This window comes from Gavia stellata, chromosome 2 (assembly GCF_030936135.1).
Source record: "Gavia stellata isolate bGavSte3 chromosome 2, bGavSte3.hap2, whole genome shotgun sequence".
Taxonomy (NCBI): Eukaryota; Metazoa; Chordata; class Aves; order Gaviiformes; family Gaviidae; genus Gavia; species Gavia stellata.
In genome coordinates, this window is record NC_082595.1 from 91,938,250 (window position 1) to 92,190,369 (window position 252,120).

The 252,120-nt window shown below is 37.9% G+C and overlaps 1 protein-coding gene across 1 annotated transcript; it reads left to right on the plus strand.

The window, feature by feature from the left end:
* The first annotated feature begins 36,321 nt into the window (after positions 1-36,321).
* On the plus strand, positions 36,322-222,219 carry SNTG2 (syntrophin gamma 2). Its single transcript, XM_059835573.1, has 16 exons — positions 36,322-36,504; positions 59,590-59,646; positions 59,740-59,797; positions 81,808-81,851; positions 81,967-82,008; positions 106,852-106,939; positions 115,727-115,818; positions 131,543-131,670; positions 147,824-147,953; positions 155,822-155,860; positions 169,872-169,988; positions 183,479-183,550; positions 187,382-187,591; positions 205,843-205,935; positions 210,647-210,757; positions 222,088-222,219. The coding sequence occupies exons 1-16, from the start codon at positions 36,322-36,324 to the stop codon at positions 222,217-222,219; spliced, it is 1,596 nt and encodes a 531-aa protein (XP_059691556.1).
* The last annotated feature ends 29,901 nt before the right edge of the window (positions 222,220-252,120 follow it).

A 252,120-nucleotide genomic window follows, 5' to 3' on the forward strand; every position in this document is an offset into this window, starting at 1 on the left:
TTAGTGCTGGTGCTAGGTTTTTAACTTTAGATGGTAAACCACTTTGAAAATGCAAAGTTTGTGATACAATCTAATATAATTAGTGTTCCTCACTTTAATTTGAAGAAGGCAGCATTAATTACACTTTAAAAAATCATGTTGGACCATAGGAAATATTAGTATCGACAGTTAAAAAACAGGTATAAAGATTCTGCTGGTATCTGGTTTTCAGTCTTTCTATTGTATTGTGATACAGCACATGGCTCTGTATTGCACATTGAAGAGTTTTTTTCATTATAGGCTTATATCAAGTATTTAATAGGGTCTTTTAGATCCTTTGTGATGTATTTAATAGAAGAGTGGTTTGGTCAGATTTAGTACATTTTACAAAGAAGCACACTATCCTTTTTTCAGTGTATACCTAACGTTTTATTTTAATTCCTTTTTATATTGCTAAAAAAAAATGTTTCTTCTATGAAAACGCTTTTATTGTTATTTGAATCTGTTTTTTAATTTAGTAATGGAGGTACTCAAGATCAGTGTATTAGAGTAGTATAGGTGAGTTTTTCCATGTGTGACAAAATAGTTCCTTTTCATTCTAGAAGTTAATTTTAAAACAATCAGGTAGATAATACCATCTATTCGTGCTATAATGGCAGCACAGTTTTATCAGACACACCTGATCCTATTTAAGGGAGTATGCTGGATGTTTTGTCAAGCAGCACAGTGGAGAACTGTTTTGGGAAGGGCTGTGAAGCCCGGTGGTGTGGCACTGCCACGGTCCCTCGAGGAGAGCAGCGTCCTGCTGTGGCACAGCGCTGAAGGGTAAGCTCCGGCTTGCAGCAGTAATTTCCAAACTTTGGTCTGGTCAGATGGGGGATCATGGAAGTGTCTTGCCTTTTAAAGTGTTTTCAATTGAAAGTTGGATTACACAATAAATACCATAAGGCTAATTAACGCGGCTCCGTGAAAAATCTTGATGTGTAAGAGACTCTTTGTTTTCCTCCCACACTGGGGACTTGCAGTATAACAAGGCAGTAAAACAAGCACAGAAGGATGAGATGACAATGTCATGTGCCCAAATAAGTTGACAACTAGCTTATGGTAACATTTTCATTTAATAACTCCATTACAAATTTCTAACACAGCTTTTAAACAAAGTGCAAATAATGGTTGTGCAAATACAGGCAGCTGTCACCATGCATGGGTATAAAAGAGGGGAATCCAAGTGTTTCATTTTGGAAGGAGAAAGATTAATGAAGAGTGCTGATAATTGTAGTGCTGTTACAGTATCAATGAAGTAGTGGTTCTCTTCTTCCTGCTGCAGTGTCTTCAATATATTTTTGTGGGTGACTTTTTGATTCAGTGTCATCTTTTACAAACTGATCAAGTGACAGATATATGAAACACAATTATGTTTCTCGGTGTTATATATCAAGAGTTCCTTCTTGACCATGTTATTATTAACCCTAATTGCTGTCACACTGAGATATTAAGTTACATTGTTAGTATTTTTGTTTGTGCGCGTAAAGGTAAAGCAGAACTGAAAACTGCCTCTATGCACACTGGATTGCTATCTTCCTTTTCTTAATTACTCATTTTAAGTATGGCAACCTACTTGAAAAGGCAATTTTAAATTAAGCTATATTGCAAATTCTTCCAGACTAAATGCCTTCAATGCAGAAAACAACTTATTATTTCTTTTGGTAACAGCTAGATTTCTCTGATCTGTCTTTTCTTAATGTATTTATTGTAACTTGGTTGTCCAGCAAATGACCATGTGAATAAAAATACCAAGTAGATGTAAGAAGAGAAATGATAGAATTAAGTCCAAAGCACTTAGCTCTTTTTCCTGACCAGTGATGGATTTCAGATCATGCTTGACTATGGTGTTCGTCAATGAAAAAGACTTCTTCACTAAAACTTTTCAAAGTTTGAAGCCCTGTGAAGCTAATGGATGTGATCTGGGAACATCTACAAATAAACCTGGGTTGCTGTGCCTTCTGTCCTCAGGTAGACATCAAAAGCTATAAAGGGCATCGTGATGCCGTGCCTTGGCTTACCTGCCTTTGCTCCTCCTGCACTTAAAGGATCTTGGAGCCCATGAGAAAAGCCCTGTTTAAGGCTAGTGGCTGGAGTAGCAGCCAGAAGCCAACTAAAGTGCAGATAAGTGAGAACTGCACAAAAGTTTTCAAAGGATTTGGGGAATGAGAAAGGGGCTTGTTCCTTGACTTTTGCTTTCTCACAGAAAAATTGTTAGTTTTGGCTTCAGATATGGACCCTTGTCATTTGCACAAGGGCATCCTGGAGATCATGAGTGGAAAATGTCAGTGGTTTATATGCGGATTAGAAAATTATTAGTTAAAGTAGTTTCCTTTTTCCTGCAGTCATAGGATAATACTGTTTGTGTAATGGAAATAATGGAAAAGAGTAACCTCAGTCCTCCTTCTACTTTGACATATTTTGTCTGCCCTGCTAAGAGAAGCAGTGGACACAATCCATCCAAGTGCCGAACTAATTTTTTTTGCATTTTATTGTCCTGCTCAGTTGCAGGGTTCCTTAGTCCGTATTCATTATAATGACCTTTCATGGTAAACATAACCTCTGTAAAATGTACAGAACTGGCTATTCAATGTGATTTTTGAGCAACTTTTGGCATATTTTGGCTGTTCTGTAAAAACATAATATCCATGAAGACATACTTTTTCCAGCTCCTTTTCATACTTTCCATACTTCTGCCCCTGTACTGGGTGCTGGTGAGGCCACACCTCGAATACTGTGTTCAGTTTTGGGCCCTTCACTACAAGAAGGACATTGAGGTGCTGGAGCGTGTCCAGAGAAGGGTGATGAAGCTGGTGAGGGGTCTGAAGCACAAGTCTTATGAGGAGCGGCTGAGGGAACTGGGGTTGTTTAGCCTGGAGAAGAGGTGGCTGAGGGGAGACCTTACTGCTCTCTACAATTACCTGAAAGGGGGTTGCAGAGAGGTGGGTGTTGGTCTCTTCTCCCAAGTGACTAGCGACAGGACAAGATGATATGGCCTCAAGTTGTACCAGGGGAGGTTCAGGCTGGACATTAGGAAAAGTTCTTTGCTGAGAGAGTGGTGAAACACTGGAACAGGCTGCCCAGGGAGGTGGTGGAGTCACCCTCCCTGGAGGTATTCAAGGAACATGTGGACGTGGCACTGCAGGACATGGTTTAGTGGTAACGGTGGTGTTGTGTTGATGGTTGGACTTGATGATCTTACAGGTCTTTTCCAACCTTAATGATTCTGTAAAATGTATGCATATAAATCATAACAACTCTTAAATTCTTTGAAGCAATGTTCTTACTTTTTTCTTCTTACTAAGGCAAGATCTTCAGTAAGTTTATTTGTATTTAAAGGAAATTAATAACTTTTAAAGAGGTCTTAACAATGTTAAATTGTGTGGTACAGCCATATTTCGTTTTCCATCTGTCTTGCAAATAACAGTGAGTAGGCAGGTGCTTTAGGAAGTATGTGTCTGTTCTATTCGGTTGCTACTGTTTTGTCTGCAGTACTGCACTTTACCTATCACTGAAAATTTAAAAAATTCCATCTTTATTTCAGATTTAGTTCCTAAAAATGCAGCTTACATTTTCAACACCTTGTCCAAGTAATATATATTTCAAATACCTGTTACTGAAAATGATACATGTCAACCTGTCAAGGTTTGACTTTTATTAGAATTGACACCTGCTGGTGAGGAATATCCTTCAAATTGGAGATGTACTCAGCTTGAAAATTTGCCAACAAAATTTAGTTTTTGTTTCTGAGTTAGGTAGGAATAAATAAAATTTAAATGACTCTTTTTATTTCAAACATCAACTTATTTTCTAATTTTTATAGAAACAGTAAAGATGAATTGAAACAAAAGTAGAAAATAAAGATTACAAAACAAGGAAAGGCAAAATTATTTATGAAAATTGTTTGTGTAAGGAATTCAGAAAATATGGGAATGGTAAGTCACTTCATGGGGATATTTATTGAAGTATTGCCGAAATACTGACAATCTAAGTTTTCAGGTTTTTTATTCAGAGCTATTTCTGAGCTCTTGAATGTGTGGGTTGCTGATTGTTTGTTTTAAACTCTGGCATCTTTTTCATCTAATGTTAGTCAGTATGGTTTCCCAAGATTGTATCATTCATCTAAAAAAAAGTGACATAAAGTCTTCATTAAAAAAAAAAACCAAACAATTCCTATGCCTCTGATACAGGAGGAGAAGATAAATATCCTAAAGGAGGCTGCTGTTGTACCAGCTCGCTTCAGGTGGTTTCTGCTTTTAAACACTCAGTGTTGTTTAGATCTTAAAAGAAGGCATTTACTTTCCCTGTGCTTATTAAATAGTACATGCCTACAGTACATAAGAATATCTATTTTCAATTTCTAATCCAATTAAAGTAAGAAGGTGTTTCTGAAAGTTCAGAGCCGGTGGCTGCAGTCACTGCGGTGTATGCCCAGTGGACGAGCTAACAAAACTTTTGAAGTAAAACCGAATTGGGCTCCGAAGAGGGGAAATAATGATCCTGCTTTATCTGCAATTTGTATAAACAGAACTGAGCTCATGACATCAGATTGAATTAATCCTTAATAGGTAACGCTGTACCGTTTTACATAGTGCTAGCAAGTAAGTGCTATGGGACAATTAAGGGACAACTTATATTTTCTAGTCTTTCCTCTGAGCAGTTTACTTTGGAAAGAGATGGTTTGAGGCGATAAAATAATAAAAAAAAAAAATCCCTGAATTTTCTTTAAAAAAGGAAGATGCTGGCTAGTGGATTAATTAAGGTTAGGGAACTTGTCCAAATATATGTTTTGGTGGTATGTCCAACTGATCAAGCAATTTAGAATTTCAAAGCATCTAGAAGTAAAGCAAAGTAATTTCAAAGCATGCAATTTTTATTTATTGCTTAGGTTGCTTTTTAGTATGACTAATGTAATGCTTTATTAAGAAGAAGCTTCATGCAACAGTTTTTGAGTGCTTCATATGAAATTCAGTCTTCCCGTAGTATTTTTAAACTTGTGTACAAGATTGCAAAAATCTTGTCCTCTGATGCAATATAAACATGCAAAGGTTTATTTTCATTTGTGATCAACTTTCTTTTTTTAATATACTTTTGCTGCTGTTTATTGCACCTGTTTGCCTGGTGCTTTCAGTTGCACAGTGGTATAAATCTTTTTTTTTTTGCATTCATGCTGAAATCACTTTCATCACCATTCTTCCACAGATTTATGAACTTTTGTAGTGTTTCTTTCTTGGAGAAACTATCTTTTTTTTTAAACTACAACTTTAATTTCTTGATTCAGTTTTGGATAGCTAGATGAAGAGAAAAATTTGCAGAGCTTTGCAAAGTAGAAGATGCAAACGGGAAAAAAATTTAGCAGATTCTGGAAAATTTTTGGTCATGCAATTAGATGTTTGACATTTTTCAGGTGAGCGTCAGGAATGAGGAAAAGACCCCCAGAATTTTCACATAAATACTGAGGAAAAAAACCCCATCCATTTTGGAAGTTAAGCCCTAGCTACTTATCTAATCTTCTTGACAGGAGTATGGCTTACTGGGACTTTGAACTTGAATTGCTGAACCTCTGATCTTCCAAGAATTTTATGAGCGAGAGTGCCTTTATGTATAAAGTCTAAGGAAAATGTGGAAATATAGGTGAATAGTTTTCTAAAACACCATCTCTCCAGTTTATTAAATTGAAATTTTTAGTGGTTACTGATTTTTGTCTCTTGAATGGCATTGGGGTGTGTATTTAAGATACATATGAAGGCAGCCCAGGAACTTCTATTTTATGTATTTCATGTAGCCAGGGTGAGGTTAGAGAGTGCTGAAACATTCCAACATTGCTGATGTGATAGCTCTATAAAGAAGTCAGCAAGATGCTTTATACATAGGAAGTAAAGCTGAAAGAATGAGTTACACTCGAGAGTATGGCTTAAAAAAAAAAAGTCATTGTAGTGACTTAAGGATGTTATTAGAAAAACATTGTGGTATCAAAGTGAAATAGTTTGTATTAAATTCTGCTTACAAGGTGCCACCATAAATCTGGACAACAGTAGATTATAGTGGTGTAGTTCATGTACTCCCATGAGTAATCTCTATAACCACTGTTTCATCGTATCTGTCTGAATCACAACTTTGGTAATGTGTTAAAAATAGTATTTTATAGATAATAGTATAAAAAAACCTGACTCATGTTCACTCGACCATGTTGTTAAGCTTAGACGTAACAGTCCTCTTTTCATAAGTGCAATTCTAAATGCAATTTTGATAGTAAAATTTACTTAAAGTAATATCTTCCTTGCTCTTCTCTCCAGTATAAATTATAAGAATTATAAGGCAAGAGATTACTATGAAATAGTGTGTAGTGATTTTTCGTCTGTAGTTTTTCTGGATTAAAACTACTAGTAGAAAATTAACACAGGAGACACTAGTTACATCTGGAATTTCATAGCATTTAGGTATAAAGGACAAACAGTCACTAATTCTGATCTCGCATATATCATAGCATTTAACTTCACCCACTTACCTCTGTATTAACCTCAGTACGTGTTTTGTGATTGGGTACAAGACAATCCCTGGAAGAAAAACCTGTCTGCACATTTCAGTTATGTCACTGTCAAACATCTTTAACTTACTTTTAAATGCCAGCCATTGGTCTTGATATTCCTCTTACCTTTAAAGATACAAATATGCAAAACAGTCAAGATCTCTAAACTTCTTTTGATTAATAGACTATGATTAAATGGCAGGTGTTTCTCATTTCTGTCTCATTCATTTCTCATTTTTTTCTCATTCTTGAGTTCTTGAAGGAATCCAATTTTTATAGCTTTTTCCTGTTTTTCCTAATTTTAATTTTTTTGACACAGAACACCATAAATTAATGGAGTGTTTTAGGCTTTATAGGTGCTCCTATGAGACACTATGTAGTTATTACCTGTCACTCTTTATATCAAAGATTTCTTTTGTGTGTTGCACTGGATCTTAATGTTGAGTTGTACAACCATTGTAACTTGCTTCTTCCCAAAGTAGCTTCTCCATTGTGCTATACATGTTCTTGGATGTATAACTTTATATATCCTCAAAACTTATTAAAAATCACACTATTCAATTATAATTCCCCAATGAAGTTTTTTATTTATTAGTCATTCAATAAATTATATTCTTGTTTCATTCCAAGCTATTTTGGTAGCCTTTATTTTTAACTTAAATATTAGGTGTTTGTGAACTTGACAATTTTCAGTCCATTAATCTAATTGTCCCTTAATCTACTTTCCCTCTTTCCTTTGGTTTCCCTTCATGACTCCCTAATAGTTAATTTCAAACAAATACAGAATATGTAAAAATTTAACTTGTTAGAGAAAGCTAAACTGGTTACTTTACTAGGGGAAGTACAGTGCCTTTACATGACTGTTAAGCCTGATGGTGTGGCTGGGTGGCACTTACTCTCGTGGACACCCTGGTGCATATACTTGTGTTCAGCCCCTTGCCCAAAATAAGGAGTGGGACCCAAGAAATTCTGGGGCATAGTTGGAAGGGAGAGCAGTGTGAACTGGGAACATTAAAAAAGGCTGTTTGAGGATATTGGATGGAAATTAGTGTAAAACCAAGTAACATCAGTTTTGCTGCTCATGGAACCACTTGCTTCACCAGGCCACTGCAGATTTTCAAGCATACCAGCATGTATAGGGTACGTAAATTCCATTAAGCACTCACCTTTATCAAGCTAACTTGTGAATTTCTCTAAGAAATAAAAGGGGTTTAGAGAAGTTGTTTTTCCTTTAACCTTGGTGACTGACATTTTCTGTTTTCCGATGTGTTAATATCAGAGGATGATGATTATTTTACCTGTATATAATACCTGCTAATCAGTTTGTAGTTACCTGGTGTATCCTACTTGCTTATCTAACGGTGACACTGTGCTTTTTGTAGTCATTTGGAATTTTCCTGCTGTTCCATGATTTGTTAATAATTAACGTCAGTGGCCTGAGGTGTCATGAGTATACTGTATTGCTATCTGATGGCTACTGTCATCATTTTAAAAGCCTGTCTTCATTATGGTTTTATTTTTCTTTCTCAGATTTTTGTAATTTATACAGTCTGTTTTCTGCTAATTTGTTTCCTATTTGTTAGATTTCTTAAATTTTTTTATCTTTAATAGCTACTTTGACAAGATAGACTTTAATGTTATTTTCTTCCTTTTGTTGGTCTTTTTTCATTCTTTTGGTCTCTTGACCTCTCACATCTGCTCTCGTTAGGCTGGTGGTCTGCCATCTATTTGCATTTTGTCATTGCTGCTCTTTTCAGTATCCTTCCCCTCTCCTTTTCAGCTATTTTTCTCTCTGTTAGGCTTTAGCTTTATGAACAATCCATCAAGTGGAGTGCAAAATTACAGAACAGGAGCTCTGAACACCCTGAAGTAGTTTACTGGCAATTAATTTATTCATGTATTTTTAGAGGGTATGTTCTTTAGTATAAGGCTTGTTCTTTCATAAGCATAGTTTGGTCCTGAGTGTTCAAGCAAAGCAACAAGGTCTGCTCATTTTTGGCTGTCCTTACCCTTTCAGTATCAGTATGTCTGACAAGGAGCTGGCAGAGATTGAGCTTGGAGAGGAGTTGCTGGAAAAACTTTTTATTTACATTGTTTAAATCAAACCAAGAATAAAACAGTTTATTTATTAATGATACATAATTAACTGATGATTGGTATACTGCATATTCAGGATCAATATCAGCAATACAGCAGATAAACCACGATAGTGGACACTTACCAAAATGTTGAGAGACCCACAAATTTCTAAACAGCCCCTATTTACATACCACACATTTACATCTCTGGCTGGAGGTGTGGGTGCTCCAGCTGTGCGTGTGCCCCCGCTGCTCCCCACAGCCCGCTGGGGCTTGTCCTGGTGCAAAAGTCACTTCGAGGTCCTTCAGGCACACCGAGTTGGAGGTCCCCATGCGTGGCACACCTGGCCAGGCGCAGGTGGCCTGCAGTAACCTGTTGATTTCAGTAGTAGGACTGGACTTCAGCAATGCTCTTTTTAAATCCTGAGTACATATTAAAGTGGTTTGCTGAGTTAAGTCTTGAGCGAGTTTTGAGTCACTGACAGGTCACCTATTTTTTACAGGTCGCCTTATTTTCCCATTCAATGTAAATGCACTCAAATTGTTGTATTTTTTAGGACAGTGACAGCTCTGCATTTTAGTTGTTATGTATCCCCATAAGAACGGAATTAATTACTGTGATTTTACAAATTTGCCTATCTCTGAATATGGGAAGGTCTCTACTTGACTGTAAAACCTGACCTTACTAAGGTTAGTGTTATATAAAATTTATAATGCTCACTTTGTTTTTAAATTAATCTCCTAAAATGATTTAAAATACATTTGTCAACACGTACTCAATCTGACCTCCAGTCTGACCCACCCCAGTAAGCTACCGTTCGTTATAATTAAACTACTGAAATAAATCCGTGAGACTGCTTTGCAAAATTCAGATATTCAGGCAGCGTGTATGCTGTGTCTTCATATTCTTTTTGCACATCAGATCTGAGCTTCGGTTCAGTACCTGATGAAGACCTATGAAGTTTTGTTGCGGGAATGAAGCACTGATACAGGAGTATCAATTACACTGATGTGCTTTACATAGTGTGGAAGTGGGTATATGGGGGAGAGACTGGGAATCGAGCATGTAGGTGATCTGAGGTGGCTTTCTTCTCCCCATTCTAAAACCATATATTTCAGTTTGTGAATTTGTGCAGAGTCTATCCTGTCTTCCCTGCTTTGCCAGAAGAAGTTGCAGTGTGGGAACAGTTAAGTTTTTAGCTTGGTGCTACTAGCCAACTTGTTGGCTGCCTAAATACAGTGTAAAAGTAGTTGTGGAGATGTTGGCAGGCAGTGGGCCTAAATGTGGAAATTGTATGTTGGAGCGTAATTCAGATTCTCCGCACATCTCTCAAAGTGGAAACCAAAATGAAAGGTATACTGAAATGTTAGAAACTACCCTTAATTTTAATTGCATTTTCTATGTTTCTATCCATGCTACCTATTCCTTGTTTCATATAGAAGTTATAGCATCTTAGACTCCCTTGGTCCTTTAACCATTGTTGCATGTCTCATGAAATCTTTATTATCAATAGTTGGTGATTCTCAAGGCACAGAGGAAGTGTTGAAAGGTAGATCCCTTTTACCTAAGCAGGCAGCAGTCACTGATGCAAGGCAGTTTTGATCATGTTTACATGGTGATGATGGTGAGTTTTATTTTTTTTTAGTATTGTGCTGTTGGAACATTGAGAAGAGAAATTAAATGAACCAATTTCTGATTTGTATTGTGTACAAGAATGACTCACAACTTGTTTGTTTTTTTTCCCCAGTAAATAATTTAGCCATCCCACCATATTTTGACGCAGGATACTGATGTTTCAGGAACTGAGTAATGTGTAGTGCCTTTCAGTAATAAAATAATTAATAATTAATTTTTAGAATAACTTTAAATCTTCAAGTAAATTCTCTGTTGGTAACTGGAAGCATTTCAGAAAAAATAGACTTGCTGAAATTTTTGCTGTGTATAGAGACTTTCAACTATAGCAAATGGGAAGGAAAAGAAAGTGTTCACTGTATGTATAATGATAAATTTCTCACAGGTTTGAAAGATGAATATTAAATAATGAATACTTAAATTTTATTATACAAACAAGAGGTAGTTTTTAGAGTAATATTCATAATCAGTTCTGTAGTGCTATGGGTTTCTGCCATAGACACTACCGCAATTTAACTAGCAAAGTGGTTCCAGACAGAAAAAAATAGAATAGGTGATTGATGAAAGCAGCAGAGAGCTGTTAGCTTAATTTTCGTAGATTTTGGCTGTGTGCTTGCAGATGCTAGCATTACATGTTTCTCAGTTGCTGTTGGCCATCCTACCAGGTAGGAATGAGGTGTCATGCATAATAATATGTCTGACAAGTCATAAAGCTAAGCAACCTGTCTACCGGTTTCATCAAATGCTGTTCCTCATGTCTCACTTTAGAAAGCAGTATTAGCCTAGAACAAAAAATGTGAAAATAACACAAATGTAAAGGGCCAAATCCTACTGCTGGTCTTCCACGACCTTTTTAATATCTGAGAACAGGCTGCAGAGCACAGAATATTTTTCAGTATTCTGAGTCTGTATTCTTTCCAGTCTCAGATGTAAAAAGTGTTTTGGCACTAATGAAATTCACGTGCCAAATCATGTAGTCTAAGACAACGCAATTCATGTCTATGTATATGTTGCTTATTACAATCTTATTTTTTCCCCTCAGATAAACATCTTTAAAAGAATCAGCTTTAACTTACTGGTTCCAAGTAGATACGATCTGTACTTCCCTGTGGCTGTGTTGCAAGGGTGGATTTGCCAACTTAAGGAGGGTTACTCTTTCTTAGAGTGGGGAACCCCTTGCTGTGTCATCAGTATCTTCCAAAAACAATTCTGTCAGTTCCTTGTCTGTGAAGAAGTGATCCTCCCCTGGTTGTAGGCCGGGTTATTGTTTCAATAGGGATGATGTTCTCTTTTCTCTCTCTCTTTTTGCTTATTTTTTTCTTGCCAAACTACTTCCTATCTCAAGATCTATGAAAACAAGGCTATAGAAAGATATCAAACAAGCACACAAAAAGATACTGTTTTCCCTGGAAGAAACAAACAAAACCTGTAAAAAGTGTCCATCTTTAAGCAGTAGGAGTACTGCGGAGAGAATGATGCCAGAAGCTCAGCATTACAGTGCGGGGGAAAAAAAAATAAATTAGAGTATGTCTGCGTATATTCTAATTTGGCACTCCTGGTTTGGAATTCAGTGCCAATTATATGAATAACACAAACTATGATAGGAAGACTTATTTCTGAATTAATGCATGACAAATTTAAATATTCAGAAGCATGCTCATACTTTTATTTCTGCCTACATAATAATTTGGGATGCTTTTCAGGTGTAAACAAGACACAATTCCCCCAAAACAATGTCCTGATTAAAAAAACATGCACTTTTTGTACTCCTGAAATATGAATTATCTCTAATTTAACATGGAGAGGACTGAGTCAGAAGTATCAGCATGTTGAAAGGCAAATAACTGCATCCTTTCTTAAACAACTTTGCTTTTACAGACTGTGGAAAGAAGTCTGCCAGAAAAGAAAACCCACCCAATGCAATAAGGACAGTGACATTTTGTGATAATTTAAAAAAACAAAACAAAACAGAGGCAACTTAACTTTGGAGTAGGTGTAGGTAACACTGTCTTTTAAATGAAAGAAAGGCTTTGGTAGAGAGGTGTTAGGAAAAGCAGGAGAGAATATATTATTGGAGATTGTCAAGGTGGAAACTTGCTGCTTTTCTGAGTGTAAACCAAAGAAAATTTCATTTAACAGAATTTTTCTTTTGAGGAATGCTCATTTTTATTTAGAACAGTTTAAGGCATCTGATTCCATGACTTTTACATCTTTAGATATCATTAAGTTGGGAAGTTGTATAAGCAAATTTAATATCAAAATTAGAATTATATAATTTTTTAATTTGTAGCTATTTTTTGAGAAACTCTAGGGACACCTGCACTTTCAGTGTAGGTAAGCCTTTACAGCTAAAAATGTAAGCTACATTTACGGTAGCCAGTGGCTATTTATATATGTATGTAACTTACTGATGATTAAATGAAAATTTATGGTCTACTTACTAATTTTCAGTTTTAAAAATTGGATTTTTGTATGTGTTAGAACAGTATGTTTATGACATTGGTGATGACATGGATGTCACAGCCAGGACAGTACTGAGTCTTCAAGCTTTCACTTGCATTTGCTGCTTCCAGCTAAAGTTTTTCAGGGATATTTTTCTGAATGATGAGAGGCTTATCACTGAATACATAGGCTTGGAGATATTGTGCTGCTGATGGAACTAGCATAGTTGTATTGGTTTAACTAGAGTTATGACAGGGTTCACAGCTCATCTTCTACCCTAGGAAGATTCCCCTATGCAGTAAGCGTGACTTAAACATGTCTGAAGAAAGTGAAAACCATTTGTTGTCCTCTTTACCTGATCTTCACAATTAGGAATGTTCAGCTGTGACAGACTCAAGTTAGATGGATGCTGTGTGAAGAGGACACAAAGTGGTTGAGCTAAGGAGGCTTGCGATTTATGAACAGGCTGTGAGACGACGTTGCTTTCTTCCCTTTTCTATTCTTTGCTCTTTCTGCCTTTTTGTACCATGCCAAACACAGACCACTTTTCTCTTTGTTCAGTGCCTGTTGCTGTCTTACCTGTTTCCTCTTGCTTGATAATGAAGCTGGCCTTTGCCTATCATCAGAACTTAATGCCAACTTCTGTTTTCCTCACAACTGTATATTTTCAAACAATATTTTCTGAATTTTTATTTCTGAATGGGCTCATCTGAAAAAAGAACTTCCCTAAAGTTCAACTCTTTAATGTTTGGGAAGCGTTTACGCAAAATTTCTATTTTACTACTACTTTTACTACTATTTTTACTACTATTTTTTCTACTTTAGCTGAATGAGAGGCACCTTCAGAGGGTGGTTAATCTCAGAGTCCTTTGGAGATCACTGTCTTTGTTCACTGAAATCTCAGGGAGGTTAGTATATCTTAGGGATTTCAGCAAAGTACCTAGAATTCAATGTGATGAATTTGGGCTATGTTATCTCAGTACCTTCTGTACAGACAGAATAAGGGCTTTTGGTCCATAATTAAGTTTCCAGTTACTGTGTACAATGTACAATCAGTAAATCCACTTAGCAGGATAATTAGTAATCCCTTTTCTACCTCCTTAACTTTAGAAGATTTGTTCATATTGCTTTTGACTGTAAAAGGCACTGAAGCTGTTCACAAACCATTAACTGTTCCAGTCCTAAAATATGTTTAACACATATAATGAAAAATGAAAAATTAATTTTGTAACTGCAATTCAATAATGTCTTAGTTAAATAAGAACTGTATTTTATAAGATATATACTTATGAAAATGTTCCTGGATCTTTTTAATAATTTCTAACTCTTATCACGGTTTCCACCTTTCAGCATAAATGAATATTTGATTAAAGCTCATTATAAAAAATGTAAATAAATGTCTGTCAGAAGGGTAAATAGTTCATCAGGTAGATGCCACTGACACTTTGAATGCCATTTTGGTGCCTCTTTGTAGCCTGGGAACCTGCAATTTTATCCATCAGCTGTTTTAAAGCTGATGCCTAACAGTAAATAAGCTGTTCTAAGTAAGTTCTCCCTCAAGCCAGAGTTTCCAAAACGTGATTTTTAATGGGTGAAAGAATACCCTTATGCACAGGGCTTGTTTCCGTACTATCTGTGCTCATACTTTATATAGAGACACCTAGTTGAAAAACTGAGAATAGACTTGCCAGTTTTTGCTAGTGTGTCAGAGCAACTAGGCACTCTAAGTCTCCTTGCAGGTTTATTTCAGAATTGTACCCTAAATTAACTTGAACAGGTTTCTATTACCTGACTCCCAAGTCCTCTTTTATTCACTTACTTAATTGCATACCCTATATGAAAAATCTATGTGTAGTCTAGGGTGTTCTCTTCCTGCTGATGAAGTAGGGAAATGGTCAATAGGAGTTAGGCTACGTAGCACAAACCAAGACTCCACCAGGGTCTTTTAGGATTTAACTGTCGGGTCCAAGCTACTCTTAATTGAGTAATACCTTATTCTTGACTGCTGTATTCTTCATTTTACCTGACAGTCCTAACTATTACTTAGTGTAAAAAAGGCTCTTCAGGCTCCTGTTTTGCCAGTTGGTTTATCCTTCAGCTCATAGGTCTATAGACTGAGCCATTCCAGAAGGGCCAATTATCCATCGTATGCATTATCTTCTGTATGACAGGAGCCAATTTTATGACCCTTGCAAGAAAGCAAGAATTCTGCATCATTATACAGTAGTATAACAGGGATGAAAACTGCCTTTTGCTTACAGACTGGCAGGCAATTTATGAACTTAGAAGTGGCTTTTAGAAATAAAACTGAAAACAAGCATTTTTACAGCTATACCATATTTTGCATATTTCCGAGTAATTTCAAAATTATTTAAAACAATTCTCTAATGTATGCATTGTCTTCATGTAAGAACATAGAAACTAAAACATAACACAAAAAAATTCCACAGGAGTCCTCAGGACTGATTTCAAACATGGGAATTCCTGTCCTCGTATGCAGTTAGACAGAGGTCCCTACATGAAGAGCTGAAGTGCCTGACGTAGTCCAGTCGTAGCAGTATGGTACTCTCAGTGGGCAACACTTTCAACAGGGTAAACTGGTCTGTGCAACTCATCATCTTATAAGCGTTACTCTTTTTTCACTATCCTGACAAGATCATATAAAGCTTAGCTAATTTACCCTATGTATATCCCATATATGTGTATTTTTGTGTGGGGAAAAAAGTAGATACACACAGGGGGTGTGTGTGTGTATATGCATGTATTGGAAATGTTAGTCTTTTTTACTGAAACAGTAGGACTGCTCATATCAATATGTTAATCGCTTATTTCCTGAAGGAGAATGGCAAGAGTTGGTGCTTATTTTGACTTAGTAGATAATGTTATTTCAAATTTATGGTGTACCCAAGCTAGTTAGGAACTGCTTTGAGGCTCCAGCAGGAAAAGGAATTAATTCTATGCAGACATTTTTTTCCTCTTTTTCTTTTTGTAGCCAGGACTTCAGTATGTCTAGCTTCTCTTCCATAACGATATGAATGATATAAGATGATCTCTCAAGTCATATATGATCTCTCAAGTCATATATTTGCATCCACAATTGTAGCATTCTCCCAGTTTGACTTTATATGACTGACTTGTTCCTGTGTAGAAAGACCCATCCCCGTAAGATCCTTAAATTTTGACCAGAGTGGAAACCACTGTTTGTGATTCACAGACAACCTTTGGGGGAAGGATTTTCCCCTCAAATGGGAGTATGCATTAAGTAAGGGATCAGACCTTAGAACATTATACTTTATTATCCACTCTACTGCCCATATATTTGCATGATCCCTATACCACTGTTATGTTGTAAATTATTCTTTAAATTAGACCAGTAAACCTCTAGGAGTATAAATATTTTTTCACAGCCTTTCATTTGGCTTTTTCAATTTAATAGATTGTTTTGGATTTATTAATTCAGTTCATCATTTCACTTGATTTACCTTTTCACCCACAATGGTGAATAATATAAACAACTTCAAACTTAAATTTAACTTAAAAATGTTAGAAGATCATAGTTCTTCCAAATGCAAGAGCTTCTGTCAAATCTTCATCAACTGACTGTTTCCAGATGAGAATCGGCATTTACTTTTAAGTTTTAAGATATTTTTAAGAAACATTTGTAGTATCTCCATATCTGGTGATGATACTCTCATTCACTTTATTTTCTCATACTTAACCACAAGATAACGGGAGTTAAAGCTTCTCAGAGGAAAGAAAAAGGCAAAAAGCAGGATCCTAACTTCAGGGTTCTGGCAAGCAGACTTTGGCCTATTCAGGCATCAGCTTGAAAGAATCCTATGGGGTACATACAGTCCTAGAGAGAAGAAGGGTCCAGGAGAAACCCCTCATTGACTTCCAAGGATCACCTCCTCCAAGCTCAAGAATAGTCCATCCCGACAAGCAAAGGCAGCAGGAGGCCTGCATAGATGAACAAGGAGCTTCTCACTGAACTCAAATACAAAAAGGAAGCGTACAAGAGGTGGAAGCAGGGACAGATGACCTGGGAGGAATGTAGAGACACGGTATGATCATGTAGGAATTGGGTTATGAAAGCCAGAGCCCATTTGGAGTTGAATCTGATGGGGGCATGAAGGGCAACAAGAAAGAATTCTTACAGGTACATCATCAGCAAAAGGATGCTGCTGAGTGGGACAAAGAATCTTTTGAAGGACATGGAAAAGGCCGAGGTACTCAATGCCTTCTTTACCTTTAATGGTCTTTAATGCTTTTGCAGTCCCGGGTGCCCAATATCAGCGGGAAAATCTGCAGCAAGGAAGACCTTCCCTTGGTGGAGGAGGATCAAGTTATGGAACACTTAAACCAACTGGACATACGCAAGTGCATGGGACCTAATGGGATGTACTCACAAGTGCTGAGGGAGCTGGCTGTTATTGCAAGACCTCTCTTTATAATTTTTGAAAGGTCATGGCAATTGGAAGAGGCTTTTGCGGACCGGAGGAAAGCCTGTCTTCAAGAAGGGCAAGAAACTTGCATCCTTGGATCCTTGGAGAGGTGATAGAGCAAATTCATCTGGAATCCATTTCCAAACGTATGATGAACAACAAGGTGATTGGAAAGCGCTCAGCATTGATTTATGAAGGGGAAATTTTGCCTGACCAACCTCATAGCCTTCCATAATGAAGTCATTGGCTTGGTGGATGGGGAGTTAAGAGTAGATGTTGTTTATCTTGACTATAACAAGGCTTTTGACACTGTTTGCCATCGTATCCTCATAGACAAATTGATGGAGTATAGACTAGATGAATGGAGAGGTGGATTGAAAACTGGCTGAATGGCCAGACTCAAGAGTTGTGCTCAGTGGCATGAAGTCCAGCTTGAGACTGGTCACTAGTGGTGTACTGAGGGAATCAATAATGGGTCCAGTACTATTTACCATCTTCATTAATGACCTGGATGATGGGACAAAGAAAATCCTCAGCAAGTTTGCAGATGTTACAAAACTGGAAGGAGTGGCTGGTAACACCAGATGGCTGTGCTGCCTGTCAGAGGGACCTGCACTGGCTGGAGAATCGGCTGACATGAAGTTCAAGAAAGGGAAATGCAAAGTCCTGCACCTGGGGAGGAATAACTCCAGGCACCAACAGAGGCTGGGGGCTGACTGGGTGGAAAGCAACTTTACAGAAAAGGACCTGGAGGTCCTGGTGGACACCAAGTTGAACGTGAGCCAGCAATGCGGCCTTGTGGCTAAGAAGGCCAACAGCCTTCTGAACTGTATTAGGCAGAGCATTGCCAGCAGGTCAGGGGAGGTGATCCTTCCGCTCCACTCAGCACTTCATAGTGAAGCAGCATCTGAACACCTGTGTCCAGTTCTGGGCTCCCCATTACAAGAGAGATATGGACATGCTGGAGTAAGTCCAGCAAAGAGCCACAGAGATTAAGGAACTGGAGCATCTGACACGTGAGGAAAGGCTGAGAGAGCTGTGACTCAGCCTGAAGAAGAGAAGGCTCGGGGGAAGCTTACCAATGTGGATAAATTCCCAATTGGCAGGGGGCAATGAAGACTGAGCCAGACTGTTCTCAGTAGTGCCCACTGAAAGAGGCAATGGGCAAAAATTGGAATACAGGAAATTCTGTTGAAAGAGGATAAACTTTTTTAATTTTTTTTTTTTTTACAGTGAGGGTGGTCAAACACTGGAACAGGTCACAGATAGGTGGTGGAGTCTCCATCCTTGGAAATACTCAAAACGTGACTGCACATGATCCTGAGCAACCTGCTGTAATTCACCATGATTTGAGCAGGGTGTTGGACTAGACGAGCTCCAGAAGCTTTTTCCAACCTTAACCCTTCTGTGTTTCTGCCCTAGTGTTTTACTGTGTTTGTTTTTTTTAGTGTCTCAAACAAAACAAAAAAACCCCACTTGTGAGAGCAGAAAAATGAACGTGATTAGCATTTCCATGCTTCCAATAATCAGATTTCAGAAAAAAAAAACCCAAATTGCATTTGTTTAATTGATCATTCTCAAAAAAGTAGCACAATGGGGAAAACAAGCAATGACGTGGGCTACTAACATGGATCTTCTGCATATCTTACAGTAGATTACTCAGTATGCTTAGTGGTTTTTTGGGTTTTTTTTCCTTCTTTCTCTTTCATAACTTTGGAACATCTCCATAGAAAGATTCCTGTACTGTCTGGTAGAGTTTTTATTTTTATGTTCAGTTTTCACCTTTTTTTACACAATTACTAAAGCTACTTTTTTTGTGATTGTTTCTTCATTCTTTTTTAGCAAATATTTTGATTGTTCTAACCTGAAATATTTAGTATTTAATTTGGCCCTTGGTATTCTGAGATTGTCTTGAAAATAGTCAAGTTTAAAATGTTACAACTTAGACTTTTTTCCCTTAAAATATCATTTTCATTTCTAAATGAAGTTGCATATGTTTATAATTTGATAATATACCCTTTACTTATTCAGGAACTTGAAGGAATTGTTAATGAGGTGTGAAAACCAGCATAGTTTGTGGACTCTTGATATCAGTTGACAAAGTGGTTCAGATGGATTTAATCTAAAAAACTTTGCAGAATCCTGAAAGAAAGATGTCCTTCTGCATGAATTTTTATAGTTATGGTAATAACTATGCTATGAATCTTACAACTTGAAAAGCTGTCAACATTTCTGACAAAATTTAAACTAATTTTTACAATGAAAGCCTGACTTGACTGAGAATTTTCAATTGACTTCAACTTCATTGGGACTAAAATTAAATCCCTTGGGTTTTTTGGAGTATTTGTGCTAGAATGCTGTTTCTCTTTATAAGAGGAAAACAATAGCTGAGTTTCAGGTACATGGACAGGAGAGAAATTATTTAAGATTACTCCCAGGATTTTTAGTGGCCCAGTGTGAATCATCTGAATACAGAAAATGTGTATCCCTGTATCACAGAAATCAAAGGAAGGTAACAAAGGCTAAAGTAAGCCTTTGACATTTATGAAATGAAGAAAACCCAAGCAGGAACAGGGGAGGTGCCCTGTACTGCCCCTTCTAATCAAAAAATCCTTATATGCAAACCAGAAAATCCTTACATGTGATGCCTTATGTGCAAAGGCATTGCAAAAAAAAAAAAAAAACACAGTAAGTTTTCAGTTGTAGGAATAGTTAGCTCTGAAACCAGTAAGTCAATGTGGAAATAGATGTTTACAGAAAGACTGAAACAGTAGTATTCTCACTGTTTCACCTCTTAACATTTGTATAGAAAAGTACATTGTTTTTCTACTGTGCAGAATAGGAGTAATAAAAAGTATGACAGTATGTGAAAGGGTTCTAAACCACACATGTAAATAGTACAGTTGTGGCAGGGTTAAATGGGGTTAAATAATTGATGATCAGCTGTAACAGTGATCCTTATAGTGGCTCATCCATCTGCGTGCTGGCATGTGTTGAGAAGGGCGTAGTACAAAGTGGCAGCACAGTTTACATTAATGGTCATCCCAGTGAGTCTTCTGACAGTGGGAAGAGTGGTAAACCTCAGGCAGGATCCTGTTTGCCACCAGCTGTGGTTTATGGGCTTGTTATTTAGCTGTGCTTTCAATTGTTTTGGATAGCAGTTTTGCTAAGTACAGCTTTTGTAAATTCTCTTTCCATTTTTCACCCAGATTTTTAATACTCTGAGTGTCAATATGTCAAATCTTATTATGGATTAGTAACCTATGGTGATTGTTCCTGCAAAAGATATATGTGTTAGTCAATGGGCAGCTACTCTTTCTCAAGCATGTGAATTTTAAAAATTGCCTTTTCTAATTTTTTACTCAATATTCCTTCTCTTTAGTTTTTGTCTTTTCCCGTGTTATTACTGTTAATTTCTCTTACTGTTGTTCTGTCTTAAGTCTTCTCTTCCTCTAACAACGCTGTGTTATGCCAAGAAGCATTCCCCTGTCTTTCCACATCCTCTACTCTCCTGCTTTCCTTCACAAAGTACAAACAATCTTGTCTCTTGCCCTGCAAATCTGACGTTTATACTTGCATAAAAAAATGAAACTGTTGATAGTGTGTTTAACATCATATACCTTTTTCCAACACAGGCCTTTCATAAATATGCTTCAAATATACATGACACAGGATTTTGTGTTCACACTGTCCCATCACCAAAATACTTGTGCATGCATGGATGTTATCTCCTTTGGCATTTCTGCTGTGAAATATTATTAGAATGATGTGGCAGTAGTTCTACTACAGTACTGGTATGACTTCATGATGCTGCTGATGTTGTCAGGAAAGGAACAGTTAAAATATCTGCTTTCTCTCCATCTAACTGTAGTTTGTCTGTTTCTGACTCTGTTTTAGTTCTTTGCTTCCATGTTCTGAACTTAAAATAAATCCCCTTAGTCCCTTTTTCTTCCTGTTGTTTCTCAATAATGTGAGTTTGCTCACCTGTCCTGCTCATACTGTTCTGGTGAATGCCTTTCTGTGACAGCAAGGTTAACTTAAGGTTTCCTAAAATTCTTGAGATAAAAATTACGGTGCCATTTGGCTGGCTGACTTCTGTTTAATGTTCTTCCCTGCTAAGCACTGATTCCTGCTTGACCTGGTGCAGGAGCTCTCTTTTCCTAACTCGCTGCTGTTTCAACATGTGTTCAGTAAAGCTGATATACCTTTCCCTCTGTTGTCTGCTTTCTTCATGCTGTCTATCTTACTTGCAGGCCCAGCAGTGACTGCCCAGTCCTTTACATTTGACAACTGCAGCCAATACTAGAAGAAGTAGGTTTAATAGAGGTTACTCTTGCTATGTCCAGTAGCACTAGAAACCAATACAGTAAGAAAAGTTCTTACTATAATGGTGATATGGATTTCTTTGCCATTGCAGAATTCACATTAGGGTGATGAAACCACAGAATTGAATTTTGCCACTTCAAATTTAGAAAGAAGCTAGAAAGATTTACACCCACCTTATTCAGAAATTAAGCAGTTAGATATGGCTTTGCTTAGTTGGTTTTGGCAGAACAACAAAACACAGTTTAATAGAATTGAAAAATAACCCAACAATTTTATGCAAAAGTTTGAAAAAGAATGAATGTGGTGGAGCTGTATCAGTGTAAAGGGGAAGGATAGCAAGAGTGGGATGAATCAAGACCTGCTATTCCATTCAAAAAAACATGATGCCTTTATATTGGTCATACTTGGTTATTCTAGAATAAGAAAATGGGTGGGTTTTTTTCAATTATACTCCCAGTTCTTCGTTTAACTTTTGATATATCAACATGAACATTTATTAATCAGCTGAAGTCACAGAATCACTAAGGTTGGAAAAGACCTGTAAGATCATCAAGTCCAACCATCAACTAACACCACCGTACCCAATAAACCATGTCCCACAATGCCTCCTCCACATGTTCCTTGAACACCTCCAGTGACGTTGACTCCACCACCTCCCCGGGCAGCTTGTTCCAGTGTCTTACCACTCTCTCAGTAAAGAAATTTTCCCTAATATCCAGCCTGAACCTTCCCTGGCGCAACTTGAGGCCACTTCCTCTTGTCCTGTCACTAGTCACTTGGGAGAAGAGACCAACACCCTCCTCATCTCCAGAATAAACAACCCCAGTTCCTTCAGCCGCTTCTCATAAGACTTGTGCTCCAGACCCCTCACCAGCTTCGTTGTCCTTCTCTGGACACACTCCAGCACCTCAATGTCCTTCTTGTAGTGAGGGGCCCAAAACTGAACACAGTATTTGAGGTGCGGCCTCACCAGTGCTGAGCACAGGGGCACGATCACCTCCCTACTCCTGCTGGCCACACTGTTTCTGATACAGGCCAGGATGCTGTTGGCCTTCTTGGCCACCTGGGCACACTGCTGGCTCATCTTCAGCCGGCTGTCAATCAAAACCCCCAGGTCCTTTTCTGTGGGGGAGCTTTCCAGCTACTCTTCCCCAAGCCTGTAGTATTGCCTGGGGTTGTTGTGACCCAAGTGTAGGACCCGGCACTTGGCCTTGTTGAACCTCATCCAATTGGCCTGGGCCTATCCATCCAGCCTGTCCAGATCCCTATGCAGAGCCTTCCGACCCTCAAGCAGATCAACACTCCCTCCCAACTTGGTGTCGTCTGCAAACTTGCTGAGGGAGCGCTCAATCCCCTCATCCAGATCATCAATGAAGACATTAAACAAGACCGGTCCCAAAACTGAGCCCTGGGGGACTCCGCTTGTGACCGGCCGCCAGCTGGATTTCACCCCATTCACCACAACCCTCTGGGCTCGGCCATCCAGCCAGTTTTTTACCCAGCGAAGAGTCTACCTGTCTAAACCACGGGCCGCCAGCTTCTCTAGGAGAATACTGTGGGGAACAGTGTCAAAGGCTTTGCTGAAGTCCAGGTAGACAACATCGACAGCCTTCCCCTCATCCACTAGGCGGGTCACCTGGTCATAGAATGAGATCAGGTTGGTCAAGCAGGACCTGCCTTTCATGAACCCGTGCTGGCTTGGCCTGATCCCTTGGGTATCCTGCACGTGTCCCGTGAGCGCCCTCAAGATGAGCCTCTCCATAACCTTCCCCGGCACCGAGGTCAGGCTGACAGGCCTGTAGTTCCCCGGATCCTCCTTCCGACCCTTCTTGTAGATGGGCGTCACGTTGGCAAGCCTCCAGTCATCCGGGACCTCCCCCGTTGACCAGGACTGTTGATAAATGATGGAGAGCGGCTTGGCAAGCTCCTCCGCCAGCTCCCTCAGCACCCTTGGGTGGATGCCATCAGGCCCCATAGACTTGTGAGTGTCCAGGTGGCATAGCAGGTCGTTAACTGCTTCCTCCTGGATCATGGGGAGCCTATTTTGCCCTCCATCCCTGTCATCCAGCTCAGGGGGACGGATACCCTGAGGATACCCGGTGTGGCTGTTAAAGACTGAGGCAAAGAAGGCATTAAGTACCTCGGCCTTTTCCTCATCCTTCGTGACAATGTTCCCCGCCGCATCCAGTAGAGGATGGAGATCCTCCTTGGCCCTCTTTTTGTTGTTAATGTATTTATAGAAGCTTTTTTTGTTGTCCCTCACGACCATGGCCAGGTTGACCTCTAGCTGGGCTTTCGCCTTCCTAATTCCCTCCAAGCAGGGCAAGCAGGTCAAGCAGGGCACCATCCCTTGTAGGCTCGCTTACCAGCTGCGTCAGGAAGTTATCTTCGACACACTCGAGGAACCTCCGGGACTGTTTCCTCTTAGCTGTGTTGTACTTCCAGCAGACATCCGGTAAGTTGAAGTCCCCCGCAAGAGCAAGGGCTTGCGACTGCGAGACTTCTGCCAGTCGCTTGAAGAACACTTCATCAGCTTCTACGCCCTGGTCGGGTGGTCTATAACAGACCCCCAAGTCCAGGTAGACAACATCCACAGCCTTTCCCTCATCCACTAGGCAGGTCACCTGGTCATAGAAAGAGATCAGGTTGGTCAAGCAGGACCTGCCTTTCATGAACCCGTGATGGCTGGGCCTGATCCCTTGGTTGTCCTGCACATGCCCTGTGAGCGCCCTCAGGATGAACATCTCTATAATCTTCCCCGGCACCGAAGTCAGGCTGACAGGCCTGTAGTTCCCCAGATCCTTGTTCTGGCCCTTCTTCTAGATGGGCGTCACGTTGGCAAGTCTCCAGTTGTCTGGGACCTCACCCGTTATCCAGGACCGTTGATAAATGATGGAGAGTGGCTTGGCAAGCTCCTCCGCCAGCTCCCTCAGCACCCTTGGGTGGATGCCATCAGGCCCCATAGACTTGTGGGTGTCCAGGTGGCATAGCAGGTCGTTAACTCCTTCCTCCTGGATCATGGGGAGTTTATTTTGCTCTCCATCCTTGTCTTCCAGCTCAGGGAGATGGATTCCCTGAGGGACCTGGTGTGGCTGTTTATTATCCCTTACGATCGTGGCCAGAATGAGCTCTAGCTGGGCTTTTGCCTTTCTAATTCCCTCTCTGCATAACCTAATGAGATCCTCGTATTCTTCTTCAGTTGTCTGCCCCTTCTTCCAAAGGTGATAAACTCTTCTTTTTTTTTCCTGAGTCCCAGCATAAGCTCCTTGTTCAGCCAGGCCAGTCGTCTTCCCTGCTGGCTTTTCTTATGGCACATGGGCACTGCCTGCTCCTGCGCCTTCAAGATTTCCTTCTTGAAGAATGTCCACCCTTCCTGGACCCCTTTGCCCTTCAGGACCATCTCCTAAGGGACCCTCTCAACCAGCGTCCTGAACAGGCTGAAGTCTGCCCTCCGGTAGTCCATCGTAGCGGTATTGCTGACCCCCCTCCTTACTTGGCTAAAAATTGAGAACTCTATCATTTCATGGTCGCTAAGCCCAAGAGGGCCTCTGACCATCACTTCTCCCACCAGTCCTTCTCTGTTCATAATCAGCAGGTCAAGCAGGACATCTCCCCTGGCAGGCTTGCTTACCAGCTGTGTCAGGAAGTTAGTTTCCACACACTCCAAGAACCTCCAGGACTGTTTCCTCTTGGATGTGTTTTATTTCCAGGAGTTCTACCAGGAAGAGCTGCCTGGTAACAGTGATAGAAATGATCACATTAATTTTCTGATAATCTCTTATCTGTTTCTTTAATAATCTCCAAAGAGAATGTTCTTGTGGTGTTTTTCATCTATTGCTAAGTGGTTTAGTTTGAAGTGTGAAATCTGTTCTTCCTTGTTTCACTGGTATGAACCTGCTGTAAGCATAGGAGCATCTTTATGTTCTTAGGCTACTTATTTCTGTGCTGCTGTCCAGTTGCCTGAAAAATGAGGTGTAGTAATAAGCAAGCAAATTACTTAAAGATACTATCTAAATCAAAATAAAGCTATGCAATTTTTCTAATACTTTGTGCCTTGGCTTTTTTCTGGGATAGAATCTGTTTTCTAATGTATTCAACTATGTTGAACTATTATTTAGCATTGTTTAGAATTTTTAAGCAGGCAATTTTTGTTCAACGTGGCATTCTGAAAGTTCATTTTCCAAACATGTTACAGGATTCAAATATTTGTGTCTGTTTTGAGAGGTGCATGAGGATGACAATAATCAATCACATCTAATTAGCTGATGACACACTGAGCTTGCAGTAATTAAACAAGACATTACTGCTTAGTTTCTAATGATTAAGATCACACAGATAGAGAGCCAGCTGTTAATCACCTTTCTTGCAAGGCTAATGTCATTAACAGAAAATCCCAACAATCTACCCCTAAGGCTATTTTTAACAGAGCTTTTGGTGTAAGCAAGAAAACAAACTTTTAAAATTGGTATTTTGAAAGCATGTTTTCAAACTTCTGTTACCTTGAGTTAATAGTCTTACTTGTAGGTTTCTATATGCCACTTAAAAATTTAGGAAAAACTCTGTTCTGAATTGCTAGAAAGTGGTATTTCCACACTGTAGTTAAAATCTTCTAAAAATTTGTAACAAGTAAAGCCTTTTACAATTGATGTAGTGCAATGTCAATCAATAACACTGTCATTAATAAATGCAGATGTAAAAAAAAATAAGAACAATCTTTATGAATACAGTAATTTCCAAGGAGCATGTTTCAGATATAATCTGTGCTTTTGCGGAAAAATGCACTGAAATGTTTCTTAAATATCTGTTCTTAACCATCTTTATTTCTGATGGTGATTCTTATTGTATACTGCATTGAAAATTTACAATATATTGTAATTCAGTATCTTTAGTCTTAATTGACGTAACCTGGAATCAGTGATGTCCATCAGATGTATTCCACTGGCTTTGTTGTGAACATGAATCACCTCTTTAAAATGGGTTATCACGAATTTGTGATCTTCACTAACTGAGAACAGCAATTGTGAACACTATGAAACTATGAAATGGGGTTACAACTCTAATAAAAATGCACAATCATATCATAGAATCATAGAATGGTAGAATAGTTTAGGTTGGAAGGGGCCTTAAAGATCGTCTAGTTCCAACCCCCCTGCCATGGACAGGGACACCTTCCACCAGACCAGGTTGCTCAAAGCCCTGTCCAACCTGGCTTTGAACACTTCCAGGGATGGGACATCCACAACTTCTCTGGGCAACCTGTTCCAGGGCCTCACCATCCTCGTGGGGAAGAATTTCTTCCTAATATCCAATCTAAATCTACCCTCTTTCAGCTTAAAGCCATTACCCCGTGTCCTATCACTACCTGCCCTTGTAAAAAGTCCCTCTCCAGCTTTCTTGTAGGCCCCCTTCAGGTACTGGAAGGTTGCTGTAAGGTCTCCCTGCATCCTTCTCTTCTCCAGGCTGAACAACCCCAGCTATCTCAGCCTGTCCTCATAGGAGAGGTTCTCCAGCCCTCTGATCATCTTCATGTCCTTCTCCAGCCTTGCTCCCTTCTCATGTTGGGGGCCCCAGAGCTGGATGCAGTACTCAAGCTGAGGTCTCAAAAGAGACAATCTAATGTCAGTCTCGAAATGCTCGAGAGTATTTGAAAAAACAGTAGGACAAAGATAAGTACTCTTACTAGCTGCTTACTCATAGAGGCTCAAAGCAGTTAGGGCTTTTTTTCTTAATTTTTGGTGAGTTTGGTTTGAGGGTTTGCTTGTTTTAAATAGAAGCTGAAAGAAGATGCATATGTTCCAAGTACATCTTAAAAGTTAGGCAGCTGTTAAGTTGGTTTGGTTGTGCATTATTCTACAGTAAAAGGGTGGTTTTGTGTTCATTTTTGCAATATTGAAAATAATCCACTGCTAAAAATTAACATTGGCAGTTGCTTTCCCACTGGTATGAAATTCAGACTTAACTTGGTTTTACTTTAATTTGAAATATTTCCTTTCAAGTTACTTCAAAATATTTCCCTTCAGAAATGGATGAAAGCTGAAGGGCTGGACCTCTGCGGTGGCCACAGGTTTCATTAGCTGCAATGGTGCAGCAAGGTGTTGGTGCTGTGGTCCTTGCTGAAGTTTTTCTTGTTGGAAGGGATGCAGAAGCAGGTGGTGGTGGGCTACGTGTCTGTGTGCATGTGGAGGACCCCTGCCACAGCTGTAGATGTGTCCATCATAGTCCTGGCCCTTGGGCTCTGAGATGGGGTAAGCAGGACTGCTGGGCCTAATGGATGTAATGGCATTGCTGCATCTTTCTGCACATGGAAATTGGATGGTCCTGATGCTGTATTTACAGGAAAAATGTACTCTGTAAGGGAGCTGTGTATAACTAATTTCAGAAAGTTATAATTAATCTCTGTCTTGTATCTGCTTTTAGTTTTACTGAATGGTTTTTGTGTGCTTACAGTGCAAATGGAATCATTAATTTTCTGTGTTCCACAGCTGTGTTACTGCTCTCACTACATACCTGCTGTCCTTATCCATTTGTCCCATGTTGGTCTATTGTCTGGGCCATGTTGGTCCTGTATTTGTGTTCTCACTCAAGGGCACTTTATCCTGGAATTATCTTCTTGTCATGAAAAACAAAGGTACAGTTCTTAGGGTACAGTCCTCCTTCAGATTAAGTACTATAAAATTATGATTATTACCAAATTTTATTGTAGATCTCACTCATCCATTCTTAAGGCCCCTAAATTATAAACTTCAGGTCTTAATAGTTGTTTTTCATCTCTTGTGGCAGTTGCAAGTTATTCAGTGCAGGTGTCCTTCTAAAGCCAGTCATGCTTTCGCCTGGATGCAGAGGTTTGGTCATATGCAAGAAGTCACATAATTCTGAATATTAGCATCAGAGACAAAGAGATCTGAAAGAAATTGTCTTTTCTGGGATTTAGCCCTGTGAGAGAATTAGTACTATTTGGGCAGATGTTTGTTCAGTTTTCTCTCAGAATCCCTTAGCAATGGATGTCCGTAATCTGTCCCAGCAATCTGTTCAAGGACTTCATCTTCCTTGTAGCTGGAATATGTTAAAAGGAGGAGATTTCTGAATTATTTTCTTATCTGATTGTTCCATTTGTCTTTGCAGTAGATTTTGAAGTGCTTAAAATTGTCATTATGTCCTCTTCTATTCTGTCTTCAAACTAAACAACCCGAATTCATGCAGAATTACTTATAGGTCCTATTTTCCACTTTTAAGTTTTTTTTATATTTCTCATGACCCTTTTCAGTTCATTACCTCTTCTATGTAGTGTAGCCATGAATCAACGCTGACATAATACTATATAAACGGAAACAATATACTAGGATGTATTAAATGCAACACTGGTGATGGATTACTTCATGGGCATGAAATTATTCCTCCCTCACATTCATCAGTGCTACAGGAACCTTCTCTACTACCCAGCTGAAGACCTGCATTTACTTTTGGGCACTGTCTTGTGAGAGTGAGAAAAAGCAAATCAGTAGGAAAGAATCCGAAGGAGTCAAAATATCTGTTTGCCTTTATTGCAACAACAAGATGTTGATGCCAATATTTTGCTGTGAATCTTCACTTCTACTTACCTGTTTCCTTTTCTTAAGAAATGATGAAGAAAAGGTTTTCTTCTTCCATGCAAGTGACTGTTCTTCCTAGAGTGTAGCACCTTGCATTTTTTTATCTGTTACACTTCATCCCATTTTTAAAATCTTCTTTTATGTTAGTCAAGGCTATTTTAAATTTGAATTCTGTCTTTCTCTGAGAAAATGTCTTTGTCTCTTGATGATGATAGGAGATGTAGTGTAGAAAACATATCAAACCAGTTAAGAGAGACTAAATTTGAGCCTGCTGTAACTTAGTGGTCAGAGCACTGGCTATGTGGGATCACCTGAAGTTCTCTTTCTGCCTAACCTGAAGTGATGTAGGATAAAAATCAGTCACTCCAAGTCTCATCTGTCTTCAGCAAGTGTTCCAACCACCAGTATTCCACAGATACAGAATTTCGACAGAGTTGTTTTCATGAAAAAAACCTGAAATTGTGTTAGAGCATTTTATCACTAGATCTCTGAAGTGTTAACATTACTGATAAAATATTTGTCTGGAAATACAATGTGGAATTTCAGTTGGAAAAAAAAAGTTCAAATATAGTGCTTGAAGAATTTTATTTATAAATGAAGAAAGGTCATTTATAAATGCATTTTAGCAGTTAAAAATTGAACTGCCATGCCATTGAAGCTATGGATATATTTATTAGGGATGAAGACCAGTAAATGGTGATTTCTGATGGAGGACCAATGCAACTCAGTGCAGAGGATTTTTTAGATAAAGTAGGGGAAACTCCAGATGATCCATTTTTATAAGGGTCTAAGACACTAATACTCCATTTAATTGGCAACAGTGGTGATCACAATTACTAAAATACACTTAGGCAGAAGGAATAAGAGAGAGGTTTGGAGTTACAGAGAACTTCACAGTTTAAATCAAAATAGTACCGCTGCTCTGCGTGTACTCTGACATGTGCTCTGGATGCATGCAAATATATTATATGATTTTATTATGAATCTCATCTGAGTTTTCTGATTGTCTGTGTAAGAGTCTTGAACATTTTCTGCCTCTCTCAGTTACTAGCATGAAAAGCATGACAAATATTCCTCTAATGCATTTGAGAAACAAATGGACATAAACAAGTAAAAAGTTTCTATAGGAAACCCAGTACACCTCAACACCACTTTTAAACTCTGCCTCATTTTTCTGCAAGCTTTTTCAAAATAAAACTTACAGCAGTGAAGACAAGTATGTTATGCCAGTAAGACCGAAGTTTGACTTAGAGATGCCTACTTTGAAACAGAATTTGCAGCTGTGAGCTTTAGGCCACAGATATAGTGCACAGTGTTTTGAGTTACGGTGTTTTGAGTAGGGTTCCAAAACATTATGCTGAACGGGGAGCACTTTAAAGCAAGTACACTGGCTAGGGACCTGCCTTAAGTAGTCAACAATAAAACTGATAAAAGGATTCGTCTGCAATTCTAGCTCCCTCTAGAGAGTGATGTTTTCTTCACTGTGGTATTGATGGTTTTTGAGCTTGCTTGAGAAAGTAGGTTTCAGTGGTTTTTTTCTTTCAAAAACAGAGCAGTGACTAAGCTTTTTTAAGTCACAGCTACTGTGATGCTTGTGCTACTGATCTCCTTTTCTCTTCCTCCTACTACGTATGTGGATGTGCACATGCACACCACACACCCCTTTGCCTGAGGCCAGTGTCTAGAAAACTGTCAGAGATATGAAAATCAACATTTAATTTCCTCATCTGCCCAAGTGAGTTTAAATTTATATTCCCCTACCTCTCATTGTAACACTTAAATCCTATTGAGATGCAACTCCCTATGCACTTTCCACATGCTTTTTATTACAAAACACATGTACGTTTGGTATATGGTCTCTAACATTACTACATCATTTTGGGGAGTTATTTCCAGTTTTCAGTCCTTACCTTCTGATGCCAGTTATTAGAATGGCTACTGTATAGACAGTTTTTAAATGCGAAATCAAGACGAACATAGCATAGTTAAAATGCTGGATATACATGTACATGCAAAGACTAAGTTCTCATTAAAAGATCCTTGTTTGAAGAAGCACTTTGTCTGGACTGGGATTTGCCTGCTAGAGTTATATATGCTATCTCTTTAACAAAGAACAAGGGAATGTGCTGAACTCTGATTCAAAGCCATTTATAATGGTATAAAAAAAGCTGACTTGAAAGGCTGAGAGAAATATAGATTAATCTTACTGATTCTGAAAGCAAATAAGGTATTGCTGCTCGTCATCTTGGATCACATCAGGAGTTAGGTGGAGTGTGAAGTAGGTATTGGATTTTAACAGGAATAGATGAGCTTCAGTGAGACTTTGTTTAGTGTGATGGAAAGTGCTAAGCTATTTAATTGGTCACTCTACATATTTCATTCGTTACTTGATCATCTGTTACAAATGAAAGTTCAGGGTTTTTTTCATTGTGTTACTTCTAAATGTATGTAACGATTACTAGCCAGAGAAATATTCTGGGTTTAGGCTGTATAAAGAGCTCTCTAGAGCTCTGTTCTGTTGGTGTTTCTGTAGAGCATGCTCTGGTATGTCAGCAAAAGTTGGTTGCCCGCGGTTGCCAGTCTGGGTGGGATAGTGATACACAACCTCTAAACAGCAGCAAAATGTGGTTTTTCACAGTTCCACTGTTTGAAAATACTTGCTGTTATGCTGCGTGGCTTTTAAGCGGATGATGTTGGCACAGTTTTCATATGTTGTCATTCACAAAATTCTGTTGATAAAACATTCGCACATGCTGGAAACTTAAAACATTTCAAAACCTTGGAAAAATGAAGAAATGATGGTTTTCAAATAAGTGAGAATGATTAAGGCTTTACACCCTCGCTGAACTTTGTTTCATTTAGGCATTCCCATCAAACAATAAGGACAAGATTCGTCTGCCTGGAATTATACACTTGTGTCTGAGTTGCTATTTATATTTAATTTTTATTTATATTTATTTTTTAAGTCAAAGTAGAAAGCTATGATGCAATTTGTTCCCTTCTAGATGGATGTATTTTGAAAGAGATCAGGTAAATCCATGCTTCAGAGGTGTCTGTTGCTCGCCACTGGCTTGACAGAATCTGAACGGCTGTTCTAGATGTGGATTTCTACACTGTAAACCTTTAGCGAGATCCATTTCAAGCTGAAGATACTTACATGTGGATGTCTGCTGGCATGGCCAATGTCTGTATCCCATTATAATCATGGAAATCTGGTCTTGCCTCAAGGTAGAGAACGACCTGGATGTCCTAAAAAGCCTGTGTCAGCTACACATGTTTGGAGGTCTTAGATATCCTAAAGTGTCTTAAGTGGCAGCCACGGCCTACATGGGGACAACTGCTTTGAACCCAGGGACAGCAGAACCACATGAGCAACTCAGCTGAGCAACTGCTGTGTATATACTTCAGGGTAAATTGAATTGCTCTCTAGGCTGCATTTTCTATTTTTACTATAAGGGAGGCTTTGACACTCGGTTGCTCTGTAGAGTTACACCACACCTAAATTTCATCACAGAAGCATGGTGGGATGACTCACATAACTGGAGTGCTGCAATGTATGGCTATAAGCTCTTCAGAAGGGATAGGCAAGGAAGGAGAGGTGGTGGGGTGGCTCTGGATGATAGGGAGTGTTTTGTTTGTGTAGAGCTCGACGATTGTGATGACAAGTTCGAGTGCTTATGGGTAAGGATGACGGGGAAGGCAAACAAGGCAGACATCTTGCTGGGTGTCTGTTATAGAACACCTGACCAGGACAAAGAGGCAGACAAAGCATTCTACAAGTGACTGGCAGAAGTCTCACAGTCGCAAGCCCTTGTTCTTGTGGGGGACTTTAACTTACGGGACGTCTGCTGGAAATATTACACAGCAGAGAAGAAACAGTCTCGGAGGTTCCTGGAGCGTGTGGAAGATAACTTCATGACACAGCTGGTAAGGGAGCCTGCCAGGGGAGGTGCCCTGCTTGACCTGCTGATTACGAACAGAGAAGGACTGGTGGGAGAAGTGAAGGATGGAGGACGTCTTAGGCTTAGCAACCATGAAATGATAGAGTTTTCAATTCTTGGCGAAGTAAGGAGGGGGGTCAGCAAAACTACTACCATGGACTTCCGGAGGGCAGAATTCGGCCTGTTCAGGACACTGGTTGAGAGGGTCCCTTGGGAGACAGTCCTGGAGGGCAGAGGGGTCCAGGAAGGCTGGGCCTTCTTCAAGAAGGAAATCTTGAAGGCGCAGCAGGAGGCAGTCCCCATGTGCCGTAAGAAGAGCCGGTGAGGAAGGCAACCGGCCTGGCTGAACAAGGAGCTTTTGCTGGGACTCAGGATAAAAAGGAGAGTTTATCACCTTTGGAAGAAGGGGCAGGCAAGTGAAGAAGAGTACAAGGACCTCGTTAGGTCATGCAGAGAGGGAATTAGAAAGGCAAAAGCCCAGCTAGAGCTCAATCTGGTCACGGTCCTAAGGGATAACAAAAAATGTTTTTACAGATACATTAACAACAAAAAGAGAGCCAAGGAGAATCTCCATCCTTTACTGGATGCGGGAGGGAACATTATCACCAAGGATGAGGAAAAGGCTGAGGTACTTAATGCCTTCTTCGCCTCAGTCTTTAATAGCCAGACCAGGTATCCTCAGGGTATTTGGGTCCCTGAGCTGGAAGACAAGGATGGAGAGCAAAATAAACTCCCCGTGATCCAGGAGGAAGGAGTTAATGACCTGCTATGCCACCTAGACACCCACAAGTCTATGGGGCCTGATGGCATCCACCCAAGGGTGCTGAGGGAGCTGGCGGAGGAGCTTGCCAAGCCACTCTCCATCATTTACAGGATCTGGGGAACTGCAGGCCTGTCAGCCTGACCTCTGTGCCGGGGAAGATTAGGGAGAGGTTCATCTTGAGGGCGCTCACGGGACACGTGCAGGACAACCAAGGGATCAGGCCCAGCCAGCACAGGTTCATGAAAGGCAGGTCCTGCTTGACCAACCTGATCTCCTTCTATGACCAGGTGACCCACCTAGTGGATGAGGGAAAGGCTGTGGATGTTGTCTACTGGGACCTTAGTAAAGCTTTCGACACTGTCTCCCACAGCATTGTCCTGGAGAAGCTGACGACTCGTAGCTCAGACCAGTGCACTCTTCGCTGGGTAAAAAAACTGGCTGGATGGTCGAGCCCAGAGAGTTGTGGTGAATGGGGTCAAATCCAGTTGGTGGCATGTCACAAGCAGAGTCCCCCAGGGCTCAGTTTTGGGGCCAGTCTTGTTTAATATATTTATCAATGATCTGGATGAGGGGACTGAGTGCTCCCTCAGCAAGTTTGCAGACAACAGCAAGTTGGGTGGGAGTGTTGATCTGCTCGAGGGTCGGAAGGCTCTGCAGAGGGATCTGGACAGGCTGGATCGATGAGCTGAAGCCAATCGGATGAGGTTCAACAAGGCCAAGTGCTGGGTCCTACACAGAAATAGTGTGGCCAGCCGGAGTAGGGAAGTGATTGTCCCCCTGTACTCAGCTCTGGTGAGGCCGCACCTCGAATACTGTTTTCAGTTTTGGGCCCCTCACTACAAGAAAGACATTGAGGTGCTGGAGCGTGTCCAGAGAAGGGCGACGAAGCTGGTGAGGGGTCTGGAGCACAAGTCTTATGAGGAGTGGCTGAGGGAGCTGGGGTTGTTCAGTCTGGAGAAGAGGTGGCTGAGGGGAGACGTTATCGCTCTCTACAGTTACCTGAAGGGGGGTTGCAGAGAGGTGGGTGTTGGTCTCTTCTCCCAAGTGACTAGTGACAGGACTAGAGGAAATGGCCTCAAGTTGCGACAGGGGAGCTTTAGACTTGATATTAGGAAAAATTTCTGTACTGAGAGAGTGGTGAAGCACTGGAACAGACTGCCCAGGGAGGTGGTGGAGTCACCCTCCCTGGAGGTGTTCAAGGAACGTGTGGACGTGGCACTGCACGACATGGTTTAGTGGGTATGGTGGTGTTAGTTGATGGTTGGTCTTGATGATCTTACAGGTCTTTTCCAACCTTAATGATTTTGTGATCCTGTGTATTTAAGTGTCTTAAGCTTAAACTGATCCTGCCTTTAAAGACCAAAAGGTTTTCTTGACAGTCACCACAGACCTTTCTCCCTAATTTTATAGAAAATGAAAATATTATTATGAAGATAACGTTAAATGTTTGATTTCGTTCTGAAATTCCTCAGGGATTCATCCAGTGGACAGGACATGTTTCTTCTTTAATTCCATGACTCTGTTCTTTACACAGTATACCATTTAAGAAAACAGAGATGAACAACTTGCTTTTAAATCGTCTTTTAAAGGCAAATGCTACAGCTAAACCTTAAATTATGCTCGATTATTCTTCACCTGCTTAGAGGAGAGTGCAGTGTTGTGATGATGCTGTTATATATATTATAAATTAATAAACAAATATTACTTTAAAATATGATTATGCATTTCAGAACAGGTGTTTTGCTTTTTTCACTTCTGTGCAAGGACTGTAAAGCTCTGAAATTGCATTAGTCTGCTTATTTTAACAAATAGATGTAAGCACTCATAATTCCACAGTTTTTGTTTAAGGAAATATCTGATGAATATTAGTGGGAAGTTTGCACGTATGTAAATGAACAGAAAATTAAAATAGTATTTCTTTTCTACTACTCATGGAGAAAACATTGTTTAGAACAAATACTTGACTATCCTATAGAGTTTACTAGTTATTAGACCAGTGATGATGTAACTTCAGAAATGTATGTCCATCTTCACCTAAACAAATAGAAATTCTGTAACACCTGTATTTATTTGTGTGCTTTACAATGTGAAAACATAGTTTTCTACTGTCATAGAAGTCTATATATTAAGGGCAACATTTATGAAGGGTACAGGTCCTTTTCTGACACAGTGGAAGAACATTTGTAAGTCAGGAACAACATTGCACTTCCCCACTTCTTGCTGAAACTGGAAAATGTGTTCACATACATTTGTACATACCTATCTGTGACTAATACAGTTTCATAAGAAGTTGTACAATTAAAAAATAGGACATAATTCAATGGCAACACTCCTTTGTGGAGCAGTACAATGGAGAAAATTATTTATTTATTTTACATATTCATGTCTACTTCAAAGACCATTTAGCCCATATTTTACAGTAGAGAAGACACTTTTTATGTCCAATTCATTTGAAGACTGAAAACAGACCAGTTTTCCTTTTTCTGTAAACAGTGCTCATTTATATGCATTTTATGTATTGAATGGGATAGAGGTTGTTATTTATCATTATGAAATGTTCATATTCTTAAATTTTTGTTTCTGTGCCTTGCTTTCGCAGACTAAAACTGGTATTGCATTGTTGTATGATGAAGTATCCGAAAATGCTTATGACATCCGCCTGAAGCTTACAAAAGAGTTATTAACAATTCAAAAACAAGATGTCGTCTGTGTTAGTGGAAGTGATCACAGTGCAAATGTAAGTGCTTCTATATCTCTGTGCTTTCAACTGTGCACTTTAACGTCTTCTGCAGAGATCAATTTATGGTATTGGAGTGCAAGCGATTTTATTGGGTAATAGAAATAAATGTAATGTTCAGTTGTTGGGGTTTTTGTGCATACTTACATTCTTGCATATAAAAACTTTTTTTTTGGCCAGTGCTATATGTCCTTTATTCTGACATATGTAACCTTAACAGGAGAGAAAATGTCTATGAATACTGAGGTTACAGCATTCTTTCAGCAAATATTGTTAGGCCATTAAATGAAGGGGAAAGAAAAAAGCATTTCCAATTGAAATCGTTTTAAGAGTAAACTAATACACCAGAGTTTTCTTCATTTGTGTATCAAGTATTGACAGGATGTCTGTTCAAGGGCACAGAGCTGGCTGAGAGAACACGTGACAGACGCTTATTTCACTTTAATTCTCTTTCAGTCACAGATGGAGCTTAATCAGTGCCAGCATGTATGTGGTGCTTTTTTCCCCCAAAATTCAGTTATGCTGCTTTTTCAAAACATGTGGTGTCCCTAAGCTGTAGAGGAATCTTCTGTATCACTGTTTAATAATGTCACTAGGAAAACTGGTGGCATTTTACATAAGCAGTACAGCAGGTTATGGACGTCCCCAAATAGTGTATTTTATTTCCTCATATAAACAGTGTTGCTCTTAAAACTAAGTGTAGGCATCCCAAATTTTACTGAGTAAAATAAATTTCATGAACTGTGCTGGCATTTGCTAGAGTGAGCAATTCATGGCAGCCTCCTCAGAGAGGGCCAAGGGGAGCCTTTCTGTCTGCTTGCTGTATTGCCCGTGTCATATAAACATAAAATCTGGCACTAGGGGACATTGAGTGAGTTTGTGATACTCTGCTAAAAATTAGGATCCAAAAAAGTATATAGTAGAGTTATGTCAGAGAGAGTGAGTCTGCTTATATAACATGAAAATGTTTCATTCCTGCCATAGTAAATATTTATATAAATTGTTTAATATCACACAAAAAATAATTTGAAATAGCTTTTAGTAGTTAGAAACATCATGTACTGGTTTCAAAGCTTGTCCATGGAACTCTGTGGAACATGACTTGCTCTTAAAAATGTTCAAAAAGGTTGCATCAGTTGGCAGCTAGTGGGAGGCCACTCAGTGAAGTGAAAGGCAAGTCTGTTTCTGGTTGGTTTGCTGAAATAAATAGAAGCCTCAGTCAAAAATCATCAGCTTGCATCTACTTTCTCCTTCACTGAGAAGCATGAAAAACTGCAGCTTTTAAACTGCAGGCATTGCTGGTAGTGCTGATAAGTTGTATGGAAACTGTGGTTGCAAGCGTCATAGTAAAATATCATGTGACTACAATATATGGTGTCTGTGCATATAGGTATACATGATTGCTTTAGACTCAATGGTCTTATATGCCTTGTATATAAACTTTCATAGAAAAATAATCAAAATTCTATCCGACCTAGTCCCCGATTACTTCTTGATTGAATCAGCACAGGCTGGCTGCATCTGAGAAAGTGTTGTATCAAATCTATATATGTAGTGATCATCACTCTTTGATCACTCAAGAAAGGAAAAAAAAAAAACAAAAAAAACACCACCCAAAAGCAAAACTAAAAACCTCACCCAAAAAACCGAACCCTTCTGTCCCCTCAAACCCAAAACTAAAGCAGTACAAAAAAACACCCTAAACAACCCACCAGGACTGCCTCTTCCTTTTAATATCAAGATTTCGGTTTATTTTGATTTTGATGCATTTTAGTCCTGCATTTTATGGGTATCCTAAATATTATTTCCTGGTGGAAGACAGGGCGGAAAGACAATCTCTGAAAATGCTTGAGGAGCTGGATTTTGAAAGAAATTCTGGAAAGTAAGAGTCCCTGCAGAGGAGGCAGAACTCGGATATGCAGCCACTGCAGATAAAATAAGCCGAAGTTCCTTGGTTGTATTTCATGACCAGTAATGATTACACAGTGGGTAAGCCTGAAGAGGAGTGACTCCTGGGACTGTATCAAATGGAGACAGTTTTTCCAGGTTATAGAAGTAGCATTAATGTGTAGAAGCGAGGGAATTTCAAGTATAATTCAGATGTTAATTTAGCTTTGAGTTGCAAAATATTATGAGGCTCTAGGTATGAAATCCATTCAGAAGGGATTTCTCCCACCTCATATTCTTGATAGTGTGGGCAGTCCTTCCAAGCTGACCTTTCCTGGAAAACATTGTTAATGTTCTCTCCTTATTTTCCTTAAGTTTTCTCGGTGAAGACTCTGAAAACTAAATTTTAAGGCTCTGATCTCTTGTTTTTCTGTGTCCCTTGCAAAATCTCCACAAGATGTCCCTTTCTGGAAGTGTTATCTTCAATCTTCCTGGGCTTCTGTTGTCAAACTCTAATGAGAAAAATGGACTAAACTGTGACTTCATGGCAATATTTGCTTCTTCTGTGTTATACTTTGAACCACATGAAAGCTTTTGGAACACTAGCGTTTAATATAAAGGCCAGTCGAGTGTAACATGAAGATGAATACTATCTTTTTTTCAGTGTATAAATTGCTAGCATATAGGAGCTCAAAAAAAGAATTTGAAATCAGGCTGAAATAGCTGGTAGTTCTCTAGCACTGGTTTTGGTAATTCTGAAGTTTTACATTTACAGCTACACAAGATAAATTCCAAAGAGATAATGCTTTACTTTTCAAGTGGTTCAAGAAAATAATTTTCATCCCTTTGCTGTATGATTCAAAATAGTAATAGAAAATTGTAACCTGAAAGACAATTCTATAGCAGTCATAAACAATCACATTGTCTTACTGATTTATTTTCCTTCTTTCTATACTTTTTCTTTCTCAGGTATTCATAGTTAATCTTTATTTTACACAGGGCCATTCATCAAAGTAGTTAATTTGCAAAAAAAATAGAAATAACTTGTTTGCCTTCTTTCTGTAGTCACCACAAACATGTAGGAGGGGAAAAAAATCTTTTGCTTTTAGAGTAACTTTTCTTCTTCGATGGGATATGCGAATGGAAAAATACTGAAAAAGAAAGTTCTGTGTCTACTTGTGGTAATACTTTGCTCTCCAGCCTGTTCGTGGAATGCATTTGCTTCCAGCCTGTCTTTCTGGCAGGTTCGTTGATCCTGAGGAATACTGAGGACAGGATTTGCAGCTGTGCGTAATTAGCTCTGCTAGTCCTGGCCAGTTCTGAGTGCTACAGTGAGGACTAGCAAAGACATCAGTGATCTCTAGTGCTGCTGTCCTGGGTTGGACTTTCAGCAATAGAGATTATTCCCAAGGATAAAAGGCTCTCACTATAAAATACCTTTTACTACCATCACCTAGATCTATTCTTGTTTCATATTTTGCCGTCTTTCATTCATTTAGGTGCTACTTTTAAGCACTCAGAAAACTTCACATTTGATGAGAAATTGTAGAGCTGGCTTTCTGTAATTTAATGGCAGTTCAGCCCACTTCACTAGTTCTTGCTATCTTGAACTTGGATGTAGAGTAATGAGAGAGAAGAACATGGTTTGTGAAATTCAAGTTGTGTGCAGAAGAAATAATGTAAAGGCAACTGCTTCGTTTCCTTAGTTTTCTCATTTTTCACGGTAGACAAGATGGCTTTTAAGTATTTGTAAAAATCCTTATGGAAGTGGAACCATTGTGGGAAACAATATTTTCCAGTGTTTTATTATATACTATTACATGTATTAAAATAATTTATATGTAACTATATATAATATTTATATGTTTTGTATTTCTGTGATTAAACATGCGATCTTTCCACCAAGATGTATTTCAGAACTTAAGACTTGGCAAATCTAAGCATTCTAAGCAAGTCTTCATGGTGTAGTATTATGTTTGGGGTGTTCCGATTCGTAAGAAAAAGGAGAATGTATGGGTGTATCAGAATAGGTGTGTGCTCATAGAAGCCAAGCATGAAGGTATTGACAGAAATGGTGTATTGAAAATAAGTAGACATTTTTCACTATCTTCTAAGTATTTTTATCAGAAAATATTTTTTTTCCCAAAAAATTTGAAGTTTAACAATACTCACAGAAGGGAATTAATTGTATGACAGACAGGGGAGATCCATCTTCAGTTAAAGGAGAAACAGGGAGGTATTCATTTTTATACTTGATGCTTCATTATGGGATGATTTTACTTTAACTTTTTGTCATTCTGCATGCTTAAGTTAATTTCTTACATACAGTGCCTCACTCCTTTAATATTCTTTATTTTTCCTCCATGTATATTGCGATCATCCTTCTCCTGTTGTCAGCCCACAGTTTTATGCCTCTCCTCTTCCCATGAGCAAGGTTTTTTTTTTCTTTTACTTTGTATTAAATTTCTGTATCTTTTTTTCCTGCTAATTCCACTTGCAAAGTAAGAAAAAGAAAAGAAATGCATCTGGCTTTTTGTCAAAATCAGTCCTCACAGAGCTAAATTGTCTTTGACTTGGTCAGTGGTCGGGCAAATAGGTTTCTAATACAGGCTCCTGGCATCTTGATTGGAAGAAGACTCCTCTGAGGCTTCTGTGAGTCTAATAGAATTAGAATAACAAAAACCTTTGCATCCTGGGTACCCAATTGTCCAGCTTCACAAGCCGTGTCTTAGCTTGACTTTATCAGAATGAAGCAAGGTAGGTGAATGGGGAAGAAAAATGGCAAGATTAGTTGCTTTGTTGATTCAAAAAATAGAAACGGTGCCTGAAAGTACTGTTTAAATCCCTGATGAGACTGCTATGACTTTTTCTTTATAACTCAGATGCTAATAAGGACAGAGAAGAATGTTATTTTACCACACCTCTAGGGAACAGTCTGCATTAAACTATAAGTTATTTTTTTTTTAACCCAAGGAATTTTCTGTCTAGAGAACTACTAATTACTGTTTGCTCAGTGACTGTTCTGCCATTGCTGGTATGGTATTTTAGTCCAAAATTACTTTTAAAAAAAGCTAATAATTAATATTTTCTATCTTTTTGGAAACTTCAAGTGGGTGATTAAGGAAAGACTCTTCCTTTTGAAACTAAGATCACTTGTATGGAGAAGATACGTTATTTAACCATTTGTTATCTGTTTTCCATGCTCTGGAAAACTGACCTAGATATTTGGAAGATAGCTGTCAAGTAATTCCTTAGATCTTTATTATGAAAGATCGTAAGCTTGTGTTGCTGTGACTTTGAGAACAGTTAAAAGTTTGTATCACAAAATAAATAATAAATATGAGTAATCATCAGCATGACAAAAACCCTTTATTACTGAAGATAAAAAGAGTAAGTAGCTTAAGTAAAAAGGCCAATAAATGTACAGAACAGAAGAATGCAAAGGCCACTGTGGATCTCCCTGAAAAATAATCTCCCCTTGAGACATGGGAAGAGTCCAGCTGAGGGTAAGCATTCATACCAACAAGACAGAAAAGAAAGGCAGCACAACGTTGGTGTTACTCATGGTAAATGAGGCATATATGTTCTTTATTAAAATTGCAATTAATCTATTATACACAGAGCCATGACAGACTGTCAGGATTGGTAATTTGGAAGTGTATATTGTGGGAGCTTGAGTAGCAGTTTAAAAATCTTCAACATTTGGGGGCAAAATATCTGACTGCGGACGAAGCATAAGCCTTTGCAGTTACGGTATGTGGGATATTGATGGGTGCAACCTTTAATGTTCATCTTTGTCTTCACACCAGCCAACGTATGAAATGTTGCGCAAAGTGAATGCACGTGAAATTACTCAAATAAAGAACAGCTGTGTTCTGGCAGGATTTAGCTATAATTCATTGTTATAGGATGCCTTTTTACTTGAAAGAAATCAGCTTCTTTTTAATGGGAAAACAAAGAAGTATAATCATATATTGCCACAGGTTCTTATATATGTTGTTAGTAACGCTGGAAATACATATCTGTAGATGATCTGCATAGACTTAATCTGTATCATCAGTCTGAGTCCCAGGTTCTTTCATACCACTTGCCAAAGAAAACTCCTGCCCCAAATTAAGCATCTTACAACTCAGTGGAGGAGTTCCTGAGGATTCTTGTGAACTCGTACCAAGACTGAATGTGTTTCATTCAGACACATTTGATATGACCACCGCACCCTGGAGAATAAACTACAGTGGGGTTTGTCACAGTCATCTTTACTAGAATAGATCATAGAATAATTTAGATTAGAAAGGACCTCTCGACGTCATCTAATTGAACCCACCGCTCAAAGTGGGGAGAGCTTCCAAGTTTGGGCAAGTTGCTGAGAGCTTTGTCCATTCACGTTTAGAATACCTCCAAGGATGGAGATCCTACCACCTCTCTGGGCAGCCTCTTCTAATGTTTAACTGCTTTCACTGTGAAACTGTTTCATATTTTTATGCTCAACTGGAATTTCCTTTGCTGCAAGTTGTGACTGTTGCCTCTTCTTTTTTTTTTTTTTTGGGTGCGTCCATGAGAACAATCTGATTCTTTTTTGTATAATTCTCCTTTAGGTTGGCAGGCTTTGAAAATAAAATGAGTAACTTCATTTTTCTCTCTTTAAAAAAAAAAAAAAACAAACAAAAACAACCCCCCAAAAAAACTTTGATCTACAATAGTGGAAACAGTTATAATAAGATGAACCAATAAAATTATCTTGTTATACCATATTTAGTAAAGATTCAATGCAGCTGTCCCAGATCTTCACTAGCATGTGGAAAGATCTGCTTTGTCTCTATGCAAAACTCAACAGTGACTGGCATGCCTCAGTCAATTTTTATAGCTGAATTCTTCCTGTTCCTTTTGGGAATAGGTGAAATCTTGTGCAGTGCAAGGAGTTAAGTTTCAAAACTCTCTTCCCCATTTAAAATAATATTTTCCTTTCTGTCTATGTGTTCCTCTTTACATCTTGCCTCCTCCTCATGGAAGTGGAGAACGAGGCATCACATGATGCCATGGAGGACTAATTTGTGTCTTTTCCTCCCTTTCTTGACGTTTCTTTACTTACATTTCCATTGTCTCCATAATTCATTCCACTTTCCAAGTTAAACTGTCTTTTTAAGTGATGCAACTATTTTGAAGAATCTAAAATAGTCTCTTAAAAATTATACAGACTTGGGACTAAAGTTTATACAGGCACCTGCTGAGCAAAAAGCTTTTCCTGAAGGCAGGACATGTTATAACCAGCAGTAGAGCAAATCTTATTTGTAATAAAGTTCTTTGATTGACACCCCACCCCCAATGTAGTTTTACGGAAAAGCTGTTACATTATTTTTCAATGCATTCTTTGACCGTTTACCTGGTTAATTATAAGATTCTGGTGGTTGTGGTTCCTGAGAGGTCAGTATTAATGACTTGTGGAAATGCACAGGCGTGGCACATTCAGTCTGACCAAAGTGGCTAACTCTGTGACATTTACATTTTCTTCATGCTCCACTGATTTCTTAAGATTTGTGTATACTCACCATTTTTAAGAAAGGCTGTGGGACATATATAAGTAGTAACAATAGTGAGTAAGAAAGCGATCAAAACTCAGTGCTTTCTGACTTCTAGCTAGCTAAGTGTTCTTTGACCCTGGACTGCCATGTACTGGAAAAAGGAATCTGTGTCCCACTCCTAGGTGATGGCCCTGCAGTTCATCTGATGTGCTGCATGATACATCATGTGGTGTCTTTATATATCAGCATAAGACTATGTGATTCTAGCCTTATCATGTAGATGCCTATATTGTTAGACTCAGTCATTAATCATAATCCAGCACCATCTCTCATTAGGGCTGCTGTGTGTGCTCTTTCACCTTGGTATGGTGTTTCTTCTGAATTCCATCTGGAAATAATTTTGGCAAGAGCAGCCCCTACTGTAGTTTAAAATCCATATTTCTAGGAGGAGAGTCAGGCAAAAGGTGGACTGCAACCTGCAGCCACTGGGAAGGTGGAAGTGCGCTGCCGGTCAGTGAGAAGTGAGCGTTGTGTGAGCAGAAGTGGAAATCTCTGTACTTGGTGGAACGTTAAACACATGCAGAACAATTTGCTGAGGAAGCTCTGGAGCTGGAGAGGTGGGGGGTGTGAGCTGAGAAAATCCTCATCATGGGAACCCCTCATCTTGAGGAGGAGACTTCCTGAAGGATTTCACATATCCTTGTTCTTCACCGCATCCTCTTTTGTTCTTTTTGGATATGTAATATCCAGCAGGATATCTGCATTTTATGATACATTTTACTGGGTCTCTCACATTCTCACAGGATCTGTTTTTTCAATCATTTTTTTATCTCATAACTTCCTTGTCGTAGCTTCAAGAGTTGCTGAAGAAAAGGAAGATAAGATATGGCTGGTATGTTAAGTATCTATCTTTATCCTCTTAGCCCTTCTGGTATCAGACTGTTTATTCCCTTGCATCCATGCAGGACAGGTTACAGGCTTCTCTTTTAACTCTTCGTATTGCACTTTCTTGTTTTGCTTCTTCCTTTCCCCTCCATGTTTCCCAAGGGCCTGGGTAGCAAGCTCTGCTGTTATTGCCATCATTACCTAAGACTGGCTTTTGTTTTCTGTTGTCAACCTGCCATGTAGTACCTGTAGTAAGTTTGACATCTTACTTTCAGCAAGTAAGGAGGCCTTTTGAGACTACTCTTTCCAATAAATGACAGATGCAACTGTAGTAGTGGGAATAAAGTTTGTTTATCTAACAAAAAATGTACTCTGAACTACTCTGAACAGTGCAGCAATGAATGATTTCTTTGCCCACGTTTTCCTGTCTTCCTGTTTAGCCCCTTGCCTTGCTTAAGGAATAGTCTGTTACCTGTTCAGGTAATAGTCTGTTGTTGTTTGAGCATGGGGACCAGATGGGCTCAGGTACCAAGACATGTTTAGTCATGGCTATATGTAATGTTGGCAAGTCACTCGGCATCCAAGTCCCACAGTGGGGGAGATGCCCACCCAGGAGAGAAGCCAGTGCAGTGGTTCCCCACACGACCTCCCTGCCCCATGGCAGGGGAATGGGGCAGCCCAGGAGGACACTGCTAGAGTCAGCACAGCAGTCTTACACTTGCTGATTAAGTATAAGGAATAAGAATAAAAATAAATCAAAGTCTTGGTAATCTTTGACTTCAAAGCTATTCTAAGCCATTGTGAATGGGCTTGTTTCTTAGAATAGTTTCAGCAAAATCTGATGGGTTGTTCCAAGTGTTCTGGCATTTTCTACCATATGCTTCAGTTTGATGTTTGGAAATAATATGTGCATTCATTAATATTTTCATGTAGACTGGCACAGAAAAGGGAAATATGGTACATATAAAATCTTTTTCCAAATATATCCTTTTATATCAATGAGTGAGGAGTGCTTCCAGCCAAATCTTCTTCTGAAATCCCTTTAGTACCTTGTTCATTAAGATATATATATAAAAAAAAAATATATATTTTTCCTAATGAAAGATCCTTTACCACAAGTGCCAGTCCTAGGTCTTAACAACCTGGTAATAATGACATAATGGATAGGTATTGAGAGATGGATTTAAAATCTCGCTAAAAACGAGTACCAAAAATAAGGACTGTAATTGCCTTCTCATGTTGACCATTAAGCTTCAGTCATGTCACTTCATATGAATGAATACCAAGACATAAAAGACCTTTCCAGAGATAAACTTTTCTGTTAAGTCATTGTGTTTTAAAAGAATCTAGAAAGTTTTCTATGTCAAGAGATATCTCATACCTAAAAGATGGGTATTTGACCATATAATTTCAAAATGAGTAAAACTTTCAAATGTAATTTAGAGAACTATTAAAACTACAGAATTTTTTTTCAGCTATATCATTCTTAGCAGCTGTTATAAGCAGCATTACACCTCCTGTTATCAAGCAGTCTCTTCTCTATACATTTGTTTGCATGGTGTTCTTTTGTATGATGTCTGTGTCTTACATGTTTTAAAATTTGTATTGTATCTGTTTTTCAATATATTCTTGCCTGGCATCATTCTTGGAGTTCTTGAAAGTTTCTGCCTCACTCGTCTTTATTTCAATATTGATGACTGAGACCTTTTAAGGCCCTCCTCCCCCCATCTATATAGTTATATGTGCTGTTTCAGTCCAGCACTCTTCTGGAATTGGCTTTCCCTGGGTTTCTAACACCTTATTGGAACTACATGTAAGCAAAAGATGCAGGCTGAATTCAAGAATATATTATTTGCACTGCTTTCATCTGTTGACTATGGCTATCAGCATCTGAAGTTGGGGCAAAATCTTTTCTGCTTATTCACATCTTTAACAGCTTGGTCTGCAGTGCAGTTATTTGTCCCAGTGTATAGAACATGATACTGTTTTGAAATAAAGCCCCTGTTTCCGAGCTATATGCTTTGATGAGATACAAATCCACTGGTCATGCTCTGGCCGTCCTGCACAGTAAACGTTACTCCACGAGGGTGATAGTGATGGAGAGGAAGACAGTGTGATCACACCTAAATATTACTTCTAACCCAAAATTTGAATTATATCCTTCCATTGTTACGGCTATGCAAATTTCATCCCTAAAAATTGCTTTTGATTTTGTACCTAGCTAGCAGTTCAGTGGCTGTAAATCTTAGTCTTTCACAACGAGTAGGCTGCTTTCTTAAATGCAGTTCGGTTGTCTTTGAACTAATGCAAGTTTGTTCAGTCAACAGCTGTATGCTCCAGTGTTTTCATGCATCAGAACAAGACAAAAGTTTTACTCAGACATGTGCGATTAGGCAATATGAATATTGTTTAATACTTAAAGCATTACGAAAGTGAAAATTTTAGTGGTCTTCTCAGGTTTACAATTTGTTGTTCAAAGAGAAAATACATTTCCAAAATACATATTCTTTCACTGTAGACTAAGTACAAATGCGACGGCCAGCCTACCCACTCAAAGAACTGCTTGACATACAAGCAGATCAAACGGCCTGTCAAACACTTAGCGGGTAAATTGCCTTGTCTTTCCATTGCTGGTACGTTTGACACTGGTCAATGCATTACTTTCTCAGCACTTAGATGCTAGAGAATGTCATGGCCAAATTGTTACCCCAATTCTTAAACATAGCAGTAGGTATTACAGAGCCAGTATCGCTTTGAGAAACAGATAATAAAATCCTTGACAACTTGCAACAATAAAAGTTCTCAAAGATAGGAATATTTCATGTTGGTATCCTGGCCAATTACAGTTTTAGTAATTACGTTCTGTCTATTTAAATGTACCGTGAAGTTTCATGCAGGGCACTTATTCTTCCTCTAATCTCCTAGAAACAGAAAACAAAACAAAACAGGCCTATTATGTGGTGTGCTATGGGAGGTACATACTTAACTTCTGCTTTGCAGCACAACTGGAATGAGTGATAGTTATAGTATACACATCGAGTACTTTGGAAGCCTTCAGAATGAAGAGTATTAATAAACTGTAGATACTATTAAAGGATGCCATTAGCAAAACAAAATGCTAGTTAAAAAGCAAGGAAAAGTATTAATTTCAGCTTTCCTGTTCAGGTTGATAATTAGTAACACTTTCTAAAGAGTTTTCCTTGCCTGTAATGAAATAAAATTACACAGCCGTCATACAGTCAACTGTAGCTCTGTATTTTTTTCATAGTTTTTTTTTAACTGATACAGATGTCTGCCTCATTTAGCCTCAAACCATAAATAAATTAGTCTGAAAAGAAAAATAGCCTGCAGGCAGCTAAAAAGTGAAATAAGTTGATTGTATGTTTGACTGAGACACAAACACTGGGTTTTCAGCTGCATATGTGCATGACATTATCATTAATGTCACAAAAAGATAGGGGTTTTTCCCACCAATACTGCAATTCAGGTTTGGCAAGAAGTTCTGCAGTAGAATTTTCTTTCATAGTTACTTGCAAAGCTAGTGTGGGTTTCTGTCCAAATTTTGTAGTCATGAAATTTTGTCATAAGAAGTTCAGAACTGAGTCAGACCTAAAATCTACTGAGCCCACTGTCCTTTTTCTAACAGCAGCTGTTAATGTTTCCCTAGAAAAGCCAAACAAGGCAAGAATATGTGACTCTTCTCAACACTTTCCCTGCCCCAAGTTATTCAGTGCCTTCTTGAGCAAAACGCAATTTTGTATAAGCTCTTAACAGATTTATTTTTGCTTTAGATGTCAAATATCCCCTTGAACACATGTAGACTTCCACATCCAGACTTTTTTTCTCACCAGACTCTAGATTCTACTACACATTGCACAAAGAATCACCTCTTTTTGTTTGTTCTGATCCTAGTTCCTAATGGTATCATTTGATACCTCCTAGTTTTTGTACTGGAAAAGGCTATAAAAACTGATTCCCATTCACTGTCCTCTGTGCAACTTACTGTGCTGTAAGAGCCTCCTGATCCCCAGTCTGTGTCTTTTCCTGGATGAACAGTTATAGCCTATTCTGTTATGCCTTGTACAGGAGCAGTTTTGTGCTTCCATCATACTTATTGGCTTTTTCTGAACCTTTTCTAGCAGTTTCAGGTATGAAGGGACCAAAATGGTATACAATTTTCAAGGTGGGGTGAAATTTGGATTTGTACAGTGGTATAATGCTGTTCTTTGTCTCTGTTCGTTTGCTTAGACTTTCAAAAATTCGATTTCTCTTTTTGACCACTACTGAACACTGCACTGTTGATGTCATGAAACCATCTACTTTAACCCCAAGGTCTTACTCCGTGATAGAAATGACTGATTCGGAATCAATCCTAATTCCTTATATAAATAATGTACATGGGAAAAATAATCTTTCTCACTAGCTTTGATCTGCTATTGTATTTTGTATGCTGTTTTGTTGCCCGGTTACTATTTTGTAAGATGTTCTGCAAATATTTTCAGTTCACTTACTGTCTCAGTAAGCAGCAAAGTTAATCTTACTACTCCTACCTTTCTTTTTTAAATTCTTCATGAGTGTTTTAAATAATGCAGGTTGCAACATAGGCAACAGTGGAACTTCACTGGTGACCTCCCTCCATTGTGAGAATTATGCATTTAATCCATCCCCTTGTTTTCTATCTATTTTCTAACTAATTTTAATTAGCAATATATCTGTGCAAGACTGTTCCCTCATGTTTCCTATGTTTCCATAACTCACTTTTAAAAAATACACGGTCTCTTCCAAGATAAATCAAGTTCATTAAAATGTCTGCCAATTCTGTTCTTTGTTATAGTTTCTCTCACTGTCTGGAGATTAATTTTTCCCCTATAGTTTGTTCTAAGTTTCTAACCCAGGAAACTACAGGCCAGTCAGCCTCACCTCCATCCCTGGAAAGATGATGGAACAGCTCGTTCTGGGCATCATCTCAAAGCATCTGGAGGAAAAGAAGGTTATTAGAAATAGTCAGCATGGATTCACCAAGGGGAAGTCATGTCTGACTAATCTGATAGCCTTCTACGATGGCATGACTGGATGGATAGATGAGGGGAGGGCAGTGGATGTTGTCTACCTTGATTTCAGCAAGGCTTTCGACACCATCTCCCACATCATCCTCATAGGCAAGCTTAGGAAGTGTGGGTTAGATGAATGGAGAGTGGGGTGGATTGAAAAGTGGCTGATAGACAGAGCTCAGAGGGTTGTGATTAGTGGCACAGAGTCTAGTTGGAGGTCTGTAACAAGTGGTGTTCCCCAGGGGTCAGTACTGGGTCCAGTCCTGTTCAGCACATTCATCAGTGACCTGGATGAAGGGATAGAGTGAGCCCTCAGCAAGTTTGCTGATGACACAAAACTGGGAGGAGTGGCAGACACACCGGAAGGCTGCGCTGCCATTCAGCGTGACCTGGGCAGGCTGGAGAGTTGGGCAGAGAGGAACCTGATGAAAGTCAACAAAGGCAAGTGTAGGGTACTGCACCTGGGGAAGAATAACCCCATGCATCAGTACAGGTTAGGGGCTGACCTGCTGGAGAGCAGCTCTGTGGAAAGGGACCTGGGCGTCCTGGTGGACAACAGGGTGACCATGAGCCAGCCATGGGCCCTTGGGGCCAAGAAGGCCAATGGCATCCTGGGGTGCATCAAGAAGAGTGTGGCTAGCAGGTTGAGGGAGGTTATCCTCCCCCTCTACTCTGCCCTGCTGAGGCCACATCTGGAGTACTGTGCCCAGTTCTGGGCTCCCCGGTTCAAGAAGGACAGGGAGCTGCTGGGGAGGGTACAGCAAAGGGCTACAAAGATGATTAGGGGACTGGGACGTCTTTCTTATGAGGAAAGGCTGAGGGGCTTGGGTCTTTTTAGTCTGGAGAAGAGAAGACTGAGAGGGGTCTTATTAATGCTTCTAAATACTTAAGGGGTGGGTGCCAGGAGGATGAGGCCAGTCTTTTTTCAGTGGTGCCCAGTGACAGGGCAAGAGGTAACAGGAACAGACTTGGTCAAAGGAAGTTCCATCTAAACATGAGGAGGAACTTCTTTCCTTTGAGGGTGGTAGAGTGCTGGAACAAGCTGCCCAGAGAGGTTGTGGAGTCTCCTTCTCTAGAGATATTCAAAACTTGCCTGGATGCATTCCTGTGCAATCTGCTCTAGGTGACCCTGCTCTGGTGGAGGGGGTTGGACTAGATGATCTCCAGAGGTCACTTCGAACCCCTGTCATTATGTTATTTTGTGATTCTGTGTTTAGTGCAGGGCTTAAGTTTCCTAAACCTTAACTGGAACCTTTCATTAAAAAATTGGATTTTATTTTCCATGTTGTAGTCTTCATGTATCAAGGCTTTATTGAGAAGTATCACTCCAGTGCTCCTGCTTTGATTCATCCCTGAGTTTCTTTAAGACTAGGGTGAATGCTATCTGATCCTGGTGATTTGCTACTGTTACTTAGTCAATTTGCTTCTAAAGTGCTTTCAAATTCAGACAGATCCATACATCCTTTGTGCTACAAAGAATGTTGTAGGAATGTCTCTAGTTTTTTTCACACTAATGAAAAGTGTTCATTTATCTTCCCTTAAGTAGCCTTATTTTCTCTGAGTATGTTTTTTATATCTTGATCATAAATCGACTCGGCGGTTTCTTTGGTGGACCTCCTGCTCCTCATAGTTTTGAAGATTTATTATTAATTTTGATTCTTTTTGGCAGTTGTTGGAATTCTCTTTACTGTTACTTCCTAATTCTCTTTTCAATTATATTTGCTTATGTTCCTTTTCCTTGTCTTCATTTGAATATGATGTCCATTAGTCTTTACATGTAATAACCTCTCTTAAACTCCTCTTTAGCCATGCAGTTTTCCTTTTTATCTGAATTAAATCACTAATAAGTGGCGTTTGTTGGCTCTGTGCTTCCAGTGTGGTACCCTTAAGTACTCTTCACTCTGCCTATAAAGCCGTTATTTTCTTAGCTGCCCCCTTTATTTTTCCTTTCAACAAGATTCCTCATTTTTGCATAGTTCCCTTCTTGGGATCACAGTTGCGTAAATGTTGAATGTACGGTACATAGCAGTTACTATAGAGTACCTTTTCAGCTGTAAAAATTTTAACTAAATCCTGCACATGCTATACTGAAGACTAGGGCAAGTATTGAGTCTAATCTTGTGAGCTCCATGAAGCAGCGACTGATAGAGACCTGCTTTTTGTTGACTGCATTATATCCTTATGTGTACCTCTCCGACCTACCGGCGGCTCAGTGAAGTCTGTTACCACCGTTACATTTCTCATTCCAGTCGGCTCTTTTCATATCTCACTGTTATCATCTTGGTTGAGTGATCACTAATACAGACTCTTGCTTGCATTTAACCTGGAATCTGTTGTTTTACTTGAGGTGATTAGGTTATTAGTTTGATTTGAATCTAAGTTCTCTGTATCACAAGGCATTTACTTTACTGTTTATCTAGACTATTTTACCTTTCTTATATACTTTGCATCCCAGTACTAGATTTTTTTTACCTCTTCAGAGTGTTTATACCTCTGTTTAGTTCAGATTTAGTGCAATTTTGGTTTTGTTCCTGGCCCTCTGTTTTACATTTCCTGTTTGCATTATTCCCTCCCTGACCTGTCCTTCAGTTCAGGATACAGAATATCTCTGTTTATATCTGTAATAGAAGCATCATCCGTAATTATACTGCCTTCTGTACCTGTCAACTTTTCCAACGGTGCAGTTTAAAACTTTAGTTATGGCCTTCCTCATTTTAAGTACCAGAAGTTTTGGATCCTTTACAGTCCAAATGAATTCTGTGCCCTCCTATAAAGGCTCCCTTTGTTGCAAAAATGCCCTCCAGTTTCTGATGAACCTGAATCCATGTTCCTTGAACCATCTTTTTAGGCAGGCATTAAAATCTTGCCTTGTCTCCCCAGACCTGCAGGGACTTCTGGAAGAGTTTTGGAGAACCTTACTATAGAAGTCCAGGTCTCTAGCTTCCCTTCTTGCTACCTGATTTTCACCCCTAGGACTTGCTTCCTCTGTTTCCCTACATTTTTGGTACAAATGCAGACCAAACCTCCCTCGTGCTTCTTGGGTTAAGCAGGATTCTTGTGGGATGTGCCATCTTGCACATGCTTGGTCAAACATTTTGGAGTCTTCTCCCTGGAGTCATAAATATATCTGTCTGTGACTTCATCTCTGCTGGAAAATAAAACTCAGCTGTAGCACACATTCAGAATTGGCCACAGTTGTCTATATGGTATGTGAGTGTGCTCCGTGGCTATGTTTTGACTTGTGCCAAATTGTCTCTACTGGTTGTTCGTGTCCGTCTCGATTTTGTCCAATGTCAGTTATAACTCTTAAACAATGCCTCAGACCAAATCAGGAGATGGCATGTGTCATGTAGTGTCCCAGTTAGGCAGTTTGGATGTATTCATAATGTTTTCAAGGAAATAAAATTTACTACTGTGAATGGGAGTTTTACTGTGTTGCTTTGCTGGAGAAAATCCTCCAGCCTGCTTTATTTTAGTATAGGCATGGCTTGTGAGACTGTAATTGTAAGACAAATAGTCTGTTCTTTGGTTTGCAGGAGAAGTGAAAAATACCTTCCAGAATTTTGAGTTATGAGATGGGGAAGAACAAAAGCAAAGAAAGGTCCTGAGAAGAGAATTGGGACCACAACAGGATAAGTTAGAGGGGACAGAGAGAAGAGATCAAATAAAACAGCCTAATTACTGTTTAGCATATTTGCCTACAAAACCTGAAAATTAATTCAGTAGTGTCTTGCTTTCAGCAGGTATCTAATGTTGAATCTCCTCTAAATTACCCACAGATTATTTTTTTTGGCTCAAGTAGTGAATATCTGTGTTATGAATTTAAGGGTCCAACTGAAGGATTAAATGGAAACTAGCCTATAGTGAACCATGTGAATCTATGTTTTTTCCCCAAATTTTTTTTTTAATTTCCTCCTTTAAAATAAAGTTGCAAAGTCAAATATTAGAAAATTAGAAATATACAGGCTATTGTCTCTTGAATCTTAGCTTTGTGTTGTCTTTTATGTTGGAAGATATGCAGGGAATGAGTTGAAGCATTACAGGAAGAAAAGGGTAGTCTCAATAGCTAGTGGTCAATGGTTCTTGCCCTGAAAGAGAGGTGCAATATAATCCTAGATGTGTTATGTAAATAAACTAATATCAAGTTAACACTGCTGATCAGGCATTAGGTGCATCTTATCCTCTAATGTGAAACTGTGATGTGTTAAAATGCTGAACATTCAAAGCTAAGGCTGAAGCTGGTCAACAAGATGCTTTGAACAGATAAATTTCATACAAATACTTAGAAAAGGCATTTAGGCATTTCAAATCACTAAAACAGAATTAATTATCCCTAAATCTTTGTGTGCCTCTATTCTTGCCCTGTAGAATGAGGATACTTTTGGCAGATTGTGAAACTAATTTCATTTATGTGGATGTACCTAAATATTGTACTGCTTACTAGCATAAAAAAAACCCTCATGAGTATTTTAGTAATGCTCCACTTAGAACTAAATTAAATTTCTCTTTATGAAATAACATGACAGATCATGCTTTAAAGAAAGATAAAAAAACCACCTGTACACTGTAAGGTCTAAGGCCATATTACTATTAAAAAAAGGTTTTAAAAAAAATCCAGTTATGGTGTGTCATACTACAAAAGTTTAAAATCTTGTCTTGTCTTATAGTCTCAAAGTGTCTGTTTTCCACTTCAAGTCATTGAAATTTTCACTCTATCTGTCTGTAAGATTTGGTTGTCTTATGTGAAGGAAGATACTTAAAAACTGCTTGATCATTCCTGAAAAGGGCTTTAAAAAAGCTAAATATATTTAACTCCTAGCATGTGTTTCATTACTATACAAATCTCTCGAGCTATTTGATGTTACTGTGGCTCTTGCCTGCTACCTCTCCAATTCATTTGCATAATTTGCAAAATGAGCATATGAGAACTATCTGTATTATTTAAAGTGTGTGGATTACTGACAGATACAGAATGGGGAGCTTTTGCTGGGACTCAGGAAAAAAAGGAGAGTTTATCACCTTTGGAAGAAGGGGCAGGCAACTGAAGAAGAGTACAATGATCTTGTTAGGTCATGCAGAGAAGGAATTAGAAAGGCAAAATCCCGGCTAGAGCTCAATCTGGCCACAGTTGTAAGGGATAACAAAAAATGTTTTTACAAATAAATTAACAACAAAAAGAGAGCCAAGGAGAATCTCCATCCTTTACTGGATGGGAGGGGGAACATTGTCACCAAGGATGAGGAAAAGGCTGAGGTACTTAATGCCTTCTTTGCCTCAGTCTTTAACAGCCACACCAGGTATCCTCAGGGTATTCAGCTCCCTGAGCTGGAAGACAAGGATGGAGAGCAAAATAAACTCCCCATGATCCAGGAGGAAGCAGTTAACGACCTGCTATGCCACCTGGACACTCACAAGTCTATGGGACCGGATGGCATCCACCCAAGGGTGCTGAGGGAGCTGGCGGAGGAGCTTGCCAAGGTACTCTCCATCATTTATCAATCATCCTGGTTAACAGGGGAGGTCCCAGGTGACTGGAGGCTTGCCAACGTGACACCCATCTACAAGAAGGGCCGGAAGGAGGATCTGGGGAACTACAGGCCTGTCAGCCTGACCTTGGTTCCGGGGGATGAGGGAAAGGCTGTGGATGTTGTCTGCCTGGACTTCAGTAAAGCCTTCGACACTGTCTCCCACAGTATTCTTCTGGAGAAGCTGGCAGCTCGTGGCTTAGGTGTACTGTTTGCTGGGTGAAAAACTGGCTGGACAGCTGAGCCCAGAGAGTTGTGGTGAATGGAGTGAAATCCAGTTGGCGACCAGTCACAAGCGGAGTCCCCCAGGGCTCAGTTTTGGGGCTGGTCTTGTTCAATATATTTATTGATGATCTGGATGAGGGGATTGAGTGCTCCCTCAGCAAGTTTGCAGACGACACCAAGTTGGGCAGGAGTGTTGATCTGCTGGAGGGTCGGAAGGCTCCGCAGAGGGATCTGGACAGGCTGGATGGATGGTCCGAGGCCAATTGGATGAGGTTCAACAAGGCCAAGTGCCGGGTCCTGCACTTGAGTCACAACAACCCCATGCAACGCTACAGGCTTGGGGACGAGTGGCTGGAAAGTTCCCCTACAGAAAAGGACCTGGGGGTGTTGATTGACAGACGGCTGAATATGAGCCAGCAGTGTGCCCAGGTGGCCAAGAAGGCCAACGGCATCCTGGTCTGTATCAGAAATAGTGTGGCCAGCAGGAGTAGGGAGGTGATCGTGCCCCTGTACTCGGCACTGGTGAGGCTGCACCTCGAGTACTGTGTTCAGTTTTGGGCCCCTCACTACAAGAAAGACATTGAGGTGCTGGAGTGTGTCCAGAGAAGGGCAACAAAAATGGTGAGAGGTCTGGAGCACAAGTCTTATGAGGAGCAGCTGAGGGAACTGGGGTTGTTTAGTCTGGAGAAGAGGAGGCTGAGGGGAGACCTTATCGCTCTCTACAATTACCTGAAAGGGGGTTGCAGAGAGGTGGGTGTTGGTTGGTCTCTTCTCCCAAGTGACTAGCAACAAGACAAGAGGAAATGGCCTCAAGTTGCGCCAGGGGAGGTTCAGGCTGGATATTAGGAAAAATTTCTGTACTGAGAGAGTGGTGAGACACTGGAATAAGCTGCCCGGGGAGGTGGTGGAGTCAACGTCACTGGAGGTGTTCAAGGAACGTGTGTACGTGGCACTGCAGGACATAGTTTAGTGCGTATGGTAGTGTTGGGTTGATGGTTGTACTCAATGGTCTTACAGGTCTTTTCCAACCTTAGTGATTCTGTGATTCTGTAATTTATCGTTTCTCTGCTCCTTCTTAATAGTCTCCTGATGATGTAGGATTACACTAGTGATTTTGGCCGTGGCATTATGGAGGAACATATTTTTTTCTCATACTTAGCATGACTTATACATTTGGTTTTTTGCAAGGCCAGCTTTTGCCAGATAGAGTGATTTTCTCCATTTATATGAGCAGTTTTCCTTGTTACAAGGGTGACCTTAAATGACCTTGACTTTAAATTGCTGTATGCTTAGAAGCTGACTGTTCATTATTACCTTATCACAAGTGTTGTCCCTTACAAACATAATTGCAATTAATTTAATTTTTTTTTTTACATCACTGATTTTTATTGTTTTTAAAGAACTCAGGTACTGTCATTATCCCACAAGAAACATATCCACTAAATAGTAGCTTTATCTCCATAATATTTTGATTTGGAATCTTTTAACCAGCCAATTTACATGTGCTTAAAATACACCATATTATTTCGAGTAGTTTTATGTTTTTAATGAAGTTTTTGTGGGGTGTCCGATCACTGCCTTATAAGGGTTATTATGCTGGTACTGGTCATTGAGATTGGAAATTTCATAGCAAGTATTCATGTCACTTAAAAAGGTTTTTTCCGTAACACTTTTCCCTTTAAATTATTCCTCTTTAAATCCTTATGAACTCGCTTTACTGTTGTTCCCTAACGGAGTGGATGGTTCAGATTTACAATCATCTTACCCTAAAGCATTGTAATATAGTGAAGATCCATGGCTCTATTTACGTTTTCAATATTGGCCCAGTATTAGCTTTCTTCTGATCTTCTGGAATTGTACACTGTTCAATTTTTTAAAATTCAAAATCAATAACAAAAACCTATCTGCAGAAAAAGAAATGTGATGTTTTGTATGACCACTAGTCATAGTCATAGGAAATTATCTATGATCATAGGATTTAAGTAAGTTTGTGTAAATGATTTTGATTATGAGACTTGATTATGCTCAGGTTTTGGCATTTTGTTTTGCAATTTGAACATCATTAAAAGTAGGAAGCTTTCATTATTTTAAATGTTGCTCTCATTAAAAAAGCTGTTACGTGGGAAATGTTTAGGTACATGTTTATGTACATGTTTAATACCTTCTTTCAAAGTGTCCTTTAATAGCAATATTTGAAGCTCTGTAATAAGCAACTCTATGAATTATGAAAATATAAATATAAAGATTATTACAACATGTTATGCAAATAGATTGCTTTGTATGTCTACAAACTCAATTATATCATCAGTATTATCACCTGAAATGTACCTATCAATCACATAAAAATACACGTTAGTTAGTTGAATGTATAAGATGCTAGTAAATAATACCTTGCTTGTCTTTTATAAAATGGCTAAAAGCTATCCATGTAGTGTATTTGTATTTGTTGTCCAATAATGCTAAAGCAATCTAAACTGTCGAAATACTTATTCTATCATCTCTATGTGATGGGATATATTGGGATAATTTGTTTACAGGACGTAAGTATAGGTGGAGAGAAACATGAATTAAATAAGTAGAGAGGATTTATGTCATAGAAAATGACTCCTGGGAATGAGTCACTGAATTTAAAGGTAGAGACATATTCTAATTCAGATTGGATCAGAACTTTCCCAGTGCGTATGTTAATTTTGATCAAAAGTTTTGATGCAGTTCAAAATGAAGAAAAGAACCTATGAAACTATTTGAATTAGCACAGATTTCAATAAGGCTGAATTATATCATCTTATATTGAATCATATAAACCTTTTGTAATAAATCAGGTACCATGTGTCATAATACAACAGTTTTCCTTTTTTAGCACATACTGGTGTAGTATAATGATCATGGGAACGGAAGAGAGAAATTCTGAAAATGTGTGAAAGTATTCTTAACTTTTTTTACCATATGCATTAGTTTTACCCTCCTAAAATGAGATTGAAATTTGTTTTATTGTATTCCCCTTTCTCCTGAGTCAATATGAACATGTGTCTAGTAAGGTGAGTGTTAGAAAAAAAGCTAAAAATAACTTGATAATATAAGATTATGGGCTTGACTATTGAAATAAAAATTTACATTTATCTAAATTAGTGAAATCGTAAAATACCCAATCAGGAAGTATACCTATAGGTGTAATCTCATATATAATTTGTGATGTACAGAAAAGAAACATTTTTTTCTTACATGTTCAGGAATTACTGTTCTAGGTGGTGAAAGATGGCATTCTATGCAGTACTGTTCAGCATGTTGCAAAAAAGTTCCCCTCAACTCTATAATTATTGCCAGCAGATGAAGTGCTATTATTATGTTGTCAGGCACCAAGATTTAAACATTAATGAAATGTCAAATTCAGCATACTATAAAACTTATGATAGGTTGCTGTAGAAAAATATTGATAAATGTTTATCTTCTTTATGTACTTAAACATAAAATGCAAGAAAATAACAATTTGAAGCAGACTATCACTAAAAGCCATTTGTCATATGCTGTAAAATATTGGTATAGGTCTGAAGATGAGGATTAGAAAACATTGATATTTGTGATTGAAAAATGAGAATAAATATCATGTGCATACATGACAGGAGTTAAAGAATGTAAATCAGCTAGGAAAATGCACATCTCAAAGCTCTTTGTATAGTTTTCTCATGAAAACATTTGTCAAAACAAAGCAAAAGCATGTAAAAATTTCTGTTTAGGAAGACTATCACTTCAGCGATAGAAAAACATACTAAAAATCTGTGTGATTCACACAAGTTCTGCTCTCTGTGGTAAGGAATTAAATAAGTGCCTATAAATCAGCGTTGAGTGATACTTCAGAACTGAACCTGATCACAGATTTTAGGCTACCTTTGAGAATTAGTTTTTTTAGAAGTAAAAACAGTTTAGAAACATCTTCTATAGTTATTCAGATACTGTGTTTTCACCTAAATTTATTTTTTCTACAATTTTTTAAAGCACAGAACTGTTACACTTCGTAGACAACCAGTTGGTGGCTTGGGCTTAAGCATAAAGGTATGCATAACTTCTCATTTCTTTTAATTTTCAGTATGACTAGTTCACTTCAGTCTTAATTGAGATCTGATGGTTAATGCGCATCTTTTACAGGGTGGTGCTGAGCACAAAGTGCCTGTCGTCGTATCAAAAGTGTTTAAAGACCAAGCAGGTAACATATATTCATGTTATTTACTTATATAGTACTGTAGTATCTGTGGGGTTTTTTAAAAAATTAAATGTTCTTTAAATTGAGAATTAAAACATATGTATGGCTCATTCTTTCAGCCTCACACTTTCCTTAAGCCTTTCTGTAAATGTCCAAATGGTCCATGTGCCTTTGTGTTGAATTTAAAAGCTATAATCTTTTCAAGTCTTTAGGACCCGTACTTGAAAATTTACTGCTAAGTAATAGTTTCAGAAAACATATTTTTTACTGCAGTAAGACAGTTGTGTTGTAAACAAAATATTTGAAGTTACTTGTGAAAACAAATATGTAACATAAGAAATCTATTGATGTACTTAACTTTAATAACCCAGAGGATAAAAAAATATAAACCAGACATATTTTTTTCCCACACAGTAATTCACTGCTCTATGGTATGACTAACTGTGCCTAGTTGCAGAGAGCAATTTGTAATGTTTATTATGGTGATGATAACACAAGATCTAAATCAGTGTAGTCTAACCTGGTTAAGTATTACATTGACATTTATCTAGCAAAAGGAACCTTTAGGGGACCATGTCAGACCTTGGACTGATCTTGGCAAATTGGAGAACTGCTCTGGAAAACCAAGGGGCCCTTCAATAAGGAAAAGAAGAACGATTGCACATATGTGGGCAGTGCTTTGCAAGGTGAACTAAGGGTCTTAGCTGGTGAAAAACAAAGTCATATTTTCTTCTCTGGTAGACACGGACATGGGGACTAGTTTGTTCTTTTCTTTGCTGAGGCATTCTTTTACATATTTGAAGATTTGTTGTGTTTCTATGATAAGCTTCTTTGTGTTTCCTCTCTTCTCTGGAATAAATCTACCCATTTCATGTAACCTTTCCTGCAAGAAAAGTCAGAGCACTGCACTGTGGCCCTCAGTGCATGTCCTGCTCCTTAGATGACTCAGAGATACTGACATGATCTTTTGAATTCATCAGCCTCTCTTCCTGCTTTGCTGCAGTGGAGATGAAGCACATCTTCTTGGCATTGTATTCAGCCTTATGCTTTACTAGATCGCAGACCGTGCTTGTTTTTCTCCTCTGCATTTTCTCCAGTGGGTCCTTATTTTGCTTGAAATGCAATACCCAAACTTGGTAAGCCATTTTCAGCTGATATCTAGTGAATATTGAACGGATTGGCTATGCCAGTATCCTGTCGGAAAGGCGGCTTCAAGTTTCCTGTGTACAGTACTTAGATATTTCAGTATGACAGTTCTTTCTACTGTATTGTTTCTACAGCGAGGAAGAGGTGGTTTTATGTCAATTGTCTTACTGTATATGGAACAATAAGAGGCTCCTAGAATACACAGCATAATAAACCATACTAAGAGAATAAATGCATAATAGTAATAAAATTAATATAAGCATTCAGGTCTAAGGAAAGTAATTCAGGAAATTAATCTCCAACAAAGAAAGCTATCTCCTGCCCTCTTAGGACATAATACTTTTAATCAAGGTTAGTAGTGAGTTTGTATATAAAATACATACATGCATAGTTTTGTATGTTATTGGTAGTTTTTCATGAACTGCATTTATTTGTAGAGTAACAAATGCAACAATAATTTTATGGGGTCAGCTGTTTACCTCAAATCTGAAAATTTCTCCTCAGAGGATACTTGTTTTAAGATCGTGTAACTTTTTGTCCAAGGAAGCTCCAAAGCGGGTAGTGGTTATAACCAGAGGCAGTGCTGTATCACAGTAAGTCTATATGCAGTGTTCCCGGCTGAATCAGTGAATGGCCTGAAGACACTGACACCCCTGGCAAGGTATGAAGGAAGTAGTCTATAGACATAGTATCAGTTGTGCCACTGGCGTGAAGAAGAGAATCTTGGCCCTGCTTTCAGTGTGTGTTGGGGCTGGGTCACGCGAACTCCTGAGGTCCCTTCCAGCCTGAGTGATTCTGCAATTTATTTAGTGCTGCAGATGCTAAAGATCAGAGATATGTGATATAAATGCTTTTCGTGGCACATTGCTTCCTGTATTCCCATTCTGGTTACTAAATGTCTGTGTAACAGAAAACAGTTTGGAGTTTATTTGTTTCTTCTGGAAAAGGAGTATTTCTAAATAGCATCAAAAGATTTTGAGAAAAAATTTGGAAGTCCAGAACCTTCTTATACTGCAAATCTTATTCTTTTGATATGATCTCAAAAATCTCAAAGTGTTGCTGTTATTCAGTGTAGGTAAACAATAATAACAAAGACTATTCACAGCATTACTTTGATAGTATTGTATTTAAATGGTAGTAGTAATGAAGAGAATATGTCTGAATTTAACTCACATGTTCTTGAGGGAAAATTTCTGTTTTAAGATTCTAGGGCTTTAATGTTAGAGGAAACAATCTGGTAATATTATTTAAGGGAAAATAGCAACAGTGTTCTAAAAATATGTGCGCTCTTTCTTCCCATATGTATATATATGAATGTACACATGCATAGTTAAATATATATATATATTTATGTATCAAAGGATATCTAGAAAAATGTTTGTGTTGGATATAATGAGAGGAAATGTTAAGCATGAGGGAGAGATGAGACTCCTACAGATTTACCTCAAACTAAATTTTGGACTGAACATTTGTATGTTCATAATGTGAATAAATCACCAATTGATTTTCATTATACAAGGTACTAATAATGGTGAAACGGATAAGCTAGCTTCAAAGGTGGCTTTGAGTTAAGCAGTGAGATTAGTTGCTGCGTCAAGCAAATATACTGAATTTAAAAAAAAAAAACTTGTATCATGCAGTAACATCTGAAAATACATCAGCTACCTCATAAAAAAGGGATTTTTTATCAGGAGTTTTACTATGAGGTATTTTAATATTTTGGGTCCTTGAGTAAAATATCTGAACTTATGTGAGTAAAATTCTTCTTACTGACTAGAATACTGGTTTCCTAAAATGTATGATAACTTGTGATACTTTTCATGAAATTTAATGCCTGTTATATGACAATACTGCAGAATCATATTTCCAACCTTACTTTGTTTGGATACAGTAATATTTTATAGTTTCAAAGCTAGAAGTATAATAGAATACAGCAGTTGCTTATTTTTTATAGCTGTACAGCCTTTGTGCTATCCTAAATAATGTAATTAGTCAGCTATCTTTGTACTCTTTAAATTTTTCAAATATAGAACAAGTGATTTTGTTGGTATTGACCTAAGCAGCAGCTGAAGGCATTTGCACTTCAGTTGTTGAGATAGGGTGAAGATTTCATTTTTATTTGATTTCATTATTCAACACAAGCCCTTCTGTAGCAACAGTGGTAATAAATACTATTCTTACAGTTTTGACTGTCTTAGAGACCTCTCAGCTATGATGACTGTGTTTATAACTTTCAAATTAAGTTATCCTAGATCACTCTATTCAATAAGACTTTCCTGAACAAGTTCACTGAAACATACACAGAAACTTAATTCAAGAGAATAGCTTTACATTTCTGAAAGCCAAGATTGCGTGGTCATCCAGTGCTTTAGACTAATGTCCACTGTATTACGAATTACAATAAAGAATGTCCAGAGTTCTTCCTGAGCGCATACCCTCCTCAGCAGTATTATGTAAGAGCAAGTTTTGTTAATGCCAATGACTCGTCACCAAGCTTAGGCCTTTTACATTTTTCTGTGGATTCTGTCTTCCATTCTAACACAGGTTACATATTTTTTTCATACCACCAAAGCTTTTGCTAGAGTTAATTTCAGAGGGCAGAAGTCCTGTGCCAGACAGAATGAGAACAAGTAAATGCAAATACATTTATAAATTCAAAAGTAAAGTGATATAATTAGCTACAGAGTAATTTTAATCCTGTAGGTAATTATTTGACTTCCAAAGCAAGGATTTTTTTCTCCTACCCATATATCAAATTGTCCAGTTGACTCCGCATATTAGCAACATTACTAATAATCTCCTAGATTATGAAAAGATACTATTGATGTTGAAGCTTCTCAGTAAGTTTTTCTAAGATTTTCATGCTTTCTCAAGGCTTTTTTTTTAATGTAATTTAATACAGTATTGCTTTTCCTGTATTTTCCTTTTGAAACTGGCCCAAGATAGAGCAAATCATTGTACAGTAGTAGGTGATTTGCTAATAACTTCTAGGTGTGTATTATTTTTATATATGTGCTATAATTAGTATTAACAATTTATTTATGCTAAAGACTGCAGTAGGTTTACAGTCAAATAGATGTAGAGTCCTGTTCTCAGAGATGTGTAACTGAATATCTTGAACTTTGAAAGGAATCAGATCATTCAGGCTTACTTCTTGTATAGTGAATCCGTAAGATGTTTTGTCAGATCCATCAAATATACTTTAAGGAATCCTTATACACAATGTATGGGTAAAGTGTATAAGCATTCATTTCTTTCTGTTCTCTGTTATTCCCATTTTTTAATTACTAAAGAGTCTTTATGAACTTGTGGACTCTAAAGGGTGGAGACTGTAAAAACAAATGGACTTTGAAATCTAACTTCATCATACATACAAGTGACTTACTGCATATAGTATTGGGAATTTTAATTGTATAAATATCAGTCAATCAAATTTCTGGTTTGTGTTGCAGAATTATCAAGTTAGCTGTCGCATTTTGTTACCTTGATGCAACTTTATATTTTCGTGAGATCTGCTGTAATAATCTGGCTACTGCTGTGAGCTGTGCTCATATCTCATATAACATGTGGAGTCAGACAAGCAGCAACGGTGAAACAGAACAGTGGGTTCAGCTCACGGAGGCGTGATGAAAATAGTTAAATAAAATTAAATAAAACCTGGTAGAATAAGGATAGTTTGCTTTTTGTCAGTTTCAAAGAAGGTCCTCTCTTGAGAGCCAAAATTGGTTAAAACCTTAATTAGAAAGCATTTTCCCACCTTCTGTGATAAAAGGTGACTTATAACTCACATTCTGCTGTACTGAAAAATCTTCTGGTTTATGTGTTTAGTTCATTTCTGACTGGGGATGCCGTATACCCTAGCAGGATTGGAACGAACTCAGGACATTCAGCCACTGAAACATTCTTGGCTTGAAAACATGTGCTCTGCAAACACAGACTGTGTCCAAATATCACATCCTGGCTGCCCGCATTCAGGACCATCTGTTTGGAGGACATGATGTCAGTTTGGTGAGGGCTTTTAACAGTTTCATTTACACTTACATGCCAAGCAAAGATGGTTTAGTATGGAAGCATATGTGGTACTTCCCCCGTAGCAATTTTTTTCTGTGTTGACTCCAGTCATCCATAAAGCTGGTGCAACTAGGGTAACCAAGCCTAGTCTGAACAACTCGTTGGACATGATGTGACATTACAGTCATGGTTATATTTGCAGCTGATGTTCTTCATCCCTACAGCTGTACTCACCTTGGCTTCATCAGCCTTGGAGATTCATTCCACTGAGTGAGCAAGGTCAAGATTAAGGATGTGTTAAGCCCAAATGGAGGTATTTGCATTTATAAGAAAGTCAGAATGGATCAAAAACTTGTGTTATGCCTTATGTTAATGAAGGTGAAGACTGAACACAAGGCCATCTTTAAACATAAGAAAGGCCTCATTTGAACATAAGACATTTGAAGCTGGAAGGTATTTAATATTTGTACACTGTTTCCTAATATCACTTAAAAATTTCTTCAGTATTTTTTAGGATTATTCATATTTTATGTCATTATTTTTTAATTATCTTTGCCAGTGTTTTTTTTCTTTATTACTGGAAAGCTAATGATACCTGAAGATAGCATCTACTCACTGTTCTCTCTCTTGGACCTATGCCTGGACCTACGCCTCCAGCTCTAAGTTTATTTTCAGAAGGCATAGAAGAACATTCTTAGCATTTTGGATTTCTCTTTTTATTGTTGCCTCCTCGAGACTAGGCAGGCTGCAAAAGGCAGTACCTCTTAACAGAAAGGACATCTTAATGAACTGTTAAAGATCAGTCAACAAGTAAAAGGAAGGTACTTTGATCTCTGATTCAGGCAAGTATTTTTATTCAATGCAATAGTTAAGAACATGCTTAAGCTCCAATGATACCAGTAGCAGTCATTGTATATTTAGTGAGAAGATGAATTCTTGAGTTGAGGTTCTAGAACAATTTATGCCACTGGGATTTGTTTTGAAGGTTAAATGCTGAAGCAAGGGACTTAAATTGCTGACCTAAATCTAAAGAATTCTTTGGGTAGAACGATGCAAAGAGTTAATTTTTAAGTACTTATTTAACTGAACAGGCATATACTTAAAATCAGATCTAGTAAATGTTTTTAAGATGGTAATGTTTTCATCCTTACAGTGAAATGCATATTTTTATGCATTAAAATTATTCATAAGTAATTCCTGGACAGAAGATAATTTGGGATGAAATACTTGCAAGTTTCACATAGAAATTTTGTTTTGTTGTAGAATTTGTTATTTTTAAAAATATTTATTTATGTTTATTTAAGAGCTTGATGAATCCAAAACTCATTTCTACATTCCCATTTTAGGTCCATTTGAAATTTGTTTTCATTCCTTTGGTTTGGCTAAAAAAACGAAACAGTGACTTAGCTGTCCAGCTCTAGATTGAGGCAGTTGCTTACGTACTTTCCCGAAGTGAAGCTTTACATATGTATACATATATGTGTGTGTCTGAAAATGTGTGCATTAGGTTCCTGACACTGAATAATGCTTTTCTGTTTAGTGTATAAAGAAATCGTATTCAAAGGGTGTATTAATGATCAAATTCTTCTTCATGAATGTGAAGAATATCAACTTCCAATAAAAGATAATTAGTTTTGCTTAACAGCTATGTTAAAATACAAAATGTTTCTGGAAATTATATTTCAGTTCTATAGGGTTTTGTGATTAATATTATCTTTGGAAGGTACCTTTTGTAGTTTATGAAATAAAAAGATAGATATAAAATCTGAAAAACATGATTTGTAATTTCAGTGGACCTATAATATTATGGTTATTACTCTTGTACTCTATATAGAGAAAGGTAAGAAAAATACGTTATATCGTTTTATTTGTCATCTGTTCCAGGGAGCAGTTGAGTGAATAAACTGTGGCCTTAGGATGCCGCTGACATGCACAGTTTCTGTTCTTTCTCCCATTCACCTACCTCTGATTGTCAATGTAGTTCCCTTATGAACTGCAGAAATCTAATGAAATAGCGCTTAAAGTTACTATTTGAATTTGTTACCACTGGAGTCCAGGTTGAAGAAAAAGGTTAATGATAATTATCCCATGCAGAGAAATTAGAGAACTGTAGAGTATGTTTTCATTCAGATAATTTGTTCAGGAGAGAACTGCCTGAAGTCCCTCTGAGGATGGATGGTGTTTTGAACTTTGGATTTGGAGCTTGCTTTTACCACAGTGCTTTGGTACAGAAACTGGAGAAGCAGCTAGACAGCAAACATCTCTTAACTGTAATAAAGATTCCCATTGCATTGAAAGATACTAATTAAAATCAGAGTAAAACTCATTCAGATTATTTTGGGGCTGAAGCAGTCGAGAATCATACAGAATATTTGATGGAAAGAGCAAATGTAATAACCTTTCTGCTTGGAGACCATGTCACATGGAATAGCATGACAGATTTCATAACATCCTTTGGCAATTTCAGAAAAGTTCTATTTTTGGTCATTTCACTGTTCTTATCTTTCCTTTCCTGGTTTTTGAACTAAAGACTTTTTAGGCTATTTTAGGAACTACATCTCTTCTTTTCTTGTAACTCATTTATAGCATGTATTTCTGCTACTTTTGGCATCCCCCCTTAGTCCCCAAGTTTGTTTTTCAGTTATCACCTCTACAGCATTTAAAACTTTTTGGCACACTATGATAGAATTTGATGGAAATTTAGTTATATATTTTGGAAGAAAATATTGAAGATGCCAGATTATAATTTATTTCCTTATACAGTGTTGCCTATTCATAACTTGTCTAACGTAATATTATGTTATTCAGCTCAGAAAGCCTTTTACATGTGATATTAATCATATGTCTATTAGAGCTAACCTTATGCCTTAGAATATTGCAATTGTGTGATCAGATTCATCTTCCTTTACATTGTACTACATTTCTTTGTCAATTTATTCAGCTAATGTTTAATTTTAAAATGCACACGACCATTTTTACCTGAAAAATATTGTAATAATTCTGAAAATATTATCAAGTTTAGATTGATTGTACACATACAGTACCTAGAGCTTCTAACACTACTAACTGTATTCCTAGAAATACCACATTTTTACAATTTTAAATAGCTTTTCACTGACTCTTAATGGAGTGTTAGATATGCTTGGCTACTAGAAATTTTTTTTTAGACAAAATATAACTTATTCGTAGTTATAACTATTGCTTTTGCTTCTTAATGATTGCTACTTAATTCTGAATTCTGTCCATGTAAGATGCATGAGTATTTTTACTTTTATTTTCAAACTCAAGGGACTTCTTAGCTGTGGTTAGGCAAGTATCCCAAGTAATAAATGACAGCAGTAATGTAGCACCTTCAAATTTTCTGAAGATACATTTAAAAAAAAAAAACAAACTAACTGCTTTGCTTTTCTTATAGTCACATTTTAGTTGTCATGACTTTTCTTAAAAAGGGAAAATATTAAAGTACTTATGTTATTAATGTTCCAATTCTGTTTCCTTACCTTGAGATTTGATATTTTTCTATAAATGCAAAATCAAATTATGAAGAACTGATTTACTAAATGCATGTAAAACTGGAAGTATTTTTCTTTAGAATTTATCACAATAACCATTCCTGTGGGCTCTGTCTACTGCAACATCTACAAGCTAATCTGAGCTATGTTAGACCGCTTCCCTTAATTAAAGAACTAACCTGTTGTGTCTAGGTTTTGTTCGCTGAGTTCATACTGTAATGTTACTCGTTTGGAAAAGCCTACAAGAATCACCTTGCCATTTGGTTTGACTTAAGGGTCTTGCATTACAGAATCACAGAATCACAGAATCACTAAGGTTGGAAAAGACCTGTAAGATCATCAAGTCCAACCTAAAAAAAAAAAAAAAAAAAAACCAACACACCACACAACAACAAACCACAACACACCAAAAAAACCAACCCACCCAACACCACACAGCACCATGCCCATCAAGCTACATGCCACAATGCCACATCCACACGCTCCTTGAATACCTCCAGGGAGGGTGACTCTACCACCTCCCTGGGCAGCCTATTCCAATGTTTCACTACTCTCTCGGTAAAGAACTTTTTCCTAATATCTAGCCTGAACCTCCCCTGGCGCAACTTGAGGCCATTTCCTCTAGTCCTGTCACTAGTCACTTGGGAGAAGAGACCAACACCCACCTCTCTGCAACCCCCTTTCAGGTAGTTGTAGAGAGTGATAAGGTCTCCCCTCAGCCTCCTCTTCTCCAGGGTAAACAACCCATTGAGACATACAAATACCTGGACTTCTGCAGGAAACTCAGACCATCTGAATTTTTCTCCTCCTGTTTCCTAAAGCAGGTCTAAAGTGTATTTAATTACATTGTGTGCTGGTACTTTTTACAGATCATGTGATAAACTGGCAATCAGCTCATGTCACAAACCTGTTTGTGATCAGAAAATCATCCAAAAGCCTTTTAATAATTTTTGCTTTAGTTATGGCTATGAGTTAGATGGGTAGAAATAAAACTGAACTTCAAAACTTTTTTTCATACTGTTTTTCAAAGCACATTTATTAAAAAATAGCTTCACGCTTAGGACTTTTCCAGATTCTAGTCTTCTCAGTTTTGGTATACATGCAGCCATTTTCCCCACAAGGTCAACATGCAGCCATTTTCCCCACAAGGTCAGCAAAAAAATGGCAAATTTTGGCTGTAACATAGGGTCTCTGAATTATTAGGCAATAGTAACAAAATGGTATTTTGAAACTGGATTCAGAAAACAGTTATAATATTATCTGCCTTCTAAAAGTCATGGCAGGGAATAAAAGGATTTGGGTTTTAAGGTTAAGGTTCCTTAATGACCATTGGTATGCTTTTGGGATTGCTAATTGCCCTTATACATCCTCCTCATTTTACTTTTTGGCATATATAAAATATAAAGCAATTTTTGTTTGTAATAAAGCTAAGTTCATCCCATTAATAGTTTGCAGTGAAAAATATTAGAAATTTGTTGTTACAGTAGTTTTCCTTTCAAGTTGGATTCAATGCTAACCGTTGACAGAAAAATGGTTTTATCAGTAGAAGATTGTAGTGAGCAATATGTTCTGAAAACCTGTTTTTTTGCTGAGGTCATCTAAAAGGAGAAGGTGAAGGAGGAAAGCCAGTATCAAACACCTATCTTCAAAACAGATTCAGCTCTGTAACATTTTTTCCTGTTCAATATTTTCTGATTTCTTTAGAATTAAAACATTTCATTTGAAAAATAGGTATAAGTTTTAGCAATTCATGTCTCTTGTTTTCAGTGTGCACTATTGCTAACTGTAAAATCTCCAATTTAAGCTAATTCTGTTTAAAAAAAAATCTCATAAGATGGTCATAAGTCCAGAAATAATTATATACCTGCTGATCATTTGAGAATAGAGTGGAGAAGATGGTGAGAGAACTGCCCATAAGGGACACTCACACTGAAAATTAAATGAGAGAGGTGGGAAGTCACAGAGATAAACGGATACAGATAGATAAAGTGGAAGAGAAGTAAAAAGACAACATTAATGGAACAGAGAAAATCATGTTGCATTACAGCACAATACTAGATATGACACTAAAAATCAGAAGTGTATATATGGTTAGAAATGTCTGTCACTTCACTTTTTTTTCCAGTGGAATCTGACTGTTACCTTTTTCCAGATGGGATTCTGCTATCCATGTGTAATTTGGGGGGGATAAATCTTCTTAATTTTTCTGGCAAGTTTTACTCAGAAGTTCTAAGAAAATCTATCTGCTCGCAATCTGTGATTGTTTGCTCCTCATGATGCTTATTCTTTTCTGTGAATACAGTTCCTCCTATAGCAATGGGAATTAGAAAATCAAAACCCAGGTTTCTCTCAGCAAAAAGATCCAGAAACTGAGATGGGCTGCCTGGAGTATGAAGGATAATTCTGAGAAGAGTCAGCATCTGAAAACTAAACTGTGAAACTAAATCCTGTTTTCATTCAGAATATCTTTGTTTACAACAAATACTTTCTTAATAGGTTAATGTTATTTCAAAGTCATGGTATTTTGAACAAAAATACTAAAATATATAAGCATATTATACAAATATATTCTGTGCAAATCACAGAATTGTTGAGGTTAGGAGGGACCTCTGGAGGTCATCTGGCCTAACCCCTCTGCTTGAGCAGGGTCACCCAGAGCCAGTTGCCCAGGACCGTGTTCAGATGCCTTTTGAATATCTCCAAGGATGGATGCTCCACAACCTCTCTGCGCAACTTGTGCCAGTGCTTGGTCACCCTCACAGTAAAAAAGTATTTTCTTGTGTTCAAATGGAATTTCATGCGTTTCAGCTAGTGCCCGTTGCTTCTTGTCCTGTCAGTGAAACCACTAAGAAGAGTCTGGTTCCCTCTGCTTCATCCCCTCCTGTGAGGTCTTTATAAACATTGATAAGATCTTCCTGACCCTTCCCTTCTCTGGGCTGAACACTCCCAGCTCCCTCAGCGTCTCCTCACATGAAAGGTGCTCCAGTCCCTTCATCTCTGTGGCTTTTCACTGGACTTGCTCCAGTAAGACCGCATCTTCCTGGTACAGGGGAGCCCAGAATTGGACACAGCACTCCAGGTGTGTCTCACCAGTGCTGAGTGGAATCATAGGATCATTTAGGTTGGAAAAGACCTTTAAGATCCTCAAGTCCAACCATAAACCTAACACTGCCAAGCCCACCACTAAACCACTGTCCCTAAGTGCCACATCTACATGTCTTTTAAATACCTCCAGGAATGGTGACTCAGCCACCTCCCTGGGCAGCCTGTTCCTATGCTTGAGAACCCTTTTGGTGAAGAAATTTTTCCAAATACCTGTTCTAAACTTCCCCTGGCACAACTTGAGGCTGTTTTCTCTCATCCTATCCCTTGTTACTAGGAAGAAGAGACCGACACCCACCTGGCTACAACCTCCTTTCAGGTAGTTGTAGAAAGCGGTAGGATCTGCCCTCAGCCTCCTCTTCTCCAGACCAAACAACCCCAGTTCCCTCAGCTGCTCCTCATCAGACTTGTGCTCCAGACCCCTCACCAGCTTTGTCGCCCTTCTCTGGACACGCTCCAGCACCTCAATGTCCTTCTTGTAGTGAGGGGCCCAAAACTGAACACAGGATTCGAGGTGCGGCCTCTCCAGTGCTGAGCACAGGGGGGCAACCCTACTCCTGCTGGCCACACTATTTCTGATACAATAGAGGGGAAGGATCGCCTCCCTCCACCAGCTGACAACACTCCTTGTTACATAGACCAAGATGCCATTTATGAGAGCACATTTTTGACTCATGTCCAGCAAGTTGTCCACCAGGATGCCCAGATCCTTCTCAGTGTCTTTTTGATAAAAACAGCAGTGCTTGTGTATACCCAAAATACAAAGGAGTCTACAGTACACTTTGTAAATCGGCCTTTTCCAGGAACATGTGCAGTTGTTTTGAATTAAGTGACTTTCTCAAAGCAAAAGCTGTTTTCTTTCTAGTAAATAATATTGATTTATTTAACAGTAGTTTCTTAGAAATTATGAAAAACACAATAGTGGTATTTTCAGTGCAATAAAGCCAGAAATTAATGTTACAAGCTAGCATGGAATTTGACTAAACTTTTGAGACAATCATTTCTGTCACTGTAGAAAGTGATAAATCATCTCAAATCCCTCATAACTTATTCCAGTTGCAATTCAAATAGCATAGTGTCTTCTGGAAGTATACTTTTGCTTACAGTCTTGGTAAGGCATTATTTTAACAATGACTTCATGTCTTGAGTAAAACTTACTGACTCAGAAAACATCACTTTTTGCAGCAGCAGTTATTTTGTGGGTTTCTTATCCAAGTATTTGGTCAACCTAATCCTGTCCAGTTTTTTGGAATCTGATGCAGCTACATATCATGGTATGATAAAAGGTTTAATACGCAGATTGATTTTATAGTAGTGTAAGATCAGAACTTACAGTGTTTAGATACGTTTTTTTCCCCTTTTTCTTGGCAATATTATGTCAGGTAATGTCTCTTGATTTTACAGATTCGTATGTTTCTCCTCTAGCTGCCCCTCTACATCTAGCTTCTGTCTGTGTAGCTTCTTAGTACTGAAGTAATCTTGAGGCAGTAAATAAATAAATAAAGGCAGGCTATAACACTATTTTGAATTATGTGCCAGTGCGGAAGAGAAGGGAAGGAGAAAGTAAAATTAGGCTCTCCCTAATTAAAATACAAAGTCCAGATTGTTGCTCTCTGCTTTCCTGTCACCACAGAGTGGCAAGAAATCATGTTTAATTAATTGTGTTCATTTCTTGAAATGATTTAAATTCTTTTTTATATGCTCCCCCAAATTTTCCTGTCCTAATAACTGCACATTTTTTGTATGGAACAAAATAATAATTTTCACTTTTGAACACAGGAGTGCCAATTTCTTGCTATAAATCGTGGTTTCCCAAATTTTCCCATATTAGTACTTCTGTGAGCAGCAGTAAAAGTAGCTGCCTTTTGACCCCTTCAGTCTCTATCCCCACCTCTTGCACACATCAGCTTTCTAGCCCTGTGACTTTACCAATCATTACAGCGTTACAAGAAAAACACAGCCTTATGTTGTCTACAGGACCCTACTACTTGGTGCGGTGGATAGAACAGAAGACAACTGTGTTTGTTAGTACTTTTATGGAACAAAATCAGACAAAATTTACAGTTGCTAGCAGGTAACATTGTCCTAGGCAATTCTTAGTATCAGTTGCGTGCACAGTTGCATATGCTAAACTGTGAGGAAAACTGATCTCAGAGTGATCAGTTCTTGCTCAGGTGCTTGGATTAAAGGTAGAATCTTTCCTGGTGATGCTTATGCTGCCTGCGCACTGTTATAGTTCATGTTGTTCTTCATGTAGTCCAAGCTGAAGAGAAAATGGTTGTGACTTCCCAGGCCAAACCAGTTTTATCCTGTGTTAACTTTGCAGATACAACGCTGTATTCTATGCAGCTATGCAAAGATAAAATACTGGTCTGCAGGTTGGCCTCAGCTTTTCAACAGTCCCATAACCTGTTCCCAGAGTTGCATTTTTATTCACTGATCTTCTGTGAGTCAGCAGGAGATTCATTCTGCCATTAAGGCATTCATGATCAAAGTATTGAGAAGGATCAATGGCAATTTCTGTAGCGCTGCTGAATATCCTACTTCTTAATTCACATAAGGCTCATTATTATCTCTCCAAACCTGTGCTCCCTGCTACATCCAGTCTTTGCCTACTCTGTCCAGTACCTGTCTCACCTCTCTCATCCTGTGCATCTCTCTGTGGTGGGTTGACCCTGGCTAGATGCCAGGCGCCCACCAAAGCTGCTCCATCACTCCCCTTCCTCAGCTGGACAGGGGAGAGAAAAATATAACGAAAGGCTCAGGGGTCGAGATGAGGACAGGGAGATCACTCACGATTACCGTCATGGGCAAAACAGACTCAACTTGGGGAGACTAGTTTAATTTATTACCAAACAAAATTGGAGTAGGATAACGTCGCGTTAAAAGGAATGTAGTTTCAAAATTTGCCTGTCAGAGTCCCAGGACTTTCACTGATTCGTTTATCAGAGCCCCAGCAAAAGGACGTGCACTGAGCAGATGCACAAAAATTGAAATTAGTTATTTTATTGAGAGTGACAGAAACAGATTCGAGATTGCCGTTGATAAATTCTCTAACTACAGTAGTGCTAATAATTAAGGTTATTATTGCTAGCAAACTTGATAGTAATACAAGAACGCGGGGATAACTTTCACCCAGAGGGTGAGAGGCGCAGCGCTTACCCAGAGAGGCGTCCCTGCCTGGGGTGGAGGAAGAGAACACAGCCTGTCAACTGGTCCGTCAGGTATCAAGGTGGTTCTCTCCCACTTTAAAAATCATTTTCGCTGTCTTTTATCCCCAAAACTATGAGGTTCCCCCCCCCCCATACGTGACTTGTAGCATGATTTGGGTGGAGAGATGAATGCTATAGTCATAGACGATTAGCATGACCTCTATAATCTTCATTAGCATATGCAGGGGTGTGAGTTGTAATATGCATTTCACAGGTAATGAGGCAAAGGTCAGTTACCGGACATGAAGCCTTTCGAAGAAACAAAGAACCCTTCAGATTCCTGTTATTTTACTGTCTTTGCTGACCATAAGCAGGGCAGTCCTGCCTCCACAGGGCCCCCTCCTTATCTGCACCCTGTGTTAGCTGGGCGAGTCTCCGCTCCCCCGGGTTGCACAAGAGATAGCAAGGGCAGTCTTAATGGTTCTTTGTGCACAGGAATCCCATCTCATTATCCAAATTCCACAGATAATGAGAAATAAAACCGTATCTTAAAAAACACCTCCCCCCCACCCCTCCCTTCTCCTGGGCTTAACTCCACTCCCAATTTTTTTCTCTACCTTCCCCCTCGCGACACAGGGGGACGGGGAATGGGGGTTGTGGTCAGTTCATCACATGTTGCTTCTGCTGCTCCTTCCTCCTCACACTCTTCTCCTGCTCCAGCGTGGGGTCCCGCCCGTGGGAGACAGTCCTCCATGAACTTCTGTAATGTAGGTCCTTCCTATGGGCTGCAGTTCTTCATTAACTGCTCCAGCGTGGTCCCTTTCATGGGGTGCAGTCCTTCAGGAACAGACTGCTCTAGCATGGGCCCCTGCGGGGTCACAAGTCCTGCCAGCAAACCTGTCCAGTGTGGGCTCCTCTCCCTGGGTCCACAGGTCCTGCCAGGAGCCTGGTCCAGCGCAGGCTTCCCGTGGGGTCACAGCCTCCTTCAGGCATCCAGCTGCTTGGAGCCCGTGGACCTCCATGGGCTGCATGGGGACAGCCTGCCTCACCATGGTCGTCTCTAGGGGCTGCAGGGGAATCTCTGCTCTGGCACCTGGAGCACCTCCTCCCCCTCCTTCTTCACTGACCTTGGTGTCTGCAGAGCTGTTTCTCTCACATATTTGCACTCCTCTCTTCTCCATCTGCCTTTGTGCAGTTGTTTTTTTCCCCTTCTTAAATACGTTATCCCAGAGGTGCTACCACCGTCACTGATTGGCTCGGCCTTGGCCAGCGGCAGGTCTGTCTTGGAGCCGGCTGGCATTGGCTCTATCGGACATAGGGGATGCTTCTAGCAGCTTCTCACAGAAGCCACCCCTGTAGCGCCCCCCTGCCCCCGCTACCAAAACCTTGCCACGCAAACCCAATACACGTTCACATTGAATTGATTCTTACGATGTGTTGAGCTTCAGTGCTTCAGGCTTGTGTATGCTTAGATCTAGAAGTGACTTCTGGAAGGGTAGGTACAGTACTTTTATGAACATGAAATTATCTCTTTCTGCTTGCTCCATAGGCACTGAGAAAAAGTGGAGAGAGAAGTCCCAATTCCCCATCTGCCACTTAATTCAGCATAAGGAACCTGGCAGATTAGAATAATGGCATGGATATTTGATGAAATGCATTGTATTATTGAGTGACTTACAGCTTTTCTTTACATGATAAACTGGACACCTATAAAGAGGAAGAAGACTAAACTAAGGAAACCTTAAGGTCAAAAACAGAAATTTGGAAAGTTTTTTTGTTTTATTTAAACAGAGAAATGAAATATAACCAAGTCTTGTAAAGAGTATGTTCAGTTTTAAAAACTTCCCTAACAAGGTAGTTTTCAATATTTGAGTTAATATAGTTGTGTTTTAAAACATAGATTAAAAATGTCAAACTGCTTGTCTTAAAAAAAAAAAAAAATACAGCAAATTGCAGCAGGTGTGTCTTTATAGTCATGACTGTAGTTATGTCCAGTTCATGGGAGAGGAGGGAAAAATACAATTGAATAACTTTGAGATGTCTCTTGCATCCTATATACCAGTTTCTCCAGTCTTTTATTTTTATTTCATCTAGTTTATTAACTGTTGCTTTAGATTTTCTTTATGCAGTGAAATAATTATGCATATAATTAAATTTAAGCTTATGAATTGAGAGATCCATGAAGTCAATGCCCCTCATTGTGTGCTTTAAGCAGCATGTTTTTGTGCATCACTAATAATCTCAGAGGACATAGTACCTGGTATGTTTCTTGTGTGATTCAGGAATTCAACAAAAATTGAGTGAAAATATGTATAGTGATCAATCTTGAAAAATATAAGAACATCAGATTATTTACAGACTCAAATCTGCATAGAGTTGTGCATCAATGAACATGTGGTAAGTCAGAATTTCCTGAGAGTCTGTTCAGTAAATTTACCATTTCACAATCTTGCAAGTTTTGGAAAATTTAATACAGCCCTTCTTCAGCCCTAATGGATAGGAGAAGGAAGCAAGGCAAAGCTAGAAAGAATTACTGGTTCTTTTCCTTTCTCACTGATTGCAAATTAATTTCATAGTTCATGGCTCTGTCTGAATCTTTTTTTGTAATTACTAGAATGATGGGTCGTTTGCTTTTGGGAAAGTTTTTCAAGTCTAATATTCTCAAAAATAAGATTTTTTTTTTTATGGTTATTTTCGTATCATTTCTTCAACATAAGCCCCTTTGTGTTTCCCTGATGTTTTCCAACCCTTCAGTATCACTTGTAAATTTAATCAATGTATAGCATTTGATCAATACTAAACCTTTGTAAACATAATTAAGATGTAGAGTAAAGGTGATGTAGCACTAATTGTTGTAGCACACACTTCATTTTCTTTTACAGCCTGCTACATTTCTGCTTATCAGTACTCTGTGCTTATTTTCTTTTCAAAGTCTTTTTTTTGGCTATGTTCAATTCACTGCTACTAAAATATTATTTCAAGTAAAACTTCAGGAGGCATACTGGATTCCAAAAAAGGTATATTTCCTGTTTCTCTGAATAAGGTTATATGCTCCTTGGTATCCCAAAGCTCTCCCAAAACACTCCCAAAGTGTTTTAGTACTGATTCATTTTCCACATTGTGACTGATAATTGCAGAGCAGCCTTTTGTAGACACCTTTAAGTATGAGGATGTTACCAGTGGGAGAAAAAGTCCCACATAGCCTGGAACATTTTACTTAACGTTTTTGTCATGTAGAGAACATATGACTTAATGAAAGCATCAGTAGATGTCTTGTCTTCAGATTTAAAATATCCCTTAGAGAAACAAGACTGCCTTTTTGTCTCTTTCCAAGTTTTTCTAATCACTTCATTTCTAACATGCCTGTAAACTATATTGTAATTTCTGCATCATAGTGACATGTCCTCTACAATTTGATTTGTGGAAAATATTTTTATTAGAAGTCATCATTGATTTTAATTTATAGACAATTGGCTAAACCCAAAGTGTTTCATCACAGACTTGCAAGCATAGTTTGCCAGAGTACCATCATTGGCAGTGATGGTAGCAGCCATGAAAGTGTCTACATTATTGGGTTAGTTTGCAGTGTAATGCACTTTTGGAGCAAATGCCCCGATTGTCCCCATTTTCCGTGCTTTGTTTCAGTTCACAGAGCATTTGGTATCGACCACATAATGCTCCTTCTCTCATTTACTTGTCTGGACAGCTTTGACTGTGTGTAGAGACTCTGCAAGCAGGATATAATTGCTTTCTGCTCTTCAAGTATAAAATTCATTGGCTAACACACACAGTAGGTAGCTAGGGATACTGCAGTACTCATCACTCCTGTGGGGTGACCAATGAATCTTTGCTGGCCTGACAGTCAACAGTCAGGTGGGAAAGGTTCGGCCTCCATTGCTCCTGGAAGGGATTTGTCTTCAGTGCTGCTGAGTTACTGTCCAATGTACTGTTACAATGGTGACAGCTGCTTTGGCCTCCCAGAAGAGCCAACAAGGTGGGGCCTCAGGAAAACAACACTGCCTGCTGCCCACATGTGCCTTCCTCATCACATCTGTGGCCTACAGGTCAACTGACTGGCACTTGTTGAAGTATAAATAAACACATCTGCCTTGCTGCAGTCAGTTGAAGAGTGAGTCCTACTGTGACCCACACACAGAATAATATCCCAGGATTGGCTTATTAGGGGTGTCCTCCTGAAGTAGGTTGAGAATCCACTCTCCCTGCGTTACACCTCCTTCAATTGATGTCCAGGCTCTGCATTGATTCAAGTTGCAGGAGCCATTACATAACTTGTAAGTAAGATCTGCTTCTGCGTATGTGGCCTGTTGCAGCTATTATTGGCAGCAGGAGTGCATCACTGTGTGGCACTGTTGTGCCTTAGGATGGGCTGCTTAGGGGCCCACAAAACAGAAAGGTTTGTGCAATAAGTTTCCTTGGGCAGCTTCACATTACGTGGGAGCATTCAGGCTGAGAGACCAGTATAACTGATCTGAATTAAAATCCCTGAAACCTATACAGTGTGGGCGTAAGGAACCTCAGCACCAATTGCCCTGATTCCTGGTCTATATCTGTTCTGCCTCATCACTTCCTAATACAGACATACTCAAAGTTTATCCACTCAGTTCTAGGCCAATCACACACAGTGGGAAAAGCATGCACCCTTTGATTTTCTCCTTTTATACTTTCCCGCAATTGGAATTTCAAACACACCCTCTTCCCTTCTATCTCCAATTCAAGTATGCTCCCACTTTCCTAAAGCAGCCCAATGACCCCGACATAAGCATTGAATTAAAAATAATTCACATGTTTTTCACTATTGGTATATAGTGGTATATAGTGTTGACCAGTGATGAGTGGTGTTCCTCAGGGATCGGTATTGGGACCGGCGCTGTTTAACATCTTTTTTCGTGACATGGACAGTGGGATTGAGTGCACCCTCAGCAAGTTTGCCGACAACACCAAGCTGTGTGGTGTGGTCGACACGCTGGAGGGAAGGGGTGCCATCCAGAGAGGCTTTGACAGGCTTGAGAGGTGGGCCCATGCGAACCTCATGAAATTCAAGGCCAAGTGCAAGGTCCTGTACATGGGTCAGGGCGATTCCAAGCACAAATACAGGCTGGGTGGAGAATGGATTGAGAGCAGCCCTGAGGAGAAGGACTTGGGGGTGTTGGTTGATGAGAAGCTCAACATGAGCTGGCAATGTGCACTTGCACCCTAGAAAGCCAACTGTATCCTGGGCTGCATCAAAAGAAGTGTGACCAGCAGGTCAAGGGAGGTGATTCTCCCCCTCTACTCTCCTCTCGTTCTGCTCTGGGGCCCCCAACATGAGAAGGACATGGAGCTGTTGGAGTGAGTCCAGAGGAGGGCCACGAAGATGATCAGAGGGTTGGAGCACCTCTCCTATGAGGACAGGCTGAGAGAGCTGGGGTTGTTCAGCCTGGAGAAGAGAAGGATGCAGGGAGACCTTATAGCAGCCTTCCAGTACTTAAAGAAGGCCTACAAGAAAGCTGGAGAGGGACTTTTTGTAAGGGCATGTAGTGATAGGACAAGAGGTAATGGCATTAAGCCGAAAGAGGGTAGATTTAGATTGGATATTAGGAAGAAATTCTTCCCCACGAGGATGGTGAGGCCCTGGAACAGGTTGCCCAGAGAAATTGTGGATTCCCCATCCCTGGAAGTGTTCAAGGCCAGGTTGGACAGGGCTTTGAGTAACCTGGTCTAGCAGAAGGTGTACCTGCCCCTGGCAGGGGGGTTGGAACTAAATGATTTTTAAGTTCCTTTCCAACCCAAATAATTCTATGATTTTATTATGTATTAGTGACATCTTGAACAGAAGTTTAGTATTGAGATGTCCAAGCTAATGTTCAGCACCTCTAGCAATGTATGTACCAAAGATAGGCTACTTCACATTGCTTCGTATGTTTTTGAACAGCTTTAATTCAGTTGCATTTCTGTACATAGATGTCTCTTTTCTATACCAGCTGTTACAAATTGTGTGCATATTTTTAAATATAAAGCCGGATAAGAAGTAAGTGGGGTAAAGACCTTCAAGACAATTTGTAGCATGGTATTTAAAATAAATAGTGAAATCTTTCCTAAGTACTGGTAAAAGTATGACTAATGAACTGTTATCTTTTACCTGCCAAGAGAGTGATGAAAAATCTATTAGAAAGATAAATTTAACATGAAAAAACTATTTTGTACCAAAGATACATTTGTTGTGGCAAAAGCTATGTTGCAGAAATGATGAGAATACTCTGTGCAGTTTTTTCTTTCTTTTTTACCTCTGTTTCCATCTCTCAAAATACTGTCTTTGTTAACATTTATTGCATTCTTCAAAGCCTCAAGCTGTGACCCTGTAAGATCATATGTAAGACTGATACGCCTTATTTAATCATATCAGTCTTTGCAGGATCAGAGCCTTACTTTCAATTAAGTAATAAATTCCAATAGATAAACATCTCCAAATTCCACTAAAAAGTAAAAAAAATTAAAAGTGAGAGAAAACACCTCAAAAATATCATTGTTTGTATCTGTGCAGAATTTTTTGCAGTTTCATTACATTATTCCCATTAACTCTGTAAGGCAGGAAACATGCAAATTACAGACTGGAATAATGTATTGTGTATTTAGTAAAGCTAACTCAAACTTCATGTTAAAGTGTTGTATTAAATTCTAGTCACAAGCTCTGTAATTGTAGCCATCCCTGTAAATTTGTTCAGGGGGAAAGGAATTACTAAGTAGTTTCAGATATTCCTATTTCCCTTTTGTGGAAGAATAATGAAAAGTGTAAATCACACTTCCCACATAATTTAATGAAATCCTTCGTTAGTGAGAAATGACATTTGTGTTCCATATTAAATAAGTTCTTTGTGCATGGGAAGTAACTCTCTTAATTTGTTTAAAATTGCTAGGAATCTATTACCTTTATAGGATTAATACTGATTGCTATGCCATTGGTATTTTCACAACAAAATCAGTTTCAAATGAAGGTTACAAACAGCACGCTAAACCAATTGCTGAAAGAGAATATAGCATTATTTTTCAGTACTACTTTCAATTAAAATGTACTCCTTCTGTAATCCCACAGCTGACCAAACAGGAATGTTATTTATAGGAGATGCAATAATACAGGTCAGTAAACATTCACTTTTTCCACAAACATTTGTTTCATACTTGCCTTTAAGTTTATTTCATTAACTAACTTACATATTGCAAATCATTTTCTCCCTATCGTATCTGTTTTTAGGTTAATGGTATAAATGTAGAAAGTGCTACCCATGAAGAAGTGGTAAGTCATTCCACTTTGATTTTTTGATAGTGTACAGAATATCTTGTGTCCATACTGTTCTGTCTCTAGCCTTGGTCCATATGAAGTTACTCTTTTTCACTATAAAGACACAGTGCTATAGTCAGGTTTGTTATATATGTGATGATTACTAAAAGCTTAATTTTGTCTGTTAGCATTCGATATAGTTTCTGCACTCTCACTGTGACTCTTATTCATAGTAAGATATATGCATTTGCAGCACAAATGTACTATTCTGAAGTTGAGTCTCCATCATTGTTTATTATAGTGTTTACATCCCTTAGATGAAATAAGTATTTCAAACAAAATAAGGCAAAAATGCAAATTTCTGGTAGGTTACCTCTGTTCTGTTCAGCAGAGTGCAACTGCTCTTCCCAAAATAGGAACTATATCAGTTTTATCAATGAACACATGATCTTTTCTTTTTTTTTTTCCTGTAAGCTGTACACTGGGCTGCTTGCCATGAAAGTTCAATAGAACGCAAACAAAAAATTAAAACGCCTTTACTATGTAAGAATGAATGGTGAAAGTGTAAAAAACGCACGTTACCTTTTTTATGATGCTACTGTAGGTACCGAAATGTCCTTTGGGTGATCACAATTAGTTTTTCAGGGGTTGCAAATAAATGGAATAGTCTTTCCTATATATAAATGTATATGTATATATAACATGTATATATAACATATATATGTGTGTGCACACATACAGTCTTTATGGTTTATGCCTTTGATATAGTGCCTGATCCCTTGGGATTGCAGGTACTCCTAAAGGGTTCACCTGCTGTGGTAGTACATTTAAATGGTAATAAAATTCTGACCTTCTCAGCATTGCAGGAACAGGGATTGAATTAGTTTAATAAAGAATCTGATTTAACCTACTGTTAAAACAGCACTTAAAAATCAGATTACATGGGGTGAATGTCATGATCAGGTATTTAAAAACTCAGGTATTTAAAAACTTTGATTCCCATTGCCTTCAGTGCAGTTGAAAGGGACTCAGCTTTTGTAGATCTTATCCCTGCATGCACTGAAAAAATAGAAAATATGATTAATGTTTTGCTACCCATTTCTAAATGTGCACTTGTGCAAGAACGTGGGGATTCGTGATGGGAAATGTATAAAGGAACATGGTTATTTTATTTGGTGAAATGATGTAACATGACCTAATTTGAGTTGTGCCCTATTTATATTTATGTACCATAAATGTTGTTGTTGTGGGTTGTGATGCACTGCACAGTGCTCATGTTTCATGTTGAGAATTCTCAAGTGTTACCAAAGTATAGATAGTAATAACAACAGCATACAATTTTATACTTAAACTTTCTAAATACAGGGACAAGAATGGGAGGAATTGAGAAAGCAGTAGTGTTACATGTTTTTAAATTTCATCTTATTCTGTAAGTCAGATGCTATTTGTCAGATTTCGTGGAAGTTTCTTTACTAGGAAGTAAGAAATATGCTTAAACATTGGTTCTTTTTGATGGAATCCATAGGACTAAGAGGCACTTCTGTCTTCAAGCCTGAGTGCATATATTGGACACATCCTAATTCCTAGCTGGTACTCCCAGAGGTTATAGGGTTATAGATAATAAATAACCATGATAAAGAAATCTTGTACCTAATAAGACCATACCCACATGCAGGAAAGAGAAGAATACAGAAAACATACAAAGGTCTCAACTTCAAGCTGGGAGATTAAGGCACACATCTCCTTAACCTTGAACACTCCCAGACTCCTCCCTGGAAGTGTTCAAGGCCATGTTGGATGGGGCTTTGAGCAACCTGGTCTAGTTGAAGGTGTCCCTGCCTATGGGAGGGGGGTTAGAACTACCTGATCTTTAAGGTCCCTTCCAACCCAAACCATTTTGTGATTCTATAATTCTATCTCTGTATCTTGGTTTTCATGGGAAAACCAGTGTGTGTGGATTGCTGTGACACACTGAAAATGCCCCTTGCCCAGGATTGTACAGCACACTGTGGAATGCAGTCGCGGTTTCTGCATAGCTTTTGAATCTAGCCATGTTCAGTTCAGAGGATTCTTGAGAATGAAGAATGGAATTAGGGTGAGTAGTTCTAGCAGGATATGCTGACTCTCACTGATGTATTCATTTTCATGGTAATGTTCAAGAAACAGACCAAGGTCTTCCAGTGAGTTTTTTATTTGCTTAAAAGGAAAATTATTAAAATGTTTTTTACATTGCTTTATAGAATTAAGATGGCAAGGACTTCTCTTGGGAAAAAAATAAAATAGGGAACTAGTTTCTTCTTCTAAAGAGTGCTGCTTCTGTAGCGTTTTCAGTGTTTAGATGCTTGCAGCTGAACTTCAAATAAAAAAGCATGTATCAATAGTTACTCTATATTACCTATAAGAGTTTAGACAAGAGGTAAGCCAGGAATTGCTGACTGAATTTCCAGAATATTTTTACCATCACATATTCTCCAGTAGGCCTAAGATGAATATCTTAGACCGATGTTCTGGCAGCATTTCTTGCACTTTCTCCTCCACTTCATACTCTACCCCAGCTGGAGAATTACTTCCACAGCAACACTCAGACTAATGCATTGAAAAGGACAGAGGATGGGAGATGGCTGGGAACCTGTCAATTCCGGAAGCCAGTGAAACAAATCACCAGCTCTTGAGCAGGTGTATCCAAATGGCTCCTAGCACTAACATGTTCCATATCATCTGCTCCCTGTGCTCTCTACTGTCTATTCTGTCCTGAATCACTGATACCTCAGCCCCATCCTTCCATGCATCACTTCCAACAATTCTATACCATATAGCCTTGATAGACTACTGCCTCTGCTGCAGTGATGAATGCTCATTTGTTAATGGATAGCCTAAGGTTTAGCAGATTCCAGGCTTTTTCTAAGGATTCTTACCTAGCCTTACAATTATGAAAATTTTATTGGATTTAATTTGAAAATGTAGTGGGCGCTTGCCATTCTCACTGACTTAAAGAAAAGCAGCAGTCCATAATATGCTTATTTTTTTTTCTTTTTTACTCTTCCAGTTATTTCATGCGGTTTTGAAATGCAGTTTACCACAGTGTTTGGTCTAACCTGAAACAAAATAATTTAATGAATAGTGGTTAGTTTTTAACTGGTTTATTTCATTTATCAGATTGACTGAATGCGAATAAAGCCAGTTCACATCCACTCCATGTGCAGTGCTTTTCCTGTCTGCAGTGCAAGGCAGTATAGATAAAAATTTCTACCCCCTGTTGCCTGTTTATTGGCAGTTATCAGTTGATTCACTGACAACTGTATCTCAGAATAGCATCTGTAGCAACCATAAATGACATGGGCTTTGACAGTCTTGTCAGCAAAGCAGAAATTACATGGGCAAAGGAATTAAACTTGCTTTTATTGCTTGGAGGTGATCTCTCTAGGTCAAGATAAAGTGCAGCTGCATGATCTTGTGGTCCCTTTCTTGGTGTTGATTAATACCATCAGGCTGAATCTCTAGAATGATTACAGACAATCTCAGTGAAGCACAGAGTCAGGTCTATTGTGTATTGGTGAACTGCCCTTCTGCTGCTTGTATTGTTATTGCACATACAAAACTCCAATCTTCCTGAAAGTTATTGGCCACAAAACTGTATGTTACATCCCTTAAGGATTGTTTTTTAGTACCAAGAAGCACTCCAGAACTGTCAATGTAACACAGCTATGCTGCAGTGGTGAGGAATGACAGAGAAATGCATAATGCTACTCTTTGCCCTGTATATGGGAATTCAATAGAAGCATTAAACAAAAATTCCTGGAACAACTGTAGGCCATATGGCTGAAGGACAACTCCAGAGGAAAGAGAGATCTCAGTGGGCCAAGGGATAGATCTGCAAAGAGACTTTTCTACTACCAAAACCCACTATCATAATCAGAGTGGGGTTACATAAAAAGGTGGTAGAGGAAGGGGCTGATTCTATGAGATTTGAGATGAGGTAGGTTATTGCCAAAGTTCCTGAGAGAAGAGAAGATGTTTTATTTCTTATTTTTATTAAAATTATGTCATTGCATTTTTATGAAATAATGGTTGAGATTTCTCATCCAAAATAAAAATGTCCTTATTTGAACATGGTGGTTTTGCAATTGAAAAGAAATGCTTCAAAAGAAGGGTTCATTTAATGTCCCTAAGCTTTCAGCTTGTAGGAATCAGTTGTTTGTCAGTAGCTGCTATTTGTAGATGGAACATGTCAATGATGATGCACTTGTCTGCTATCTGTCAGGAGATTAATATTTCTCCTATCTTTTTTGTTGTTCAAAGGCCCAGAGTGTCTGCACTTGCACACAAACATGGCACATAAACATCTAAAGTGAAATTTATATTGAATTTAGGAATAAGTCTGAGCAATCAATTTAATTTTTAAAGTAAGGAAGCCTTCAGCTTACATTCTTGAGGGTCTGTGGATCCCTATGTCTTTTTGTTCGATGAAAGTGGATGTGTTTAAACTTCTGGTACGGCACCGATCCAGAACTGTAATAATGTTTGCTTGAAAAAAGGGCTTCTTTCATATGTATGGTTTTTAAGGTAGGCAAAATAGGAAATCCTACCCCTAAGTTCCATTTAGGGTTCAGAGACCACATAAACCATCAGCTTTGAGTTTTACATACAATGCAGTAGGTTTGGGCACCTAGAAACACCACTGAAGAACGCAGTGTTATAATGTATTAAGCTATTAATATAGTATCTTAGTGATTAAGGGTACTTGTCCAGAAACCAGGAGGTTAAGGATGGAGGACTCATCTAACTTTTAGGAAATCATACCTGCATCTTCTACCTCTGTAAAGAGTACCCTATTTTCTAAGTGTGTCAGTCAGGTTAGGTGAGAGGCACTCCAGCAATTCTGTTCAAAAGACACTCAGCAATGAGGCTTGGGTAGTCTCAATTCACACTGGGTTGCATTTAACACTTAACATTGTTAACATCATACAAAGTATTTAATCAATGGGAGCCTATCAAAGGTTATTCAGTAATTCTTTTGGCTTGCTTTATTTTCATCTGGCACCATGATCTCTTAAATATTCAGTCATCTACTTCAAGATGGGGCTTCTAAACATCATCTTCCAATATAGTTTGAACACACTTCTTTTTGCTGCTTGCATTTTGGGTGGTGAAGACCTCTTTTGTAAATAACTAACTCAAGATTATGAATTGTACTGTGTGATCCAAAAGACTATGTACTGGGACTGGCTGGGATGGAGTTAATTTTCTTCATAGCAGCCAGTATGATGCTGTATTTTGTTTTGTGACTAAAACAATGTTAGTAACACACCAGTGTTTTCATTATTGCTGAGCAGTTCTTGCACACCATCAAGGCTTTCTCTTTTTCCCACTCTTCCTCCTCTCAATGAGTAGGCTGGGGGTGGTCAAGAAGTTGGAAGGGGACACAGCCAGGACAGCTGACCTGAACTGACCAAAGGGATTTTCCATGCCATATAACATCATGATCAGCAGTAGAATTGCAGGGAGGGTTTTCTGGGGGAAGCAGCCATTTCTCGAAGACTGGCCACACATCAGTCTACTTGTAGGAGATGGAGAGTGATTTTGCCTTTGTATCACTTGTTTTGTTTTTACTTTTGTCTTTCTTTCACTTATTAAACTGTCTTTATCTCAAAGGTTTTGTTGCTCTTGTTCTTCCTATTCTCTCCCCTGACCTGCTGGTGGGGGGAGTGAGTGGGTGGCTATGTGGGTGCTTAGGTGCTGGCTGGGATCAACCCACCACGGACTACTAAAAGGGATGCTGGTGGCAAAGGTAAAGATACTGAATTACTTCACTAGTGCCAGCCATAGTGATAAGCCATTAAGGGGCAGAAGCAAGTACATGCTTCTTGGATTTTTTGGTTTTGGGGTGTTGTTTTTTTCCTGTTTGTTTGTCTTTTGGTGTTTTGATTTTTTTTTTTTTTTTTTAATTATAGCTCTGACAAATGTTTTCAAGAGTTTTCTTTGGGTTTTTTTATTTTGTTTTGTTTCATAATGGCATGTCTGGATTCCTTGGTGTTTAGACTTTTTCCCCTTTTGTTCTTAATTTCTTCCATTTTAGAGTATCTGCTGGTTCACCCTTATAACATGTGAGGAGGTGCACTGAATAGGCACAAACTCAGATAACCTGCATTTTACTAAATGTAAGATTATGTGTAATTGTTTGTCAGTTTGGCTCACAGGTGTGACCCACTGGGGTAATATGTGGGAGAGAAGGCTATGAGACCTGGGAATTGTAGGAAAGGAGGCAAATTTGTTCTCTCTGCTACCTGCCATCTTCACAACTGGCACTCTGGAGATGCTTGTGTAGATAGCTGGTCCTGATTGCACCAAATACGTAGTTTTGTTTCTTTACCCTTGAACTTCCAGCAAGGTTAAAAGATAGTTACTTCTCTGCAAGCCAAACAACTAGCTGGTGTGTCAGCAACAATTTCACAACAAACTGGCTTTCCTGTTTTTCACTTCTAATTACTGGAATTTGCTTTTCTCCACAATTCTTCAAGCTGCTACTATCACACTTGAGTTCTAGCTAAGGGTATGGATAGAAACATACATAACTCAGAATCAGGACTGAGGAAAATCCTGCTTTTACAGTAGGTAATACAATAGACTGTGGAAAATTGAAAATAATTTATTTTCCTTGAAAAACAAGTTTAATTTTAGAAATAGTGTATTGGTGTGGAGAGACTGTGGGTACAGAAAATGTTAATTCAGAGATTAATATAGTTTCTGTATTGCTCATCTGAGAGGAAAATTAATTTTGTTTCCCTGGTGGCTAACCAGGTTATCACCCCATACAACACAAAAAGAACAGTAAGTTCTCCTGAGGGGAGAGAGGGGGGGAAGCAGAAGGGAAGAGTAATTTGGTTGAAATTCACAATGAAGGGATACCACTTGGTATCCACTTGGCTACGACTTTGGTTTTCAAGATATTCACAATAAACTGAATGTCACACAAGGTGACAGTTTGCTGATTCAACAGAATTTCTCAGGTTGATAAGGATCATAGAATCATAGAATGGTTTGGGTTGGAAGGGACCTTAAAGATCATCTAGTTCCAACCCCCCTGCCATGGGCAGGGATATCTTTCACTAGACCCAGTTGCTCAAAGCCCCATCCAACCTGACCTTGAACACTTCCAGGGATGGGGCATCCACAACTTCTCTGGGCAACCTGTTCCAGTGTCTCATCACCTTAGCAGTAAAGAATTTCTTCCTAATATCTGACCTAAATCTACCCTTTTTCAGTTTAAAACTGGTACCCCTCCTCCTATCGCTACACTCCCTGATAAAGAGTCCCTCCCCATTTTTCCTGTAGGCCCCCTTCAGGTATTGGAAAGCTGCTATAAGGTCTTTCTGGAGCCTTCTCTTCTCCAGGCTAAACAACCCCAACTCTTTCCTCCTGTCCTCATAGCAGGGGTGCTCCAGCCCTCTGATCATCTGTGTGGCCCTCCTCTGGACCCACTCGAGCAGGTGAAGGATAAGGGAGAGCTGTGAAGACTGACAGTAGGACTCAGTGATTCGGGGGCAATACGGTAGAAAGTGATTTCCTGTACAGATGGTAGGATATACAGGTTGTCCAGTTCATCTTTCTTCTACGTACCACATACCACCTCCCGTGAACAGCCCTGTTGTCCACAGTGTTCTCTGCAACAGCATTTGAGGGAAATGCAGGGAAATCCCTACTAAAGGCTACTCCTGAGAATACTTCGTTGTCTGGCATTTTGTGGTGCAGGCTGGGTGCTTCTCTCTCTGTACTTAGTGGAAAAGGGAAATAAGATTCAGAAAGATTTTAGTGAGTCCCTGAGGTGACACTGCCCTGTGATGAAATGCACTAGAATCGCCTATTCGTATCCACCTTAAGCAAAACATAGATGACGTGCTGGTTTTTCATTACTGGAGCTTTTGAAGATTCTATTGGACAGGCTGCTAGATAATCTCATCTAGGCTCCCTTTCCCATGAAAGGTTGGGCCAGATGATCTTTCAAGGTCCCTTCCAACCTGGGCTGTTCAATGATTCTAAGATTCGTTCAAAGGTAGGTTTGAATGAAATTAATCCCATTTCAAGATAATAAACGGTTTATTTCTATTAGCTAGAAAAGGCAGAAATGAGGTTCTAGGTATGTAAAATGAAGAACTAGCTGCTACATGATATTTTTTTCTTACTATATGTTATCCATATATTTTTATAATAAATTAGTGTGTTTCACACACTTTTAGTATTTCACACAAATGTTAATCTAATTGGAATTTTGTTCACTGACACCCAGGAAAGTACTTAGAAATATTTCTTTCTTTTTATTTATAAGTCGTCTCACAGAAGGGAATCACTAAGTAAGCAACATCTGTTAAAACAGAGAATCCATTCAATGTGGGGATTGTTTTAGATTTTCAGAATTTGAGCTGCTTTAGCCAGTGGTTATCAAATGTTTTTGCCAAATTTTTGATAACTTCAGATGTTTATTGTAATACTATTTAATGTGTTATTGGCATGTCTGGTGGGGAGCGATCAACTTGTGCGTCAATAGGCTGATTCATTGAGACACAAGGAATAAATTTGAAAATTGCTTATCTTCCTTGAGATATTGAAATTTTATTTTCAGTCATCCCTTATTCCATCATCCATTCTGTGTTAGCTATTTTAGAATTAAAGTTCTCTGCATGGTCTTCTGGAATTTACTTACAAGTGGTGGAACATAGATTATGAATTTTATCCATATAATATCATTATAATTGGAATATAATATCAATATAATTGGAAGATGCATACCTAAAAAGGTATGTAATGCTTAACCGCTCAACAAAGATCTCATATCAAATTTTGTAAGATAATAAAAACCATAGAATTGTAGTGATGAATTAAGGAAACCAATAAAATCATAAAAAGAATTATAAAATAACGTGTCAAATTGATAGATGCTTGTGAAGTAGCAAAAATACATTCTTGTGATTTACTAATTTTACTGTCCAGTAATATCTCATAGTCATTAATTAGTAGATTTTATTGATTTACACTGTTATTAAAATAATTAATGAACTTCTATTTTTAAACAAATTAAGATACATATTTACAATGTGAATACTGCAGTTCTGTAGGTTTAGCTACATGTTAATATTTGAATATGTAATTCATTAATACTTGAGGCAACAACCCTGTGAAATTTGGAGAAAGTAAAAATAAAGTTTTCATTTAATATCGATAGAGGATTTAATACCTTAAGATTCCTGCCAGAAGTAATCAGCAGTGCAGATCAAAGTTCAAGAGAAATGCTCCTTGTTTTGCTAGATTGCCCAGGTAGTTGCTACATTAAAATGTATAGATAGCCTTACAGACGTACACATGTTTCTGACCCAGGACTGATGCTTAACTTCAGGTTATTCCTTGAACTTTTACAGTTTTTCCTGTGGGAAACTTTTCAGTTTGAACATGCTCTTTCACCCAACAGAGAAAATGTTATGAAGTCCAAAAGAACAGTGTAATTGAAATATGACAAGTATAAAATAAGAGTTTGAGCAGTTAAATGAAGGAAAAGAAAAATACTATTCTACATAGAAAGACTGTGCATGTTTCATTTCTTGGAGATCTGTCTTAATGCTGCCAACAGGAATATTCTCACTATTTTCAGCAATACTCTGCATGGTTCACTTGAATAGTTAGTCCTTTGTACTGCAATTTTGTTGTTCTGTCAACATAGAAGAAATATTCTTCTAATATTGAAAGGGTAATTCTACCAGATCCAGAAGAACCAGTAACTGAGATTTTCTCACATGACGTGAAGACTGTCCGATTCCTTTGAATGTGATGGAACTGTGTGATTTTTTTTTTTTCTTCAGCTTCATGGCTTTCCCATTTTCTTGATACTTTCCAAAATTTGCTTTTAGATTTCTTCATTTTAGTAAATTATTTCTGCTGAGAGTTTAAAAGTGATGTTATAAATGGCTTTAATCTAAATGAAGTTGTGCTTCTGTATTCCCTATCCCTTGCTGCCTCACTCACACACCCTAACGAAAGCAATCTGCTCCTCCCATTTTTTTTTTTTTAGACACACTGGAAGAACAGTTGGATGCTACTAAAGAGCATTTTAAAAATGAACAGCTACCAAAAAGAAAAAAGAAACAATAGAATTGTACACACTTTCTGAAATAGTCGATATACATTACTGCAAAGTTTAGCTAGAATTACATCTGACTGTATGAATGCAAGTTAAAAAAAAGAAACTTACCTGTAGTGTCTTAAATCACGTCAACATCACACTGTATTTCCAGGAATTGCCATGTGTTCAAGTAATGTAGATGCAGTAGAGTGGAAACAAGAAATCAATCTCTCTAAAAATTATACTGAACACATAGAGAAGAAGTGTGTGTGCATTTTTGTGGGGGTGTATGTTTTGTCACGGGAAACCTAAAGAAATATGAAATAGAATAATCAAATAAAGCAGCTGTTGTGCTTCCCGAGAAATGACAAACAAGTCTCAGGAAAATGTCAGAGGAAAGAAAAGGAAGAGCATTAGGAAAGCATGGAAAATCTGTTCCAGTGACTTTTTAGAAGGGCTTTTGCTGGTGCTTTCCCTGATCTCACTCAAGTAACTATTAAATAAATTTTTTTTAAAAAGTAAAAACTTAACATATGCAATTGACTAACGAAGAGTTAAAGTGGCTTTCCTTCTCAGATATATGTTTTTAGAGAGCTTAATTAATCAAAACTTGTAGAGGAAATAAAATCAAGGTACATACTTTCACAACCTTGACATTACCACTTCCCTTTTCCAGAGTCTCTCTGTTCATGAAAGCTGAAGAGAGAGGAAGGAGAAAATGATGGAGATTTCTGTAGAACAACTTGGCAAGACTATGCTGTGAAGTAACTTAGGGGGATCCAGCCTTATGGGTACCCACTGAGTCTCCCTTTATTTTTTCCAAAGTAGTATGTGAAGTGCTTTTAATCTTTTGAAGATAGTTTGAGCATTTTCTGAATTTTCTTCTTAGATAGTTTCGCAGTTGTTTCCTCAAAAAAAAATAAAAATGTGTTTGAAAAGAACAAAGCCAAAACCTTTAGCATATTGTACTTTTCTTACTCTAGCTGATTTCCAACACTGACATGCATTGTCATTGGATATTGGAAAAGAAATGTAGAGGTTTTTACTTATCAACTTTTCTATGACTAGTTTCTGTGCATGAAATGTGATTTATTTAGTTTGTGATTAGGCGTATTGTCTTCCCAATATGTTGCTTTTACCATTAATAACTTAAATGGGCAATTTGGGGCATGGAATAAAGGGGTCGTGTCTTGACTGGCATAAGGTTTCAGTGTGCTCCAGGCTAAGAGGCTGTCTCCATTTACACACAGACATATGAACAGAAACAACATGGGTAGAATTCATCAGCCCTAGATATTATTGAAAGCAAGCTTGCTGAAATGATCTCAGACTCTGACCACTTGCTTTCCCCATTATTAGGAGATTTACATTTGGGATCAGCCAAAGCAGGCATGTAGATTTGTAAGTCACTTTCAAACACAATGCAGTTCTCAGATACAGCTATGCGAGAAACAGCAGCATTTCTATAAGTAAGTTTTCATGAAGAAACTCTTTAACCATGAAACATTCAATAAGTTTCTGTTTAGTTAAAGCATTTTAATATATTTTTAGGACTAGGTAGACACAAAAAAACCAAAGATACCAAGCTTCTGAAGATTCTACTTTCTTAACTTCTTCTTGGTAGTTCTCACAGAGTTCCTTTATCTTTGCCTCAGTCCTTCCCAAAAATAATGCTTTAGTCATCTATTACGGGGACAGCAAATACGTGTTATGGTGAGTAGATAGCTGCAGAACAGCTGCCTGCATCAAAGAGCTGAAGCAGGAGCTGAAAGAAGTGAACAAACTCTTTTATTGGGAAGCATTTATTAATGGGTTTAATGTAGTTGCTTTCATTAGTTAAGACTTACCATGTATTCTAGAAAATTTGCTGCTGCTATGTAGGTGGGCAGTAACAGAAGGAGAGAAAAAAATAAACATTACTAGCAAGAATGCTAATTTGTGACGTTAGAGTGCGGAGGGAAGTTCTGCTGTTCATAGTTTTCCTATTCTTTCAGTTACCCTATAGAATTTTTCTGAGCTATTTTTTGGGGGATTTGGTCATAGTAGAACAGCAGCCCTGTTACCATGACAGTGAAACAAATAACTACAAAGTGTTTTTCACCTTGCTTAGGTGAAAAAGATCTGAGTTTAATTTCATTTCTCCAGGTGCTAATTTGCCATAAGTATTCTGTATCCCAGTGCTGCATAAAAATAAAGCTAAATAAAATCAGCAAATTATACTCTAACTTTAAAATTTTGTGGGATGTACAATTCAACCTCACTGTTTCCAGATGCTCTATGAAATGCGATTATTTCATCACTGAATGCATCTGGAAACATTCCTCATTAAGAAGCAAGTTATAGTATACTTTTGGTCTCCGGTGTCTTTTACATACAAAAGATAAAACTCACATGCTTTAAAACACGTTTTTGCCATTTAAATTTGCACCCTTTTGCACCTTTACTGTGCTTTTGTAAAGGATAGCAAAATTTCAGGGAAAGATTTAAAAAAATGGAGTAACACATTATGGTACCTGTGTTAAATGTACACTTAAACATATGACATAATTTCTGTAATGTACTTGTGGCAATCAACTTTCTTTCAAGCTCTAAACATGTTAAGAAAGCATCCACAATTAAGTAGTTCAGATTTCAGTACTACTATTTTACCCCCATCTATTTCACAATCAATTCCCTGGGTTAGAGAAGCAGCAAGTACTCTGGCATTATGAGCATTTATTATATGCATAATCTTTGATCAAAAAAGCCGAATTACTGTAATTAAAACTGACGGAACAATTCAGCTACCTGGCACAAAGGAGCTATAGGAAGAATTGAAGTCTTTGTTAAGCTATGGGCACAAAATGTAACACTTCTTAGATAAAGCACACAGAGAGTGTGGCTGGACAGCTACGATTTTAAGCAGTACTTCCTAAGGGTAAAAGGAGTTAAGATTTAAAAAATAAAAAATAAAAAATTAAAAAATCTGTGTTTCTTTTAACCCTCTTCATTTTATGCTTTTTTCACTTACAAATGTTGAAAGACATACAAAGGATTTATAACAAATTATACTAGCCTCTTTAGTCATAAATAAAGGGGCTTTTTCTTCCATCTCCTCCTCCCACCTGTATAAAACTGAGCACCATGGAGGGAGACCAAATATTTAAGCTAAAGGAGAACATTGGAATAAGAAGAAAATGGTATAAACTGTCCATGGATAAGTCTGGAGGGTCTTGGAAAGGGCTGGTAGGAAAAGAAATTGCCTGGTTTTGAAACAGGACTTAATAGATTCAGGCACAGTGCTGTATGATGTCCCATGTTATCCCTGACAATTGCTGGGAAGACTTGTCCACTCTTGCTTCCTTTGATCCTTACATCCTGTGCACAAAATAGTCTATGTCTTCATTTTTTGTCACTCTGCTGGGTTTCCATTCTGGTTGAGCTAGCTTTTGTGAAGCAGTATCCTCTCTTTCTCATTTCTCCCTCTTCCACCTTCTTTTGCCTATGTAAACAATGGTTTGTGATTTTGACTAATATACCTTTTTTTGGGTGACCCTCAATGTTTCATCAGGGTGTAAAAAGCTACGGAGTGCTATATGCTTTAGCTCAATGTTATTAAGAGGACCAAGCTGCAAGCTAATGAAGAGTTAGTGTACACCCTTGTGATACTGAATATATTAATTAAATAAATGTGTCTGTAAAAGATTAGACTTAACACTGTTTACATAAGTGAAACACAGTTATTTTGCATTTTGTCAATTTCCTGAAATGGAAAGGAAAATATAAGTTATATAGAGGACTTACACCCATGTAAAATTAGCTCATTAATAAAATTGTTGTATTTCTGATCACAAGGAAGATCAACAAACTCCTTTGAGATCATTGTATGAACTGTATATAAGTATTGTTTCTCTTCAAAAAGTCATTGACTTAATGGGAGTGTCATCTAAACAAGTGAACAGGTCTTACAGCTGTCACTAATATTTCAGGCATATTTGTTTAGCCACTGAATTGAGGCTGGATAATGGCACCTGCTCTTCTTCCTTATTGTAGATAGCAGACAAAACATTTACTTACAGAGCAGGAGTGTATTCATACACTTCAGATGGCAAATAAGCTAGCACATTGCATCAAAACTATTAAAGAACTGGATCAGGAAATCAAAAGGTTTTTTGCTGTTGTTTTTTGTCTAATATGGTATTAGACAGCAAAAAGTCTAATAGAAAAAATTATAGCCCTGTATTTAAACAAATATGGCTCTAGCTGTAATTAGTACTCTGGGGGAAGAGAAACTAATTCTTCAGAAAACTGTAACATGTCGATGAGATTTGCATGATGTTCCCCTCCCCAATTAGAATTACTTTTTCCAGTACAGGAAATGTCTAGTATTGAATAAAGGAATATACTTTTTGGTGATCTGTGCTGAATAAATATTGGCCTGTACAGTAGCACAATTGCAAGGAATCATGGCCTGGGGTTCTGAGATAGTGTGCAGAAGGTTCAGGTATGGGACTTTGCCTAACACAAATTTCTTTCTGATCCATACTGAATATTGCAGATGATCTGCTCTTTTATGGTGATAGTAGCACTTTCATGCTTGGGGAGTTGTGGAAACAAAAGCATTGAAGACTGACATACAGGTGTTCTATTACTGTGAAACAGTGCTGAATTTTGTCCATAGGTATTCCTATTATCCTGTTACGTTCTTCTACATGCTGTAAGGATTTCAGTGTAAAAGAAGTATGTTTTTTTATTTTCTAGGTGCCCCAGTTCTTTAAGCTTGAAATGGTGAACATACAGATGACTACAAATAAATTCTATGCTTGATCCAAAGTGAAGGGCAGTCTGTTGAGCTGATCAGTCCATAGGTCTAGGATTTCTATCTTGTCCTTCAGCAATGAATGTGTAGACACCAAAAGCAGTTTTCAGTGCCTCTTACGTTTAGTCCTATATTAACTCTGGATGTCTGTGAAATGCCTATTAGATTAGGAAGGCTTCGTACAAAAGGATCATTGTGGAAAAGCTTGTTGTAAGAAAAGAAAGCAGTTCCCAAATTGTCAACAATTTCTAAATCAGAGAATGCAGCCTATGACCTGATGGGTCTGATAACTTCAAAAGCTTCTGGTTTAGCTTTTGCACTTGGTAGCACAAGACAGCCTTCATTAAATGTTGTCTATTATTCAACTGAAATTACCTTCATCATCATTTCATACCATTTCCAGTGGACGATGGCAGAAGTTTTCTGACTGATATCTCTCTCCTCAGAGGCACTTCTAGTCAGATAAAATCCTTTTCTGAGAACTCTGCAGGTCTGTTATGAATACAAGCAAAGACTGACAAAGAAAATTGAAACAGTAACGGCTACATGAAAACCTGCATTTAGTCGTCTTAGGTCAATCTGTGCCAATTGGAGTTTGTATAAACACAACCACTTAACTATCATCTAGAAAGATTTTCAAAGATATTTGAAGAAGATGAACCTGCAGGATGAGACTGCTCCAATTTGCTTGAAAAGGCCTGCATTTGGAATAGAAATGTTTGCATTTCTACAGGTTCTGATTCCACTTAAACATACACATTTCCAATCATGTTCAGTCAGATACGTGTATGTGTGCTATAGTATGTGTTGCTGACATACCAGCTATGTCAGTAATGATTTAATAAAGTTTCAATCTAAGAATTGTATGTTTGTTTTCTGGTAATTTGGCCATTCCTGTCTGTTGAGAATTTTTGATACCTGAGACAATTCTTTCTTTTTATAAGTAATGTGTAACAGTAGATGAGCAATAAAACATAGTGCTTATTCTAAAATTATGAGTTCTGTGGCTTTGAACTCTTTTCAATTATATCACATTGATAACAATTGAGACTGACCTGAATTTCCAGAGAGAAGTCCCTGTAATGCTCTGATATTCTTGGAATTTTTTGAAGCATGGCAAAGTTACTTTCTCAGGAATGGGTCTTCATGCTTCAGGTAATAGTTAGCCTTAAGCAAATTTATTTAAACTTCCATTGCTTCAGGGAACTGCTGATTTGGCTCAGAATGTATTTTCCAATGCACAGTATGTATCAGCATCTTTCATATCCCAGATATTTGTGTAAGCATTGTTCTGAAGTGAAACAAAGACTAAAGTGTGTAATTAAATAATTAAGTAGAAAAAATATTGTACAAAATAAAGAAAAAAACATTTAAATAATTTCCTTTTTTGTCTATAATTCACGGTAATTATATCATACAGGAGCAGTGTTATTTGTTTAAATTAATAGTGAAGCTTTGAGGTTAAAAACATCTTTTACAGCATTTGTAGGCAGAAATAAGAGAAAAGTGCTAATTGAGTAAACTAAGAGAAGTTGCAGTTTCATTTAAATCTGTGAAAATTTCCATAAGCTGCATTTTCTTGACAGGTAGATAATGGGGAGCGGACATTTTTAAAGTGATAATAAATAGGACTTAGATTCTCAGAGAATAGTATGTTTTATTTTTGAATTGGAAGATGCAGATTCTCTATGGTTTCAGTGCCCAGTATGGGACATACATACCAATTGCTGTTAGATATCCACCATGATTGGGACTCCTCAAATATTCATCCAGCCAAAGGGACTGATTGGCAGACAATATGTGAATCATAGCAAATCCATGTGAATATAATAGGAGGAAAAAAAGAAAATCAAGCAGAAGGAGAAATGGGAAAAGCACCAGTCCCTCTTCTGCTTTACTTTTCTCTGTGTTTTGTCTCCAGTTAATACCTTTTCTGCCTCTGAATTTATGTCTGATTCTTTGACAAACGAAGAACTTTACGGCTTCTCTTATTGTATAATGCAGTTGTCTTATACTTGGTAGTTTTTTATATACTTATAGCCATAGAGGGAGTTGTGCCTTATGAGCTGTGGTGAAAGCTTGCTGTGAACCAAAGTTCATGCTGAAGCACAAGAATGTCATGAGAAAGTTCCTAGATTATAGCAAGGAGTGGAGCAGCATAATGATTTGGTTGCAGAGCTCATGGTGCACTAGAAATCTCATTCATCAAGGTCTGAATGTTTCACCTGCTCACTGACATCTGTCCCAGTAAGATATATCTGACAAAACACACATGCAGCCCAAGTCAGAGAATTGCTGCCTGCATACCTAAGATCTTTCTTTTTTGTCTTCCTGTAGTTTCTTCTGAAGTATAAAATCTCTATATTGTATTCAAGGAAATTGATTGCTTCAGCAAGATTTTCCAATCTCTTCTACCTCTGATCCGTAACTGCATAGCAAGCCCAGATCAGTGGTATGCAAGTGCTGTTTTTAACCTGAACTTTGCATGGGACTCATAATTTAATAATCTGTATTATTCATTCATAATAATTTAAAATATATATATTTATCAGCTTGTTGAAAAACCATTCCAGAGAAGGGCCATCTTTCTCTTTGTAACTGTACCCCTGCAGTTAACTTTGCTGTGTCTGCAGTCATACCATCCTTCTGAGTGTAAGTCATTTCACTTTGGAAGTGATCATTAGTAGCATCCTTGGTAAATTCAGCATTATTCTCTGTATTTTTCTGGATAGTTAGAAAATTTTGAAGTGTCCATACATGTCTGATCCTGGTCAGCTCTGTCTTTTTTTTTTGTTGCTTGAGGGCTTTACATTTCAGTAGAATGATGAGACTAGAATACTTTTATCTATGGGTGGTATCAGTAACAGCACAGTACTGTGACATTATTGTTGCTATGTTGGAGCACTGACAACATTCTGGATGGAAACTACTTCATAAAAATAATTTTTACTTCACCACTTTTCTTCCACGCTTTGTCTCATCTTTTTAAATTTTAGCTCATTGAAATAGAGACTATTATATATTTGCAAAATGACAGGTAAAATAAAATTTTTCAAAGTTGTCGTAATACAAGCATTCATCTGATGATCAGATAAAAATTGTAGAATAAATAAGAGGGGTAAGAGACCGCTAATAAGTCAGTCATGGTAGTGATTACCTACTTTAGAGCTTTTCTTATATGTATCTATCTGTATGTCTGGGCACGTGCCTATATTCTGCAGGCTACTAATGGCTTTCTGAAATTGTTAATTACAATATTCTAAGGCTCAGTTTGCAGAAAAGAAAGAGGAAAGAATTCAATCTATTTATAAAGACAGATTACAGAATATTACAATAAGGATCTGTCACAAAACGAATGCCCTCAATCTTTCATAATAGGAAGAGGCCAGAATGAAATAGAAATACATTCTTCTTTTAAACATATACTCTTCTTTAAATATATATATTTGCAGATTATCTTCTAGTAGCCATAGAGAAAGCTAATCATTTAAGCTAATTATTCATCACAATCTGAGGAAATAAAACCACAAGATGCTACTAACATGTATGGCATGGACAGATTTTCAAAAAAAGGAGTGGGTTGACTCATTAGCAATATTATACCAAGTTGTGTAATTCATTCTGTGATTTGCTCAATGGCTGTGAAAGCTACAAATCTCTTCAGGCACATACACAAATGTTAAAGAACAGTACTGGTAAAGTAGAGAAGTATAAGGAAAAGTTACTTGAGTCATGGTGTATAATTATGGAGGTTATCTGTAAAAATATTTTTAGTTCTAATTACAGGATAAGATACCTAAGTGAAAATGGAAAGACTGAAAGAGTGTTGCAAGTCAGTGCATAATTAATAAATTCACTGTCATTTTCCTAGCGTATTTGTACAAATTGTTCATACACAAATGCTTATTTTGGAGTAGCCAGTTAAGCATTAAGGAGGAGAGTATTGCTCATGGAATACTGCAAAGCTAAGGAACATAAGAATCAGAAGTATTTATTGGAAACCACTTCATAATTGACCAATGGAAAAGAGGCAAGTGTCAAGAAATCATTATTTCTTGAACTAACTTAATTCTACTTCATGCTTTTCCAATACTGTTTGCAATCCAATTTTAATATTTTTAGCTTTATTTTAAAGCCACTTTGCTTCTGCCATCATTTTAAAGACTACTTGTACTGTGAGGTTTCTGTTTTTCATGCATCTTCCTTGCCTACTCATAGACATAAACTTGCGATATCAGTTTTTTCAGTTCTACTCATGGGTTGAGCTGAAACCACCAAGTTTCAAAAAAAAACTTCCAAACATGCTTTAGTCTAGGAGGCATTTTAAGTATTAAGTACTATTTTAATACTTTTAAATTAATACTTTTTCATTCTGAAGGGTTAAGAATTTTTTAAAACTTTTATTTCTCTCATTGTTTTTTTACTATTATATGTTATGATTTAATTCTCTTCATGTTTTAGTACAACTTCTTGGTTGTTTGCCTGCTGCATTATGGACTTGTACATAATCTTCCACCCAGGTACTTGTCAAGCCCAAAGCTTGCACTTTGTGTCAATTCCAAGTGTTTTATTTGTGAAAAGCATATACTTCAAGATCAGACACTCATCAGGAGATTCACTTCCTTTTACTTCAGAATTTTTGCTTCAGGCTTTGAGTTAGGTGTTTAATCTTAATTTTTGTCTATAAATGCAAGATAGGATTCATTTCATCTAACTTCAGATGTTTAAATTGTAAGGTTATCATCCAGACTCTCCTTATTTAGAGACAGACAGCTGTCGGTGATGATTCCTTTTCATCCTAAGATCTTTACTGATTTCTAGAAAAAATATTGACAACTACTTTAGAGTTGAATCTTTTAAATGGCCAAAGTTAAATGATGTGACTTCTGCTCTCGGAATAGATCTAAGCTAAAGAGCCATATGGGTGAATTAATTCATCAAAGACATGGTCCTTTTCAATTTTAATTGCTGTTACAGTTCTGATCTATAATAAGACAGACCTGAGTCAAACAGACAAAACCCTGTCTAAATCTCTGAGCAGTGTGAATATTAATGATCAGGTATGTTTGAAGGTTTAGAGCAAGCCGTGGTAAACACAAGGCTCCAGAATGCACATCAGCTATCAATTGTGCCATTGACTTGCCTGCCTGAGTTAGTTAGGTATATAGGATTTCCCTAAAATGGGTGTTGACAGTAAAAACAAGGCAACAAAGGTCATTTGGTTTTCCTAAAATATGACTCGTATTTTTCTCTGCAGGCTCTGGACTGTAGTTAGCTAAGTGAGATCTAGAAGCTCCTATTTATATTTTTAACATTCTCTCTGTTCTGTTCTGTTCTTGAGAAATAAATGTGAAAAACAAGCATAACAAAACCTGGCCTGATGAATGCACTTACAGATATGCAAAATCCACAAATGGGAGCCAACGTGAAAAGCAAACATTTCCTTTGATGCCCTTTTCTCCTTCATACATATGAACAGACAAGTGCATACGCACAGAGTTAGCCACAGCAAATGTATTTAATCAACTATTAAAAAAAAACCCAACACACTCACTTTTGTAATTCTCCTTTTATATCAATACTACAGTAAGGCAACAGTGAATGTTACTCCAAAGCTACTGGATTTGTCTTTTTGGACATACTAAACTTGTGCAAAAACTTCAGCACCACAGAGCAGTGCATTATTTAGTGACCTTCCGTATTGTTAGTACCTTCTTGCAAGCACTGAAATTGGTTTGTTTTTTTTTCCTTAGTATGTGCATCATTCAATACTGCCACCTCTTCAGACACTACCTAAGAATACAAAGTAGCTCCAAGAGAGTATCATACAGTATGAGTATCTTTTAAGTTATTAATGTTTGGTAATTTTAAACCAAAGCATTAATATTAGAGTTCTTTCCTTTTCAAAATATAATTTGAAATAAAAATAAAATTTCACACTCTGCAGCAGTTTCTAATCTACTGTTTTGTTTTCTTCCCTACAGTTTTTGGATTGACTTTATCTCCGTAATAATTTGACTAAGGTCTTCCAAAAGTACGTTAGGCAGTATGTCTGTCATGCTGTATCCTCTCATCTCTTGATAAATACAAATGTTTGTGTGCCAACATTCTTTGCTTAATTAAGAGGAAACATAGTTTTTATGCTGTGTTTGAAAGTTTTCTTCAAAATGTTTGTATCTATTAGGAAGTTAAAATTCTTCCTTGTTATGTCAAAGTCAAAGAATTAAAATGGTTCACATTTGTGGCTTTTCTAAAAAGCCAACTGTAAATAAGAAAGTGAGTTCTCAGTATTAATTTTGTTTGGTTTATGTTTCTTCCCATTACATATTTCAGTACAGTATTGTGACTATATTGTAAATTTGTTGGGTTTGAAATTATCTATTGGATTTTACAAAACACTGATGTTGCTATACTGATTGTAAGCTAAAGTCAGTGTGACTAATATATTTACCACAAAATGACAGCTAAAATGGTATCACAAGATACAGCAGCCTTCGGTGACAGGATCTTGTCTTTATTGCTAACTCTGACTTCCTACTGCCCTGATACTGACTTTCTGACGTTTTTCCTTTGGAAGGGAATATACTGGGTGTCCTTTTCTCTTCCGACCATATCACCTTTTTGGCATTGTTGCACACAGGCTGGATTCACTGAAGACTAAGGATAGCGTTGCTGCACTTCTTCCTTTAACTTTTTTTTTTTGGTGTGTGTAAAACTGTCTCGTACCCACGGTAGTGGGTCAGCCCTGGCCAGCAGCCAGACCCCCACCCAGCTGCTCTCTCACTCCCCCTCCTCAACAGGAGAGGGGGAGAAAATAAGATGAAAAAGCTCATGGGTCAAGATAACGACAGGGAGATCACTTATTAATTACCATCATGGGCAAAACAGACTCGACGTGGGGAAAATGAATTAGTTTTATTGCCAACTAAAATAGATTTGGGTAGTGAGAAACAGAGACAAAAAAATTGAACCAACAGCTTCCCCCCACCCCTTTTCCCAGGCTCAACTTCACTCCTTCGTTCCCCACTCCTCTACCCCCCGCCCAAGCCCTGCCCTGCGGTGGGTGGGTTGGAGCCGGCTGGAACCGGCTGTGTCCGGCACGGGGCAGCCCCGGCCTCTCCTCACAGAAGCTGCCCCTGCAGCCCCCGCTGCCAGCGCCTGGCACCTGCACCCGGTACGCATACCTTCCTTCCCGTACGTTACCCTCCTAATTTCAAATCAGGGCGTTCGTTACCCCCGATATGCTGCAGATGTCAGCGGGGATGTCTGCAGGATATTTACTTGTTGAATTTTTTGCAGCCATGCGTACTTGGGCTAAGCTTGGATTTTTTTTCAAGCATCAGGCCAAATGTCTTTCCACTTCTGGGACCAAATCAACTTTCACGTAGAGGGTCAGGAATTTAAACAACTTACTATTTTTTTTAATTATAATAATATTCACTACCTGATTATGTGCAAGATTACAAAGTGAAGCACATCTGCTGTTTCAAGTGCTTACGTGTAAATTCATAATTAATTCCTGTGTCCAGTTACTGCAGAATTTCAGAAGTATTTAAGAATAATGTGATAGCTGAATCTTGACTAAAAGTTTTGCATATGTGTATATATGTATTAGTCTGTTTTAATATATATAAAATAGGCCTTTATATATATCAAATAGACTGTTATCTATATTATAGATATATTTTATATGTATAATAGTCTGCAGATAAAAGGAAGAACTATCTTTGTAACAGTAGGGTAGGAGTAGCAGAGGTACCAATCATCTTCCGTCGTTAATAAGTAATAAATAATGTTTAAAACATTGCAGGAAATAAGGGGCAGAGGATTTCCGGAGACGTAGGTGTTCTTATACGTTAGAACTCAAAACACATTGATTTGCTTTGCAGTCCTAACACACTCTTGTATAACCTTAAAGAAGCATTCTAAGTTTGCTGTGCTTCAGTTCCTGGTTATTCCTATTGTGATCATCCTGAGAGGGTTTAGTCAGAAATCAGTGATCATAATGTTTTTTTCCACAATGAGACCTCAGGTTCTCTTGTAGTCAATTGTCCACAAACTCTTTGACTTGAGTAGAACACCTCGTATCTGAGTACTGGGGGTGAGTAGGTAGCAGTAGCTGTTGTATTTTTGGTAGTAAAACATTTAAATGTGGATTGAGCCTGTGAAAAAAGGTAAAACTGCTTGAGTAGAGAACAAGAAGAGCAGAGGAATGGGGCCCTGGGGGAAGGAGGATTCTGTCCATCAGGAAGGAAGACCTTGAAAGGAAATGCAGGTCCTTTCTGGGAAACATGCTTAAGCTGCAGACACTTTTCTTTTTCTTCTTTTCTTTTCTTCTTTTTCTTTTTTTTTTTAATCTTTCTTATGCATCCCCTACCCCTTTGCTTCTGGACCCTCATTCCTCAAGTTCTTTAATCTGATCAGACTCCTTGTTATGTGCTTTCTCTGACCTTATTGAGCTCTTGTTTCTCCCCTGTAGAGATGGATTTCCTAACTTAATGAGTGCAAGAATTTATCATTCCCTCCCAGGGACTGATCTGTGGCCACTAGTGCTTCTGCAGGTTGTTAGCAATGGAACTCATTGTTTGACGGACTGAATGATGGGTGGGGAGGATGGAGGCAGACACTGTTAAGTCTTTATTAAATATATGGATTTTACAGGTACAGCAAAAAGTAAGCTTTTAGCAACAATACTTTATATGGGTGATTCATGTGTCTGTTCACTTAATCAGCCAAATCAGAACATGCCCCTCTCAGACAATGTTTTCTTCAGTGTTAGTGTTGGAGGTTTTATGGTCAGTTCTCTTGCTCACTCTTTTCCAGAATATTTCTATAGCCTAAAAGTCTTAGCCTCTGTGACTACTTACTTGATTTTTTTCTCCTATTCAGGGTTTTCATATCCATCAGGCATAAGCTTGATGTTTTCATGTAGGTGCAAGCTGTTGTAAGCATTATTTCAGGTGCACAAGAGGAGGAGTTAAAATGTTTGAAGTAATCCTGATGTTGGCCAGTGTGACATTGTGCTAAAATAGTGGTCTGAAGCAATACAACCACCAGCTTGCTCCAAGTACAGCATTAGACCAGTAAATACATCTATAGGAGTTAGTCTGCTGCAGTTAGTTACTTTTCTGCTTGATACGTGCATGCTCTGGTTGTGCTCAGATTAGAAGCTACAGGCGTTAGCATCCACTTCTGACAGACGGGATCAGGGCTGCAGAACCTGCATACAGGCCACATACAAACCAAACGCAATACCTGTTTCCTTAGTGTCATGGATATGAAACTGGGGAATACCTCTGCCCTGTAATAGGAATTGAGTTCCATCAAAGACATGATTTGAAGTTCTGCATTTGAAAAAGGTCCTTATGCAGTAGCGTGCTATGCCTTTAATTGAATTCTGATGTTCTAATACATGTGTCTATACACATATGTCTGTGTATGTGTTCCCTTCTGGTTAGCAAATACTTACAGATAATGAAGACAGTCTCAAAAATCAAGACTATATTTGAAAGAGAAATGTGCTTCATGCATCACCTAATTGAATCAAACAAAATACTTAAGATCTAGATATGTATGATGTATTAATAAATATTTATGTGGCTGTTTATGTATATACACACACAATGCATTATATCTACGTAAACACATATTTCCCTACTACCCTATGCCAGTTTTATAAATAAAATAAATTTGTTTGTAGAATTTGTGTTTAGCTGGTATATAAAATCATGTTGCCCACCAGATTATTTATTCACGTTGTTCCATTGGTCTTGCCTACTCTTATCCGTTGTTGGTGTGGCTTGAACCTCAAGATACTCTTCATTCCCAGTCAAAAATGTTCATACTGAGTTTATTATAGATGAACAGAGATGTTGATTTCATTGTAAGTAATGTGCTTTCTGTGACTGGTGGTTCTTTGGTTTAAAGTAGCTATTATTTGTCACACTGACAGGTACACCTACTGCGAAATGCTGGCGATGAAGTTACCATCACTGTTCAGTACCTCAGGGAAGCTCCATCATTTTTAAAGCTCCCGTTAGGTAAGAGGAAATTATTGGATAGGAGTAATTTGTTTTCTTCTTTGCAGTATTCTCATAATAAGATGACAGTGACAGAAATAGGAATTCAATCCTTGAGTGTTTTACAGGAAGAAATAGAAAATTGTCTACTTTATTACTTAACATATAAGAATCTAATGTATACTGCATGACTGCTTCTGTATAGTTTATTCAAAATAAAACCAAAAAACTCACTAAAATGCAGTACAATCATGGGTGATATCTGGAAGTTTTTCTACAGAAGCTTTGCCTGAATACAATAAAATAGTGTTTGCAAACATTTAAATCATACATTCACACTGAAACCTATTTTCAGGACACTTAACAAACAAATGGGTAACACTAATTGTGCATATTTCGTAAATTATGTTGATATTTTAATCATTTCTGTCAGAGAGCAGAATTACGATGTGACAACTGAGTAGTTTAATAGTAGCAAGAGTAAGTTGTTTATGAGTAATGCAGATGAGGAAGATTTTTGGTTCTTCTGGTTAGCAAATACAAATATTCAAGATCCTCAATTGAAATCGATGTTGCAAGTGGAAAAGTATACATAATATATCAGCTAACTTAATCAGACCAAATAATTTTGCACCAGTTTATCTTACATATGATTCTCTTTCCAGATTAAGCAAAACAGATCTAAAATGTGTGTTGTTTTAGGGATTTATGTAAGTTGGGCTCAACTATGTACTTGTTTTTTCTTGATTTCAACAGAATCATAGGTCTCATAGGTCTAGCTCTTGTGATTGTGATTAGAAGAGGGTCTGTCATTTCATCTAGATTACTACACCTATTAAAAGCAAACTTGACAGGCCTCTACTAAGCTGAACTATACATTTCATGCTAAAACCATTATTTCAGTTCTTACTGCATATCATTTCCATTTGAAAATGGAAGCTAAATTCGAATAAATCTTATGTTTAAATTTGGAGATCTTTGTCTGGTCAGTGTTCCTTATAATGAAACTTCAGGTTTTGTCTTTTTGCTTTTCTATCCTAGGTCATCAGACAACTATAGACAAATGTCTATAATGCCTTGGATAACTGTGTCCAAGCTTAGACATGATTTTGGTCTTATGAGTAGTTTCTGTGTTGTTGGCCATACTCATTTGTGGTTATGACAGTCCTACAAGTAATTTTATCTCATCTTGTTGATTGACATCACATACACACTTGGACTCTATCGCTTCTGGTTGGTTAACCTTATCTAAGAGCCAAACTCCTCCCCAGCCCCTCTCTCAGTCCCCCTCCTCAAACAGAACATGGGGAGAAAATAGAATGAAAAAGCTCTTGGGTCAAGATGGAGATCACTTGCTAATTACCATCATGGGCAAAACAGACTCAACTTGGGGAATCTTAATTAAATGTATTGCCTATTAAAAAAATTCAGGCAGTGAGAAACAAAGACAAATAAATTGAAACAACACCTTCCCCTCACCCCTTTTCCCAGGCTCAACTTCATTCCTGACTCCTCTACCTCCCCTGCAAGTGGTGCAGGGGGATGGGGAATGAGGGGTTAGGGTCAGTACACAGCGTTTCTCTCTGCCACTCCTTCCTCCTCACGTTTTTACCCAGCTCCAGCATGGGTCCTTCCCACTGGCTGCAGTCCTTTACAAACTCTTCTAGCATGGGTCCTTTCCATGAGCTGAAGTCCTTCAAGAAAAATCCACTCCAGTCCCCCACAGGCTGCAGCTTCCTTCAGGGCACATCCACCTGTTCCATTATGGGGTCCTCCATAGGTGGCAGTGTGGGTATCTGCTCCAACGTGGTTCTCCATGGGCTGAAGGGAAATACCTGCTTCATCATGGTCTTTCCATGGACTGCAGGGGAATCTCTGCTGGGACGCCTGGAGCGCCTCCTCCCTCTCCTTCTTCACTGACCTTGAGGTTCGTATGATTTTTTCTCACACTTTTTTCCTCACTCCGCTCTCTGCTGTTCAGCATTTTGCCCTTTCTTAAATAGTTTCCCAGAGGTGCTACCATCTTGGCTGAGGAGCTCAGCTGTGCCCTGCACTGGGTCTGTTGGAGCTGGCTGGAAGCGGATGTGTCCAGCACAGGGCAGCCCCTGACCATCTCCCACCCCTGGAGCCACCTCACCCCCCAAAACCTTGCCACTTAAACCCAGTACACATTGTATTGGGTTTGCATGCCAAGGTTTTGGTAGCAGAGGAGCTACAGGGGTGGCTTCTATGAGAAAATGCCAGAAGCTCCTTCTGTGTCTGACAGAGACAGTGCCAGCCAGATCCAAGATGGACCCACTGCTGGCCCAGGCTGAGCCAATCAGCGACAGTGGTAGCACCTCTGTGATAACGTATTTAAGAAGGGGAAAAAACAACTGCTGCGAAAAGACAGCCGGAGGAGAGGAGTGAGAATATGCAAGAGAAACAACTCTGCAGACACCAAGGTCAGTGAAGAAGGAGGGGGAGGAGGTGCTCCAGGCGCCAGAGCAGAAATTCCCCTGCAGCCCCTGGTGAAGACCATGGTGAGGCAGACTGTCCCCATGCAGCCCATGGAGGTCCACGGTGGAGCAGATATCCACCTGCAGCCCGTGGAGGACCCCATGTCAGAGCAGGTGGTTGTGCCCGAAGGAGGCTGTGACACTGTGGGAAGCCCACACTGGAGCAGGCTCCTGGCAGGACCTGTGAACCTGTGGAGAAAGGAGCCTACGTTGGAGCAGGTTTGCTGGCAGGACTTGTGACCCCATGGGGGACCCACGCTGGAGCAGTCTGTTCCTGAAGGACTGCACCCCGTGGAAAGGACCCATGCTGGAGCAGTTCATGAAGAACTGCAGCCCATGGGAAGGACTCACATTGGAGAAGTTTGTGGAGGACTGTCTCCCGTGGAAGGGAACCCACAGTAGAACAGGGGAATAGTGTGAGGAGTCCTCCCCCTGAGGAGGAAGGAGCGGCATCACACAACATGTGATGAACTGACCGCAACCCCCATTCCCCGTCCCCCTGCACTGCCGGGGGGAGGAGGTAGAGAAATAGGGAATGAAGGTGAGCCTGGGAAGGAGGGAGGGGTGGGGGGAAGGTGTTTTAAGATTTAGTTTTATTTCTCATTACCCTACTCTGATTTTAATTGGCAATAAATTAAACTAATTTCGCTGAATCGAGTCTGTTTTGCCTGTGATGGTAATTGCTGAGTCATCTCCCTGTCCTTATCTTGACCCATGAGCTTTTCATTATATTTTCTCTCTCCTGTCCAGCTGAGGAGGGGCAGTTGATAGAGAGGCTTCGTGGGTGCCTAGCATCCAGCCAAGGTCAACTCACCATAACACTCTATGTGAGAAAGCTGCCACCTTCACAAGTTCACACAGGTCCATGAATATTGGTGCCCTCTTGGTACATCATGGAAGAGAAGAGGAACTTAGCTGACTCCTGTGTTGCCTTTCTTACCAGGAGGCACTGCAGCCATTCCTGTCTGGGAAGCTGAAATCATGGCATTGCTTCCATAAAGTGCTATTTCTGGAAAGAGAAAGCAGTGATTAGCAGGGAGACCAGATCATCTTCAATCTGTGTGACCAGAGGTGCATGCAAAACTTCTGTAAGCAAATAGCCTCCATGAACACTTGAACCAGGAACTTTCACCTTACAAAAACCTCCATTCTCTTTCAAAGGGCCTGTTTCATGGCCTGTGGCCAGCTAGCACCATTTGGAATCTGCCCCTGATTGCTGTTCAAAGAAAACCTGTTTGGAATAGGGAAGAGAGTGCCATCTTAGGCAAGCTATCACAGACTATCAACAAGCACAGCAGAGAAGCAACGCTTCTTAAATGAAAGAGACATCTTGGATAAAAACTGCTCATTTTGGGCGGCTTATTAGACTTGCCTCTATGCAGAGCATGAGGAAATCTGTGGCAAACATTATACTACCCTGCCCAGTCCCATGCATGATCCCACGCCTTCGGTCCTATAGTACATGCTCAACAAAAGGACTTACTAAGTATGATCAGACAGCTGAGGAACTTAAGAGATGACCCTTCTTCTGAACTGAACCTGGACCTCAGCACAGAGCTCACCTGCTCCTCTCCAGGATGTTCTGTGCAGCCATCCAATACAGACTGAAACCAAGCACAATGGGTGAGATGATCTTTGGTAAGTGACTTGACATAAATACTCGTTCTTGTAGTGAGGAAATAAACAAATAAGGTGTAGAAAATTATGGAAAATAGGTCTGATTTAGGGCCATACACTGAAGTGAAGGAGAATAGCAGTGGTGGGACAAAGCACCCTATTCAAAGAAGAGCTTTTCACAAGCCTGTGCACAAAAGGGAATTCCAGTCATGAAGCATCAGTGACACGTATAACAAGCTAAGTAGCAATTCTACTATGCAATAAACTACTTCCCAACTCACAATGCAGGCAACACTTAAGTGCATACATGCATAAATCTGAAGTATCTTGGCCTTTTCTAGCACCCCAGAAGACTCAGGCACACGGTCCCCTACCTTCAAGGATTCAGTCAGACCAGCTGCTATGCTGGCAGTTTGAGTAGTGTGGTGTGTTCACTTCAAATGCAACCATACTGTCTCTTCCTATTAACCAGTATGATTACTATTTCTTATAAGTACATCATCAGGAGTAGCATCTGCCTCCACTGCTTCCTTCTCATACCTCTTCCTTCCCTAGACTATCTCATGTCATGACTAGCAAAAGCACAAGATGTCACAACAGGGAAATACCTGCTTACAGTTCTCACCACATTTTTCTGGTTCCTTCACTCTTTCATGGATTGTGAACAACAAATACAGGCTTTGGCATGGGTTTAGACATGGATACTGATTAACTGGCACTTGAGGATGAGACAAGGACTGCTTGTTTCTCTGTTGGGAGGAGGCCTTAACCTAGGTTGGTATGCTTTCACAGCTGCCTGGGACTCTTGGCCCTTACTAGACTATTATGAGACAGTCCATAATAATAAATTAAATTATGCCAGCAGATACTCTCTGCCACAGGAATTTGATCAGCAATTTTATAAAATATTACAGAATGCTTGGCATAATTTTGCATAGGACAAATACTTTTTTCTCAAAAAACTGTCAGGCCTGGATCAGAAGTTAGCATAGGCCAGTAGGGTCATTAACTGTCTGCTTCATTGGGTTGTCTGGCTCTATGGCTAGGATGATTCCTCATCCCATGGCCTGTAGTTTGCTCTAAGGTCACTGTCAGCTAGAGAGAGGATAGATTTGTGTTTCTGGAAACAAAAGAAAGGAATTTTGTTTTTTGGAGCTGGGTCAGGAAGTTGTTAGTGGCTGTGAGGGTTATTTGTTAGCCTGTTACAAAATAATTATGGCATCAGCCCTTGGGTATTGATATTAAGGATTCTCTGGAGCTAAGTCCATTACCCATCCCAGAGTTGAGCAGGGCTTGTAGGACCCTTTTAGATAACATTCACTGCTGCTAGAAGGACTCTTCAGGACGTTTTATGGTAAAACAGGCTCTCTTCAGAATTTTTCTTTTTGATAGTTGTACTAAATTACCAAAATATTCTGAAGTTGCAAAGCTTGCAGTGTAATTAAAAATCACCAGGAGTGTTTCCTTCTATTTTAATCTTGTGGTTGTTCATAAATGGGCTTTTTGTCTATTGGAGGTTGTCTATGACATAATTAGCAAGTTAGTTAGATAAATGAGATTTTATTTATATACAAGAGGTCTCCAGTATCATTCAGCAATATTGATCATAAGACAAATTATTGTAAAGGATGAAGTCTTGCTGACTACTTGCTGTACATTGATCTGCTGTCCTGCATTTTGGGGGTTTTGTTCGTTATTTAGAGATTTAGTGTAATTCACTGGCTGAAATAAACAACCACCTGTTGATGGGACTCTGAGTTGAAAAGAACTTTAATAGAGACCTTTCTAGGTCTAGAAAGCTTAAAGCTTTTAAAGTTAAAAATAAAATCTAGGCTTTATTAAAATAAGTAGTAGAATACCTAACTTTTTAAATTGAAAAATCTCAGTGATTCTGTCCAAAAAAATTTAAAAGTATTTATAAACAACTCCTACCTGTACCACTGCAAATGAGTTCTTGCTTTAGGTTTAGTGTCAGCTAGCTTGGTGATCTCATGAGTTACTGCTAGCTCTGCAAAATCCCTGGTGATCATTACAAAGTTTCTTTCCCTCACCTCGGAGTTCTGCCTGTCTTTTTTCTTGCTACCCCCAGGGGCGTCTCAGTCTCTTTCATGAACTGCAGACTCCTATATCCTTGCTTTCTCTCTGACTCCTTCTCACCTTGCAGGGTTTTTTTTTTTTTTACTCTGAGCATACTCAGCTATTGCTCAGGTAAAGATCAGGCAAAGATCTCCTCTCCTCTCCCTCTTCCTAACCCAACCGTCTCAAAACAACAAAAATGCCGCAGCTGAGAATAAGCAAATTAAACAGATGAAGCCTGTCATAGTGTAGGTTTCTCATAGGCTGGCTGTCTAACTATGATTTGGGTGGGATAAGAGGTCAGCTAGGCAATAATGATTGCTGGAAATCTTACAACATACCAAATACCTTTTTTCTGGCATCAGTACCCATCAGGATACTGTATTGTGATCGTGGAGGGGGGAGCTATCTGTAGCAGATGTTTTATTTTACATAAACGCTTTGTTTCGGTAGTCTTTCTCAAACTAGTGTTCCAGAGTTTGGATTGGTACCTAACACTTGATTTGGAGTCTCATCTACTTGGGCAAGGGCTACGGTAGCAGATAGTACAAGATTTACTTTGTGTTAGTATATTTTGTATCATGTACAGCATGTGTGTACATACTGTGTTTTGTTCTAAGAACAGGGAAGAAAGACTACCTAATTGCTCTAGGGCTGCCATGTGGGGAGGCAAACGGAGCTCCTTGGAGAGACGAGGGCACTGTACCTTCCATGAAAGGAGTTGAACCTATACAGTGGGAGCTTCTAAAATGCTGAATGAGGCCATGAAGGAGTAGTCCAAGAGTGAGTGAGGCAGAATAGGCAGGGAGCAGACTAAAAGACTTGTGAACTCGCTTGCAATCAAGTGGTGGAGGTAGCATAGCTTGAGAGAGGCTGTGTAGTTTGTTGTGACTCAGAAAACCAAAGAAAGCTGCTGAGCTGAAAAGCAAGTCTGCAGGGACACTGTGGGAGGAGGGAATTTTGTTCCTTAACCTTTTCTTCTTAGCTTTCCCCTGCAATGGATGTCATTTTTCTCTACTTAAAAAAAAAAAAAAAAATTAATTATTCTAATGTAGTACTTCGTATTATGGTAAAACCTGGATTTAGAGATTTGAAAATACCTAAATTAATATCTTTTGATATGCTCAAATTGCTGAAGAGGTGGGATAATTCCACTTTAAGAATCTGATTGACTCATGGACCTGTCATAGTTGTCTACTGCTGGAGACAGTGGGATTCCCCAACAGGCAGACTCTTCAGTGGAGAATTTAATGCCAACTTTTTTATTTCATTATTTTTATTTTAAAAAATTAGAAATTATCTTCTGTTCCAGAAAGTCACTGTGGTCATCTATGAGTCTGAATATAGGTTTTTGTGGTCTACTGTACATACATAGTAGCTAGAAAATGTTGTAGATAGCTACTAAAGTTGGTGCTTGCGTTAGACCCATACGAGCAAAGCATAACAGTTCCTTCTGCTGACATGATCTAACACTGTACAGAAAGGACTCAAAATGAAAACATGCTGAAACTTCAGAATTCAGGGTATAATTCTGAGACCTCACAACTGAACTGACAGAGATTTGTTATGGAGAAAATGAGCTTTTGTTGAATTAAGTTCCATTTTGCTGAATCTTCCAGATATGTGGAGTAGATACATACAAAAATATATGACTAAGAATGACTTTTTGACTTTTGTGATGTTAGACTTGACAGACCTATTAATGTGAAATGATTTACAGGCAATTTCATGTGACTTCTTCAGATGGAAAAATGAGTTTTCAGTGATGATGAATCTAATGCTGTGAAATTGATTTTATGTGCTTTATTGATAAGACCAAGTGCTGTCTGACAATAATTGTGTATTATTGGTGCTATATGTTAACATTTTACATTTAAGCAAAAATTACACAATGATGTGACTTTTGTGCTGTTTCTGTTATTGTATGTCACAAAAGTATTAAGCTTTCTTGGAGTCACTTTAACTACTAAAGCAGGATCATGATGTGTAACTGCTAAAGGAAGAGATCTCTTGAAGAATGTAACTGTGATCTTAACATACTAACATAGTATCAATATTTCATGATGACTGTTTTCTTTTAATTTCTCAGTTTGAGAAGGTGCATCATTCTTGAAAGTGATTGAGTTTTTAAGAAAAAGAGATACATCCATTAATGAAGTGTATGTATGTGTACAGTTAGTACTTGCCTGAAAGTTTCTTATTCGCTTTGTTTATAAATACAGTCCATGATTATACTCTAAGGTGAGACCTTCAACACTCAATAGGAAATTTATTCATTTAATTAATGGGATTTGTGTAACTGAATTTCTTACATGGTTTTGAGTATCTCATTCTCAGTGAAAAAAGGCTTAATCCTGCAAACAGTTAAGCATACAAGTAGGTCTCATGAGCACAGTCTCTATAAAATGACATCTAGCTACCTTTTTTCTTTCTAGACATAAAGTATAGCATATGGACATTCTATTGGCTGTCATTCTAAAATGCAAGCAGTACGTCTGGCTTGGTTTGGTGATTTATATTAAAAAATATTCCTGTGTTTTACAGCTGGAATAGATATTGCCTGATATACACATATAATTTTAACATAAGCAATTATTTTTCATGGTCTGATTTCCAGGTTCCCCCGGACCATCCAGTGATCACAGCAGTGGAGCTTCATCACCTCTCTTTGACAGTGGCTTACATTTAAATGGAAACTCAACTAACACTGTAAGCAAATGAATAATAAAAACACGGTGTAAGCTATGTAAGTTCTCCTCCTATTCTGAGCTTCAAAATGCTCGTGTAAGACTGTAAGGCTACCCTAATTTTTTTGTTGCTGTTGTTTGCTTGTTTGTTTGTTCGATGGTTTTTAAGTGCATATACTGTAAAATTCTGTACTTCCAAAGTAGCCAACATGGGACCCTGGGCTGCTAGGTTGTTACTCTGAGGCAACTGAGAAGCTTGTAGGAGTGAGCACAGTAAGATTTAATCATTGTTTATGCATGAATTCGTATGAACTTTTGTCATACTTTTTTGAATTGTAGTATTGTACTATTGAATTTAGTCCAGCTAGAGATGCTGAAATGTACATGGAATTCAGAAAATAATGTAAAGTTGAATTCTTGAAGCAAACTTTTGTGATAGGAAAGAAAGGGAGAAAAAGAGAAAGAAAATGGGAAAGCAGACTTAGGGGAAAAAAAAAAAAAATGTCTGTTTCTTTAATCCAGAGGATATTGAGTTCTTTTTTCTGCGGTGAACAGCTATGATTGAATTAATTGCATCATTGTGGGGAAAAAAAATAAAACCCTTTCTCCAGGAAAAATACTAGTCGACAAAGCCCAAGAAGATAGGATGTCTTAGTAGGTGACAATGTTGCTCTTTTAAAAATTAAGACCGAAGATGTAAATACTAGCTGTACAAGGGCATGGGCCTTCATGCTCAAAACTTGTTTAGCTCCTAACAAATTGCAGCTGTAGTCTTTCAGTTGGATATTAAATTTTACATAAGGAATGCCCAGTGAATGGAGTGAAGGCTTCTCCTCTCCCCTGTTTTTCCTTTTCTTTCCTACTCAGACAGAGATGTCAGTGTCCGCTGCTTACTGTACTTCTCCCAAGCTTTGCACTTTTTTGAGCACTGTCTCTCTAAACTAATCCTTAAGGCTTGTTTTCATCTGATAAAAATATATATATGAGATAATATAAATATATTGCATACATATAATAAATAAATAAATAGAAATATGCTTTTCTGCACTGATACCTGTACCTTAGTGCTTGGGGTCCAAACTGAGCATAGATATAGAAGGTTTTATGTTTATTTGTTTCTAATGATCCAGATAATTATTACTTTTATTTACCTTGCATTGTTGTCTTACTAAAGAACGCCAGTCTGTCCTCAGGGTCCAGCATTCTGCAATGCCTGTCTACCAGGTGCTCTGCAGACAAAGTCCTTTCTGCAAAAAGCTTACATTATAAGAAGAGGGCTATGGTCAGATGATTGCCTGTGATTGCATTAGGATGTTTTAGTAAATTAATGCGTATTAAGTGCTAGAGTGAGTGTGCCATAATACCTTTCAATAATCATTATGACTGTACTGTGGGAATTGCACACTTTGAATTCTATGCATTATAAAAACATAAATAAGTGGCTGGAGTTTTGTAGAATTGTAGCAGAGTAATTTAGAGTTTGTTTCCAAGGTAGCACACAAAAGACTGTGCATAAGCTTCAAATATAAGTAGAAAAACAGAAAGTAAAAAAGGGGAATCCTAAGATATTAGTTTGCTTTTGTATAGCACTTAATTTTTCTGAAGCTTGAGATAGTGACATGAGGAGCTATGTATGCACCAGACACTATGACCTAGAAGTGAAATAAAGCAAAACAATCTACTTTATATCTAGCCTAGTAAAGAAGTCATGCTCTCCCTTCATAGGAAACAAAATGAAAAATTGTCAGATTCTTACTGTGAAATGCAAAAGCAAGGTTCTAAGTATTCTGGGCGGGTATGACTGGCTTTTGAGATGGTCCGCTGGAGGTGTGTGGTCAAACTTTTATCAAACTAAGCTGTGAGTGTAACTGAGCTGTGATCAGATCTTCAAAAGTGGTTATAAATGCATTCCAGCTACCAGCTAGTGAGTGCTTCTACTGTTTTTTGATTAGGTATTTTCATTTTTATGCTAAAGGAGGAGCAGAACTGACATTTCCTATAATGGTATTGCTCAGTAAGGCTAAGGATATTTAAATCCCTTTTTAATGTCACCTTAGTAGGGGAGATCTGACTCACTTTGAATATTGCATCTTGTAAGTTTGTGTTGCGGTTGTATGTACCTTCCTAACCACAGTCAGATCCATGCCATATTAGACAATGCACATATATTTATGAGTGGAAATGCTGCTCCAAAAAGCACACAATGTAAAGGCAAGGACAGGAATGAGAGGTAAGGAATTACTGTTATGCTGGTTTTACCAAGCTGTCATTCAGCATCTCTGTCCTCCAAAACAAAAATATAGAGATACTTGAGCTAATGCTGTATTCAGTCTGTAACATTCACATGACACAATAGAATATGTTGTGATACCAGCTTATATCATATAGACAGTAGTTTAGCCATGTTAACAGCAAGCTGCTTCGGCCTAATATGATGCTACTATTTTCAGTTCTGGTGCTAGCTTGCCTCTGTTAGATATACCTTTATCACCTCTACTGTGAAGCATCTGTTGTATGCGATGTCGTATCATCTTCAGGATTTATATACATCTCCCCTATAATATCAGAGCAGTTTGCAATATAGAACTCATAGAACTCTAACAGGGTTCTCTGGAACACAGAGAAATGAGCTGAAGTGCTCTCTTCACACCTAATTATTTTGTGCTTGGGCACTGTGACAAATACTACAGAGATTGGTAGTGGCAGATACATTCATCTGTATCTTATAAGTGGTTTATTAAACACAATGTGAAGTTTCAGAGGGGAACATAAAACGTTCAGAGGAGGCGGTATCTAGATTAGTCATTACAGGTTGTTTACTTGAAGGATTCTAACTACAAAACAATGAAGAAAATACTGTAGAGATATTCTCCTAGATATCCAAATATCCTAGATGTCCAGGCCAGCTCTCTGGAGAAATTGAGGGTGAAAAAAACAAGAGATCAGAAATAAAATAAATTTCTGTTTAAGGCACCATTGAATAATATGATAGTTACAATGCAAAGGGAGAATGTAGTAGGTTTTAACTTGTTTGAAAATCCAGCTTCCCTGAATCGTCTAGAAGTGATATTCTAGTAAGTGAAGTGAGACCAGAGTAAATCATGATTTTCTGTGTGTTCATGTAATTTAAGAGCTCTAATTTAATTTTGATAGGGTATGTTTAGTTTAGTTGGTTAAAAGAAACTAAACAGGCACTTAAAATTTTCTAAATTGCTTTAAAATATTTTTTCCTTGGTGGCTCTTTTTCATTTGCTTTAAAAAAGACATTGCCTACTTCATCCCCAAATACAGTTTTTAAAAAAGAAAAAATACAGATGTACAACTCTTGGTGGGACCAGTAGGATGCTAAATCTTTAATGTCTATAGTAGTCCTGGTTCCAGAGTGAGAGAACAATATGACTCAATCCCAAGCGTGCAAAGGCAAAAGGGAAGAGGATCCAAGAAAGGGGGGTGGATACCCTCTTACTGAGAGTAAAAGCTATTCTGGTGGATACTTTAGTGGAGTGTGTGACAAGACCATTGAATTGAGATTGAACTGATGCCCTACATCTGAAAGCTTCAGTAGTTTTATTTTTTTAATGTTTGTGCAGTGTCTTCCAATTCAGTATAGACACACTGTTGATCATTCTTAAGTTTTATTTTATTCTTCAATTTTATCATCCTGTAGCTCACTTTAAAGAAGAAAAGTTTCAGGATTTCAGATCAATACCTTTTCTATTAGAATGGTTTAGCATGTGATACCAATAGACTCTGCCAACTCTTGATCTGAAAATCCATTATTTTCTCACTGAATATGAAAGCAATGTAACTTTAAATTGACTTCCAATTCACAGTGTATCATTTGGTAATGTACATGTATAAAATGTGATTAATGTAATAAATACAAAAAATAGCTCACTTAGAGTTACAATGCTGGTTACTCTCATGAAAGTAATCATCACCATGCCTTCCATTTATTTGCTGAAGAGAAACTTAAAATAGATGAACACAGCTAGCTACACTTACATATTTTGGACTGCTGCTGTGCTGAGGACCTTTATGAAATGAGATAAACACACTGCAAATAACTGTGCTCCTTTTTCTCAATTAATAAAATATGAAGTGACTGTCCCCTTTCCACCTACAGGGAAAAATAATCCAAATTTTCTGTTTCTGATTACACCTCTCAGAAACCATAGCAGTAGAAGCTGGAAAAAGCCTATTAAATAACACCTTCCTGCTCCACTACTATAGAATTGTTAAGGAAATGCTTTTGATATTGAGTATTGAAATTGTTTAATTTAGATTTAGTTGTTCAAAAGAGCTGTGTTTTTCTAATTCTGATTAGAGTTGATTGGGACTTTCACTATGACATTAATGAAGTGAATAAAGGAATCTTTAAAAGTCTTATCTTACAGTTGTATTGATCCCCACTGTCACTGCTAATCCTTTCAGCAGACTTACTTCTTCCAGTACTTAACATCTGATTGATCAGGTTAGTCATTTGTTCTGCACAGAAATTAAACACTTGTGTAATTTCCCAGTAAAGTTTAAGCCAAATACGGCTTTAGGATTTTTTTTTTTTTAACTTAGAGCCTTAACAAAAGCTGGTGAAAGGAAATATGGCACTGAAAATACAAAGAAAGTATTACTAGCTGCTAAGTAAATGAACACTGACCAATATTTGCTGCTTTATGACATCTAATACTAGTTTAAAAAGTATTCACTTAAAACACTGAAAATTAATCTGGTTTTCACACACTGTCAAAGAAGGTGGCTTTAATTTTTTAAGTGAGGCTGGACTAAATCCAAGTCTGTTTCCACTGGAAAAGAAGTCAAAGACCAAGAAAGGCCAGATAAAAGATTATGGCTTTGTTATTTATCTTTCAGAAAAAAAGTGCAGCAGGATCACAATGGAACTAATATGCCAAGTAGAAAACAGTAACTTGCATTTGTTAGTAACTTCATTTGTTAAATTTACATATTTTTCCATACATAGCCCTTTCATGTGAATGCATTGTTTCTTACAGTTGTTATGAATTTGTTCATTTCAGTTTGTAGCAACAGCAAAAGGAAAATGGCTTAGGAGATAAGGCCCTATTTATTACTTTTTTGTAATTTCTGATAGGAACTGGGTAATTTTCTTTATCCTTATGTATTTCCTTTTTTTTTTTTTTTAATTACACTTGCGATTAAAGTATTTTGAGTCCCTTTGCTTGCTTGATGGATCATAGGGAGCAATTCATCTGACTAGTCACCAGGAATCTGCTTTAGGGAGAGTTGTATTGTTCTGTAGGTTGCACCAAGTGCATTGAGTAACTTTCATTTGCACAGATGATAAACAAAGCAGTTTTGGGGAGCAGTGTTATTTATTAATGAATGACGCTCTTCTGTTTGGCTTATGCTATTCAGGAGTGCAGAATGACAGCTGTGGAGGAATTAAATTTGCATTTGATTCTTGGACAAAATCATCTCTCTTTTTTCTCTTATTATCTGTTCTCCTGCCTATGACTACAAAGGTGCAAAATGGACCACTTCAGGTCAGAGCTAGATTATAAAGAGAAGTTACAAATTTGAAACTCTGTTGTATGAGTAAACAAAATTATGACCATTTCTCACCTGTTGCCGACATGGTGAACAGAAAGAGCTGCAATCTTTCATGTGTATTAGCAGGGAGTATCAGAAGTCCTTGGTTAGAGGGAAATACATATGGTAGCATTCATGAGATTGAACACTAAATGAGGAAGCTGAAGTGTAAGAAGAAATGAAATCAAGGGGGTTTGTTTTGTTTTGTTTTTTGGGGTTTTTTTAACTAGAAAGATCCATCTACTGTTGCCCCACTTAGTATTTGATTACTGTTCCAAATACCAGGCCTTGGTAATGATGAGCATGGAAACAGAGAGGCAAATAGTGATGACCTGTTTCTAGATTTGATGTTAGCATAGATGAACTCCAGCAGTTCGGGTACATGCCATAAATGCCTTATAGTGAAAAATGATAGTAAAATTGAGGCAACGAGTTCTCCCACAAAGTTGCATCCAATGTCATTTCACAAGTTCCTGCAACAGATTGACACTTACTGAGCTCCTAGTTAGTGATACAAGAGTCAAGCCTCAGATTTATCCTGAGGGATGTTCACACTGTGTGGAGCTCAAAGAATTTCCCTAAATTTGAGCTAATTTTTCTAAGCGAGGACAGCACGCCCCGTTTAGGGGTATAAAAGGCTGCCAAAAGCTGTCTGTAACAGCTGAATTTTGGGTACACTTGCATTTATAGTGTAACACGATAATAATCTCAACATTCTGTTTTGTTCTATTCTTTTGCTTATATACCTTTATTGTTGGGTTTTGATATCTGACTGCTGTTACAGTTTGAGAAGAGTCATAATTACTTCCTGCTTTTTGTGCTGAGTTTTAATATAAACTGCTGTGGCCCCTGTCCCCTACCCACCAAAGGAAGAATATATCTGGAAGGGTGTTCCAGGCAAGGTGGTTGAGGTTGCTCAGGAACCAATTACATACTAGCCTGAGGGAAACAAATTAAAGAAAAAGGTGCAAGATTCTGTCAAATAGTCCATATGTATTCTCTAAAAATGTCTTAGTCAGGTTTGTACCTTATTGGTTCGTTAAAAAAATGATAATGATGTAATAGCACCTAGCAGCACAGTATAATGAAATGTTCATTAATATTTCCACTGTAAATCACTTCTAGAGAAACTTATATAATTGAAATGTTTTTAATTTGTTCCTCACCAGTAGAATGGTAATCTCGTTGATTTAAATGCATAGCTACTGCAGTGAATCAAGTAGTGTAAGTCCCTTACACATACTGCTCTACACTCTCCATGTAAACACCACATATAGGTGCTCAGTGTCTGCAATACCGTCCATTAATTAAAAAGCATTAAATGTCTTCAAGAGCAGTCATTAAATTTCAAAAGCATGTATGTGATGCATCACTAGAATTAAAACTCTTTCTTTTCTGTGACAGAAAGGGAGGGGTAGTATCCTTGTTTCACGTGCTGTTTCCCCTTCCTCCCATTTAATTAAACAACGTTTGTCAATTAAAATAGTGTAGAACAGAGCTGTATAATTAAAAGTTGCTTCTTTCACTGAATTTTAAAGACATCAAATTACTTGTCCAAATTGTTACTTCATCTGGAAGAGCTTGTTTCCTGTATAGAAGCCTTTATCTATTAAATGATCTGGTGAGGCATACCTTACCAGATAATTACTGTCTTCTTAAAGCTGTCACAGAATTGTGCACCTGCATCTAAGAATTCCATTAAAAATAAATAAACAGACCCTCTCCTGAACTGATGCTCCATCAAAGGAATGCACAGATATTTTGATATCATTAAATCCCTCTGAATTCTGAGACAAGTCAAAAGCTCTAATTGACTCCTATTTACAGTAGATATCTTAATAATGTGTTTCTTTAGCTGGGCATCACAAGAGTTTCACTCATGTGTCTGCTCCCAGCTGAACACTTGTTAATTGTGTTGTTCAACGATTAAAGTAAGCTTATGTAAGACTCTCTTACTGCTAAATGGAGTGGTCTTTGTTTCCTTCTCCAGACGGTCTACAGCCTCTGTTTGCTGTCTGTCCCTGAAATAAGTATTAGCAAATGCTCAGCCGTACATTGGTCAGATCAGTTCATCGATCCACTGAAAACTCATCCTACCTATGTATGTAAATATATATAATATATGTATATACAATATATACTTACATTTCAGTCACAGACCTGACTGAAAACTATAGAGAGAGCTCATCCAATTCACTGGGAGTTGATTGGTTGCTGGTGCTCTTGCAAGAAATTATATAACTGTAATTCTCTTCCTCCAGAAAAACTCTAAGACAGATCTGCCTACTTTGAAAAACATATTATATTGAGGACTTTCTTTTGAGTATGCTGTAATATTTTTAGTAATGGAGTTTTTACAAGATGCACTCCAGTTTGCACCAAAAAGATGCAAGAAAGTATTTACTAATCTAGAATTTTATACAAATCCATTAAAATCCTTTAAAACTAACTGGCCAATATTTTCAGTTATAGTTTAAGGACATGAAGCGATGCCAAGCCATTTTTCAACATTTCAGAGTTCAAGGATCATTTGGACGATGCTCTTTTACTCATATGATTTAGTTTTAGGTAGTCCTGCAAGTTGGACTCGATGATCCTTGTGGGTCCCTTCCAACTTGAGATAGTCTGTTATTTCAACGTCAGAGTTGTTTTAACCAGGAAAATATTTCAATATATAAATATCAAAAGTATTACTGTTGCTAGCATTTTTATATACATCTTTTACAGAGAAATGTTTTATATTCTTCTCAGAAATTCTCAGCAATGCTCACTAAAGCAGAAATAGCAAAAATACCTCGACAGATAAATAATAGCATCATCATAATCATCTCTTTTTGAACCATTATCAACAAAGACAGTAATCTAGAATTAGTCATGCCTCTTACATATACATGTGCTTAGTAGAAATACCAGTTTATGTAACAGGCTCAAGACCTTAATGGAACACTTTGAAATAAATAAATCCTTTAAAGCAAAAAATGGATAAATTCCAAATGATCAGTAAAAGGTTATATTTTTTCTTAATAGGTATCACACTTGATTCTAATTTCATAGAATTGTAGAATCATAGAATCATTTAGGTTGGAAAAGACCCTTAAGATCATTGAGTCCAACCATAAACCTAACACTACCAAACCTGCCACTAAACATATACCTAAGCACCACATCTACTCGTCTTTTAAATACATTCAGGGATGGTGACTCAACCACTTCCCTGGGCAGCCTGTTCCAATGCTTGACAACCCTTTCGGTGAAGAAGTTTTTCATAATAGCTAATCTAAACCTCCCCTGGCGCAACTTGAGGCCATTTCCACTCATCCTGTTACTAGGGAGAAGAGACCAACACCCACCTGGCTACAACCTCATTTCAGGTAGTTGTAGAGAGCAATAAGGTCTCCCATGAGCCTCCTTTTCTCCAGGCTAAACAATCCTAGTTCCCTCACCCACTCCTCATAAGACTTGTGCTCCAGACCCTTCCACCAGCTTCATTGCCATTCTTTGGATACGGTCCAGCACCTCAGTGTCCTTCTTGTGGTGAGGGGCCCAAAAGTGAACACAGTAGTCGAGGTGCGGCCTCACCAGTGCAGAGTATTGGGGGATGATCACTTCCCTAGACCTGCTCGCCACGCTGTTTCTGATGCAAGCCAGGATGCCATTGGGCTTCTTGGCCACCTGGGCACACTGCTGGCTCATATTCAGCTGGCTGTTGACCAACACCTCCAAGTCCTTTTCAGCCAGGCAGCTTTCCAGCCACTCGTCCCCAAGCCTGTAGGGGACGTTGCATGGGGTTGTTGTGACCAAAGTGCAGGATCCAGCACTTGGCCTTACTGAACCTCATACAATTGACCTGGGCCCATCCATCCAGCCTGTCCAGACCCCTCTGCAGAGCTTTCCTACCCTTGAGAAGATCAACACTCCCGCCCAACTTCGTGTCGTCTGCAAACTTAGTGAGGGTGAACTCGATCCCCTCGTCCAGATCATTGATAAAGATATTAAACAGAACTGGCCCCAATACTGAGCCCTGGGGAACACCACGTGTGACTGGCCGCCAACTGGATTTGACTCCATTCACCACAACTCTCTGGGCTCGACCATCCAGCCAGTTTTTTAGCCAGCAAAGAGTGTGCCTGTCCAAGCCATGAGCAGTCAGTTTCTCGAAGAGAATGCTGTGGGAAATGGTGTCAAAGGCTTTACTAAAGTCTAGGTACACAGCATCCACAGCCTTTCTCTCATCCATTAAGCAGGTCCATCTCATCATAGAAGATCAGGTTAGTCAAGCAGGACCTGCCTTTCATAAACCCATGCTGACTGGGCCTGATTAATTGTTTGTCCTGTACGTGCTGTGTGATGGCACTCAAGCTGATCTGCTCCATAACCTTCCCCAGCACTGAGGTCAGACTGACAGGCCTGTAGTTCCCCGGATCCTCCTTCGGCCCTTCTTGTAGATGAGTGTCACATTTGCTAACCTTTTATTTCTTTTTAGATTGTTTTACCTTTTAGTCTTTACTGAAATAATGATTAATTAAATTTATTAATTCATATAAATTAAAATAAATTCATTGAAAGTTAAGTTTACAAATGTATATCTTGCTAGTCTTTTGAAACCCTCAAACATGCAATTTATTAAATAACTGCAAAAATTAAGGAGTTTTGATAAAAGAACAAACTCTTATAGAATACAAATAAGTCTTTTGTGAAATCATTTGCACTGGTTACATTTGCAGTTGAAAGCTCAGATATTTGTAAAAAGTTCTCCTGTCCTCTCTTTATTTCTCAATGCTGGTTACAACAGCAAAGCATCATGGTAGCAAAGAAAAAAGTAGCTTGTTTCAAGGGAAGAAATCATGATGCTAGTTAGTTTAGTCTTTTAAGAATAAACTGTACCAATTATTGTTGCCTCTTTGCTTAATTGTGGTATGAGAATGTTTGCAATAGATACATTGCTGTTCCGGGTGTAGTCCTTCATCCACATACACTATGAAGACTTTGTGAGACTTGCCTTTCTGCAAACCAGATAATATTTGTAATATGAGATGAAAAGTAAATTTAAAAGCAAGCTTAAGCATGCTGAGTAATATGACCCTGAGTATTTCTGACTCCAAAAGTGAATTAACCCAGCTTCAACCTTCGTGAAGCCCATGTTTAACGAAAGAGTGATATGTCAACGTAAAATATCACTGTGACTGCTTTCAAGGTGCAGCCCTAGCAGAAACCGCAAATTAAATTACTAGGGAGGATTCAGAAACATTTCCTACTGAGGACATGGCATTTTTCTTGCAGAGATTTAGAGTCAATGACAGTTCAAAAAAAAGTAAGGTAAAATAACTGAGTTTCCCAAGCTCTTCAAATCGTATGTCACAAAAAGATGAAAAATTGACCATCCCAGCCAGCTATGATGTTTTGCCTTTGTTCCTTTGTTCTTAGTGAAAACTTAATTATAAAGATATATCTGATTAGGTCTCTCACTTAGTGGAGGACTTTCTGGACTCATTCTACTGATGGGAAGACTTCTTGGTTGCCCCATAATGAGTGTTTATATACTTTTTTAAAAACTCAGCAAAGTACTTTCCTATGTTGTCCTTCATAGGTCAATGATTGTTAATGGCATACAGAATCAGACTCTCCTCCAGTTTACCAGTACATAGCTGTCCCAGGTGGGTAGTGATTATGTATCATTACAACCTGGTTCTTGTTCAGTGTTCTGTCAAAAAGGAGTTTTTTGTGTTCAGTCCATTTCTTAATGGACAGGTGTTACAAATAAATTGGCATTAATTGGCAACACTGTTGGTGGTCTCAGCAGAAAGCCCAAGGTGTGAAATGAACCAGAGGATAAAAGCTCTGATTGCAGAGATGATCTCTAAACAGTCAAATTTTTTTAGTGTTTTGGAGGAATGGTGTGGAGAGTTTTCAACATGAGCAGTAGCAGCTGTTAAGTAGACAGAAGGCTTGAAGGTCAGCCAGGTCAGTACACTGGGTCAGACCAAAGGACCATCTAGCCAAATAGCTTGACCTGGCAGATGTCCTCAAGAGAATACAAGAACAGAGGAAATAATACGTAAAATTATTTATAAGGTATATTTCCTGCACCTCCAGTTATTTATGGTGTAGGGTCCTCCTGAGCCAGAGTTTGTTATATAGAGAAATACATTCTTTGGTTTTATCCTGCTATATTTTACCTCTAATCAATACCCCTGCTTCTTATATGAAAAGGCAAGTGAACCACTGTTTCCTAATCCCTTTCTCTGTTATTTATGTTTTTACATACCTTTGTCATGCAATTCCCTCAGCAGCTTCTTTTCCAGTCTAATGAATCTTTGTTTACTTAATAGTTATTTGCATGGAAACCATTCCATTCCTTTCAACATCTGCTTTTCCCATAACAGCAAGATCTTATTTTTGAGTGTTAATTGCCTGTTCATATCCCATTACAGTATGGGGAAAGTTAATATTGTCTTTCCTCATGTGCATCACTATACGTTTATCTACTATATTTTTAGCAGTCCTTTTATCTCTCAGTCTTTCAGTATCACGAGCTACTTCTGCAGCTGTTTGCAGTTTGGTTTTCTTTCTATCGTTCCTTGTTACTTGTGCGTAGTGAACTTGGTCAGTCTGGTGTTCAACATCTTGTCCAGATCATTAATCAATATGCTGAACTGCATATGTAAGCATAGGAGTCCACTGATAGTGCCCCTCTGCAGTGAAAACTGGTTCTTAACAGCCGTCTTTTGTTTGCTGTATTTTAGCTAATTATTAATTTGTGTGAGGATTTCGCCTTATTTCACAGCAAATTAGTTAAGAAACTTTTGTGAGAGACAAAAGATTTTTGGAAACCCAAGTACACCTTAGCAAGTGGTTTTCTCTTATTAATTAACAGTTTTGGTCATCTCTCAAAGATTTGTGAGGCGTGACCTCTGTTTCCAAAAGTTGTATTGACTTACTTCTTCCCCAGTTTGTTATTTTTCTCCATGTGTTTAGAAGGGGATACATCAAAGGATCTGTCTCAGATTGAAGTGTTAATACATTTAGGGCAAACTGAACAAAATGAACTGCTGGTCCTGTGATAGCATTTTGTTTCTATGCAATGCTCTTATGGCTATATGTATGCCCTCTTTTGTCCTTAAGAAGATAAAGATGGGTCAGTCCAACTTTCTGCTCTACCATAAACTGGTTAGTAGAATACAGCTTAGTAAGAAACAGACATTTAAAACTTGGACCAGTTTGACCCCTTTGTAGCCTTTCCCTGTTCTTGGTCATTAATGTTCAGATTATGCAGTAGGGTTTCTGCAGGTATAGGTGGTCCAGAACTTGGGGAAAAAAAAAAAAATTACTCTTTCCAGTGTGTTTTTCAAATATCACAACTTCGATATTGTCTGGAGAAACCACATGTTCTTTAGGAGTAACATCAGTTGTAGCAGTTTAGCATTTCGGCAGGAATATTTCTATACTGTAGTATCATAACTTTGGGGTTAATAGATTTTGACCAAGTGGTTTTGGCCATTTTTTCCCCTTCAATTCATGAATCTAATGAATAACGGTGATGTAGATTTTCTAAAATACTGATCTTTACTTACATCGAGATATTTTTTCTTTACACTGGTATCCTACTAAAGCATTTGATTGAAGTGTAAGGGATGAAATGGAAACATTAAATTGTCAGAGTGACCCATTCATGAGTTTTTGGCTGCCAAATGCTCTTAAATTGCCTAGAATATTACAGAATATTGTTCAATAGCCTGCTAAAAGAAGTACAGCTAATAGTTCACAAGAAAAAGACAGGTTTTTATGTTTAAATTGTCGAGATGTTTTCTGAATCTTGAGAGTTGAGAGGATGGGAACAATAGGTGAAGGTGCTTCAGGAATTTTTATGTTCCTTTATTTTCTGATTCTTGGATTTAAATTCGGTGGTCATATTCAAGCATTTATGTTTGACTGTAATAAGCTACCTTCTGCTTTATTCTTAGACATTTCAATTTCCAGACAGGCATGTTAGATTTTGTTGATCATTTTCAACTTCAGATTGCATGTGGTTCTGTCAATTATTTTAATTTGTACAGAATTCTAAAATATCCATTCGATTCTTCACTATGATATTATTAAATTTGTACTGAGCTTTGGAGACACCTTAGCCTTTTGTGGCTAATTCTATGAAATAGAATTAGTCTATGGACTTGATTAGGAAATAGTCATGCTGGAACAACACCAGGAGATCTCAAATGAAAGCTGGATTGTTCTAGGGATTGCAAATACTCTAAATGAAATTCCTCTCCCTGAGGAGATTGCAGTCTAAAAGATTCTTTCGTGTTGCCAACTCTGGCAATTTCATTACAAATTTTTCATTTACTAGAAAAGTGTCCCTCAATCACTAACTCTCAGTCATCCTGTTAGAATGTGACACTCACTATTTTGATTTATTTAATGAAGTAAATAGAAAGATCAGCCCTTGCTGACTAAGAAAGAGCTTTAGGAGAAACAAAGTTAACCCTAAATCCTTACTAGCAAGAAAAAGAAATAGAAATAGAACAATTCCTAGAATGCTCTTTATTTTGAGTAAGTTTTATGGCTTTTGAACACTTGGGCATGACAGAGCTGAAGTTGGGTCATTCTGTGGTTTATTTGCTTTTGTAAGTACTACTCAGTGCATATTTACACCTCGTATAAAAACAACCAGCTTTCAACTCCCTTCTCGACCAGAAAGTTGTCTGTACAACCTGGAACAAATAATTTTGGTTCAGTGACAGCATAAATGCCTAACTTTGACCTAAATATCTATGTCTGTGAATCCTTCTCAGCTGCCTCTCTGTAAATAGTATTGCTATCTTTGTAACAGAGTGAAATGCTCAGCTGTCATGATAGTGCGGAGATATAAGTACTAATAAAAACTTTTCAGTTTATAATATTTATGCATTCTATAAGAAACTCCTAGCTCATTCTGTTGTTTATTTAATAAGCATTTTTTAAAGCTCATAATCATGCTCTTAAATCTGGGTTGGTACACTGAGCAGTGGTTTCCAGCATTTTCTAATCTGTTTCTAATTTAATTATTTTTTGCCTGTAAACACTATTTTGAAATCATTTGCAAACAAAACCAGTTACCATCTTTTTTTGACAATTTGGGTAGAGTTCTGTACTTTCAGTCACTGATACAATGATGTAAACCTCTGGATATTATTTCACAAGGAACAGACTGCGTATTCTGCAAGTGTATATCGACTAAGATGTATATCTTTCTGCAGTTTCCTGAATGTTTTAGTGCTAGTGGTTCTCTGACAACTTTTAAAATTTCATAAGTATTTTCTTTTTATCATGTTTCATTCTTGGTGCCTTCATGCACTATTTCGTTGCAATACGTAAGATGCTACACATATGAGCAGGCTGAACCGTCTGCATATAACCTCTAGTTCAGGTTTGAGCAGACCCTTTTATCTATAGCTTTACATCCAAGCTAATTCCCCTAACTTAATTTGCATTTGAACACATTTGATTTAAGGTTATTTTCTTTTGTATGCCGTAGTTATATGAAATGCATAGATTGTAAAATTACATATTTTCACTATTCTGAGATCTGGACATCCTTTACTGCTTAGATAGTATCAACAATCTTGCCTTTCTAGTAGAAGCATTTGAAGGAAAAGTTCAAAGGTGAAATTTCAAAATTCGTCAGTCCGTATATGGATAGTGATAACACAGAAATCAGGATTTTAAATCTACTATTAAATAACATTATGGATAAAAGTCACAATGCACAAATAAGAACCCAGTATTCTGTAATGTAGTCATTACATTTCTTTGATGATTGATTGAGACATGTAGAAGAGTTGCACAGGCCAAATTAATTTAAACCAAAAATGTATTTTATCTTGCATTTAGAGAAAATTCAGGACATTCATGACTAAAAATTATTTCCTTTTTATTGGCAGTTATAAATATTAACAGAAATATAAATATCTTTAATGTTAAGGCAATACTGAAATTAAGTCACAAGCATAATATCAAGATAGCTAGCATTCCTTTCTACATGAATGCTTCTTTTTATTTCTCTACTAAATCCTGGGTTTCTTGAATAGTTTTATTGCTATGGTTATTCACGTTTGAGACAAGCAGAGCCAGAGATGCATATTCATGTTTTTTTCACTATATTGTCTGATAAACTGCACTCACTGATTCTCATTTATTCTGTACAGGCTCCATCATCACCTTCTTCACCCATAGCTAATGAACCAAAATACGAGAAGCGCTGGCTAGACACCTTATCAGTTCCTCTGTCAATGGCTCGAATCTCAAGGTACAAAGCTGGAACAGATAAATTAAGGTTTGTAATCTAAAAGGGAAGTACTGGGTTACCTAGCTGTACCTAATACTTTGCTGTGGAGCGTTGGCTATGTAAGAATTCTTTGAGTGGAGGTACGAAAGTTTTCTTATTAAAAACTATGCAGTCCTTCTTCTCTTGAGATTAATGACAATTACCAAAGATAAAGTAAAAAAGGACAATAAATACAGCTCCTGCAAATACGTTTCTATAATCTGTTGTGTCTTGGGAATTCACTTCGCATCAGCAGCTAGTACAGAGGTTAAGCTTGGCGTTACTTGAATTAATTTTTAAAGTACTACATTTCATTCCATATCTCTAATAGGCCACTTCTATATTCCCAAATTTTAATATTGTCGTTTAACTCTCCTTTTACTTTACAAATGATAACATAGTGCACAATCATCATGACTATGCTGCATATCATTGTCATATAGAAACTCATATTAACAAGAGATTTGGGCAAAGTACATGGTACAAAATACTGTATTTTTGATCATAGATTCTTTTTGCATCTCAGAGACCTGAGTAATGGTTCATAAAGTAGCTGTGGAATAGGATGTCTGAGGTGATTGTCCTGGACTTCAGGAAAGATGAAAGCAAAAATGAAGTTTAATAAAGCTTCAATAAATAATGTACTTGAGAAAGGTTTAACACATCGCAGCATGCATCAGCTTTTTTCTGCTAACAATTCTGTGTGGTAGTAGTGCCTCGAATCTACCAGTAGCTGTGGTCCAAGTAGTCCACATTTCTCCATATGTATGAGAACAGGAGTTCATTCACTGTTGGTTTTTTCCATTTTCTTTATGGGTTGCCCTATATTTGTTTGCTTCTAATTCTTATTTATAAGAGAATTGGAATCTCTATTGAAGCATCAACTACACAAGTCACCTGCTACCGGGAGGTACTAAAAATAGATATGTATACCTTTCTTGATCTATGCCAGATTTGTTACCTGTTTCCTGAAAATGACCCGAAAAACATTATTTTTCTAGTAGGACAGTTATGCAGTTTTTAACTTAGAGCAATTAGTCTCCTAAATCAGTTGGCCATTCCTCTCCCAGACTTTGTGTTAAAACATCACAGGTGAATAATAATAAATTGTCCGGAAAAGTTTTAGGTTTTTCCACAGTCTTTGTCTGAACCCTTACTTCCATTTTATTTAGTCTCTCATCACTTCCTCCACCACTTTCTCCCTTCCTACTTCAACTGACAGTTCATGTCATCCAACCCTTCCCAATCTATCACAGGTCTCCAACCATTCAAGGCTTAGAAGTTCTTCTGTCAATTAAGTGAGCACATCTCTGTGTGCACATTTAGACATCAACTTATCATCAATGTTCTTAAATTTAAAGGCTAAGTGGAAGAAGTTAGAACATTTAAACCTCTGAGTTCAATTATCAACCTGATAGTTTGAAGCAGTTTCACTCCTGTTCTGTGCTTTCTATGCGTTAGATTGAGCAATCCCAAGGGATTCCAGTTCCCAAAACACCAGCATGTGCATTTTGAGAATTGTTTGAAGTTAAACACCTTCTGATATTGTACTGGGTCTGGCTGAGGTGGAGTTCATTTTCTTCATAGCAGCCCATACGGTGCTGTGTTTTGGTTTGTGACTAAAACAATATTAATAACACAGCAGTGTTTTGGTTGTTGCTGAGCAGTGCTTTCACAACATCAAGGCTTTCTCTTTTTCCTGCTCTGCTCCCACTCAATGAGTAGGCCGGGGGTGAGCAAGAAGTTGGGAAGGGACACAACCTGGGCAGCTGACCTGATTTGACCAAAGAGATATTCCGTGCCATGTAATGTCATGCTCAGCAGTAAAAACTGAAAAGAGGGGGTCTGGGGGGAGCTAGCCATTGCTTGGAGACTGGCTGGGCATCATTCTGCTTGCGGGAGATGGTGAGTGGTTGCCTTTGCATCACTTGTTTTGTTGCGGGTTGGTTTGTGGGTTTTTTTTCCTCTTCCCTTTGCTTATTAAACTAACTTTATTTCAACCTACCAGTTTTCTTGCTCTTCCTGTTCTCTCTGGAGAGGCATGGGGGAGTGAGTGGCAGTGTGGATGCTTAGCTGCTCTCCCAGGATCGACCCATCACAGATACATTTTTCTTGTAAGGACTGAGGAGCTTAGTGCTTTCAGTTTCAGTCTTGAAGAGATATATTCTCTTGTGATGCATGTTTCTCCATATATATTTAGTATACAAAGCACTCCTTTATTATTGGGGTTTTTTTCCCTTTTTGTTCTAAACACTCTAAAGGAAGATGAAATTGTTCCATAAAGCCTATCACCATCCCATGATACTTTAGTTCTACTAAATGCTCCTTGCTCATTTTGGTAAACCAACAAGAGTATCTCTATGAGCATTAAAGGAATACCATCTTGAGATCACCTGTGGATGAGGTGTTTCCCATGTTCCTACTAAAGGTGTTTATTTTTGCCTGAGGGATACCAGCCTGCTCTAATATTTTTCTCTCCTCCTCTGCTGTTATCCCACTTGTATCCTTTCTTTTGCCTTTGCCCATGTTTGTATAAGGATAAATTCCAACATTTGTCTTCAGTAATTGTTCTCTAAAATCAAGTGTCTGCTTTGCATGAAATAAAACCTACAAGCAATTACAAGTATAAATGGTGACATCAGTCTAGATAACAATCCTCCTTTTAATCGTATCTACACATCTCCACTCCCTTTCACATTTCAGCCATCAGTCTAAAGTAATTTGAATGAGTCCATGACAATTCCCCTGAATGTATCGTGGATCCTGCTGACTAATTTGCTAATTTTGCCATTCTCTGAACATTTACTTGAATCATAGAATCATAGAATACCAGGTTGGAAGGGACCTCAAGGATCAGTCCCTGGGGGACCCCACTTCTGACAGGTTGCCAGACTGAAAAGGAGCTATTTACCACCACCCTCTGGGTGTGGCCTGTCAGCCAGTTCCCCACCCACTGCACGGACCACTTGTCTAGACCATAACACCTCAGTTTCTCTGGGAGGAGGCTGTGGGAAACTGTATCAAAAGCCTTGGAGAAATCCAGGTAGACGATGTCCACTGCTCGCCCCACATCAACCGAGCAGGTTACTTTGTTATAGAAGGCGATCAGTTTTGTCAAGCATGATTTGCCCTTGGCGAATCCGTGCTGGCTTTTCCCAAACACATGCTTCATTTGACTTGTGATAGCCCCCAGGAGGATTCATTCCATAACTTTCCCAGGGACTGAAGTAAGACCGATTGGCCTATAATTTTCTGGATCTTCCTTTAAGCCCTTCTTGTAGATGGGGGTGACATTAGCCTTCTTCCAGTCTTCTGGGATGTCCCCCAGTCTCCACGACTCAAAGATTATGGGGAGTGGCCTTGCAATGACATCAGCCAGCTCTCTTAACACCTTCGGGTGGATATCACACACAGAATCACACACAGAATCACTAAGGTTGGAAAAGACCTTCAATATCATCAAGTCCAACCATCAACCCAGCACCACCATGCCCACTAAACCATGTCCTGCAATGCCACATCCACACATTCCTTGAACACCTCCAGTGATGGTGACTCCACCACCTCCCTGGGAACCTTATTGCAGTGTTTCACCACTCTCTCAGTAAAGAAATTTTTCCTAATATCCAGCATAAACCTCCCCTGGCACAACTTGAGGCCGTTTCCTCTTGTCCTGTCGCTAGTCACTTGGGAGAAGAGACCAACACCCACCTCTCTGCAACCTCCTTTCAGGTAATTGTAGAGAGTGATAAGGTCCCCCCTCAGCCGCCTCTTCTGCAGACTAAACAACCCCAGTTCCCTCAGCCGCTCCCCATAAGACTTGTGCTCCAGACCCCTCACCACCTTTGTCGCCCTTCTCTGGACACGCTCCAGCACCTCAATGTTCTTCTTGTCAGGTCACATGCATTTGTAGGGGTCAAGCTCCTGTAATAATTCACATACCAACTCTTCCTTCACTGACCGTGGGTCTGTCTTTGCATCAACCTGGATTTTTGTTCCCAAGGCCTAGGGCCCAACCATGCTGGTAAAGACAAGTGTTGAGAACCTCTGCCTTTTCAGTGTTGTTGGTGACTAACTCACCTCTCCTGTTTAACAATGGGCCAATGTTTTCCTTCTGTTTCTGCTTGTTGTTTACATACCTGAAGAACCCTTTCCTGTAGTTTTTGACATCTCTGGCCAATTTCAATTCGAGCTCAGCTTTTGCTTTTCTAACTGCGTTTCTGCAAGCCCTGGCAATGCCCTTTTAGTTCTCAATGGGTATTTGTCTGCTTTTCCATCTGTGGTATGCTTCTCTTTTGGTTTTGAGCAGACGCATTATCTCGCAGTTAAGCCAAGGGGGTCACTTGCTCTGCCTACTTCCCTTACATTTAAAGCGAATGAACTGGTTTTGTGCTTCCAGGAGAGCGTTCTTGAAAAACTCCCAGCACTCAATGGCTGCTTTATCCTCCATGGAAGCTTCCTACAGAATCCCTCCCAACTGAGCTCTAAGCAAGCTGAATTTTGCTTTTCTAAAATCTCAAACCTTTGTCTTAGTACTAGCCTTCAGCATGCTCAGCAGGATCCCAAATTCCACAATATTGTGCCCACTGCAGCCAAGGCTACCACTGACTGAGATACTACAAAGCAGGTTTTCTTGGTATGTAAGTAACAAGTCCAGCAGTGCCCGTTCCTGATTGGCACATCTAACATTTGTATGAGGAAGCAGTCCTCTACACATTCCAGGAACTTAATGGATACCTGTGAGCTGCTGTATTGTTCTTCCAACAAATGTCTGAGTAGTTGAAATCACCCATAAGAACTAGGTTGTGTTGACCAGAACCTTCCTTAAGTGACCCAAATATTGTTTCATTGGTCTTACTGTCTTGGAGGCTATCTGCGTACATTGGTAGACAGCATGCCTGCTTTTTCAGTATTAAATGAGCCCATGACTCTATATGTCATCCTTTTTGTCTCCCTCGTGTTCTTTGTCATAACTTTGTTTTGTTGCAATGCTTCATTATATATTATCCTCTAAGTTATGTCAGTTGGTCTTGAGAAGGTGCACTGGTACCAGAACAGCCAGATTACATTTTAAGTCTGTGTTGTTAAAGTATTGGAACTATCTTCTGTAGTGTCATGAGATGGCTAGGAACACTTGTACCTGTTTGATTGTTATTCTTTTTTCATTGTAAGAGAAAGGAATTACCTTAGACTTTTCATTTCACTTGAGTTTTCATTTTATTTTTCCCAGGAAGTCTTAAGACTGGTGACTTAATGACACAAGAGTGTATTATTCATATATTTTAGGTTTTGTCAGCACCATAGGTATTAACAGAAACAAGAGACAATGGGATAGATTTTTTCCTTCCTTATGCATGAAGAGGAATGAATGAAAATACTGCCGAATAGGCCTGTGAAGTGTGTTTGCAAACACAAAATCCCAAAGCAAAAAAATCCCCCAGAATATTTTAAAGGATAGTTAAGAACCATAGTAGATGTTCTTCCTCTTCTCAATGCAGGCTCTCTCCAGTTATATCTTCAGAAGGTATGAACATGGAAGAGAAACATTGTATTAACTACCTTTAATTAGTGTATTTCATATTGTTGATATGATTAGAGTCTATCTGAATGTTTCTATGCAGCATGCTGATTAGTCTTTTTGATTACTTATTAATTCAGTAACTTTTTTATTCACTTGCCTTTATAATATAGCACCACTACTTCTAACATTCTACACATCTTACCATCCATCAATGTAATTTTTCTCTTTAAGAGGTAAGGTAATATATACAGTGAGAACACTGTTCCTGTGAATACTCTTAATTCCTAGCTGGTAATAGAAATATTTTTTTACTCTTGAGGATAGAATTGGTCAATAAATGTGATGGAAGTTTAACAGAGAAATAACAAGATCAGTAAGTCATTCTCATGCAAAGTAATTTGTAGGTCATGGCGTAGTTTGGAGTGTTTTTATTTTTAAGATAGAAAAGTAAAGATAGGTAGTCTTATAGAAGTTGGAGAACATAGTTCATTCATTTATAATCTTTCATTTTTCTTATGGAATGTCTAAATCCTTATTTGGAAAAATGTGTAGATAGGTATTTTCAGTCCTTACAGCAAATACTGAAAGTACTATATAATCAATTTTAATTGCTTTGTTGACTGGAGCTTTAAGTGAAGGTACAATAGCTGTAACCTCTTGAACATTATAAGACTGAAAAAAAAATTGCTTATTTGGAACATGGAAATTAAATTGAAGTAATGAGTGGACTGAAAGTAATTCAGGCCCAGTAGCTATGAGCCCATGTAGCTATGATTCCATTACAAAACAATTTAATTAGATTTAGGTATTATTTTCTATTTCTTGGTATTCTCACTGTTGCAATTGCTACAGAGTATTTTGAGATATTTTAAAATGCTTTTTTTTTTTCGTTTTCGGGTGTTTTTTTAAATTGGCTTACTGGTTTCTTAATAGAATCTTTCTGAAGGATTCTATTTTCCATTTTAAGATCTCAGTAAGTTAACAAAATGCCTTTAATTAGATAAATAAATTGGAAAGTAAGAAATGGAATAAACCATTTTGAGAAAGGTATAGGCATTAAACACAATCCCTCTGACTTACAAAAACTGAATGAATATTTGCTCACAGTTTTCAGTAACAATTATGTTGAAAATGAAGGTAAGAAAGAAGAATTAGTATGTACCTGCAAGATGTCACAATCAAACTGATTTGGAGCAATAGGGTGGCAGAGAGATTAACATCTGGTAAAAGGTAAGATGGAAAAGTAAGTATAGGTTTGAAGGGATATTATTAATAGGGTGCTTTAAAGGCTATTTGACTGATCATGCAGAGAACAGTACACTAATTAAAATCATTGTTGATACAGAATCAGCATCACCAGTACAGAAGAGGAGCAGAATATGTTATGAAAGGATGGAACTATTGGAAATGGGATGCAACACAATAGTACAAAGAGCAGGGGAATGACATTAAGGATTGTTACTACAACAAAAAAAACTATGAAATAGTTTTTCATGGGAGCATAGTGGAGCCTTTTGGTAGATGGCAGCAGAGGAAGGCAAGGACTAGGCAGAGAATAGCTCTGAAACACCACTGTCTTGCAGACTTATAAAGGAGAAATAGATATTTTAGAGTATAGCAGGACAAACACTTTCCAGAAGTAAGAAGCATTAAAACCATTATACAAACACTGCTAAGGCCCCATCTAAAATCTGTGTACAATTCCGGTTATTCAAATTAAAATATAAAATTTTCTATTGGAAATTTTCTCTTTTCTCAAAAGGTATTGTACTGTCACTTGCTGTTCCTATTTTTAGCTGTAGCATTTTAGAATTTGGCAACTGAGGTTTCCTTTGGCACTTAAGGAATTTCAAATTATTTTTTTTTCCATTCCGCATAGAGTTGGAAAGTGACATTCATTTTTGATGGCTTTTAGACCTGATAGCCTTGTAATAAAATTGATATATTTCGCTGTGGGCAATGTTTTGTAATTTCTACCATGTGTATTGATATTTTGACTATAGTTACAAAGTACTAAAACTAGCTTAGCATCTGCCTATATGGGAGTCCATTCTGTAACCTTTGTTCCAAATTTGTTGACCTTTGGAGCACTCCAGAAAGCACTTTATTATGTCTTTAGGAATATGAGGCACAGGACAATTTATTGGTTTTTATTACATTGTTCAGGTCATATGTAAAATGAATAAGCCATGAAGTCAGTGGATTTTTTTAAAAAAAAAAGTACAGTACAGTTTTTTAAGGACTGCCTGAAGACTGCTATGTGTGTTTTTCTTTAAAAGCGTCATTAAAATAAATGTTTCCAGTACATTTGTCACAATTCTGCTCAAGCAGCAAGACATTCTAGAAATCATTTGCAAGAGATCAGGTAAATGAAGGCTACAGAATAAGATCTGCTCAACAGAATGTAAACAGAAAGATACCCAAGAAGCAACCGGGCATTCTACAGATCTCTCCACAGTAAGAGGCTGACTTACCCTTGGCTAGAATAAGGTGCTAAATCAGAGAAAAATCAAGGTATAAACAGGAAAAAGAAGTTAGACAGGAGCTATGCCACACAGTTAGAATAAAAGACCAGCACTGAATATTGATTCTTAGAGATTGGGACCACTTTAGTACGTGTTCCTTATGTGAGAAGTGACGTAAAATGTTTTGGCCAGAAATTAGACATACTTTTGAATGCAATATACTTGCAGTGTAAAAGTGTATCAAAAATCAGTGAAAACTAAGGAAATTGCTGTTTCTTTGTGCTCTGGGGCAATATATTCATATGCTTATACACATTCCTTTAATTCTCTTCAGTAGTGTGAAGCCAACATAAGGATAGTGAGCTGATTTATTTTTTGAATCTTCATCCTCACAATATTTAGCTTCTAGTTTTAAAATCTGTAACTGCAACTAAGTGCACGGGCAAAAATGAAGCACTTTCATTCTTTTCAGGATGCATGTACTCAAGAACCATTTCTGCTTTCCCCCAAAGATGATGTGACACCTCTTCACTCTTGTTTGTTCTAGTAAATAGCATCCCTTAGAAGACAGAATAGTGGATCACACCATGGCGTATTGCCAGCAAGCAGAAGAAAAGGCAAAATAAATCCTGTCCCCCAAAAAAGATAAACATATTATTACTCTCAGGGAATTGTTCATATTAATATTACGACTGAGTTCAAAGAATTATTACTTTTTGTTTGTTTGTTTCTGGAGAAGTTGAGACTTATTTTGTCTTTTCTTGTGCTTGCTGACAAAATACTAAATTCTAATCCACCAACATTAGCTCAGCAAGACTCTACCCCCAGATTTCTTCAATAAATGCCTCAGGATAAATAGCCTTGAGTTTAAGCAGCAGACCTGCTTGTTTACCACTAACTTTGACACCAAAAAAGAAGAAAAAACTCTGGAGCAAGCTGAATATGTTGAAGTCCGTGATGCTCACTACTTAGCTTTATCACTGTTATTTTACAAAATACCTATTTGTACAAGCAATACATATTTTCAGAGGAGTGTTATGGGAAAAAACCTGATTTGCATTGTGTTATAAAGAATAATAATTAACAAGCTATATTGCTGTTTCGTCTGAAGCAGAGAATATTTAGGTTTCAAAGAAATCCTCCACATTACTAAGTGTAAGTTAAGCACATGGACATCTATTTTTCCCTGACAAACATGTCTGAATTTCATAGACAGTATAAATTGGATACTTACATCATGTGGAGACTTGCACATCTTGAAGAAGTAATCTTTTGTACATAATTTAAATATAATAACACTGATGATCTCTGTAGTCATGACAGAGATTTGTTGTCATGAGCTATAGACTCTCCTCATGTCAAAAGACTTACAGAGCTTGAACCTGAACCTGAACTGGCATTACAGTGGCAGGCGGTCCAATAATTATTATCCAAATATAGATTTTGTTAGCCATCTTATGTGTGTTAAAAAATTCCTAGAGACACTTATGTATTATATTGGAGATTGAAGCCATTCACATATCAAATCAGCTCTGAAGACATCATTAAGATAAATCCAGCCTTCCTACAAGGGTTACTGTGAAATACAGCTGGGTGATTTATTATTTAAAATTTTAACCTCTCCTGCACACTTCCATTGTGCTTAAGGAGCAATTAGAACATAACGTGCATCTTTATTATCCTAGTGATTAAAACAAATTGTAAATACTTGCATTAAGACTTTTTAAAAATACAGCTGAAGGGTTTTTAACATCAATATTAATTATTTTGCCAATGCATTCAGTAAGATGGTGAAACTGATCTTGTTTGATTTGCTAATTTATATTTTCTAATATTTTCCTGTACTTCCTGAGTAGAATTAACATGTGACTTATGTGCTGAATCTAAAAAGACATCTGCATGTCGATAACTTAACTCAAAATGACATTCCACCTAAATTCTGTGGGACTATTCACATGCTTAAAATCTTTGTGGGATTGGAGTTTAATGGATAAGATTAATCTCACCTAACTGTAGACATCTAATAGTCATTCACCTACGAATGTGCTAAATCCTTGGACTCACCTTGGAGTCAATGGAAAGAAATAAGCATCTCCAGAAAATGATCCAGCTCACCTATCTTGTGCACTTGCTGGTGATAAAACAAAACAGCTCCTGAGTTTAGCATGACTCACTTACAGAATCATCAAATAATTCAGGCTGAAAGGGATCGTGGAAGTCACCTAGTCCAGCTCCCTGCTCAAAGCATGTCTAATGAGATCATAATGCTCAGGCCCATCTCTTGTCAATTCCTGAACACTTCCCAGGGTGGAAATTCCACAACATCGCTGGGCAACCTGTGCCAAGATTTGATCACCTTCATGGGGAAGAAAAAACAAAACAAAAATCTAATGTTGAGCTGAAATTTGCTATGTTCCAGCTTGGGTCTGCTGCCTGTCATCCATATGCTTAGGCAACAGAAGTTTGTATGCTTGAATGGGGTGAACTCCATCTCACTTGAATTACCACTAACTGATAATTGTGCTGGAATTAGAAAATATGTATTAATAAGTATATATACACTCTGTTCTCCAGCCCACCACAGTGACTGGTCCTACTACACATTCTGCACTCAAGAGAGGACAGTAGTACACTGATACTGCATATAGCTTTCAGTCATTCAAGCTGCTCCTATTACCCTGCACCTCCACCTCTTTCTTCCATGCAAATAAAGCATACTGAGACTGTAATTCCTCAGATTTTTCTGTCTGCAGCAAAGCCAAATACCTCACACTTGCATCTTACTCTCTTTTCTCTTTCAGCTGGCCATACTACCCTTGTTCTTTCTCCTCAGCAGTGCCAGTGTAACTATTTGTGTGACTTCATGAGGAACAGGACAAGAGGTCTCATGAATGCTAAACTGTTCACTCTCCCACTATTCTTTTCTTCTGCACAAGTTACTACAAATCTAATGGAATACAGCTGCTTCTACTGCCACATCAATTAAGAAAATACCTGTAGAAGCATAATGTCTGTGTTACTTCAGTTATCTTAATTCATTACTCCAAGTTTAAAATAAACCAAAGTTACAATACTGGAAGCAAAATGTTTACAAAAATACCCAAACGTGAAATGCAATCCATGTTTATGATGTTTAATAATTTGGTATCTTTTTAGCTACACACTTTCTGTTAGTAGTCCAATTATATAAGCAAATCTGAACTTTTTTTAAGATACAAGGCTATCTGTCATTTACAATACAAAATCCCATTATTTTTAACACAGAATTTCAAAGAGATTAAGTAATTCAGATAAATCTTCTTTGGGAATTTCCATTCAGACCCATCCATAGTCCACAAAACTTCAGGCTAAACAGAAATTCTAGCAAAAGGAATATAGTACTATAAACAAGCCACTAGAAAATGCTGTAAGAAAAGCAATAAAAACACAAATCAGACATCAAAAAATCATACAAACAGGAAGGAATACTGATTTAGGACCTGAGAAGATGCAAAGCTGATCAAATCTGTCTGTCTGTATCAGCAGGTAAGACAGCTGCTGTCAGGCAAGCATCTAAGTTTTTATTAAGGAAATACAGTAAAACACGGAGATAAGTCTAATGGAAAGATGGTTTCACAGATACTGAAAATCTTAAAATATATTTTGCTGAAATTTGTAGCCTCCAATAAAGTAAAAATTCAGCTTTTCCCATTTCAGCTGGCACTGAAAATACATTTTCTCTTAGAAAGAGATTTAACACCTCTATAGTAGCTAACTGCTCATATGGCAAAATATGCTTTATTAACAGTAATTAAAATTAATTGCTTAAAAATGTCAATGTCAGGAAGAGAACTTAAGTCTACCAATGCCCATCTGTTATTCTGACTGCCATTCTCACAAAGACAGTGTTTATTTTATTAAAAGAAATTAATGCAGAAAACAAAACCCAAAACAGACCAGGAATGCACATCCATTCATCATTTCACCATGAAAGTTAGATAGAGGCTGAGTATAGAAAACAGTGCCTCATGCTCCTTACTGGAAATGCTTGTAAGAAACAAAGTTACAGATTGGGAGACAAATCTGAAAATAATAAGAAATGTGAGGGTAATTCAGCCCAAATTTCTAGAATTTAGGAAAAGCAAACATTGATTTCTGGTTCTAGTTGCAATAGTCAGTACAGTAACAGCAGGAGTAGGAGAGATGGCAATTTCCTCTACCTGCGTTTTAAAATGGGCTTGCAGCCTCAGAGAAAAAAAAAAGCCAATGCATTTCATCTTATTTTGTGGCAATGAGATGACTTCATAGCATCTTGAGACCTCTCAAACTTACTATTTGGTATTAAATGGAAAGCACATCCTTGTCAGCTAACAGGAATAGGTGTTTATTTGTGCCTCTTTATTTTTTTCTTTTCTGTGTTTTGAGGAAATGGAGAAAGGCATGGTATTTAAGCCTCTAGAATTTATTTTCTCCTGAATTCCAGTGCCGTCTTGGTGCTTCCATTGATTGTTTCACTTAAAACAAAAGCCTCAGCACTCATTTTGTTAAGCTTTTAATTTTAGTTTGGATATTTGTTTTTACTTGTAGCCTTATATACACTATGCATTTCAGACCACAGTGTGATACATGTAACAATATATTATGAGATCTGTAGAAGGAAACTATTGTAACTGAAAGCAAGAAATAATCATAGTAAAGTTGACTGAGGTTGAGAGCAAAATCACCATATTACTAGCACAGACTTGGTGGCTGGCATCTGTAAACTTTGAAAAACCCTGGCTCTTTCTTTTCCCATTTCATTTAATGCACTGAACTGCTTTCTGGAAAAACTAGCTTTCTGCCTGAGTCAGCACAGTGGGCACAGTGGTGTCCCAAAGGTCTCAGTCCCCTGTGCCAGGCAGCGTGACCACTTCTAGCACATCAGAAGCCTTGAACCAGACAGAGTTCCTGGGGAAGGATGTCCTGGTGTCAGTCTGCATGGGCAAGGGAACAGCTCTGCAGGTGTGCTGGTTTTGTCTGGGGTAGAGTTAATTTTCTTCATAGTAGCTACTATGGGGCTGTATTTTGGATTTGTGCTGGAAACAGTGTTGATAGCACAGCGGTGTTTTAGGTACTGCTGAGCAGTGCTTACACAGAGTCAAGGCCTTTTCTGCTCCTCACACCGCCCCACCAGCGAGTAGGCTGGGGGTGCACAAGAAGTTGGGAGGGGACACAGCCGGGACAGCTGACCCCAACTGACCAAAGGGATATTCCATACCATATGACGTCATCCTCAGCACATAAAGCTGGGGGAAGAAGAAGGAAAGGGGGGACATTCAGAGTAATGGCGTTTGTCTTCCCAAGTAACCATTACGCATGATGGAGCCCTGCTTTCCTGGAGATGGCTGAACACCTGCCTGCCGATGGGAAGTAGTGAATGAATTCCTTGTTTTGCTTTGCTTGCCTGCGCAGCTTTTGCTTTACCTATTAAACTGTCTTTATCTCAACCCAGGAGCTTTCTCACTTCTACTTTTCCGATTCTCTCCCCCATCCCACCTCGGGGGATTGAGTGAGCGGCTGTGTGGTGCTTAGTTGCCAACTGGCCTTAAACCACGACAGCAGGAAAGGGCTTGGGAATCTTGGTGGACACCACATTGAGGACGAGTCAGCTGTGTGCACTTTTAGTGATGAAGGGTAACCACACATGGGGCTGCATTAGTAATAACATAGTCAGCAAGTGAAGGGAAGTGCTTATTCTCCTCTACTTTGCATTCCTGAGGCCACATCTGAAATACCTGCATGTAAAATACTGTGTCCGGTTTTGGTCTTCCTGTGGAAGAGAGATTTGTATTTTAAACCAGTTAGTGAGGAGGCTGGACTAGAGGACTTGCAGGATCTCACACCCTATCTGATTCTGTGCAAATATCCTGTCAGTGAAGTGTTCAGATCTCTAGATGCATTTGTTTTAATCTTGTTAACGGTCTTTTATAATTGATCACCATATTTTAATAAGGTAAAGGACAGCAGCGGTTTTAGTGTAATCTGCACTGTTGCCAGCACTGTGTTTCAAATGATAAAAGATTGGTTGATTTTTATAATAAAACTTGTTATTTTTTAATCTTGATTGCCTGTGTTGGTTGCATTAGTTGTTAGCTGAGGAGTTCCCTTCTGTGATCTTTCATCACCCACTTATATAACTTTGTGCTGCTTGGGTAAGTCATTCACAGTGCATGCCTTTATGCATCTACTGAAGCTGAGTTAGTATCTGGGCACCCTGTGGATTCAGTGGAGAGCATGTACTATTTCTTGGCTCTGTTAAATACTCTGGATTGTCCTCTCTGTGTAATGATTCTAGCATCTTAGCTTTGATATTTGAATTTGATATCTAAGTTAGGCATTGTGAATGGCTTCTCTTCATGGCACCAAATTAAGTCTGTTTCCATGCTCCACTGTGTGTCAATGCATAGGGGATGACACATCTTCCCTGTCTCAGTGGGATGTTAAAGAGATCATACCATAAGTCGTTCCATTACAGCACTGTTGGGATCTTTGTCAGAGCCTTAGGTAAAAGGAACAGTATGCTTTAGAGGTGATTATTTCACTCAGTTTACTTGAAGACAATGAAAGGATTTGTTTGGACATTTTCTTTCTTTCTGAAGAGGTGAAACATTTACTGAAATGAAAGTGACACAGAATTGTGCCATTGCCATCAGGTTTTAGTGGTTACCATGATAATTCAATCATGAAAGGAAAACAAGGGAATCAGCTGATATATATTATTTTTCAGACCAAGAATTTATTTTTGCAAACAGCAAGTATAACGCTTTATGACTCTTTTAACAGTAAAGCATATGAGTTAATGTATATATATCTATTAGGATACTTTGTCTTAATATTGTGTGTGATGGATATTTTATATGACCCTTTTTAGCAAGTATATAAAGTTCAGTATTCATGTTCACCATCAAACTCCCTACAAATGACAAATGCTAGGTTAATAACTTTTTCAGTAAGTCATGAATGAATAACTGCCTATTAACCTCTATGTGTCATTTTGAGTGCTCATGTTGACATGTATCACAAATTAAGCAGTAGAGGACTTCACCTTAGATCAGAGAATCCCAGGAAAACCTAGTAACTTCATAGAGCAGTATTCTTTCTTCTAGGTTAGTACCAAAATGAAAGCAATATAGCATATAAGTATAAATATCTAATTAGTACACGTAGAAGGTAGCAGTGATATTCTCCAAATTGTATACAAAACAAACATATGCACAATCATTCAGATCATTCTAATTGTCTTTCACAATAATATATGACTAAAATCTAATTTTCATGTGAGTCATGGGCACTTAAATAATCTGTGTAGCTTTCTGAAGTTTCGTTGCTGAAAATATTGCATGTCACATGTTTTAAAATTAGACCAATGTACTTCCAAGCCATTACTTAATGAACTTCTGTTGTTCCTACTGAAAAATCTCATAGTAAAAAAAGCATATCCCACCAGCATCCAAATGTGGGGGATTTCAGATGTACAGACGCAGTGCTTAACTTACCGTGGATAGGAAGGAAAGCACTGGCATTTGCAGATTAAAGTTGCTATAAACATGTAAAAGATGCATAAAAAAATGAGTAAAATGCACTTGCACATTAGCATGTGTCAATGCTGTTTTGAGAAATGGTCCTACATTCAAAAATTATTTAAAAAAACTTCTAAGTACATTTTTCAAATTTCTATGTCATAAAAGAGCTTAAAGGAAACATTGCTTAGAATGTTATGTAGAAAAGTATAGGAACCCAAGAAATTAAAGCTAGGGAAGGCAGTTCTTTGCAACTTAATACATTGCTAGTAAATGAAACCAAAATGCAATAAAGAAAATAGTCATTTTGGTTTAAAAAAATTTTATGTTCGCTCAAAAAGATCTAATGCATACTTCCTGAATACACTACCTTAAGTTCAGTAATTATGAACATATCTATACTCAAGGGAAGTAAATGATCAGCACATATGTATGATGGTACAGAGAAAGTACTTATTGTATGTGTTGCTCCTGGTACTGCCCATTATTATCCTTCTTTTGTTGCCTTTCTTTTGATTTGTAAAGTTAAGACTCAAAACTTGTCAAAAGGTGTAAAATCACTTGAACACTGAGAAATATTGGGCAGTTTCAGAAAATTGACGTATCTCCCTTTACGGATATATTTCTTCTCACTGCAGATCTAATGCATTTGAAGTGCTGGCACTCGATGGAATTAGTACTGGGATACTTCAGTTTTATACAGCTCAGGAGAGTGCTGACTGGCTGAGAGCAATATCAACTAACATCAGTGATTTGACACTTCAAAATGTATGTTACTTTCTGCATATTTTCTTGTCTATGCCATTGCAAAATTATTTCTGATTTTCCAAGGGTAGAAAATAATTCACATTTAAGATACAATATAGAAAACGCATGTGTATGGGGAGGAAAAAGAGAAAGAAAGAGCAGGGAGAGGTTCTCTGGTCAATCAAAATATCAAGAATTTTTCAAGACTTGCAGTGTTACTATAGAACAGAGAGTAATAGAAAATCAGATTGCATTTATTATTTTAAAGACTTTTTAAGGAAAAATATTTATCCTTTCTGGTGATATCATAGAGCTTTAGATATGTCCAAATAATTAATTTTTACATTTTTGTAATTAAAATATGCTTGAAATTAGTATTTGTTGATATTGAAGTAGGCATGTGGAAATTCTGTAACTAGTGAAGTGTGACTTAGAGAGGTTTATTGAGAGGCAGTATTTTTACCTCTCTAAGTTTTCTAGGACTTGATTTATTTAAGGTCATACTGTTCCATCTTTCTTCCTAGAAGTATAAAGGCTCTTATGCTGTTTTAAGTTATTCCCGTAAATTCATAAGTAGCATTTGCTATTGCAAGCAGAGGTATTAAATAATCCCTGGAGAAACAGAAGGTTATTATTTGGACAGCACATTATTATTCCAAGAAATAACAGCTGAAAACTATTGAAGATTCTGGATTGAATCATAAAGTTAAATAGGGAACTCGATAATGTACAATGTTGAAAATATATTTCAGTCTTTTTGAAATGGTAGAAATCAATGATGAAAGCATAAGAGCAGAGCTGTCACTGGAAGAGTTGCCTGTGCAGGTTTTTTTCTTTTTTTCTTTAGATGTGTTCAGACTCTTAACTTTTTTTATAAATTATGATTTAGTAGCATGTCTTTAATTTATACTTTGCACTCTAGGTTAATTGTTGATTAGTTCTTCAGATTATATTGTGTAGAATTTCTATTGGATTTCAACATAAATCTTTGGTCAAAACATATTATAAATTGAATTTCTTTTTCTGGTCTTCAAAAGTTACTTGGAATCACATTTGATCACGATATTTCATTTATTACATTAATCCTTTTTAAATATAGAATTGCTTAAGCAATGTCTTTGACAAAATCGCACATTTTTGCTTATGATGCATTCTTTATAAATATTGTCTATTCTCTATTCTCTATTTAGTGATTTACATCATTTACAGGGTATTACTATTTGATAATTCTAAGAAAACAATGTGAATTATTCATGAAATGTCATAATTCCTTCTGTGTGAATAGCAAAAAGAAGTGTGTGGTGATATTTTTAGAGCAATTCCAGTTCATAGTTACTAAGCACAATTCTTTTGCTTTCTAAAGAAATCCACTGAATAAAAGCCACTCCAAGGATACAATAAAAAGCGGCTATAAATGCAAGCAGGTTTTATTAGTCATAGGTTTCTAGTCTGTTTTTTTCAAATGCACTATATGTAGTAGCATGCATGTGTACTGACATAGTACCTTCACTGTGTTGTGACCTGCCTGCAGCAGTATTTTGTTATATACTGGGTACTTGCATTGGTCTTCTCTGTTATCTGTCACAATAGTGAATTCTGTAAAGAAAGTAGTCCATCTGGTGTTCATGTAAGTGTCTGTTCCAGGGAAGGGCCTGAGAAACAACAGCCATGATAAATTCACATTTTGTATTCTTGGTGAGATACAGCGTAAACTCTATACAGATCACATGAGAAGCAAGTAAACTTTTTGCTTGAACTTAATGCTTTACAGGTTTTGTCAGATGTACAGCCTGTAGTACAACTGGAAAGGTCTGGCCAGAGCATTATTTTAATTACTGATCATCAGGACAGGAGATGTAATAGTCAGTGAAAATCCCTTTTATTGCAAACCATTTTTTAAGATCAGACTGTGAGGCTGTAGTGCAACTAAAGCGTACATCAAAAGAGGGCTGGAGAGCGCTCCCTGCCTCTGGGCAGCCAGAGGACACAGCCTGTTTGACATCTACAGTGCTTAGAGCAAGGCCTTTGGATTAGGCTTCTTGAGAATCCATTTTGAATGCTCTTTATTACCTTAATATTATCATTTCACAAAACTATTCTTTTCTTATTATACCTCTGAAATTGACGTTAGGGAATGGATCTGTAATTCCTCAGAGCTTTTTCCTGTTTCTGCACTTCTCCACTTAGGTAGCCTGTCTCCCCCATTCTCCAAGAGTACCTGAAGATAATCACTACTGGTTCAGAAATTATTTCAGATAATCCCTTATCTACTTACAGGTTAATTTCTTGAGTCCTTGCTGACTCTTAGGTTCAGTTGCTTCTGCAAATATTCAAACTATTAATTTTCTATTCTGTCCTACACCATCATCTCTGTACATAATTTAATTGCTAGATACGTGGTCACAATGGACCTTCTTGCTGATGCTGTTGGCATAAAGAATGTCAGCATTCTTACCTGACCTATTACTAAGTATTTAAGGAATGCTTTCCATTGTTCACTTTTCACTTCCATGCATTTTTAGATTTTGTTTGTGGTGATACTTATTTCTTGACTTCAGCAACTCTTCCTGCATCTTAGTCATCCTTACTTCATCTGTGCCTATTCGTGCTACTCATATATATATATCCTTTGTCATACACGTTTACACACCATTTTGAATCATTTATTTTAGAATTTTAGTTCTTAAAGAGCTCTAGATACAGATTAATTGTTTTCTTACAGTGCACCCTATCTTTCATGTATCACTTCACCCTAATACACTTTATTTTGCTATTTTACCCTAATACAGTCTCGTTCAGCAACTGGCAGCTCTTTGTCAGATCACCTGCTGATGCCAGAAGACAATCCTGTACAAAAATAGCTCTGCCACAATGTAACACTTCTGCTAATGTCAGAGTACTCTTTTGAAGTACTGAAACATCTAACTTCTATGCAAAGGCAAGCTCCCTGGGGATCAAGTGTAAAGGAGGAGTCATCTTTCAATAGTGAAGATGTGAGAAGTCATCGCTGCATAAGGATGCTACCCCTGGATGTTAGCATATCTAGAAAGTGTTACTTGGTAGATGAGAAATAATGATTCCAGTACTAGCCTGGAGAGAGCTGTTTCTTATAAGACAGAGGAGCATGGTGAATACTGCAACATGGAGAAAGATGTAAGGATATCTTTTCAGCCCTCCTTATTGATATATGCCTTGTATGCTTAGCTCGGAAAATCTAGTAACTGACAGCTTTACAAGCGGTATGGATTACTTTTTTTTCTAAGGACCCTTGCCCCAAATTATTCATCACTCTGTTCATATTCTTGTTTTTCACATACTTTTCTACCAGTGTGAAACTTCCCTATCATCTTCCTTTGTGATTCAATCCCCATTCTTCTGAACGTTCTCAAAGCTCTTCACATTTACCTTTGGCAGAAGAAAATAGAGATGAATCATCACCTCACATTTATTTCTTTGTACACCTCTTTTCTCGCAGAAGGAGGTACAGTTGAAGAAACTGAGGGGAGAGAGGGAACAGAAACTGGCAGTGAAGCTGCCATGATGAAACAAGAAGCACAGGGAACAAGTTGATCTGCATGTGTTTCTCACTGCTCCTGTTCTTAATTTGTTCAGCTAGAGGGTTCTTTGTAGGCTGAAGTGGCAAAGATGTGCTGGAGATGGTTTTGTAGGAGAGAGTTCTTTGGAATAATTTGTCTCTATGTTTTGCACCATTCAAAACAGCGTTATTAATCCGGATCATATTTATGCCTTCAACAGCTTTTTTAATTGTGTATGTCATAATGTGTAAACCTTTTCTTTTATGCCTTCATGTGCACCTATATCTAAGTGATACTCCATATTGCAGTGGAGTGAAATTTCTGTTTGAATAGGGAGAGATTTATGAAATATGAGCTTTGAACGTGCATATAAAAAAAGAAAGACGATTGAGAAGGTCTTGCTTTCTTTACACAGCAGAATGTAGGGTACATGTAGATGGAAACAAAATCTTTGTGTGTGGGAAGCAGTATACAAATTTGACCGCTTCAATGATTATACAAAAAAATTCTATTCCCAGGGTGAAAACACATGGTCATGTTTCTTTGCTGCTGCTCTTTTTTTTTTTTTTTAAATGCAAACTTTTCCATTTGAAACTACCACAGTTCAAACCGTTGAGATTGTAAAGGGAAGTCAGTAAGTGTAGGAATCACATCACCTGAATTTAGCCAAGCAATAAGCAGACGCACAGGAACCTCTTATAGCCAGGAAAAAAAAACAGGTGCCTGTCAAGATCCTTCTTCCTCTCTGCTGTCTGGAAAGAAATATAGGTATATTAGATGTAAAACATTTTCGTTTTTTGGCTTGCCATTCTGTTCCTGCCCCGTATGTATTCATTTAGAACAGAGTATATGAATTACAATTGCTTAATAGTTCCTTTTCCAAGTTGCCTGTAGTCTTTGCAGATCCAGGTTTTTGGTTCTAGTTCCTTTGCTGTCTCCAGCTCCCATTACTGTACTGCAGTGCTGAAAGCTCGTGCACTGCCTGCAAGGTGTAGCATATCTCATTTGTATTCCTGTCTCTCTGCACCAGCTGTGGAGGCGTGTAGAGAACATGTGGTGCCAGGTGAAGTGGAGAGTGTATACTTCTCTCTTCTCAGCCCCGTGACATAGGGCCATAACGTGATGCAGGAGGAGATCTTTCCCCACAGTTACGTCAGGGCTGCAGCCGTCCCTGCTTTGAATAGGGAATGAGCTAAGGCTGTGCAGTGAATAGCTGTGGAGTCCAAAGCATTCTTCCCTATTGTGCTTACCAATGGGAAGCTGGACTGGTTATGAGGATGCTCTTCACAATCTTCTACCCTCACTCTGCAGAAAAACTGCATGGCCAGTCTCACACACATTTTTCCAGGCACATCTGAATACAATAAAATAAAAAGCAGGATAACAAAATTTCTTCCTATCATATAGGGAGCTTAAGTAGTTTGACTGAACCAAAAAGGAGGGTGAAAGGAGACAAGATCCCTGCTAGCCCTGTTTATTTGTACTGTTTTATGCTATAGTAATCTTATTCAGCAAGTCTTCGGCCACCTGCAAAGAAATACTATTTTCTGTGTGTATAACATGGCTCTGTATAGTTACTTTGTGTATGTATTTGTTTCTGAAGCACTGGAGAAAGGTTGGAGCTGCATATGGACAGGGTGTGACGGCATTCCTGCTGACAAAGTATTCCAGGTGCCTTTTCATTATGTCCTGCATAACTGCTCAGGATTAAGCCTATTACGGAATCAGGCTGCTTCCTTCTGCAACACTGGACATGTTTTATCCAAGTTACAGAGTGGGGTTCTTGAGTTCCCTCTGGTTTGTTACTGTCAGGGCCCCAAGAGCACCAAGAAGCTCTGCCACCTCTTCGCCCTCCCAGGGTGCTCCAGGACAGCTCTGGCAAGGTGCAGCCATGCAGCCTGGGGTCAGGCTGCTATAGGCAAAGCTATGTGCGAGAGCTGTGAGGAACCTTGCTGGGGGTCCCCACCTCTGCTTGGCAGCTGCATGTCAGCTCTGTCCTCATCATCGGTCCTAGTCTGTGCTATGCTGCAGGTGCCTGTGCCTGCAGGCTGTGACCCACCTCTGTTGTGGTGGTCCCCATTCCTCCTCTGGGCTGGCAGGGAGGTGATGGGGAGCATGGCAGGGCCCTTCCAAGGGGCTGGCAGGCTCTCCCAGCACTCTATCCAAAGGTCACAGCTAGGCCTGGCAGATGACCCAGGCTCCCAGCAGGTCTGGCCACCTCATCCCCAGAGTCTCAGTCACTCCCAGCTGTCTGACCCACCAGCACACCTGCACTGTTTGACCACACAATTCAATTCAATTCAAACAAGCTGCAAAAGTGAGCGTATGGGGGAGAAGAGCCCTGATGGCCCATGATGGGTTAGGACTGATCAGTGAGCTCCTACAGCCCTGAGCCTTGGTCACCCTGTGTCCATACGGTCAAGGCTCCTGCTGTCATCCTGTAGTCCTCCACATCGTGTTTTGTCCTGGGGTCATTTTGTTTACTGTCATAGATAATTCACTCTATGCAGAATAATGACTTGTTATTGCCATCTGTTAGCTACAAGAGAGTGTGTGTGTGTGTGTGTATATACACTTTATTTACTTTATATATATATACACGTAGGTTTTATAGATGTATATATCATTACATCCCACAGCTGTACATTGCTAAAACCAAGTAGGCAATAGTCTCGTGGTCATTAAATGTTTATGTTATGGCTAAACAAGCTGTAACACAGCTTCAGACAGTCCAAGAAAAGTCCTGACAAACCCTGACACATCCTGATGCCTGTGTCATTAGCATAACACAAAGCCTGTTGGCCTCTTACAGGTGTACTGGGTCTGGCTGGGATGGAGGTAACTTCCTTCGTAGCAGCCATACGGGGCTGTGTTTTGTATTTGTGGCTAAAACAGTGTTAATAGCCTAACAGTGTTAATAACATACCAGTGTTTTGGCTGTTGCTGAACAGTGCTTGCACAGCATCAACACTTCGACTTTTTCTCACTCTGACACATGCCCCACCCCCCCCACACACCTCGTGAGGGATGGGCAAGGAATTGGGAGGGGACACAGCTGGGACAGCTGACCCAAATTGGCCAAAGAGATTTTCCATACCATGTAACGTTGTGCTCAGCAATCAAAATGACGTAGCGGACAAAGAAGGTGGGCGTTTTTCTTCCAAGGTGGCTGTTGCTTGGAGACTGGTTGGGCATCAGTCTGCTTGTGGGAAGCAGTGAATGATTGCCTTTATATCACTTGGGTTTTTTCCTGTTTCCTTCACTTATTAAGCTGTCTTTATCTTGACCTACGAGTTTTCTTGCTTTTGCTCTTCCTATTCTCTCACCCTTCCTGCTGGGAGGGGGAGGGGAGTGAGCGGCTGTGTGGGTGCTCAGCTGCTGGCCAGAGTCAACCCACCACGACAGGCAATGGCATCATCATATTTACTGAGCTACATGGCTGCAGACATAGTCTGCTTCCAAAGATTATCCACAGATATGATCTTACAAATCTGGCATGGCCAGGATACAAGCAATAGCCCTGGATTTCTTCTGCTCTTTTCCTGTGGCAATTGTAGTTTTCCCTGTGCATAGCTATAGCTTTTGGTCTTCTATCACAAGCCTTTCATTTGTTATAAAACAGGCTTTTTGACAATAAGATCCTTTGGAAGTACTCAACTGTAGGACAGTTTGCAGCTTATGTCCTTGCATAATGGGGGAGTCTGTCTATTCAGTCATTTAATCTTTTTCTGTATAGAGTCCATATCGTTACTACACTTACTAATATTGCACTTTAAAGAAGGGAATATCTGTCAGGGTTTGTCCACCACTCATCTATGCAAACTATGACTGCCAAAGAAAAGCCAAAATCAACAAAACTCTTCATTATCTGAACAGAGAGGAAAAAGAAAGATACGTAACTTTATCTTGAAGAGTAAACTAAAAGGAAAGCCTAAGCAATATTCCCTTCATCTTTAAACACATCTTACACTCTGTGGCCTTCATTTCATAAGAACTTAATCTCATGCCTCATTTATAGATCTGCTTAAGCAATTGTTTAACTGAGACCTAAAAGTGAGGTGTCTACAGTGCAGTATAACATTGTCACACAGAGTGGCAAAGTTAAATTCATAAATGCAAATTTTTATGAAGGATTTAATGAAAACTCTGATAAAAGTCGTCCTGTCTTTTGAGTCCTTGGTTTTGTAAATTTAGTGTAATAGTAAAATCTAGTATTTATGCACTGAATGATTTAATTTCTTATAGTTTGGAGGTACTAATACAGTCTTCAATAACTAAGTCAATGCTAATTGCATCACAGAAACTCTTCAGCGTATTAGTAACTCTGTGTATTCTTCCATCTCTCTTTCATAGATGAAAATGTCAAATAAATGCTGTTCTCCCTCAGACCAGGTAAGACTTTCAATATTACTATCCAGTTTTTAAAATTCTTGTCATTGCCTTAAGTTGCAAAATTTGTAGAGCTTACATACACATATTCAGTCAGTTTTAAAATTCTAAAACCAAGTCTGCTATGGTTTGAAGTTCTGAAATGACCTACTTAATACAGCAGATTCTTATCCACAGTAATGAGCAGAATCCTCCACTGTAGACCTAAAAAGTGGATTAGATGGAGCCATGAAATAAATGAAAGGGGGACAATGGAACTCACAACCAGGTCTTGGAAAGCATAGTGTATGTTTGCATGCAATATTGCAGCAGTGAGTCTGACAAGTTAACTCTGTATTTACATCACATATGGGGAACAGATAGCCAAGGAGTGTATTACAAATCCAATCTGTTTTGCATATGTCATGCTGTGTAGACTACGTTTGGCGTGACTGTTTGTCTGGGACTTTTGGAGCTCTGTAAAATATAATAATAGCATTTTCCAGGCTAAATCTGTAATTCTGGGAAGTACTGTGAAGCTTGTATTATAAAACTAATTAGTTTCATTTACATGTCCTTTCATTGCATCAATCTGGCATTGAATCATTACTCAGGAACAAAGTGCCCAACCCCTGCTGTTTCCAAAAATGCTGGGTTTGTAGATTATAAAAGTGAAAATTAGGCAAGGTGTCTTTTATACTGTTTTACTGCAGAAATTTATTATGGAATTTTATTACAGAAGTCAAAGACTGAGTCACAAAATTCTGCATATCAGGATCAAATAAATACTTATTAGTTTGACAGCTTGTATATTCTTTCATATGTCACCATTTCATCATCTTATTTGTAAAATGTACTTGGACATTTATAGAGTCTTCTAGAAGTTATTAAAAATATTTAATCATTTGTGTCACTACTTTGAAAAAAAAAAACACCTCAAAAACCACTACAGACTTTAATTCTATGTGTAGTATCACAGAATCACAGGATCACAAAGGTTGGAAAAGACCTGTAAGATCATCAAGTCCAACCATCAACTAACACCACCATGCCCATTAAACCATCTCCCACAATGCCACATCCACACGTTCCTTGAACACCTCCAGTGAGGGTGACTCCACCACTTCCCTGGGAACCTTATTCCAGTGTTACACCACTCTCTCAGTAAAGAAATTTTTCCTAATATCCAGCCTGAACCTCCCCTGGTGCAACTTGAGGCCATTTCCTCTTGTCCTGTCACTAGTCACTTGGGAGAAGAGACCAACACCCACCTCTCTGCAACCCCCTTTCAGGTAATTGTAAGAGTGATGAGGTCTCCCCTCAGCCTCCTCTTCTCCAGGCTAAACAACCCCAGCTCCCTCAGCCGCTCCTCCTAAGACTTGTGCTCCAGACCCCTCACCAGCTTCGTCGCCCTTCTCTGGACACGCTCCAGCACCTCAATGTCCTTCTTGTAGTGAGGGGCCCAAAACTGAACACAGTATTCGGGGTGCAGCCTCACCAGTGTCGAGTACAGGGGCACGATCACTTCCCTGCTCCTGCTGGCCACACTATTTCTGATACAGGCCAGGATGCCGTTGGCCTTCTTGGCCACCTGGGCACACTGCTGGCTCATCTTCAGCCAGCCGTCAATCAACACCCCCAGGTCCTTTACTGTGGGGGAGCTTTCCAGCCACTCTTCCCCAAGCCTGTAGCGTTGCATGGAGTTGTTGTGACCCAAGTGCAGGACCCGGCACTTGGCCTTTTTAAACCTCATCCAATTGGCCTCAGCCCATCAATCCAGCCTGTCCAGATCCCTCTGCAGAGCCTTCCGACCCTCGAGCAGATCAACACTCCCACCCAACTTGGTGTCATCTGCAAACTTGCTGAGGGAGCGCTCAATCCCCTCATCCAGATCATCAATAAGTATATTAAACAAGACTGGTCCCAAAACTGAGACTCCACTTGTGACGGCCGCCAACTGGGTTTGATTCCATTCACCATGACTCTCTGGGCTCAGCCGTCCAGCCAGTTTTTTACCCAGCAAACAATGCACCTGTCTAAGCCACGAGCCGCCAGCTTCTCCAGGAGAATACTGTGGGAGACAGTAGTAGATAATCAAGTTACCCCCAAAACCAAAATACATACCTATTCTGTATAAGAAGGGAGCATTCAGTTACTGTCTCTGCCGTTATTAAACTCATATGAAAAACAGGTGATTATGAATGCCAGGGGAAAAGGTATTGAATTTGGATATCTTTTGTTGGATGAACTCTCTACTACAAGTACTTTAGTAACTATTTAAAATTTATACGTATCAGTTTGGGCACACATAATAGGTTTAGTTAAAAAAAGGAAGATGTATTCTTCCTCAATTTTTTAAAAATACTGGGGACAGTCATACAACCTATCACTGCTTAATTTGATTTCCTAAATAAGCGGGCTAGTCTCCATAAACTGCCCAGATAGTCATTGCAGAAAATTATGCTGTTCCAGAGAGTTGTTTGAATGTGGAACTTGATATCAACACTTTAAATCATCCTTTAGATGAGCCTCTTTTTCTGTCTTGACAATAATGAGGTCCTAAGAAGAGTAGCCTCTTAGAATATCATCTAAAGTAGGTGTCTAAATATAGGCAGTACAAATCTGTCCCACTTTTTTCCATTCCAAATATGAAAATAAGGGAAGATACAATTAGGACCTTAATTTCAGGAGTTGAAAATTTAAGGTTGGACTGACAGCAACAAACATTGGATTTTTCTCTGCCAAAAAGTGAGAAAAAATAAAGTTTATAATGGGTTTGGGCAGATCAAGTAAATAAAACTAGCAAACAGAAAAATATTAAAGGAGCAAATGTGATTAATTCAGACTTTAAAATGTCCTGTGAAAACATGCTTTAAAAGCAACCAAAATGTGAATCTCTCATATGAATACATATCACAAAGGAATAAAATAAAACTTCACAATGATAACTGAAAACAGAAGAGGACTTGATCTGCCCTAGATTAATGGAGCCTGTCAATGTCAGTTACATAATGTTTGTACAAACCTTAATAGCTCTTGTTAATGCAATTGATTTAAAATTTAGAGAAAGGATAAGCTTAAGAGATTGAAGGTCACTTGAAGAGCTGCCTTGAAGTAAAATTGGTGATAGCTGTAAATTTATCTTTGCTTTTGAGTATGAACATTCCTGAAGAATTAAACAGGTCCTTGGAGTTTTGTTGTGTCGCCTGCGGTGAGTTTTCTTCATTGCCTTTAGAGTCCAACTTAATGTTTCGTAAAGGGACGAGGCTGGACCAGGATAGATTTCATTCAGATTCTGTTTTTCATAGGTCATTAACAAACTGGGGTTCAGGGTCAAGAATGTAAAAAAATTACTTTGTTAAATGTGGCTTTCTTCCTTGTCTTTCATATTGCCCCTGACGGGTTTTACTGGAAACTGAGTCTCCAGAACATGATGAATTCCATGGGCATAAAACTAAGAAAACTGGAAAGTGAAAGAACTGATATTGGTTCCTGGGTCTAAACCAGCTATATTTATGGGTCTCTTTGACAAAAGAAGATGTCAGATAAGAAGTTTGGACTTTCCCCTTTGTCTATGATCCAAAGTTAGAAAGAGGTAGTAGGAAAGGTAGTATTAGTTGTCCTTATTGTTAACATATTTGTACTGTTAAAATAAACAGTACTAGGTCATGAAGCTAATTGGCATGGTCTGCCTACTTCCACACTTTTAAATTCTCTTCTCCCACCAAAACAGGGTGTCTGCATTTAAACTGCCTATTGGAAATTATTCCCACCATTGCTTAAATCCCAGACTGTCCTAGGGAATTGTCTGGAGAGTTCTGGTTATCCCAGGGCATGTCATGCTAGTTAGTCCATGTCAAGGACTACAAGGTTTTAACAAATATGCAAGGATTACACAAATTTGGAAGGTATTAAATACGTACCACTGCTGAAGCTCTGGCTCTGAATTTATATATAACCTGTGCAGATGATGAAGCACACAGCATTTATGCACTGGATACTTTTAGAACATATTGGTGCTCCACAAGGAGAGAGAGGAATTGAGCCAGTTTGTAGATTATTTTATTGCGTGTGGAGGATGTTTACAGCCACCATTCTCCAAATATTATAACTTTTTATTCTGCTTGATATAATTTATTACAATGCTCTAGAGACTTGAAAGCACTTGATTCTGTGTTATCAGTAGGCAGTTAGATTTGGGACTCAATTTTCAAAAAGATACACACTGCTGGATTGCTCTGTATTTTTTATGAAACAGTAAATTAGGCAATTCTCTCTCTGTACAGAAAAACTACTTACAAGGTTTTTTATTTTGTTTGCTAGGGTTTTTTTATGTTTTTAAGACTAATATGATCATTTCCTGTCCTCCACTAAAACAGTGCAGTTTGTTCTTGGTAGAAATAGGAAAATATTGATCAGGTATTAATTAGGACTATGTATATTTTTTCTTGTGATGCTGTAAAACAGATTTTCACTACTTCCTAGGATGTCTCTTCCCTTGTTTGTTTTGATTTTTTGCAGTGACCTCTTCATTGACCTCCAGAGGAAATCATACAGAAAATGAAATCTAGAAACAATGATTGTAAAGGCATAGCATGTGATAGTACCAGGAAGGTCAGGACACAGATTAAGATGAAACCAGCAAGGGATAGATAGGTAATAAAAAATTACCCTCTAAGTGCACTAATAACAAGAAGACAAAGAAAAATGTTTGTCTTTTACTCAGCATATCAGAGGTCAGCCTTCACTAAAAAGGTCAACTGCAAAAGATGGTCGTTGCAAATAATACTAGCAAAAAATAATAAAATCTCAGATTACAATACAAAGGGAAGTTTTGATGGTATGTATGCTTTTAATGCCTGGTGATATTTGAAAAACTGGTCAAAGTAATCTCAGAGCTATTATCAAGATATTTTGGGGAATTTGTGTCTGCCAGATGACATATCAAAAGATTAGGAAAGGGTAAACATCATGGCTGTTAATGGAAAAAGAAAGCAAAGTTGAAGACTTAGAGACTAGTCAATTTAACTTCAATCTCTAGAAAGAAATTTGAGATAAATAAACAAAATATTTTTATGCAGCTGCAAGAAAACAAATGAATGACCGCCCTGAAGGATTTGTCAAGAATAAATAGTGACAACCAATATAATTTCCTCCTGTGATAGTATAACACATCTTGTGGATGGGTGACAGGTGGTTGCTGCAATGTATCTTGATTCCAGTAAGGTTTATGACATTTCTTGACATTACAATATTTTAAACAAGTATTATACAGATTGGATTGTACAGACTTTGTTGGATAATCCAATAATAGGTACAAATGGTTCATTTTCAAAACTGACATATTGACTAGAAGTCCTGAAAAGGTCTGTCCTGGATCCAATTCCCTTGAATACTTCCTTTATGGTGCATTAGCAAAAGTAAGCCTACTAGTTTTGCAGACATGAAGCTTTAAAATACAGTGTTAGACATAAGAATGATCTTTGACATATTGAAGAATGAGTCTGAAAAACAGGGTGGAAGCTAATTAGGGTACATTGGCAAGAATAATCAAGTATATGTGAGAGGCTGTGGGAAACAACTGGAGAAGTTGTTACTGGAAAATACTTGAAAAGTATCTGGGGGTGTAAATTCTTTTAGGGAGGTTTGGTCCATCCCCCATTGCCTTGCCAGCACTTAGGGAGGCCATCCCAGATGCCTCTGACTGCAGAAGCCAGTCAGATAGAGATAATAAGAAAAACAACAGGTTCATTTTTATGATTTATTATTATGGTTTATTATTACGGTTTATTATTACATTAGACTGTGGTAATCAGGTACAGGGCTGATCAACAGAGACCCCCAAAAGCCTCATTCATATGGTTTACCTTATATTCCTTTTTTCCCCCATTTTTCCCCCTCCCAAGTAAGGAACCTACCCACATTTTATTCCTTCTCCATTGGCCCTTTTCTTTTCTGATTTTGACATGCTTATTTGGTTATTGCAGCCTTAATCTCTGATACTGCCACCTCTGTCTGTAAGTCAGCACCCCTTTTTCATTATCTTTTTACAGTCTTTACCCATTGTTCACTTCCTTTTCATATATTTCACCTGCTAGTTTATTCCCTTATTGTTTTATTAGTATAGCTGCAGGCTTGAGATAGCCAGCCAACTTCTCCCTTTGCATTGTATGCCCTGTCCAGCAGTTTCTCACATTATAACCTTGTCAGTTTAACATCATGCCAGGGCTGGCCATTTACCTGCATGCCATAACAACCATGTCTCCTTCGTAGCTTTTGAGAAAGAGGCAAGCATCGCTGGCTGTACCTAAACGAGTTACTGCAAGACATGCTAAGTGTTAATTTTGCTGTAAGGCCTTGGCAGGAGAATTGCATCCGATTTTGTGCACTGTGTTTCCGAAAAGTGATTAACCAGAGGTTTTCAATGGCCTCTGTGGACAGTTGAAAGAAGGACAGAGAGGGAGGTATGAAAGAAATGTTCAGGAATGATAACTTTGTGCTCAAAGAACAACATGTGAAAAGAAGCCAAGGAATGATGCCACACAAGCTACGTATTCTTGTTCATGGATTTTTGCTCCATTTATAAACAGAATAAGATTTTTTTACTCTTCCAGTCTAAGGCCAAAATCATTTGAGTCTTTAATGGATAGGGCAAAAAAAGTCTTAAATTGTGATTACAGCAAAAGCGATTCATGTTTGCCATGAGGAATAGACTTCCTCATCACTAGTAAGGATAATAAAGTGCTAGAATAGATTGTTGAGAGAAATTATGAAGTCTCCATTACTGGACATCCTTAGGACATTAAGGAAGCATTTTTTAGAAACAAATATGTGTCATGGGTACTGTGTTTTGGAGAGAGTAATGTACTAGGTTTCTCAGAAGCCTCCTTTCCGCTCTGGTTTTGATAATTATATGATCCTAATTCTAAATAAGGAACTTTTCAAATATGGAGGGTTTTCCCATTTTTCCTCATAGCAGAACTGCTGCCCCAGGTACACCATGAACATGTTTTCTTGGCTTCATCCTGCAGAATAAAAGAAACCCTGCACATACTCTTGTAAGATCAGTTTCTCTTTTTTTTTTTTTTTCATTTTCTCAAAACCAGAGAAAAAGGTTTTAAAAATGTATCACACAGCAATAAAATTATTTTCTCCTAATTGGTAGTCTGGAAAAGTTAGATTCTTGCAGACTATAATTTTACAGTTTACACCTGTAGAAAGGGAGGAGGACTAAATTCCTTTAAGCATAAAGAGACGATGTAGAGACAGAATTGAGATCTTCCTCGGTAATTATTTTAACTTTATTTATATGGGAGGTTGGTTATGCAATTCCTAATTAAATTCTTTTGGTCTGCTTCAGAGATTTTTTCTGGGACCTCAGGTCTTCCACTGAAAAAACTGACTTTAACGGAACAAGTACCACTTTAAAGCACTTAAACTTTTTAAGTCAGTTACCTAATATGTAGTGCCTCTGTGAGGTAAATAACTATAACTACTACACTGATTTTAAAGACAAGCAAACTGAAAAAAAAAAGTCAAGAGATTTGCCAAACTCGACAAAACAAATCTATACATAATAAAATTCCGAAAACTGTGGTTGAATTTCTGAACATATGTCATGAAATCTCACTATGTTTTATAAAACAAATACATTCACAGTATATTCATAATATTTTTATGTCCCTTTTTTTGTGTTAATGAAACAGTTTATGTTAGCTTACTCTTTGAAGTTGTAACACTTCAAAACATTGGATTCTAGAAACTCTATAGAATCTGTCAGACAAAGGAAACCTATTTCTATTTAAGGAAAAATGTACGAAAGAGTATATTTAAGCATTGTTTCTTACCTTAATATGTTGGCCACATCTTCCAGCGGTCATCTGGGTCTATGGTGGCTCTGGCAGTGAGTGACACAAGGCAATTCTGTCTTTGGTGAAAAATCATGGTCTCTGATTAAGCTGTCTTCCTGAGTTTCCCTTAGATGTAGAGTACTAAAAAGAAAATATTAACAACTCTTCTTTATTCTCCTTTTCTTTGTATATTTCTGCCTTGTGGATTGTGAGAAAGATTTTAGAGTATATCATTTTCTGCACAGGCATCTGCTCTTCACAGCTTTTAGAACTCATTGCATAATGAGAAATAGTGAGTGATATCAGCCCCAGTTTTCCCAGCTTCCTTGTTAAAACAAGTAAACAAAGAGGAGAAACAATTATCACTACTCAAATTTGTAATCCAAATCCACAGGCAGCCAAGTCCTGTGCAGGTATATGAATTCAGATACATACCTGTCTTCGTAGTTCCCTTCAGGTTAGTATGGACATGTTGCTTGGACTTACAAATTTCATTCTTGAGCTGAAGCACATAAAACACTTGAGTGTCATCATTTCTAAGTTCCTTTCTAGTTTCGTCTCTAAAAGATTATGTTTTGAATGGTAGCCATTTGGGCATAACTGAATGTAATTGATGTACAATGGAAGCCATTAATTAAATGCATCAATACTTTGAGCTTTCCAAATTTTTTTTTTTAAAAAATTTTTTTTTAGTTAATCATTATGTATGTGAAAGGACTGCTTTTTTATTCCCTCAATATCTGTACTTTTCAAAACATGCAGTCTACCACTTGCTTTGGAAAAGAGCAATAAAAATTACTTAAGCTACCTCAAGATGTACTTCTCTTTGCTTTCTTAATTTTGCAATGTTCCATCTTGCTTCATGGTATGATGCTGGTTCTGAACTTGCAGGCCAAGCTGGCGTCTGTTGCAGATTCTTATCCCACTTTTTAATTACATAAGTGTACCCATCTGTTCTGACATGTCATACATCAGAGATCCACTTGATTTTCTTTCTTCATTTCCCTCTGGAGTGTTTTGCATCATTTACTTTTCATAACTATTTAACTAAAAGTACTATATACAAAATGTACTTATTGCTTTATTAAATGTAACACATGTTAAGTTTCCAGTCATTGCAGCATCTAGGTGCTTTATTGCTGTAGGAAAACAATAAATGCAAATAAGAACTTTCATTTATCTGCTATGATTGGATTACATTTTGTTAGTGACTTGTTTTATCTTCTCATAATGAGTGCCATTGCTCATTTTGTTCCTACGGGAACTTTTGGAAACTGTATTAGAACATGTTAGAAACTTAATAATACATCAATGATGTATGGGTAATTTTCCAGATGTATGGGTAATTTTCCATGCAGTTTCAAATAGCAGTCTCAAATTGATTATGCAGTATGGGAATAAAGTGGTGAAAGCAGTGCTGAGAATGGGACAGTTTGTAGTGTTATGCCATATGAGCACTCCTTAAAACGTCGAATGGCAGGTTTCAATCCAAATAACAGAACAGTTTTCATCCCGGGACTAATATTCCCACCCACGTACTGAGACCCAGTTAAAATCTCGGTAGCCTACTTATGAACCACAAACAGCTTGTTATAGAGTACCAACACTTGGTTCCTTTTGTTCCATACAGACTTTTGTTGAACTGAATAATTATTCTTTCTCCATTTCTATGGTCTTATTCACCATTAAATAAACCAGTCAATAAGAAAGATGGGTGGAAAGAAACTAAAAAATAAATTAGATTTTTTAATATCTCTATTAAAAGGTGCATAATTTTATTATTTTTTCAATATATGCATAAGTTAATCAAACACTGATTCTGAAAAAGGAAATTCTTCTATTTTCCTTCCTTACTTTTTTAGGACTTTGTGTCTTTATAGGCAAGTATACATATAGAATCCTCTTTTCTTTACATTTTTTCCTTCCAAATATTTTTTCATTTATTTTCCCCTCTTTGCCATAGAATCATAGAATGGTTTGGGTTGGAAGGGACCTTAAAGATCATCTACTTCCAACCCCACTGCCATGGGCAGGGAGACCTTCCACTAGGCCAGGTTGGTAAAAGTCCCATCCAACTTTATAAACTTGTATAGTGCCCTTCCTTCTGTTATTTTCATTTTAATTTCATATTGTCTCCTGTTTCTTTATTTTTGGTCTTACTAAATTGATTTCTTTCTCCTCCTAAATATCTTTTGCTTTGTCTTTTCCTCTTTTGCTTTCATATTCATTAGTACTTTTTATCTTGCCGTCCTGTTATCCCCAACCCATGCAAATGACAGTAATGCAGCTCTAAACCCACTGAGCTCACCACCTATCTTCCAGTAGCAATCCTTCTTCAGCTACCTAGCCTGACTATTGCCTCTTCCCCAATAAAGTATCTCATTCAGTCTTTCGTATCTGGTGGAGCAATCCGTATTTAAACCAACTCAACCCTTGCTTTTCTCCTAAATATACAAAAATTCTAAAACAAATGAACAAACAAAAAGCTTGTGTGTCTTCTAGCTGTACTATATTTCTCTTCCTAAATGTATATATGTACCGAGACTTCAGTCAGTATTCTGCAGAGGTACTGTCCTCCAAATTTTAAATTCATCTACAAATATGGTATTTGTTGAATTTTTTCACGTCTTCATTAAAATAAATGGAACAAGTTGATGTAGGCATTCATTTTACAGGTGTCTTTTAGACAGTTCGGGCAATGCTGCAACATTTTGTTTACTAGCACCTTTAATACTTAGGTAAGTGTTTCATGGTGCTAAAACACAAACCATAATCTTGGGATATAAAAGACTTTTGGAAGGGTTTTTACTTTTTTTTTTTTTTTTAATGACATTGAACTATTATATACTAGCTAGTTTTTCCAGCTAAGTTTTTATTTTCTTTTGTAAGACATAAATCAGCAGACCATTTTTTCTTATTTCTACTGTGAGGTGTATAATTGTTTCCTTCTTCCACAAATTATATTGACAATGCAAAGCTAAGTAATGGTTTCAAAGAAAATTAAATTTGAAAAACTTCTATCAGTTTCTGATATCTCTTGGGAATTATAATAAAATCTAAAACCAAAAAAGGGTCTTTTTATATTTTTAAGGGTTCTAAGACTTTCTCTTTGCTTTGATGATCTGTTATTTGTTTTTTTCTGATTCAAGTTCTTTTTTCCAGAAATTGAGTTTTTGTTAGTCATTTCAATCAAGCAGAGTAATACACAGTGCAATGTAGTCAAAATTTAACTGAAGTATTGCTGTTTAGTTTTGTGTAGACTTTGATGAAGTGGAATGAGTAGGTGAACTTATCACAATCTGTATAGATCAAAAGTGATATTACAATATTTTAATAATTAGTGAGTAGAAAGACCATTCCCCCAAAATCTAGTCCAGTGGATGTGGGCTTTTATCATTCTTTTTTTTTTTTCCGAAGGTTGAAAGAGATTTCAGCATACAGAACAGCTTAACATTGAGTTTATAGCTGTTAATAATTATAAAAATCTGTTTGTCATGTGCAGAAGGGTATTACTTCAAACCAAGTTTCTTGATTCTGATCTGCCACAGATAGACTGGTCACAGTATGGTGTGACTGCAGTAAAAATAATAGTTCCGTTTCAGTAAAACACTTAGAACACATGTCCAAAAAATATGTCTGCAGCTAGTTAGAAAATGCAGTCTGTGTTTGTAGCTAAATACATACTCAAGAGAATTATCCAGAAGATTACGTGCTACATTAAATAGAGACTATAACAGTTGGTGCTCCTATCACATCCTGCAGCCATAGATAAAAATACCACAGTGATAGGACCTTCACGTGAATTCCATAAAATAAGTAAAGGAAATTTTTCCCATTTCACAGATGGAAAACTTTGACATAAAGCACGTTTTGATTGAAAAACAAGTCTCATTTTACTTCAATTAGAGAAATTCAGTGCCCTTTTCCTAAATTTAGAATTTTATTCAAAGAAAGTATGGTTGTCTTTTGCGCTGCTGTTGGTGCTTAGGACCAGTGCTTACGGGCCAACCTGTGGTTTCTGTCAACTAGATAAATCAAGTTTTTCCTGTCAATCACAGGAAATCATGTGTATTTTGAAGTGAAAACACAATCTTGACAAGTGGAATTCCAGTCTTCTGATACCGTCCTCCCCTGAGTTTCAACCAGGAACTTCATATTTTCCTTTTTTTAATATATTAAATGAACATCTTTGGTTTGCAGCAAGGTATATAGTTATATTTCTCAGAATGTGTCATGTTTGCTTTAATATATGATGTTTCATGAATGACCTGGGCAAGCTGCAGACTTTATCTGTGACACTTTTGCCATTTGACATTGTGGATAATTCCAAAATTATTTGGTGAGTGCTGCTGTAAGAATAAATGGTGATGATAATTATGATGAACAAAAAACACAATAGAGACCCATATCCTTTGCTTATCAATTTATTAATTTAATCAGTAAATTACTTTTTAGTAAAGATTTTAATACTGTTACAGGTTAATAAATGGTGTCCATTTGCAAGTCAGCAAACATGAGTTCATGAATGTGAAGGAGAATATTGTATTGTTTGTGCCCTCTAATTTGGACATTACTCTTTTTGTCTGTATTATTTGATATTATATTACCACGCTGGTAAACTCAATATATAATACAGTTTGTAGTAGATTATCAACAATACTACAGTGTACTTTGTTAAAGTAATGAAGTGCCTGAACATCCTGTTTCTAAACCTTTGCTGACTACTATAGAAACAATGCTTTGCTGAGAGCTATTAAATTTATACAATAGCAAAGTGAAAATTGGAAAAGCTACTGTATTTATTGTGCTGTTTCTTAGATCTCCTTAAAATGTTAATGCTGGAGCTTGTTAACAGAGTGTAGAGAAGGATTATCTGGCTCAACATATTGATTTATTATTTAATTCTGAATAAGTTTATTGCTAAGAGACATAATTGGTACCTCAAATAACAAAATTAGAAAAAAATGTGTGAGATTTTTATGATATAAGAGTATGAGCATGCATCTATACTATTAGCTACTCCCTGTCTATTCGTCCCACCTTTGTGCTCTGTTGGTAATATCTACAGGTATGCACACTGGGCTTTCAATAGAAAAGCATTCCTGAGACCATCGCATTTTTCCCAAATCAAGTTAATGAATGCCTTCTTCAGGCTGTTTCCACTGACTTCCAGCAAAGCTCTGTAGGCTCAGTATATTCACAAGTGCTATGACATTTCTGCTCCTGTGTAACTCATTATTTTCTGTAAGTAAGTGTAGCATTAATTGAAAATGAGCGAGCTTATCAGCAATAGCTGTACATTCAGATTGGTGCATCACTCTATATTTGAGTACCTGTGTAAAGGGCAATATGTTCCTCTTAATGCATGCAAAATGAAGCCTAAAATGTTTACATTTGTTATTTTTGGTGGGTAACTACATGAATCATATTCTACTACCACAATATGGCATTATTCCTTTATAAATTTGCATTTACCTCAAAAAGGAAGCATGCAGCCTTCTTAATTTTATTTTTTCTTAAAATTAATTTATCTGAAATATAAAGACATGTATTGTAATACTGTTAGAGCAAAGTTGTGTAACTGAATTTGACATTTAATTCTACGAGAACAGAAATCATCATCAGATAAAGAGCGTATTAAAAAAGTATATAAACTCTGAAAGACAATCAGTGTGACAAAACCACTTTGTTAACAGTGGCAAACATGAACATACAGAAAGCTGTTTGATTTCAGATAAATCTAGTGATTTGTTCAGTTGTATTTCTTTAAAGGTACATGTAACAGAAATTTCAGTATGTCCAAGTTTTGACTGTGCTATAGATAATGTAGGATCATGGTTTTTATAAACTGCTGGCTGAACTATTTCAGTACACCTAGGTTTTCCACTGGCTCAAGTGAGAGTCTGCTGAGACATCTACAGGTGGCTTTTAAAATGCGGATTATTTCAGACAAGTTTCAACCTGTACTGCAAGTTTAAGTCTCTTCAAGGACTTCTGACACACTGGCATGGTATCATACACTTCAAGAGTATGGTGGTTGTGGGAAGGCAAATGTGAAGAAGGGGATGATGCATCCTGTTCTAATATGATCGCTTTTCCTTGGGGAAAGACTTGACCTATTCAGATGTATCTTATGCTCCACTGAAGAACATAGCTTTAATTTTCAATTATATTTTCTTTTACAGGTCATACATATGGGATGGGTAAATGAGAGACTTGAAGGAACTGATTCATCTCAGCTCTACAAATTCAAGTTTCTGGCACTGAAGGGTTCATCCTTCTACATTTTCAGCACTCCACCGGTAAAAAAATAATGTTTTTGTGATAGTTTAACTGTAAATGGAAACCTGTTTATTATGTCTGGGTTTGTCTTTCCTTACCAAGTGAAGTTGTCAGCTGAGATTTCAAAAGAAATTAAAGCCATAGATGCCACTGAATTTCAGTAAGCTTTAGACACTTAACCTCTTTCAAGGTCCTCTGAAAATCTTACCATACTTGGATAGTTCAAAGAATTCCTGATAGGGAGCAAGTGTTTTACTTTTTAAAGTCATTAAGTTCAGATTTTTGTCTGGTTGGTTAGGCCCAATATTTCTTATCTTATTTATTCTAAAGTATTTTGTAGATGTAATGAGTTGGTAGTTACTCTGTTTTCTTAAGGACAAGATACATCATGAAACACACCATGCATACTATTAGTAGATACTTGCGGATTTTGCACGCAGCCAAGGGATTGAACTGTTACAGAGAATCCAATGCTAATTTACAGTTTGAACAAATGACATCATCTTGCTTTGATAATTTACATAGCTAGTAACAAGAATTCTATTTCACAACAGATGACATATCTAATACTTCTCTAAAAAAACCTAATAAAAATTAATTTAAAATAATGAAACAGAAATGAGCTGTAGAATTCTAAACTCTTAAAAAGTGATGCATACTTACCACATGGTATTGTTTCATCCTTTCTTTTTTCTCCCGAGAGCCTTTGCTTTAAAAAAATCAAAAAGAATAAAATGTGGAATTAGAATGCAATTTCAATTATACAGCTTCCTTACGGTTTTGCTCAGGAGGTGGTCAGTCTCCCGATTTCTTCAGCTGATACAAAGAAAATCTGATCCTTTACATGTGTACCATCTGCAGTAGCTTTGAGAAGTACATCCTCTTCAAACCTTATTTATGAACCTCAGTGCAAAGCAATCCGTAACATTTTTTCTCTCTCTAGATTGAAATTCTAAATCCAATGATTCCCATTAACTTCAAGCTTTTTAAATGACTAGTAGTATTCTTTTTAAAGTGAGACAACACATCTGGGAAAAGTTTTTTTCCCCTCTAAAACATTATTTTTCTATATGTTAAGTCAAGGAACTACAATTTGATTCAGTTACTACAATCCAATTAAAATGCAAAAATGATACAAAAATATTAAACAAATAAATAATACACCACATGAATACTTTTCCTTTATAAATTTTAATTATTGTTTTCAGACCTGTTTTTGAAGAAACATTTTTGTTATAATTAAAACTATCCATCTACATGATACTAATTGGGTATAAACTACTTCATTTATTATGCTCCGCACTCGACTAAGAACAGGCAAGTGAGGATGAATGTTTGGTAGTATTCGTACCATGTTACTTGTCAGTATCTACTACATTCCATTGTGTTTCTGCACAGTTTTTTTGTAGAAACAGTGGCTTTTCAAAAAAAATGAACAAAGGGGACCCCTTTGGTCAATGTTTTATATCATCCCAGTAATCAGATACAGCAGTAAGCGTGACAGAGCCTATAAACCATAAAACCTGTTGACCAGTTTTCTTACTATTTAATCATTCCACAGATGTTTTATATCAGGGGAAAAAATAAAATGGGAAATTGGCAGTTTCCAGAAACCACCCACCGGGAGAAATGAAATGTGGATCTAAAGCCACACTTCAAAGATGATTATCAGTGTCCTGAGGGCACCTCCAGCCCTGACTGTCCCTGACCCTCTTTCCTGGGACTCCCCCATGCTTCCTGCAACCCAGGACCCCACTGCAGCCCCGCCAGGGCCATCAGCCCCTGCCCCAGCAACACAGCAGGGCCAGTCTCCAGCTCCCCACAGCCCTGTCCTGCCCAGCCATGGGCCCACGTCCAGGCCCAGCCTGAGCCCGTCCCTGTCCCCAGGAAGGTGTCTGGTGCCCAGAGCGGGGGCTGTCCCCAGTCCCCGTGGCTGCCCTGCTCCTGGCTGTGGGCATTCTGGCTAGGATGTAGGTAACTTTCTTCACAGCAGCCCGTATGGCAGTGAGTTTTGTATTTGTGACTAAAACAATGCTAACACACCAGTGATTTGGCTGTTGCTGAGCTTTGCTTACACAGTGTTTCTTTGTTTTTCACACTACTCACCCTGGGGATGAGCAAGAAGAGGTTGGGAGGGGACACCGCCAGGACAGCTGACCCAAATAGGCCAAAAGGGATATTACGTACCATAAAACATATTGCTCAGCAATAAAAAATGGAGATTTGGTCTTCAAAAGTAGCCGTTGCTTGGTGACTGGCTGGACATTGGTGTGCTTGGAGCAGGCAGAGTGGAATCGCCTTTGCATCACTTGTTTTTTTCCTCTTTCCATCACTTGTTAAACTGTCTTTATTTCGACCCACAAATTTTCTTGATTTTGCTTTTCTTATTCTCTCCCCCATAGTGCTGCAGGGGGACAGGGAATTAGCAAGAAGCTATGTGGGTGCTTAGCTGTTGGATGGGGTCAGCCCACTACAGGGCAATGGGATGGGCCCTGGCTGGTGAGGACCCTGCCCTGCCAGACCCTGGGAGAGCTCCCACGGCACCCAGGGAGCCACCGACCCACACTGTGCCCTGACACTGGTTCTGTGTCATATGTCCCAGCTTTGTAGCTAGAAACACAGGTCCCTACACAAAGCCGTGCACAGAGCTGTTTCACTATTTTTAGAGATATTTAATGGTACTGCTCTTACCATTACGCCCACTGACTTTTTTTTTACTATGTTAAGTGAAACATTAAAAAATTGATTGTTCTATCACAAAAATACAGATGTTTTAACTTGCTTGATCCTTAGAACATAGGCGTTTAACATACTTTGTTTCAGGGATGTTTCTATGATGTTATTGCTATTTGCATACTCAATCAATGTAGTGTATCAATGTCTCAATGTAGTGTGCACAGACCAGATTACCTACAAGTCACACAGATGTCTTTAGTTGTAATGACCTTACCCATAACTTTACAACTGCTTGTAAAAGGATCTCGTACAATTTCTACTCTTTTTCTACTTCATTGTGTGTAAAAGATGATATGAATGTAAATACAGCTGCTAACTTTCTTAAGAATGGATAATATAGCTTCCCATAGGCAAAAATAAAGAAAATTGTGGAAAAAATGTGGATATTATAATAAGAAAGAAATTACTATGGCAAGTAATATTCTATTTATACTCCATTTCAACAGTATCTCAGATGGTGTTTCCAAAAATATAGAAGCACCACCTCAGCAGTAAATATCAATAACGGTGTGATTAAGAGAGAATGGTCTTTCTGCATCTCTAAAGTGCCTTATCTGACTCTTTTTAAGAAATTTACAGATTTCATTTACAGATTTCTATATTAGAATTGTGACACATTTCTGAAAACTGCACGTGTGAAAAACACCATTGCACAAATAGAATTCTTGTGTTAGTGTTAATACACAATCAGTACTTTATTACATTCTAAAAGCATCTAATAAATTTCTGTCAATTTTCAGATCTTGAAAAGGTTCTGAATTCATATCCTAGAAGATCATGGAGAGACATTATTCAAAAATGTCATTCAAAACCAAACTTTTTAATGCCATTGAAAATTTCCAGAAAAATGGAATGTTTTGTTTTTATGGAATATGGACTTTATGTAAGGGAGGATTGTACTGTTTGATTTTTTATGCCTTCCTCATAGTTCAATATGGTTTGTAAATTCAAGTCTTAAAGTAGCCATAAGTTTGCAGCTGTTGTGTTACCTTTAATTACAAAACTATCTTTCTCAACATGATTAAATAAGTAACACTGAAGTGGTTTACATGAAGGCAGCTAGGCAATCACTGCATGTGCTGCTTATAGTTTTAAGAAAAGGAATAAATACAAGAATAATGTATTTATATATATTATATAATATGTATATATTCTTGTATATATGTATGTATTCTTGTATATACAAGAAAGTAACAGAAACAGTTCCACCTTTGAAAAACATTACAGAGGAGAAAAGCTTGCATAATGTAATTAGCACATGAGCAGTGCTTTAAATGTTAGAGAGTACTGCTATGTAAGTTCCAAATACTTGTATTTGTAATTTACATTATACATAATTTCAATGTAACATATTTAGAAAGAGGTGGCAATGAGTTGGAGGGCATAGACTTGACCATGAATGCTTTTGGTGAACTTTCTAACTCTACACACAAGTCTTTATTTATTTTGTTCTATTTGTTTTATTTATTTTGACTGCCCTTTAGTGTGTGTTTTATACCAAAAAGTTTGAGTTGGTTTGGACGTCTTTAGGCTTCTTATACTGCTACATCATAGTTCATCTCAAGAACATTTCTTGATATTTTGTTTTGCTTTTTAATATCTTTTATTTTTTTAAAATTATACTTGGCTCATTTTTTCCATTGAAGAGTTATGAGACCAGTGAAATTAATGACTCCATTTCGGCGAAGCCACCGAGGTGAGGGGCTCTGGAGCAGAGGATCACGACGGGGGACCCTTCCTAGGGCGGCAAACCGTGAAGGCAAAAGCGCAGGGGGAGAGAGGGTGCCCCAGCCCAACCCCCGCCCCCCACGGCAGCGGCCTAAACCCCTCACATACAAGAGCAGCCCCTGGGGAGCATGAGCAACCCGGAGCACGTCAGAAGGGTGTGGCGCATCAGTTCACGCAGGCAGCGCGTGCAGGGAAGGCGTGCGGGCAGGGCGCAGTCCTCCCTTCCTGGCTCTGGAGGCTCTCTTGACGAGTGGTCATCGCCCTCCCAGAAGAGGCCCAGCTATGGTCTCCACTCGGCCGAAAGCCATTGCCAGAAGGAATGTGGCGACCCAGATGGAGCTCCCCCTCAAGCAGGCGGCTGTCCAGGTCTCTGGCTGCCAGCAGTGCCTGAGCCTGTCACTCATGCCGGAGGCCGGGAGAGACAACGCCTGTGTGCGGTGCGACCAGGTGAACGATCTGCTCAGCCTGGTGGCAGAGCTGAAAGAGGAAGTGGAGAGGCTAAGGAGTGTCAGGGAGTGCGAGAGGGAGATAGACTGGTGGAGTCACACTCTACCATCCCTGAGGGAAGGGCAGCAGATGGAGGCTCCGCAAGAAGCAGAGGATCCCTTACCCTCTTGCCGCTGGGCAGAAGGAGGGGACCTAAGAGGCAAAGGGGAATGGAACAGGTCCCTGCTCGGGGCAGCAGGCGAATCCCCTCCCAGCCTCCCGCACCTTCTCAGCTGTCCCTACACAACAGATATGGGGCTCTGGAACTTGAGGGCCAGGATAACGAGGATATGGTTGAAAGTACTTCCAGGGGTCTGCCTAGGGCGAGACAGTCTACCCCACGCATCACAACCACCCTAAGACAAAAAGAAGGGTAATTGTCATAGGCGATTCCCTTCTGAGGGGAACAGAGGGCCCAATATGCTGACCAGGCCCAACCCGCAGGGAAGTCTGCTGCCTCCCTGGGGCCTGGGTGAGGGAGGTCACTAGGAAACTCCCTGGTCTGGTACGGCCCACTGATTACTACCCGCTGTTGGATTTGCAGGTTGGCAGCGATAAGGTTGCACAAAGTAGCCTAAAAGTGGTCAAGAGGGACTTCAGAGTGCTGGGGCGACTGGTTGAGGGATCGGGAGTGCGGGTAGCGTTTTCCTCAATCCCTTCATTGACTGGGAGGAACACTGAAAGGAACAGGAAAGCGAACCTGGTTAACACGTGGCTCAGAAGCTGGTGCCATCAGAGGAATTTTGGTTTGTTTGACCATGGGGCGGTCTACACAGCACCAGGCCTGCTGGCAGCAGAATGAGTTCAACTATCCTCAAGGCGGAAAAGGACCCTCGCTCATGAGTTGGCGAGCCTCATCGAGAGGGCTTTAAACTAGATTTGAAGGGGGAAGGGGATGAAACCAGGCTGCCTAGAGATGAGCCTAGGGGTGGCGTGCCGATGTTGGGGGCGAAATTGATAGCCCAGCTCAAGTGCATCTACTCCAATGCACGCAGCATGGGCAGCAAACAGGAGGAGCTGGAAGCCGTTGTGCAGCAGGACAACTATGACGTAGTCGCCATCACTAAAACATGGGGGGACGACTCGCATGACTGGAGTGCTGTGATGGATGGCTATAAGCTCTTCAGGAGGGATAGGCAAGGAGGAGAGGCGGTGGGGTGGCTTTGTATGTTAGGGAGTGTTTTGATTGTATACAGCTCAACGATTGTGATGACAAGGTCAAGTGCTTATAGGTAAGAATGAGAGGGAAGGCAAACAAGGCAGATATCCTGCTGGGGTCTGTTATAGACCACCCAACAAGGACGAAGAAGCCAATGAAGCATTCTACAAGTGACTGGCAGAAGTGTCACAGTCGCAAGCCCTTGTTCTTGTGGGGGACTTCAACTTACCAGATGTCTGCTGGAACTATAACACAGCTGAGAGGAAACAGTCCTGGAGGTTCCTGGAGCGTGTGGAAGATAACTTCCTGACACAGCTGGTAAGCGAGCCTGCCAGGGGAGGTGCCCTGCTTGACCTGCTGTTTACAAACAGACAGTGTCTGGTGGGAGAAGTGAAGGTCGGAGGCTGTCTTGGGCTTAGCGACCATGAAAAGATAGAATTCTCAATTCTTGGCCAAGTAAGGAGGGGGGTCAGCAATGCCACTACCATGGACTTCCGGAGGGCAGACTTCAGCCTGTTCAGGACAGTGGTCAATACGGTCCCTTGGGAGACAGACCTGAAGGGCAAAGGGGTCCAGGAAGGCTGGACATTCTTCAAGAAGGAAATCTTAAAGGTGCAGGAGCAGACAATCCCCATGTGCTGTAAGAAGAGCCAGCAGGGAAGATGACTGGCCTGGCTGAACAGGGAGCTTTTGCTGGGAGAGTTTATGACCGTTGGAAGAAGGGGCAGGCAACTGAAGAAGAATACAAGGATCTCGTTAGGTCAGGGAATTAGAAAGGCAAAAGCGCAGCTAGAGCTCAATCTGTCCACAGTCATAAGAGATAACAAAAAGTCTTTCTATAAATGCATTAACAACAAAAAGAGAGCCAAGGAGAATCTCCATCCTTTACTGGATGCGGGAGGGAACATCATGACCAAGGATGAGGAAAAGGCTGAGGTACTTAATGCCTTCTTTGCCTCAGTCTTTAATAGCCACACCAGGTATCCTCAGGGTATTCGGCTCCCTGAGCTGGAAGACAAGGATGGAGAGCAGAATAAACTCCCCATGATCCAGGAGGAAGCAGTTAATGACCTGCTATGCCACCTGGACACTCACAAGTCTATGGGGCCTGATGGCATCCACCCAAGGGTACTGAGGGAGCTGGTGGAGGAGCTTGCCAAGCCACTCTCCATCATTTATCAACAGTCCTGGTTAACAGGGGAGGTCCCGGATGACCGGAGGCTTGCCACTGTGACGCCCATGTACAAGAAGGGCCAGAAGGAGGATCCAGGGAACTGCAGGCCTGTCAGCCTGACCTCGGTGCCGGGGAAGATTATGGAGAGGTTCATCTTGAGGGTGTTCACAGGTCATGTGCAGGACAACCAAGGGATCAGGCCCAGCCAGCACGGGTTCATGAAAGGCAGGTCCTGATTGACCAACCTGATCTCCTTCTATGACCAGGTGACCTGCCTAGTGGATGAGGGAAAGGTTGTGGATGTTGTCTACCTGGACTTTAGTAAAGCCTTAGACACTGTCTCCCACAGTATTCTCCTGGAGAAACTGGTGACTCGTGGCTTAGATAGGTGCACTCTTCACTGGGTAAAACAATGGCCAGATGGCCGAGCCCACAGAGTCATGGTGAATGGAATCAAATCCAGCTGGCGACTAGTCACGAGTGGTGTCCCCCAGGGCTCAGTTTTGGGACCAGCCTTGTTTAATGTCTTTATTGATGATTTGGATGAGGAGATTGAGTGCTCCCTCAGCAAGTTTGCAGACGACACCAAGTTGGGTGAGAGTGTTGATCTGCTCGATGGTAGGAAGGCTCTCCAGAGGGATCTGGACAGGCTGGATCGATGGTCCGAGGCCAATTGGATGAGGTTCAACAAGGCCAAGTGCCGGGACCTGCACTTTGGCCACAACAACCCCAGGCAACGCTACAGGTCTGGGGACGAGTGGCTGGAAAGCTCCCCCACAGTAAAGGACCTGGGGATGTTGATTGACAGCTGGCTGAAGATGAGCCAGCAGTGTGCCCAGGTGGCCAAGAAGGCTAATGGCATCCTGGCCTGTATCAGAAATAGTGTGGCCAGCAGGAGCAGGGAGGTGATCATGCCCCTTTTACTCGGCCCTGGTGAGGCTGCACCCCGAATACTGTGTTCAGTTTTGGGCCCCTCACTACAAGAAGGACACTGAGGTGCTGGAGCGTGTCCAGAGAAGGGCAACGAAGCTGGTGAGGGGTCTGGAGCACAAGTCTTAGGAGGAGCGGCTGAGGGAACTGGGGTTGTTTAGCCTGGAGAAGAGGAGGCTGAGGGGAGACCTCATTGCTCTATACAATTACCTGTGGCTTGATGGGCATGGTGCTGTGTGGTGTTGGGTGGGTTGGTTTTTGGTGTGTTGTGTTTTTTGGTGGTTTTTTTTGGTTTTGGTTTTTTTTTTAGGTTGGACTTGATGATCTTACAGGTCTTTTCCAACCTTAGTGATTCTGTGAAAGGGGGTTGTAGAGAGGTGGGTGTTGGTCTCTTCTCCCAAGTGACAAGTGATAGAACAAGAGGAAATGGCCTCAAGTTGCACCAGGGGAGGTTCAGGCTGGATGTTAGGAAAAATTTCTGTACTGAGAGAGTGGTGAAACACTGGAATAAGGTTCCTAGGGAAGTGGTGGAGTCACCCTCCCTGGAAGTGTTCAAGGAACGTGTGGACGAGGCATTGTGGGAGATAGTTTAATGGGCATGGTGGTGTTAGTTGATGGTTGGTCTTGATGTTCTTACAGGTCTTTTCCAACCTTAGTGATTGTGTGATTCTTGACCTAAAAGTGTTTCATCTTTTGCCTTAGACCTTTTTAGTACTTCTAGGCAGGTTGGATGCTTCTGTTTAATTGTTAGATAATGTAGCATTCTCTGTGTTCCAGTAATAAGTATTACAGCCACTTTGATCTTTCTTTTCCTTAAGCTTCACTCTTTATATGCATTCAATTTTTTTAAATATTTTGGGGGCACTTCAGATTTCTAGAATCATATTCAGTGTTTGTAGAAAGTCAAAGAGTATGTTATGTTCCCTTTGACTTTAGTGAGTTTTGAAGTGTGATTCTCTTTTACTTGTACTCCATATTCATTTCTCATGTCTAGTCAATCCTTCAGTGCTGATCTCTGAATAGGCATGAAAGTCTTTTACGCCTATTTTATAATTGCAGAATTCTTTTCTAGGGAATAACTTTTCAGTTTGTTGTTTACTACATGTATGTGTCAAAATGAATTTATTGTTTTCTCTCTATTTTAAATCATAGCTTTTTAAAGAAAAATCAATGATTAACACACACATTTAAAGCTGAGTACATTTAGAATATGAGCCTGAACTGATGCTGACATTGCTTGGTCTAACTAAGTAAAACTGGATTTTAGTAGTTTATTTCTTTTTGGAAGTCCACTGTAATGCCTGGTTTTTAAACATGAGGAACTTACGGAAAGTCATGCTGAAGTAAGAAGTACTTCTGCAACACTTAGCACTTTTGTAACTCTACCTACTTATTTTGGTCTCTCATTATCAACTTAAAATTGTAACTTCAGGTTCCTATTTTTCTTTCTGTGATCAGCTCAGTGTTATCTGTGAGTTTACAGATGTGTTATTTTACAATCTTTCTGAAGGGTTTAATACAGCCAAATATCTACAAAACCAGGTATTCAATACATCACATAATGCATTGAGTTAGCTAAGGAGTTGGTTTTACAATAATTATAATAGCTTTCAGGTACTTTTGGTCATAAATTCTTGTATTAGATAAACAAGAATTAAATTGGAAGCTTAGTGAATGCTAATTTGTACTTTCATGTATTTTGACACTATTTTTGACACTTTGTCAGAACTAAATTGATATGAATGAAAGTATGTCTCATTAAGTGTCCCAGTCTGAATATACCTTTTTTGAAACATTTAGTCAAATACTTTACTAAAAAATAATTGTGTTGTTATGCTAGAATAAACCCAAGAAATTGCAATGTATAGAATACCTAGAGGAACAATTCCAAGGGGACATAACGAGAAAAACTTTTTTATTGCCCAAGGAATGTATTTCAGTATCTCATTTATCTTAGTTACCAATCATTACCCAGTTATTAGATGTGTGATGATGGATAAGCCTGCAATAAACTGAAACATCCTTTAAAGCAAATGAAGGATATTGCACTTTTTGTGAACTTTTCTGATTCTTTCCAGCTTTTCTCATTGACTAGAAGTATATGAACTTTTGTGATATTTTTTTAAAGCAATGCGGTCTAGAACAATAACATTTTAAACTTAGATATACTATGATAGTTCTGAGAAAATTATAAATAATGTCAGCTGTCTCTTTGGATTCCAGTATCCCTTTGCAGTGTTTGTTTCCCCTCCTTAAAATCCATCTCAACATGTCATTCGTGTTCTCTTGGTGACCTTGCACACTATGATATTGAGACTGTTTCACTCTTGGCTTTAAGTATGGTAGCCTTTCTCTGACATACACAGTAAAAGAAAATCTTAGCTTATATAGGTGCCAACAGTGATCATCATCACTAGCTATCTCTGCTGAAAACGTCCTAAGAGGTTACAGAGAGTCAAAGGATGAAAGAGATGCACAGCATAATGGGGAGAAGGTTGAAGTATTCACAGTTAATTTAATGGCAACAGCAGTGTCACCATTGTTCATGGTAGCGTCATTAATAGCAGCAAAGAACCCCAACAATTTAAATTAATCTTCAGGAATCAAAACAAATGATATGAGCAAACGAAAGTTCATTCGTGTCTCAACAGCTTTTAGATTATAGGCTGTGTCACTAAATTCAGTTTCACAAACAGCAGCTTAAGTTGGTGTTTATGCTTTTATATCTTGTCTAGCCACTAATAGGGATGAAGGATTCTCCTGCTTTTAACTGCGATAGATTGAAAAGAATCTTTCCCTTCGAGAAATTCAAGACCAAGTAATGAACTAGCCACCTCTAGGCTGTAAGCCTTATTTTGTAAGAAGCATGAAGATCCCTTTTGAGGATCAAAAGTAATGGGCCAAAACCTGTATTATTTAATTATTTTCTTTTCAAAACAGCCATCAAAGTAGAAAAGATTTCCCTGTAAATAAGGATTAAGTAAAGACCTGCAATACTTGCTCTATGTGAGCGTGATTAAATGTATAATATTTCTTTATGAATCGGCTTTATAATACCTCAGTTTCAGTTGTTTCTAAACTTGTATTATTGCTTACTCTTAGCAATAATTAAAAAGCAAAACTCAAAGAAAATATTTAATGAACCTTTCTAGAAGGAAAACAGTAACAGAAATGTAAAAATTAGAAATGCATGACTCTAAAAATTGCTACATTTTATGAAGTGATGGCAGGACAAGGATAATATCTAAAATTGCTTTAAATTAATTTTCTAAAGAAGCTAACATTAGATTTAAATTTGACAAAGTTCCTTTAAAGTAGTACTAAGTACTTTTAAAGGTAGCTATATGTAACGTTTTGAGCTTTAATTTATGGTGAGAAATCGCTTATAATAAAACAGAAGGAGAAAGCATGTAACAAGCTTTTACGTATTCTACTGATTGCATTGTATTCAAGTGATGTTTGTCATTTGATTGTTAGCACATAAAAACTGTCAAATGGAGAACCCTATAATGTAAGTCCCTTTATATCCTGAAAAGATATGGTGATAGAACTTTCTCTTCTAGAGAAAGAGAGGTCTTCAGTCCCATTTGCAATAGGTGATTCATCTCATTTAAATTGAGTCATCTAGAAGTTAAAGAACTAATCTAATGTTAGAGAAACTTGGAGAAAGCACTGCCTTTTTTTCTTTTTTCTTCTTCATTCCCAATATGTTGAAATTCAGATTAGATTATTAAGAATTAGATTAGGTTGTTAAGATTAGATACTTCTGATGTCTAAATTTAGGTGAGATGCTTTCCACACTAAGAAGAAAGAATTCAGGTAAATTCTGAAACACTGCTTTGAAACACATATCTGTGAGGTCTACTCGATAATAATGTTCATTAGTTTCAACTGGAGTGGATGTAAGAGCATATAAGATTAGAAAGGAACTAACACCAAATTCAAATTACTCATCCAACAGAACTCTCTGAAATAACATTTAATAACCAGTAAAAGTCACATCAGTCTGCTCCAAAGTGTTGTACTGATTTGGTTTTCACCATTTATTACCATTTTGCTTAATGGTTTAGAATTTATGATGACCAGGAAATTCAACTTAAAAATATTTTTTTTAAAAATCATGTTGATCTTCATACAAAGCATCAGGAACAAATTTGATTTTTATAGGTGAACTATGTGCTACTGTGAATACAGAGAAAAAGAATCTGCTATTGAATTTCCTGTTTGTGTTTCATCCACAGAAACCAGATGTTTTACAGCCAAATTTTGCCTTGCCTAAGTAATTTAATTGGATTTAATTTTTCTACTTTCTTCCTTTTGGGAGGGGGGATGGTAGCAGGACAAAGTTGCATCTCCCCTAGTATTTTAAAGTTGCTATTAGAGTCACTCAAACACTTACTTCCATGTGCTACAGCCTCAGAGTTACAATTTAGTCAAATTCTTCATATATCTATGCAGCCATTCCTGTGCATTCACCAAGAGCTAGGATTTTGCTCTAAAATATATAATCAAAATAATGTGTATTCCCCTTGTATTTTTCCTGTGTGTACATTCTTTTTTTTCCCTTGAACTACGTAGGCTAGGTACTCTTTTTGAAAGAAAACATGATCACATTATATCATGTGACTAGAATTTAGGGAAAAACTTCAAATGTCATTCTAACTGTCAAATTTTAACAGCCTGTCATGTCAACAGAATAAAGTAATGAAATCAAAAGAAAACAAAAAATATGTCTTTTCGTAGTCATTATTAAGCACACAGTTGACATTCCTCTTAATTTCAAATATTGCAGTCACATAGTCGTTTTCAGTTTTTAATGTAAATATTAAGATACTGGTGCCCTAGTGTATGTAAACTCAAATCTGAATTTAGGAATGCGTCTTGGTCTGTTGATTGTGAGATATTTTTTTTTTTAATTGAGACACAAAGCTGAATGACTTTGGGTTTGAGACTCTGGGTTCTCTGTGTTAGCATATTGGAAAATAAATATGCTTGTGTAACTCACCACAGAGATTACAAAGAAGTTTCCATCATACTGTAGTAATAATGGGGAAAAAATAAATGAAATTATTTCTTTTAGTTATAGTAAGACAGTAAGACTCCTGTAGGTGCTGTTTCTGTAAAAATTGAATGCTATTTGACAGTCTTTTCTAAATGCTGTGTATTAAATATAGTAACGTGCCTATATTTAGAGTATCCAGTAGAATATTGATGGGTGAAATGTTTTTATTTTTTTTCATCTGTACATAATTTTAGAATAAAGCATGTGGTGTTAATATTTTCTTTTGATATTATAGGTAAGCACACTAGACTGGGTGCGAGCTGAGAAAATCTATAACCTCTGTGAGGTTCTATTTAAAATTCACAAGGTAGGTTTACTAACGATTACAATGATATTATTTAGTAAAGAAAGCTTGCCTTTTCCTGTTAATGATAAGCTCAAGTTAATCTTAACTAAGAGTAGCTAACATTCAAATAGTAATCTGTTGTTAAAAAAAATTATTTATAATGGCTTGTGCATTAGCTATGCAAGAGAATATGGAAAATGGATTAAGCTCCAAGTGAGCAGGTTACTAAAATGCTTCCATATTGAAGAAATTTTTCAGTATTAGAGCTGGTTGTATGACATACAGGTGAGACACACAGCTAAGCATAATGAAGCTGGATATTGCTTTTTTCTTAGTGGCTCAGATTTTTAAGTGAATGTGATGAAGAATGCTTTTGCTGTAATTCCTGGTCTATATAAAGATACTTTTATTTAATTTCAGTAATTAGAAGTATAAAATTTTGTCCCTTTTAGATCATGTGTAATTTGCAAATATTATAGTAGGTTTTACCTTACAACGGGCAACATGGTGCATTTGTGTACCATAGAATTCTTCATTTTTTTCCATCATCTAGAGACAGTGTCTGACTTACAGAAGATATTTTCTAATAAGTTGCATCAGATAGATTAATTTAGTTCTCTACCAGCTAATCACAAACTGCTTTGCAGCTGAGGTAAGGCTAGAGGAGAGCCTACTTGCCCAAGATAGTAAAAACAAACATATTATCAGGGGGAAAAAAAAAAAAAAGGACAGTCTTTTCAGATAAAATGCTGTTTCACTGAAGATTCACAAATCAGCTTTAGTTCTCACCAACTGCTGTCCTGTCTGCTGTTCCTCCTTTGACCATGTACTAATGTTGCGGAGAAGGAAGGTTGTTGCTCTGTTACCTGTACAGATCCTGACTTAATGTTGCGCTGAAGGAGAACAGCTTAAGTTTCTTTTTTGGTATTTTTTCTGATGCAACACTGTTATTCAGGACAATTTACAGAAGGAAGAGTGAAAAGAAGAAAAAAAAATTCATAGACCTGACAATAACACTTCATTCACTTCATTCCCCTTTACTGCCCTGTTCAGCATACGTGAGAGTTCTCTGTATCACAAAATGAGTATAAATTCTTCAATGAATGGGGAGGCAGAGAATTTCCATGTCCTGACTGCTCGAACTACTTGTCCCAAACTGACTTTCAACAACATAGGCATGTTTCCTACACCAATTTTGTTGACTGTGATTTAAAAAAAAAAAAAAAAAAATTGAAAACGTGATGAAGTTACAACCAACAGAGCAATGACCAAACAGAAGTTGACAGAAATCTAGAAAAAATAGCTCTGAAACATGACCTGACATCTGCATTTTCCAGAGATATCTGTTCCATTAGGTGGCAGCTAAAAGAGCTGATGTCAGCTGTCAGCTTTGCAGCCCATCGCTGCCTGATTTTTCTCTGTTGTAATCCTGCTGTCCCTGGGCAGGGGAGGAAGGTTCCCTTCTCTAGCAAAAGTGGGGAGAGTTAAGGGTCTTGGGCAGTGCCATGCCAGGAAAATTGCAATCCTGAAGTTCAGGTCTTGAGCTCAGCTCCAGAGCACAGGGTGTAGGAGCATAGCCATATTTTTGTGGGCATAGCATTATTTTAATGTGACCGTGTCTCCAGCTGGGTACGCGTGGGCAACTTCGGGTCCTGCCCATCATTGAGACAGCAGCAGCAAGGGGCAGAGGCTCTGTCCCAGATTATTTGTTCTGCCTCCCTATTCTTTTTTAAAATTTACTTTTTCCTGATAAATAAGTCAGGCAGCAATGCAATATATAGCCATTATGCCTTTTGAAAAAATTTTGCTATGGTTTGAGTTTTGGGTTTTTTCTCCTTGAAATCTTATTAGTGATTTGAAACTCAGTCCTTCCTCGAATATTCTGGTAATTTCAAGGACAATCTATCCTTAAAGCAAATTCTGTGATACTTTTTCATTAAGAAAAAGAAGTGTGAAATAAACTACCCAAGATTCAACTCTTTAGTGTTCTTGACATTTTTAATAAATGAATGCTTAATTGCTGGTCTTCATGAATACATTAGCTAAAGTGCAAAAGCTCAAATTCAACACTTTAACCTCTTTCCTGTTGTTTTTTTTGGTATAAATGACAATGAGGCAAACTGAGCAAATCCAAAAAAGATAGAAAAAAATCTTAAGAGATTAAAGTTTCTACATTGCAGACTGAAAGATGGAGTTTATGTTGCAAAAATTGCCTTTTGGGGAGGGTGTTCTTAAGGATTTTCAGAAGCTGGTTAGAACTAGTGCAAAGCTGTGGTGGAGAGTGCCATTTTTGACAACAAAGTGCTGTGTACCCTGGTAGCATTATGTGCTGCCTCTGAGGTCCCCCACAAAACATCCGTAGCTTAACAGACTAGACTTGAGTAAATTGCATAAGGTTGCATTTGGCAGCTTTATGTTATTCAGTAATTCACCAGCACAGGCAAAACTTTCAGTTCCCATCTGAGTATTTTGATCCTATTTGTGAATATGAGAGCAGTACACAGAGGAGGGTGTGCTAGCAGAGCATTTGTTTCCTCTGCTTTTCATCACTGAAAAGTGGATCTTCACCGCTGTCCTGCAAGGGCAGTTGTAGGTGCTTCTAGAACAGGAGGGACACAAGACCCTGAACGTTTAAGCATTTATTTTACATATATTGGAATATTTTACATTACATTTGGAAGCTCAGATTCCAGTTATCTGTTTTCTCGTGCATGGAGTTTCAACTATAGCCTCAATAGGCTATGATGGACTATTAGAGGTTCTGAAGAAATAAATTCTAAATCTTTATAAGGCTTATCCTGACTACAAGATTCTAGGACTTGGGTACCACTGCAAAGCTGCGTTCTGGTCTTTTCAAAGCCACCTAAGTGGCTTTGACTGCTTTTACCTCAGATCTGCTTGACCAGAGTCAAGTCTCCTAAACCTAACCTGGAGTGCTAGAGAAAGAAAATTCTGTTTGCAGGTGACTTTAGAAAATAAGAACTAACGTTCTCTTTGCTAATTACTTTTTTGTTCTTTCAACCTTTTCTGCCCCATGCCATCATAGAGAAATGGAGATAGGAAAGTGCCCAATCTGATAAATTGAAATTTAAAAAAATTCATAATTTGGAAATTCAGTCAGTGAAAGTACTCAGATGTATAAGCAGTAGCTTTTTTATTTAATTTTCTTTTTCTCTATGCTAATCAATGAAGTCTTGAAAGATTAGGGAAGTTTCTTGTAAGAATTTCTTTTCATTTACAAAACTTTCTGTTACAGGGATATTTTTTATTATGAAAGATTAATGTGAAGTTTCTCTTCTTCATCTTGAAGGTGATGGCAGTATCTCACTTCACTGCCCTTGTAGTGGGAGAGCAGCATCGGCAGCTATTAGGCGAAATTTGAAAGCTCACGTTGTCATTTCCAGAATTAGCCCTTGGGTGCTTGATAAATTAGTACATTCCTTGGTGTTTAGCATATTGGAACCCAATTAGAACAGAGTAGTTATATTCTCCTGTAAAGCTGGTACACAGCTCTTGAAATGTATTCAAACAATTCTGGGATTTCCTTCCTTTTCACTGTAAAGAATACATTAGTACAAGCTCCTTTTAAATTATGTTTGTATTGCTTAGGTAACTTTGACAGCATTTTGGAACTGCAGAAGTAGCTCAGATTACATGATACAGGGTAAAGTGAATAAGAAGCAAAGAGAGAAGTCTTTGAAATTATTACTTAATTCTCAGACCATTTCTTCAAGGTAATTATTAAGATAATGACGTAACATATCCAAGTACCCATCACTTACAGAAGACAATGTTACTTTAACTGTTTGTTTTTGCTAGATGAAGAATCACATACTGAAACATGTCTTTCAGCTCTGGCTTGCTGATGGTTGCTGGCTACAAGCAAACTTGTATTTAGGTATTCATCAGGACTTTGATCTTGAAGACCAGAGGCCATATTGTTTCAGTGTTATGGTTGGACATGGCAAGAGTCATTATTTCAATGTAGAGCTGGGCAGCGAGTTGGCAGTGTGGGAGAAATCATTTCAAAGAGCGATTTTCTTGGAAGTTCAAAGAACAGGGGTAAGTAATGAATAATTTAAATCCTGGACCCATTTCATCAGTAAAATAAATATAACAAATTTTTAGATAATTTATATGTTTAATAATTGCATCAGATTGATGTGCTCCATGACTAAGGATCTGAGTACACTTTAATACACCGAAGGCTTCTGAAAGCTTCATCATCACATCAATATTTATATGTCAATGACTATGTAATAACAGTCAGTGAGCGTGTTATGACAGTTTGTAAATTGGAAGTTGACCTTGGTTATAACAAACTGGAAATTAATACATTTTACCACTGGAAAACCATTTCTGTGGAGATTCTTTAGTCAACCTTGAACAGTTTCTTCCAGAAAGCTTATTTTCCACCTACATAAGGTAAATTTGTTATGTTTTACATAATGGATCTGTTTTCAAAGAAGAAATACTTTGTTCTTACATTGTTAATTGTAAATTGGGATTGTCCTTGTTAACATTGGAAGAGTTTGAAGAGTCAGCGTAAAAGTGAGAGGAAAGTTTGTGATAGTCTTAAATTCTCAAAATTAAACATCAGATTATCACTTTCTACTGGCTAGTAAAATTCTCTCAGGTCAATTATTTTCTCAAAACTGAGGGTGCATTTCCCATTAGGTGGTTTTAAATTTAAGATCGAGATTCCTGGTATAGTTGTCTAAATGTGGATGTCTGTTAGCATTGTTGTGACTAAGCTCCCATTAGAATCAGTGAGTGGAGTCCAAAGAATGATTGTGCTTATCCTAAAGCAGATACTTTCTTTTAAAGCAGGTATTTTGTGGTATGAAGACAGAGAAGATAAATTGATTTTGATTTAAGTTGCAACTTAAAGCACCTCTATACTGTTACACAAACAAGTTATTTGCCGAATATCTAGATCCATACTCCTAAGTGAACTGGACCAGTGGAATGGGAATGTATGCATTAAAAGTATAGGCCTTCTCCAATTAAAAACACTGACACAGTTTAGCACAAATGAAAGCTTTATCTGGTATGTTTGGGTTTGCAGGGACCTCCTAAAGATGTTTACAATAGCGAGAGCACTGGATCGCAGCATTGCATTAGCACAGCTTGCAAGGAGCAGGAGTCCTAGCATAGGCGTTGAATCAGCTCTTCTAAGTTTCCCAATCTCTGGGATTCTAACGAGGTTTGCAGGTGCTTGCTTAGAACCCTTCCAATTGTCTCTTCAGACTGATAAGGTAGCAAAAAAGATTTTGTAATGGTGATGCTGTTGCATCTGCACTTCTGAGAAGGAATGCATTTCTTCAGAAAAAAAATGTTTCTTTCTGAAAAACTGCTGGGCATCAGGGAGGGATTAATAATCCATATTGAGTAAGCATGAAGTATTTTCTTGCATGAACTCTTCAAGAAATTATGATACGACTGTTTGACCAACCATTCAGTGATCCTATTTATTATCCATATAAAAAGCAGATAATATATAGTTAAATTTAGGTGTAACAAGGGTGGAGATTAGCTGGTTCTGTAGCTGATTCAATTTCTGAATATTTATTGTTAAATCTCAAAACTTGTTGTTCTTTTACAACCTAACAAGCTTAAAAATTAAGGGATGATTCTTTGCTTGTGCAGTGATCTTTTGTCATTTGAGTCCAACAATCTTCTAGACTAATACCACACAAAAGACGTTAATATTTCTTCCAGATGTGGTTTAACCTATCTGAAACCTCCAGGAGAGGCACTCAGTTAAAATCCTGGTTACAGTGCTTACGTCTCTGTATGTGTGTTCCCACATCTTAATTTTCTCTCACTCAGTTGCATACATTCAGGATTGTTGTAAACCACTATGTCAGTAGGATGCAAAGCACTGCAGTCACTCTTCAGCAGTGAAAAATCTTTTTACTCCACTATTTTCTTTCTTCCCTCAAAACATAAACGCTTCTTTTCAGAAGGATATCAAGAACAGCATGAATGAGGTGCAACTTAAAATTACGTAGATTATTTCAAGCCATAAAAAAAGAACTGGCATTTCAGTATCCAGAAGATTGAAGGTTGTCACCAGTAGGTTAGATTGTCCATAAAAATTCTTTTGGAGAAGGACCATAATTGCAGTTGGAAATTCATTTTTATTCATAAATAATTGGGCAAGATTCATGGCATGTGTTGGATTGCACTGTGTCATTTCAGCCATTCTTATTTAAATGTGGCTTGGTTCTGTTTACTGTTGAGTGTCATTAGGATCTTGTCTTTGGCAGGGATGTTGTTAACCTTATCCTGTACACATTTTTATGTTTGGTCTTTCTGTAAGAAGAACTGTATTTCTGAGAAGATTCTGTCCTTACACAGTTCATGAAAAGAAATGTTAAGGTGCAATGGTATGTTCAAAGGTGCTTTTGAATTTTATACTGCCCATGTTGTGTGGTTTTTTTATACATTTCTTCTGAAAATGGCAGCAGTGTTAAATGACAGAAAGAATGCAATAAAGCAGGAAGAAATCCCCCTCACAATTTCGTTCTCCTTTCAGCTATCTTAAAACCCTATTTCAAGCTGCAAATGCTTACAAAAAGGAGTCTACTGAGAAACTGTGAAATTCAGTGATCCTGATATAGCGAATCTATTTACAAACAATTACAGCAAGCAAACTTATGTTAAATGCATGTGCTAGAAATATCTATGTTTTCTTCCTGTAAAAATATTGTAGTCACTGAAGGCATAATTTGGACAGATGGGGGCAATAAAAATGCAATAGAAGTAGGACAGAAAAGCAGTTGAAAGGCAGAAAAAGTGCTGTTAAAAAAGTATTTCCATCAGGTTGGTAATAAAAGTCAGCATTGCAATGGAGGAGGATAGGCAGTGAAGTCCTCTCAATCACAACTAGAAGTTCAGCCATCTCTTACAAATACCAGCAAGCCTCTTTGTCTCACCTGGAACATCCTAAACAGTGCAAGACCAGTTAATGATGCTCAGATTAATAAATTTTCTTTTTTTTTTTTTTTTAAAGCTTTTTTACAGTGTAGGCAGTCTTCAAAAATAAAAGGCTAGCACTTTTTCCAGATCTCTTACTAATTCTTTGACCCTTCAGGGTAGTCTGGTCAGTACTATGGGATTTTATTCCATGTTTTTTCAATGATGTCTTTTATAAGTGTCTTTCTCAGCATTCTTCCCTCTCCTCAAAATGTTCTTTCCAAAGGAAGTTACCTTGACTTATCTGAGTCTTGGATATGATTGTTAAATTAATGCAGAAACATCTTGATAGGATGATTTGGATCTTTGGGGTCTTCAGTCTTCTTCCACAGAAGGACAGAGAAGGATATTGCAATAGTATTTGGTAGTGAACAGAGGAAAGAGTGACAGTAATACATTTTACTGTCAGCTGGGCTAACTGTTTTGGTATCTTAAAACTTTGTACTTCTTACATGGATGGCAGAAGACAGAGAAGAGAAATCTGTTTCATGAGATGGAAGAGCTCTCAGGACACTGAAAAGAACATGCAGGAGGAAAATCATCTACTGCAGTGTCACTGCAGTTGGTGTATATAGTGAGGAGACATGGTTACATACTCTCCTCAATTATCTAGCTACTTTTGAATATGAAAGAAAGTAAGTTTTCCCTTCATGCTTCCAGCTGTGAGGCACATGCTGCAAGCTCATTCAAATCCTCATACAGCTGAATAACCTAGTTTCATGAAACCATTTACTTTGGGCAAAAAAAGTTGTTTTAATATGAGTTACTGCTAAAATTGAAATAGGTCAGAAGTTGGACTCCACTCAGTCATAACAGAATAATCAAGAAGTTTTGCTGCATGGTTATTTTCTGTGCTTAAAGCTAAGTACTTCTAGTGAACTTCTTTTCATTTGTTCTGTAACTGATCTTGACAGACAAATAAACCCTGGAAATAAAAAGACAATATATATTTGTTGAGGACAGGGATATGAATGTATTGTGCTAAGAGAAATGTTAGCAGTAAAATTTGTGTTCCTGGAATGATACAAATTCCTCCTGTGAGGAATATACATTAAAAATAACAAAAAAGATACTTCTGTTCACAAATGTTGTAATAATATTTCACTTAAATGCATGTCATGTGAATATTACTGGCAATCCAAAACCAGTTTATAATGAACCTAAATATATGATGCAATTATCCCTTGTTTTCCTTCTTTATATTTCAGTTAACATGTATTTGCTTCTGTGGATGTTTTATCTTTTTGTATGCATTTTTAACAGCTACTTATTTTCCTAAGAGTTAACAACAAACCATTCTCTATAGTGAGATTCTTGATGCTGAACATGTGAGCCAGACTGTCTCACTGTGGCTCAGAATTGCTTGCTGATTATGTCTGTTCCTGGATAAATACAAAAATAATTATTTGGAATAATTGTGCATGCAAACATGGAGCTTTGTTTCTATAGGATTCCCATTTAAATTTTCTTTACACAAATATTGTGCTGCTAAAACACCATGATTAAAATTCCTTAAAAAAGAAACAATAATTAAAACAAATGCAATTAATCAATTCCTTTTCTGTTTTGTAAGCAACAATGAATTCCTTTTCAATATTGGTTGGTCCGGCCAATCTTTGTTCCACACTTAAGAAAGATGACACACGTGAGAGCAACATATCTTACAGTATCCTTAGTTCACCATCTTCCTGTTCCAGACTTTAACATTTCCTTCTATACACTGTATGTTCTTCAGGATGATCTATATGAAATGCCTGAGGAGTCTACAACCACATTACTGATGATCAAAACAAAACAAAAAAATCACATAATTATTTTGAAGAACTGATTTACAAAATATCCTTTCCTCAGCTTTGTATCTCTTTCCTTTTTTGCTTGATGAACTATCTCTGATTAAGTGTCTGGTCCTGGTTACTTTTTGATAGCCTGTCTTTTATTCATCTTTTTTCATTTCCTTGTAATATCTTGTCACAGATTTTACCAGTTCATAATTTTTAATTAATTTCTAACCTATTCAAAATATTCTTGTCTGAGAAAGATGAAGTTGCTTTCCTTGAAACATACATTGTTCTTTATACAAATCTTTTCAGAATCCATACCCTTTACAGGTTTTGGTTTTCACCTCTTATTTTTCTAGTAAGGTTTTATAATTTATGGTTTATGGTTTTCTTTATAAAAGTTATCCATGTAATGCTTCCCTCTCATCCCTCTTCCGCAGCTCAGGAAATAATCTATGCAATCTCCTTATTCCTACAACTGCTTGCTGTTTGTTCTGGACTGTTACTTAATCTTACATGTGTATTTCTGTTAAAAATCCTCTGAAAGCATTCACTAGAACTAATGGAAAACACACAGAAGTGAATAGGTTGCTTCCAACTCATTTCAATAACCTCTCCAAGAGAACAGTATTTTCTCATAATTGTCCTTTAAAAGCGTTCAGTTAACTATATTGCATCAAATATCAATACAATAGTGACTGTATGCATATGTACTGCTTCCTAACCTGTCATAAGCAATAATTGGTTTATAACATGAAAGGTGATGCTTATATAGGATCATAGAATCATAGAGTGGTTTGGGTTGGAAGGAACCTTAAAGGTCATCTAGTTCCAATCCCCCTGCCAAGGGCAGGGACACCTTCCACTAGACCAGGTTGCTCAAAGCCCCATCCAACCTGGCCTTGAACACTTCCACAGTTGGGGCATCCACAGCTTCTCTAGGCAACCTGTTCCAGGGCCTCACCACCCTCACAGTAAAGAATTTCTTCCTTACATCTAATCTAAATCTACCCTCTTTCAGCTTAAAGCCATTACCCCTTGTCCTATCACTACATGCCCTTGTAAAAAGTCCCTCTCCAGCTTTCTTGTAGGCCCCCTTCAGGTACTGGAAGGCTGCTATAAGGTCTGCCTGCATGCTCCTCCAGGCTGAACAACCCCAACTCTCTCAGCCTGTCCTCATAGGAGAGGTGCTCCAACCCTCTGATCATCTTCGTGGCCCTCCTCTGGACTCGATCCAACAGGTCCATGTCCTTCTGATGTTGGGGGCCCCAGAGCTGAATGCAGTACTCCAGGTGGGGTCTCACGTGAGCGGAGTAGAAGGGGAGAATCGCCTCCCTCGACCTGCTGGTCATGCTTCTTTTGATGCAGCCCAGGATACAGTTGGCTTTCTGGGCTGCAAGCATGCACTGCCAGCTCATGTTGAGCTTCTCATCAACCAACACCCCCAAGTCCTTCTCCTCAAGGCTGCTGTCAATCCATTCTCCACCCAGCCTGTATTTGTGCTTGGGATTGCTCCGACCCATGTGCAGGACCTTGCACTTGGCCTTGTTGAACTTCATGAAGTTCGCATGGGCCCACCTCTCAAGCCTGTCAAAGCCCCTCTGGATGGCACCCCTTCCCTCCAGCGTGTCGACCGCACCACACAGCTTGGTGTTGTCGGCAAACTTGCTGAGGGACCATTCAATCCCCCTGTCCATGTCACCCACTTAGAGTGCTGGTCCCAATACCAACCCCTGAGGAATGCCACTCATCACTGATCACCACTTGGACATCGAGCCGCTGACTGCAACTCTTTGAGTGTGACCATCCAGCCAATTCCTTATCTACCGAGTGGTCCATCCCTCAAATTCATGTCTCCTCCAATTTAGAGACAAGGATGTTGTGTGGGGCAGTGTCAAATGCTTTGCGTAAGTCCAGGTAGATGACGTCAGTTGCTCTTCCCATATCCAACAATGGTGTAACCCCATTGTAGAAGGCCACCAAATTTGTCAGACGTGATTTGTCCTTAGTGAAGCCATGTTGGCTCTCACCAATCACCTCCTTGTTTTCCATGTGCCTTAGCATAGTTTCTAGGAAGATCTGCTCCATGATCTTGCCGGGCACAGAGGTGAGACTGACTGGCCTGTAGTTCCCAGGTCTTCCTTTTTTCCTCTTTTTAAAAATGGGGATTATGTTTCCCCTTTTCCAGTCAGTGGGAACTTCACTGGAACTTCACTCATATTTCAAATCACCTGCTTGTCTAAAATCACTTATAATGATGTGAGATCAAAATGAAAGAACTGCACAAAACTGCACTGACATTTTAAAAACCTATGTTTTTACCAAATTAAATTAAAAAATAGCGCCAGAAAGAGCCAAAATTAATTTATATATTTGGGCTTTTATTCTCAGTCCACTGGAGATAATAATAAACTCCTCATGATTTCAAAACTAGGAGCCAGCTGGAGAAATTCCTTTACATAAAAGTTCAAATGGTTTCTAAACAATTCTTTTGCCACTGAGCATCAGTGCATATTTTAGCAATATTCCTTTATATATGCTTAAAGTTGAGTGTTCAACAAGTGACTGAGAATGTGAACAGTGATGTGCGCTGGTGAGTGATGTGTATTCCTTGCATACCCACTATATGGTGGCCAAGCTGTAAGGAAGTGTGGAATTAGCCCTATCTGAAACTATTTTTTAGCGTAAAAGGTACAAGTCCAATTGAAGATTTTGGATTTAGAGAAAACTGAAGAAAAGAGTTTGTGATCTTTGGATCCAGGTAGCCTGAAAGAATTTGAGTTCCTGTGTCTTCTTCCTGGAACATTAACATTACACAAAAGGTGTTTTCTAATCATTCTCCAGTGGCATTTTGCATTGATCTTACTACAACTCAAGTTAGATATAATGCGAATAGATCTTAGAGACTGTATCTCCACTGGGACTTGAGCAGAGATTAGGTATCCTTCCACTCATCTTTCTATCACAGCTAACCTAGCTCTCCCAACTACCTGATTTCTGAGATGCTCAGAAGACTTCGGGTGTAGCAGTAACTCTGTGGTCAAAACAAACACATCTATTGTTTCTAGGCATCTTTGGGAATTAAGTGGTGCTTGAGAAATGGTAGTCTAAATCACCCTCTGAGACTGAGCAAAAGAAGTCCACATAAAGAAACAAATGTAGCAGAAATTAGGCAGTCTGAATAAGAAGGAACTGTCATTTCTAGTTTATGAATCTATTAATTCTTCATGATAAACTCAGAGGATGAGTAAAACAGGATTGGTTGATCACAGTGTAATCCTTGTGAGCTCCAAATAATATATTTTAAATGCAAAAATGTTAAATACAGTTGGCAATGCTATCTTAATTTTATATTCTGTGATGATGAAAAAGCATATAGGAAACTGAATTATATATATGAATCCATTTAAAAATGGAAACACCACCATATGCTAGTTTCAGAACTAATTTCTGAAACAAACAAATAAGCAAAGTGAATATCCTTCTGAAAGTCAGGTGAGATATTAAATAGCAGTTAGATTAGGTTAGATTTATAGGGTCATTAAAAGATACTTATCAGTTTGTTACCAGAAGAACTCAGTTTAGTTACACAGTTAGGTTTTAGATTGTTTTCATTATGTACAGAAAGCTTATTACAATTCCAATTTAACTGGTCATCTTTAGAAATGCTATTAGATTCTAATTCATTTTCACACTGATGCAAAAAAAACACCATCCTCCAACCCAAAGAAAGAAAGATGCTGAGAACCATACGGATTAATTGTAAATACATTTGTAAAAATTATTAATAATTCAACAATTCAGATACCAGGTGAGACTCAAGCACTGCACTTATTATAATTTTTAAAAAAGCAAGAGAGTGTACCAATTTACAATATAAAATGTTGGGTTTCATGAAGTTACACCAATATTTCTAAAAATAGTAGTATATTCTTAAAATTACAAATTATTCATATTGAAAGGGTAAATCCAAAGACTTTTATATATATATATGTATATTTATATTTATTTATAAATCCAAAGATTTAGATAACAACTATGTGGTGTGAGTCTAGTTTTGTTATTATCTTCCAGAGGATCTTACAGACTTGAATAAGGATGAAACTACTAAGCTGTCAAGGAGTTAGTCTCACGGAATTTCAAATCTATAGAGTAATATTACCTTAGAATTTTGATATTTTATTTTATGTTTTCGAAAGTTCGCGTTCCCTATTACTTTCCGCCCATGATTCCTTTATAAGGATCAGGTAGAAAAACAAAATACCCATCCAAGCATCATTGATTTAGAACTGAATTTTGTACTCAGTCATGCTCTTGTTGACATTTCTAATTAAAATCCTTTTTCAACTGCAAAATTCCAGAATTTATAGATCACCAGAAAAGAAAAAACCTTTATTACATAATAACAAACTGTATCAAAAACAAGTCAGTGTCTTTGCTGAAGTAAACCAGTAGAGTTCCACTAAGATGAATGGTGCCAGCCTGATTACTATGATTGTTACTGAGAATCTGCCTCAGGTATAGTGAAAATATACTTGGGACAACCTACAGGTAGGAAACTGCTAAACATTCAAGTCACTGTTGTATCTTGTTTTTCTTTATGAAAAACTGAGTTGCTACAAAACCACAAAGCTGTTGCTCAGGCACAGAGATGAGGAAGCACAATCTGTTCCTGACATAAGCCAAGGCTAAAGAATGCTCTTCGAATTTTCACTGCTGGAGGATGACCACTGCTAAGCTGCTGACCTTTGATTTTGTCCTCCTACCTCCATTTCTCTCACTGCCTTTTCCTACAACCAATTTAAGCCATAGTCTGCCTGTTCAGCAGAGGAGGTAGCAAGTCTTTCTTCTGTCAGACTTACATTAACCATAGGTTCGTATTACAGAGAGAATGCCATGGCCATGAGTAGGCATCCGTAACTGCATTATCTGCTCATCTTGCCAAGTAATAGCTGAACCTACAACGGTTTAGGAGAAATTAGTTGACCTATCAGTCTTCCTATAGAAACACAATTCCCTGCAGAGGAATACTTGATTCAGGCTGCATGTGCATGCAGCCCTAGTCTCTCTGTGATAGTGGTTTAATGCTTAATGCCAGTTAACGCTGAAGTTTTCTGAAAAGGCAGTCTGTCCAATGAGAGCTCTACTAAGAAAACCATTTTTGCAGTTAGCTGCTATAATGTCACGAGCGTTACAAATTACAAATAGATTAGATCAGATAGATACTTGTTTCAGTTAGAACAGCGGTTGTGTGGCAGGAATTTTACTTATGAGTGCGGCTCAGATTGTAATAGGTGACCTAAAGGCAAAAGTGTCAAGCATAGCAGTATCCTGAGAGAGCCAGCATTTAAAACATGAACATATTAAGCATAGATGTTATTTTCTAAAGCACTAAGCCCTGAGCTAGCACCACTTCTACTGAAATCAAAGAAGCTTTCGTTGAAGTTTGGTGAAAGTATAATAAGACATATTTGAGTCCTTTGAAAAATCTTACTTTTAGTGCCAGTGTGTCTCTTGCATACCTATATGCTGAACCACAGATCTGCGTTGATGTTTAAAAAACAATGTCTTCTTGAAATCATCAGATTACAGCACCATTTTTTACAAGAGAATGTACTTTTTTATACTAATACCCAGTCAAGTATGTAAAAAAGAGTCATTTTAGGGCATTAAGATGCAATTCCTTCAACTGCAGCAACTGCAGATCTTGAAGGAACATACAAGATATTTAATCAGATCTGTTTTATTTCAATAAAGTGGTTTTAAGCGCATCTATCCATAATTACCACACTTCTGTAACCTTTAATTCCTTAAAGGTATGGCCAAATGAGTGGATCTGCTGCATTTTTTAAGTGAAGGTGGTATTCATTTGATCACTTTCACAGAAATGATTTCACTGATCCTTTTGCACAGTTATCTGGAACAGGAATACTCCTGAGCTTCGGAAGTCTGTTCTGGATGAAATTTCTGAAAACTCTCATGCTTTTGATGAATGTCAGATTTCATTGTCATTTCATTTTCTCATATGTAATGTGGATTCAGAGTGAGAATGCTTTCAATCTACTTTATAAATGTCTTCTGAAAGTTTTGCTTTTAAAAAAAAAGGTGATATATAATATAAAATATTTTATCCTAAAATAGCAATCAGAATTTTAAGATATGAGAAAGCCAAAGTATGTGCATTTTTAATTCGACTATTTTGAAATTTCAAACAGTTCAAAAAGCACTTCTGTTTAGCACAAGGAATTCTACACAGAAAGACTGTTGAAGAAGATTTTGCAGGCTGTCTTCAGAATTAAGGGGTTTAATTTTGTATGCCTCCTAGTACAGTCTCTGTATGTGGGCTGAGATGTATTTCTCAGTACAACCATAACAACTCTGGTTGCTTTTATCATCATTTCCATATCCTACTCAGAGGTTTTTTTATGCTAAAAGTGGAATTTTCAAAAAAGCTCATTCTTTACTCAGCCAGTCCCATATTAAGGCTTTTACCAAACTCTATGTTTTGGAAAATACATTGGATGCATTAAGAAACCTTAGTCCTGTCACTGCTGTATGATATAATAGCTTGTGTAAAGCTGCTGTATAAAGTCTTAATGCAAGAATCTGTGTTCCAAACTGTCTTGGTATATTTTTTTTTCTTACCCTCACTGTATTTTAAATGCTGTTGTGCATTATTTTATTTCTAATGCATAATAACAGAGCACATCATTTAGGTCCCTCCCTGTTTCAGGTATTTATGTTCCTCTGACAAGTCCTACAAACTTCCTCCCATTTTTTACAGATGCCTACACTGATAGAAAAACTAAAAAAAAAAATTAAATGTAATGGGATTTGGTCTCAGAAATAAGAAGAAACAAATATCAATGATATTTGGATTATATTAAAGTTTTATCAGTTCAAATTGGCAACCCTGGAGTCCTCTGTTAGTATGATTGAAATGTTGACCAGTAATTGATTTCTAGGGAAAACTCTTACAATTAAATTCAATTATTACGTTAATCTCCAGTTTAATAGAGAATGACAATCAAATAACTTCATATAAATTTAACCCATTAGATTTCCACTCTCCTCCTCCTCTGTATATGATTCACTTTCTTAAGTCTTTATGAGATCATGGACTTTGTTGAAAAGTCAACACCTTCAGGAGGGAAAAGTGCTCAGTTCAGGGTGTTTCTAGTTGTTCTGTTTGAGTTTTTTAGTCACTTAATTTTGATTTTCATATGGCTTTTTTTTTTTACATTAAATAACAACAGACAAATCTTGAATAGCTCAAAAGAGCTTTGCCATTTAACTTTAGTAGATTTTGGAGTCATCACTAAATTAAACATGCTAAATGCATGCACTGTTGTTATTGGCTTGTATCTATATTCATTGGTAGTTAACTATAAAAAAGGAAAAAGACCAGAACCAGATGAGGATGGCTGTTTTACAATATATGAAGTAGATACTGTTTTTACTGGACAAATAAAACTGTGTTCTCATCAGCTGTGTTATTTTACATGTAAAAAAGATGACTTGTCTCTGGAAAACAATATTCAAAAATATATTAATTAGATTAATGAAATAATGTTAATTTAATTTTAACACAAATACTCCTTTTTCTAAGCAAAGTCAAAGTTTTATTAAGATTTAATATTTAGTATATGGATGACATATTATTTCCACACAGAGGCATAGCACATATTTTAACTTTAAGTGAATAAGTGAATAATATGAATACAGTGTGCAATATGTATCTGTATGCATATGGATATGGTTCTTGCCCAAATTCTTTCCTGTCTGGTTATTTTTATCATTTATTTTTAGAAAGTATGTGTTGAATTCTATGACATGAGTATAGTGAGAAATAGTGTCTGTGTTCCCACTTACATGTAATAAACCTTTACAGCCCATCTTAGAGCAAATGTATGTATACATCTATAAAGTAGTTGACAGAGTAGCAGGGGAAATGTGTAGTTTAAGTAGTAAAGTGTAATGGTATTGTCTACTTTCCAATTGCTTTTTGGAAGACAAACAAGCAAAATCATGTACCTGCTAAATTTGTATTCATTTATAGTAGAAGACTGGTATTTATTTCTGTATATTGGCTGATCAAAAAGACTAGAATTCCTGCTCAACTAAACATAGCTGAGTCCAAAATGAATGAATATATTGCATATGAATGCTGTAGTTAAAGCAAAAGTGAGGTTTTTCTTCATGCAGGACAATAATTAACTACAATGTAGCCAGGCATCAGCTGAATTTTTGAAACTGTAAGCTTGATGAGGCATTAGGAACAACAGCACTAGAGTTATAAAAGTAAAATCCATTAAAAGGAATGTCATTTTTCTGTGTTGCCCTTACATGAGCAACATCACTGAATCTCATTTGTTCCTTAGAAGCTTTATTTGCCAAGGAAATAAAGGAAATCTTAGGAAAAGGAATGCTGACTGAAAAAGTTGGTAACCAACCACCTGATTCTGTAAAAATTATATAAAATGGTATTTTTTTACTATGAATCTTCATTGATGATCTCAGAATGTAACATCTCAACTGACAGGCATTATTAGTAATCATCACTTTAAAGAATTTTACTGAAAAACATAAACAAGTGGAACCCCTATTTCTTGGACAGAATACAATCCCACATCAGAGTAACATTAAAAGGTCTTCAAAAAAATCCAGAGATACTGCACTGGACACCTATGACAAAACTTAGGCAAATTTAGGCCCTCCATCTAAAGCATTTCAATAAGCTCATATTCTAATAACGACAAAAATCAATTGCATGTCTAGATTTATTTTGAAGCATTTGGACTGCACAGTCCCTGAAGCAACCAAACTTCCTTGTGGCTTCAGCCTACCTGGGAGACCCACACGTCTGTGCCAAAATCAGAAGGCCTCTGATCTGGCAGGTATGCTTGCTTCCTTCTGGCTTCATACTATGGCTCTGTGCGGCCAAGGGCCCCTACACATAGAAGGCAACTCAAGAAGAGGAGGAGTCCTCTTTTTCTTTCTTGCCTCTCCTTCCTATGCAGCCTGTGTCTGGCCTGGGATGGTGCCTATTACCCACCAGGCCTTTATGCTTCCAGCCTTGTCGCAGCCAGAGCAGTGACTACACATGAAATGGTCCCCCTTTCTGTTTGTTGCCCAGGCTCTGTCTCTCACTGTACAGGTATTTGACATATATTTATGCCCTCCTTTCTGACTGGAAATAAGAAAGTCCCTCTTGTAGTCTTTTCCTGTGCCTTCATTCTCCAGTTTTAGCATTTACTCACCTCTTGACTTGGGTACCTAACACCCATGAACCACGTTTAAAGCCCTTCTTGTTATGTTAGCAGGTCTGTTCACAAACACATTCCATCCTTCTGAGGGAAAGAGTCATTGTAACTGATGATCATAAAAGCTGGGTTTGAAATTAATTGGCCTGTCATTGAGCATATTTGTAAAGTCTCTTCTCATTGTTAGACAAAATCCTACACTGGTCTTTGTTTTAGCGTATTGAAGCAACCTGTCCTTTGTCCTCTCCCTGTTGTAAAAACTGATGGAAGATAAGCATGAAAGAAGCTTTTCTGATTTTTCCATTAAGAGGTAATTAACCCATGCCTTCAATGCTAATTACCTTCTGTGGATTCCAAAATGTGTGCATAGTCATGGAAGATATTAATTGATGTGGATAGCAACAACAACAAAAAAAGTATTATGTTCCCCAAGCCTCACAATATTAGTTAAATGTAGGATCATGCTGGGCTGGAAGTATCAAGAGTTGTGTACATGGGAGCGAGAGACAAACTACTGACCAGCTAATGTGACCTTGTTAGAGGGCTAGAATCTTGCCCTAAGGTAAATGTAGGGACTTAATTTCATTCTGAAGGCTGCAGTAGAAAGATACTTACACACTCTCACCAACACCTCCTGCTCCTAGATGCAGGCCCTCTTTTCCAATCATTTAGCTTCCAGGACTTTCTTTTTCCTAACTCTCTGCCCTACCCAGCCTTCTTACTCCCCTCCAGGAATCTCAGTCACCTGCAGTTTGTGCACAGACAAGAGTTCGGCTTTGCATCGGCGATTTGCTGAGGAGAGGCAGGAATTTCATTAGCAAGATGGAAATGCTGTGGCCTGCTTTTAACCTTCCCTCTGCTTGTGAAGCAAGGAGGCTTGCTCATTCTCACATGAGCTACTCTGGTAAAGGGGACCCAGTGTGGAGGCATGGACAAGATAGGCAGAGAGTACATGTGCTCAGGACTGCTCAAGACTGGTATTGCCAGTATGTGAGATAATGCTAATTAGTGCATAACAATATTAGTATTGTGTGATACTGCCTACATTTGCAGTGCAGTACTAGCATGACAGTGTCATGCTGGCCCCACAAGTCGGCCCAAAGCAGCAGCTGGAACATCCATTGGTTCTGCAGAATAGCTCCAATGGAACCTGCCATCGGGAGGGCAGGAGCCCCAGGATCTTGAGACAGTGTGCTAAACAAGGAGGATAGATCAAAGCTGAATTATTTCTGGGAAATCTCTATGTCTACGGGAAAGATAGTGAGTGTATATGTGTAGTCATTGTAACTATTAAGCCATCTCAAGGTCTGGGATGACAGATACCAATGCCAAAGATAGACCAGTGCCATGCTTCTGAATAGGGACAGGAGGTCTAAGAAATTCCTTCTATGAATGAGTCAGAAACACTGTTCTTCCACTATTTGGACAGTGATATTATCAACTTAATGATCTTTTCATAAGTTAAAGGTATATGCATTGAGATACTGACACCTGATAAATTACACAGATAAGAGTTTTGTATTTATCATTTAGTACAAATAATTATTCTAAAATCATTTCAGCATTGCTTGGAAAACATTAAATAATTGATCTAGGATGTATACTACAATTTTCTTAGCTGTTGCAGTTCAGGCATGAGGCCTTCCTTTTAACAGCTAAATTCTTAATACTTTGACTAAAGAATCTCATCAGGCTTAAACTCCCAGTCTACATCCCTGTAATGTTCAGAATCACCAAGGTTAGTGCTGGAAAAACTTTTACATCTTGTCTGGAGCAGTGCAAGCCAAAGATGGTCACTATACCACATTTAATAATGCTTTGAATTTTCATACATGTATGAGCTATGTAAATTAATGTGGCTATTAGGGTATAGCTGTATCACTGGAAAATATTTTAATGCATATCTTAAGGTTGATAACCTTGTAGATTCTCATCTACGTCTGTGTACAATCCCCAAGTGTTTTGTGATAAGCTAGTATTAGACCTAAGCCCAAAAAAATCTCCTTTCCAATCGATAAGGAGGGTTTTTTAAATCACGTATTCTTTTCCTCTCTGTTGCTTAAACTGTGAGTTCTCAGGCTGGCTAATATGCAGTACTATTTTTTTTTCTGCAAAATTCACTAAAAGGCAGCTAAGCCTAGATTTTTTATGTTAAGCTTCCATGTAAACAATTGTTGTAGATAACCAAGGGTGATCACACCATTGAAAGTGTATGGGAAGCTTATTCCAAAGGCAAGAATGAAAAGGGATAGTGCTCTGTACCTAGTGTTAATGAGAGGAGATGGAGGTGCTTATCACAGAGCTGTCTGAGAACCTGTTCAAAGTTATTGATGAAATGCCATAGGCAGGCTTTTAAATTTATACAGCAAAACCCAAACTAATTCTGTTGCAAAAAAAATGCTGTTAGTGTATTTTTTAAGTATAAAACTTTTATATCTATTTGTAATGTTTGTCACAGTGAAAATGCAGCATGTCCTCTTTGTCTCCAGTATTTGTCTGCTAATAATTTCCAAACCAGTTTCATTATTTGCAGATATTGAATATTTGTTAAAATACTCCAGGCTAATTATTTGTGCATAGGTCATTTTAGTATTCACCATTTGTGGCTGAGCAATTAGATGCTTACCCATTGGGGGAATCTAATTTAATATGTTTTAAAAATTGCTTTGTTGAGTCAGAACTCAGCTAGTATAACCTTTTTAATTGGAAAATAATGAAGAATAAGTTATGACTGGTGCTTAATGCCACCTTACAATTACTGAATAAAATGTGGGGATATTTAAATGTCGTTCTAATTGAGTATCAATCACTGAAATCTTTTTAAAAGCCAAATAATATGACCTTTGAACACCAATGAGCAAAATAATTTATTCAGAAATAATATACATCTCTGTCATTGTTGAGCTGATTATAATACTAATCTGTACTAATAAATTAATATCATTCCCAGCCCTTTCAAAATCCTATATAAAATTTGATATCTGTAACTCAGAAACGCTTATGTTAGTGTAACTCTGAATTTTTTTATTAATAGTGGAATGAGGAAACCTTTACAATTACTAAATGCCAAAGGTTTAGATTATACTAAAAATCTGTAAAAAACAATAAAAATGACAATTTTCAACTTAAGCAAGTTTATTAATGCTTTCAATCTCCTCTAGGCCATTCTTGTGTTAAAAACATTTTTTCAAATTTAAAGACGTTATCCAGATACAAAAAATTCATGTAAACAAATGTCTAAGCATGAGACAACATTGCGGTTTATGAAATATCAAGGAGAGCAAAGTAATGCTCCCTTGGAAGAAGACAAAAATCAAAGATTTCATAAAGCACAAGGGTATCATTTTAAAAATGGTTGGTAAGGTGAGGTGAGGAAAGGCTGGAGTCAGGATCTGATCTCTACTCATGCTGAAGGCAATGGGCTTTTTGCCATTGTGAATGGTCAATGTCATCAAGCTGTTTCATATTACATCAGCAGCAGAAGCTTTTTCATGTGCTTTCAGAATCCGTCGTATACCCAAGTTAGCTAGCCTTAAAAACACAGGTAAAGAAGAATGTTAATTGACTTTTACTGTAAAGCTTATTCAGAAGTTTAAACAGAACTTCTGGGTTTTGTTAATAAAACAGATTTTCTAACCTGAAAAGTGATCAAAGAATTGGTGTATATATAGCACTGTCTAGCAAGTATCAGTGCTAACTAATGAATGATAGTTATTAGCTCTTATTAAATTACATTAACTAACATTAACTAACATAGTGCTGCACTGGCATGTCACCCAAGTTTACAAATGAAAATATGTTGCAAAATAAAAAAGGCTGTCTACAAAGTTTAAATCAGATGGAAAGGTCGAATAGACAGACAGCTTATTCATAATTAGATTGCAATGACTAAACATTTAGGCACTGTTACCTGCACATTTGCTGGAAATTATGTCAGAAGTAGTCATTAATAGGTCAGGTCTAAACAGTTTTTCAGAAGTTTGAAATAGTCAGATTTGGCTTGCTTTGTTCTGTGTTGCATTTTATAAGGGATGGTTTCCAAGACTATGGTATTTATTTTGCAGAAGAGTGACTTGAAATATAGAAGACCTCCAGTTAATGTCTAGCTGACAGATCCGATACTGACATACAGTCAGAAGTTTCTGACAATTTTAAAATGTAATAATATAAAGCAGTACCAGTGTTGCCAGCTGAGTGTCTTCCCACACAAAAAACTGCATAAAATTTTATTTTTCTATGATAAATGACGTTGATGGTTGTTGTTTCAAAAATCATACTTTTTTTTTCCCAGTCTAAAACATATATGTGCAGTTGGCAAGGGGATACCCTGTGTTTCACAGTCGACTTTGCTCTGGGATTTACCTGTTTTGACAGTAAAACAAAGGTAAGAGGAAAACAAAAAGAAAACATAACTCTGTTTTATTTTACTGTTATTGAAGTTATCAGTGACCATAATATTTTATGTTGATCAGTAATGGTATTTTTTTATGTTGATGTCGAGTATTTCTTCCTCAAATATATTGTACTTTTTATTTATATAGCACTACTGAAATGTAGTCAGATTGGGACTTGAAAGAGACAATTATAGTTGCGCCTTAGCATATAAAGATAAATTTTGGAGAAAGATATAAAAAAAGTAATATCCTTTTCAAGTAATAAAAGCAAAGGAGGGTTATATTTAGCAGAGAACTTTGTTTCTTATAATGAAGAAACTTCAAGATTTTTAAAAGATTACCAGTCATGAAGAAAATGAAGTGTCACCTGATTCTATTTGTTTTGAAGCTACAGATATAAAATAGGATTAATTATTTTTCCATCATAAGAAATTTAGGCCATGTCTAAAATAAACAGAACAAGGGCAAATGCATTTCAAAGTCATAATCTATAAGATTAAATTCACTTATCTTGCAAAACAGTGGCTATATATAAAATGCCCACAGGGGATGGTTTATGATACCTGCCAACTTCCGAGCCCTGTCTATAATTCTACTATTTTACATATAATTTAGTGATACTTTAATTTAAATTATTTTTAATGGATTTATACATTTTTTTGCCAGTAGAAGTAAACATACATACAAAGAAGCTTTCTGCATTAATAGAGCTGTACAGTAGAAGGTCTGTCTTCTGAAATACGGTCTTCAACTCCAAACTGAAAGGATTTTTTAAATATGTATTAAAGAAATTCAGTCAGTCAGTTAAGAGGACACATACTGCATTTTGAAATATTGACACAAGATCTAGTTTTTGTGTGTTGATATTTTGGGGTTTGGGGACAAAATGCACAAGTTTTTTGAAATCTTTGTGCAGAGAAATAATGACCAAGATCATTGTTATTTGAAAATTTAGACTAATTGCATTAAGTGTGCTATTCTATGAGGAAGCATAAAATTTCAGGAAATATGTTTGCATACCTTTTTCTGCCCCAGGTGATACTGCATTCTGAAATTGTGCTTTTTGCACAATTGTACACATTTTGTGTGTAGCCACAAATTAACTATAGAAAGTAAGTTTAGACTATAGAAAATGTTTCTTTTTGGGTGTACTCCCACCTTTAAAATAATAAACTTCTCTATTGATAGTACTTTGAGCTACAGTGCCTACCTTCAGTATTGATGAGGAGAAGGATTTAGATCAGCCTTTGTTACTTTCCTAAGGAGAAATACAGAATACCGTCAGATAGACTGATTCTGTTGTTAAACTGTAAAAATTCTGGAGAGCTCAAGTATATTTATTGTTCATCTGTGTGAGAGATGGAAAGTCCTCTGCATCCTCAAGCCTGAGTGAGGCAGTAATGGGTGGCTTCCGCAGTTTATCTTACTTCCCATAACTCCCAGCTGGAGTTGACTGTGTTCCCCCATACTCATAGCTTTTTCAGAATATTTCTTACCAGCACTGAATAGATTGTTGAAGTGGTCAAGCAATAAACAGTTCAATAGGGACACAGCAATTTTGCTGAAAAAAATTATTTTTTCTTCAAGATAATGAATTTCAAATTAAAGTCACCTATTGATGGAAAGAATGCTCTTACACCACAGCACATATTCATACAGACTTATTAAAATAAAGGCCAGTCCCCCATCTGCTCTATGACTCTAAGCCGGGATCTCAAATTTTGGGCAACCAGGTCATGTACTCATTAAAAGCTCTTTTTTACAATCTGGAAAATAATATAAAAAGGGCCTTCTTATTACAAATTATGAAATAAAAAGGGCAAGAACTTTTGCTTAGGAGTGTGGTGGGTTGACCCTGGCTGGACACCAGGTGCCCACCAAGCCTCTCTATCACTGCCCCTCCTCAGCTGGACAGGGGGATTAAAATACAATGAAAGGCTTGTGGGTCAAAATAAGGACAGGGATATCACTCAACAATTACCATCACCAGCAAAACAGACTTGACTTGGCAAAATTAGTTTAAATTATTACCAATAAAATCAGAGTAGGGTACTGAGAGATAAAACCAAATCCTAAAATACCTTCTCCCCACATCTCCCTTCTTCCTGGGCTCAACTTCTCTCCCAATATTCTTTACCTCCTCCCCCCGAGCATCACAGGAGGATGGGGAATGGGGGTTGCAGTCAGTTCATCATACATTGTTTCTTCCGCTCCTTCCTCCAGGGGGAGGACTCCTCACACCCTTCCCTGCTCCAGAGTGCGGTCTCTCCCATGGGAGACAGTCCTCCATGAACTTCTCCAATGTGAGTCCTTCCCATGGGCTGCAGTTCTTCACGAACTGCTCCAGCATGCGGGGTACAGTCCTTCAGGAACAGACTGCTCCAGCATGGGTCCCCCATGGGGTCACAAGTCCTGACAGTAAACCTGCTCCAGCGTGCACTCCTCTCTCCATGGGGCCACAGGTCCTGCCAGGAGCCTGTTCTAGCGCAGGCTCTCCATGGCGTCACAGCCTCCTTTGGGAACGCACCTGCTCTGGCATGGGGTCCTCCACGGGCTGCAGGTGGATATCTGCTCCACCGTGGACCTCCATGGGCTGCAGGGGCACAGCCTGCCTCACCATGGTCTTCACCAGGGGCTGCAGGGGAATCTCTGCCCTGGCACCTGGAGCACCTCCTCCCCCTTCTTCTTCACTGACCTTGGTGTCTGCAGAGCTGTTTCTCTCACTATTCTCAATCCTCTCTCCAGCTGCTGTTCTGCCCCAGTTTGACGTTTTTTTCCCCCCCCTCTTAAATATGTTATCACAGAGGTGCTACCACCATTGCTGATGGGCTCGGCCTTGGCCAGTGGCGGGTCTGTCTTGGAGCCAGCTGGCATTGGCTCTATCAGACATAGGGGAAGTTTCCAGCAGCTTCTCACAGAAGCCACTCCTGTAGCCCCCCCCACTACCAAAACCTTGCCACAGAAACCCAACACAAGGAGTTTAAGTGTCTTTTAGAAAACTCTTTTCTAGAACAGTTTTGGGGGATTCTTAAACTTATTTGAAAGAATTACTTCATTTCCTACATGTTCTGTTCCAGGGTCATCATGGGCCTAACTCATTCAGCTTTAACTATTTTGGGCCCATCACAGAGATACTCTTGCAGCCTGCATCTGCTTTGTATCTGATCGCAGAGATTCTTTTTATCTTGTTGGCTTGGTTGGTTCATCTTCCCTATCCTGTGCCTCCATCCGTTCATCCAAGACAAATGGATCCCAAAGAGTGCATTTTTTTCCACCTTCCAGAGCCGTCTACTTCTTTTCCACTCAGTGTCAACTGTTGAGAGAGATGATGACTGCAGCAATACCTATTATTGCTGAATTGTTCCTAAGTTCTTGTTTCATCTCCACCATAGCAGTTATATAGCAAACATTAATCTATCCTATTTAGATCCAAACTCATTTAAGCTTTGAATTCTTTCAGGTGGTCTAATTAGGCCCTCTGGACCTGGTTAAAATCTGTTCATGAGTGTAAAGTTTAAGCACCATCACAATGCTGTAGCATTGTTGGGTTTTTCTTCATGTTATATTTGTCTAAGAAGTCAATGATGTTTATGTCTGCAGGGAACCAGGAGATGGAAGAGGCTCTTTGTGTCTTCTGTAAACACTTTTTTGTTCATAGGGCATTCCCTTTCATACTATGAGTAGGGTTCTGAAGACCACTGGTAGCACTGGTCTATATGAAAAAAATATTTTGCGATGAGGTATTTCGCAAAATGGGCATAGCAAAGTTTTTTCTGTGTGTGCTTTTGAAATAGCCTTCAAAGTATTTAAATTGTGTTTCCTCAGCAGTGTCCAGGAACTGAATCACATTTCAATATATGCATAGAATTTTCATCAAGGTTATAGGCATTAAGAAAACATCAGCAGGAATTTCGGATGCAAGTTGTTACCTTGTGTTTTTTTAAACTTATACATTTTCAGGCGATCAATAGAAAACATTCAAATAAATACAGAAAATTACACTGGTTTCAAAAATAATTTCCCAATATTTGTTTTTAAAAAGTATCTCCATAACTATTAAAACATACCTGTCAATCTAGGATTTGCCAACAGTAGTAAGATGCCACACATAAACCTGTAGGAGACCAAGAAGCCTAGAATTCTTATATATTTTACAAACAACTATGTAATGTAGAACATATTTTTGTGGTTTGCGAGACTACATTCAATAATAACATTTTTGCATTTCTATAGCTTATTTTATCTGAGGATTTCAAACCACATTACACACATCAGTAAATTCAGCTTTCCAACATCTGTGTAAGATATTATTATCTACGTTATGCAAATGAGCCAGCTGAAATATGAAAGATCGAGATATGGTATGGAATTGTGTTCATAGTGAAACTGATACAAATACCTTCATGGATCTTTCTAGAATTAAGCTTTTGCCATGGATTTTGATATTATGTAGGCAACAAAAACATTTACATTTCAGAGAATTTCTAAATAATTGTTTAATTAGTGAATATTAGTATTGCATCTTTTGCTTTCACATGTGATACAGAGCTGTTAGTTTTATTTGGTCTGCAACCAGGCTGTTACCATGCTCTATGGTTACTGCCCTAATGCTTTACCGTAATACATAAACATGGATCATCAATCTATAGTTCTAGGTAAGAGTGTGTAACAGAGTCCTTAATCACATTTCTTTCTCTTTAGAACGTGCTGTGGAGGTTTAAATTCTCTCAGCTCAAAGGCTCTTCAGATGATGGGAAAACAAGAGTAAAGCTGCTTTTTCAGAATCTAGACACCAAGCAAATTGAGACAAAGGTAAGCAACATCCTCGTTCTCAGTTTAGTAAAAAATGAAATGGAATTACTGTCCAGGCATCAAAAATCCCATTTACTACTGCACATGCATATGGTGAATGCCACATCACAGTTTATCTTTTTTTTCCTATCCTCTAGAAACTCCACAATAAACGGAAGTGATGTAGTATCTATAGATTTATTACACTACTTGTACAAGCCTGTAACTGAGTTGTGTTATGATGGTGTTTTAGTGTTTCAGAACGATGATTTCTGTGAAGTTGTTTAGTCACCCTATAACAGATATAATATCTAAAAACTGCTTTTAAAAAGGATAAAGAAAAAATAAAACTATTTAGATGCTAAATACATTTTTAAGCTGCTATATAGCAGACAAAGTTTTAAGCAAATACGTGCTTAAGGTTTACCAATAAAATAAAAGATTGTGTAACATTTATTAGCTTAAAAAAGGGAATATTCTTGCAAGAGGCCAAGCAATTCCTGAAACCTATTGGTTCTATCGTGAATTAAGAGCACTCAGTGCTTTGCAGTATCTGGACTTAAACTGTGGAGACATCCAGTCACTACTATAGATGAAATATTATTGGTGTCTTTTATTTTTTCCTCTAGCAATCATCAAATAAAATTGTGAAACTTAGAATTCAAATTCCCAACTGAACTTCAGCAGTTTCTTATTCAGGATTGTAGTTTAAATCATCATCTGGAGGTTTGAGGTTTGGCTGTAATGCCTTAATCTGTGCTGATTCTGCCCTGTGATCCCGAGCTTGATGCTGAATAAAGAAATAAAATGCTAATTTTTCAATCATGCAGTTTTAAAAAGAATGAGGGTAACTTTGAGGTGATATGACAGAGAAGAGGAAGGTAAGAGTGATGTTCAGCTGGAATTCGGTGGACAAAAGCCAATGAAAACAACCAAAAAATATCTGAAGATATATGAAAATTCTCAAATACTCTTACCTGGGGTTTTACAGGTTAAAGTCACTTATAAAGTGATACTTTTCTATAGTGACCATACACAAAGGTTATATATTACCTGTCCTTCCAATGTTTAAAAAAAGTTGTAAGAAGAAAAATCTCTAACTTTACTTGTTTATCATAAAGTTACAACAAATGCAATATGTCTGTCTTTGTATGTCTGTATTAGTAAATTATTCAGTAGTTCATCAGCAAGCTTAGCCTGAGTTGTCTCTTGGCTCTACTGTAAAAGATATTATAATATCTGTTACAAAAAGTACAATACTATACCTTGACTATAGTAGCAGGTCACTTCCAGTTCATTTCTCACAGTAATCCTTGGAGACAGAAAAGGACTACTGTTATCATTTTATATGTGATCATCTGCTGCAGAGAGCTCACGTAACTTGTTCCAGGTCAGACAGGAAGATTATACTGATGCAAAAACCATAATCTGAATCTCTGAATCCATGTATTAAATCATTAGATAATCCATGTGTGTGATTGACCAATGGCTCAAATTCCATTGCTTGTAATGGAATTCCATTGCTTTAATACTGGATCATTCCTCTTTCTGTTGTGGTAAACAATCTGATTCTTTTAAATTTTATTTTATTGTTCTTTCTGTGCTTACTTCAATTGTTTTTTAATTGGTTTTGCCTGTATTTTACTCTTTAGATAGAAAAATTGTAAATTTTAGCATTTTTATAAAAATCTGATTGTAAAATAATGATAAAAGTGAGTCCTAATGATAATTTTCCAGCAAATTTTGTCCAGGAGACAGATTTTTTAAAACATTAAAAATTATTCTTTTGCATAGGTCTAATGAAAACACCATGTAATTGGCAAAGTTTTCATTAATATTTGTGAGGTACCTTGAAATTATCAGATGGAAGATGATACATGATCAATTCATACAGAATTCTAAGCATGTAGGTGTCTAAACATACATATGTGTTGTAAATGTTGGAAGAGCCCAGGAAAAACTCATTAAAGGCTAAAGGAAAGGCTGATGCTAAGTAGCTGAGGATTTATCAGAATGTCAGTGGCTATACCTTTTACCACTGCCTCTGCACAGCGCAGTGTACCCACTAGGACTTCACATTAAACAGGACTGGGATACAGCTGTGTAGCCTCTTCACTTCAGATAAGTGGTATACATATTCAGTTATATGCCCACCACCTAAATGGTTTTATTTCTTAGACTTAAGAATTACAGACTAGTTGGGAAATAACCAACACTAAGACCCATAGTATAGTACAGTATCTGCCTCAGCTTATTGTACCGAAAGAGATTTCATAGAGCCAGATGCTGTACGGTGAAATGCAGCCAATAATGAGAAACAGAAAATGTCATCAAATAATAGAAGCTTCATTTTTCCTGAGTAAATGAGCCACTATATGTGAAATAAAGCTTGATACAGTTCACTTGACAGTAAACAGTAGAGTTAAGTTTGCAAAAGAATTTTCTGGATTATGTCTAATTTTATATGCCTACAAATTCTTGGGCAAAAAAATCGCATTTGGGAATCCTATTTTTGCATCTTGGTGACTAGTTAGAGATGATGTTTTTTCTCCTTCTATAAATTTTAAGCCAAGAGCTTCTTCCTGTGCACTTCGGTTTTAGGTGAAGAACAATACATTTTTCCATTTAAAAAGTTTTCCGTTTGAAGGAGCTAATAAGGCCTAGATTCCTGTCAGCTGTTTCTCCTTCAGGTCCTTCATATTCCCTACAACTGCCCCTCATAGTTTCCCACTTCAGTACTTCCCTGCCTTTAATACTTCCAATAATAACTCCATTTCAACTCCTTGAAAGCCCCCAAAAGTCACTGTGATGCATTCGTGTTACTGCCAAGTCCCAGCATATTTTTATCCAGCCTGACAATGGGGCAAAAGCTGTTGCAGCTGGTTTGTAGGTATGTGTGCATTACCTGGTTAGATAATCCATGTATATTGGGTGGCCAAGGGACCCTGGCCCAGCTGCTGGTCAAGGCAGGAAAAGACGATGCTTTCCTTGCCTTCACTTCCCTGCAGGGTGCCACAACTTGTGCCACACTTCTAGAAATTCATATCCTTTCAGGTGTCCACCTCTTTGACAAAGAGGGCAAATATTGCACAGATGCACACAAATGTGATTTCATCACTTCATTTCTGTAGGAAATCAGACATTTTTTTAGAAGAGAGACTTAAAAATTCTGAAATTGCAACATAGCATGTAAATGGATCTGTATGAAGGAGTAGCTCTGTGAGTATTTTGAAAGGAGGAGGAGAGTGGTTGATTATGAAGTATTCGTGGATTGTGGCATTAATGTGGAGTTTGTATGGTCAGCTCTTCCTTGGATCAGCAGTTTGGAATTCTTTAAGCTGGAGATGCCTTTTCGTGTCCATTTAGTGGGGGGCTCTTAAACCTGTGTGCTTTTCAGCCAGATGGAGCATGTTGACTACACAGGTGCCTCTTACACATAAGTTCATATGCAAAAAGATACTTGCTCTTGTCTTTTCTTAACAGTTACAACTAAAACAAAGACATGAAAACAAGAAGAAAAAAAAATCTCTGAATAGTGATAGGAGAGAGCTGAAGGCATAGAAGGCAAGTAATAATCCATAGTTTACTGTGGAAACTGAGCAAATAGCAAATGAGAAGGGTAGGTTACATGCTTTTTTGTTTGCTCCAGTTACCAAAAAAAAAGAAATTACATCCCATATTGCAAGTAAGATCAAGGGGTTATAAACACAAAGAAGAATAAGGAAGGAAGGTGGTTGAAATATTTTTAAATGTTAGTTTTTTCCGTATTTAGGAGCTAGTGAAAGTTATGTTTGAGAAGTCCAGGTAGATGGGTAAGATTACAGAGAGAGAAAACATAGCAGCTTTTTTTGCTTTTTGTTTTTAAAAAAAGGGGATCAAGGGGAGACATAGAGCCTTACAGACCAGTCGGCCTAACTTTGGTAGTAGAAAAATAACAAGATTATTAAATAAACACCAAGATTATTAAATAAATAATTTGTAATGATAGAATAATAACGTGATAGGAAACTATCAAGGTGGATTTTTGAGAGGAGACTATAGCAAAATTGCTTTATTTCCATTTTATGACAGGCTAACTACTCTGGAGGGAAACAATACATGTGATCTGTCTTGACTTTATTAAGGCTTAAACATAGTCCCACATGATGTTCTCATAAATAATTTTGGTAAATAGTACCCAAGTTAAGTTACCCTAAAAAAAGTTAAGAGTTATTGAAAAATAAATTCTAAAAGTAGATTACATCATTTGCTTGCAAAATGGAAGAATATAACATACCAAAATTTGCCTAATCCAGATTCACACCTCTTTAATTTCCTACCTGGTGGAAGTCTGAAGCTGGAGCATGCTCACTGACAATTATATCTTTATATAATATAAATCTTCCAAGTAAATTTTCCAATGAACAAATGTGAGCAGATTTCACAGGAATAGTAAAAAGCAACCCCCTGATGCAAAAATCATCTTCCTGCCAAATTTCAGAGTCTCAGGAAGGAGTAAACCATTTTGGCTAAAATTTTCTTTTGGAAAGTAATCTGTTGCAGAAAACTGGTATGGTAAATATCAGCCAAAACATTTTACATTTGGCAAAGTTTTATATAGCTTGTTTACCTGAACACAGGATCCAGTAGTGGGAAATTACAACTGATCTTAATAACAGTAGATATTCTTAGCCTACATGACATGTACCCTAAATTTTTAAGGTTGCTTTAAAAAACAATAAAAATGAAGATTAATACTTCCAGGATTGTACAGGATTTATCTCCCTTAGGTAAACTGTAGCTACCTGGAAGATAAGACTTTTTTTTCCAAGCATATTTTAATGGAGCATTTCCCTTTTCTTCTCATCTTATTTTTTGTTCCTTTTATAATATGTGGAAAAGAAAAGATGGAATTATATTTTAATAATTCATTCACCATAAGAAAGGGAAGAGTTTATTTATCTTTTGTCACTACATTGGCTCTATTACTAACTTGGTCTCAAATATTTAATTGAAGAAAGAAAGAAAAGAAATAGCGTTACTAGACTATTGTGAGCCATATTGAAGCTTCAACTAAATATTCCTGGTCTCATACATTTCTTGTCTGTTACACATACAACTTAAGAGCCCTGCATATTTATCTGAGTGCATTCAGTATTCTTTCTTCACTGACTTCAAGCCTCAACTCTTCTGTAGTTTCACGGTGGTACAGTGGTACAACGTGATCTGATTTTGCAATTAGACTCTGCAGCAGTTTTGCAGCAATTTCTATTCTTTTTAAAAGAGGAGAACCTCAGGACAGTGATCAAGGACTGGTCAACAACCGTATTTCTTTCTTTAGATTCACTGTATTCATCTGAGAGGATATTTATTCCATATTACTACTGTTGAGAGATATGGCAAATTAAGGAGAGTGCAAGTAAAGCTCTCTCTTTACAGCAACATTAATTTCTAGCATCAATAAAGTGCAATCTAGGACTCAAGCCCTTCTGTATTTTTATTAACAGGGGTCTTTTGTTGCTGAAGTCTGGCAGTTCACTACTGAACATCTTGAGAGCTTGAAAAACATTTGCAAGATGATGCTAGCCTGTGTGACAGTATTGGACATTCTGATTGCTGTTGGAAATGTATTTTAATATTTGCTGAAATGGGTCAATTTAGTTGGCTGCTCCTAGACAAGCATCTCCAGAACAACTTTTCAGATGGGTTTTTTGCGCATTAGCAAAGTTTGCATCTGTCAGTGCAACATTTAAGTGTTCCAGATTTAGCAGTAGACAGTGGCATTTGGAATCACTCAAGCTGAAAGTGAAAAGCCATCTGACTCTTCCAGATCCCTGTAGAACACTGTTAAAAGACTTAAGTACAATTGATAGATGGAGTTGCAATTCATCTGGCACTGGATGTTGGCATCGTAGATCTGGTTCTTACGCTTGCAGATTAAGAGCACCATTTTAGCTTATCGTTCTGCTCTTTGTGCAAACGACAGTCACAAAGAGAAGGCCAAATAAAAGTTTAGAGCTGAAGAAGCTTTCATACCACAGCTTATAATTTATCTTTGAATGTTTATAACAGTCTTAACAAGCTGTACAATACTAACATATTTGTTCTTCTCAACCATGATATGGCAACCAACTCCTGGTATACTTGCTGAGATATAGAACTGAATTTAGAATTTCCTCTCCTGTTTTGACTTCCATGTGTGCTGGAGCTAAAACCTAGATATCTTTATCAGTTCTTTTTTTACAAAAGATATGGTTATCATTTCAATCTGATTGAAATAATATGCTGAAGAATACAGTACTAATAGTTGTGCTCTTGTCAACAACTAATGAACACTGAGGCTTACCAATGTCCTTAAAGAAGTCATGAAATGCATAGGGCACAGTAACACTATCTGTCAGTGTCTCCATTATCTGCCTTTTATGTGATACAGGCTCATGTCTTGTTCAAATAGTGATTCAACAGCTCTCGGAAGTAATCAATAAAATTAAGTGTGTGTGTGGTAATGATGTAACAGGCCTGTCAAGCTCTTTATGATATGTAATAAATCCAACTCTCATAGGTGGGTGAAAGAAACAAGAACATGCATTTTTCTTACTTGAATGTGCACATATACTGATCGAGGTCAGTGCAGTGTGCACATTTTTTGTATTCTCAGTACCAGCAGGCAGATTTGCAGTCTTGTCCTCCCACTGCTTTAATCCAATCTTTTATGTTCTTCTCTTGCTGTCTTCCTTCTAGTGCCTTTGTTGTACTTAATCCATTTATTAGGTTACCTATAGTAAACTGAAATATCTTTGGTTATTGAAATATGAGACATGCACAGATTCTTCTAAATACACCTAAAATAAACTGACAATCTTAATTGAAAAAAAAAGCAGCAATCACAAATAATGCAAGCAAGCAGAAGGGTGATGTTAGATGATATAGAGCAAATAAAATGATCAGTTACTCAGTCATCTGCCTCACTGGGTATAGAGAGGAATATTACTTTAAAAAAAAAAAAAGAAAAATAAATTATCGGAGCAAGGCATTTGTTTGAAAGAAGTGACATTGGTGTTATTTTCTAGGAAAAATTCACATTACATTCTAAACCTGAAGAAGCCAAATTCCACCCTAAAAATCATATTCCACATGGTCTCTTGCTACGAGTCATATTGTCTCCATGTCCTCTGACTATGCAACATCCACATTTCCCCAAGCCAGAAGGCCATCCCTATCTTTTACCAAATCCATATTTCCAAATTAACCCCCCCAGTCCTTTTCCCCTTTCCCTGTTGTAATCTGCATGCAAGCCATATCCACCACCAGAACACCAGTTCTCTGAGCAACCTCTATCCTGAGCCTGCACAAATCTGTACCCCAACTTCGGCTTTGGATAGACATTCTCCAGTATCTGCGCCTGACTAGCCAGCTTCAGGATTGTGAAGGCAGCCAGTGCAGACATCAAACAGAAAGCACTGCAGCTACCCCCATTTGTGGTCTCTTGTGTCAAATACTACTGTGATCAGCTGCATTTCTGGGAGTTTCTGGTGCATGAGACCTCAGGTGAACACCACCTCTCTGATACCACCATAGCTGACCACATCTAACTGAGTCCTGCAGGAGGACACCTCCGGAGCTCTGCTTCTCTTTTATGATCCCAGATGATCGTTCACCCCCACAGATAACCTAACATAAAATAGTGAAGACATGAGAAAGCATGAGGGAAGTGAACCAGCTGGTAAACTGCATGAGGAGTGCTTACATGCCACCTATTTGGCTACCCAGCTCTGTAACAACTTTCAAAACTAGCACCACTCTTGAAAATAATCCCCCTGACTGAGGGACCTGCAGTATTAACTGGAGAAAGCGCATAAAACAGTTTTAGCAATACTGCTCCTCTTTCAACTGTATGTAGATTATCTGTTATAGAAATAAGACCGTATTAGTATTCAAAAGGTTATTCACAACAGATTAGGCAACAACTCTCAGATACACAAGAGGGACTACTGCAGTTTGATTCATACTCTGAACTCTGATAGAAACAAAGAGGACTCTGCAGTAGGGGCATTGGGAAGGAATGACTCCCAGTGATGAGACATTCCTGTCTTTGCTCTTTTCTTGTCCCAGAACTCTTCATGTAACATTGTTAGAGCAGTCTGAAATCCTGCCTACAGTCTGTGTTAGGTTACCTCTGATTGCTTATCATGATAAACGTGTATAGATTAGAAGTGCCTACAGCCAGAGCAGAGAGATGGAAAGCTTTGTGAAGGGCTCTCTTTTCGCAGTTCATTTGGCTGCATTCAGTCAGTGTGTTGAATGTCAGAACCTGAGGTGAAATTGTTGGATGTTTTCAGTTGATTTTGGAGCAAATCTAAGGTTAATGTGAGTTGTTTTATATTTTAGAATTTGCTGTTTTTAAAGATAGTAATTCAGGAGATGTAAACCTTTGACTTGAGCCAAGAACTGATATACTGAGGCCTGTATTATTTCATGCAGAGTTGTATTTCGTTAATAATCATGAGTGTGTACTTCATTTTAGTTTTATAAATCTTAAGACAATGAAAGTTAAATAATGGTACTATTCTTTTTCTGAAAGTGTTTATATTAATTTTATATTAATATTTACAATAGACAATAAAATATATTTTAAGAAACTTATTGCCATACTTGCCCCATAACTATCAATCAAAATAAAAAAAGCAGGGGGTTTATGCCCCAAAAAATCAGAATAAAGATTACATGGGCTTAAATTCCTCAAAGGATTTTAACTAACATTAACACTTCTTTTTTTTTTTTCACAAGGAGATCTAATTTTGAGTATGAGACCCAAATGATTACTTCAGAAACCAAATGCCAGTTATTAACAGTTACCTAAGTGCTTAGTTTGATACAAGTTCTCAAGAGATTTTTCTTCTTTTAGGATAATTATTGCTTAATTTCTAGACTAACAAGTATGCAAAAGCAGAAGTTTGAGAGAGTTTTGCCCCTTCCCTCAATGTTACCTTATTTTCTCCTTATTTAACTAGGTATGAATCACAATAAATAGCACATTCTGGTTATTGGTTATATTGGTTTATGTCCCTATTTTTTTAATTAGGAGTGTTTAGTGTTTGCTCTTTTATAATCTTAGAAGTGTCAGTTTGTCATTTGTATTAGATATTGAATTATAATAATCTGTTTTAAATTGCTTATTACTTCAACTGGCATCAAAAATGCCTATGCATTGCTCCTGAATTCAGCTATTTTTTCTTGGAAAGTTGTAGGAAAACCAGTCAGTAATTTCAGAGAAGAATGTTGGAAGGCAGTAGAGAGTAATTTCATTTTTTTAACACATTCTTAAAGCTGTTCAGTTGAGAAATTCTTGTGTTTCCAGGTTCTGGAAGGAGTTAAAATTTCTTTGTCTGATGATGACCCACACAAGGCAAATAATTATACGCATCTAAAAATCTCTGCTTACATATTCTTTGCAGGACTAGGGGCTGAAAGCATCATTCTCTTAGGCTTCTGTGTGCACTGAGCAAGCACTATAAGGAGGACAGCTTGCTGCCAAAACCCTCTGTTCCAAGGCTTCCCTATCTGAGAAGGTCTTTCCATGTAGTTTTTGTGGGTGTTTCATAGAGGACAAAGGCATTTGTAAAGCCTGTTACACCATGGGAACAGTTTATCTTGGGAGCTTGTTGAATATCATTCTATTACTCTTATTGTCCAGTAATATTGATTATTGTCATCTTACGCTGGAGAGAGTAAACATTAACAGAAAATTACATTTTTCTGGGAATAATAAAGTTGCGTAGTGGGAAATAAAATCCCTGAGACAACAAACTATATGTGCCTGAGGTTGTAAAGAAACTGTGCACAATTTTTCTAAAAAATTGGTAGAATCTCATCATCATGAAGTAGAGCCCTCAAATATTGTCAGGGTGTAATGGTTTCTTTCTGCCACTCCTTGTTTCTCTTTTCCTTTGCTGCTCCTTGCTTCTTACTTGTTTGCTCTGCTCCAGTGTGGCTCCTCCACCGGTTGTGGTCCCTTCAGGGGTGTTACCTGCTCTGCCATGGAGCACCTCCTACTGCACTGGCCTTGTTGCCTTTTTTGGGAATTTAACACCCTTTCTTAAATGTGTTTTCCCAGAGTTGCCATCATCTTGGCTGCGGGGCTCAGCCCTGCCCTGCGGTGGGTGGGTTGGAGCCGGCTGGAACCGGCTGTGTCCGGCACGGGGCAGCCCCGGCCTCTCCTCACAGGGGCCACCCTTGCATCTCCCCTCACTACCAAAAATTTCCCAGTTATGCCCAATATAGGGTCACAAAGTCATGCCCCACAAATACTAGCGAACAATTTAAGACATTCATTAGTAGTAAAACCACTCCTGCTTAGTAAATGCATGGCCTTTGATAGCAAAATTATGTAATGGTGAGCTTTTCTGGAACAGTAGCCTTGAATTCCAGATGTTCTGTTTGAGGCAATTTTGTTGAGGAGATACCATAAAATACTGTGATAGGAAAAGCAGAAGTCCAGTGCTTTGCTTTTTGTTTAAAGGCAAGCATATGGAGCGTGCCTCAATAAACTAGTATATAGCCAACACGTTTTTGAAAACAAATGTCTTCTCCCCAAACCAAAAACTGTCCCAAATGTCCCCACAATATATTTACCAGCTGCATTTCAATAACCGGCTACTTTACAAATAGTAGTATCATGTAAATTGAACATGTTTGTTACATTTGTTGTCGTTGCGTCAGAATATCACATCGTTTCTGTCTGGGGAGACTGGGAAAAAGAAATGTAACTTGTGCACAGAAGATGAAATATGTTATAAAAAGTCAAGGAATTTGAGAACTGGTTAGGAGTAACTCTCCCTTTCTTTGTGAACTAGGGCATATGAATTTCAAACCCAGCCATATTTCTATACCCAGGCTGTGGTGTGACTTTACCTTAGCTTCCACCCTGCCTCTGGCCTCCCAGCTTGCTCACCTGACTCTGCTTTAGAGGCTGCCAAAGTGTGTGTCCTCCTCACCCTCCCCAGCTGTGACTTGACACTGCATCATCCCCAAACATCCTTAACTTACCAACTATTTTAAAATATTTTGTGATATTTGAATGTTCTTGGAAGTTGAACTTTTTCATTGTCAAGCTGAGTAAAATGTAAACAACAAAGTAGCACAGAATGAAAACTAAATTGGCATGCGGCGCTGCCAGTGAACAAGGTACAGACATGCATCTTTTATTCTTAATGCTTTTAACTTTACAGTTCCCTATAAAGATTCAAATTTTTATTTAAAGTCCATTGTTGTTTGCCAACTAGTCTGTTCTGTATTTATGTAATATGTTTGTAAACCTGAATATGAATTCACATTTTCTCTTCTTTTTTTTTTTCTCTTACTTCCTCTTTCAGGAACTTGAATTTCAGGATCTGACGGCAGTTTTACATTGTATTCACTCCTTTATAGCAGCAAAAGTGGCATCTGTGGATCCAGTATTCATAGACAGTCAGAGCATTGCAAGAAAATATATGTACAGTAACTGATATCAGATTATATGTTGTGACTATGGAAAATAAATTATTTTCTTAAAGAAAGTAGTTATTTCATGCACAATATTGCAACTTTGTGATTTTATAAGAAGTCTATAGTTGTGTTATCTGTAACGTTAAGAGTTTTCACAATTTGTTAAACATTTTGAATCTATGAGTTAACAAATATTAAGTCAAACTGAATCAGTTGTCGTCTTCAGCATTAATATAAAATACTGAGTGAATGTTCATTCAATAATATTTGTGATGTCATTTTGATTTCTGCTGTCATGGTCATGCATATTCCCCCATATTACATAGAAACGTGGAATAACATTTGAAAAGTGTGTGTCCAAAATTTGGTCTCTCAGTCTGTTTTGGAAAGTGCTGGGTGCACAAATAGTTTCTACAGCCTTCACTGTAGAAAAGAACTAATTATTGAAGAGAACTACTATAGGAATTGGACTTTTATCTTGCTTTGATATGTTTGAAAAATAATAGTTCCGCGGTCCAGTTCTTTCGAGGCCTGAGAGTTTATCTCTGGCAAAACATGAAGTACTCTATCTCAGATTGAGGAAAAGACTTAAGCACACACTTGACTCTAAGCATATTAAGTAACCCCAGTGTATGCACAAGGTAATGTTACATATGTATTTAAATATCATGGTAGATCAACTGAAGAGCTTTAGAGTCTGCTAAGGAGCCTGACTATAGGCACTCGGTTTTAGAAAACTTGCCATAGGGTTTTCTTATCTATTAAGAAATCTTCCATGAATCATTCATTTATTCATTCATAGATTGCCTTGACGCTATCCTTTGATGTGATGCTCTGTATGGTTGAGAACAGCTTCTTTAATAACTGTTTTGTTTGAAGGAGGATACTCCCAGTATAGGGTGAACAGAAGAAAACATAAAGATTTTTCTGGGCCATCTACCTTTTTTTTCCTACAGCTCTAACCCTGACTTATACACAAGCAAAGTGAATTTTGTCCTTGCTAAGGAAATAATATGGTTCTACTTTTGACATTCCTAACCTTCCTTCTGAAATCATCAGCTTATATGCACAGATGATACTTCCTGCTATTGAAAAACTACATAAAATGGAGACATTTTAATCTTAGGACATACTCCCTGTAACTAATACCAAATATTGCAGGTTTCTGTGATAAAAGTCTCAGTTGTTTTCAAGGGCAGCTTTGAGGCAGCATCAGGCAATTTTTTTTTTTTTTTTTCAGGAAAATAAAACAATCAAAAAATCAAGCAAGAAGAATATCCTAAATAGATACAATGGCACAAATTCATCAAAGTCCTCCCTAATCTTTAGAAGTCTAGTGAAGTGTCCTGCTAAAGTAAAAGCCTAAAGTTACCATATCCTAAGGAAAAGAGATAGGTGCCTTTAAAAGCTCTCAGGTGAGGAGTGTTTTTACATAAGTTCAGTGCTTAAATTTAATCAGAGAAGTTCCCCCTCTCAGGTCTTAAGGTAGTTAGCTGTCTTGGCAGACTGCAATGGGACCTCAGGCACTTACTTTAAATGGATACTTATCTGTCCATCTAAAGCTTAGGCACAAATATAGTGCCTAAAGTAGGTGATTTGAACCTACCATAACGATTACCTGTTGCAAGTGTTATCCATAACAGAAATTCATTTTTACAGTAGGACTCTGTTTGCAATTCCAGTGTTGTTTACAGTTTTAATGTTGTTTGCAAGGAGGCATAATAGGAGCGCTAACTCCTGTTAAAAAAATATTTAGCAAAGATGAGAAATATTTTTATTAATTGTAAATAAATATTTATAGCCATTATGGTACTTTTTAACAAATATCATCCCAATTTTATATTACTTTTTTTCCAAAAACTCAATCAAAAAAGCTGTCTTTCTCAAACATGATTTTATTCAAAATGTTTCATTTAATTTTCAGCTTTGCATTTTATTTTCAACTCTTTGTATTTACTGAAATTTTAACATTCACAAATTACAACATTGAAATTAGAATAGCTTTCTTAAAAGCAATTCTCATTTATTAGCATGAACTATTATAAATGACAGAGTGTCTGTAGGATGAATAATGATGGAATTACTTCAATTTTGTTTTTCTGCTATTTTCTCATATACAAAGTTCAACACTAACATGGAACAGTAGAAAACTAGACCAGCTGGTACTGAACTGATACTACAGTCAGGCCTCTAGACTTAATGTTTTAAGTATCATGTGATTAAAAACACAGCATATCTCCAAATGCTGTAAATAAAAACTTAAAAGAAATTAAACTTAGTTTATTAAATAATCTTTCATTTCTACCAAAAGGTTCTGCAATTCAAAATGAGCATTATGAAAAAAAAAAAATTATTTTTTTTGCAAGAGCACCTGGATATTGCACATTTTCATTAGGCACCTTCAGAATTTTTATATGAAGTTGCTTATACTGATTTGAAGTAATTTTGTTATTTGTTTCATGGAATTTCTAAATTCTTTTAGTCTTTTGGTGAACTATGTTCTCTACCATTTTTGTAACACAGTAGTTTTCTTCTGATATGTCCAAATCAAGCTCAATTTTCTCATTAGAGAAAAATTTCTTGTAAATTCACCCTATGGATTTTAGGGTTGTAGTTTAGAAATGATTCTCCAAACGTATTTTTAATGAGGAACCTGAAGATCCTTGTTAGCTCACTTGCTTTTTCCTTCTTTTCACATTCTGCAACAATCTCAAGGCAGGCACTAAAGGCCAGTCTTCTGAGGAAGTTGCCAGAGCCTGGGAAAAGCTAACAGAGTGCTAGTTACTCAGCGGTTATGTAGGTTGTATAGGACTTCCATAGCACCTTGCATTTCTTCATAATTCTCTTAACCGTGTAACATATACCTCATATGTGAAAATGTCGTCCTTTCAATTTGTTTGGTTGTTTATGTTGATTTATTACATTTTTTTATTGTCAGGAAAGCATGTTGTTTTATCATAGCCTTCAGAGTGTGTGTCATCTAACAGGTGTATATTTTTCCCTGTCAAAGGTCTTGAGTATTTGCACCACTTTTCATCTCACCAAAGACCTCAAAATAGTAGGATTCACAAGCGGTAAATAGATCTGCTGGTGGGTAGGTACCTTTTACAGTCACCCCTCAGGAATCGCACACTGAGGCAGAGGACAGTTGTTTTATGTTGATTGGGCAGCTGGAATGGCAAATACTTAATTGCTAATCAAAACAGAGAACAAATTTCAGTATGCTTTGTTACGTACTTGTGATATTTTAAGCTTTAGTCTTAATACCTCGTTATTCATTTGTGAATAGTTTTCCTTTATTTTTTCTAGGGAGACATAGTGGTACCAGAATTGAATAAGGGGTAGGAGGAGACAGGCATTTGCTACAGCAGAGCCATAAATAGCAGGCTGAGGGAAGAAGCATACATAGAGTTAGGAAATAGTGCACCATCGCAAAATCAAGATAGCCACTCATGACTAGAAACAGTAAAAACAGGATAATTTCTGTATGTCCAGATTATGTCTTTAATTTAAACTCAAAACTTGGTTAAAAGACTAAAAATAATCCCATTTGCAAACATAATTTTGAGCAAATGAGTAGTACCATTGACATAAATCAGAGCAAGGGTCATCAGTGACATATAAATTAAGGCGTGGTATGGCATCGGCTTGAGCACTGGACTTGAATCATACTGTTGATATCTTAAAATAGTTTCTGGCTTTCTTTGCTCTACAGTGTTTAAAATCTGCAGAAAAAATCCTGTGCACAGTCGAGCTAGAGTCAGCTCAGGTCTGTTCCCATTGAGTGGCTTTGTTGTGCTACCCTGTTTAAAACACCAGAGCGTGTAATAGAGAGGATGTGGCCAGACCCCTGCCAGATGGCCTCAGCGACAGAAAACAGGCCCTGACGATTTTGGTTATAAATTTATATGTTGCCAGAAAGTCTCACTGACTTCAGTGGGGGCAGGGCCTCACCCACTGTATCTGACCTATATTATCCAAAGCTCAAGTTCTAGAAATTTGACTTTATTCTTTTCAGAGTAGGATCTTAGAAAAAGTATTTCAAAGTGTTTTCCACCCTTGAGCCAGTAGGCCTGCAGCTTAAACAAGAATTTTTTGGGGAGGAGAGGGCTAAGCTCTGACAAACTTTGCAACCATAAATCAAAAATCCTGTCTTATATCTGCACTACATTAGTTCACAAGTAACTTCAGACAAGGCATGCCTTTTCCACAAAACCTTTAATGTGTAGTCGTAGTTGCATAAGCAGTATTTAAAAATGCCTTTCTTTTTAAGTAGATTTCCATAAATGTTTCTATTAAAATACTGTCAGTATTTTATAACACCTCCCCACCCATCTGAATATCTCCTCTATCACAGTGTTCAAAGTGGGTTGTGTGTAGTTTTTCTGCTTTTTGTTGACTGCTGTGATTGATTTTTGGTTTAATATAGTTTGCCATGTCTTCCAGTAAGCTTCTAAGGGTAGAGAGGTTGAATGTTAGAAAGGAAACCCTTTCCTCCATGCTCTCATGAGAGGCAAAGAGAAGCCAGTGGTGATTTCTGCGCCTCTTTCCAATACATGGGAAATGGACCAAAGCACTGCAAAAATGGAAGCAGGGGAGGGTTGGACAGACGGAGAGACTGTGCAATCTTAAAAGCCTCTTTTACTTAGGCATACAAGCTAAAAATACCTATCTCTCTTGGAATTTCATTGAGAAATTCTTCTTTCAGTGCAGTTCTCTTACTTTAAATCGCTATTCATTGAGTTATGGCTGCTGAATAGGAAAATATTTCAAAGAAATTAATGTAAAATATGTCATGTAATCATGAATTTTGTTTCTTAACCTATGCTTCAAAATATTTAGGTACTTTTGTGTTGAAGCATGTAGAGAAGAGATTAACTTGTGTGAAGACCTTGTAGTAAATTTATTAGAAAATACAAAAGGGATTTGTGTAGCATGCAAGATGAAATTGAAGATTTATTTTAATCTGGTTCAACCAGAAAAACTCGACAAGTAAAATCTTTTCATTAAATTTGAAGTTATTAAATTCCATGGACTTGAGCCAAAATCCACTGCTGTTCTAAGTCCAGTGACTTAAATGGGACTTCACCTGAAAAATCACGAAGAGATAGACAATTTTTAGTAATTCACAGGGGAAGAAAACCTTTTCTTTTCTAATATTCCCTTGGTGCACAGCTGCCTACATTGTCAGTAAAAGGATTCATTCCTACAGAAAAAACTGCTGACTTTTCAGTAAGGAATCAAACTCAACTATTTGGACTGAAAGCTGTAATCTTATTTGGAAAGGCTGCCATGGTACCCTGTAAGACTTGCAGTTATGCAGGTATTCAGACCTCTAGTCTATATGTATCGCAATCTCTTTTTTTCAGTGCAAAAACATGGTCTGTTGTGCAAGTCTACATTACCTCAGGAGCTGTGACTGGCAGAAGGGACTCAGCTGCATAGATCTGCAGGACTGCCAGACAACCAAGCAGGGGAAGGAAGTTAAATGTAAGAAGAATTTTATTTTTCTTTCTTGTTTACAAATTATTCTTGGAACATTATTTCTGTTATATTTCTAGGCTAGGTAGCTGCCAGGTTTTTACATGGCTTTAAATCCTTAAATGTGATGAAGCATCATACTCGATGCTTATTAATGAATTAATGTAGAAATTAGATGTACAGTCTGTGTTAATCAGCTGGTCTCAACTCTGTAATTGATGGAAAGAGACTGGCAGTTCCAGGGAGTGCTTTAGTCCATCCTGCAACAGATGCTACTGGGTTGAATCACATTCTGAAAAGGCAGACATCTTTCTCCATCAACTAACCTAGATTTTGCTATGCCACAGCATAGTTTTTTGACAGCTCAATTTCCTATAGATAGGATTAGTGTCAGGTTTATATACTAATACAGTAAAAAGTAGCAATCATGAGCAATGTTGGAGGATTATGAGAATAAAATAAAACAATCCTGAAGTGAATAGAGTGTAAATCAGAAGTTTGTCATCAGCTTAAACAGGCAGAGGGGGAAAGAAAAAGCCTTAGCCTATTTCTCCAGCTAGCAGTTACTACCTAGTGCTTAGTAGAAAATATTTCTAAAATGAGGCAGTAGAAATTGTATTAATTTGTAAGTGGGTTCTATGTCCCAGGGGATACACTGACTCTTGGAACATCAAGCTACTCATAGGAAAAATATTAGAGTCATGCTACTGTGTCTTTAAGCACTTTGTTCAATTAACATTCAGAACTGAGCTAAATTACTTCCCTACATCCATAAGCAGAGTACATAATCAGCTCACTGTTTTCTTTTTGCACAGAAACTGGACAAATATTCCCCAGCTGAGTTAATATGAATATTTAACTGGCTTTAGAGATAAAACTTTGCCTGGGTGTTAAAGTAGAAAAGCTTTACTGAACCAATGTGTTTAGTCAGATTATTTTATTGTTGGATAAAACTGGAAAAAAACCCCGTTCCTTAAATGTTTCACACCGAGACTTGGAGAAGTGCTATGATTTGCATTTTGTCTTGTACTCTAGCTACATTCTACTATGAAGAATTTTTGGAGTAAGGGTAGCAGTTTTCCCCATCTGCCAGCTACTAAAAGCACAGTGGCTTCCGCAAAAGCCCCAGCACTTACTAGCACATATTGCATCTTGGTGTTCGAGATATATTAGTGCTTTCATAGAACATACATGGGGAAACGTATGCAGTCAGAGTACGAAACTTAGTGACATCAAAACAGGTGCAGGGTTGAATGTCAAAGACATTTCTGGGCTTCAATTATTTGTGGCAGTCAGTGTTTTATCAGAATTTTTAGCATTATTACAGATTTATTTCTCCCCATCACCGGGATATTCATAGCAGGATGAAAGGAAAAATAATTAGATTCATAACCAAACTTGTATTTAATTTGCCCTTCACCTTCCTTTGGATCAAGGCATTGAGGAGTTTCAGTTAACTCACCCCATACGGTAGGTGAGAATGCTGTTATGACAGTGCCAAATTCTGAGTTCACCGTCATTTTAATTTACATGGAGTTAACTTCTTCCCAGTCCTGTTATTAATCTCTGTGAGTTTATTTGCTTGTTGCTTTATTTTGCACTCTAATTTTTTAGAGTTTTACTAAGATCTCAAAATACTCTTAAATGTTCTTTTGTTTCATTACAATATTTTTCATCCTAATTCTATAAAGCCAAGTACTTCTAATGTCTTTTGTTGCCACATTAACCATTTCTATTCCCTCAATATTTTTTGCATTTCCTTTTAATATCTTAATAAGTTTCCTACACACTGTTTTTATTTCCTGTGGAGAAAGATCTGCAATTGCAGTCAGGAAATTAGTCCACAATCCATACTTTTTGAATGGTCATATGAAAAGGATATAAACAAGGTTTCTCTGCTTTAATCATTAAGATGTTTTACTGATTTTCCTCTTGGAAAAACTTGCACCATACGTCATTCTTCTCTGGTATATTCTAGTAGGCACAGCAGTGTGGTATGTCTTTTCCCTTGCTGATTAGAATACATCCCTCAACAACAGATGCCTTTTCATCATTAGTAAATCCATTTATATGGCATGTTCTCTTATGATTTTACTTAATCTAGCTAAGAGGCATATAAGTTTCCTGGGTTTTTTTGCTTTCTCTATCTAAATAGCTTTGCCAACCATCATCAAGTACTTCTTTGCACTCAGAATTGCTTAACTCCCTTGTCTTCAAAGGAAATGTTCTCCTAGTTGGACATAACTGATACTTTGTTTCTTAACAATGCAGGCAAGTAGGCAAGATATAGGTGTTATCTTTAAAAAATTATTTTCAATATTCTTTTTAATAAGCACAGTATTTTCTCTACCATACACAGCTGCGCAACTTTTCCAATAGTGCTTGCAAAAGTATTTTGGCTGAAAGTGCATTTATGTTAAACTCTGTGTAATAGTGGGTCCCATTTTTCCCTAATGCTTGCTAATCAGTTGCTTCAATTTTGTTGGTGCATCTTTACCTGTGATATACATTACCTTTTGATTTATCATGCCACTTCACATTTTTTCCAAGGTCATTTTTCTGAAAGATTATATGTTGTGTTCATTTGTCATAGCTCTTTCAAAAAAATCAGTCAACCGTTGTTCTTTTATAGTTACATTCTCATCTCTTGGTCTGAAAAAGTTCAACTGCCTGAAAAAAAATCTCTGTAGTTGTTCTCAAACAATTTGCTTCATTGATGTTATTTTTGACAAAAAAAAATAAGAAGAAAGTAAAGATTCGGAACTTTTAGTGGTATGCTCCATCCTACTCTTCTTTTTCCCACATTCCTTTTTTTAATTTGACATTCAAAGCACACCCAGCATTTTTTAGAAGTTAAACTGGACAAAATATATCTCTGTGGCATGAAAATGTCCCCTCCAAAATCAAATGGTAGGAGTTCAAATGTAAAAAATTATGAAGCTATATGAAAAAAACCCACAAGTATTTACATAGGGCAGGTCAATGTTCACTATTCTTTGACACCACAGAGTTTGGAAATTGCCAGAACTTTGTGCAGATGTACTTTAATTAGTTTGAACACCAAATAAAATTGAAACCAAGGGAATGGGTGTTTTATTAAGTACTGCAAAAACCAGAAACGTTTTTATAGCATAAGGAGGAGAGAATATCTCAGTATCAGACATGTGGTTTTGTTACACTAAGACGTTATCCAAATTACATGGATATAATAAGTACCATTTTGTGTCAGACTAAGATTTGCATAACCTAGAAAAGCCAGGGAACAGTATCAAATACTATGAAGGCATTTCCCAGACTGATCGAACTCTTCAAAAAATCTCTTCTATAGACACATCTCTTGTCCCCATCATTTTAAAGCACTGTATACAGATTTTCTAAAAGCTGAACTCTAGCACCTGACAGTGTAACCCAATGCCATTCACTGTGTGCTATTTGCAATCCGTTTGCAGACTGCCTGTAGGATTTCCCAACAGGGAGCAACCTCCGGCTAACAAAAACCAAGAAGATGCTGTATTTAAAACACCCACAAAAAGGATACATAGCTAGGAACCAGGGTAAGGTATGGATAAAAATGTAGTTCCTCTGTGAACTGTAGTTAGTAACAACATCAGAGACCAGACTGCACGCTGTTAAACATCCAAGAGGCGGCTTAGGAGACAGCGATCCATAACCAACTCCCCCTTGCTATGAACAGATCTTGCAGTGGGAAAAAGATCCAGCTGTTCTATTAATACATGTAAGTGATTATTTAGATTCCCCTAAATGGACCTAATAATTAAATTGCTAAGTATGCAACCGTCTACTCACTACAGACACTCACTTTGAATTCCCAGACTTTCTCAGTTTTTTACTGAGCATGTTTCATTTAATATCAGCAACAGACTGGGACTATACGTACAGATGATTGCTGTGCTTCAGCTGATGAGTGGAAGTCATTAAGCTGTAATAGCTTGGTTACCTATGGTTGTTTAACTTCGACTTTTCGGATCAAATAGATTAGCCCCACTAGAAGTGTGCTTCAGTGGTGGGCTTGAAATGAAATTAAGAACATCATAGAAAAATTTCTGCAAGATATTCTTAGTGTGACAAGAGCATGCGGGAGTAGTTACATTATAAGTAGAAGAATAAGAAAATAAGCACACTTGATGCACTTGAAAAGTCTATTAAAAGCTATCTTTTTTATTTTTTAAATTCTAATCATTTCTAATCATGTCAAACTAAGCCATTTATTTTGTACTTATTGCAACATACTTCTTCAGAGTAGGAAAGTCAGACTTTAAATTGTAATACTGTAGTGCTTTCAAATGAGAGAGCTCATTCAGAGCATCTGCCTGTTCAGTTGCATCATTGCTTGAAGTTTCGCTCTTTAAATGCATGCCTAACTCCTTTGTGGCTTTATCCAGATCCATCACCACTCTTACTGCTGGAGGCCCTGTGTTCTGCACATGCCCTATGCCACATGCCACATCAGAAAGCAAAGATTCACCATTTCCTATATGCATTTTGTCTCGAATTTTTGAGAGTAAGTAACAGTTTTGTGTTTAGATCCAGAAGAAAAATGCTTTCCTTCCTTGAATTAAAAATGAAACAAAATGGGGCAAATATTCTGAAAAGCTGTCTTTAAGGGGAAAAAACCCCTTTCATTTAACACAGAGTTGCTAAATCTTTTCTACGCCCCCCAAGCACCGGTTAGTCAAACAGGATTACAAGCAGTTTACGTCAGCAAGGTGCTAGCAAAGGAGCATGGCCTCAGCCCCAGTCTTCTACACACACAGATTCGTTTCACCACGCAGCAGTGAAACGTGTTCAGCAGACTGCTGGGTCTCTTGTTCTCTGTCTTAAAATGAATCACTTCAGCAAATACCATTCTGGTGAAATTCAGTGAGGAATAGGAAACCTGACGTCAATGTAGTAGCTTTAAAGGGCAAATTCATTTGCTCCTGCAAAAATGTAAGTAGTGGAAGGCTGAGCTTCATCTGAACAGAAAATGATTGGATTAACATATCATTTAAAGTCGAAAAAGCACAATGACTTATTCAGTGGCTTTGTGTAGCACAAACAAGATTGCCAAGAGGCAGAAGTATTGTTGACAATAGAAGCAGCATTAAGTAAAGCACAGACCTTCTGCAGCAGAGTCCCTTTCTCAGATATATTTTTCTATAGCATCTAATTCCTGAAGGTATTCAGTAAAACTTTCAATTAGTCAGTAACATGTTACAGTATTGCTGCAGAGGTAGTGCAAGATGAGAAAGGAAGGAAGACCAGGAATTGTATTTAAATCTCTGAAACAAAGGTATGATTCTCAACTGTTAGAATGAAAAGGAGGATGAATCTTGATACAGAAGCATATATTAATTTGGTTTTTTTTCTTGTACTTTTTTGGGTTGTCTATACTTAACTTTTGTTGTTGGCTTTTTTTCCTAGTTGAACTGATATGCCTCCACAGAAAAAAAAAACTTTTCCTGATACCTTAACATGAATTGTAAGCTGAATTTGGAAGTGTGCTTACTGGGATGAATTAACAAAGTAGATTTCCATGTATCCCAGCACAACTGTGTACCTGACAATTTCTCTCAGCCAGCAATCGATCTGCGTAAGACTAGACAGCAGAGACTTGAGGCTCTGGGATCCAGCACTTGGGGAATTCTCAACCTGTCAGTTCTCCTGCTACGATGCTTCATTTCAGAAAACAGGCCCTGGATTATAAAGATGTTTCCAGGTTCTTCCATTTTAATAATAGCAGAGCTTTCAGGGTGACCAGCCAGGCATGGAGAAATACCCTCTTCTCGTTAAAAATTCCAGCACTGCAGATCAGGGCAGAAACTAATTCACTGTCAGGAAGTACTGAAAATGAGAGATGTCTGATTCTCCTCTTTTTCTTTGTGTTCCTTAATCATCTTGGTTCCATATTATTCCATGATTTTAGCTGTTCTTCAGCTTGTTTATCACCATGATGATCACAGCACCCACCACTGTTTTCTCCACTTTGAAAATGGTGCCTACTCACGCAGAAGACTTACAGAGTGAAACATCTTGAGTTAATTCACTGCCTAAAATTTGTGCAGTTGTCTCTTATTCACCATGTACAGGCAAAACGGTCTAATTTGAAGTTTATAATGAGAGACAAGTGTACTGGAATGACTTGCTATTTAGTTTAAAACATTTAATATTTATGTTATTAACTTTTTTGTGAGAAAACAGTATTTGTGATACAACATGTGATTACAGTCAGAAAGACAAAACTTAAGTAAAACCATCTTGTAAATGAGGTAACTGCATTCACCAGGCTTTTGTCTGTAGACCATAAAGCTTTCCAAAAGCATATGTAAGTAGTTCTAACCTCCTCTTATACATGGGTAACTTATTTCTGTTGAATCACTTTTCTTTATGCCATAGCTGTGTGCAATGTTTGTAATAAAGAGCAGGACTGCATATTCTACTCTATAAAGAACCAGTTAAACCACTGATACTTAGAAGTAATTTTAAATATTAATTCAATGATGGGAAAGAAAATTATATCTAAACTTTAAAAGCACTCTCTCAAATGAAAAACTTCGGATGTGAACAGAAAAAAAATACAAACTAATAAGCTCCACTGGAACAGCATGGAGCCAGGTGCTTGAGAATATGCTGAGTGCATCCTGAGAAGCTGTTATGCAGACTAGAGTAGGCAGCATACACAATTACAAACACGTGAAGAGCAGGAAAAGAGAATTATGCAACAATTCCTTACACAGCATGAGCAGAAATACTGCTCAATTATTAACTAACAGTGGTCCTATCAGAGAAAATGAAAGCTTGTTTGGTTTTTTTTCTTTTTGTTCTAGTGAGTGATTTTGCAAATGCAAGTACTTTCTGTATTTCTTCTTGAAGCATGGAGATGTATATCTCACTACCCTATTCCCAAAATTATAATGTTATACATCCCTTTTGGGGGACATTATTAACATTATCTCAGAGGATGAAATTCCATTCTCCAAGAGGTCAGATCACTGCTGGTCACTGAAAGTTTTCTCATCTCATTCCTTTGTGTTCACTCGTCCCACAGCAGGTGCCTGTTCACTAGTCATATGTCTGCCATTTACTGTATTTTTTCACCTATATCAGCATCCTTGGGTTGTTGGGGTTTTTTTTCATATCTGGTCTAGTGCCTCTATTCATTCCCTCTGGAAACAAAATGTTATGTTCTATTAATCAATTTATTCAAAATTTCTTATTTCCAACCCATATTTTGGAGTTCTTAAATCTCAAAGAGGGAGATAGGAGTTTAGCCCCTTTTGGAACTTTCTGATAGCTCGCTGTATTGACAATACAAAATCTCAGTTATTTCAAAATTTTACTTTGACATGACACCATCTGGTGTACACAAATGATTACTTATTTATGCTTATTGCATTATCTTTAGTCCATTACATTAAAAAAAATTAGTATTTGTTATATAAGCCATGATTATTAAAAAAAAAAGGAATAACCATTTATGATGTTAGGTGCTCAGATCTGTATTTCCCTTTACATCCACTGGAAAATCTAAGAAAATTAATGAAATGTTATGCAATAAGATTAGGGGGGTTAATTTTTATTCAAGTGTTTTGGCATCTTTCATAGTATATTGGTAGGACAGAAATGGCTGCAAGTTGCACCAGGGGAGGTTTAGACTGGGTATTAGGAAAAACTTCTTCACTGAAAGGGTTGTCAGACACTGGAACAGGCTGCCCGGGGAGGTGGTTGAGTCACCATCCCTGGGGGTATTTAAAAGACTTGTGAATGAGGCACTTAGGGACATGGTTTAGTGGTGGACTTAGTAGGGTTATGTTTATGGTTGGACTTGATGATCTTAAAGGTCTTAAATGATTCAATGATTCTGTGATTCTATGATTCTATGATATTAGTCTAATACTAGTCCTGTTTCAACAGAAACATGATTAATGGCTTAGGTTGGTAAAGATAACATTCCATAAATCATTTATGATTTCAGATTAAGGGGATTTAAAGTTCTCAGAATGTGCTCAGGTTTCATTTAACTGTAAAAAAATGGAGACAAGATGTTATTCTTTGTGAAAGTGGTAATTAAAACTAAGGGAAAACTAGCTGACATCTCTGTATTTGAGAAAAGTGGTTGTTATGTGTCCTTGAAATTTGTATTAATAGCATTCCCACATGTACTTTTATATCAACATTTCCAGGAATTTCTATCTCAAATACCGCAGTAAATTTGTCCTCTGTGAGTGGCAAACACCTTTAGTAACACAGCCATGCACTACAGCTGTGGGAACTTCCATCCCAAAATGATCAGTTTGAAACATGCAGCCATTGTTTCTCTTCCCCCTACTTCATGTGGTCTTGTTTGCAAAGTAAAAGGCAATTGCCAATTCTTGGTGAAAACGTGCAAAAATACATTATGGATGTGAAGTGTGGAGGTTTTTAATGAAATTAGTGCTTTTCTCCTGTGTATGAGTGTCACCAATAATGATGTCTAGAGTTGATTCACATTCTGATCAGCAACCCACAATACAGCATAAGGCTGATTGCTGTGTACTGTTGTTCATTGGAAAAAGTGTATATTTCAGATATTCTTTTTAACGTCTTCTTTTTCCATCCCAAAGAAGAAAAAGATGTGAATATCCAGTGGACACTTTACAGGAAATGTTTTAAACGACTTCCAGACATGCCTTTGAAAGTTACTGGGTGTCGGTGGAATTCCCTAATGCAGGGCTTCTAGGATTAAATCATCAGTGGTGACATTAACACTCAGGTTTTTCCCTCTAATTGCCATTTGTTCTTATTTCCACCCTGTAAATATTTCTTTGTTGAAAGGGAAAGATCATATTTTCTTCAGTAATTGACATAGATTTTGAAAGATCAAGTCTATTGAAGTCTCTGGCACAGGGAAAAAAATCAAAAAGTGAGCTACACAAGGTAATTAGCACAAGATTTTCAGTTTTAAAGCTTTACACAACATAAAGTCAGAAGTTCTTTTTTAAGAAGAAAAACATTTGAGTTAGTATACTTTATTGCAGCCAATAACTGTATCTTATAAAATGTTTCCCACTCTATTGCAGCCAATAACTATATCTTATCAAACGTTTCCTGACAGTCTACTAGCTCTGTCCCAAAAAAGCATTAATTCAGCAGTTCACAATAGAGTCAAACCTAAAAAGATATCAAAATTCTACACAGACACATAGAAACTGTTTGAATGTTGTTCTTCTTGGCCATGTGGCAATTAAATGTTGATTTTCTGTGAGTTTTTGCATATAGCAGATTTCTTTTTCTTTTAGTGGAAGATAGTATTGAGGGCCAAAACATTGTGCAACAGAATGATGCCGTAAATGTGATCATCTTAGTATAGGGAACTACTTACAGGTAATTCCATAAGTAACACGCGAAGAAAAATTCACAATATTTTTTCATACTCCTAATGTTTCATATCTACACGGTATTAATTATGTATTTTGTTACACATTTTATGTGTTTCAATTGGCAAATTAAAAAAGGCATCTGAAATGCAGTATTTTTGTGTGTGTCGCTTTGCTTTCATTTTTTTTTTTATTGGAAATGCAGCCTTGCAACATGTGCATGATTGTAGATTTAAATAGTGTAAATTTACTGTAATTTTATCTATTTGGTTCAGGAAGTCAGAAAGGGATTTAATAAGTAGTAAAGATTAAACTAGGAAGTAATATAAAGGCAGAGTGTATATATTTTGCACTTTTAAATAACCTTTTATAACAAGAGAACCTATTATCGTACAGTATACTGTAATTCCACTTTCTAGTGATACTCTTGCTATTGTCACAGTGTTGTCTTTACATCTGGATATGAATAGTTTGTATATGTACACACTTCAAAAGTGATTTCTATAATGGAATATGTGCTCCTTGTCACTGTTATTAACATCCAACTGGAAAAATATTCACCAATTATTTTTTTTATAAATTATGAATGTACAGTGTAAATTAGTAAATCAAATATTGTAGCAATGAAGAGATGCACTTTAAAAATGTAAAAGTGTTTATCTCCAAGAGTGTTATTTTGTATAGATGTTTTTGAATAAATTATTTATTGCTCATTGATGTTTTTTTCTCATTTATGAAATAAATATAAGGGATTTGTTAGCAGCTATTTGAGGTTTATATTTTATCATCAGTGATTTGGTGGGTTTCTTACTTTTTTAAAATTAAAGTTTTGTAATTGGATCAGTAGAGGACTTAGTCACATTTCACCCTTCATTTAATAAATCATTGTTGGCTTGATCTAGTTCCTATGACAAAGCATAGGTGTGATCCATGATGCAGCCTACAGTCCTTCTCGTGGTCAACCAACAAGGGGACCTGGTCACAGCAGCTTCCTTCAGCCATGAAGACCAGTTTTGCCCGAGGAAATCAAGGTATGGAGAGAGGGATACATAACAAGTGCTTTCAGTTTTAGAGAGGACAAGGCAGAGTCAGGGTCTGGCCTTTGTCTGTAATCTGGAATAAGGAATTAGAAGCACTCCCACTTCCCATGGTTTAAAGGCAGACAGTTGAGATTTACTGGCAGACATAATGACCATGCCATACATTTGTTTCAGTGAGAGATCAGTGCTGAAATCCCGAACTGAAAGGTGCTAAAGAGCAAAATGCCCAAAGCCTTCAAAGTTGGGCATGATTCGTAATTTGAGATTTCTAGTATACTTGTTCCTTGCTTTGCTGACAGAGGAAAAATGTGGCATGTTAGGATCACTATCAACTCTACTGGGCAGATGTTTGGAAAAAAGGACTTCAGAAAAGTTTTATAAACAATTTTATTTTTGTTTAAAGTCTTGTAGTATATCTAGCCTCTAAGGAGAAAACACATTTACCACCATATAGGTGATACTCATATTGTTAATAGTGGAATCATCCACCTGTAGGGACTGTTAATTGTAGAAAGAAATTCTTCCTAAAGGAAATAACATAATTTCAAGAACAAGAGAATATATTCTGAATGAAAAATAAATCCTGAATTTAAACCTAAAAGAAAAACAGTATGTGCTAGTAATGGAGCTGAGCTTGCTTTCTCAGGTAATGCCAATACAGTGTAATCAAAGACAACCTGTAAGTAGTTAACACATTTAAAATCACTCCATCTCTTAGTCTTTGAATCAAGAGGTATCCTAGTATCACAAAAGTGTATCAGAAGTGAGACTTGGGCAACTAAACTGAAAGTAGAGACTGAAAAAGCAATCACAGAAAAAGTCTTCTGTCTGTCACCAAATCTGAAGGCTGTAAATCTTTAAACATCCTTAATACCCCAAAATTGCCTTGTATGCTGATATGCTCTCCATGTAGGCAAAGGGCAAACAATTGGGAGGAAGGCTGCTTGGTTCAGGAAAAGGCTTGATGCTATAGGGCATTTTTAGAGTGCAGTCAGACCAGTCTCTTCACAAAATGACATGGCAGCTGCCATTTCTATTAAACTATGTACTTCCAGGTGGGGAGAGGCAGAGTGACCCCATTATTTAACTGTCTGTTGATTCTAGCACTGGACCCCGAGGGGGAAATGTTCTACAAGCAAGCTCCTAGAGCAGCTAGGTTTTTAGATGGTATCGTTTCCTGCCTGTCCCCTTCTCTGCTCAGGGCTACCCCCTGAGAAGAAGCACCAGAGGAGAATATGTGCCTGCGTTGTAGGCCACGGTGTGGCATTTTAACTTCAGCAGTCCCTGAAAGGGGCCAGTTTGGTAAGCCAGCCTTTGAGCAGCAGCACTGCAGGAAGGACAGGAGGGGCAGGGCAGATAGCCGGGGGGCTGCACGCTCTTTAAGCAACTCCTCTTTGCCTCGGCATGTGCCAGAGCCCTTGGGTGCAGTCTTGTAGCTGCCTTCTTCATCTCAAGAGGCTGCTGTGAATGGCAGCACTTTTTGGGCTGCTGCTGACGTTGTGCTACTATTGAGGGGAGGAGGCAGATTTGCTGAGGAGGGAGAGTAAACACAGATTAAGGTGCAAGCTTCTGTAACCCAGCAGGCAGGGCACTCATGTGGGGAGGTGTAATCCTGAGCTCTGGTCCCCTTTCCAAAGAGAAAAATGCAGAAATGTGAGGAAGGTCTCATTTATGTACAGCTTAAATGGCATTCTACTATGATATATTGGATTTTTTCACTTTCCTGTGGTAGTAAATGGTGCTTTTCATGGCAATAGATGCAATTGCTTTGCACTAAATTGTGTTAACTATTTCAGATGGTTTGTTCTACTTCATGCTTGGAATGACAGAGCTGGAATATTTTCTGCAGTATGTAGCTCAAAAGAGAAGAAAATTCCTGTGGATTGGGAAAAAATGGTTTTTTTTCAACTGCAGAAAAAATGTTTAGACAGTGGCTAATTTTGAAGTCATAACATTTCTTTTGTTCTTATAATTTTTAATGCTGGTTGCTGTTAGTTGGAAACTTCCTGATTTTTTCCAAAAAAGGGAGCTGTTCTTCACAGTTCACTTTCATTAAACTAGGTCATACTCAGTCTTCACTGCAGCCCAGGAACTCAGGACTGGTATCGTTGCACCTGACAGAGAAGTGGGTAGGTTAATTTTTAAGTATCCGAAGAGAAGAGGTTGTCTTCCTTTTCTTTATTCTGAGAGCTGGACTTTGTTGTTCATAAGAAGCCTTGTTTAATAATTTGGGTGCAGCTTTAGTGCATCCAAAGGAGGAGCTTTACTTGGTGGTGTCAAAAGTAGAGCAAGAAGAACTTAAGACTACTTGTTCAGTACCTCTGCCATCTGTGAAACTCCCATTGAATGAAATACTGCCTACCCAGCACAGAGGTAGCTGGCCTAAGAGCCCACCCTTTCTTACCTAAGAAGCTGCAGCAAGCTCAGGCTTGCAGAACTGTCTTTTCTTGTGCTTTCAAACCCAGCAGCAGCCCCAGGTCCTTTCTGCAGACCTATGCCAGTCTGACAGTTTGGTAAGGAGCACTACAAAACCAAAGGATCTTACTTAAAGGATATTTGTCTAACTAGCATGATGTATTATTACCTGTTCATGCTTTTTAAGCATGTAAGACCCTCCCCATCAGATGCAAAGTTGTGGTGGAAATCAGGAGAATGGGTAAGTGACAATTAAAAGAGACCCAGGACAGAAGCAGTAGGGTAAGGAACAAAGAATATGAAGGATAATAGAGAGAGAGGGCAATGGAGAAAGGATGAGCAAATGGAGGGTGGGGGCATGGGAAAGGGGTGGAAAACTGGAAATAGAAATGTGGGATCAGCAAGAGGGACCTGCATGAAGACAGTGAGAGAAGTAAAGGTAAGTGAGGGAAGGGATAGAGGGAGGGTGTCCTGGCCTGGAAAGGTGGCAGATGCCTGTACCTTTGACTAAGAATCAGGGTGGTGTCCCCTTTCAGACATTAACACTGAGCACACTGAGGTGTGCACTGGGGTGGGTGAGCAGGAAGCAGGATGGAAAAAAAACTGAATAAAGCTGGGTCAAAGGGAGGTTGTAAGGAAAGACATTTCCTGGTGGTGCAGATGAGTTGACAGAGTTTGTTACAGCCATAAAATTACTGAAAATTGCTAGAAAAAGATCAGGGCTGGAAGGAAGGACCTCAAAAAGGGAGGGCCTTGTATTTGAATGCCTTGCCCAGAAAATTTAAATCTTGTCTATTTCCAGAGATACTTTGTTGTAATTTGTGCTCTCGTCCAACTTGCTTTAGAGATTAGCTGTACTCACTTTAAAGAAAGGGTGAGACAGTTACACCTCAAAGCTTTGGCCAACGTGGAGAACATGGAGAAAAAGTGAAACTTCAGCTGATGAGCTCAAGATAAAATACAGCTGAAAAGAGGAGAAAGTAATTGGGGGGTTGAACAGAAATTAGCAAGGAAAAGCAGAGAGTCAGAGCAGTCTGTAAAGGGTGCAGAGCCATCTGAACATAATGGTTTACACACATAGATCAGGTTAACGCTGACACAGGACGCAGATTTAAATGAGAGACCGCAACTTTATTTTTACACAAGTATTGTATCTAAGCATGCCAAAAGCCTCTTGACTAACTGTCCTTTCATTCTTACCTCTTTCATTATCTGAGCATGCTTTTTATTCTTGAGAGCTACTGTAGTTAATCAATACAAGATACTCTGAAATATGAAAAAAATACTACTAGACATAGGATGTTACTAATAATACTTTTAATGGAGGACCCTTCACATTTCTGTAAGAGGGCCAATGTAACTTAGGCACATTGTGCCCATGCTTCCAGCATCTTCTAAAACAGCATCTGGCTTCCAGATCTCAGATCCAAATTCTCCAATCCAAAAATTGACCAAACCAGTCAGTTCACTGTATAACGTGAGTTATATATTTCTGGACTCCCATGGGAAGAGACAAGCCCACTGTCTTCTGCACCTTCCTCCTCCTTGAACTCCCACATTGAATCAATATGTCCCTGGCATTCTCAGGGCTAAAGGAGCATATGTACACCTGTACAAGGTTACACATACTGGAACATCCATAGCTTCATGAACGTCTCCTTCCTGGCTCTCAGAGAAACTTTCCTGCATCTGCTGTCCTGAAGCATCTGTTAAACCATTACCCAGACCTGGCACATGCACTATTTAAAAAAAAATATTATGGCACAAGCAGTGGAGTGCAGAAGCCGTCACAAACTACCATCCCCATGGGGCTCTTGCCATCTGCTTGCTAATTATGTGTACCACAGTCTGGCTGTTGCACAGAAAACAAACATTGCTGCTGGCAGCTTTGTCCTGCCACGTAATTACTGCAGCCGGCACAGGCAGAATTCCAGAAGGTTATGCCTTTTTCTGCCTATTACTGTTGCCACTTTTTGCATGTTCCCTCTTTAAAAGATATACCTGCTCTTTCTGCCACTTTCTGCCTCGTTCTAACATACTTGCATCTGCCTTTCCCAGCTTGTGCTAATCTCTCTCTCTGACAGTGGAAGTACATCACATTACCCAAGATGTTCTTCCTATGCTGCAAGAACTTTGTTCGTATTGAGATAATGTTGATATGGCAGTGGAGTATTTAACATCTTTGCTCATACTGAGCTAATGTTGATATGGCAGTGAAGTATTTAAGTATTTTTATGCAACCTTGCATGAAAGTTACCTTTTTGATAAGTCAGATATATTTACTGCCTTGGCAAATGAAGCTGGTTTTCCTTGTTTCAGATAAGATCTCAAGAGGTGACAGATAATTCAGAGCAGTCAGGGCATACTCCTCTGGTGGCCAAATCTCTAAGAAATACAAGATCTGCATTCATCAGCATCTTCCTTTCCTCCCCACCTCTTTTCCCTGTGTGTGAATAGCTCTCCCCTGTGCCCAAATAGTTGACAACAGGGGACAGTAGTCCAATGTGTTCATCTGTTACAGACAGACTTGAGAAGAAACAACCTGTGAGAATGAACGTTGCCCCCTCCTAGATCACGGGCTGTTTGGGCCCTGTGTTACACTGCTGGATAGTTGTGCTGTTGCACAGGCAAACAAATGTAATGATTTTTTTATTAATGCAAATTCAGGTACTTAGCTGCTATTGCAGTTAGGCAGCAACTGAAAGGAAGTTGAGGATCTAAACTTCTCTGTGCCTCAGGGGAAGAGAATATGGACATCATTCCTAGATTTATGTATATTAAGAAAAGCTACCTGGTGTTGTAATATTATTTGGTTTTAAATGATATATGAAGATTATAAACACATCTGTATGAGTTATACACACGACTTCAGACTCTGCTTAATAATTTCTGCAGGTAGAGGAGTGATTTCTTATTCATGGTCTTTCAAAGGTATTACATTATACTTGTCACATCCCAAAGCTTCTACTGGGATTCTAGTATCTTGTATAGTGTGTTCTTATTTATGGATGAATACTCACACCAAATTGATTAATCATGTCTTCCTGTTAGAGCTCTAGGAAGTTCATTTTGCCTCCCCGTCAGGAGAGCCTGGGCATGTTATTGGGTCTATTCCATCACACAGTGAAGAGTCTAAGATACTTCTGTATTCCATGATGGCCACATTCAATCACCTTTTTTCCCCCAGCTGTTTGTCTAGTGAAGACCCTTTCGTTACTTCGATACTAGTAAATTAAACTGTATCAGGAAATGTTCAGGATCTGAGTTATGATTATCCCTAAGGTAAAATTGTGAAAATTACCTCTGATACAATGGTCTGCTGAACAGCCCCTAGGCATGGCTGAGGAATTAGCATGGGCCAGGCACTGTTCCTTACAGGCAGTTTAGCTACACTCATCTTGATTTGAATAAGAGATTTCCAATAGTACGGATGAAAGCTGTAGTGACTCACATGCATTTAATTTACTCTACAGAAGCAGCTTTCCGTTCCAGAGACTCCAGTGTTCGTATACAAGCTCCATCATATGGCACTGGTATGTTGTACCAGAGAAAGGCACCCATGTTTTCTGTGTGTGCCTTTTGGATGAGAAGTTATTTGATCCTTAATAACGTTACGGAAAACTAGAAAGAAAGCTGGATAACAAAATGCTGCAAAATTACACAGTACAAAACATGGTATGAACTTATAGCACTTATATTACAGTAACATAGATATGTATTTTGAGTGCATTCAGCAGTGCAATGAAACCACAAGGTTAAAGCCCTTTTTGGGGGCAGATGTTGCCAGTGTGCTACCAAAAAGCATCTGCAAAAGTTGCTTCCCACCGAAGGACATTTCTCCCAAGTGTTTATTTCTCATTAACACAAATTTCATTATTCCTAATGGGAACTGTTATCCTCTCAGAAGGCAAATAATTCTGCTGTCAAATACCATGGACCTTACTGGTGCACAGATTTGTTTTTCTGTCAGCCAAGAAGGGGCTACCTTGTGCATCAGGGATCAACTGCATAACTGAAGAAATAAGGGGTACATGGTAAGAAAAAACAGCCTTAGATATTTTCTAACTGTGGCACCCATAGCAATGTGCAAAAATGTCCAGGTAGTTTACAGCAATATACACATGACCATATATCAGCTGATCTGCCAGGCAAGACCTCATCCAGTCTACCCATGATTAACTGCCTATGTAGCATTATATAACCTACAGTAAGCTGGTGGTTAAAAAATCAGCCGGCCAGGTGGTCATGAACAGGCGGCTGCCCAGCCGGAGCTCCTTGCTGCCCGCAGCACAGCAGGGCTGGGAAGCGGGGCAGGTGCGTGGGCTGGGGAGGACGGGAAGGCTGGCTGGTAAGTGTTAGCTACCAGTCTGTGGAAGGAGTGATGAGAACACGGGGACAGGCACAAATCTGGTGTTCTTTCTGTCAATTCTTGCATTTGTGCTCCTTCTCGCACAGAGCTGGTACCACAGTACCAGTCACTGGTACTCAGGGAAATTATATGTGAGAGCTTTGAACCAAGGCATGCCCAGAGGGACGGAGCCCTGTGCAGAAAGCTTTCCTTCTCTTTCTTCCTCACTGCACACCCGTGTAACCTCTTTAAATTTTTAATTGTTTTTTTGCTACTTGCAAGTTATGTTTTATTTCATGGTCAAGATTGTTCAACCCCAGTACAGCTCACAGGTATTGTATTTTGTTATACCTTTTTCTGCTGAATTGAAAACTTGCTCCCTATTGATTTTTTTCCAAGTGTAAATGCATCAGATGTCACTCCTCAGCAATTTCTCACCAAACCAAGCAACTTCACTGTTTTAAGCCTCACATTGTTAAAGTTAACTCACAGTCTCCAGCACCTCAGAAGTGGACGTGAAGAACTTGTAACAGTGTTATCAATTGCATACATTGACACCAGATCAAATATTTCTTTTTTAATTCTCCTCTTATATCTCAGGGGCACACATTCATTTCTCTTGCCAGAGCATTAACCTGATGATCTGTTGAGAAACTTATCAGTAATGATTTTTTTATATATTTTTTTTTTGTGAGTCACAGCTTTTCAGGATTCTCTCATCATATGTATGTTATCTGCTCAATTTATTTCCAAAGACATTGCCTTATATTTGGCTGCATTAAAATAATTTTGTTGGATTTGTCAGTCTACCACTGTATCTATTATTAATTTTGCCTCAATTCAGGTATGAAGACTTCAGTGAAGTGAGTTCTTTTGTTGTGTCTATCTCTATGTAATTTCACATATATATGTACATATATATACCTACATAGAAACACACACACATTCACACACATACTCTCCCCTGTTCCTTCAGCGATTTGGTAACCTCCGCTTAATTGTTTACAAAGTGTTGATTCTCATTAATATTCATTTAAATATGACAGGTTTTGTTCTTGTTATTAGTTACTATTTAATGCTGCATGCTTGATAATTCTCACGTGTCTTTTTCAGCTGCATGTTTCAACACAAAAATGAGAAAGCTGTAACGTCTCTTGTTGGTTCATCTGAGAGTTTTCTAAAACATACTTTATCTAGCTATAGAATGCTTCGAACTCAGCAGGGCATTAAAAACAACAGCTCAAGTTTTGTGGAACCTTGACATGACGTCAAATAACCAAGATGTTTTTATTACTCAGTCATAAGGCTCACTTGAACACTGAATGTCCCAGAGACCAGTGCTGTGTGACCTCTTAATATCAGCAGTCATGAAGAATGTTTCATTTAACTTCTTCAGATCATTTACTTTCCTGATTTGTGACAGACTAATGGAAATTTGGAGATTAATTCAGGAGCACACTAATTTGCTTGAGTGAATATGAACTTGGATGAAAACAGTTCAAGAGTATCTCATTAGATTTAAAATGTGTTTTTCAATTAACAAAATGTGTTTATAATGTAGGATGTGTCTAGTGAACAATCCATCTAATGAGCTGGTGGCCATCTTGAGAGATTCTTTCATTACTTGATTTATTGAATAGAAGTATAATTTTTCACTGGCTGTTTATTTCCTTTTATTACCTCTTCCCCAAACTGTTTGGCAATTCCACCTCTGAAATTATTTCTTACTGTGCTAATATCTACCATTGCCTTTATCTTTGAATTAATAAAAAAATTAATTAAAAATTAAATAATAAATTTGAAAAGTCAATGTCACACTTGGGAAAATGCAACCTACCAGGCAATTCGCTAAAGCAGACAACATTGAAGTGTGGGGAGGAATTCAAGTGCTGCTACTCCAAGTTATTGGAACATTTGTGCCCACAGAGGGGCTTCTACATCACAGCCTTGACAGCTGTAATGCCTAATTTTGGGAAAGGTATCCAGCCTAGAAAAACCCAGGTGTTTTGGACAGTGTGCAGACAGAATGAGGCTCTTCAGAATGGGAGGTACCAACGCTGTCATACTAAGACACCTGACCAGGCTAGTAAGAACAGCTGAGAACACACAACTACCATAAAATGTGCTTCATGGTATAGCATTTGCACTGCTCACTGCAAGGCAGGGTCTCTCTCCAGTCATGATTCTCTCTTCTCTCCTTTTAGAGGTGTCCATGTCCTCTTCTTGAGCACTTTGACTACACCACCTCTTTTCTTTCTTTCAAGTGATGGGTACAAAATGAAAGTATGTTGCCACTGCTTGGATTTTCACAGTAACTTGGTGTTGGGAGGCAGGAGGTGAAAGACCTTGGTCCCGTTCCTACTGTTATCCAAGGAGCCTCTGATGTGAGAGATCCGTGTGTCATGGTTACCACCATGGTTACCACCAGGGAATTATTCACAGAACATTTCACTCACTGCAAAGCACTACAAAAGGAGGACAGGAACATCCCCCATCTGTGGATACTTTGAGTGTGGCAATGAATCACTCTCAGTACCAACACCTCCCAGTTTTCCCCCTAGGATCTTAAATCCTTTTGTGGATTTGTCACTAACCATGCTGAGAGCCTCATTCACAGCAGGCAGAATAATAAAATTGGTCTGTCATAATTGTATTAGGTGGTCATTGTTATTTTCCTAAAACAATTTCTGTTTACTGTTAAGTTACAAAAGGTCATGCTTGTTATCTTGTTAGTACTTAATCAGCTTTATGGCTACATGACGTATGATGTATCTACACACGATCCTTAAACCCAAGACATAAACTTCATTATATGGTACCTCTGTGGTCTCTGCAAGAAGGTCATGCATTGTAAGAAGGCAGAAATCTCACCATTAAGCTTACCATTAAAAAGATCTGTCTGAAAGAGATTGAGTTTGGTCTGAAATCAGTGCTTTATCAAGCTGAAAGATTAATTTTCTGTCTCATTTTAAAAAGAAAAGTTTTTGTAATTCAAGCCACTGAATTTCAGACCTTCTAAAGACCTTGAAAATTGTTCATCTGTTCCACATTCTTCCACATAAATCATAATTTGCTTTTTATTTAAAGCAGAGTTTTCAAACAGTGATATGCAGGGTTGGCATGAATTCAGACACAAGGAATTGAGTGGACTCTTCTCTGCAGCTAAAGTTACCTTTGCAGAGTCTTGTTCTGCATTTATTACAAAGTATAATAAACCACAGCACATTTTTAAAAATTCTTAGGGATACTTCCTGTAACTTGAGTTTTAAATATTTTTTGCTTGCATGAGATATAATGTCAATTTGGGTTTAAATCAACATTTTAACAAGACAAAGTCATGGTCTATAGATTTATTCAATTAATGTTCATTGAATTTCAGTAATCCCAGTTATTTACATGTTATGTTCCACCTGTTTCTGAGAAAAGTAATTTATCTGAGAACATGATTTCAGCATCATACACTAAAATTAGTATGTAATGACCAAATCCTATTGATCTTACTCAAGGCAAACCATTAGCCTAAGGATAGATAAGAATATAAGACACATGCCACCAGCCTTTTCTTCCTCAGGATGAGACCATAACTAATCTGCAAAGGCAGAGACATTTTAAAGAATAAGCATGGCATTTGGAAAACCAGGCACCGAATCATCCAGATGGATAAATAGTTTATTCAGCCACAGACCATCACACTCTTCCAGATCAGCAAGCTGCTTGTTCCTTCGTCAAGCTTACTTATTGCAGCGGTGAAGGTTCAAAGCTCTTCTCTTCCTTCTTTGCTTATAGTACTTACTGCTAATCTGGATGCTGTTAGTTACTATTGACAGCCATTTAGTTATTTACTGGCCTGACAGATCTATTTGGCTATTTCTTAATCATGTGACAATAATTTAGTCACAGAGCCTGAGAAAAATTAAATAACTTCCCCACCCTCAATCTATTATTCACTGTCCTGTAAAAAGACTGAAATAATATCTGAACTATTTATTTACTATAGAACTATTTGGCCACTATATGTAAGTGTATTTTTTCACTTATTATTTATCCTTTAATTTAAGACAGCTATGTATATCAGTTAAGCTGAGCTTCAAATCTAAACATAAACCATAGAAATTAGTCCTAAGAGCCATGTAGTTTTGAATTTCGCATTTGACAAAAAGCAAGAGTTAGTGCTGAGAGAAACCTGTAAAAGAAGAACAAGAAAAATTCCAGCCATAGTCAATTTGTGATTCAGGGAGTTCCTGATGCAAATCTTGAATCTCATAGGACTTGATATATTTTTATTCCACAAAATTGTCAAAACATTTCTATGAACTCATATAAACTTTTTTTACCACAGCTTCTTGGCCCAAGCCGTTCCACAGTGTAACTATGTGTTGTCTAAATAATTTCCTTCTTTTGTTTGTTTTCAACCTGCCACCTACTTGACCTCTAGTTCAGTACTGGAATAGACAGTGAATGATTGTTACCTATTCACCTCTTCATCCAATTTCTGGCTTCAGAGACCTCTGCAAGGTCTTCTCTAACTAAAGAGAATAATACCAAAAAATGTTTCTAATAAAATGGAACTAATTCTAGAAAAAAAATAAGTGCTTAAAGTGACAAGAAGTCATGGTACCAATGAAACCCAGCTAAATGGATATCTCCTTGTAAACTACTTTTACTTCGCCTTTTCTTGCATTTTTTGACTTGGTGATATTTTGCTGAACTAACTAGAATGAGACTAATTGCTGTTGTTTATATGATGTTAAGCTGGAACTTCAGCAAATTTGCTTCTGTTGAAGTATTGTACAGTTATATGCACTTTTTTCCTCTCCTCTTGCAAGAGAGTGCTCTTGGAATTTTAATAGGCAGAAGAGATCAGAGACTAATTTTTCTATTATAGATTAGACATCCGTATTAACAGTGTCCTTCACGCCATGCTAGAGCCCAGGATTGCCACTAAATACTACAAAACAGTGTAATCTGCTATCAAAAATAGCTCCTGCAGCTGCACAGATTTATCTTGGAGGTCTCTCATTCTAATCCAATGCTTGTAAGAACTGATGATGCCTCAGAGAGCCTTGGTAGGGCTGCTGGCTGTTACAGTGCAAATGTAAGAGTTGTTCTGAGGTTATACAAAGGTGTCTGTTCCCTGTGTCAAACATCAGTTGAAATTGCATAATATATTAAGTATGGGCTAATTTTTCTGAATACCATAGTATGTCTGCAGAAATTCATATGTGTGAATAATCTGAATCTATTGCTTTGAGGTATTTCCTTGAACAGTATTTAACTCAAAGATTTACTTTATAGGTCTTTAACTTTTAAGGACACAGATACAGTACCGCCCTTCATGTGCAGATTCAAATCTTGGGAATATAACAAACTGAATGAGTCAATTTAAGACTTAATAATATTAATATGGTTAACTGTTAAGGTTCACTGCTGCTTTTCTTAAGAGTGGTGTTTAGCGTAAGGACTGTTTTATACTTGTCTTGAACTCCATGTTCAGACAATCATTGATCCATGCAGTTTCACTGCTAGGCAGAAAGGTCTGACATCCTTTCTGCAGAAAGAATGGCTGAAGACAGGCAGCTAACAGAAAATCCAAAACAAAGGGGTTACATTCAGCAAGATATACATCCAAATTATCTGCACTGGCATGTAGGAATAAAAGAATCTTGGATTCAAAAAATTAAGGTTGCTCTTGAGAGACTAAACTTTGCCCTCTGAATTCTCGTTCAGCAGATTTCAATAACAGGATGCTGAATGAGCTCCAGGAAGAATGAGAATACAACAGCATCTGTCTGTATCAGCCCAGTATAATTAAGACTTCCCACACCTTCTAACCAAAACTGTATTTGAGGGTCAGTGGGGATTTAAACATTTATACTCTTAAATTAAAATCAGGAAAACACAAAATAGATATGCCATTCAAATTTTTCATCACAGATCAATTTACTGCATGTAACTATTTAAAGCCCACTGTTGACAAATACTTTAACTGCAACCAATGAGCAAAGGTTGAGATCCTCATTTAAACAAACCTTGATGTAGATAAGCTCTTTTTGAACTAAATAGGGAAGCCTTGATTTTGGACTGTGAAACTGCAAAAAAAATCAGACCTGTTTTTCACTTTAAGAAAGCCCCTCAATTCTCAGAAGTGAAACCTGTGATACTCGCTAAGTGTACGAAAGGATATAGGGGAAAGCTTCTTATTCTATGAGGTGTTTGGAATGGATCTGCTTTTCTCAATGCTTTGTTGTGCCATGGAAGAATTCAGTCTTCTTTATGTTTCCTTATGAAAGGAAACAACCTTAAAAGATTTGCAATTTGGGCTTAAAGAGGTGTTGCAAGTTTGACTTCTTGTCTGCAATCTTAGAAGCTCCCAACCAAGGAGCATAAACCTACTTTTCCAATAGAGGTCGGTTTCCCTTTACTCTCTGCTTACTTTTCACCCATGTACACTCACCTTTGCAGGGAACAGGATTATGGATGATATTCCTGAGCTGAAGTTTGCTATAATAACAACTTTGAGTTTTTCCTCCAGTCAGTTCACATGTTCATAGGTTTTCTTTCACAACTATATACCACAGCCACCAGCTCCAGCATGCTCCCTGCTACCCAACACCTACTTTACTTATGACCCATGGCAGAGATCAAAACACTGATCTTTGGCTCCACCTTGTGATCTCCCTGTCGAGACGACCAAAGATGAAATGAGGGAATCCTCAATCCTGATTCCAGCTCTCATTTTGATCTCTCTGCCTACAGATGAAATGGGAAAAAACAGCCAGTTAGATTCTTTAGGTCAAAATACTGAATTCAGAAGAAGCAATAGGGTTGAAAAAGTATAAACAAATAAAAATAAGTAGGCTCAGAACTGTGAAATAACAAAATGAAATAAAAAGTGCTGCAAGGAAGCTGGTGGGCAATCTAGGCGTTATCTGCGTTTAAAAAGGTCATTTTGGTAAAGCGCCAATGCTAGAACACATAAAATCGGACACAAAGTTGCCTTCTTTGTCAAATACATTGACAAAGAGAACTAGTGAAAAGTGTACCCAGAATTTATTTACTGCATAACATGGCAATTTTTTTTTTTCAGTCTGAACATTTGTCCTCCGCATTTCCATGAGAACAACTCTGATATGAGAACTGACTACACAGGTAACTCTTGGCTCCTAGCAGGACAAAAATAAACAAGTCAAGCATTAACATCAATTTCTGCTTTGTGGGAACATAGTGTGGCCAAAAAAGATTTTGAAATCATTTGCACTTTTAAAGCTTGAGTGAGTAGCA

Bases quoted from the DNA above. Each gene is read 5' to 3' on its own strand.
- SNTG2 (XM_059835573.1), top strand. From the start codon at position 36,322: ATGTTCATATTCTTAAATTTTTGTTTCTGTGCCTTGCTTTCGCAGACT. The intron at 155,861-169,871 runs GTAAGACTTTCA...TTTCTTTTACAG, and splicing joins GCTGTTCTCCCTCAGACCAG to GTCATACATATGGGATGGGT. The intron at 169,989-183,478 runs GTAAAAAAATAA...TTGATATTATAG, and splicing joins ACATTTTCAGCACTCCACCG to GTAAGCACACTAGACTGGGT.